Source organism: Mytilus galloprovincialis, chromosome 1 (genome assembly GCF_965363235.1).
Source record: "Mytilus galloprovincialis chromosome 1, xbMytGall1.hap1.1, whole genome shotgun sequence".
NCBI lineage: Eukaryota > Metazoa > Mollusca > Bivalvia > Mytilida > Mytilidae > Mytilus > Mytilus galloprovincialis.
The window spans coordinates 118928487-119215577 of record NC_134838.1 but is presented as its reverse complement, the minus strand read 5'-3'; the positions used below and the strand labels follow the sequence as shown (position 1 = coordinate 119215577).

The 287091-nt window shown below is 32.2% G+C and overlaps 8 protein-coding genes and 1 long non-coding RNA gene across 14 annotated transcripts; 5 read left to right on the top strand and 4 right to left on the bottom strand.

The window, feature by feature from the left end:
• The first annotated feature begins 8634 nt into the window (after nt 1-8634).
• LOC143054682 (neuroligin-2-like) lies at nt 8635-22280 on the top strand. 3 transcript variants are annotated; one of them, XM_076227707.1, is made up of 11 exons: nt 8639-8939; nt 9078-9236; nt 10170-10314; nt 10763-10948; nt 11511-11722; nt 12989-13127; nt 14729-14818; nt 17769-17827; nt 19245-19383; nt 21305-21440; nt 21976-22280. In XM_076227707.1, the coding sequence occupies exons 1-11, from the start codon at nt 8748-8750 to the stop codon at nt 22172-22174; spliced, it is 1656 nt and encodes a 551-aa protein (XP_076083822.1). In that variant the 5' UTR covers nt 8639-8747; the 3' UTR covers nt 22175-22280. The 3 variants fall into 3 exon arrangements, with proteins under 3 accessions (XP_076083834.1, XP_076083826.1, XP_076083822.1); XM_076227711.1 differs by lacking the exon at nt 21305-21440 and having other exon boundaries at nt 8636-8939; nt 21976-22147; XM_076227719.1 differs by lacking the exons at nt 17769-17827; nt 19245-19383; nt 21305-21440; nt 21976-22280 and adding an exon at nt 16551-16678 and having other exon boundaries at nt 8635-8939.
• Nucleotides 22281-25413: 3133 nt separating this feature from the next.
• On the top strand, nt 25414-44024 carry LOC143054676 (neuroligin-2-like). The gene is made up of 11 exons (XM_076227698.1): nt 25414-25728; nt 26040-26198; nt 26649-26793; nt 31568-31753; nt 32977-33188; nt 34603-34738; nt 40552-40641; nt 41381-41442; nt 41991-42129; nt 42944-43079; nt 43731-44024. Exons 1-11 carry the CDS (start codon nt 25513-25515, stop codon nt 43918-43920), a joined length of 1671 nt encoding a protein of 556 aa, XP_076083813.1. The 5' UTR covers nt 25414-25512; the 3' UTR covers nt 43921-44024.
• Nucleotides 44025-53043: 9019 nt separating this feature from the next.
• On the top strand, nt 53044-73879 carry LOC143054655 (neuroligin-4, Y-linked-like). 2 transcript variants are annotated; one of them, XM_076227683.1, is made up of 11 exons: nt 53047-53340; nt 54093-54251; nt 55140-55284; nt 56742-56927; nt 58611-58819; nt 63022-63151; nt 64113-64202; nt 69239-69297; nt 70417-70555; nt 71245-71380; nt 72839-73879. In XM_076227683.1, the coding sequence occupies exons 1-11, from the start codon at nt 53158-53160 to the stop codon at nt 73008-73010; spliced, it is 1608 nt and encodes a 535-aa protein (XP_076083798.1). In that variant the 5' UTR covers nt 53047-53157; the 3' UTR covers nt 73011-73879. The 2 variants fall into 2 exon arrangements, with proteins under 2 accessions (XP_076083804.1, XP_076083798.1); XM_076227689.1 differs by lacking the exon at nt 70417-70555 and having other exon boundaries at nt 53044-53340; nt 72839-72977.
• Nucleotides 73880-77118: 3239 nt separating this feature from the next.
• LOC143054646 (neuroligin-4, X-linked-like) lies at nt 77119-120908 on the top strand. 2 transcript variants are annotated; one of them, XM_076227664.1, is made up of 11 exons: nt 77125-77510; nt 77951-78109; nt 84553-84697; nt 86127-86312; nt 87072-87280; nt 99177-99312; nt 101687-101767; nt 117621-117679; nt 118597-118735; nt 118968-119103; nt 120638-120908. In XM_076227664.1, exons 1-11 carry the CDS (start codon nt 77256-77258, stop codon nt 120882-120884), a joined length of 1752 nt encoding a protein of 583 aa, XP_076083779.1. In that variant the 5' UTR covers nt 77125-77255; the 3' UTR covers nt 120885-120908. The 2 variants fall into 2 exon arrangements, with proteins under 2 accessions (XP_076083789.1, XP_076083779.1); XM_076227674.1 differs by lacking the exon at nt 118968-119103 and having other exon boundaries at nt 77119-77510.
• LOC143054638 (uncharacterized) lies at nt 102998-116930 on the bottom strand. Its single transcript, XM_076227656.1, has 9 exons — nt 116330-116930; nt 114944-115026; nt 114230-114307; nt 112872-112952; nt 109853-110543; nt 109014-109234; nt 107567-108346; nt 106355-106523; nt 102998-105391 (listed from the first exon to the last, which is right to left on the bottom strand). Exons 1-9 carry the CDS (start codon nt 116709-116711, stop codon nt 104718-104720), a joined length of 3159 nt encoding a protein of 1052 aa, XP_076083771.1. The 5' UTR covers nt 116712-116930; the 3' UTR covers nt 102998-104717.
• Nucleotides 120909-124747: 3839 nt separating the features above from the next.
• LOC143054630 (neuroligin-4, X-linked-like) lies at nt 124748-144808 on the bottom strand. Its single transcript, XM_076227644.1, has 11 exons — nt 144406-144808; nt 133940-134095; nt 133446-133590; nt 132851-133036; nt 131956-132155; nt 131348-131489; nt 130117-130206; nt 128831-128889; nt 127548-127686; nt 126532-126667; nt 124748-125383 (listed from the first exon to the last, which is right to left on the bottom strand). Exons 1-11 carry the CDS (start codon nt 144601-144603, stop codon nt 125128-125130), a joined length of 1707 nt encoding a protein of 568 aa, XP_076083759.1. The 5' UTR covers nt 144604-144808; the 3' UTR covers nt 124748-125127.
• A 9118-nt stretch (nt 144809-153926) lies between these two features.
• LOC143054618 (cholinesterase-like) lies at nt 153927-198973 on the bottom strand. The gene is made up of 12 exons (XM_076227635.1): nt 198636-198973; nt 195397-195552; nt 172417-172561; nt 167373-167558; nt 166322-166518; nt 164858-165002; nt 162466-162495; nt 161880-161924; nt 159336-159394; nt 157167-157305; nt 155558-155693; nt 153927-154505 (listed from the first exon to the last, which is right to left on the bottom strand). The coding sequence occupies exons 1-12, from the start codon at nt 198822-198824 to the stop codon at nt 154256-154258; spliced, it is 1677 nt and encodes a 558-aa protein (XP_076083750.1). The 5' UTR covers nt 198825-198973; the 3' UTR covers nt 153927-154255.
• Nucleotides 198974-221067: 22094 nt separating this feature from the next.
• On the bottom strand, nt 221068-263494 carry LOC143054603 (fatty acyl-CoA hydrolase precursor, medium chain-like). 2 transcript variants are annotated; one of them, XM_076227617.1, is made up of 11 exons: nt 262842-263494; nt 238089-238274; nt 236616-236763; nt 236081-236266; nt 235133-235314; nt 233071-233215; nt 230915-231088; nt 227372-227448; nt 225254-225383; nt 224368-224503; nt 221068-223409 (listed from the first exon to the last, which is right to left on the bottom strand). In XM_076227617.1, exons 1-11 carry the CDS (start codon nt 263073-263075, stop codon nt 223130-223132), a joined length of 1878 nt encoding a protein of 625 aa, XP_076083732.1. In that variant the 5' UTR covers nt 263076-263494; the 3' UTR covers nt 221068-223129. The 2 variants fall into 2 exon arrangements, with proteins under 2 accessions (XP_076083732.1, XP_076083740.1); XM_076227625.1 differs by lacking the exon at nt 230915-231088 and adding an exon at nt 231111-231221 and having other exon boundaries at nt 262842-263486.
• LOC143056155 (uncharacterized) lies at nt 248375-257433 on the top strand. The gene is made up of 3 exons (XR_012972248.1): nt 248375-248469; nt 251350-251372; nt 256857-257433. It is a non-coding gene; the product is annotated as an uncharacterized LOC143056155 (long non-coding RNA).
• Nucleotides 263495-287091: the final 23597 nt, after the last annotated feature.

The following is a 287091-nucleotide window of genomic DNA, read 5'->3' as shown; positions in this document are numbered from 1 at the left end:
AATTATTCATCTTTCATGCTTAGTCAATTTCCTTTGGTTATATAATAAGCATATTACTACCATAATGCACCTGCCTTTGATCTTTTTATAGACTTTATTAGTAGCATGTGCTCCTTACACAAAAACTGCTTCAACAGAGATAGGAGAAATAAAAAACTGAAGTCAACACAACATAAGTTTGTTTTTCATTCACCATCAGGAATTAATGGACAGATGCATTGTGTCTTGTATCTACTTATAATTGACATGGTTTGGCAGTCTTGGATCTGAATAATACAATAAAAGTCTTCGATCTGTAGTTTTAACGAATTTTGTCCTGTTCCCCCATTGTGAGATTTTGACTTCAGTGTGACTTCACATAGAGAGTGATGCATGCATAGCAGGAGAGGCAGACTCTGTTTATGATCCCTGATGCACCCTTTCTCCCTCCTTTTTGTGTTCATGCTTTTGATGTTTTTAGTTTATCACCTCATTGTATATCCTCTGAACAGATTTATTTGATTTGAAAAAAGGTAAACTTTGTGTTGTCTAAAGAAAGGGAACTGTCAGTTTTGACAGGGTTCATTGGACATCTACCTCATTTTTCTTGGTAAATCGATCAATGTTACTTATGTCTATTTTTAAAATATGCCAAGTAATAAGTTCGCTAGCTATAATTGGTGTATGGAAAGCTTGTCAGGTGCAAATGTTCAGCTTGCAGAGTCCTACTGAATATGACCCCATTCTCATTGTTCATTAGTCAACATTGTTTCATGTGTCCGCCTAAATCGCAAGTTTTATATAACACTGGGCTACTGTATCCACTATGATAGACATTGATTGTTTATCTGCTTATATAGTAGAACACTTTTGCACTCTTTTGAATGTAGCCATACATACGTTTCCATACATCCCCGGACATTTTGCACCGAAAATAGGACATATCTATTATGTTTTCTTGATTATGTTAATTTCTTATCAGCAATAGATCAAATATAGTTGTATGGAATGATTGTAAGATATGCATATCAATGAGGTGGGTGTGCTAGATTTTCATGTGATGAAGATAATCTTTCAATCAGTTTTATTGAGATCTGGAACTGGTATGGCATTAACTGCCAGTAGTCCTTTGTTAATTTGTGTACCATTGTCATTTTGCTCGGTTTCTAACATCAGACTGACTTCTTTAAAATTAAGTTTTGATTGTGCATATTGCTGTGGGTTTGTTTATTCTACATTAGCTAGAGGCAATGGGGGATGGTTGAGATCTTACAAAACATGTTTAACCCCACAACAATTTTGCGCCTGTTCCAAGTCGGGAGCTTCTGACCTTTGTAAATCTTGAATGTTTTTTTTTTCAATTTTGGTTGGTTTTTTATGTTTCTGAGTTAAAGAGTGACGTCCATTTGCACTAAACTGGTACACATGTTTGCTTAAAAGCCAGCTGAATCCTGCCTCCGGGTTTAAAATCATGCTGTTTTGATTGGTGGCCTTGGGTTGGATTGTCTCTGACACATTCCTCATTTTCCTTGGTGCATGTTAAGGTCTGTTTTCTAAAATGTTAGTATAAGGTCAAATATTTTGAGCGAATGGAACTATTGATGTGCGAACATGTCAATTTACAGGATTATCTTACCTTTACCCCATTTTCATGATTCAGTCGTCAAAATGACGTTTTTCCGTATTTAAGCCAGTTCCTTATATACTACAAGCAATAGGTCAACTATATTTGGTGTATGGAATTTTGTTAGCTTTACAAGTCGTTTATAATAATGAAAAAGTTTTGAAATGAACTAATGCTTACTTAGGTTAGACATAATTGTCTTCTTTCTGACCCTTTATGTTTAAATGAAGTGAAATGTGAATTGAAGATCAATCATCCTGGAAACTTATTTCCTTTTTAACCGGATTTTTGTGACAAAAATGTCGGTTATTGATTTGGGGATGTACGGCGGGCGGCCGGGCGGGCGGGCGGCAATCAAATGTTGTCCGTGCATTAACTTATGAACCGTTCAACCAAAGCTTTTAAAATTTTAATATGTTATTACTGACAACTATACGAAGGTCAAGTTCAATAATGACGATTTTGACTTTTACCGTTCAGGAGTTATGGTTCTTGAAAGATTGAAAAATGGAGTTTCCAGTCGTGTCTGTGCATTTACGCATGAACAGTTCTACCAAAGCTTCCCAAATTTTAATATGTTGTTACTAATGACAGAATGGAGGTCAAGTTCAATAATGACGATTTTGACTTTTACCGTTCAGGAGTTATGGTTCTTGAAAGATTGAAAAATGGAGTTTCCAGTCGTGTCCGTGCATTTATGCATGAACTGTTCTACCAAAGCTTCCGAAATTTTAATATGCTGTTACTGATGACAACATGGAGGTCAAGTCCAATAATGACGATTTTGACTTTTACCGTTCAGGAGTTATGGTTCTTGAAAGATTGAAAAATGGTGTTTCCCGTCGTGTCCGTGCATTTTCTCATGAACCATTCAACCAAAGCTTTTGAAATTTTAATATGTTGTTACTGATGACAAAATAGAGGTCAAGTTCAATAATGACGATTTTGACTTTTACCGTTTAGGAGTTATGGTTCTTGAAAGATCGTAAAATGGCGTTTCCATTCACGTTGTTGCATTTACTCATGAACCATTCAATCTAAGCTTTTCATATTTTAATATGTTGATACTGATGACAAAATGGAGGTCAAATTTGATATTGACGATTTTCACTTTCACCATTCATCAGTAATGGTTCTTGTGATATTGCCAGGACACAAATAAATGTTAATAAATCCGGTTTGCTGTCGTTGTGACAGCCTCTTGTATTGTAATAAAAAAGGACGCGGTGCATCAATTCATAACACACACAACCAATTATATGTAACACATCAAAAAGACAGCAACGACAGAAGAAAAAACATCTAGAAATCGGCATACAATCTTCAATTTTAGGCAGGTACACACTATGATATCATGAGCTCTTAATCGCCCTGTGTGAAAAAAAACCAACTTTACTAAGTGAAAGATTAATTAATGTAATTTGCTGTTGAAGTCGGAAACCTCACAGTGGCTGTCTTTGTTTTTATCTTAAAGCCCTTTGAGGATGAAGTTCGTGATTGAAATGTTTTGCTGTCTGGTTGATTCATTTACAACCCATACTATATCTTCGGGTTTATGCAGTTATGGTTGGGTGTTAGGCAGCAAACATTTGATTTTCGGGGGGGGGGGCTATGGGCTATGGTTTTTTTTGGAAAAAAAAGTTTGTTTCCAGTTTTTGGAGAAAAAAATAATTTGTTTTTGATTCTGAGAAAAAAAATTTGTTTGTTTCACCCTCAGCTGCCACTATATGTAATGCTAAAATTGAAAGAAAAAAATTGTTTTCGACTTGTCGCGAAAAAAATAGATTGTTTTTCGCCACAGGCGAAAAAAAAAAGTTTGTACAGAAAAAAAAAACATAGCCCCCCCCAGAAAATCAAATGGTTGCTGCCTTAGTGGTTGATGAGGTTTGTTATACAGTACAACTATCCAATATGTTTTGTAGCAAGTTAATCTATTGTAATAAAAAATCATAATATCTAATAAAATTTGTAGCCGGATTAGCTAACAAAGTCCTTATTTGTGTCTGAAGTAACATTCATTTATAGTGGTAAATTGTTTTACCGTTAAATAAGCTACAATTACAAATTGCTTGCTAGTCCCTGGTTAACTTTAGATAATTCGGGTTAATTTTCCTATCAATCTATCGTGAAGGGGAGCGAAATAATTCTGCTTTCATTTATAGTGTTTTTCAAAAATGATGAACGGTTCTTTATATTGGAAAGTAATCATTTTAAACGTTTCAAATTTATGAAATTATATTCGTACATCAATGTCTTTGATACACCAATAACAAAAACTGAAATATATTGAATTGATACATTTTGTAATTATTCAAAATTAAATCAGAAACCTATACTTAATTATAAAATAATGATCCTGTTAAAGGGAGACAATACTTGCATACCTTTTTTTCGAATCGGCACATAATACAAAGGGATGTCACTCTTGCATACAAATGGCACATCAATATAATTAATTAACTCTGCATTCGTGCTCCACCTTCAATGAACTTACTCAGAAAAATGCTCGAGCCACTTGACTTTCATAGCTCATTATTAACGTTTTTACACAATATTTTAATAAAGTAGTTAAAAATTATTTGCTTCTCAAAGTGTAAGACGCAATACATATCGTATGCTTGCATCATCTAACCCAAATACAGATTTAAATAAGTCCTGAACATTTCGACATTTGTTTGTTTATTTTTATCAATACCGGTTTGTAAACAAATCACAAGTACTTGTTAAGATTCGACTAAATACCTACATCCCGATATAATCAGGTATGCTATGTTTTGATTATACCTGTTATTATTTACTTCACATGGTGAAGACACGTATCTTTTTTTGAGAACAGATGTTGACCACAAGATGTCTTCTCTGGTGTGTATTACTTTAGTATTGAATTTTGTAACATTGGCCTATACGAAACAGTTCCTTTATTCCTATTCAAAGTTTGTTTCCTTTTACGATTAAAAATAAGTTGGCATTATTTAGAACCAGGGGAGGTGTCAAATATATTTTATTGGTTAAATGAGACACTAATTCGAACAGATTTTTAAATATGTAAGTGCAAATATGATGTGAGATATGACAAAATATATTTTTTTTAAAATGTAGAATGTTTAATCAAAATAATTTTATCTCTTTAAATAAGTAGGGAATTATTATCCAGTTATGAGTAAACAAATTAAAGGTTGTAACTACAAACCAAAAAATCAAGCGTGACAGCAATTTAAGTTAATTAAGCCTACACAAGAGGCAAATAATCACCGTTTATATAAAACATATATTGAAAGTAATGATACATTATCCTCTTCAGTTTTGGAATGCCACGATTGTTATTAGATTATAGAGTCATGTATCTATGTATGTAGGTTATTTTCAGTTAATTGTACTTTGTTCTTGTTTGCACTTATATTGTTAGAATTCTCTAAACGCTCAGGATGTAGAATTTGAACATGCGTTGGCCCATTGACTGGTACATATCCTCCCCCACCGTGTCATTACTTAGGTTTACTTAGGTTCTTTTACTGATACAGGAACTAAAGTTCCTCTTCATCAGTCTCTATATCTAAATCTTCTCCACTTCGGACGATTATTGCTTTATAGTCATACACCAAAGTTTGGTTCATCCAGTATTTGTCTAGTCTATTCTCAAATGTATTTGTGGTTGGTGATTAGTCAGTATAATTTCGGGTAGTGTTACTGTATTCCATGTTCTCACGACTCTTAGAGCAAAGGCATTTCTCGTCATCTCGTTAAACTTGGGCTGTTTTTACAAGACGTAAATACGCAACCACGTCCGGTCAGAACGGGGACGTTCAAGACGATGCCTTGTGTATGGAAAGTATATAGTCCTCTGCTCTTTTCAGAACCGTTTTTTCCCTAATGACGCGGTCAATATCCCGGTCTACAGAATTCAAGTTATAAATAATTGATTTATTGCCAAAAATAATGAGATATTTGCCAACGGACGTTACTTTTAGTGCACGAAAGACATTGGATCCCAATGCAGAAGGAGTAAAATTTATTCACCAAATTATGACCTCTTGAGGGCATATAACATATGAACAATATAATAAGAATTAATTGCAGAACGATTACATTTAATAAATTTAACATAGAAATGTAAACAAAATACCATGCAATTGTAGGCAAATGATAGGATGTTGAATATGACTGTTTTGGGGGAAATTATGTATGCATGGTACATCTTTTGACTGGCTAATTTATCCTGCAGATTTCTAGCATCACCTTTAACATCATGCAGATTGTATGGAAATATTCAAAGGGTGTTCTTATTGTCTCGTTAACATTTATTTTCCACAAATTACAGGAGGATGAACTTTAATTAGCTCTGGCAGTTTCCAAAATAGAACTTGACAATATTTAACTTGAGTTCGTTTAGGAGTGAATGCTTTTTGCGGCGTGCACGAGTGCTTTTGAGAGAAACCTGGCGATTAACTTTGATGGAGTTTGACTGTTGGTGGCTTCGGGCAAATCTTTTGTGGAGGTCTGCTCTGTAATTTCCCCTATGTTTCGGTGCATTGAGCCACAGCCGTAAACTTTTTCTGACCATGATAGTTACTGAAAAGGAATAGAAATCATTTTCCAGCTTTAAAACAAAATATTTTGAGTCATTATTAACTTTTTTTGTAATCAAAAGCACATGTCTTATAAGACTAAAAAACAGGCAAAATGAAGTACCTTCAGTTTGAAATGTGTTATTATAACATAGTAAATGTGTTTTAACTAAAATGTATCAGATAAAGACCGATTTATATGGAAATATATTCTTTTTTTTTTTTTTTATTAAAAGCCTCTACCCCTTGAGAAGCAAAATCTGACACCCCGAGCGACACTTTATATTTTGATTAAAAACTAGTTTTAAAACCAATTAATTTTTAGTAAGAAGCTGGTGTTTGGTGAAATTCCATGAAAGGAATTCAATTCTGTATAAATTACACGAGAGGAAGTCGTTTAAAGTTGTTTTTCAACCAGAAATTTGCATATGAAGCCTAAAATCTGCAACACGGAAAACTAGGGAGAGGTGTTTGAGAAAACAAATCACTGAAAGCGACTGCTTCTGCTTGAAGGAAATAGATTATGTTTCAGTTCCTTCCGTGCAATAAATTATATGGTAGAAAGAGTTATAAAAAAAGAAATTTTAATACTTGAGCTTACTTTCATAGTTTTTCTTCGCTTCGAAATTGCCACCCCGTGTCAAACATAGCCAAAACCCCGCATGTGGCGTTCTACACGGTGATATACATATGAATATAATTCTACAGATAATTCCACAAGCTATATTTGCTTCTTGAAATTAAACTTTTTTATTTATTTATCATTATCATCTAGAAAAAAGGGAGAAAGATGCCTAATGAACCTTGGAACGACATATAGAGTTTCATGAAATTTTAACAAGAGGTTTACCTATATATGGATATGTATCCGTCTTTCTTTATTTCATTTATTTTTCAAATTTGATCAAACAGTGATTTGCATGATTTTGTTAGCTAAACTATCAGCCATACAGTATACTAATGTACAATCATGAGAACTCACTACAAGTCACATTGTGCTCTTATACTTGCGAATACATGTAAATTCACTTCATTAAATTGCGTAGTTAGTTTGGGAATGTTATTATTATCCGGCCTCTGACCTCTTTCCCGGTCATTCTTCTACGCATAATGTACAAATGTGTCCATGTCATTTTGATACGAATGCAATGTTTTGTTTAACTTACTGTATTTTGATTAATTATATTAGTTGCCTAGTTTTTTAAGTGACAATAACTTAAACTACTTGTTTTCAATTCACTTTATTATTACTTTTTTCGAGTCGTTCTTTTTACATAAATTTTGATTGACTTCCAGTGGCAAATATTAGATGCAAGATATTAGTATGTATTGTAGAAACCGTAGCGAAGGCTTGAAATGTCGATAGAATGTTAATTTTGATAAAGAGACACTTTTTTTTTTATTTTGTAATATGCCGGCCAACTAAGGACTTCTCAAAGAATTGAAATAGATGTTACAACATGCTTAACTGAGGGTATCGGATTCGATATGACAATTCCCAACTCATGACCATGTTTAGAGCTTAAACATTATCTCGTATATGTAAAATGTAAAGGGGGAGTAGTTTCATAGGGGTGTCATGACGCCATGATGTGTCTACTCTTGTTGTTATCATATTTCATTTTTTTTTTTATTTCTATACGAAACATAACGGGAATATCCTGATGTGATCATTCGTTATACGATTCGCTACTGAGTGACCATTAAGTTTTCATAAAGGGTAAGTAAAATCCCTAAGTGGCGAGTTTTTTTGCCATCACATCGTCACCAATTTACTCGAGGTTTGATAAATATATTTGACCCATCGGAATTATACGAGGAACCCAAATATTCGAAGTGGGAGAGTACCACGCTCTGGCAAAAATCCTTATTCTTATATTATTGAATATAAACATTCACTTGCTATTGGTATTTGTAGAACACTGTAAACACTTTAATAAAAAGTATCACATGATAACATTGTACGAAAGTTGCGATGGAAAGATGCAGTAGCTTGAATAGTTCTTATGGTGGCGAGGTGCCCTATAATTCCCATTCTTCGAGTTAACTGTGTATTTTATAGATATCACATCAGTAACTTGAATTTGTGTTGTTAAAGTAGTTTATCTAAATATTCAATATAATGTATTTCACGTAAAATTTTCTTTCTACGTAGGGAGAACAGGATGTGTTTTTGAAGAAATTGAAAGTATAAAGTACACATCATCAAAATTTATCTCGTAAAATTTTTTTTCTAAACTACAATCTTACGCATCTGTCGGTTATAGGTAACATAGCTCAACGCTTCGACTAATCTTCTCACATGCATTTGACTTTATCGTTAACAGCTCAACGCTTCGACTACTCCTCTCACACAAACATGACAGAAAGTTAACAAATTGCTTTCACCGAAATAACCTATTTTTACATTGTACAGTTTTCATCGGCAATTATGTTAAAAATACATATTAATAATACATTAGATTCATCCAATCCGTACAGTAATTGGAAACGATATATAAATATTCTATATATGAAGTTAAACAAGAAAAGTACAAAAAACTTTCAAGTTAAAAAAGTTAATTTCACTGTGGAGAAAAATGTTGACATTTTTAGTTATTAGCCTAGCATTGTTCAATAACGTTTCACCTGCCTCTCAGCATGGTACAAATCGAAAGACTATTTACGGATGGATTCGTGGAAAAGTTACCTCTCGTGTTCCAGGATTGAAAGTTGAGGAATACTTAGGGGTGCCTTATGCATTACCTCCTATTGGACACTTTCGTTTCAAGGTAAGAATTTTGTTTTATACATTCTGGAAGCGTTTTAGTATGAAAAAAAATATGTGTGTAATGAAGTATCTGTTTGTCAAAATTCGATCTGTATCCAGTGAAATTTTCCATTAGTATTTTCGCTTGTTTCTATTTCAGAGACCGAAGGAACCAGTCATATGGCACCCTATCGTATTAAAAACAACGAAACTGCCCCCTGCCTGCCCGACTGTTGATCTAAACTACATACAATTCCACAAACCGGGTTTCAAAAACCTCAACGAAGACTGCTTGTACATGAACATTTATAAACCTATGGTATGTACTTTATACAATAACGCATCAATAGTTTTCAAATAGATTTATATCTTAATATTTAAAATTAAAAAAAAAGAATACGAAAATCTAAAAAGAATAATAATCTAATTGTTTGTTTGACTATTGCCACTTTCAACCTAGGACTTAATATGTATTATAATATATAAACAAACATTTGGTATATAAAGTATTTTCCTACACAGTACATGGAACTTAATTAAAGTACAGCTATTTTTCAATCGTGAATAACTAGCAGTTTTTTTTTTTATTTTGCTCAGAATATAGAAAAAGGTGAACAATCTACTTCATTCTGAACTTCAATTCAACTAGTGGAATGACGGCAATTACGAAACAAACTCTTGTAAGAAAATACTGTTTGTTGTGGTGATTCAATTTATTCGACACTTCCTTTCAGTAATAGTTATACACTGAGGGATAGTTGTGTCTGGATAAGAAACCCCGACGGTCGGAGGTCGGAGGAGTTTCTTATCAACCCAAGCCGCATCCCGAAGTAAAACTTATTTTCATCCTATATTTGTTTACACTGAATATAAACATAAGTAATTAAAATTTTTTTTTTTATATTGCTATGAATAACAATGGACTTCGTTTTCAGGATGTAGAAGCAGGTGTTTCCAGAAACCCCGCTCGTCACAACCTGTGGTCAAAATCCATCGTTATTCGTAACAGTAGATCTATTCAATTTACATTGATTTCAGAAATAGAAACTATGAAGTATAACAATATAACTGGGGTGTAAATTGTTATGAATAGCAATGGACTGTATTTTCGAGATATAGAAGCAGAGGTGAAACGCGTTTTTCTATTCATGTGTTTAATGTAATGAATTTCCTTTAGGATAGTTTCTATAGCACCTTCAATTTCATTTCAAATATTCCTTAACATACCTTAAACGTTTTACTTTGTCTGTAGACCCGACGACGAAAGCTGCCAGTGTTATTTTTTATACACGGAGGTTCCAACGTTGATGGAATGGGTGCAATGTTTGACGGGGACATATTAGCGGCTAACGGACAAATAATTGTTGTGACATTTAATTACAGAGTTAGCGTACTAGGTACGTATGTACACGCGGTAATACTTTCATATGATAAGGTAGCGCGAAGATATGGACAATTTGTAAAAGCTAGTATTACAAAAGACCTATAAGAAATTAATTACAGAACTTTCACCTTTAACCAAAACTTAAACAAATGTAAGATGAAACTTATCGACTTAGGCAACCAAAATCCTATAACGTTTAGCAATAGAAGGACCAACAAAACCATGTCTAAAGGAGGAAAGTGAAAGAAGAAAAAAATAATGAACACAAATCATAACTAAGCATTGTAACAGTTTTCTTTCTTTTCGGTTTAAAATACTCCATATTTGTTGTGTGAACAATTACTATCAACTATGGTAAGAATTAATACAATTATCATCCTCGGTAACAATATGTACGTTGGTGACACCATTACAACAACTGTATATAATATTATATGTCTAGAATTAACACTAATTTTTAGGATTTTACGCCAATGAAAGTCTTGGTATTAAGGGTAATAATGGACTGATGGATCAGGTCCTGGCAATGAAGTGGATACAGAGGAACATTAGATATTTTGGTGGAGATCCATCTAAAGTTACGATACATGGACACAGTGCAGGGGCAGCTGATGTTGGTGCACACCTAATTTCACCTCTGACTAAAGGTATTGTTATTTTCTTTCTTTATTCAATAAAGTTTCTTCTATTTTTAACAAAGTACTAGTATACACTTCATATCGAGTTTGATTAAAAAAGTGATACAGTTTTTGATGAGATGTGCCTGAAATATTCATTCAATTTTTCCAATAATTCATTTAAAAAATAAGAACATTGGCAGTGTTTGATTTCTCTATATCAGAAAACCAATGACGTAGATTTTAAATACTACAGGCCACTGTACGGCCTTCAGCAATGAGCAAAACCCAATATCGAATAGAAGCTTATAGAAGGTCTCGACATTAAAAAATTAAAACAATATAAATGAAAAACTTAAATGGCCTGATTTATTTACAAAACAAGAAACGAAAAACAAATGTGACATATATACAGAAACACACGACAAACATCAATCTAGATAAAGACAATATCATACACAGACTGAACGAAAAAAATATTTTTGTAATTATGTAGACTTACAAAAATGAACTGACAATTATGACCTGTTTGAATAGTTCATTATGCAGTGCAGATATAAACAGTTTTATTCCTTCCCCTCTTTTTTGCCAGGTTTGTTTAGAAATGCCATTATTCATAGTGGCTCCCCAATTGCAAACTGGTTTATGTCAAAATGTGTAAGGTCCGGGAACACGTTGGTTATTCCAAAAGAATGTAGACCAGGAACCAGTTTAGTCCCAAGTGAGGCGTTTAAAGCAAAGATAAGAAAATTAGTTGGAGGTTCTCCAATTAATGATTTCTTCTCGTCGTTATTATATGATCAGGTAAATGTAGTAAAGAATCATTTTGATATCCTGACAAACAAAGCAAATTTTTTAAAAATTATTATAATTTTAACCAGGTCTCAGTGATTGTCACAACATAATTTTATTTCGGTTAAACGGTTTTGTGTTTAAAATTTAAAAGGAATTTACTGCATGAAAAAGTTTTAAAAGTTTGGATCAAGAAATTTTCCTGCATGAACTAATTTGTGTAAATTTTGATAATTTTAAAATGTCAGTTGATGTCGTAATTGAAGCATATCTAAATTTTCAATCTGAATTTGCTAACATATTGACAAACATATACCAATGAAATAATATATATATAAGGTCAATAGTACCCTTTGTAAATAAAGATCTTAGAAGGAAAATTTAGAAAAAAAACAGGTACCTTAAAAACCAAAAGTGATACGACTAGCATCTCGAAGGGACAAACATACGCCGTTTCCATTCTTAATTATATAATGAAAATTATCCTTTACAGACTTAATATAAAAAAGAAGATGTGGTATGATTGCTAATGAGAAAACTGTCCACAAGAGACCAAAATGACACAGAAATTAACAACAATAGGTCACCGTTCGGTCTTCAACAATTTGCAAAGCCCTATACCGCATAGTCAGCTATAAAAGGCCCCGAAATGGCAATGTATTTAACAATCTAAACGAGAAAACTAACGGCCTTATTTATGGACAAAAAATGAACGAAAAATAAATATGTAACACATAAACAAACGTCAACCACTGAGTTACGGGACAGGCATATGCATACATAATGTGGCGGGGTTAAACATGTTAGCGGGATCTCAACCCTCCCCTAACCTGGGTCAGTGGTATAACAGTACAACATTAGAACGAACTAAACAAATCAGTTGAAAAAGGCTTAAATCATCAGATGGACACAAATACAAGTGGACGTGGCTGGGTACTTGTATATCCAGACAACATAAACACACTAGGAACATATCTGAGAGTTCTCGCAGTTATCTGACAGCTAAAGCCACTAACAACTAATAAAAAAATGATGAATCTAAGACTAAATTATCAATCCGTATTAAACCGTTTTATTTTTTGTCACTTCGGGTTGTTTAATAGCTTAATTATACGGCAAGGGGTTTGCTTAATGTTGAAGGCCGTAACCTTTAGTTGCTTACAGTCGCGTTATTTGGTTTCTGATGGTTATTTGTCTCATTGGCAATCATGTCATTTTTTCCTTATTTCTATTATGAGCATTGCATGATGATTTTAATCATTTTATTCATCACTGAAGGATCCTGTTTTTGCAAGTGTTATTGATGGCGATTTCATTACTGATAGTCCAGACAAACTGTTTACGTGTGGCCAGTTTCATGCACATTCAGTTTTGTTTTTAACGGCACGCGACGAAGGTCTTCAAGCCAATCCACAAGGTGAGAAGTAATTAATTAATTGCAAATATTTGTCAACACGATTTAATAACAACATTTTCGTATTATAACATCTTATATCAGTACCGTTATGCACATTTTTAGACTGATATAATTTTTTCCTTATCTGCATAGTATCGCCTATTCTAGACGATCCGGTACGTAGTAAATTTGCTGGTTGGTCCTTTCTATAGACTTTTATATTATGACGTAGTATCTATGATGAGTTTATTACAAATTATAAATTACAAATATATATATATATATATATATATATATATATATATATATATATATATATATATATATATATATAAAACAAAAATATGACGTAGTATCTATGATGAGTTTATTACAAATATATATATATATATATACGTCTGAGTCAGTGACAACCCTACAACAGATGTATCCATCGGATCGCCATCAATGATGGTGATACATGGCTAACGAGGATTGGTCAAAGGCCGACAGACTTGCTCGGGAAAGTTTTTGGATAAGAAAGCTCAGGACAGTTTCCCCAGAGGGCATTAATGAAAAAACATAAAAGAATCACTCATTTTCCCTACCATCACTAACTTTCTGCCATCACTTGTGTCCAGTAACTCCGGCTCCCATACTGAACACTTACACTTTTCAGGAATTTTTAAATTATACTAGTTTTAATTACAGTTGGCAGGGATGTGTATAAATACACAGCCACGTTCTATTACTTAACCTTAGTAAAAATTTATTACTCATTTTTCTTATTATCAAATTACTATATATTTGGAATGTTTAAATACGCAGTCTCTGTTGCAATTTTTCTACCGCTGTCATATTTTAAATATCATACCAGCTTAGATCGGTCAGGACTGTTTATTGGGACTGTATTCCCACGCAGTTGTTTAACATCTCAACTATCAGATAAATATTTACTTTTGACGTGTAGGATGTTTCATTGCCGCTAAATTAGATATAACTGCGACGTAGTATTGACGTGTATGTTTTATTGACGCTAAGAGGGTAGACTTAGGTTCAGGGACACACATTTCAGATTCACTGATATGTTAATGTCAGAGATATTTCCATGTATGATTCTTAGTAAAACACATTATCTTAATTGATTTTACGTACACTTTTAAAAAACATTGATGAAACTAACTTTTACAAATGCTTTTCTTTTCTCCTTAAATCTACCTCATATTTAATTTAAAACAAGTTACGTGAAACAAGTTTACGTATAAATTTTCTATCATGCTCCACATTTAATGCCATGCATATTATTATTATTATGATCAAGACGCAATTCACATCTAACCAAAGAAAAACAAAGGCAGTACGGTGACCTATAGTTGTTAATTTCTGTGTTATTTTGGTCTCTTGCGGAGAGTTGTCTTATTGGCAATAATACCACATCTTCTTTTTTTTAAATATTTATATGGAACTAGACTTCTTTTACAAAGCTGTTGATGTGGTAAACCACTATACATTGTAACCAGGGTTGTCTGTCTCTCCAAGCATACTAGTATTCTGAACTATTGAAATAAAAATGTTTTTTGAAATAAATGTGCAGGTCGAAAAGTATCAGTTGCAAGTGTTGGCATTTTACTTGTTTATTTCAGAAATCGAAGAACATTATAAATATAAAACAATTGATGGTTTTATCGCTGAAAACAAGGATTTGTTTCCTGACAGAAAACGAAAATTTGAAGGTAATAAAAGTATAAATTGCGTTTTCCTAAGGAAGGACACATTTGATATACAAGCTGCAACTTTACCTGAACCCATGCTTCAATAAGTTTGTTTCAAGGAGCAACCCTCTATTAAAGAATGCACATGTTAAATGCATAGCTCTGTAATATCGTACCAACTGGGAGATATATACTTCATGTGCCGGTACCCTGGAATTTTGCAACGCAGAAATTTAAAATTTACAATAAGGAAACTGAAATCATCCCTTTATTAGATCCGTATAAATGTTAACTTCAGTTGAACATCTCAGCAACTTTGGGTTACACATGAGCTAGACGTGATCAGATAGTAAAAGGAAAAGAATGTAAACATTGAAAGTGAAACAAGAGTAAACAAATTTGGTTGACTGATTTAATCTACAAAAACTCACTCTTATACAGGTATAAACGATTATTAACATTTTGATTCAACCTATAATGAACTAAAACAAAACAATTGCACAACTTCGTTGTAGTAGTTTAAGAGTAACTTTAAAGTGATTTGAATGCTGATAAAATTTATCTTAACAGTTTGGAAAGAAGTTTCACGGATCAAATGCTAGATTAAACCTGAATTTAAAACGTAAAATAAAAAAAATAACGAACTGCAAGGAAATTCAAAACGGAAAATTATAGTCCTGTCTTGATACAGGCAATTGATACAAACTCGGCATATCGAAAACTCGGATCATAACAAACTCGGCCTGCTGGTATTTGTATATATATATATAGAAAATGAAGTGAATAAGTCGGCATTATAGATTGCGTTTCTTATTGTTTTATTTTAATCTTGTATTTTATTTTACTCAATTTATAACAATATAAAAATATTTAAGAAATGATATTACATAATTTTAATTTTCGAGACATAATTGCAACTGGATTCACTTTTCCGTAAGCTAAATCTTTTGGCCTTTCCGAACAAAACATTACATTTTTTAGTGTCCAAAGAAAAAAGACTGACTTCAAAACTTTCACAATTATCATTACAAGAAAAAGACATCTGACGGCCACTATAAAGTGTTATTCTTACAGAAAAGGGAGTTTTATTGCATATTTCCCTAAAAATAATGCATATATGATCAAGTACGTTGAAATACATTGAACCAATGATTTGTATAGTCGTTCTATACAAATCCTTGATTGAACAGATTATTAATTTGCAGTTTTTATTTCACTGAAAACTAAAGATTATCGTATCTTTATCTTTCAGTTCCCTTCTCCGCCATTTTGAATTATGTCTGCGCCTAATTTTTTTACAGTACTATTGGAACGCGTTCAGAACACAGTTCTGTCTTGTTTGCTTGAACTTCCGGCTGATTCAGTGCATTCCGATCGTCTGGAACTCGCCAACCGAGCTCACCCTGTGTTATAATCTAAATCACTATAACGACCAACAAAGAAAAACAAAATGGCATATAGACAAAGCACAAAAGTAATTACGAAAAAGACAGGATTACAAAAAAATGACCAAATCACAATAACACAATGACGGGATGTACAAGTACGCAAAAAGGACAGCACAAAAAAACACAAAACAGCAAAGGTTAATAATTCACAAAGACAGATGAAAGAACACTATAACACGTTATTAAGCTGATAAACAGCGTCAGTACCTAGAATCTATAAACTAAGACCATTATATATCATGTATTATTTGTGAAGTTGGAATATTTATCATCAAGGTTTGGTTTCTTCTGATGAACTTTTTTAGAATACAGTCGAGATGTTCTTTGAAATAGCCCTGGTTCATCAACTTTCTCCTTGGAAACAGGTGACTTTTTACAAAGTCTGAATAGCAGTTGCAAAACCCTTGAATACCGAATTAGTTGGGAAATGTATATCTAATTGCTTTTGCGTTGTACATTTCTATAGTAAAACATTTTAAAAAAGATGACTTTTTTTATGGTTTTTGAGTGATTTGGTCCAGTTTATACACCAATAAATTTCTATAAAAAGGCGTTAAATCCTAACAATTCTTTATATTTGGAGATAATGAATTTATTTTTCCACACTCGCAACCTCTATCACCCATAAATTGTATATTTGTGTTATAGAACCAACCTCGCGCATGAATATATTTGTTGGCCACGGTTAATGCAAACATATGTACTCAATGAAATTTGCTATCTGATGAAAAAAAAAACCTACAAAATAAGTTATTACAAACAATTTGCATCCTCTCATTAAGAACGAACGGATGGGGTATACAAAAATATGCAAAAATATGAGGCAATAACAAACGAATCATACAATGAAAGATAACTTAATGAGTATTCCTAGAACATTCGGGTGTTCACTTATAGTATCCAGCATTCGGGATTATGTGAGCATGCCTTCGTTGAATACCATCTTTGAAATAAGTTTTGTTTTTACTGTTAACACGGTATAGCCGTTCTAAAATAATGCTCTTACCGTGATTGCTAAACAATAGCTACAACTGTCTCTATGTGATACGTTCAGTTGACTTTTAAAATAATAATACGTTGATACTGAGACTACTATAACACATGTGTTATAGTAGTCTCAGGTTGATATTAAATTTAATATAACTACTTAGTAATACACTGAAATACAGTTTAAATTGGTTTTCATTGTTGTTGTAGTTACTCTTGGAGGTTTCAACAATTTTGAAAATATATGCTTTTTTCCCATGAACTTATATCTCATTAATTTGAGAACAATCTATTAATCAAAGTTACTTCTAGGAACTTTTTAGTTTCAGGTACAGTTTTTCTATTTCGTCATAGTAAGATATATACAGAGCAGTTGTTGATTATTTATTTAATTGTGAAGTTATTTGAAATTTAAAATGTTTCGCATAGAAAGGAGAATACGAAAATTGCAAACTAGAGATTGTGAAAAATTAAGGGTTGTGTATGTAAATGAGTAATACAAATGATTTATATTACATACTTATACGAATTTGTAGAAGACGTTCTGAGAGTAAACAAGGAATGGATAAAGAACAATATTTCAACTTTTCCCCACGTAAGTACAACACACTACAATCATTACATTTTAGTCTAATAATGCTAGTTTATGACGGGTGCCACATGTGGAGCAGGATCTGCGTACCCTTTCGGAGCACCTGAGATCACCCCTAGTTTTTGGTGGGGTTCGTGTTGCTTATTCTTAAGTTTTCTATGTTGTGTCATGTGCACTATTGTTTTTTTGTTTGTCTTTTTCATTTTTAGCCATGGCATTGTCAGCTTTTTTTCGATTTATGAGTTTGACTGTCCCTCTGGTATCTTTCGTCCCTTATTTATGCAAAGGTACTCGCTTAATTGTTTTCTTACACATGACATGGGTAAATTCTCTTTGTTCTTACTGTGCTATAATCTGGATAATGCACATCAAAGGTGTGCCCTGTAGCCTTTACTCGCTAGATTTCAGGTAGGACACTTGATGATGATTTAGAAAATAACTGGAAAATAAGGTTAATAAAGAAAAGGTGTTGGTTTGTTTGATGAAAATATATAAAAACTTTTATTCGGTTTCTTCCTTCTAAAATTCAATTGAAAAATATGGAGACATGCTATGATTCCCAATGAGACAATAATGTTTGTATTTTAACTGTGAATGAAAGTTACAAAAAAAATCCGAATTGCTTATGCTTCTATTCTGAAAGATTGCCAACTATGTCTAAGATGCATATGCTTGTAGATATATAATGCATCGTTAAGTTATGTCTGCAGGAAAATGGGATATCTAGGCGTGTTCTTACATTTAGAGCAGGAATAGGATATCTAGGCGTGTTCTTACATTTAGAGCAGGAAAATGGGATATCTAGGCGTGTTCTTACATTTAGAGCAGGAAAATGGGATATCTAGGCGTGTTCTTACATTTAGAGCAGGAAAATGGGATATCTAGGCGTGTTCTTACATTTAGAGCAGGAAAATGGGATATCTAGGCGTGTTCTTACATTTAGAGCAGGAAAATGGGATATCTAGGTGGTTCTTATATTTAGAGCAGGAAAATGGGATATCTAGGCGTGTTCTTACATTTAGAAACACAAAATAATCAAACATATTGTTACAATAAATGTGTCATTAAGAAAAGGTACTGCTTTATTTAACGTGATAATAAATAGACAGTAGTATTACAATCAAGTTCCAAAATTTAACACGAGTACACCAAGAAGTCATTATGTATATATAATAGTGCAAATTAAAAATTTCAAATGAAAATGTATTGAATAACTTCACACATTTTTTGTAGAAATTAATCATGTCAGATACAGAAATACATTTGCAATGTTTGAATTATTCAATGTGTTCTTATAAATCTTAAGTTGCATAAGTCTTGTTTCTAATTTATTTCGGACTTCGGTGGTAATATATCACATGGGCTATCATACCTTTATTTTATATTCAAATTTAACCCATTTTTAACAATTTTGTTTTAGTATTTACACATGAATGCAGACCTTGGATTTTTTGCTCCAATGGTAAAGCTAGCAGATAGAATTTCGGAAAAATTAAAGAAAGTTTTCATGCTCAGCTTTCAGTATATCTCAGAACACAAACCAGGACCACACTGGACAGGTATTTTATATTGTTAGTAGTTTAGAAATAGAAAAGAATATATTACAAAATGACTGAAATCGCACAAAATACTAGTATCATATGCATTATTATCTATTCTGGATCGCCACTCTGATAACGTTTTAAAGTCTACTAGAACACACCCGCGAAATCGCGGGCATTCAGAACGTAGTTTAAAGTATGTAAAGTGTTGTTGGAAGAATTTTGTAAAATATTGAATGACTGGAGAATTTCAGCAAATGTATCATAAGTCATAGGTTATTGGGGACAGGAAAATGTGTTTTTTTTTATCCCTCCTCCTTCATTTCCAAAATTCCCAATTTTTGGTTTTTCTATCAATTTCAATATGAACATACATTTAGTATGTTATGAACATTTAAGTAAGGAACCTGCTATTCAGTGGCTGTCGTTTGTTTATGTTACATATTTGTTTTTCGTTCATTTTTTGTACATACATATGGCCGCTAGTCTTCTCGTTTGAATTGTTTTACATCGTCATTTCGGGGCCTTTTAAAGCTGAGTATGCGGTATGGGCTTTGCTCGTTGTTGAAGGCCGTACGGTGACCTATAGTTGTTAATTTCTGTGTCATTTTGGTCTCTTGTGGAGAGTTGTCTCAACATGGCAATCATACCAAATCTTTTATTGTTGTTGTAATAAATGAATTTTGTAAAAGATTTAATGACTGGAGAATTTCAGAAAAGGTATCAAAAGTTCACATGAATAATTTTAGCGCTTATCTGTATATTATGAACATTTATTACTACATAAATAAAGTGTATTAACTTTCAATTCATTTACTTTCAATTCCAAGTTTACTAATCGATCCATGGTGGTCAATTGATATAGTATACAGACCCTCTCCATTTAATAAACTCTGTGAACGCCGTGGATAGTAAACTTGAAAATGACAGCAGATAAATACACTTTATTCGTAGTATGTATGTTCAAAGTATACAGAAAAACGCAAACCGGAAGTCTAATCTGACTTAAAATTTCGCCCAATGACGGGACAATATCCGGATACCTTTTTTCTCGTTTTTCTCCCAAAATAACTCAATCTGAATAATCATATAAATGGATGACAAATGCGACTATGCACTGTACCTATAGGACACAGAGGCGTGTTGATTAATTTATTGTGGAAAGAAGAGAAGCGACACTCAAAATGAGGTCTTCTCGTTTAATAGTATAGATGGTGTATTCCAACGTTCTCTTTATTTGGATATTTTGGCAATATGTGGTTACATTTATCAAATCTACACTCATATTTTCTTACAAGGAAGTTGATACACCCTGGAAACCAAATAAATGGGATTAATTCCAATACAATAAAACATGTACTTTTTTTCAGATTATACACAACGTAGCACCTGAGATCACCCCTAGATTTTGGTTGGGTTCGTGTTGCTTATTCTTTAGTTTTCTATGTTGTGTCATGGGTACTATTGTCTTTTTCATTTTTAGTCATGACGTTGTTAGTTTATTTTCGATTTATGAGTTTGACTGTCCCTCTGGTATCTTTCGACCCCTTTTGTCATGATTTGATAGAAATTATATATCAGCATACAAAATAGTTGTTGGGTGAAGTTTAGAAACAGAAAATACAAAGATCTAACTTGGTTCTTACTTAGAAATCCTTAGTCTAGTTTCATAATGTAGTTTGATTCCAGATATAATAAGGTATAATAAGCCTGCCTTGAAATAAATCAGTCATTTTGGTAGAAAAATATAAACAACAAATAATCACAAATTTGAATCGAATTAAAACAACTCTAAATTTTATATCTGAAAAAGTTTTGGTCGAGAGTAATTGTTAAAATGTTATGACATCATGATACTGATATTAACATAGTGTGTGTCTCTTTATCAATTCAAATGATTCTATAATAATCATTTGTTAACATTTTAATTCATCACAAGGAGTACAACATGGATGGGATTTGTTTTATGTATTTGGAGTGCCTACAATTGGACACCCGAACTTCTCGTATACACGACGTGATGCAAGAGTCTCTAGGGACACGATGAAACTTATCAGTGAATATGTTCGAAAAGGGTATGTCAGATGCGAGCGCAATAAGATAAAGCTAATCTGTCTTATTTCATTTGTATTTTTATTTATTGTCATACAAGATAATTTGGCAATGTAAGCGCATTAATTCCTCTTTGAGTAAATTATTTCTTCGTTTTGTTTGTTACATATAACTTTTGTAGAGTTCAGTTCAGCGTAATAATCATTGTAAAAGGAAGATTGCTAGGACAATTTTTCATTTCCCCCCCCCCCCCCCCCCCCGAAGAAATATGACGTATTCCTGAAGCGACCAATCTTGAAACAGAAAATAAGAGCTCAAAGAGAAAATTATAAGAATACTGAATTGCACCAAACACACCAGACTAAATAAATATCAATGTATCATAAAAAAAAAAAAATAATCTTTCCACTTTTTTTATCTTTCAAAAGTGTTCAGGAACATAACTAAAATGCGATGTAATTCAGTCGAGAAAACAAACACTATACGCGAAAAGAAATGAAAAAAAAAATATCTTAACTGCTTTCAAATTAAATGAAAACATATGATTTTTTTTTACAGCTTTACCAGCTCAGATGGGATGAAAATGGAAATTTACAATTCATCTAGTAAATCATATAACAAACTGGATTATGTTGACGGGAAGACAATTGTGACAAATAATTTTAATTTCAGGAAACCAAGAATAGACTTTTGGTACAAGTACCTGTTTGCCTATGATAATTATAATTGTAATAGGAATTACATTAGACATGGATGAATGAATTTCTGATTCAAAAAGGCAATGTCTTTTACACATAACAAACTTTATATTAATATGCATATGATATTAAAAGACGACTGAATTAATAAAATATATCAACCAACATTTGTCATACTTTCAGTATTTTCCTGTATACCTCACTAGTCTTGAAAGTCATTATCTTGTTATTTCACCCTTTTTCGGTCCTATGTATTTGATTTAACAGGTTGTAATTTAAGAAATTCAGTAGATTGATATCTATCCAGATGAAACAACTACTTACCAACGAAAGGCTAGAGGATACTAAAGGAAGAATCAATCTCGAAAAAAGACCCTACCCCCCAAAAAAAAATCCCGACAAAAAGACAAATAACAATACACTATACTCAACATAGAAAACCAAAAACCGAGAAAAACTAACACCACTGTGGCTGATCCAGGTACCCTGGAAGGGTAAGCAGATCCTGCTCCACTTGGGACAACCATCGTGTTTTTCACTTAATTTCGTTGATTTTATAATCTAGGAAATGTGGACGGATTGTGGTCTGAATAAATATCCGTCGTCATCTATGAATAAATAAAGGCAACAGTAGTATACCGCTGTTCAAAACTCATAAATCCATGGACAAAAAACAAAATCGGGGTAACAAACTAAAACCGAGGGAAACGCATTAAATATAAGAGGAGAACAACGACATAACACTAAAATGTAACACACATAGACAAAATCCCACGAGAATAACAAATATAACATATATATATAACACCAAAACCAAATACATGAATTTGGGACAGACAAGTACCGTGACACGTGAAACAGATATTTAATAACAAACAAGATTGCTAGGACCAATTTGCATTTCCCACCAAAGAAATATGACGTATTCCTGATGCCAAAAACTATAAGCAGCAACAATATATCGAGTAAATCCCGATAGATAATTCATGATCTAGAACATCGTAAAAAAAATTGGAGATATTTTCTTCATATGCATGAATAGTAGCATGGGTAAATATCCGAAAACTACCTACTAGTATTTGTCCGTTAAGTAAAAAAGTTTAAGACAAACATTTTAACAAGAATAATTATCCGTTAAACGATTTTTCAATATTTCCAAAGAATTTTAAGAAATGATGTATTATCATTTAAAATTTGTATCGAAATAATGACCATTTTACATTGCATAAGGAATGTAATTGTAAGTGGAATTCAATGTCAAACTTAAAAAATCGTTCAAGATCATTTCTTGTAATTACTGAACAATAATACTAGAACTCAACTAGAATTAATTGCATAACAGTGTGGTCGACAGTAAAACGTTTGTAGGTTGTAACTTGTTTGTCAACGGCTATGATTTTATGCTCACCCAGTCTGTCAGAGGCCTTCCAGTGGGGATTGAAATATTCACTTGTTACACATTCCGATACATAAAATGAAACTTTCTTTTTACAAAGCTTGAAAGGAATTTGTTTTAAATATTTATTATAATCATCACATACAACCGTGTCATTTATAAGAATAATAATGTTCAGAGATGATATTATTTAATAATAATAAAAAAATAGGTTTATCCATTGTAAAAAAAAAACTATTAAGTTGATGGGGTTAATTCACAAAATATCTCATTGATTAAGAGCACAACTACTTCTACGGTGTGATCATTTAAGAATGACCTACTATTTATTCAATGCGTATACATGTGGGTTTTGTTTGTGAATAGTTCTGGATAATTAAAAAATCATTTGATTTCTTTGTTTAATACCATAAAACGATTCATTCTTTCAGATATTTGTCACTTTGCCTTATCTTCAAGTCCAACACAATTTCTCACGTTTCTTACAAAACTTATATTCTTGTGATGTATTCTTTTGTTGAAAAAAATGTATAGATATAGATAGATATAGGAAGATGTGGTATGAGTGCCAATGAGACAACTCTCCTCCCAAGTAATAATTCATAAAAGTAAACCATTATAGGTCAAGGTACGACCTGCAACACGGAGCCTTGGCTCATACCGAACAGCAAGTTATAGAGGGCCTCAAAACTACTAGTGTAAAACCATTCAAACGGGAAAACCAACGAGAAACGAAAAACACATATGAACTACATAAACAGACGACATCATGCATTGTAAATTTTAAAGCCAATTAAGTAAAAAAAATAATCTGAAAGAACGTGCGATATCATATTAGGAAAATTGATGGTCATAACAAAAAAATCAAGCAAAGAATTTTAAGTATTCAACCTTTATAGCTTGCTGTTCGGTGTGAGCCAAGACTCCGTGTTGAAGGCCATTTTTATTTATTTTCAAATTACAAAGGTTATTCCTGATTACTATTTTAAATTATTTTATTTAGGCGTTTAGAACCTTTGGTGACCTCACAGTTTAAATTTCTATGATAAGTACGTCGTGAGCAGTGGGCATTACAGACGAACGTTCACCTAATTTTCCCCAGTCAATGAATGGCCATATCTACACTGTTATGAATTTCATTCTATCTGTTTTGCATAGTAATTTGGTTTTCCAGTTCATTTGGGTATTTGACGCAATATAAAGTATGGGCTCCACAATTTCACCTAATAATTAAATATACGACAAATTTTGAGTATTAGAGCGTTAATAAATTTAGAAATAAAATATTGATACATAGCAAAATCAATTCTTTAAATACTGCTTCAAATCTCATTCTAATTCATTTTAGTGGAATTGTCATCAATGGTGTCTGAGTGAACCGTGTATAGTACAGCAACGATTGTCAGTCTTGTGTGTTTTTGAATATGGTTCTTTAAATGTTTATGTGTTAACTGTGGCGTCCATTTCGATGAGCTGGTATACGTTATCGTTTATGGACCAGTTGAAGTCTAGGTGTAAGATTTTCTTGCTGCGTTGATGACATATTGGTGGCCTTGGGCTGTTTTCTGCTCTTTGGTCGGATTGGTGTCTCTTTGACACATTCCCCGTTTCCATTTTCAATTCTATCATTTTCCCTCACACAATATTATAACTTACTTTTCTTTACAAATTTCATTATTATGACAGAAAGTTGACAAATCGTGATCTCTGAACTACATAACAACTTCTAACACGTACAGTTTCACATCAGCAGTTACGTCAAAGGTACTATTAATAAAACATTGATTTCACTGTAAAAAGTTGTCCTTACTTACTATGAACTTTAGTTGTTATAAAATTTATTCACCAAAACATTATCGAAAACAGCAGATGTATTCATACATCATCGGAAGCAGTATATATTTATATACGATCGTAAAAACATAAATATTGTATTTATTAACTACTATTTTTAACTACAAGTTATATAGTCCAATTCTATATGGAGATCTGACAGATAAAATGTTCACATCTTTAGGTTTTTGTTCAGTATTCATTATTGAGATTTCTTCTTACTCGTATTACGGACCGACTCGAAAAACTATTCACGCACCAACTCGAAAAACTATTTACGGATGGATTCGTGGGAAAGTGACCACGCGTGTTCCAGGATTAAAAGTTGAGGAGTATTTAGGGATGCCATATGCACTGCCACCTATTGGACAGTTTCGTTTTAAGGTATAATTAGTTATTTTTTTTGGAAGCGTTTTTTTAAACTGAATTAAGTGAAGAAATTCTGATTGGCAATTATGCTATATCTTCCTTTTTTATGATATGCGTAAACAAACATCATTCCATTAAAAAATTCGACCATTGTTGATTGTCGAAATGAATTTTGAACTAGTTAGTTCAATTCCCTTCTTTTACAAGATTGAAAGCGTTAAATTTTATCAGTTTTCAGGGATTTCCCCTTATTAAATTTGCCTTGGAGTTTTTTGGTTATATTTAGATTTATGTTAGGGTATTTTTATACTAGCTTTTTATTGCAGAGACCACAGGAACCATACAGATGGCACCCTAGGGTATTAAAAACAACAAAAATCCCTCCTGCATGTCCTACTATAAATCTTGCTTACATACAGTGGCACAAACCAGGATTCACAAACCTCAACGAAGACTGCTTATACATGAACATTTATAAACCTCTGGTATGTCAAATATACAATAACGTTTTAATAGATGGTTGCCATCGAGTTTTGTAATATGCACCTGTTGAACAATTTGGAAACTTTTTGCACGAAATGAATGGGGGAAAAAACTAATATAATATGCAAGAAAGAATATAAAAATATATCAATGATGATGACTGATAAACCAATGTCTTCTGAAAATTTGAAAGGAGCTTTTGGAAGATTTATATTACTTTTGATTATCGAATTCAAGGGACGAAGGATGACCTTATCATTCTTGTCGTTAAGAAAATATAAATAATGTGTTAAATTCAGAGAATATTAATGTGTATGACTAGCAACCTCTTTATTAGTTATTTTTCGTGACCGTTTTAAAGATTTTCTTAGTCTTTTTATCGTTTCAATTGCATCTTCCAGAATTACTTTTAAAACATTCTCATATTACCTAACATTTTATTTTGTCATTAGACCCGTCAACGAAAGCTGCCAGTCTTACTGTTTATACATGGAGGGTCAAACTCTGATGGCATGGGCGCTATGGTAGACGGAGACATACTAGCGGCATATGGACAAATAATTGTTGTGACATTTAATTTCAGAGTAAGCGTTCTAGGTATGTATACTGCTCTATAGATACTTTAACCTGTTGAATAGCATTATGATGGTTCTATTGAATAAAAAAAGTTTTCTAACTCATGATTTGGCCTTTTTTGTAAATGTTTAACTCTGATGTGAAAAGGTTTTATCAATTGCAACATTACTGATGGTCTTGTGACGACATAAACGTCATAAAATCGGGATTTTTGTATAGTTTGACAGATTTTTGAAAAAATTACATTTGCCTCATCCTTCGCCCCAACAACTATTGGTTTCTGAAATTTAAATTCTATATACCATACTCTTTAATTTTTTTTATCAACATTTCAGTAGTCGAGTGATTGGTCTACATATGAAACTATGTAGAAAAATTTACTAAAATAAAAAAAATACTCCTTTATTTGTCCAATATATTTATTACATTTGAATAGCTATACAATTTTTCTCATGATACTTTGATCAACAGAGATGATGAACAGTATTTAGAACACATCAATTTTCAGGTATCATCACTTTCGTAAAAACTTATCAATAATAGTGATATCACTAATGAAAATAATTCTATAATCCGTTGCGAGTCTAAACAATTATGATGGCATGGATATTAAAAAATGTAGTATGAGTGCCAACGAGACAACTCATATCAAGTCACGATTTGTAAAAAGGAAATCATTGTAGGTCAAAGTACGTCCTTCAACACGGTGCATTGGTTTACATTGTTGTCATATTGTACATTTCGAAGGAGAAAGTATCACTTAATTCAGAACGACAAATTAAATACTAGTACTTGAAAGCTAAAACATCAGGTACAAAAGAGAAGTTAACATAACAAAGGTTCAATCAAAGAAATAATTTGACAACAAACTTACAATGCCATGGCAAAAAACGGAAAAAGACCTAGAGACAAACAACAGTATACAAAACATACGACTGAGCAACACGGTGTTTCTTGGAATACCCAGCTCTTTAACATCTGTATTTTATTTCGGATTTTAATATATTTTATTGGTCGAAATTTGCATCTGATGCTAAGAAGTAGCACCGTTAATGGCAATTTTGTAATCAACAAAAATGAAAATAACTTGAGTCATCTATAACCATAATTATAACAATAACATACATATACTGAAAGGGTTGTAACCATCACGTTGTTACCTTTGAACTGAATTGTAAAAACGGAAAAAACAGGTATTTATTCTATCACAATCGATTTTCATAATTTGTTGTTTATTTGATTTCTTTTCCAAAGCAATTAAAAAATGATAAGTTTAAGCGTCGACTAATGTACGTTTTGTATCTAGCGCTTCAACCTCGTAACTTATTTAGTCTTTTAACTTTTTTTTATTCGCTCGCCACTGATGAGGCTTTTGTAGACGTGTCTGGTGTACACTGTTTTAATCCTGGTATCTATGCTGAGTTTTCACGTGTCTTGATAAATGAAGAATTCAATTCTTATAATTGCAGTTTTATGTTTGAAATACTATAACAAGTTAAATCAAGGTTATGTTCATGGTTTGCTTGTATATTTGTCACAAAATTGTATTTTAGGATACACACTGATGAAATGTTTAAGATTTCATTTTTGATTGACATGATTGTAAGAAAAGTTAAAAGATGATGTATCGGAGAAAACACTGTTTTAAAGAAAATCAGAAAAACAATCATTTATTTGGCCACCAAGGTAAAAGTATTTTGAAAATGCTTTGATAGGGATGATTTATATTTATTTGTCCTCTAGAGAGAACATACTCACCATTGAAATATCAATTGTTCACACCTCATACATATCAGGTCGTAAACCTATGAAATGTGGCCTTCAGTGTTAACTTATAGCTGTGAACTTGTCAAACACAATGTTTCTTTTTTTAATGATTCAATTAACAACCATATGTTGCTGGATGTTGTTTTTGAATATCATTATGTGGATGTTATATACCTGTTTTATGTCACTGTGTGGAGATAAAATTTCAATAATGAACAGATCAGAACTATTTATCATCAGTATCGGATCATAACAGCTATAAAAGTCACAGCAAAGGGTCCAACTATATTTAGGAATCAATAGATTGCCAATTATCGATCTCACAAATCGAAAAGAAGGTACGAATCAAGGTAACAAACAAAAACGCCCCAAAAGGACCAAAACCATTGATGGGTATGTCGAAGAAGGCAGCATCTGTTGCTAATAATGCGCCACTCGCCATACGAAAAATAATTTACAAATTTGACAGGAGTTTCGAAGATAAAATTATTTATCATATGTTTAATAGTAAATACAGTAGTTTTGCATATTTGATAAATAGCCTGCTGTTTAATCCATATCGTGCAACTTTGATGCGCACCCTTTATCGCATACCCTTTATCACACCCCTACTTTTTTTTTTTTTTTACATAAAGTCAGTTCTTTTTTATTTTTTGCTTAAGCAAAATTTTCCTCAAAATAGGTCCAATAGAACGGTCATTCGGGCGTGACGCAATTTATTGAATTCCATCATTGTTTGGTATGTGACGTCACGAACGTCAAGTTTTCATATTTTTTGGCACACTAAATGGAACTATAAAAAATACAAAACACACAAAAAAATACAATAATAAACAAAACATTTTTAAAACAACAGCACGTAAATTGTAAGGTAACCCAGGGGCTTTCAATAAGTAATTGAGCAGTTCTTTTAAGGCCTTTGAAACAAGACAAAAGTAGAACTGAAGGTACCCCAGTGCAATGGATCAGAAAACAGTTCATATAATATAATTCTCTTCTGTTGAAATATATGATAAAGCGTATAAAACATAGCAAAATCCGTATCACATGCCGTGTCACCCTCGACCAATATCATCCCTCGGGCCTAAAGGCCCTTGGGTTGATATTGGTGTCTCAGGATGATACGACATATGATACGGATTTTGCCATGTATTATTCTCTATGTATATGACTGCTAGAAGAAATGCAACAACAAGCTGAATTTGTGATTATTGTTGCGACATTAAATATCAAAATTGGTGTTCTAGGTACGAACAATGCTCTACATGTAGATAACTCAATTTGAAGTTTTATAGAACCTAAAAAATAAACAAAATCTCGACAAGTAGAAAATCAACAATCATAAGAAGAACAATTCCGCTTTGATCAAATTAAAAATGACGACCCGGTTTGAAAATACCACAATAATAAGATATTATCATTTGCGGAACATCCTATAGTTATAGCGATATCACTAATGAAATTAATTAAATGATTTGTGGCGAAATTATAAAAATCTGGCTGATTTTTTTTGCGCCAACCTAATCTTGTACATTTCAAAGGACACAGTATCATTTAATTCAGAAATATAAATCAAACGGGGGAAAACGGAAAACATAATTTACAACTTATGTCCGGTATGAATTTAAAACCGGATAACAAGTTTATTTTAGCAAAACAAATTGACCACGTTTTGTATTCAGTGTTTCATAAAGGTTTTTAAAAACTCTTAATAAAATGCATAAATTAAATTCTGATAAAAACAGTTTATGGTTAATATGCATAACAAGTTTAATCAAGGTTATGTTCATTGTTGGCATGTATATTTGTCACAGCTTTCAAGCAAAACAATAAAATGCTAATAATTTCATTTCTTATTGATAAGATTGTAAAAGCCAAAAGAAGCTATACCTAAAAAAAAAAACTTATTGACATCAAAATCGTTCAATAATCAAGAATTTTTTTGCTGTATCACTCAATCTGCGCAGATCTTCGTAAATATAAATAGCAAGGCTTTGTGACGTCATATACGTTAACCCGGTAAAGATTACTCTGACCTCGACATATCACCGGGGTCAGTAGGAATGTATCTAACGTTAATAGTTTTGACCCGAAATTATTAAATAATCTTCATGTTTGCTGTTTGAACACAGAAAACACTTGTTTCTATCATATAGAATAAAAAAGAACAATCCAATGCATCGATTATTAGATTTTAATCATATGGATTTTGTAAAATATCTGCTGCTCGACACAATATGACGCATTTTGGAACTCGTTTGCTGCGCTCACTTGACAAAAAGCTTTTAATTTTGACAATTTTTCAATATCAATATGCAGACAACATGACAATCAGTACATCAATTGTATTATTCAGATTAAGAAACCGTTACAATATTTTGGACAGCACTTTACATTTCAACCGTTAATCGGAAGGGAATAATTAATCACAAATCAATAAATTCAAAGGTAAAAAGACAATAATATCCAGTTCATCTAAATTGAGATATTAACGATACACCCTGTCATGCAATTAATAAAGAAAATGAAATAGCACGACAAATGGTTAAAGGAACTGGTTCGGTGACAGAAGAATATATCCATTTCATCCGTTAACACAACATGTTAAAAGAAAAACTGCAACAGAATCTTAAACCGAAAGAGAACTACACACATGATTAAAAGTATATGTTATGATACAGATCATGGTTAAGACATATAAAAAAAAAAAAAAAAAAAAAAACAACAAAAAAAAAAACAACAAAAAAAACAAAAAAAACAGAAGAATTAAATTCTGTAAGCATTGAAAACACCATGCATGTATAAGCCGTTTGTATTACAGAGACCGACCGTTTTTAAGATTGTTATTTATGAAGACGATACGATGGATCTTCTTAATATTACAAAACTAGCAAACAAAATAGTTTAATATCTACGAATAGATATGGTGTTTTAGATCACGACACAAAATCCTTCAACAAAACTAAAAGCAAAGAAACAACGCTTATTTTATCGCTATTTTGTCATTTAATTTCGCTTTATATTTCAGGATTTTACGCCAATGAAAGTCTTGGTATTAAGGGTAACAATGGACTGATGGATCAAGTCCTGGCTATGAAGTGGGTACAGAGGAACATTAGATATTTTGGCGGAGATCCATCCAGAGTCACGATTTATGGGCATAGTTCAGGGGCTGGAGACGTTGGTGTTATTTTAATATCACCTTTGACTAAAGGTATTGTTTTATATTCGATTGAGAAAAAAACCAAATCCGGGTTACAAACTGAAACTGAGGGAAACGAATCAAATATAAGAGAACTACGACACAACAGAAACACAACACAGAAACGAACTATTATATAACAATGGGCATTTTCCTGACTTGGAACAGGACATTTGAAGAAAAAAATAAGTCTAATCAAAGAAATGAGTATTCAAAACAATAATTCACTTAATGATAGTTGATATAAAAAAGACGATGTTGTATGATGGCCAATGAGAAAACTATTCACAAGAGACCAAATGACACAGATATTAACAACTAAGTAACTTTGATCAACACGACGGCATACTCTTATGAAGTGGTATCTGTTCATTCGTCTTGGGCACTTGATATACACCCAGGTTTTGGTAGGGTTCATGTTTTTCCTTCTTCAGTTTATAGTGAAGTGTTATGTAGATTGTTGTCCTCATCATTTTTTCCGTTTAGACATTGTGTCTTTTGTTCATAGAAGATTTCTCCTTAGCATCTTCTGCATATTTTTGTATGTGACAATACGATTTATTTTAAATTCAAAGTAAACTTGAAGGCTTTATAGACTAAGGACTATATTAAATTTCTTATCAATTCTTTAGTCTGATCTATGTGTGACTCAATAAACAATAATGCAAATAACGATGCTCTGAGATAATATTTAAAGTATTCAAATGATCATAAATGTCCTTGCAATTCATGTGTTTTTTATAGATGCTTTTTGTGCTTTTTTGTAAATGTGTGTTAGTTTTGAGGTTGTAATACAGTGATGACTTATGTTCCCATATTTGCCTATTGTGTCGTAAATATAACGGAATTTGATGCGACTGTCATACAAATGAGAGGTTTAGCGCTATAAAACCAGGTTCAATCCATCATTTTCTACATTTGAAAATGCCTGTACCAAGTCAGGAATATGACAGTTGTCCATTCGTTTGATGTGTTTTGTCATTTGATTGGGGACTTTACGTTTTGAGTTTTCCTCGGAGTTCGGTATTTTTGTGATTTTACTTTTTATATACAAAAATGACACAAATGTGAACACAACTTGAAAAATTTATCCCCTTTTACTTTTGTAACAGACCGTTTTAGACACTCATTTAAATGTATCACAGAGCAACTTTTGTGTAACAATATTTTTTAACAATTTGATAGGATACTATTTTTTTTTTATAACTTTTCATACATTTGATGTGTTTTGTCAGGCTTGTTTAGAAATGCCATTATGCATAGTGGCTCGCCAATTGCATTCTGGTTTATGTCGAATTGTGTGCGGTCTGGTAACACGTTGGTTATTCCAAAAGAATGTAGTCGAGGAACCAGTTTAGTATCAAATGAAACAGTAAAAGCAGAGATTATTAAACTAACTAAAGGTTCTTCAATTACTGATTTCTTCTCGTCGATTAGATTTGGACAGGTATGTCTTTAAGTTGAGGAGATTTGCCTTATATTGCGGATAAACATAATTTAGAAAAAAATCTCATCATAGATATCAGGATTGAATTATTATATTTACGCCAGACGCGCGTTTCGTCTACAAAAGACTTATCAGTGTCGCTCGAATAAAAAAATGTTAAAAAGGCCAAATAAAGAACGAAGTTGAAGAGCACTGATGACCAAAAATTCATTAAGATTTTGCCAAATACAGCTAAGGTAATCTATTCCTGTGGAGAAAAGCCATAGTATTTCAAAAATTCAAAGTTTTTAACAGTTAATTTATAATTATGAACATATAGACGATACCTCAAATCAACACAGAAGTGCTGACTACCTACTTTTCCTTCAAAAATAAGGAGATGTGGTATGATAACCAACCAGACAACTGTGCACCAGATTTCAAATAAAGTCAATTTAATCAGTAATAGCAAATCATAGGTCCTGTGCTTTTTCAGATTTTTTTTGGATTAATTTAATTTTAAGGTAGCACAATACAAAGATTTTTTTACTTCCAATCACTATCCTTTGAAATGCTGTAACTTTCTTATGAATGCATAGAAAATAATATAAGAGGTATATATAGATAGATAAAAGATTTATCTTTTAAATGAATGCAATATTTTTATAATGCAATCATTATGTAATCAAATTATTTTGTAGTTAGTGGCAAAATCTGGGTAAGTTCACTTGAATGAATTTAGCTCTATCATCTCTTTAACTATACAGAAAATTTTAACGAAATTTTAATCAACACATTTTGGGCTTCAAAAGGGTGTCTCAGATTGTCTCTATGGTATTCCATTCTCTCATAAATCTCTAATTAGTGTAAGCATCCTAACCACATAAAAGAAGATAATGATTAATTAGGTGTAAAATTTGTTCTATACATTCTATCTGAAATCTGAGACACCCTTTTGTAGATAATGGCCATAGGAACAACATATAATAAAATCAACCCTCTAGGGATACCTATGCAGAAGCTAATTTCATTTGAAAGTGGAAATTTGGTGAAAAATATTTTAGACACAGTTAACATTATAATTGGTTACATAATTGTTGCATAATACTAACATTGCATTTATTTGAAAGAGTAATCTGTTAGCTATCCAAAACTACTACTTTTATAAATTTTCAAGCTTTATTAAGAAAGTTACAGCATTTTAAAACTTGGGAGTTGGAGTTATAAAATCTTTGTATTGTGCTACCTTAAATCAGTAATTTTTTTGTATAGGGAAATATTTTTAACTGTATTCCATAGTAAAATAGAATAGAAAGAAAACTATTGTATGCTGCTGCCAACAATATGTTAACGAAAGTGGTTGGTTTAGGATATAATACGAGACACCGTTTATGAAGCTATCATTACCATATTAATCAATGTGAATTGTTTGTAGGATGAATATCCAAGTGTTATTGATGGAGATATCATAACAGATAGTCCTGATAAACTGTATACATGTGGCCGGTTTCATACCAATTCAGTTTTGTTTATAACGGCACGCGATGAAGGTCTTCAAGCCAATCCACCTGGTGAGATTATAAAGTAATTTTAAATTAATTTTTGAATAATGTAAATATTGGTTGCGATTGCCGAGGAAATGAGGTTAAGTATTTTACATAACAGTACCCACATTACACTCAGTACCCAATTGCACTTGTTAAGCAAAACAAGGGACGCAAATAATACCAGTTTCTCAGACACTAAACAATTTGTATTACTTGATTTATTTCACTTGACTGGGCGGGATTTAACTTAAGACCAATCCATGTATATGTTAGCGGAAGCTATCTGAGCTTTATCTTTGAGGATTATCTTAGCTAGGATGTTTTAACCGCTGTCCGGAATATTGGCGTAAAAAATATCAAATGAAAAAATTGAAATATTGTATCAAATTTAACCAACTACTTTAATTAAAAAAACGATTCAATATTAGAAAATACTTTTTTTTTTTTATTTAAAGGTACTAAATAATTTTGATATTATAATTGTACATTTAAACTCTTTGAAACAAAAAAATGTAAGTAAAAAAATATAAATACGTTTTATTTAAGAATTGTATTGTAAAAAGTAAGAATTAAATATATAACGTACATCTTTCATATGAATACTGAATACTTCAAATATTTTATTCTATTACTTCAAAAGTATGATTTTTCTGATGCAAAACTTCATGACCCAGTTTCATCCTAAATATAAAAAAAGAAGATGTGGAATGATTGCCAATGAGACAACTGTTCACAAGAGACCGGAAATAAAATCACTAATAAAATATGTTATTTATATTAAAACGCATCAAATAATAGTTTAAAAATATGAAAACTTGATAGGAATTTATGTTGAAATCATTGTGTTATCACAAGTTGTGGAACTGTTTAATAACAGGGTCATTATCAAAAAAACATGCAAAACTATGTTATTGGGTCTTTTTAAGTCACAGACATGAAAATATATCAAAATAACACTTGCATATGTTAGATATGAATGTTTTGTGATACACAATATACAGTTTACAGTATGAAATGTTATAAAAACATCCTTAATGTTTTCTTAAACCCTTAGAGATAGCCAGAATTAACGGTTATTTTTTACTATAAATCCTTTCAGACTTGAAATAGGATTATTATTCATATGATTTGTTTTTTTGATTTATCACTTTTTATTGCATTTTGATACATACAAACATTTTTTTTAATGATTAAGGAGGTGTATTTTGGTTTCATAATAAAAAATTTCACCATAAGTCAATGGTGTAACCAAAGGACAAATTAGTAGGATAAGAGTTATCTTTCGCAAGATTTGGGCATTTTCAACAGTTTCTCCCTTAGCAATATTACCTGTTAGCATGTTTTGCAAAAAAAAAAACCAAACAATTATGTTGAAAATTTAGTGAAAAAATCTTAAAAGTAAGTAAAAGCTATATCATAAATGGAAAATAGTGTCCATGGTGTACCCTTATACAAATCTTTTTTTGAAAACATTTCCCGAACTTTGAATTATGAAATATATTGATTATAGAAACATGCACCAGGAACAACATATAGAATAGGGTAATGGAGCACTTATTTCGTAACTAAATCTTGAAATACACCTTAAATCATTGGTGTTACTGTCAATGGTGAGACCATTTTGATAAAATAACACCATTGACCAGTTTATTAACACCACTGAATATATCATGACACTCAGCATTGTTTTGTGTTTCTTTCATGCTTATCAAGCGAAACATCATATTATTTACGAAAAACAATAATTATTTAACAATTTTTTAACAATATCATGTATTACATATACAAAGTTTTCACAAACTGATGTATGCTGGTAACACCAATGACACTATTTAATAACACTATGGACATTTTTAGTTATTGATGTTATGTTTTATACCAGTAATTTGAGATATTTTAGCATAAGAATATTTTTTTTTTATCTTTTTCTTTTGCTCGGTGTTCTTGGCTCTGTGTTCAGAACTTAATAAAGGTAAAATTTGAAATGTGATGTCACTGGTGATACTTTTGTGTCATTGGAGTTACTCAAGGGTCAGTGGTGTTACTATATGAAAATGCGACATTTGCTTTATTTTCATTCATAAATATAAGTGTTTTTAGGTCGTGTACGAAGGATTAGGTATATTATTATCATTTAATCTTACACAATTCACATATATTCATTTTAAGTGCATATTTTAGTATATACAACGGCCATGATTAGGACAGCCAACTTTTTTACGACAATGTATTCTGAAATTATTTTTTAATAGAATGCACAGCTATATGAATAATGTCAATAAGTCGTAATTTTAACCTAAACAACAAATTGGAACAGTTGTTTGATGTTATACAATAATATTTAGTAGCTAAATGTATTCTTTAAATTGGTAACACCATTGACACGATTCTATCAAAGCATGACCTAAAATTGTTGGAATTGAAGGAACTCTTCATTTTCCCATTGCATATTTCTGAATATCGTTGCTACCATACTATAGAATAGCGGAACACATTTAAATGTTTTAAACAATGACATCATTTTTCAAAATGTTACCTCGTCGAAATTTGCACTTTTTTTTTTATAAATAATGACTCAAACAAAGAAAGTTTACTTATCCAATAAAAAAAATGGAAAATGGTGTGAGCAAAAAATCATATCTTAATTTTATCAACTTTTGAGCAGTTCAAACCAGCTCGACTAGTGAAGTGTACAAATGTTCAAATACATATTATAATTATTCTATAGAATTGCCCCCTTTTTTATTGGATGCAATCTCTTTTTTTTTTTAATTTTTAATCTTTTTAATATTTTGTAATACCACAAAAACATGAAAAAAGTATGAGTTAATTCTGTTTTTTAACTGTTAAAATTACTAATTTAACTTACTTTTGAAGATCTGTCAAATGAATGTATATTTATACATGTAATATTAGAAATATAATTAAGAAACGACTTTATATCAAGAATAAATCACCAAATATGTATAAATTCCAGAGTTTACTTATTGCCTAAATTATGTTCGGCAATAGGATGAATAATCATCATCAAATTTCAGGAAATAAGCTTAATGCCTGAAAAGTTCAGGCAATAACTAAATGCCTAGGCGTTAGCTTATTGCCTCGGATTTAAGCTTAATGCCTAATTTCACTTATTGCCGCTAACATATATACAGGTATTGCGGGATAAACACATCAATGAAGTGTTAGACCGTCCTTTTGCAAATTAAAACGTAAGCTCCGCCCGATCAGTTGAAATAACATTGGTAATATTCATATGATTTGACATAATGCATGTCTTTCAACATAGCTAAGTTATTTTAAATTCACACAAAACAGTCAAAGTTTGTATCAACAGATATTTTGTAAAAATGTTAACTCTACAGAAACGTCGCGATTTGATGTTCACAAAAAGTCAACTTTACAAAATATGCAATTAAAATATGTCACAGGTATCTATTAAAAAAAAATAATGGTAAGCACGGACTTTCTTCAAAGTAGTAAAAATATTTTGAGAAATTAAACGAATCATTAGTTATTAGATATCTACGGATGTGAATTTAAGCATGGTTGAAATTTTGGTACGACTCATTACAGAATTGTGGGCCGTTAGGCGGTTGTTTTAAACCCATTTTTCTATGATTCAATAATGATTCAAAATTTAACTGGTTGATCTTTATAGTGAATAATAGAACATATTCAAATGTAACACAGATGTAAACTTTTCCTGTTCAATGAATAAGCAATGGTGAAAAAAGTGTCAAAATAGGTGCAAATTGGGTACCCTTCGTTACATGTATGTTTTATCACTTCTAAATCAACAATAGCATTTTTCATCTGGTTCATTTCATCAAATATCATAAATATTGATATACTTTGTTTTGTATGAATGACAGTAGAAGATACCAAAGAAATATTCAACCTGAAAATATAATGATTTTATTATTATAAATGTCCAAAAGAAAAACAATAACTGTACTTGGAAAGTATGTTACAAAACAAATGTTAGCAGTCAATTCATAAAACTGTTAGGGAATGCATACACCAGATTGGTAACTTTATACATACAACTCTTTCAAATATGGCTTTGTTTAAACACTTTTTAGTTCCTATATTATATGTTTTCAAATTCTTTAAAAATGGAAACAGGGGTTTGGGTTCTGTAAAAGAAAAGTTAGAGTATATACAGTGACTTCTTTAAGGCTATGATTTTGATAAATAAGTATTGTTTTGAGTTAAAAGTGTTATTCAGGAGTTTTCTTTTCACAGCCATATGTTTTGACATTTGAATAAAAATGTAGTGCATATCAACTTTCCATAATTTTTTACGAAACTTCATAGCAAAAGGGGCACAGTTTTACCCGCACTGAGAAATTGCATTGTTTATTTACAGAAATACAATCTATAATGTTCCCAGAGGCAATATTTCATGTTTTCATTACGAAAAAAACGCACCAACTCCATTTATTTTCTTTGTTAGTGCATTTAGTTTAAAAAAAGGATGAAATGAGAAAAATGTGTACACAACAATTCGTGAGTAATTTATTTGAAAAAAATAAATATATTTTTGTTCAATACTTATTTTAAACTTCTCAGAAAACAAGGTTTCCGACCAATAAATTGAAACCGTCACCTTTTGGAAACTACACACGAGTGTTTCAGAAAAGAAAATGACTTTTATATTCAATAGCGTAATCGATCTTTCTCATGAACAAATCGAAATTGACTTACCAAATATTTTTTTTCAAATTCCCATTTTCATCTCCAAATCGAAAATTTATTTGTAAACCATTGGATTTATTTCAATTTTATTCTTAAAATATACTAATACACAGCCAATTTTGCATAGATTCTATTTTTGTACTTAAAATTTGTAGTACTGAAAATTTACTTTTGATATTAAGCACTATTTCTTTACTTTCAAATTATTGTACTATTTACGTACCTGTATTTTACAGTACTTAATTTGTACTTAAAATTTTGGTACAGAAATAATACCAAAAGCGATCACAATATTCCATGTTTAAAAATCATAATTTTAAGAGATTTGAAATAGACATACTATCAAAATGCTGAACATGTAACGTTGTAACCAAAAATATGTAGTACTTAAATTTTCAAGTACAAATCAAGTACTGTAAAATACAGGTACCTAAATATTACAATAGTTTTAGAGTAACAAAATAGTACTGAATATTAGAAGTAGAATTCCAGTACAACAGATTTTTGGTACAGACATAGTACCTATGCAAAAGTAGCTGTGTAGGACAAATTTCTTAAATGTTAAGCAAGCACATGAAATTAAGACAATTGTTTATTTGAAAAAATGGTGCGTTCTTGGATTTTTTCACGTACAGATACACAAAGTATAGACGTTAGGATAAGGCTAATAAACAGTTGAAATGAAACGATTCATTGATTGATCAGTATTTTAACGCCACTTTCAATACTTATGTACTATTTTTATTAATGAAAGTAAGCGAAGTTTCCGATGAGAACAAGCAAACTTTGGTACGAAAGCTGACAATACTAGTCAGTTAAGAGGGCGCAACTGTTGGAATTGAACTCGCAACTTTTGTGTTGACAGGCTAGTGATACGACTGCTAAGACCACTTGGTCACTTAGGCCTCAACAAAATAAACGAAATATGGATGTTAAGATTATGATATGATAAGCAGTTGATAAATGAAATACATGTATGAATGTGTAAAAGACAAAAGTAGGCAGTTTTTATTTATTTTCGACGAATGTGTACGCAAACTCCTCAATCAGTGATAAATAAAGCACAATCTTCCTTTAAAAGTAAAGGTCAATATATACATTTATTGTTAAACGTCGTATATGTTTGTTTGTTTTAGCAATTGAAGACTATTATGCAAATAAAACAATAGAGGATGTTATAAATGAGAGCTATAACCTGTTTCCTGAAAGACTAGTCCAATTTGACGGTAATCAAAGATTATTTTTCTTATACTACTTATGTTTAGTGCGCTTGATGCTATAATTCATTACAGTGTGCAGGAAACGGTTTCAGAAAAATAAAGTAACTTTATTACAAACATAAATCTGAAAGCAAAATAAACAAGTCAATGTGTACACGAAATATAAAATTTAGTTGGTTGCAATAAACTGCTGTAATTTTCAAGTAAAATTTTATATTTCCCATATGAAAAAAAAAAATCATGTTTTTCTAATATCTACAAAAAGATCATTTCAAAACGTTGTCATCAAGGTTGTAATCAATGGAAGTGAAAACTCAGAAAAGATAAACTTATACAAGAATCCAAATATGATTATTTCTCGATTTTCGGGATTATTTTTTTTCAATGTTGACGTGTTTTTTCCCAGCAAAATTCTTTTAAATATTTCTAATAGTATGTTTTAACTTATGAATTAAATTCACTTCCAGCGAATTTCAATTTTTACAGTGCCTCTCGACAAAATTTCGATAGTGAGCAAATAAAGGCAGTAACTCTTACAAAATACAAAAGTTGTCCTCTTCTATTTGGCGATTTGTCTCTGTGTAATGTCCTTTTTCAAATTTAAGTCATATCATTATATTCACATGTATAGACACTTGTTGAATTAAATAAAGTAGACTATAAGGTTGTTTTTTTAAATGATGAACACAAATGTCTTGTACATGTAAGATATAGTGGTGACTTATCAGCTAGTACTTATTTGTAGATGACATTAGAAAAGCATACGAGGAATGGACACGAGGAGACACTTTCCTTAATTATTCTCACGTAAGTATAACTTAAATGAAATTTTTCGCTATTTTACAAAATTTTCCTTTGATCTTACTTACTGATAATTTCCTTTCTCAGCTCAGTATAGTTCATGTGTAACGATTAATTTATAAGAATTAATATAAATATGAATTAATTAACAAGGAAATTTTCTAACCGACCACAACAACTACAAGAAAAACGACTCTCAAACACAAATACGAATGTGAAAAAATATATAAGAAAGACAGTTTCTAAATCTTATTTAAAGAAAACGTTTGTTCTCCTGTGTGAATATGTTTTCAAAAGAAGAAAATGGTGATCTTAGTTGACAATTTAACATATAAAGATGTTCGCCTAATTAACTGCTTAACAAAATGTTAGACTGGAATTAGTATCCCCATACTACAAAAGTACCCGTAGTAACTTTGAAGAAGTAAATACTTAAACAAAATACCATAAATGGGACTAAATACGCCATTCGAAACAAAAATCCCAAAATTAACTGTGTTTCATCATGCTAACTAAAAATGTATATGAATCAAATTTTAAACATTTCGTTGCAGTATTTGCAAATGAATGCAGACAAATTGTTTTTCACTCCAATGATGAAAACTGCAGATAGGATTGCCGAAAAAATGAAGAAGGTGTACATACTTAGTTTTCAGTATATCTCAGAAAACAAACCAGGCCCAGACTGGACAGGTAAATTATAATCTTGTTTTATATTCTGCAGGACAAAAATATACTATATATTAACGTAGTACATTGTACTTAAAGAATTTTAAGGACATCTTATCTAGAACGTAATCAAGATGTGTAGTGATGTCTTCATCTAATTTCAATATGTTCTGATAATGAAAATGATCTCTATTATGTATCAATAAATACATATTTTATTGCTATTAACTATTTCCCAAATGAAATCGGCTAGATAATGTACACATTTATCCGATAATATTTACGATACCAATTCTACTGCACCAGATGTACATTTGGACAATTTGTGATGCTCCAGGCCAAAATATTTTAAACCAAAAATTCATTTTAAAAGACCAACCCAGACAAAAATTCACAGATGTGCACGAAGATGATACACTTTCTAAATTAAGTTTTATTTCGGAAATTTACAAAAGCTGATTAAAATAAACAATATCCGCATTTTTGTTATAGACTAAAGTAGGTCAAACCCATCAGATTCTTAGGAAAATGTCTATACCAAGTTAGAAACATGACAGATTCTTATGAAAATGCCTATACCAAGTTAGAAACATGACAGATTCTTATGAAAATGCCTATACCAAGTTAGAAACATGACAGATTCTTAGGAAAATGCCTATACCAAGTTAGAAACATGACAGATTCTTAGGAAAATGCCTATACCAAGTTAGAAACATGACAATGTTTTCCATTCATTCCGTTTGTTTAGATCGTTTGATTTTGTCAGATTTTATTGACTTCCACTTTCTGAATTTACATTAGAACTTATTTACCGCTACTTATTGTTTTGTATCTGAAGGTGTACAACATGGATGGGACTTATTTTATACGTTTGGAGTGCCAACAGTTGGACATCCGAATATCGCCTATACACCACGTGATGCCCAAGTCTCTAAGGACACGATGAGGCTAATCAGTGAATATGTAAGAAAAGGGTACGTACATTTAACATCACAAGCAGGTAAAGGTAATCTGTATTCTAACGAACACCCATGGACAATTATGACTGTGTTCAAGTCAATTTGTTTCAATTCTTAAAAAAAGTTACTAGTATAGATTCAGTATACAGTTGATGATTTTGGTGTTTAAAATAAATTAACATAAAATGCAAAGAACTGTATGTTTTGCAACGCGTTTTGATTTCGGTTCTATGAAACGCCATTCACATCATCTGACAGTAGGTTTTCTGACATGATTTCAGAGGAGTTAACTTTGCAAAATTTATTTCACGTATCATATTCAAGATTTTATTCGACTGGTATCGGTATCATGTTGTAACCAATGTTATAATCTAGAAATAATTTAATGGCAATGATATTTTTTTCATATTGAACAGAAGACTGTTATATAAAACATTATGAGACTCGAGGATGATCTTAAGAGCAGAGAGTTTAGCATTTGAATTAAAAATAGTATGAAAATTCTCCCTGGAGTAACAGGGAAATGTTATGGAATGCTTTACATTAAGTATTTGTCAGACATCGAGTAGTGCAAAGAAGAATTTTGGAGGGTTAAAAAATATTTATTGTGAAAAGTTAGGAGGTGTGGATATTAAATAATAAACATATTACATTTTACTTTCACAGTTATACCACCAAAGCAAGCTTGAAGTTAAAAAGTTACCGACCAGCTTGTAAATCGTACAACAAACTGGATTATATCAATGGAAAAACTACTGTGACAAATGAATTGAATTTCAGAACACCAAGGATAGATTTTTGGTACAAATACCTGTACGGTTATGAGAATTATAAATGCGATAGATATTATATGTAACGCGGTTAATTCTATAAATGGTTTGTAAATATAACTGAATTTGGTATGATGAGCATTTGCAGCCAGTAGACGTCTGATTAATACAATAAAAGTTTCTAAAACTATTTTGTTAAATATATCAGTACCCCAAAACAAGAGGTTAAAAACCGATTTTTTTAAAGTGTTGATTTGAAAGTAATATCAAGCATAAGGTGTGATAAAACTTTGTCCATCGTGACCATGATATTTCAACAAGACGAATAAGACACCTAGAGTGCAAATAAAAACTACTTGAACACTGATAAACTTCTGTCGCAATTATTCAAATCATAAAAGACAAAACACAATTATAAATACTATTCCTTTAATTACTAAATTTAAAACTAAAGATTGGGTAACACAAAGCGAAAAATAAACCGCAATCCAAATTCATGAAATCGCATTCAGGGATGTTTTACAAGTGGTTATGATGTACCTGTGTCAGACTGTAATGTCCTTGATACGCCAGTTAACGTAATCTTAACTTTATAAAACATAATATTTTGCATTTTGCACAATTTTTTTTTTAAATATTAGTTTTCTATGCTCAGCAATTTTCTGAATGTATTAGCTTTTAAACAATTTTTATTCGAACACAAATGTCGAGTTTGTGCATATAAATCCCCTGTCTGTCCATCTGAATGTCAACATAAGGTGTCAGACTACCAATTCCTATATATTCAACCAGTTTTTTTGAAATTTTCATAGCTTTCTGAATATTTTTCATTATGTTTTACTTAGTAGAAACAAGATATATCTTGAATTGTAAATGTATCACCTTCTAAATGCCAATTTTCAAGCAATGCTTACATTACTTGTATTGAAGTCCTGTCGTTCGAAAGCCAAATACTACTAGAAAATAACCTGTGTTTTTTTTTTGGGAAATCTTTAAAATGTATTTTATGGAGCGCATTTATCTTCAATTTTTGATGCCAAATCATAGACAAGTAGAATCTGCTAAAAATGGTCTAATATAAAAAAAAAGATGTCGTATGATTGACAATGAGGCAACTCTCAACAAAAGACCAAATAGAACAGAAATAAACACCTATATGCCAATCTTCGTCTTTCAACAATGAGCAAAGCCCGTGCATTTTCGAACTCATAACGTGTAGTATGTCTCTTTCACTATAAGTTTCATTGTTGCAAATTAGATTGTTAGTTTATGTAAACAATGACATCAAAAACACTACTTTTGTCGGTCAAGTTCTACTTTCACATAGTTTTAAATTGTAATGGGTTAATAGGTGGTCTGACACCATAAGTGTATGTCTATGTTTTTTTCTGTCAAACTCATTTACATAATTCAGTCTGTTCCATTGGATAAGGTACTTACGTTTTGAATTTTCCTCGGAGTTTTGTTATTTTACTCTTTTTCCGTTGTACATGTTCACAATAAATGGACTTCATGAAGTGTCTGTGCTACTGACACAAATTAATTTTCAAAGTAGTTATAATGAATAACTAATGAAATCAACAATGCATTATTTTTCGATTTATGGTCAGAATTACCTCTGTTTCTATGTATGGCGATTACATATATGAACATGTACATGTTCAAGCTATACGGACTTCATTATCAGTCACCATTATCACAAGTTTACGGCCACCACCACGAGATGGTTGACTGATACGTTTATGGAGAAAAATAAGTCGGATTAAGCAAGTTGTCCGTATACTCAGGTTCTTTTTTGTAAGGATAGGCATAATTTGGACCATGAAAAAGTGTTGGTTAATGCAGGATGTCGGAATACTCAGGTGTAGGCAGGTTACATTGTATACGAGTTTGAGAGTTTTAAGATTGATTTATTAATAGATGTGTAATGCTACTTTCAGTACTTATAGCTTTTCCGTGGATGTCAGTTTTTATTGAAGAAGGAATTACGTCTGGAGAGAACCATCGACCTTCGGTAGGAAAATTATCAAGCTTGTCAATTAAGATTGAAGTCTAACACACCTGCTCGTGCAGGATTCGAACTCATAACCACAATGTTGAAAATCTAGTGATACAGTTGTTAAACTACTTTGCCACCGAGGACCTTACGATAGAATAGATTTGCGTACACATTCACAAATTTTAAAAATACATTGTGCAGCAAAATATATATTAAAAAAAATAAATATTAACGACGAAATCACTGAATGAGGCTATACTGGCAGTTTTTGATGTTTTGCACTTAATGTTAGAAGGATGAAGCTTAAATCAAAGATTTTAAATATTATATCCGGGTTTTATACTTTCATGAACAACACAATGGGTTCGACATATGCAACAGGATCTGCTTGTCGGTCCAGATCACCTGAGATCATCAGCGGTTGATGATGGGGTTCGTGTTTCTAACCTTTAGTTTTCCGTATTATGTTTTGTGTACTGTTGCTTGCCTATTTGTTTTTTTCTGTTTTTGCCGCCATTGCGTTGTCAGTTTATTTTCGACTTTGAATTTGAATATCTATTTGGTATAATATTTCGACTCTCTTTCATCTCCAGACATGCTACTGTATTATGAACGTCTGAAATGTTTTGTTTGGAAGATTTATAAATCTTTTTGATTTTCTGTTTCAAAAAAAAGAAAGGTGACCCTCTCATAACTTTTCCTTTACCACTTGTGTCATATTCCCAAATGTGACAAATTGACATTTTCATTTAAGAACTTTAAACTTGCAGATATTACATATGTAATCGATCGACGCAATGGAATTCCTCACAGGGATTTCTTGAGCGAACTTTTAGATACACTGTCAGATAAAACGCGCGCACCAACGTATGTATTTGAGAGAGGGACGAAAGATACCAGAGTGACGGTCAAACTCATATATCGAAAATGAACTGACAACGTTTGGTTAAAAATGAAAGAAGACAAACAGACAAACAATAGAACACATGACACAACATAGAAATCTAAAGAATAAGCAGCACGAACCCCACCTAAAAACTAGGGGTGATATCAGGTGCTCTGGAAACATAAGCAGATCCTGCTCCACATGTGGCACCTGTCGTGTTGCTTTTGTGATAAATAGTCTAATTCGGTAGGTCACATTCATGAAAGGGAAGGGGATTGTAGTTACGACGTAAGAAACATATCCGATATAATTTGTTAAACAGTTGTTCCATAACGACCAACCAACTCGCGATGGCCTTCGTAAAATCTACGAAGGGATGATTTCAACTTCACCATTTGGAATTCTTGGTTTAATAGCTTCCTTGTGAGCAGCAACCCTCTATCAAGAAAATCATGATAGGAAATGCAAGCATGGGAATATCGTATCAATTCGGAGATATATACCCCGTATGCAGGTGCTGCTGGAATGTTGCTACTAAAAATGGAAAGTTCACAATTGGAAAGCTAAAATCATCTCCTTCGTCGTAAAGTTTTGTTTTCAACCGACCCTCATTGTCAATTTCTAGATGTAAGTCAAGATATGAGGCCGACGTAACTGTATCTGTTGTATCCTTTATCTCTAGTTCGAACCTCATGGTATTAGTACGACAAAACATCAGACTTTCAGACGATCTTTAGTTAAATAAAGCAAAAACGATGTATCTGATATTTTCGATAGATATAATCCGTATAAAAATATGGATATATGATGTGATTATCTATGAGAAAACAATGTTTAAATTTCAAAACTGTATATAAAAAAAAAAACAAAAAAGGAAATTGGTAATAGTATAAGCAGAAAATTGTAGAATGAGGTATTTAAGTTAAATCGCTCAAAATACTAAATTCATAATTATGTATTGTATGTATTGTAATATATACTTGAACGCCGCTTTGATAACGTTAAGTCCGCTGTGTATATTAACGTTTCGTGTTTGGATGTTTAAGCAATTTGTTTTAGTTATGTTTATCATATTATAATAAATGGAAATGGGGAATTTGTCAAGGAGACAACAACCCGACCAAAGAGAAAAAAAGAAAAAAAAACCCAGCCGAATGGCCACCAATCGGTCTTCAACACAGTGAGAAAATCACGCAAACGGAGACCGACTTCAGCTGGCCTCTGAACAAACAAGTTAATCTTTTATATTTTTGTTACGTTTATATGCTATTATAGACACTTGAGTAAAAACTTCACTGCATTATTTGTTTTTCAGTGCAAATTGTTCCAAGTTTTCTTATAATTTTAATATAAAGTTTTCACCATTTGGTATAAATATTTTGTAATAAGAATAAGCGGGTATTTTTCTTGTCCTTGTATTTCTAAAGTTTTTTTTATGAATAATTTGGAACCAAATCGAAGGACTAACGAGTTCTGTCCCCTAGTTGCTTTAAGCTTGTAATAGATTCAGATTAAGTATGCTAATTAGATATGTGCGCATAAAAAGTGCGCACAAATCTCAGTGTGTCATTTTAAATTCTCAGTGTGTAATTTCAAATTCTCAGTGTGTGTTTTCAATTTATTTATTGTCAGTGTGTCTTTTTGAAATCTCAGTGTGTTATTTTCAATTCTCAGTGTGTAATTTTCAATTCTCAGTGTGTAATTTTCAATTCTCAGTGTGTGTTTTTCATTTTTGTAATCTCAGTGCGTCGTTATGAAATCTCAGTGTGTAATTTTTAATTCTCAGTGTGTAATTTTTAATTCTCAGTGTGTAATTTTTAATTCTCAGTGTGTAATTTTTAATTCTCAGTGTGTGTTTTGAAGTTTTTAAATCCCAGTGTGTTTTTTTTTTATAATTCTCAGTGTGTAAATTTCTCGAAAAATGGTTTAAACATAGTTTTGACGAGAACGGCTTGCCATAAAGGTTACCAAATGTTTGTTTGTAGTTTGTTTATAGTTTTTGTTTTGAAAGTAAAAGAAAGGAATATGATGTAATAATACTATTTCCTTGTCTTTCAAAGCCATGATTAAGAAAGGTTGACGTATGAACAAGAAAATTAAGATACCAAGAGTGAAATTGAAAACGGTATCGATTAGAACAACGGAAAACTAATGTCGCTTTAATTCAAATCATAATAGACAAAAAGCCAATCATAAACATACCTACCCGGGTGCGAGATTTTCTCGCTTCGTTGAAAACTAATTAGTGGCCTTCGGCTTTTGTCTGCTCTTTGGTTCGGGTTGTTGTGTCTTTGATATATTTCCTATTTCCATTCTCAAACATTTCCTTTAATTACTACACTCAAAAATATAGAAAAAAGATTGAGTAACACCAAGCAACCCCCCCCCCCCCCAAAAAAAAATGGGAATAAAAATTAAAGAATGTTTTACAACTGGTTATGATGTGCCTGTGCCGACAAAATTTATTTTATCACCCAGGAGTCGGTTTCAATAAAAAAAAACTTAAGACGAGTGTGTGCATATAAATATCCCTGTCAGTCCATCTAAATATACACATAAGGTGTCAGACCACCAATTAAAAGTCTCTATTTACTCATCAAAATTTTGTAATTTTCACAGCTACCTTCATATTTTAACTTAAGTTGTGACCTGAATTGTACATGTCTTCTCTATCTACATTTCAATGTTCAACCAATGATTGAAGTCTTGTAATGTAACACTGCCGTTCGGAAGTACTACTAAAGGAAAACCCTGGTTTTCTGGAATTCTTAATAAAGAATAAGAATACTATTTAGCGCATTAATCCTCAATTTTCATTACAAACTCATAGAATAATAAATTTGGCTCAAAATGGCCAAATATATTTCTTTTCCTCCAAAAGTTTCATTTCTGCAAATGTGTTTCTTAGTTTAAGTAAACAATGCCACCAAAAGCACCATGTTTTGTAACGGAAAGACTACTTTCATCCAAAAAGTGTATGTCTGATGTTTTCTGTCAGAACTCATTTACATCATTACCTCTGTATTATCGTATGGCGAGTACATACATCAATTATAACGTTACGCTCTTATATGTTGACACTATATGGACTTCATAAAATGTCTGTGCTACTGACGCAAAAAAAGTTTAAACCAAGATATAATGAAAAATAAAGGCATCAGTAGTATACCATTGTTCGAAATTCGATTGAGAGAAAACGAATCCAGGTTACAAACTAAAACCGAGAGAAACACATCAGCTATAAGAAGTAAATAACAAAACAACAGAAAAAACTGAAGAACATTCTGAAACCAACTTTACAGGAGTTCGATCATCCCGATTTGGTTGACTGTTTATGACGATATGTTTGTGTCTCTAATCACTTGCCATATGAATATAGTCATATTTATAAATTAACTGTTTACAAAACTTTTGATTTTTTTTTAAATACTAAGACTTTTCTAGCTCAGAGCAGATCACCTTAGCTGTATTTAGTTAAATGCTCTTCAATTTCCTACTTTATTTGGCCTTTTAAACTTTTTTGGATTCGAGTGTCACTAATGAGTCTTTTGTAGACGAAACGCGCGTCTGGCGTAAATACAAAATATAATCCTGGTATCTATGATGAGTTAAGTTGCAATATGTTTTCATGTTCCTAGATCTTAAGATACCAGAATAGATGTCTGATCTATTAAGCTGAAGGTGTGATAAAAGCCACAACTATTTGAAATTGCAAAATAGTTAGTTATGCCTTAGATCTGGAATTATAAAAATAGTTTTTATCAAAATATATACGAGGTAAAATATTGATTGATTGATTGATTGATTTGTGTAAAATGCACTTTAAGCACTATTAGCTTTTTCGTGGAAGTAATTTCTGATTGAGGGACGAATCCGGTGTGCCCAGAGAGAACCACCGACCTCTAGTAGAAACATTGTCAAATGATTTTTGGTGTGGTTCCTAATGCTTAGTATTTTCTTTGTTGTGTTGTGTGAACTGTTGTTTGTCTTTTGGTATTTTTCTTTTTTTTTATCATGGCGTTGTCAGTTTATTATCGACCTATGAGTTAGTATCTTTCGCCTTTCTTTTATTTCACGACAGACTTATAAGTCTTATATGAACGTCTGAAGAATGTTGTTTGGTAGATTCATAATACCATTTGATAAAAAAAAAGTGGCTTTATGTTCTAGTATCCACGTAGATCCATCCTTTTTTTTCGAGAACGGCGGGGGGACAATGGAATCCGAACTTTAAATCGGGATTAATGGAGATATATCACTAACATTTTTTCATCAATATTTACTTCGACAATCCCAGCTCCAACATGGTGCTAGGCAACTGAGCAGTCTATTATTATGATGAAGAAAGCCGAGGTATTTGGAGATAACGAACGGGCTACTTGGCGGGAACAGAAAACAACTACCAGAAGATTAATAATCTATAATCTCGCCTACCGAGGGCCCAAACATACCCATTCTAGTTCAAACTGTGGTCTGGTTACTAAAGATGTGTTTATGAGGATGAAAGATTTAATTCACCTGCTGGTGTACTAAAATTGCCAGTGCCCTGAGTCAGAATTGAATTCTGAATCCATAGGTCTTAACCAATAGACCACTGGAAAACACGTTCATAACTTCTCCTTTACTGTTTGTGTCATATTCCCAGTCGTGACATTTTCACTGACTGTTGATTTGTATGGCGGGTGATATGTGTATTGCAGGAGACGCTTAGGCCATGACAATTAACTTTTAAGTTCTGTAACACCGCTGCTGGTTTGTATTTCTCGGCGAACAAAAACAAAATAAACAGCATATGTAAAACATCTGCGCTGTACAAACTAATCAAAGAATGCTAATTCTTACACATTCGGAAAACTCTTGTTTTTAATTCTGTTTATATTTACAGAAAGTTTTGACAGCGTAATGGAATTTCTCACAGGGTGCTTGAGCGAACTTACAGATACAGTTTGAGATAAAACGTCCGAAACGAAGTATGTGATCTTCGTCGCTAGTAGTGCGACAAAGCACCAGACTTTCTAATAATATTAATTAAATAAAGCAAACGCGATGTATCTGATATTTTCGATAAATATAATCCGTATAGAAATTATTAACCATTTAAATGGTTTATCAACGGCTCTCAAGGTATGTACTGGTTGTTGAAATAAGTCTGCTAAAATAATAAAAATCAATACAGATTCCTTATGATCATATTCAACGGGCTAAAAGATCCATTTTTACAACAAGAACTAATAAGTATAACAAAAAATACTAAACTCCATGGCACATTTAAAGAATGAAGTCCAAAATAAACTGACAAAATCAAACCCTATCAATCAACGGAACAAGTGAAAATTAACTGTCATATACATGAAGTGCAAATACAAGAATCAAGTTTTGTTTTATTTTGACTAAAAGTGGGACTTATTAATGGTATGTATTGTGAAAAAAGCTAAGATTGTTATCACCTCAGGCAATGTTGATCATTATTAGAGTTGGTTGTCTTGACTGTTTCATTTAAATGTTTTTGCTATTTTGGAAATTAATAGGTGCGTATTACAGATCTTTGATTGCCACTTTGATTTTCGCAATATTTCTTTTTTGGGGGCAATTTTTAAAGCTTCACTTAATTTATTTCGAACATTGAAGTAACTTATCCCGTGTGAAACCGATATCTTCAAATTTCGAATAAAACTACATTCAACATTTTTACGTTTTTGTCATTTTTTCTTAAATGTATGAGTTAACCTGAATGTCAGTACCACAAAATTGACAATTGTTTGCAAAAGCGGGTGCTTACAGAACTTTGACTGCAAAAGATAAGCATATACAATTTGATTTTAACATATTTTTTTCTTTATAAGGTTTTCCGGCACAAGCAATTGTGGTAAAATGGAAATAAGCAATTTCAGAGTAATTTCAAATTATTTATGTGGGATCATTATTCACCAATAATAGATATTTCATTTTAACATTAAATTATAGCACGATATACAAAATTAATCTTCACTTTTTAATAGCTTTATTCAACTGTTTTAAACTTCATTAAAAACCAGCACAGCAACACGCCAGCAAAATCTGAGACTCCGTTTCTTAATTTGGTAATCGTAGAAGAAAAGAAAACATATTGGCCTTTTGTTTGCGGACACAAAATGTCATCTTGAAACAGAAACACATAGAAATTTAATATGATTGCACGGATGTTTTTTTTAAAGAATTATCTTTAGTACAAGTTTTGTCTCCTAGAGTACCGCCTAAATGTTATTTATAACCAATAGTACTCCTCAACTCAAGTAAGTATTAGCAATTTGAGAACGTAATACGATACAAGTTGCATCCTAATTTAAAGCAATTACCTACTATTAGAGTAAAACAGTACATAAACATAGTAAACATAGAAACTTTATTATTGTAAAAATACAAACAAGGGCTCGAACGCAGAGAAAACAGGACGGCAAAATGTTTGCATTTTGCATCCTCTTGATGTTAACCAGCTACTGTACACCTCAGAATTTACCAATAAGAAGCACAGTATATGGTAAAATTAGCGGGAAAATATCCGTACGTGTTACGAATGTAGAAGTGGAGGAATATCTTGGTGTTCCCTATGCGTCTCCTCCTATAAGTCATTTACGTTTCAAGGTAAGACAGTCTGCATGATAAATTTCCGATTATTATTAATGTTTATAACATTTCTTTGAACAATTGGCAATTTCACTATACAAATAAAAGTTTTCATACAAAATGAGATATCCGTACATTATGCAAAACGTCTGCATCTTCTATTTCAAGCGAACAATGATATTTGAATAACTCTTATTTGCTGTCATCGTTGCGGTTCATTTCTATTCAATGTCTTTAAAAGAAGAAAAAAACAACGATTGGGAATATTACGAAACACTTTAGTTCAACTCATTAATCGAGGTAACCCATCGATATACTAGACTTTAGTTTTTTTCTTCTAGATTTACGTTACATCTATATAATTCTTGTCAATTGCGCTCGATGCAAAACACTTTTATAACTAAATCGATAACGGAATTGATGAGCAACCGAATGTCCAACAAGTTGCGAAAAATCTTTTGAACGACTTTATTTCAACGTTTACAGTTATTTGTGACCGTATCATTTTTTTTTTACCAATTTTTAATTTGTTGTTTTGTAGTAATTTGACTTTTATCACTGAAATAAACGACTGTGAGGTTTTGATGAATATCTTATAATTCGGGGAGTTAGGTAAGATGAATATTTTATAATTCGGGGAGTTAGGTAAGATGAATATTTTATAATTCGGGGAGTTAGGTAAGATGAATATTTTATAACTCTGTGAGTTAGGTCAGATGAATATTTTATAATTCTGAGAGTTAAATAAGATAAATATATTTTAATTATAGAGACCACAGGAGCCTAAACCCTGGAAGCCTAACATTTTAGAGACCAGCGAATTATCACCAGCATGTCCACAGTATTCAATGAAATATATACAGTTCCATAAACCAGAGTTTGTTAGAACTGACGAAGACTGTCTATATATGAATATCTATGTGCCAAAAGTATGTAATTTGTTCACTTTGGTAAAACGTTTTTAAGATGTATTTCCAATGACCTATATAAATCAAACAGAAGTGTAATGGAGATAACACTTTGTGTTGCTAGGTACCGAGGTCTTCTTTTTAAAAACAAGCCGAACTGTAGCTATATTTCTCTTATGATACCCCCACCCGTTATGTATTCGATAAACAGGGAGTTGATGAGTTTTGAATCTCAAAGTAAAGCATGCTCCCTGAAGGCTGTATTCCAAAGCTTCTAAAGCTTTGATTTGTAGGTCCTGTGACGCAGAATGAACTGTGGTATACCTGTAAACTTTCCTCCTTTTTCGGAATTCAAATCTAAATACATCTTTTCAAACCCTAAAGTTCCTTTTAAATACAGAATAAAAACAAGAAGTGATTTAATTGCCAATCAAACAAAATTCAACTAAACACCAAAAGGACGTTGATGTAAACAACTAAATGTAAACGTTCGGCTCGTTCTGAACATGCATTAAGTATGGTCTTAAACAATGAGCAAACCAAATACAATGTAGTAACTATAAAGGATCAAGCATGACAAAATGTAAAACAATTCAAACGAGAAAATCTACGTCAGGTTTTATACTTAATCAATGAACGAAAAATAAAAAGAGCAGACAGCAACAACAAAAAAAAACAACATTGATTATAAGCTTCTTACTTTGGAAAAATGTGGAGTGGTTAACATCCTTACTCAGCCCTCTCCTAAACTTTGATGGTACAACGGTGTAACAAAACAATACAAAATTAATCTGGTAAAATCAGTTGTAAATCTAAGTGTTTTAAAAATGAAGATGTGGTATGATTACCAATGAGAGAACTCTCCACATTATTATTTGTTTTTTTAATTTTTACACGATTTTTCCACAGGTCGATACAGAGTTACTGCCCGTCCTTTTATTTATTCACGGAGGTTCTAACGTAGTAGGTATGGGCGCAATGCTTGACGGCGATATATTAGCAGCGCATGAGGAAATAATTGTCATATCTTTTAACTACAGACTTGACGTTCTTGGTAAGTTCTTTTGTTTTTCAGTAAAAATACCATCTATTCTGTATAAAATATAAAGCATATCGATATCATATGACCTGGAATGTAGATTTTACGTGTACTGTTACATCACTCATGTTTCTTTATTTTGCAACGTTTAACCTTCCTGATTTACTGTTGTTAGTTCGAATTCAGATAGTTTATATTTTGGCTCTTTTAAAAGAAAGGAAAACCAAAACGTTTTGTAGCATCGAAGTATGAAAAACATTGTCACACGTCTGAATGAGATACTCTGACATTGTAAAATTGATCGTTTAAAGTGTTTGCATTATAGTATAATTTGTTTATTGACATTTGTCTTGAATAACGAAATATATGGTAATGAAATAATTTTCTATATCAATTTACTAGATTACTACATTACTACTATAATAAATGATGTAATTTTAGTTAATATATCAAATCAAGTACTATTTAACAAGATTTCACTAATAAAGTTATTCAAATCGCATATAATTGAGATATAAGTAGTAAATATGATACAACTAACACTTACACTTAGGTCCATATTGTCATTTTTTAACCTCGGTTTATTTATCTTATAATGTCATCTTGACTTGTATGACAGTAACATTAATATGGTAATTGGGAAATCATCACTACTGTCATAGATTTTAATTTGAAGTCACCCATATAAGATAAAATTATTTTTCTTTTTGTCTTTCTGTACGAGTAAAAAAAAAGTCGGCCAGTAGTGAAATCATAATATAACCTACATTTGTTATTCTTGACTATTGATATTGAGCTCATCCCAATAGATATAAGGAGATCTAGTGTATGAGTGTCAGTAAGACAACTCTCCATCCAAGTACAAGTCACAATTTGTAAAAGTAAAAAAGTATGGTCTTCAACACAGAGCCTTGGCTCACACAGAACAGCAGGCAATAAAGGGCACCAATATGACTAGTGTAAAACAATTCAAACGGAAAAACCAACGTTTTAATATATTAAAAAATCCCGAGAAACGTGAAACACTTATGAACTACATCAACAAACGACAACCACTGAACACCAGGTTCCTTTGAATTTTAAGTACAAAAAGTAAACCGTTAACATGATGACGAAAATAATTAAATCTTGTTGCGTATCATGGGCGTTTCTAAAACTAATTTCTAATCAGTGGAACTAAAAAAAAAAAAAATACCTGTAGATATTGGTTAGCCTAAAAATCAAATGGTGAATGACAATGCAACAGTAGAATTATATACCAATAAATAAAATTTACATTAATATTTATTTATCTAGAATCCCGCAATACGAACTTGTTTAAAACAATCAGTTTATTTCGGATCAGAAGATCGTTTCAGGAAATGTAAATTGATATGATATATACTTAACGATGGTGGTTAAATCTAGCCTTATCTGTTTTTTTTTCTAACTCGATTGCATAATATATTTTGTACCAATTGCAATATGAACAGGATTTTATGCTGCCCCTGAAAATGGAATAAAAGGCAACAACGGTCTAATGGATCAAATGTTGGCTATGCAATGGGTACAAAGAAACATTAGATTTTTCAATGGTGACCCGTCAAAAGTAACAATATATGGACACAGTGCTGGAGCTGGGGATGCAGGTCTTCACATGTTATCCGATTTAACAAAAGGTATTATAATATTACAAGAAAGATATCATTCTATACAAAAATGAAGACAAGATAAGAGGTGTGTTATGAAACGTTTATATAAGGAGAGGTCTTAGTCTCCATCACACTTGATAATATCACTTTTCTTTAACGATAGGTTCATCACACTCGTTAAATATGTATCTTGTTTATGTAAGAGAAGGTACTGGACTTGTACGTGGTTGTTTAAAAGTAAAATCACAAAAATACTGAACTCCGAGGAAAATTCAATCGGAAAGTCTTTAATCACATAGCTAAATCAAACAACAAAACTGATCAAACGAATGGTCAACAACTGTCATATTCCTGACTTGGTACAGGCATTTTCAAATGTAGAAAATGGTGGATTGAACTAGGTTTTATAGCGCTAAACCTCTCACTTGTCTATCTTGGGAGACCCCCTTATATTTTTTATTTAATTAGGAACGGAAATATTCACAGCAGTAGTATATTTTAGCGTCTTTTACGTACATTCAATTAATTTATGGTTTGATTTTGTAAAATTTGCCTTTAACTTTCCCCAATTATACATTTACGATTTGAATCTAGATGCAGTTAGAGAGTTGAATAAAAATGATCAACTGGAACTGTTTAAATTTGAACGACAGCAAATCAATTTTCCCTTCTTTCTTTTATTTTGGGTCATAGGCAACTGGGGAGGCAACTTGGTTATAGAATACAAATGGTTTCACAAATACAAGAGTTTAATCCAGATGGCGGAAGAGAAAATTGTGTATAGCTTTATTCAATAATAATGACAGTCGAAAAAAAAAAAAAAAAAAAAACAGTCGCATAATCATGTATTTATTTATGGCAATAAGTAACAGACGATCTCACAACATAGAACTGCATATAAAACGGAATTCAAAATATTAACGTTTCAATACTTAAAGAGAAAACAAAAAAATAATAATCTGAAGAGAGATGAATTAGGTGCAAGTTGATACCGCCTAATATGTCGAAATGATTTTATTTTGCATTGGCTCAGACCTCTCCACTGCCTTTCTGAGCCATATATAGTAAACTAAAAAAACACACACAATAACAAATCTGCACTTTTTTTATCAACAAATAAAGGCAACAGTAGTATACCGCTGTTCGAAACTCATAAATCGATAGAAAATAACAAATCCGGGTTACAAACTAAAACTGAGGGAAACGCATTAAATATAAAAGGAGAACAACGAAACAACATTAAAATGTAACACACACAGAAACGAACTATGTTGGACTGTTATGTCACTGTCCCAGGTTAGGGGGAGGGTTAGGATCCCGCTAACATGTTTAACCCCGCCACAATATTTATGTATGTGCCTGTCCCAAGTCAGGAGCCTGTAATTCAGTGGTTGTCGTTTGTTTATGTGTTACATATTTGTTTTTCATTATTTTTTTTTTATATAAATGAGGCCGTTAGTTTTTTTTTTCGTTTGAATTTTTTACATTGTCATATCGGGGCCTTTTATAGCTGACTATGCGGTATGGACTTTGCCATATCTTTTTTTTATATATACGCATTGAAAAATCAATCTTTTTTTAACAGTTGACGTAATAACTAACTTTAGCAAAGAAATGAACGAAGTATCATACGTTGACATGCTAAATTAAAGTGAACTCGCTACAACATAAAGCTTGCATAGGACATTTACATATTTATCCAATTCACAGGTTTATTCAGAAATGCAATCATCCACAGTGGTTCAGCTTTCGCGAACTGGATGTTATCTGAATGTATAAAAACCAGTAGAATGCCAGTTATCTCAAACAATTGTCAACCTGGTACCAGTTTAATAGCTGACGACCAACAAGACGAGGATATTTTAGATCTTTTAAACGGGACATCTATAGACAAATACCTACAAAAATGGGGCAGACAGGTAATAACTGCTGGTATTTTTTTTTTACACTGAGTTACTTCATATTTTATATAATGTGTGCTCCGACCAGAAATCAGCTTAATATTGTAGAAAAGGAACAGGACAAAAATCATTCATAAATTCAACAATATTTATTATACAATTTTACAAGAAAAATTATACAAATTGAAATGTCAACTTATCTGTTAAGATATCTGTATGTTCTACCCTAATCTTTTCTTTATCCGGAATTATCCTTCTACCTCTTGTGGAATCGAAATTGTATGTCCATGACAATGAGTCCACAAACTAGTGTGGTGTTGTAAAACTTACAAATAAACAACTTCAAAGCTCTTTGAGAATACTTGTATATTTCAGTCTCTGATTTCCGTGTCTGGATATATAGTTGTCACGGAATCTTCTAAAACACAGTGAAAAGAAACTTTTTGAACACGGAAGAAGTTTAAATTACTCATCGTTGATTATGATAATTCAAGAATTGTTATAAAAGTCAAATTTAAAGTTCTAATCAGTACCTACGACTGTTCCACGGATTTCAAAACTTAACAATAACGTTATTTGTAAGTATTACCAGATCACAACCAAATTATGCAAAAATAATATAAGGCAACATAAAGGCAACATAAAAATATTTGCCACAAACGTCAAAAATATTCAATCGCGTAGTGAAATGAACTATTTGTGGATTCTTATAAGTTCTATATAACTTTTGGACTATTTTAAATCTCGGTCTATATCTGAAATTAATTCTTACATACTTTGATTTTTTTAACCCTGTATGCTAACATTGTCCATGTGAATTCCTTAAATTGTTTTTATATACATTGAACGACAAATTTATGTGACGTATAAAATTTTCTGACGTCAGACACGCAAATCAATGAATGTGTTTGTAGATAGATGTTGTTTGTGTTCTGTTAAATTGTTCCCTTGAAAATTGTTACACGATGATGACTGCTGTATCCATATTTTGACTATTTTATTTATTATGTCTGTTTAGTTCACACATCATTGTAAATACAACGGAATTTAATGAGACTGTCATCAAAGTGAGAGGTTTAGCGCTTTAAAACCAGGTTTAATCCACCATTTTCTACATTTGAAAATGCCTGTACCAAGTCAGGAATATGACAGTTCTTGTCCATTCGTTATTGATGTGTTTTGTCATTTGATTTTGCCATATGATTATGGACATTCCGATTGGATTCTCCTCTTAGTTCAGTATTTTTGTGATTTTACTTTTTAGGCCCAGATAAATAATCACAAATAATCATAATAATTACAATCTCATTATAATTTCTTATCTCACAAGAGACAATGTTCATAAAGGGTACCTTGCATGATGGCCATCGCGTATGTAAAAACTCTAACTATTTAAAATAGTTATTGCTGTACGCTGTGTGTATCAGAAGCAAGTAACTTTTATCCTAAATAAACATAAGGAAAGTCATAATAAAGTATAATACAAAATGTTTACAAAATAATTGTGGCATAGTAAATTATGAAGACAAACAATAAAGTGTATATTTTAGGAAATGCTACAACGTATTTTTATTATATTTTTGTGTAGGCTGCTGTTGTTATTGATGGAAATGCTACAGCGTATTTTTATTATATTTTTGTGTAGGCTGCTGTTGTTAGGAAATGCTACAGCCTATTTTTATTATATTTTTGTGTAGGCTCCTGTTGTTATTGATGGAAATGCTACAGCGTATTTTTATTATATTTTTGTGTAGGCTGCTGTTGTTAGGAAATGCTACAGCCTATTTTTATTAAATTTTTGTGTAGGCTCCTGTTGTTATTGATGGAAATGCTACAGCGTATTTTTATTATATTTTTGTGTAGGCTGCTGTTGTTAGGAAATGCTACAGCCTATTTTTATTATATTTTTGTGTAGGTTGCTGTTGTTATTGATGGAGAGTTTATTATATTTTTGTGTAGGCTGCTGTTGTTAGGAAATGCTACAGTCTATTTTTATTATATTTTTGTGTAGGCTCCAGTTGTTAGGAAATGCTACAGCCTATTTTTATTATATTTTTGTGTAGGCTCCTGTTGTTAGGAAATGCTACAGCCTATTTTTATTATATTTTTGTGTAGGCTCCTGTTGTTAGGAAATGCTACAGTCTATTTTTATTATATTTTTGTGTAGGCTGCTGTTGTTAGGAAATGCTACAGCCTATTTTTATTATATTTTTGTGTAGGCTGCTGTTGTTATTGATGGAGAGTTTATTATATTTTTGTGTAGGCTGCTGTTGTTATTGATAGAAATGCTACAGCCTATTTTTATTATATTTTTGTGTAGGCTGCTGTTGTTAGGAAATGCTACAGCCTATTTTTATTATATTTTTGTGTAGGCTCCTGTTGTTATTGATGGAAATGCTACAGCGTATTTTTATTATATTTTTGTGTAGGCTGCTGTTGTTAGGAAATGCTACAGCCTATTTTTATTAAATTTTTGTGTAGGCTCCTGTTGTTATTGATGGAAATGCTACAGCGTATTTTTGTTATATTTTTGTGTAGGCTGCTGTTGTTAGGAAATGCTACAGCCTATTTTTATTATATTTTTGTGTAGGTTGCTGTTGTTATTGATGGAGAGTTTATTATATTTTTGTGTAGGCTGCTGTTGTTAGGAAATGCTACAGTCTATTTTTATTATATTTTTGTGTAGGCTCCTGTTGTTAGGAAATGCTACAGCCTATTTTTATTATATTTTTGTGTAGGCTCCTGTTGTTAGGAAATGCTACAGCCTATTTTTATTATATTTTTGTGTAGGCTCCTGTTGTTAGGAAATGCTACAGTCTATTTTTATTATATTTTTGTGTAGGCTGCTGTTGTTAGGAAATGCTACAGCCTATTTTTATTATATTTTTGTGTAGGCTGCTGTTGTTAGGAAATGCTACAGCCTATTTTTATTATATTTTTGTGTAGGCTGCTGTTGTTATTGATGGAGAGTTTATTATATTTTTGTGTAGGCTGCTGTTGTTATTGATAGAAATGCTACAGCCTATTTTTATTATATTTTTGTGTAGGCTGCTGTTGTTATTGATAGAAATGCTACAGCCTATTTTTATTATATTTTTGTGTAGGCTGCTGTTGTTATTTAGGAAATGCTACAGCCTATTTTTATTATATTTTTGTGTAGGCTGCTGTTGTTATTTAGGAAATGCTACTGCCTATTTTTATTATATTTTTGTGTAGGCTGCTGTTGTTATTGATGGAAATGATACAGTCTATTTTTATTATATTTTTGTGTAGGCTGCTGTTGTTATTGATGGAAATGCTACAACGTATTTTTATCATATTTTTGTGTAGGCTGCTGTTGTTATTGATGGAAATGCTACAGCCTATTTTTATCATATTTTTGTGTAGGCTGCTGTTGTTATTGATGGAAATGCTACAGCCTATTTTTATTATATTTTTGTGTAGGCTGCTGTTGTTATTGATGGAAATGCTACAGTCTATTTTTATTATATTTTTGTGTATGCTGCTGTTGTTATTTAAGAAATGCTACATCCTATTTTTATTATATTTTTGTGTAGGCTGCTGTTGTTATTTAGGAAATGCTACAGCCTATTTTTATCATATTTTTGTGTAGGCTGCTGTTGTTATTGATGGAAATGCTACAGCCTATTTTTATTATATTTTTGTGTAGGCTGCTGTTGTTATTGATAGAAATGCTACAGCCTATTTTTATTATATTTTTGTGTAGGCTGCTGTTGTTATTTAGGAAATGCTACAGCCTATTTTTATTATATTTTTGTGTAGGCTGCTGTTGTTATTTAGGAAATGCTACTGCCTATTTTTATTATATTTTTGTGTAGGCTGCTGTTGTTATTGATGGAGAGTTTATTATATTTTTGTGTAGGCTGCTGTTGTTATTGATGGAAATGCTACAGTCTATTTTTATTATATTTTTGTGTAGGCTGCTGTTGTTATTCAATAAATGCTACATCCTATTTTTATTATATTTTTGTGTAGGCTGCTGTTGTTATTTAGGAAATGCTACAGCCTATTTTTATCATATTTTTGTGTAGGCTGCTGTTGTTATTGATGGAAATGCTACAGCCTATTTTTATTATATTTTTGTGTAGGCTGCTGTTGTTATTGATAGAAATGCTACAGCCTCGTTTTATTATAATTTTGTGTACGCTGCTGTTGTTATTGATGGAGCTACAGCCTATTTTTAATATATTATTGTGTAGGCTGCTGTTGTTATTGATGGAGAGTTTATCACAGGAAGTCCAGAACAAATGTTCACCTGTGGACAGTTTCACGCTGGTTCAGTTTTACTTATAATGGCGCGAGACGAAGGATTTCCTTTAGATATGTCCAGTATGTATGCTTGAATATCCAAAGATAATAATCTTAGAATGCTTGATTTAAACAAAAAAAGCAAACGCCTACAGTTTTTTGTAACCACACGGAAGTGTTAATATATAGGGATTTATGAATGCGTTAAAAACCTATCGAAAAAATGATACTTATTATCTGTGCAACATTTAGGACTCTACAATTGTTCAATATATCTATTCATGTGAGACGAGATGAAGTTGGTTGTGGTTGATGGATATATGTATTTGTTAAATAATGAATATAAAGAACATTACGAAATACGAAATGTCAATTCAATGCATTTAAAGAAAATCAAGCAAGAAATAAAAGTAGAGAGAAAAATAATAACATTAAACTATAAAAAAGACATAACAAGCACAGCTGTTCTGGAAGTGTAAATATTTCCTGCTCTACATGTAACTAAATATAAAAAGATGTGGTATGTGTGCCAATAAGACAACTCTCCATCCAAGTCACAATTTATAAAAGTAAACCATTATACCGGTCTCACTTCGAACAGCAAGCTATAAAGAGCCCTAAAAATTACTAGTGTAAAACCATTCTTAAGGGAAAAACAACGGTCTTATCTATATAAAAAGAAAGAAGAAATGAAAAAAAAATTATAAACTACATCAACAGACGACAACTACTGAACATCAGAGTATCAAATCAAACACCCACATAGATGCACTCAATGTTAACAAGGGTATAAGTCAAGTCCGAAGACACACGAAGAACGACATTGTCCATACCTTATGCAAGAAACATGACAACAATTGCAAACTTATCTTGTTGTTTTTAGAAGATATATAAATAAACAGAATCTTCAATTGTGTCTATACAGTTTTAACCAGTTAATGAAAACTATATTTTTCAGTTAAAAAATAGAATATAGTGTGTTTGAATATCAAAAGTGTATACTACTATATCCATAAATGGTATATCAAACATATAATTGTAGGCTATGATGAAATACAGGACCGTATTGATATAAAGAATGGTATCGAATATGTTGCACAAGATTTATTTCCAGACAGACCGGGATTTCAAGGTATTAATTCTCAAGACAGGTTAATTCTAAACTGCCCAGGACCTCAGGACTAAACAATGCACTCAGGACTCTTTATAGATATTGAATTTGCACATAGGACGAATACATGTATTCGTTGCTGACTGTTGATTTCAGTGGTTAATTTTGTTAATTTAGATTTTAAAAACGAACTTAGAGAGACATTTATTATTTATTTTAAACAATGAGGGCATGTGTCACTTATTACACAACTACCCAGCCGTAAATTGTCCAGTTAACGAAATTCATTGGATTATTCTTATTGCTTATGAATTTCAGAAACATATCGTGCTTTCATCTGTTCTCCATCGTTAACTGTTCTCGATAACTATGCGCGGGTTCAAATTTGACATACTTTGAGAAATGGCACGTGTCCTGAGTTCGCCAGGATTCACCTACAGAACAACACCTCGCTTTTATACGCAATCAACTATTCCATCATGTTACGCATTAAGGTATGTATAAAAATGATAAATATAGATTCCTATATTAACCTGCGTTTTCTTATTCACAAAACTACCCTCAATCACCTCATAAAATACTGGTTTTCAAATGTAATCAAAACATAGCGTACACAAATGCTATACGCAACCGGAAATATAGGTGTGAAGTCGCTCAGAAAAAAAACCCAATGGAACGCCGTTTGGATCATATCTTGTGATATACAAAAATTAATTTTATCGTATAATCGGCAATGGTAGAGCAAGAACATAATCAATATTATGTTCTTGCTCTACCATTGCCGATTATACGATAAAATTAATTTTTGTATAGCATAATCAATATTATGTTCTTGCTCTACCATTGCCGATTATACGATAAAATTAATTTTTGTATATCACAAGATATGATCCAAACGGCGTTCCATTGGGTTTTTTTTCTGAGCGACTTCACACCTATATTTCCGGTTGCGTATAGCATTTGTGTACGCTATGTTTTGATTACATTTGAAAACCAGTATTTTAGAGTACTGATTTTACTTTTGCAACCGAGTAGAAACAACAAAATTTTTTTATTTTTTTACCAAAATTATATGAAAAAATTTCTAAATTATTAAAAAAAAAAAGTACACATACATATATTATATTATATTTAAGATTAAAAAAACTAATTTTTGTTTCGATGTTTTTTTTCCAGGATAGATCAACACTTAGACAGTATTTAGAATTTTCACCACTTTCTAAAACTGCCCATATTTCTACATACACAATTAACTAATGTACTTTCATTATACTATACGGAAATGAATTTGGATATGTATCATGAACGTTTACATTTTTCACTATCTTTAAAAACCTAAGCCACCATTCTTTTTTGTCCAATCATACCGTTCAGATACATTGAATTAAGTAGGGTACACAAAAGAGCAACCTAAATTCCGGAATGCGAATACTACCGTGCTGGAAGCCAAACTGGTAGACATGGAAAGATGATGGCAACTTATAGTTATGGTTACTCCAGGTCAGAAACTATTATGATGACCTCTGAGTTTGCCGTTTCCTCTAGAAACTAGTGGTAATACAACTTCATGAGTAGATGGTCAGAAGAAATAAAATTAGTCAAACCAAGAGCATTGGAGGCTTCTCGTGCAAAGTCTACCACAAAAAAGATTCATGGTTATTTTGAAGAGCTGAACAATGTGTTGGATAAATATTATTTAGGTAGGAAATCACACTGCATATCAACATTGATGAAAAAGGTTTCAATAAAAGAGCACAAACAAAGTGAAGTAATAGGAGATAAAAGGCTACTATACAATCAGTAACGTGAGGGAGATCACGAACAGTGTCAGTCATAGGTTGTGGAAATGCTATAGGTACACGTATACCTCCCTTCTTTGTGTTCCCAGTTAAAGGAATGTTAAGTGAACTACTGAGTGATGGAATGCCTGCAACAGATGGTGGAGTCTCAGATTCGGGTTGGTGCAACATAAAACAGTTCCTCTGATATATGCAGGAACACTTCATTTAATATGTTTCATCTTGCAATTCAGAAAATCATATTTTTTGTGATGAATTTTGATGTAAACTAGAATCATATTCAAAACAGTGTGGCTGTGGCCATTGATTGACGACCTAAATTATCCCATTGACTGGGACATATTAGGTGAACGTTTGTCTGTAACGACTAATGCTCACTACTTACTTATTATAGAATTTAAACTGTGGGGTCACCAAAGGTTCTTAACACCTTTGATATTAAAATAATTCGAAAAATTAATCAGGAATAACTTTATGTTTTGATTTATATTATTGATTTGATTTATATTATCGTGTTATTCCTTATTATTTTTTCTATTTACTTTATTTAGGTGTTGAGAACCTTTTGTGACCCCACAATTTAAGTGTCTTTAACAAGTACACAGTAAGCAGTTGTCGTTACAGACAAACGTTCACATAATCTGTCCCAGTCAATGGGATAATTTAGGTCGTCAATCAATGACCACATCCACACTGTTTTGAATATGATTCTATATCGAAAATCCAAGAATTTAGATTATGCCAAATATCGGCTACAATATGACAACCCCAAAGTAAATGTTCTATATAGTTTCAGGCTGTTCCTTGCAAAGTGTACACAGAATACAATAATTTTTAACAAGTTTCATTTTAAAAAGTAAAGCGTTCGTCCCCAAGATATAGTAAATAATTCTATATTGAAACTAACATCACCTCATGCTTTTTGAAACCTTGGTAACACATACGTGTATTTTTTCATTTTTTCTACAATTTTATTAAGAATACCTTCCCATTTTTTCTGCTACAAAATCTATAGGTATAGTTCTTTGATTTAAAATAGTATACATGTTCTTTGAGCCCTTTTCGGACTTGAAGAAATTATTAGTGTTAAAAGGTATAATAGCCTGATGTTTTCTCTCTCTTTCAGTGTTCATTCCAATGGCTTGTAACCTCTGTTTTAGTGCTGATATAAGTCCATAAAACTGTAGAAACATGGGTTTGAAATTATACATTACTATATTAATTTATTTTCATGTTCATCTTACAAGTCATTCACAGTCCATGCCTCATGATGTGCCCAAGTACACGCTGATGTTATCAATTTTAATATGTCCGTAATGCCGTATAGATGCCGAAATGACTTCCTAAAATGAAATGGACAACTGAGTTTTGACCTTATTTTCCAGGCATGAAAAACTTCATCCGAAAATTTGTTTTTTTTATTTTTTAAAAATTCGAAAATAAGTCAAGTCTGTAAAATTTATATTTTGTGTTAAGGTAAATTATTGAATTCATTTGGATTTAGATTTAAATAGTCTTAATTTAGGTCCCCTCTAGTATTCTTGACATAGCAGATCCTGCCTTATCTTGTCGGGCTTATCATTCCAAATGAATGAATAAATTTTACTGTTAAGTTGACGTATCATATCATCATCTGGACCTGGGATGGAAAGGAACAGATGATTAAATTTTGATATAATTAGTGACTTTATAATTGTTATTGAGGACGAGTTTCATTATGATTTAGAATGTTCTGCAATACTGAATTGGCAAAATTATACAAACGCTATTAAATCGGGGTTTCGATCCATAAGGACGCAATATTTTGTAATGAATTCGATCTTTATCCTTTTAACGTTTTCAAATGAAATGAATTGAATGTAAAATTATCCGACTTTGTGAAGATTTCCCAATTGACTTCAATAATTAAAAAGTTAAAACAAAACGAAAAGTTTATTTACATTTAAAAAAAAATAATATATGTTTATTATGTTAAAAGGGTTTATTTATTCTTCGAATGTATATTTCCATAGTTATGTGTGCTGTAATATTCTCCCAGATTACTTGATGGAATTTCTTGAAAATTTGTATCTCGTGTTTGCTTACTATGTTTTATTTTGTTTAGTTGTTCAGGATATGTTCTTGGTTATAATATTACCCCTTTTGTTATTGTAATTTCATATTATCTTATAAATTAATCAAAATTATATGGAATTAAAAACAATTCTTATATCCCTTTGATATATTTATTTTGCTCATAAATCTACAGTTTTTCTAAAATGGCATGATTTATAACAAATTTCTTCTTCAGTACTCAATAAATTCAGAATATTATAAGCAAATAAAGTTTCAATTTACTCAGGAAAATGTTATCAATGATGTTTTAGGCTTTTTCATTATATTTCCTTTTTGGTATATAGCTCCAAACATTAATCTGTAAGAGGTCTTAATAAACTAAAGGGTCATGCATTTTAGTCACTAAATCCGTTATTGCGTTATATGCAAATATTTAAAGCGTCAGCCTAAACCATGTAGAGTTATTCTAGATATTTATTTGTTTGACGCATATTTAATATAAATCCAATATATTCTTCTTTCGGGAGAATTTTGCTTTCAAAAATGCATCCAAAAAGCATTTATGGGTACATTCGAAGACATTATCTCTTTAATATAAGGTCTCAATAAATAAACTCGTCATAGATACCAGGATTGAATATTGTATTTGTGCGAGACGTGCGTTACGTCTACAAAAGACTCATCAGTGACGCGCGAATAAAAAAAATATTGAAAAGGCTAAATGCGAGAGCAACAAGAGAAAGAATCAATTTACTATAATCGTTACTGATTGAGCCATTGGATTTCTTGGAGAACAGTCGATATTGAGGTGTAAAATATCGGTGTAAAGATGTTCAATAATTTTTGCAAATCGCAATCGCTTTGTCTTTTGGTTCTTCTGATTTATTTGTTAAGTATTTACTGTATAATGTTTTTCATACTAAGAGGATTTTTCTTACCATTTATAACTTATAATAATAGTAATAAACACCATTGATACCTCATTGGTTATATGATCGGGAAAGAAGAGTGCTAAAATTTAAAGATCAATTGACTTCTGTTTGATATTCAATAAAAGATTACAGTACGTGATAGTTTATTGGCTTGTTCAGTGTTTTGTTGGTTTTCAATACAAAACTATATGTTGAAAGGTATGTAAAGGTAAAAAAGATAAATCATACAATGTATAAAATTTCATGTTATGGTTAATACTATTTTTTTTAGACAGCTTTAAACAAGAACTGGAGAAGTGGAAGAAATTAAATATTTCAAGTTACCCTCAAGTGAGTGACCATACACATATAATACTTTTATTTTATACATGCATATTATTTATCTTTATATAATATATAAATATATATTTAACAAATATACCTTGTTTATTTTATTTCCATTTTTATCTTTTAGACGATTTAGTATACACGTTTTATTTCCGTAGTTTCGAAAGTTTTATGAAAAAATAGTTAAAGAATATATTGACCTTAGATGTGATATGCTCTGCTGACCTTAGATGTGATATGTTCTGCTGACCTTATATGTGATGTTTTATATGTTGTCGGCATTCCTATGGGAACGAACTGTGCGCGACTAAGACAATAAGATTTCAATCCTAACTTGAGATTATACTCCAAATATGTGGCTTAAACAGCGAGTAACAAACCATGATCCATTTGAGACATATACTTTAAAAGGATAAAGAATTACCGAAAATATAAGACATTTCGACAGACTACACAAAAAAAAAACCCAACATTCTACTCCTCCTAAAATAACCAATCAAATAGATACACAGACGCATGACCAGATACCCATACTAGGTCCAGAAGCAATATGTGACGGGTTTTAAGTGCGCAAAAACTGCATTGCGACTTTTAATAGTTTTACTCTTGAGACTAAATTCACCGAATTGTCCGACAATATTTCAAAATATTGAACTATAAACACACAGGTTAATCACAAATTTTCCTTTATATCATATATCTGAGATGTGTATTAATCAAATGAGAGCTGTTACTAAGAAAGGACGTGATGTATGACCCCCAAGTCAACCAGCAGCCACAGTGTCCACTATCTTCGTAAAAGTCAGTTGATTTAAAATTATTACAAGATAATAAAACAACATATTAATACATTTTGAACTTATTTATCCGTTGGAGAATAAAGTTTATCATGAGCTTAAAAATGAGCTTTCACATCAGAATAAACTATTTCTCTTAAATGTTTGATAATGATATGATTTTCAATCTTTTGTTTGGAACACAAAGAAAATATACAAAGATATGCATATGGCGCATCAGATTAATTTCAGTATTTTCTGGTACTATTATAATGATAAGATACCTAGAACTATTGTACTATTTACCCACTTTACAAAAGAATTTGTAATGCTGTTAAAATTTCAGGCATTACAAATGATAGGAGATATTGATATGTTTGCGCCAATGATCAAGCTTGCAGACATGATTTCCCAATGGATGAATCAAGTTTATACACTGAGTTTTGAATATATATCACAGAATGTAACTGGACCTGACTGGATCGGTAATGCAGTTTTTTTTGCGTTTCATTCAAATGTATTATATCTCCTTTACATAGACGAAAGTATTAGATTATCTAGAGACAACAATTATTTCGATATAATTATTTTAATTTAACTGTTTTTGTTGCATAATAGTGAATAACACTTTATTTCGTGCAATAATGAACCAGTTGAACAACTTTTATAGCTAACTTTGTACTTGTTTTGGCTTTCAAAGTTTTTTTCATCTGAGAGTCACTGATTAGTCTTGTGTGGAAGAAACGCAAGTCTGACGTATTAAATTTTGAACCTGGTACCTTTTGTTAGCTTTTATTCGTGTGTTTCGCTTCCTATATTTTCTCCCATTTATTTATTTAGTATTCCATTCCTGTAATGTTGCCATTTTAATGTTATATTTAACATTGCCATTAAAGCGGGAGGTTTGATATGCCACAAAACCAGGTTCAACCCACCGTTTTTTTCTAAAAATGTCCTGTACCAAGTTAGGAAAATTGCTATTGTTATATTATAGTTCGTTTCTGTGTGTGTTAGTTTTAATGTTGTGTTTCTGTAGTGTCGTAGTACTCCTATATTTGATTCGTTTCCCTCAGTTTTAGTTTGTAACTCGGATGTGTTTTTTTCTTAATCGATTTATGAATTTCGAACTGCTGCCTTTAATTACAAAATATATTCATATTATGTTTTTCCTCAGGAGTCCAGCACGGGTGGGATTTGTTTTATGTTTTTGGAATCCCAAAAGTTGGACATCCAAAGTTTAACTATACGCCACGTGATGCCAAAGTTTCTGAAAAGACCATGAACATTATTGGTGAATTCGTTAAAAGAGGGTAGGTAAACGTAAAATAGGTTCAACATGCCAAAACTTACAGCGACGAAAAGTTAATACTTGAGTATAGAAAAGTTTAAAATAATGTGATAGAGGTAATAATTCTACACTCATGCCGTTTGATATATTTAGTTTATTGTCATCATTAAATAGTATGTGAATCTTTCTTTTTCGTTGTTAACCTTGCTTTCCACCTGAGGATTGTGATCGAATCACAAAATTACTTAACCGCCAAATAAGAAACGGTTGTTGTGTATTTAGTCTGTTTGGTTTTTTTTTCACGCGACGTTGTCAATATAATTGAATTTCATGCGACTGTCATACAAGTGAGAGTTTTAGCTTGCTATAAAACCATGTTAAATCTACATAAGAAAATCCCTGTACCAAGTCAGGAATATGACAGTTATTATCCATTCGTTTGATGTGTGTGAGCTTTTGATTTTGTCCTTTGATTACGGAATTTTCGGCTTGTATTTTTCCTTGGAGTTGAGTACTTATGGTGAATTTCCTTTTTGTTTTTTTTGTATTTGTTCGTACTCTTTGTGTGTCATCATCCTTAAATTGCAAGCTTATTTCAAAAGACCGTCATGATATTGATATCGGTTTTTATTAATTCATAAAACCTCACAGTAAGTTTTGAGTTTATTTACAGCTTTATTCAATCATTGTCTGACGTCGTCACTAAATCCTTTGCGCGAAAAATACATGATACTGCACCATTCTCCTGTTCACAAAACTATGAATTTTTCAAAAAACTAAGGATTTTCTTATACCAGGCATACATTACCTTAGGTATATTTGGCACATTTTTTTGGAATTTTGGATCCTCAATGCTCTTCAACTTTGTACTTGTTTGGCTTTATACATATTTGGATTTGAGCGTCACTGATGAGTCTTATGTAGACGAAACGCGCGTTTGGCGTACTAAATTATAATCCTGGTACATTTGATAACTATTCTTAAATAACCTTCAGAATAAAAAAAAAAATGATTGCCATTTAGATAACTGTCCACCAGAGACCAAGTGCAATGGAAGCAAGCAACTTTCGGTTTTAGGACAATCAACAATGAATAAAACTCAAACCATGCATATATATATTTACGATCAACTAATTTTAGTTACACAATTTTTCTTTATTATACTACACATAAAAAAACATTCTGGTAAGAGTAATAATATGTGTTATAGAAAGCATTTGGTAATAACAAATTTTACCAAAGACTGTGTGTATGACAGAAAAGTGACCTCCCATATCGCATATCTTCCCTTTTCACAAATAACTTATCATTAAAATTAACAAAATCATGAAATGCTGAAGACATTTAATAGTTGTTTTACAATTTTAATTACCAAATTATGCTTTATCCTGTCACTGAAAGCATATTGGTATCACCTCATGTATGTTCATAAATATATCAAAAGTTGAGATAATAATTGTTATCCTGTTAAATATTTTAGACACTGGAAATCGGGTAGTATGGAGTTAGAAATCTACAATCCTGACACGAAATCGTACAATAAACTGGATTATATCAATGGTCAAACAGTTGTTACACAGGAAGTCAATTATAAACAACCAAGAACAGATTTTTGGTACAAATATTTATTTCCGTTCAAATTTACATGTTAATGGCGAATGACAATGATCTTCAGGAGAAAGGGATGGCATGGGAATAAAATAGGATTAGCTTCACCTCTAATTATTTAAAAAATATTTATATTTTGTAGATACTGACGTTGCCTATCATCTAATTGCATGCTTTAGTGTTCTCTTATTTGTCCTTGTAAAGTATTAACCTTCACTGTTTAGTCTAATTTTGGTAACATCTTTTTTGCTTGACTTGTTACTGATGCATCTCACCATTGTGTTGTGCTGTGGTCATTTTTGTATTCTTAGTCTTTCATTTTTGATTATGTGCTTTGTATAGATGCAATTTAGTTTTTTTTTTGTTGACATAGTTGTTTTTTTTTTATAATAATTTAGATTATAACACAATGTTGACTGTTGTACTCCTATTTTTGACATTTGTACCTTAAGTGTGTTTATTTTGTGCACATATTGTTGTCAATATACATGTGTCTGAGAGGTTTAGCTAGCTATAAAACCGGTTTAATCCACCATTGTCTACATGAAAAAATGCCTGTACCAAGTCAAGAATACGACAGTTGTTGTCCATTCTTTAATGTGTATGAGCCTTTGATTTTGCCATTCGATAAGGGACTTTCCGATATTAATTTTTATTGTAGTTCATTATTTTGCTTATTTAACTTTTTTCCAATATATGTATGCAGACAAACACCAATGCAGTTATGAAAAAACGAGGAAGTTTTATGCTGAAATTAAGTTAATTGTTTTATAACTTCGTTTTGTCAAACTGATATTGAATTCAGCTGTGCTTAATTATTGTATTAAATACTACCATTCAATAACATAAAACATATGCATGTTTACAATGTTTCCTTCTCAATGTTGTTGGACAAATAAATATGCAAATATAATTCTTACTGTGTCATTGATTATTTAGAAGCCAAAAATAATAATTAGCATGCATGTTTTTTATACAATATTCTGTTTATTTCAAATGGAAAGAGTACACTGACGAAAAAGATCTTTACATAAGCACTCTATGATCTCCTTGATTGTAATGTTTTCTGATCATAGGCGATTGCCTTTCAGGGTACGAGATAAAACATGTTAAATAGAGGAGAATATAGTAGGACTATACAAATCCTTCATATAACTTGGAATTTATAAAAATTAATAACACAAACATTCAAAAAGATGGGAGGGTTGGTTTGGAGTTCAATGATCCACTGATTTTTATAGTTCTTATATATATTTTGTTCAAATATTGTGCTGTTACGCCACTGTCTCATGTAAGTTTAAGTGCTCAAAACATGTTTAACTCCGTCACGTTTGTTATATGTCTGTCCCTAGTCGGGAGCCTATAGTTCAGGGGTTGTCGTTGTTATATGTCTGTCCCAAGTCGGGAGCCTAAAGTTCAGGGGTTGTCGTTGTTATATGTCTGTCCCAAGTCGAGAGCCTATAGTTCAGGGGTTGTTGTTGTTATATGTCTGTCCCAAGTCGGGAGCCTATAGTTCAGGGGTTGTCTTTGTTATATGTCTGTCCCAAGTCGGGAGCCTATAGTTCAGGGGTTGTTATATGTCTGTCCCAAGTCGGGAACCTATAGTTCAGGGGTTGTCGTGGTTATACGTCTGTCCCAAGTCGGGAGCCTATAGTTCAGGGGTTGTTGTTGTTATATGTCTGTCCCAAGTCGGGAGCCTATAGTTCAGGGGTTGTCGTGGTTATATGTCTGTCCCAAGTCGGGAGCCTATAGTTCAAGGGTTGTCGTTTTTATATGTCTGTCCCAAGTCGGGAGCCTATAGTTCAGGGGTTGTCGTGGTTATATGTCTGTCCCAAGTCGGGAGCCTATAGTTCAGGGGTTGTCGTTGTTATATGTCTGTCCCAAGTCGAGAGCCTATAGTTCAGGGGTTGTCGTTATATGTCTGTCCCAAGTCGGGAACCTATAGTTCAGGGGTTGTCGTGGTTATATGTCTGTCCCAAGTCGGGAGCCTATAGTTCAGGGGTTGTCGTTGTTATATGTCTGTCCCAAGTCGGGAGCCTATAGTTCAGGGGTTGTTGTTGTTATATGTCTGTCCCAAGCCGGGAGCCTATAGTTCAGGGGTTGTTGTTGTTATATGTCTGTCCCAAGTCGGGAGCCTATAGTTCAGGGGTTGTCGTTGTTATATGTCTGTCTCAAGTCGGGAGTCTATAGTTCAGGGGTTGTCGTTGTTATATGTCTGTCCCAAGTCGGGAGCCTATAGTTCAGGGGTTGTCGTTGTTTTATGTCTGTCCCAAGTCGGGAGCCTATAGTTCAGGGGTTGTCGTTGTTATATGTCTGTCCCAAGTAGGGATCCTATAGTTAAGGGGTTGTCGTTGTTATATGTCTGTCCCAAGTCGGGAGTCTATAGTTCAGGGGTTGTCGTTGTTTTATGTCTGTCCCAAGTCGGGAGTCTATAGTTCAGGGATTGTCGTTGTTATATGTCTGTCCCAAGTCGGGAGCCTATAGTTCAGGGGTTGTTGTTTTATGTCTGTCCCAAGTCGGGAGTCTATAGTTCAGGGGTTGTCGTTGTTATATGTCTGTCCCAAGTCGGGAGTCTATAGTTCAGGGGTTGTCGTTGTTATATGTCTGTCCCAAGTCGGGAGCCTATAGTTAAGGGGTTGTTGTTGGTTGATATCTGTCTTATTTGTTGTTCGTTAATTGTTTTGTTATAAGTTAGGTCGTTAGTGTTTTTAATTAATATGTTTATATCTTTCATGTCGATGCCTTTTATAGCCGACTGTACGGTATGAACTATTTTTCTCAATTTTGCAGGCCGTACGGTTGCCTTTAATTGCCTGCATCCATTAATGTAAACTCTGGTGGATAGTTGTCTCAAAACCGATTTTACCTCATCGCGTTATTTTTATATCTATAGTTAAATGGAAAACGCATTGGGCAGATAAATTACGTGTGCAGAACTGATAAACAATATGATGAATCATTTAACTTTAACTGGTAATATGAATAAGTCATCGACCGATGATATGAAAACCAAAGGCAAAATTCAATTGATAAATCTTATGATGGAGAGATTAAACGATTGTTTCATGCAGCCACAAACCATTACAATTAACTGAAGTAAGACAACCACATATGTGTGTTGCGTCATTAAAACGGGTAGAGTTTGCAAGCTAAACCTTTTCCATCAAAAGATCATTTTTAGTTGAAAAAATACAAAATAACGGAATACAACAAAAAGGCGACTTTTCGAAATTTATTCTTAATTATTACTTGTCATCCCCTAAATTTAACAACAAGAAAAAATGAAGAACAAGAAAATTAAAAATTCTCATTGCTTATTTGTCTAGAAGACCAAATAAACACTCGCACACCTTGTGAGCGTTTTTGTCAGTTTTCTTAAATATCCATTTAGCTGCTACAACGCTGTTACAGATGAGTCCACCATCAGTCGTCCGTAATTTTTTTTCAAACATATCATTTCTTCGCAGCCATTTAGTTGATTTAAGGTACATTTGAACTGTATTGTAGTATTTAAACTATATTTCGGTTCATCAACCAAAATGGCGCCATGGTTTTATTAAGGACTCAACAATAAGGTTTATTTTATGAAAACCATAATATTCATATATTTTTTTAGCATGGGTAAAAGTTTTTAGAATAGTAAAATTATACTTATATTACTATAAAATCAATAATACAATTTCTCATAGGAGTTATTTGCATAAAAATAAGGATTTTTACCAATTTTAGCATTTTTACTAGTATCTTGAAAACTGTAATAGACGATCAGCAGAAAAATTATCGTCAATCTAAAAAAAACACTGAAAACTATCTCTATGATTACAAATGTTTATGTGCATGATTAATACCAGTGTATGACATTTTCATGTTACGCTAGGAAGAACCTTTAAATGACAAAATATTTGTACAATAGAAACATAAGAAAGACAAGAAAGCAATAAAAATAGTCTTGCAAAAAAAGCAGTCAGAAAAGCAGTCAGAAAAATAGAAGTTCGAAGGCCATACATACGAAAGGTGCGCGAGACAAAGGAAACTATAAAAAAACTCGACATTATTACATCTTTAAAACCCTTCTTATCTATTGGAATATACAATAAGAATATTTATGGAATCCAATTACAGGGCACTTTTCCGAGGTTATATGTATTTTCCGTCAAATAAATGAATCTTTTCAGGGTCGCATTAAATAAAATGACAACAAACAATTGCACTTTAATCAATTGCAAATAACAGATGAATGGCAAATAGGTTTTCTGTTAATTGTTTTCCCATATCGTGGGAAATCTATTATGATAAAGGTTATACGTAGCACACATATCTCGATGAAAACACACACATACTTCAGTTTTACTGCAAAGATGAAATTGTTTTGTTTATTTACATTAGTTAATCAGATTTTTTCCACATTAATTAATTCTAATGTCCGACATACAATGTATGGAGAAGTACGAGGCTTTATTTCATCACGAGTTTCAGGAATTGACGTTGAGGAATACTTAGGTGTTCCGTATGCAGCTCCGCCGATAGGAAAACTTCGTTTCAAGGTAAGATATCTGTTGTATTGCAGTCTTACGAACAAAAGTTTTGTCATTAACAATTGTTTAGAAGTTGAAACAAATTAATGAGAAGAATATTACAAGTTTATACTTCAAACGGCCTTTTTAAAACCTTATGAAAATCATTATTTGATTTTATCTTTACTTTTCTGAGCTATAAAAGAACTAGAAATACCATTGAAAAGAGACGAAAATTATAATGTTTTGATTTATCTAACGCAGGTCTGTTTAAATGTAAATTACACAGTCTCAACCTGACATAAGATGGGTATCAACAATAGAACTTTGGAAAAGGAGAATGGAAGGAGAATGTTAAACATGTTAAATCATTAAATCATAATTAAAGTACTATTTTTGTTGCAAAATGGTAACACAAATAAAAATAAATGAACCAATTTAAAATCATTTTACTTAATCTTGTTTTACAGAGACCAGAAGACCCTGCAAAGTGGTGGCCAAATATTTTAGACACGAAGAAAATTCCGCCAGCATGCCCAACATATAATTTGAAATACATTCAAGTTCACAAACCAACATTTAATATGACGAGTGAAGATTGTTTGTATATGAACGTTTACGTGCCTAAGGTAAGAATAGTATACTATGCACTGGTTCAGAGTAATATGAATATTTATTATTATTCATTGTTGTTTACAGTTTATAATGAAAAAAATAGTTATAACTTTTAATGAATTAAATACACAGTTCAAACATATATGTTGAAACGTATACACGCGAACCATTTATTATATCAGTATTTTCAAAATTTACTGATAAAAATCTTAATAGCCTACGTTTAGACAATTAAATCAAGCTATGTCTGTGAAAACCAGCATCTACCGTTGATTAGATACTAATATTTTGATTCATTTGAAGTGATGTTACAAATCGTCGAATGATTGGTGTAACGAACTTATCAATTTAATATATACTTCAGAACATCTGTTTTGATTTGAACCTTCGTGTTTTAACTACATTAAAACCTTCAAAAACTCTTAACTTCAACACGTTAATTAAAATGAAAGCTATAGAAGTTGTACAATATGTCTTCTTGATATTTCTGTGAGAGAAAACCCCGTATGACCCTCTTTTACGCAATTAAAGGAAAAATGGCATAATTCTGACAAGCATATTGAAAACGCTCATATTTTCTGACTTTGTTGAGTCTAATAAAACATGTAAGGACAAGCAAGCACACAAAAATTGAAGTCAAATAACGACATTACGATTTACATATTGAGATTTTCTACATTACTTAGAGAAACGGTTGTACAAAAATCATTTCATATAGTCAAAGCACTATGATGTAGACCAACACCAAACATACATGTATACACGAGACCACAAGGCACCATGCCTTACTACCACTATCGTAATGCATTGTAAAGTGAAGTCCGGATAAAATTATGCGAGGGGCTAAATATACCAAAGCAGTCCTACATCCATGCAGTGGCGTAGCTAGGTCATTATAACGTGTACGCCGGAACCTTGGAAAGGGGTCGTACGGCCCCTAGTTGGTCCAGATAAAAGCACCAAGTGGCGAAGCCCCAAAAGCTAACGAGTTATCGATAATGAGAAACCTTTCCTGTCATTAAAAACTCGCCAATAGCAATATACTTTAGAATATAAATGGTGTATTTTTATGTCCCGTGGGGCATTATGTTTTTTTACGGTCTATACGTCAGTCCAAATTTCAAGACAATCTATAATGCCCGCGTCACACTGTCCCGATTTTTATATACGATGGACACCCGAATGCGAAAATTGTAAGTTCGTACGAAGTTGGTCCCGATCTCGTTAAAATACCAAAAAGTGACCGAAGCAAGTACGATGAATAACGAAGTCTATACGATGGTGCCGAAATTATATACGATAGTAAAAGATGGACATACGAAGGTTAAACGAATACGGGTATGTAAGCTTCATATCTCAGCCGAAGCCTACACGATGGATTACGAAGGCTACACGATGGATTACGATGATGGCGCGATGGCCGTACGATGTCTAAAAGACGTCGTGTACAGCTTAAGATGCATTTAAATTATATGCCGAAGGCATTACGCGTTTTAAATTGTTTGATCAATATTGAATATATATTATATTGTACATTTAAGTTCTGGTTTAATCTCCTTGAAATAGCATAATACACAGGAAATTGGTTGCTCATTTTTTTACCAGCTGGTTCTAAAGACAAGATTAAAGGTATTTCCAGTTACTGAATGTTTTGGTTGATCTCTTAAAAAATAGTTTATGTATCAAATATGCATATTCAATTTACCATTTTCTGCATGTGTCATATACAAATATAGTGTCCACGCTCGGCATTGATTTACTGATCTGTCTTAAAGGTAAGGTAATGGGTTCGTTGATCCCTTTTATTCAAAAAGAGCTGTTTCCAGGGGAATATCATAATAATATAGACAAAAGGAAGGATGTGGGGAAAGCAACAAATGCGGCAAAATATGACATATAGAAAATAAAATGGTTATGGAGTAAACATTCGTGTGACAACAACTCAGACGATACATAAAAAATCAGAATAATGAAGAAAAAGTTGGTTTCCCTATACGTGTACCTGCAGTGTTGGTGTACGAGGCGCGTTTATGATTTTCATTATGTTACTTGATATGAAAAATTGACAAAAAATAATATTTTACTTGTAAAAGTAAATCCTCAGCCTGTAATAGCTGCTCTTGTTCCATTTGAATTAATAGAAACAACGCTGTCGCCTTTCTTGTTCTCATAGAATCATATGAAATGAGCTCCATGTTTTGTAAACGTCTTTCTTAACTGTCGTATTAGACTGACCAGTGCATATCGCGCATGGCACTTTAAATGTATTTTAGCGCGAACATTAACTTACATTTAGCTGGATTTATTGCCGTCGTAGTTCCATCTTGTCGCCTTCGTACTTTTATTCGATGGCAACACGACGGGATTACGAGGTCTTCACGAAGTCGTGTTGCCATCGTAAGACCTTCGGGTAGCTTCGTGATTCATTCGTGTAGACATCGTACTGTCAAAACTGCCCGATGGAAACGATGGAAACACGAATGCAATACGATGTTCAAAGATGCATTCCCGGTGACATTACGATGGTGAGGATGGTATTACAAACTCAATACGAACCCTCAACATCGGACGCACCTTCGGGGATTTTTTAACATGTTAAAAAATTTAGAACCCTTCCCGAAGTTGTCCCCGAAGGCCAGAAAAAGTGGCCAATGGTTCTACGATGGTTAAAAATGGCACTACGAAAAGCCCGATCTGGATACGATCAGTCCCGATTTTGAAAATTTCCATAATCGTGTTGCCATCGGCGTAAAAATCGGGACAGTGTGACGCGGGCATAAAGGTTTATAAAATTATCATGTAAAAAAAAATATTTCCCAGACGGTCTGTTAATTGCGTAAAGAAAAGACCGTTTGTCAGTATGATACTGAAAAAGGAACGAAAAAAAATCCTTTCAAATTTTGCTTCAGACATAAAACCATAAATAGCTTAAAACATAAAATTCAATGTAGGTTTGACAAAGTAAACGACGTTTAACAAACTTAAACCCCAGACTGAAACTACTTGTTTTAAATTACAAAAAGAAATCCTTTCATCCATAAAATACGTGAAAATTTAACATATAATTCCACCTTATATAATAATGTTGTATTTTCACTGGATGAGAGAAATGGTATTTTTTACATTTTGTTTACAGATGTTTTCTTTTCTCTGTCGGTTTATTTGTCATAAGGTGTAATACCACCATTGATTTCCCCTATTAGTCTTTGTTAAATTTGCACTTTTCAAAAAAATGTGTAGAATTTATCTTTGTTTCAAATAAAGGAATACTTGGTATGAGTAAAGTTTTATCCTGTCCAGTACTATAGAAAAAAACTCACATAACATTTCTTTGCGTATAAGAAAATAACCATCACTGGAAGTTAACCAATCAAATGTCTCCCCCTTATTTAATCTGTGTACAAGGTTTAGTAACCATGTAATCTCAAGTTTACAAAATATTCTATAGAAATCTCACATAAAAAGATAATGGTGCTTTGAAATACTCAAGACATGTGTTTATGACACAGAGATGTTTTACTGCAATAACATGTAGGACTAATTACCTACAACTGTCAAATTCAAGAGATATTTATTTCAACCTATTTTCGAATAACACAACGTGACGTACCAGATTTTGTGTATTACACCATAAGGGATTCCATTTGTGACTTCTCTATTTGCTAACAAATCTGACGGCAGATGGGAAAAAAGAGAGTTCGGTGGAATTTAACGAATAAATCATGCTTACAAGGAGTATTTGCGAAAAATACCGGTTGAGGGGGGGGTGGGGGGGTGGGGGGGGGGGGGGGGGGTGGGGATTCTCTCGCCTTACGGATCTGAAAATTGCTAACATTTGAACCGGTATGTTGGGTAATTACCCCTTGTAAGCATGATATATTTGTACAAAAAATCATCATTATGCTTTGGATATTTTTTTTTTTTTTTATCACAAACAAACCTTTTATATTTTTGTCCATCTGATGAGTAAGCCTTTTTCAACTGACTTTAATAGTTCGTTCTTATGTTGTACTATTATACCACTGTCCCAGGTTAGGGGAGGGTTGGGATCCCGCTAACATGTTTAACCCCGCCACATCATTTATGTGTGTGCCTGTCCCAAGTCAGGAGCCTGTAATTCAGTGGTTGTCGTTTGTTTATGTGTTACATATTTGTTTTTCGTTCATTTTATTTTACATAAATAAGGCCGTTAGTTTTCTCGTTTGAATTGTTTTACATTATCTTATCGGGGCCTTTTATAGCTCACTATGCGGTATGGGCTTTGCTCATTGTTGAAGGCCGTACGGTGACATATAGTTGTTTTAATGTCTGTGTCATTTTGGTCTTTTGTGGATAGTTGTCTCATTGGCAATCATACCACATCTTCTTTTTTATACCTCGTCAAACTTCCGTAAATTTCAACATACCAATATACTGAACTAAATATCGACGCCTCCAACAAAATAGAGGATTGCTATATCACAAATTCGACAAAAGTGCAAACCACATAATTATCTAATTATTTAACAGGACAAATATATATTATGATACCATTTGGTTAAAAAGTAAATTTCGTCATTTATATTCGCTATAACAAGCCGATGAAGAAAAAATTACAAGGCCGATGTGTTTTTAATCAGATCTATTCATTTTATACAGATTATACTATTTTTTTTTTATCAAAGTGTACGCACGGCCGTTTTGACGTAAACGTAGCTACGCGCCTGCCATGCACAAGAAAGTGAAAATTTCATATCTTCAGTCAATTATAAAAGGGTAAAGAAGGGCTATAAATCTGTCATTTCATACTGATAAGGTGACCGATAATTTTACTTAACAAACAGATGTGTCAAACACAAAATTGTTAAATTAAAACTTCTGTGTCGTCGTCGTCTGCGTCGTCGTCGTTGTTGTCCGAAGACGCATTTAGTTTCCGGACAATAACTTAAGTTTAAGTGAATATATCTCTATTAATTTTTACCAGATTAATCATTACCACTAAAGGAAAGTGGTTATTGATTTTGGGGGTTATGGTCCAAACAGTTTAGGAATTAGGGGCCAAAGAAGGGGCCCGAATAAGCATTTTTAGTTTCCAGACAATAATTTGTGTTTAAGTGTATGAATATCTCTGAAATTATACCACAAGTTAAAAAATTTAGTTTTCATACCATAAAGGGGTGGTTAAGATTGACTTTGTGGGTTATGGCTCAAACCATTTAGGAATTAGGACCAAAAAGGGGGGAAAACTAGGGTTTTCTGGTTAATGGACAATTAAGATAATTTAAAAGCTGTTTCAATAAACTCATAATAGATACCAGGACTAAATTTAGTATATACGCTAGACGCGCGTTTCGTCTACAAAAGACTCATCAGTGACGCTCGAATCCAAAAAAGTTAAAAAGGCCAAATAAAGTACGAAGTTGAAGAGCATTGAGAACCAAAATTCCTAAAAGTTTTGCCAAATACAGCTAATGTGATCTATGCCTGAGGTAGAAAAGCCTTAGTATATCAAAAAATTCAAAAATTTGTAAACAGTAAATTTATATGTAAGGGAAAATTGAGATTGAGAAAGAAGCCATGTGGTATCTGTGAACTAACATAATATAATTGATATGACAGTTTATCTTGAATATATGCTGTTTTCTAAATGGTGCAGTGGATAAGTTCACTTTTTATTCAACATCATTTTGATGAAAATTTTTGGGCTGAAAGGGACATTTAAACTCATAAATCGAAAATAAACTGATAATGCCATGGCTAACAATAAAAATTGTACACAAAACACTACATAGAAAACTAAAGTCTGCGCAACATGTGTACTAAGTTTAAACATGTGTACTAAGTTTGAAGTCGATTAGACCAAAACTAAAGACTGCTCAACATGTGTACTAAGTTTAAAGTCGATTAGACCAAAACTAAAGACTGCTCAACATGTGTACTAAGTTTAAAGTCGATTAGACCAAAACTAAAGACTGCTCAACATGTGTACTAAGTTTAAAGTCGATTAGACCAAAACTAAAGACTGCTCAACATGTGTACTAAGTTTAAAGTCGATTAGACCAAAACTAAAGACTGCTCAACATGTGTACTAAGTTTAAAGTCGATTGGACCAAAACTAAAGACTGCTCAACATGTGTACTAAGTTTAAAGTCGATTAGACCAAAACTAAAGACTGCTCAACATGTGTACTTAGTTTAAAGTCGATTGGACCACAAGTTCACGGTGATCTATTTTACAGAAAAAAATGAAACTGATAAAAAAGGACGACCTGAAAGAAACGAATAACAAAAACAAAAAACCCGACAAATTTTACGTATGTAAAAAAATTGGCTTTTACTGATACTTTTCAACCAATAAAACATGATATGCCAAAATGCTACACGAGAAAAATAAACTGCGTTTCTTTGTTTCAGCATTTTTTAGGTAGACGCCTTTACAACAATGAAATGCATGGAATGAAACAATTGTGTTATTTCAGGTTGAGAAACCTGATCTACCGGTCCATTTCTTTATTCACGGAGGAGATAATGCTGACGGCATGGGTGCCATGTTTGATGGTGACATATTAGCAGCACATGGACAGATGATAGTTATCACAATCAATTACAGGGTTGGCGTCTTAGGTGCATAATCTCTTAAAATAGGATAAGAATTAATGCCGTTTCTTTTCTTCAAGATGCGGTTACAATAACATTTTTATACGTCCGTCAAAATTTTGACGGGACGTATTATGGTATACAAATGTCCGGTGTCCGTCCGTCCGTCCGTCTGTCTGTCTGTCCGTCCGTCTGTCCGTCTGTCCGGCGTAAACATGTCGCACCGTAACTTGAGAACGACTTATCCAAATTTCATGAAACTTAATATAGTTGTTTCTTATGATGGTCAAATGATCTGTATACTTTTTGGTGAAAATAAGATTTAAACTTTTTGAGTTACGGCACTTTATAACTAAAACAGGGGTGTGTTTTCTTCACATGTCGCACTGTATCTCAAAAACGATTCTTGATTATGACTTAAAACTTTAAACACTTCTTAGTTATAATAATCTCAATATCTGTATACTTTTTGGTGATGATTCAAAATTTCATTTTTGAGTTATTGAGTATTTTGTAAAAAAGGGGGAGGGTTTTTTTACATGTCGCGCCATATCTCAAAAACTATTTATGATTATTGCTTAAAACTTTACACATGTCTTTGTTATATTAATTTCAATATCTGTATACTTTTTGGTGATGATTCAAAATTTCATTTTTGAGTTATTAGTATTTTGTAAAAAAGGGGGAGGGTTTTTTTTACATGTTGTGCTGTATCTCAAAAACGATTGATGATTATTGCTTAAAACTTTACACACTTCTTTGTTCTATTAATCTAAAGATCTGTATACTTTTTGGTGATTATTCAAAATTTTATTTTTGAGTTATTGAGTATTTTGTAAAACAGGGGAGGGTTTTTTACATGTCGCGCCGTTTTTCAAAAATAAGTTATAATTATTGCTTAAAACTTTACACACTTCTTTGATATATTAATCTAAAGATCTGTATACTTTTTGGTTTTGATTCAAAATTTTATTTTGGTAATATTTAGTTTTTGTAAAAAAAAAACAGGGTGGGGGGTTTCACATGTCCCGCCGTGTCTCTAAAACAATATATGGTTATTGCTTAAAACTTTCTCATAAACTATTTATGATTATTGCATAAGACTTCCACATAAGACGTCGGGCGTATCATGCGCTCATGGCGCAGCTGTTTATTTTTTATTAATTCGAGTTTAAAAGATACGTTTTACATAATAGTTAGTAAGGGTATAGCATAAACACATCACATAGATACGGAAAAGTAATAATAAGTATATGATGTCTACACTCATAATCTATAAAGGGTTAACAAAAGTGATAGTTATATGGTTTATAGTAGATTTTTCACTAATTTAAAAAACAGACAAAAACAATACGTATCTCATTATCAATGATTATTGATTCAAATTAATTTTGTAACATTCGTTTTCATTTATATTATAGACTTTGAAAACCCTTCAAAATCTTCATTTGTACAGGGTTTTATGCAAAGCCCGAACAAGGCATTAAGGGAAACAATGGATTAATGGATCAAGTGAAGGCAATGCGTTGGGTTAAAGAAAATATCGGGTTCTTCGATGGTGATCCGTCTAAAGTGACAATACATGGACACAGTGCTGGAGCAGGAGATGTAGGTCTGCATCTTATGTCGAATCTCACTCATGGTAAGCTGCAAGGCTGACAGTAGCAATCACTTTTGATCTAAAATAAGAAAATTGAAACATCTACAATTTGTAAAGGATGTCAACTGGTTCGATTCCCGTTTGGGATGAAAATTTCAGGAACTCAATTTTCGGCTCTCTCTTGACACCATCTGCGAGTAAGGTCTTGAGGAAAGGGTAATAGTCCGTCGGAAGGGGACGATAAATGGCTGACCCGTGTTAAGAGAGAGAGCCATATCTCTTGCACATTAAAGACACCTATGTAGATTTCGAAAAAGAGTAGGCTAATGCCGCTACAAGGCAGCACTCGGACCCGCAAAGTGGAAAGGGATTAATATAAGTTGCAAAACTTGTTTCCCAATCCACTATAAAATAAGTATGTTTAAACTAACCTGAATTTAAGAAAAATATGCTTAACATATTCTGTAATTAACTTAACTGAATGTTAGTAGATGTTTTTATCTGGATGAGCTGAGGTCGATACGACAAATTTCATTGAAGATTTTATGCAATAAAAGCTAGTAGTTTGGAAATGTTTTACAAAATATGTAAACATATCACAGAAAAAGAGGCTTGATTTGTGCATTCACTTAATTTAAATTTGACATGTCGATATTCATCGCTATATATGTTATGATTCGAAGCGATAGTTCATAAATAAAAGCATTTATCAAAATGGTCTCCGATGGAGAACTATCTGGAAATTATAGCATATCGTCTTAACTTGAATGTAGTAAATGAAATGTTTTATATATTTGGCAGGTCTTTTTAGATATGCAATAATTCACAGTGGTTCACCACTAGCCCATTGGATGATGTCTTCTTGTGTGAAAACCAGTAGACGGAGTAACATTCCAACATCCTGTAAACAAGATACCAGTCCTACAAATAAAGAAGTTGAAGGTCATATCAGGAATCTTGTCGCTGGTTCAACCATCGATGATTTCTTCTCTTCGATCGTTTATGGACAGGTAAAATTTAACACTACGAAGAAGATTTATTAAAATGTTCATTGTAATTCTCTTCCACTTCTCTTTGCCTTTCATTCATCTCCGTTTCCATTTGTTTTGTTGATTTCCATTTTCCGTCTCATTATGAAGATTTTTTTTTTTCATTTCATTACCTACATTTTTATACGACCGCAAAAAATAAATTTTTTTTGGTCGTATATTGGTATCACGTTGGCGTCGTCGTCGTCGTCCGAAGACATTTGCACAGTGTAGATACTATTCTGTACGCTATCCGGAAGTCGCGATTTTCGAAGCGATGGTTTCCAACTGGCTAACAGGACGGTTTTGCCTACGGTAACTTTTCTCATCATTTGTTTACTCCTATATCTACAAAGTGCTTTGAACATCTTCAAGGTATATATAGCATCATAAATATGAGTAACTGTAACAAAAACATGCATTAGAATATAAAATATACGTGTGCATCACATCAACTTGGTAGAAAAAAGTGAAATCGATGGACAATTTTGCTCTCGTAGTACAAAGCAAATAATCTTTTATTGCAAATATTTGCATCAGTTTACAGTTAAATATATACTGTTTCAATATTCTTTTCGTATTTAAGTAGAATATTCATATTTCCCATAAAAAAATATGTTTTCCTTGAGGATCCCAAAATAAATTACTGTACGATCAGTCTAGAACTGACTGTATTCTAGAAGCGATTTCAGATTTTTTGACTGTATGACCAGTCGTGATTTTGAAGAAAAAACGACAGCAATTTGAAGGTATATACGTGTATATGTGATATTATGAACTATCCAGGGAACTATAACGTGTAATTACATTCATCAGATTTCTGATGAATTTTTTAGACGGTAAAATAATTGTATTTTTGTTCCATCAGTCTTATTTAAAATCAAATGCCTAAAAAGTAATACATGATTCGCTTGTGGACTTTGTAATGCCCGCGTCACACTTTCCCGATTTTTATATACGATGGACACCCGAATGCGAAAATTGTAAGTTCGTACGAAGTTGGTCCCGATCTCGTTAAAATACCAAAAAGTGACCGAAGCAAGTACGATGAATAACGAAGTCTATACGATGGTGCCGAAATTATATACGATAGTAAAAGATGGACATACGAAGGTTAAACGAATACGGGTATGTAAGCTTCATATCTCAGCCGAAGCCTACACGATGGATTACGAAGGCTACACGATGGATTACGATGATGGCGCGATGGCCGTACGATGTCTAAAAGACGTCGTGTACAGCTTAAGATGCATTTAAATTATATGCCGAAGGCATTACGCGTTTTAAATTGTTTGATCAATATTGAATATATATTATATTGTACATTTAAGTTCTGGTTTAATCTCCTTGAAATAGCATAATACACAGGAAATTGGTTGCTCATTTTTTTACCAGCTGGTTCTAAAGACAAGATTAAAGGTATTTCCAGTTACTGAATGTTTTGGTTGATCTCTTAAAAAATAGTTTATGTATCAAATATGCATATTCAATTTACCATTTTCTGCATGTGTCATATACAAATATAGTGTCCACGCTCGGCATTGATTTACTGATCTATCTTAAAGGTAAGGTAATGGGTTCGTTGATCCCTTTTATTCAAAAAGAGCTGTTTCCAGGGGAATATCATAATAATATAGACAAAAGGAAGGATGTGGGGAAAGCAACAAATGCGGCAAAATATGACATATAGAAAATAAAATGGTTATGGAGTAAACATTCGTGTGACAACAACTCAGACGATACATAAAAAATCAGAATAATGAAGAAAAAGTTGGTTTCCCTATACGTGTACCTGCAGTGTTGGTGTACGAGGCGCGTTTATGATTTTCATTATGTTACTTGATATGAAAAATTGACAAAAAATAATATTTTACTTGTAAAAGTAAATCCTCAGCCTGTAATAGCTGCTCTTGTTCCATTTGAATTAATAGAAACAACGCTGTCGCCTTTCTTGTTCTCATAGAATCATATGAAATGAGCTCCATGTTTTGTAAACGTCTTTCTTAACTGTCGTATTAGACTGACCAGTGCATATCGCGCATGGCACTTTAAATGTATTTTAGCGCGAACATTAACTTACATTTAGCTGGATTTATTGCCGTCGTAGTTCCATCTTGTCGCCTTCGTACTTTTATTCGATGGCAACACGACGGGATTACGAGGTCTTCACGAAGTCGTGTTGCCATCGTAAGACCTTCGGGTAGCTTCGTGATTCATTCGTGTAGACATCGTAATGTCAAAACTGCCCGATGGAAACGATGGAAACACGAATGCAATACGATGTTCAAAGATGCATTCCCGGTGACATTACGATGGTGAGGATGGTATTACAAACTCAATACGAACCCTCAACATCGGACGCACCTTCGGGGATTTTTTAACATGTTAAAAAATTTAGAACCCTTCCCGAAGTTGTCCCCGAAGGCCAGAAAAAGTGGCCAATGGTTCTACGATGGTTAAAAATGGCACTACGAAAAGCCCGATCTGGATACGATCAGTCCCGATTTTGAAAATTTCCATAATCGTGTTGCCATCGGCGTAAAAATCGGGACAGTGTGACGCGGGCATAATAGTGTATCGTTACAGTTATCTGTTTATGCCCGCGTCACACTGTCCCGATTTTTACGCCGATGGCAACACGATAATAGAAATTTTCAAAATCGGGACTGATCGTATCCAGATCGGGCTATTCGTAGTGCCATCTTTCAACATCGTAGAACCATCGGCCACTTTTTCTAGCCTTCGGGGACAACTTCGGGAAGGGTTCTAATTTTTTTAACATGTTAAAAAATCCCCGAAGGTGCGTCCGATGTTGAGGGTTCGTATTGAGTTCGTATCAACATCCTCACCATCGTAATGTCACCGGGAATGCATCTTTGAACATCGTATTGCATTCGTGTGTCCATTCATTTTTGATGCGTTTTGTTATTTGATTTTGCCATGTGATTATGGACTTTCCGAATTGATTTTCCTCTGAGTTCAGTATTTTTGTGATTTTACTTTTTCCATCGTTTCCATCGGGCAGTTTTGACATTACGATGTTTACACGAATGAATCACGAAGCTACCCGAAGGTCTTACGATGGCAACACGACTTCGTGAAGACCTCGTAATCCCGTCGTGATGCCATCGAATAAAAGTACGAAGGTGACAATATGGAACTACGACGGCAATAAATCCAGCTAAATGTAAGTTAATTTTCGTGCTTAAATACATTTAAAGTGCCATGCGCGATATGCACTGGTCAGTCTAATACGACAGTTAAGAAAGACGTTCACAAAACATGGAGCTCATATCATATGATTCTATGAGAACAAGAAAGGCGACAGCGTTGTTTCTATTAATTCAAATGGAACAAGAAGAGCAGGTATTACAGGCTCATGATTTACTTTTACAAATAAAATATTATTTTTTGTCAATTTTTCATATCAAATAACATAATGAAAATCATAAACGCGCCTCGTATACCAACACTGCAGGTACACGTATATAGGGAAACCAACTTTTTCTTCATTATTCTGATTTTTTATGTATCGTCTGAGATGTTGTCACACGAATGTTTACTCCATAAACATTTTGTTTTCTATATGTCATATTTTGCCGCATTTGTTGTTTTCCCCACATCCTTCCTTTAGTCTATATTATTATGATATTCTCCTGGAAAGAGCTCTTTTTGAATAAAAGGGATCAACGAACCCATTACCTTACCTTTAAGATAGATCAGTAAACATGGGCATAATTATGGGTGATTATTCAGGATTATTCAGACTAGTGCACACATTTTACAGTTCAAACAAGGCAATGCCGAGCGTGGCATCCCCTCGTATGTAACATATTGGGGACAAATATGGACACTATATTTGTATATGACACATGCAGAAAATGGTAAATTGAATACGCATTTTGATACATAAACTATTTTTTTAGAAATCAACCAAATTATTCAGTAACTGGAAATACCCACGGTCTTCCGTCTTATGATTAAACCAAAAATTAAATGTACAATATAATATATATTCAATATTGATCAAACAATTTAAAACGCGTGGTGCCTTCGGCATATAATTTAAATGCATCGTAAGCTGTACAGACATCGTATGGCCATCGAGCCATCATCGTAATCCATCGTGTAGCCTTCGTGATCCATCTTGTAGGCTTCGACTGAGATATGAAGCTTAAATACCGTCTTCGGTTAACCTTCGTATGTCCATCTTTTGCTATCGTATATACTTTTGGCACCCTCGTATAGACTTCGTTATTCATCGTACTTGCTTCGGTCACTTTTTGGTATTTTAACGAGATCGGGACCAACTTCGTACGAATTTACAATTTTCGCATTCGGGTGTCCATCGTATATAAAAATCGGGACAGTGTGACGCGGGCATTAGCTATTACATTTTTAAAGATTATTTACACCGTCCGCCGTTGACCAATTGATGATAACATAAATCAAGCTTGTCTTTTAAAATAACAAAAAATGGATAAAGACAGCTTTGCGTAGGGGGATAATTCATGTGATATAATTTTGGTAAGTTTACAGAAATAGAAGGTCCATTATGCATTAATCGAGTAAAAATGGAGCAATTTCAGAAAACTTTAATGATTGGTTTAGGAGGTGTTGGAAATACCTGATGGGTGCCCCCATATAATGTAGATGGGTGCCCCCATATAATGTAATGTTCAAGTCCGTATCTTATATAAAGTAACCCCATAAAAGATTTTTACTAAAATTCGAAATAGACGGTACACAATACAGTCATTATCATTTATGATAAGGAATCCGAATAAGATTAATTAATAGTTATATCAGTGACGGATTCAAAAAAAGGGGATCCGGCAGTTTGAAACCCTTTTTTAACTATCAATTCATTTGTATGGGAACATATATTTGGAATCCCCTTTTCTCCTGGATTGGACCCCTCTCCATTTGAAAATGGCCGAAACCCCCAATGTATATTAAGTGGTTTATGAGGAGATGCGCTTACAAAACCGGCGAAACATATTGTACCGGTCCAACGGACGAACGGAAAGACGGACTTCTTTATCACTATAACCCCCCGCTTGACAAAGTGGTGTACAATTGAGTGTCAAAGAGACAGTTTTCTCGTTTGAATTGTTTTACATTGTCTTATCGGGGCCTTTTATAGCTCACTATGCGGTATGGGCTTTGCTCATTGTTGAAGGCCGTACGGTGACCTATAGTTGTTAATGTCTGTGTCATTTTGGTCTTTTGTGGATAGTTGTCTCATTGGCAATCATACCACATCTTCTTTTTTATATAGCTCTACATCTTAAACAAAGTGAAGGAACTGTGATCAATTATAGGCTACAGTACGGCATCGAATGTGTGTAAATACATGCATTTTTATAAAACAACTAAATCTGTGTGTTTGTACAATTTTAAGTATAACGGAGGACATTTCTGAAACTTATATACTAGTATACATCAAACCTTCCTCTTATTTTAGCAACATTTAAACATCCTTATACTTAATGTAGTAAGTCGAGTACACCCTATCAAGCTAAAACATGTTTCATAAGTTTTCAGGATGTGAATGTATTGAAATATATTTGTGTTATTTAGAAAAATGCCACCTTCTAATGTATCGTAAATAACTTTGAAATCACCACTAGAATACAGTGACATAAAGACTGATCATACAGTTTTAAAATAAACAAGCGAGACTGATCGTACAGTGAGAAATTCAAACAAGTGTAATTTTCTTATTTCTGGCATCAAAGATCTGGTTGAAACTTTTACCACCACTTAAAATATACTTCATTGAGTTAAATTAAGTCTGGTTTTTACGTTAATTTGTACACTAAGAGGGTAAAAAGATTGTTTTTAGGTTCGCCAACTGATTTTTCTTAGTGATGCGCTTGAAAATCTCTTGATTAAGGGCATACGATACAGTATTGAACCTGTATTTACAAGTTGATGAAAATTTGCATATAGGCTATTTTTTACCTCATTAAATCAAATATGTAATAAAAAATATACCTTCATGTGCTATTTTTTGAGTAAAATGAGTTCGAAATTTTGTATATTTGCTCAAAATTCAGATTTGTGTCCGTATTTTCTTTTTCGAAAGAAAGACATAACTTTTTTGTTTTAAAAGATAAACACAAAATGGTTTTTGTTAAATAAGCGGTAATTTCTGTATTTTATAAGTATCATTAAAAATTATGCAATTTTTATTCCGAAATAACTCTATATTTATCAAATGTTCATGAATAGAGGAAAAAACGTCATTTTTTGCTGCATGTTTATCAAAATTAAAAAAACTGCGCTATTTACAGTTTTATAAAATTTGGGTCACATAATCTCCTTGCAAAATGAAACAAATTGCTGTTTTAAAAAATAGGGGTCCATGCACTTGTTTTCAAATTAAATCAGTTTTGAATGATAAAAATCAGTCGAAAAATGCATCTTTTCCCGATATGTCAGAGTTTGACGTCGCGAAAATAACATTCTAATGCAATAAGTTTGTAACGACAATTTTCATTGGACGTTGACAAATATTTTGAGGGGTTAGATTCCACGTTCTACCAGTCCGTAACTAAGAAAGCCACCATTTTGAATTCCGATATTTTTTAGGTATGTAATTTCCTCGTAATTTCTAAAAAATAAACAAGATAGTCACATTCTGAGCCTCAAAATCTTCTTTTTGTCTATATTGAAACCATTCTGAAGCGTACGAAAGGTAGAAATACGTTTAGTATTCATGTTTGTCAACCAGAGCATACATATGACGTCACATTGTTTAAATGCTAAAGACGATGCAACAGTTTCGCGGACTTTTTCATTTATGGCATTTTCAAGCCAAAATATTTATTAAATGAAATTTCTGTTAATATGTGGCATTAGAATGGAGATAACTGTATTGTATTTTAAGCTTGGCCTTCGTAAAACTTGATTTTACTGTCGCAAATATCCGTTTACCTATCTCCGCTCCGCGTCGCTAGGTAAACTCAATTTGCGACAGTAAAATCGACGTTTTACGAAGGCCAAGCTTAAAATACAATACAGTTATCTCCTAATTTTACGTTAGCAACGTCATTACATTCCCTGTACACTGTATCGTATGCCCTTAAGGCAAAGACACGAATATTGAATGTGCGGAATTTAATTCTAAACCATTTGAGAATATCGATGTCGGCTGAATTAATCATTAAGCAATGTACAGATGATCAACTTACCGTTTAATTCAAGTATACCCATCAAATTTAAAATGTGATCCAAAAAGTTCTCGCTTCGAAAATCGCGACTTCCGGATAGCGTACAGAATAGTATCTACACTGCGATTTGGTTTTCGCACTCTAACTTTAGTAAAAAAAAATAGAAATCTATGACATTTAAACAAAAGGTTTATGACCATAAAAGGAAGGTTGGGATTTATTTTGGATGTTTTGGTCCCAACAGTTTAGGAATTAGGGGCCAAAAAGGGCCCAAATAAGCATATTTCTTGGTTTTTGCACATTAACTTAAGTATAAGTGAACAGAAATCTATGAAATTTTAACATAAGGTCTATGACCACAAAAGGAAGGTTGGGATTGATTTTGGGAGTTTTAGTCCCAACTGTTTAGGAATGAGGGGCCAAAAACAGGTCCAAAATAAGCATTTTTCTTGGTTTTTGCACAATAACTTTAGTATAAGTTAATAGAAATCTATGAAATTTTAACTCAAGGTTCATGACCACGAAAGGAATGTTTGAATTGATTTTGGGAGTTTTTCATTTGTCCCAACGAATTAGGGGCCAAAAGGGTCCAAAATTAAACTTTGTTTGATTTCATCAAAACATTAATTATTGGGGTTCTTTGATATGCCAAATCTAACCGTGTATTCAGATTCTTAATTTTTAGTCCTGTTTCCAAATTGGTCTACATTAAGGGTCCAAAATTTAACTTAGCTTGATTTTAACAAAAATTGAATTCTTGGGGTTCTTTGATATGATGAATCTAAACATGTACTTAGATTTTTGATTATGGACCAGTTTCAAGTTGGTCCAAATTGGGGTAAAAAATTATTATATTAAGTATTCTGCAATAGCAAGAAATTTTCAATTGCACAGTATTCCACAACAGCAAGAAATCTTCAATTGCACAGTATTGTGCAATAGCAAGAAATTTTCAATTGCACAATATTGCGCAATAGCAAGAAATTTTCAATTTGCACAGTTTTGCGCAATAGCAAGAAATATTCAATTGCACAGTATTGTCCCGTTTTCAAATTGGTCTACATTAAGGTCCAAAGGGTCAAAAATTAAACTTTGTTTGATTTCAACAAAAATTGAATATATGGGGTTCTTCAATATGCTGAATCTAACCATGTATTTAGATTTTTAATATTTGGGCCCGGTTATCAAATTGGTTCACATTGAGGTTTAAAGGGTCTAAAATTGAACATTATTTAATTTCATCAAAAATTTAATTCTTGGGGTTCTATGATATGGTGAATCTAACCATGTATTTATATTTTTGATATTTGGCCATAATAGGTAAATGTCCACTTTAAAAATTTTAAGTTTTTACGTTTAAGTTCTTAGACCACATTCATTCTGTGTCAGAAACCTATGTTGTGTCAACTATTTAATCACAATCCAAATTCAGAGCTGTATCAAGCTTAAATGTTGTGTCCATACTTGCCCCATCTGTTCAGGGTTTGACATATGCGGTCGTATAAAGCTGCGCCTTGCGGAACATCTTGTACTCTGATATCGATTTTGGAAGCCGCTGTCACAATCACGATTTGATATAGTATCGTTCAGACTGCTTTTCGTTTTGTTTCTTTATTGAACCTTTTCTTTTTTCTCACTTTGAGAGATTTAGATTTATTTTATATACAGTACAGAATAGCCAATTTTTGTCAGGACATCACATATTTCTTTTTACGTTACTTAGTTTTATATTTTTGATGTTTGTTTCCTTTGCTTAGAAGAAATACTATACGATATAGATTTTTTTTTACAAAAATACCAAATTCAATTAAATGCTCCAATGATTCTTATACTAGCTTGATACGACAGAAGGGATTAAACTCTACACAGTTGGAACAAAGTATGGACACTACACTTAAGATTGATATAAATTTGAATTAGGATTGTGATTAAATATTTGATACATCATTGGTTTCTTACACAGAATGAATGTGGACAATTAACCCTAAACTTTGGAATTGGACTTTTAGCTTTTATGGTCCTAAATGTATATCATAAATCTGAATACACGGTCAGCACATCCATGTACATTTAAGATTTGATTCATTTACTCGTTAATGGACAATATAAGCTACGAGGAAAATTATGTTAACAGCATTCTGAAATTAATACAGAATAACAAACAAACCTATAAAGAGAATTACCAAAACATTTTAAAAAATAATTTCCAAAACATCCTTCCTTATTAATGCAATGTCCTTGCAAGCCCTATTAAACTTACTTCCGATTATTTTTCAAAATTTCTAATAACGAAAAGTAAATTTGAACAATGTTGATACATGAAAATTATTATATGATGCTGAATATCTTTCTTGAATTATGAATCTACTAACAATTTCTATCAATTTTGCAACACAGATCTTAATTTGAATTGTATTAAACATTTGATTTAGCACATGTTTCTGACGAAGAATGAATGTTGTCCTAGAGCTTACAACTTGAATTGTCTAATTCTAATTACATGGTTGGATTTAGCAAATCAGAGAAGCCCAAGAATTATAGTTTTGATGAAATCAAACAATGTTTAAATTTGGGCCCTTTGTACCTTAATATTGACCAATTTCAAAATGGACAAAAAATCCAAAATCTAAACACACAGATTCAGCATATTAAACACACCCATTAGTTTACTTGTTGTTGAAATCAAACAAAATTCAATTTGAGATTCCAATTTGGACAAAGTAAAAACTGCCCCAAACCAAAGAAAAATTAAAAAAAAAGATAAATGTTTAGGTTCAATGACAAATAAAAACCCATTGAATTATTTTTTTTTGAAATAAGACAAATTTTGATTTCGACCATTAAGACATTAATGTGGACCAATTAAAAAACGGATCCAAAATCCAAAAAGTACACCATTAGATTCAGCACATTAAAAGACTCCATGAATTACAGACATCGAAGTAAATCCCATTGATATTGCTAAAAAAAGAAAATGTTTACATAGTTTTAAAAAACATTTTTTTCACAGAGGCTTAGCGTTATAACCTCCAAAATCATTCTCAACCTGTTTTTAGGTATGGAACCTTGTGGTATAATTTCAAATATAACATTTACTTATATTCAAGTTATAGTACTGAAAAGGAATTATTTTTGCTCCTTTTTGGCCCCTAATTCTTAAACGGATTAGGCCACAACGCCCAAAATCAATCACAACCTTTCCTTTTAAATATAAAACCTAATAGAGATCAATACACTCATACACAAGGCAATGTCCAGAAACAAAAAAATGCTAACTTTCATGTTGTGGTATGCAACCTTATAGTACAATTTCATGGAGATCCAAAAAATTATACCAATGATAATGTTTGGAAATCAGAAGTCTTTTGAGGACAACGACGACGCTGACAACGTGATAAGATTATACGAACTGAAAAATTTGGCGGTCGTGTAAAAAGGAGTAAGTCTATGAAACCGAAAAAAAATCTATATAGGGTATACCTTAACTTTATTAAAACGATGCAACAACACAAGTTAAGGAATCTTTGTGTTAACATAGTTTTCAAATGACAAGTGTTTAATTCATACACGTTTGCCAAGCGCTTGATCGGCCAGAGTCCACACATTTGACAATATATTTAACAAGGACTAACTAAGATCTGCCATTAACATGGTATTTCAATTGATTCCTAATATCATTACAAAAATACAATACGCCTAGATATAAACAACGATTAAAAATATGTTTTCCCAAAAAGAAATTACTTTTCATTAATCGATCTCAATACGTTTCGGTGACCGAGTGGTCTAAGTAGTTACTATTGTAATCACTAGCCATTTAATACTGGCCGAGTTCACTTGAAACTCTTCAATCGACTTCAGAGTTAATAGATTATCACGTGAACGCACTAGAGTTGATATTCGGAACAACTCTAAGTCACTCTAGGGTAAGGCCCCGACCAAGCATAACAAAATAAAATATTCTCATTGGTTTGACGTCATTCAAGAGTTTCTCGAGTTTAACCCTGGCTCGGTTAGGGTTGGAACCAGGGTACGAGAGGTTAACTCGAGTGGTTCAACTTAAATCGTTTTGTTGAAACCCGAGTAAGTAAAGTTAACTCGAGAGTTTCAAGTGAACTCGGCCACTAAGGTTGTGAGTTCGAATCCCGCTCATGTGGGTGCACTCGACTTAAATCTTAATTGACTAGGATTGTCAGTTTTCCTATCTAATGTCGGTGGTTTTCTCCGGGCAATCGGGCTTCCTCCACAAATAAAAACTAGCCAAATCAAATCATGATGTTTCGTTTCATTAAACAATATAAAATGGTAGTTTATTCTTGTCTCAAATTAGAACGGGTTACATCCTTCTGTTGGTAAACAGGTTGGATATTTCAAACGTTTTTGCTGACATTCCTCAGTTTGAATACATTATTTGTGTTTGCATGATAGATGAGATAGAATAATCTTCATATTGATTAATAAATATCTTTTACTTGTCCTGTACCAAGTCAGGAATATGGCAGTTGTTATCTAATAATTAGTTTCTATTTATGTTGCATTGTTGTTTGTTTTAGTTGCACTTCAGTGTTTCTGTTGTTTTGTTGTTCTTCTCTCAAGTTGATGTGTTTCCCTCAGTTTAAGATTTTAGCCCGGTGTTTACCTCTGGTTTTAGTTTGTAACCCAGATTTTACAGATAAAACTGTTGGCTTAATTTATTACAGGATGTATTCGAGGCTGTGGTAGATGGAGACTATTTAACAGAAAGTCCAGACAAACTGTTCACATGTCAAGCACCTCATGTCGATTCTGTTCTATTTATGATGGCGCGTGACGAAGGATTTGAACCACGCATTTCACGTATGTGAATATTTTCTATTAATGTATTATTATAAATCATATATTGCTATGATTATTCTTTTCAAACTTTGGATCATCTTTGTTGTTCCTAAAACTTCCTTTGTTTGTTAAGTGTACAGTAGAAAATAAACTCATCATAGATACCAGAATTGAAATTTTATATTTACGCCAGATGCACGTTTCGTCCACAAAAGACTCATCAGTGACGCTCGAATCAAAAAATGTTAAAAGAGCCAAAATAAAGTACGAAGTTAAAGAGCATTTAGGACCAAAAATTCATAAAAGTTTGCAAAATACAGCAAAGGTAATCTTTTCCTGAGGTAGAAAAGCCTTATTATTTCAAAATAACAGTTAATTTATAATTATGAACATATCAATGATAACTCAAGTCAACACAGAAGTGTTGACTACTGGGCTGGTGATAACCTCGGGGAATTTCAACTCCACCAGCAGTGGCGTCGACCCAGTGGTTGTAAATAAACTCATCATAGATACCAGGATTGAAATTTTATATGTAGAAAATTATACCTGTAGCACACATTGTTCATTCTGCATTACAATATAATACCTAAAAAACGCAATTGTTAATAAATTGCAGAATAATCCTTTACTACCGCAGTCCCACTAGGCCACGGTCGCACTACGATCTGTGAAAAAAATGAAAATTTCGACAATCATAGTGCGATCATGCAGATCACAGTAAGGTCGTAGATCGGTCGTGGTGAGGTCTGCATGATCGTGATGAGCGTGGCCAACTTTGAACATGTGCAAAACAATTGTGGTGTGGTTGTGGCGAAATCAGGTCGTAGTAGAAGCGTATTAAGAGCGCAGTAAGGTCGTGGTAAGATCGCAAAGGTCGCTTTACCATCGTAGCGACAGCGTAGCGAAAGCGCGTCTCTAGTCGGGGAGACTGAGTTACGATATCACAGTGACTTTACTACGACCTAACTACGACCATCACATTCTTACCGCGACCCAAACACGCTTCCACTACAACTAACCAACGTTTAAACCACGCTTATATTACGCTGTTCAAGACCATAGTACGATTTAAGCACGCCCATATTGTCCTTATCACGCTGTTCTTACGACCTGACTACATTCATACTACGATCATCATGCTTATTGTCCGTGTCATATAAAATTTACAAAAGCTCTCCAGCTTTTGTTTGTCTGTATGTAGTTTGGACCTCTTGTACTTTATCTCCAACAGCTTAATCATTCTCGACACGCACATCTGTGTTACCTGTATTATCGTTCACTAAAGCATCATCATTTGATCTTGATGGACCAGCAATAAGTTGTGATTCAGGTTGGATTGGTTGGTCCGACATATATCTTCTGGATCATGATTCGTTCGTTACTATCCTATCTCCCTCTGCTTCTACCTCAAGACTACCCTTACCCTTAAGTAGATTTTGGTTGCATGATTGCGTTGTTTCCGAGAAACTGAACGTATCAATGATAAATAGAAGGAATGAGACATTATTTATATGAAACGTGATGTTGACGTTATTGATGAGAGCGTAGTAAGATCGCAGTATTATAGTAGTATGGTCGTGGTAAGAGCGAGCTATGATCTCAGTAGAAGCGTGGTAAGATCGTGTTACAATCGTTTAAATCGTGGTATAATCGTAGTGAGGACGTGATTTGCGTAGAGAGAGCGTGATAATCGCAGTGAGGTCGCAGAATAAGCGTAGAGAGATCGTGATAATCGCAGTGAGGTTGCATTATAAGCGTGGTGAGAACGTGGTATAATCGTAGCGGGATCGTTGTCGAAGCGTAATGAGGACGTAGTAGCATCGTATAAAAAAAAAGATGTGGTATGATTGCCAATGAGACAACTATCCACAAAAGACCAAAATGACACAGACATTAACAACTATAGGTCACCGTACGGCCTTCAACAATAAGTAAAGCCCATACCGCATAGTCAGCGATAAGACAATGTAAAATAATTCAAACGAGAAAACTAACGGCCTTATTTATGTAAAAAAAATGAACGAAAAACAAATATGTAACACACAAACAAACGACAACCACTGAATTACAGGCTCCTGACTTGGGACAGACATATACATAAATAATGTGGCGGGGTTAAACATGTTAGCGGGATCCCAGCCCTCCCCCTAACCTGGGACAGTGGTATAACAGTACAACATAAGAACGAACTATAAAAATCAGTTGAAAAAGGCTTAACTCATCAGATGGATAAAAATACAAGTGGACGTGGCCCGGTACACATCGTGAAAGCAATGAAAATTTACATTTTACCTCACCATGATCTGAATTTCATTTAGATCGCGGTGTGTGCGGTGCGATCGTGGTCTAGTGGGACTGGGGCTTAAACAAGTATACAAATATGTATTTTCAGATATATCAGAGTATTATAGATACAAAAGTATAGATGTCTTTTTGGAACAGCACAAACATATGTTTCCAAAGACATTTGAACGTAAGTAAAACGTATTAAAACTGTTCAAAATGTATTTTTCATTTCGTTGACTATAATAAAAAAAAAAAAATGCATAAAATTACACTACAAAGACATGATAGTAATACATTTTTATATGAGTAAAACGAAAATCACTCAACTTCACGACAGTCGAAAATTCACAATAGGAAGAGGAACACGAATTATACAAGTGATTTTATAGTAAGTTTTGAGATACTAAAATAAACATAATCATCATATGAGGTATATATGTAAGATACAAAAACATACTCATTTCATATTAATGAGAAAAGGAGGGATTCTAATTCCTGTTGGTAAAGTTGTAAAATCATATTCCTCTGTAGAATTTACAACGCAGGCAGGTTTGAATGACCGTTATAGAATTTCAATGACAGAGATGATCACGAATATTTTCTAAGCGTCAGAACCACAATCACGTTCTTTCTTCCTAGGTCGTGTCATAACCGAATAAGACTTTTAACATAATTTTAATAATCATTAACGACACGATGGGTCCAACTCGTTGTATAGGTTCTGCTCATTCATGACAACTGGTTTCACCAAGTTTGAACTGGTCAGTCTTTAGTTTTTATGTTGTGCTTAATATACTATTGTAATTCTTTTTGACGAGTTTCTATCAGTCCATGGTGTGTCTGTTTCTCGTCTACTTGTGATTTCTGATTTTTTCCTTTGAAACTAAGCATTATTATCGCTATTTTACGAAATGTTGCTTTGATCTTGCTGACTGATAATTTCCTTTCTCAGCGGAGTCCAGTGATATGAAAATCATCGCTTGACACTAAGGGGGCACGTGGCGTTGTCAATGAACTTGTCATGAAAAGGACAACGCAAAAAGGTAAAATAGCGATACACAGATTATCATTAATCATCTCAACTCGATTGCTTTTTTTCACTTTCACTGTACCGGCTCAAGCGAAAAAAATAATCTCGTCGAGATGATCAGCGACAATCTATAATTACATGTTCCAGAAAATCACTCATCAGTTCATGTTATTTAGTTGATAAAAAGGTTAATACTATGCATGTGTGATACGGAATTCAATGTGGAAGACACATCATTTTACTTTGCAACATTTTTGGCCGTAACATACATGTTCATTTCTTCATTATAATTCTTAATTGTAGAACAAGAGATTTAGTATTTGCTTCTTGATTTTTATGTCATCTCACAATTATCACGTAACACATTATGAGTCGTTCTCTATAAATATCAAAGTATTTGGAAAAATCAAGAAACGCATAGTCACAGATTTTAATGAAATTTTGTATCAAGACTTCTTTAAGATGTCTTATTGTGGAAAAAATAAAAAAAGTCGAAAAAAAAATCTGGTTGCCATGGAAACTGATTACCCTCATTTTGAGCCATTTTTCATTGGAAAAACATGATTTTTTTCAGATTTTCAGCACTTCATATTGCAAAATACAAAAAACTTGCTATAATGAAGCTTATTCTGTTCAAATCTATCACACTTTAACTTTATATAACTAAAGTATTAAAGATTAAAACTAATTTCTAGACATGCAGTGGCATGCATATAAAGTAGTCATTTCGCACTTTTGTCATACAGCTAAAAAAGTGATTTTTCAGCCTTTTTTAAGAGTCTAACAACAAAAAACTGGACAACAGACCTTATTGAAACTATTTGACAATGAAGTTCCATTAGTTAACATCACAATATCAAAAAATTAGAGAGGTGATATTTTTGGTATTTTTTTTTTTTTAATTTGAAAATTGCTCTAAATCCTGATATTTGACAAAATCTACATACATGCAGTGATACATAAACGGTATATAACCAAACTGCATAAGAGAAATTAAGACAAACTTTCCAAAAGAAATCTTATGAACAGCCTTTTGAGAGAAATAAACAACACTTTTTCAGTTTTTATCATTTTATGTGGTTGCCATGGAAACATAATTTGTCTATAAATAGACTATTTTTAGCATGAAATCAATAGAGATCATATATCGCTTTGCATAAGATTATTAAAAACAACATGACAGTGTGAAATTATTTTAAACATGCATGAATTAAGATAATACATGTAAACAAAAAAATCAGTTCACCAAAAACAACCAACTCTCAACAACACCCACCCCTCCCCCTTTTCCTGATTTTACAAAATTCGAATAGGGGCAAGAATTTTACAATATCAGCCCTGTATTGATAATATGGAACATTCAGACATTGATACCCTGTTCTTTTACAGCATCAGACTAATGTATGTGACCTTCTGGCCAAGGACCAATTACCAATGTTGCATTATATAACTCAGTTGTTAACGGGAATTCTGTATTAAATGTTAAGAAAGTTCGCTGTTCAGTTTCAAAATAAAGAGCTTTCTATAACACTAGTCTAAATTAATAGGGATTAATTGATGAATAAAAAAAAAAATAGGGATCAATGTGCTTGTTTTCGAAGTATTAGCCATTGAAATTTGGCAGGAAAAAGTTATCTCTTGATTTTTCATAGCTTTATACTTGACCAGTTTAAGCTCTCAATAACAATGGCTTATAATTGTATATGTAAAAGATTTATGAAAAGAAAAATGGGGTCCATAGGCAAAATTTTTCAAGGCATTCAAATGGATAAAAGCAGAGAATTTAAAAAAAATATAACAAAAATACTAAAACATGACAAACAAATATCCTTAACCCCTTTAGTAGATTGATTGATTAATAATGGAAAAAAAATATAGAGTTTGATTTTTTGAGTTGCCACTTTGGAATTCTGATTAGCATCAAATTGATGATAATTATTATACATTGATCAAGACCTTGATATTAACAAATTACACACTTAAGTTTGGTTTCAATTCTTACAGAGGTTCTTTACAGGATGAAAAAAATAGCTCTCTTTAATTCTGTGTAGAGGCTCTCACAGAGAAATGAACTTATATAACAATATATATAACACAATAAATAGAGTTAATTGTCTGAATTGATTTGCTGAGTCAAATTGCTGATGGTTTCCTCCCTGGCTGCGTCAGAACCGGATTCATCAAGCTTCAACTTTCTACATAACCGGGAAAAATAACTGGTAATTTGTTGGACTGAGAGTATTTCACTATAATGGAAACGCCTAGAACCATCTTCATTTTTTTCAAGCAACATTGCTTCAGACACACTGTATGGGTCTTCTTTTCTACCACTTTTTTGTCCTTTATGGAATTTTTCATGAAGATAATCTGTTTGATTTTTATTAAACCTCTTATTTTTTCTTTCATCTTTCAACGCCCAACCCATGTCCAATTCAGAATCAGATGTTGATAGTTTAGTTGCAGATGGCATGATCATTAGTTGTTTATTCACACTTGATTCAGCAACCTTTTCAAGGTATTTGACTTTGGATATATCAGAGCTGCAACTAGATTTTTGATCAAATACAAGTGTACATTTTTCTGAATATAAGTGATTCGTTAATTCTTCATTGGTTGCAAATGTTTTTGTGCAACCCTCAGTTGAGCAAACCACCACATCTTCTGAATCTGTTTCAGGTATATTCATCTTCTGTTTCAGTTGATGGAAATGTATGTGACCTGAATCTTCTATCACTTGGAGTTGTATTGACTCTACTGTAGATATGTTTGAAATAAGACATCCTAGAAAGAAAAAAAAACAAACTTTAACTCACATATTCAGACTTGTATGTGCTAATTGGTGATTTAATCTAGTAAATATGCACCAATAAATTTCTTTAAAAACCTGTTTTAATCATACAAAAATTCTAATGTCATTTGCATATCTATAAAAACTTGAATTGGATTGGTCAATTAGAATTTTTCTCTTGGTTTACACTTCGATAAACCATGTTTCCAAAACTACTTTTGTAATCTATGCATGCGCAGTACACATTCTTGCAAGGATACTGGGATTTTCAGCAAATTGAGATTATAAAACAATTGCATCACAGGTGTTTCTATTGTAATGCATGTATAACAAAAAAACAAAAAAAATGCCCTAAAGCTTCAAAAATGTATAAAATTAAAATTTTATTACAATTCCGCGAAATTTCATGAAGGATTTGGCGAATTTACGTCATGGCAAAACATGATGTATGTCACACGAATGAAAATTTTCAATTCGGATAAAATCTAATTAAAATGAAGTTTTTGAGGTAGGTGATATTTCATTTTAGATTCTGTTGCATTTTTTGGACATTAATGGTTTTTAGCAAGTCAAGATGGCGGCGTACTCCTTAGTTTCGACATGCCATTGTGCTTTTGATGGTAAAAACTACATGTATACAAGTGTTAGCTTTTAGCCCAATTTTGTTCTAAAGTTCATGATGAAGCTGCTGGTCATTATTTTTTAGTAAGTTTTGAATTCAAAAGTTTAGGACAGAGGCACGATTGATAATTCTTCAACAGGTGTAATTTTGGTGTAGAGCAACAGGTGGAAATTAACTTCTATGAAAGATTTAGTCTTTTATATATATATATATATATATATATATAATTTAAAATTTCTTTCTTTGAAACTATAACTTAATTGCAGAGCATTATATAGAACTAAATCTTCATCAACCTCTGCATTCACAAAAATTGTCAATTTATAACACATACCTTGGCCAATATTGTATGCCTTCCATACTCTGATTCCATTCCTCTCAAAGGTGAAGTTTGAATAACTTGATATTGATGGAATGACACGGTCCACACTTTTAGGTTTTGCTGTCATATTGTCTACCACTTTTATTCTGTATCTAACATTCTTCATTGACTTGTCAATGGCCTGAAAAAAACAACAACAATATATTGATTGCTAATTTGGATAATTTTGCATTGATAATCAATATCTTGTGACCATGAACAATTGAAAGCTTTTGGTTTTAAACTATGAAATTGCTGTCATTTACAAAAATCTAAAACAGATTTATATTTTTTAATCAAAATATTATACACTTTTTATGCCCCATTTATATGCCCCATTTAGGACCATTATGTTTTTACGTTTGTGCGTCCCTTTGTGCGTCCCTTTGTCTGTCCATTCTTTCGTTCTTTCATTCCTCCGTTAATGTCCTGCTTCAAGTTAATGTTTTTGGTTACAGTTTTAGGTGAAGGTAGATTTGAGGAAGTTGAATCCAGTAGACTTAAAACTAAAGTCTACTATATATAGCTGACTATGCGGTATGGGCTTTGCTCTTGTTGTAGGCCGTACGGTGACCTATAGTTGTTAATTTCTGTGTCATTTTGTCCTGTTGTGGAGAGTTGTCTCATTGGCATTCATACCACATCTTCATTTTTATACATGTATGTTCTATGTAATAATCGTTCTAATTTTTATGCAAAATTATAATTTTGACCCCAATTTCACAGTATAATGAACATAGAAAATGAATGGGGTATCTGTATACACATTCTTGTTTATATATATTTTAGTAGAAAGGAATCAATGATGATTTAAAAAAGCATTTGTAATAGACTTGTTTTAATTTATAATACCATTCTCTCATATAAAAATATCATCATTAGAAAAAAAGCAGTACTGAATGTGTTGACAAAGTAATTTCAAGTAACTCACCTACATGTACATGACCTAGTTCATTAGGAATAAAATCAAAAGTATTTGGGATAATTCTAGTTTTGAATTTTGAAATTACTTCTGATTAATGTAGCAGTGTAATGATGTTGCCAAATTAAATACAGTTTTTAAAAGTTGTTATTCTTGTTAATATTATTTTGTTGAATTTAACACCAAATCTAATCACCTACATGCACTTTAATGATGTTTTATAGGTACATAAATGTGTAATACATTAAAAGAAAAGTTCTTACCTCTTTCATGTGATTGGCAGTTACAACATCATTTCCTTGGTTGATGTATCTTCTTATTGCTGATTTAACAGTTGCTGCTGTCCTATCACAGGGGCCTTTGCCATTCTGTGCCTCACAAAAGTTGTAGGTTTGTACACTGCCCAAGTTAAAGAGTTGTGCCATCATTTCCGAGGATTTGTAACAGGCAGCATTGTCAGACCAAAGATGAAACTTTGTGCTCTGGTTATCATCTTGGATTGATGTGATGACATCCTGTATTATGCCACTGGTAGTGTGACTATCCTGTGAGGTCTGGTTTGAAAATATATGGATGAATCCAAGAGAGTGTAGAGAATTATCAATTTTCTTAAATGCTATTGACAAATGCCATGGAATCCCCCTCTTTGCAAACCAGTCACACTGATCTTCTCTAAATTTTCTGGGCAAAAATTTCATAGCCCAATCGCAAACTATGAAGACTTCATTTTCCTTCATTTGTTCAAATGTGTCATTTTTGGCTTGGTCTTGTATTTGACACCTAACAAGATGTTTCTTCAAGTTAATGATACTTTGTGCTGCCTGGTTGATTTTAAATCTCATATCATTTGCTGCATCCTCATGTTCAGTAGTGTTGGTTACTATTTTTGTCATCGCTGTTATGATTTCTTTCAGCTGCTCACATGACTCACAAATATGTGTATGTGAATGATTGCATTCAGATTTAAAATTTTCATTTTTGGGATCGCTTCCTCCATATGTAAGACAATGGTCTGCAACTTGGCATGACTGAGCAACATGGACCTGAAATTAAAACAGCAATATATAGTATAAGATATACCATGCTTTCTAAAAAAAATATCTTCCATTTACAAGTATTTGGTATTTTACTTTTTACTGTTTTTGGAATTTACATTATTAAATCTTGTTTTAATGTCCGGACATCACTCACAAGTCAAGTTTAGTGTTGCATGGAATTTAACACCAAGAGGTTGACATTATATATATGCAATAATTGTAGTTTGTTATATTGTTCATACAAACTTACAGGAAAGTGTCATTTTTTTTCTTATTTTATTTTTCCTTATTTTATCTAGGCTTATAGACTTCATTGACCTATGACTATATAAAGTATTGCTACTTTTTATTTAAAAAAATAATTGTATCAATACCTTCTATTTTAAATAAAGAACAGTGTTTTACTGGACCCTACCCATCACAGTGCAAAGGGCAATAACTCCTAAAACAAATAGGGTATTACAATCAAATAAAAATAAAGTGTTGAGATTTCCTTGATAGCTACATTATGTAGATGCAGATGGATGGACAGATAGATGCACAACAATACACTGTTCCTACATAGATGCGCATATAATAAATTTTAAAATTGTGTTTTACTGTCAGACGAAATGAAAATAGAAAGGAAAAACTGCATGTATATATATTCAGAGTACTAAATATTCACACATACCCTAAAATCTGCCTTCATGTATCTTCTTGACTGCACCAACAGTTTGTTGATATCACTGAATTCAGTTTGAGTCATCAGATCAAGACTGTGTAATTCTTTAGCTACAGCCTCTAGGGTAGCAAAAGCCCTCCCGCCTTCAGCCACAAAATAGTCAACACCTTCAAAGCTTTGTCGGATGGTAGCTGTACATTCTGATAAAATTTTGTACATTGTACTTTCACCTGCAATAAAGAAGTAAAATCAATATTCATATTCATACAGCTGAGTTTGATTTTAAAACCACATTTTCAACAAAACAAAGTTCTGTAACTCTATGATAACACTAGAAAAAGTCATTTAAATTGAGGTGGGATCTTATAATGAATATGACTCTATCATTCAGTTAATATACTTTTTTGTGAAAGCAATCTTGATTTATTTTTGGAAATGGTAAAAGAATTTTTTTTTTTCATAAACAAAGTACTGTAACTTCATTATGAACTCTTAGACAACAAAAGAGAAAATCATAATACATTTATGTATACCAAATAACTTTTACCTATCAGTGACTAGTGGTTTCCCCATAAACTATCCTAATCACAAATTAATACATGTAATATAAGGAAAAGTTTTAAAATCGATAGACCTTGACTAGCATATCTAAGTCTTTCTTTTTTTAATACATCAAGGTAAGACACATAACAAAAAAAAAAAGGATTTTTTGTAACAAGTATGCAATATTATATAAGATAAAATTGAGAATGGAAATGGGGAATGTGTCAAAAAGACAACAACCCGACCATAGAATAGACAACAGCAGAAGGAAGAGGCTACTTGAAACTTCTTGATTTTATTCTTACCTAATGGGATAATAGTGTTTTCTTCACAATATAGTTTATACTGTTGAATGATATCTGATGAGCCCATGCATCGAATCAGGTTTGGCACATTTTGAACTGTTCCATCAGATAATTTCAATTTCTTTTCACCATATGGTAGATCTCTGATAATATGTGGTGATGTTATGAATTCTAAGAAGCTGTCCAATTTCATTGGATCCATTTTTTGTCTGTGTGTTTCTGCTTGTGGTACAGGCAGCCCATAGCCAAATTTCTCTCCATGTTTTTTGGAAGTGTAGTATTTAAACTCTGTTAAGTCAGGGATAAGTTGCAATACTTCTTGGTAAGTCATAAACAATGAAAGCATTGATAATAATTGTCTTCTATGCTGCCAAGATTCTGATTTCTGGTAAAACTCAGCAATTGTTGATAACGTTGCAAGAGGTTTGATAATTTCTTCAGAAGAGACCTTCGCAGTTGAGTTTGACAGAAAAATCTGCTGTGAGACATCACTAAAATTCTCAGGGAAAAAACATCCTATGACACAGTCAATAATATTTTGTAGTCTATCAACATACAAGTATTGAGATTTCTTGGATAGTTCAAACCAGGACTTTGATGGAAGGCTGGAAATAGTTTTGCTGCCATTAACTTCTAAAAAGCGATTTAAATACTGAAGTGCCTCTTCTCTTTGGTAACTGGCCTGTGATTCCTGTAAAAAAAATGTTCATCATTTAGGTTCATAAAATAAATACGACAAATTAATGGTCAAATAATACAGTATTCTTTACTCATTGTATCAATATTGATATTCAGTATCAGGTCTGATCTACAAACTCACTATGGTGAATAGTCAAGCAAAAGTCTGTAAAAACTTAAGCTTAGGTTAACAAATTAAATGATGAAAAAAAAATAGCTGTGTTCCCTGTTGTCTACTTGTATATTATTCTTATTGCATGTATTGCGTAGGTATATATAGAGAAATTATTCTTCTTATGAAAAGATAGTAGTGCTAATTTTATATGCAGGGATCTGGAAAAAACAAAGAGAAATTTTATATTAAGCCCAACATTCAGCAGCTAGTTTGATGCATAAACAAGGATGAGTATATGAGCAACACAAAATGTTAATTTTACATAAACATAGAGGTTCTAGATACCCTTAATTTTTTTTAGGCCAACTGTGGTTTAATTTGTATTTTCAGAGTAGAAGATCTTTGCTAAGGTTTCAATGATAATTTAAGTTGATAACCAACTTGATCAAACACTGCAAAATTTCTAATTTATGGGCAGCAACCCAACAACAGGTTGTCTGATGTGTGGGAAAACTTCTGACATGGCAAATTGAATGTGACTAGAGGAAAAAATTTTGGTCTAAGTTCTTGAGACAGATGAGACGATAAATATTCATGGGACGGAGGGACGGACTGACAGACAGACAGACAAAAGTAAAAAAATAAACCCCAACTTAAAAACTAGAGGCTCTCAAGAGCCTGTGTCGCTCACCTGTTAATGTGTTTACTTATGTCGGCCATCTTCGTTGGTAGGCAGGGTCATTAGACACTTTTTAAAAAAATAGATACCCTAGTATTATGATTGTGGCCAAGTTTGGTTAAATTTGGCCAAGTCGTTTTAGAAAAGATTTTTATACAAGTTACAAAAATGACGAAAAGTTGTTCAATATTGACTATAAAGGGCAATAACTCCTTAAGGGGTCCTCTAACAATTTTGATCATGCTGACTTATTTGTAGATCTTACTTTGCTGAACATTATTGCTGTTTACAGTTTATCTCTATCTATAATAGTATTCAAGATAATAACCAAAAACTGCAAAATTTCCTTAAAATCACCAATTTTAGGGCAGCAACCCAACAACAGGTTGTCCGATTCAACTCAAAATTTGTGAGGGGATATATCTTATTCTGATGGACATTTAAATCTTGAAAGATTTGCCCTAAATGTCTTAGTTTCAAAGATATAAAGCAAAAACTGCATTTTACCACTATGTTTTAATTTTAGCCATGTCGGCCATTTTGTTTGGCAGGCTGGGTCATCGGAAACATTTTAAACTATAAACCACAATGATAATAATTTGTGGCCAAGTTTGGTTAAATTTGGCAAAGTAGTTTTGGAGAAGAAGATTTTTAGAAAAGTTACAAAAAATGACGAAAAGTTGTTAAAAATTGACTATAAAGGGCAATAACTCCTTAAGGGGTCAACTGACAATTTTGGTCATGTTGACTTATTTGTAGGTCTTACTTTGCTGAACATTATTGTTGCTTACAGTTTATCCCTATCTATAATAGTATTCAAGATAATAACCAAAAACTGCAAAATTTCCTTAAAATAACCATTTCACAAGCAGTAACCCAACAACAGGTTGTCCTATTCGTCTGAAAATTTCAAGGCAGATAGATCTTCACCTGATCAACCATTTTACCCTATGTCAGATTTGCTCTAAATGCTTTGGTTTTTGAGTTATAAGCCAAAAACTGCATTTTACCCCTATGTTCTATTTTTAGCCATGGTGGCCATCTTGGTTGGTTTGACGGGTCACGCCACACATTTTTTAAACTAGATACCCCAAGGATGATTGTGGCCAAGTTTGGTAGACTTTGGCCCAGTAGTTTCAGAGGAGAAGATTTTTGTAAAAGTTTACGGACGACGGAAGACGGACGACAGACGACGGACGACGGACGCCAAGTAATGAGAAAAGCTGAGCTAAAAATGACAGAAATTTACAAGTTAGCTACTCATGTGTAAAATCATGTAAGTATTTAGGAAGCAGGAAGTCGTGGAGTGATGAAACTGAAAACACATCAAACGGTATAGCTGACATATATAAACTCTAAAACCAAATTTCAAAAATCCTTCTTATGTAATTCCTGAAAAAGGAGCGATGAAAAATATTCATAGGACAGAGGGACAGATGGCCAGACAGAGGTAAAAAAGTATACCCCTCTTTATTAAAGCGGTGTTATAATGATTCAGCTTAACTGAACAATAAATGATATCATAAAAGAGTTATAAAATTTTATACCTGTGTAGATTGCTGTTCAATTGTTTCTGAATCTGAAAAAATATTACTTCCATCATACTCCATTTGACATGTCTCATGGGTCTGTAAGTAAATCATATAAAGATTAAATTCACCACAAGGCACAAGGCAACAGTAAATCTGAGAGGATTATATTTTTTTAACTTGCACATTCTGTTGATGGGCCTTACTGTGAATTTTAGATGAATAACAACAATGCAGTGCTGTTCTTTTGCTTTTTGTGTTTATTTGTTATAGTGTGTCTACTGATTTTTTGTTATGGATGGATACCCTATATCCTTAGTTTTTATACGATCGCAAACAAATTTTTGGGATCTTATAATGGTATGATGTCGTCTTCTGCTTCGTTGTCTGCATCGTCCTCTTCGTCTTTGTTGGTTTACAAACAATAACTTTAGTTTGTCAATGATCTATATGAAATCTAAGAAGGTTCAATATTACAAAAAGAAAGCATTTTTGTAGTTTCTGGACAATAACTTGTGTGTAGGATAATGGATCTCTTTGACATTGTACCATGTACAAGATTCCATATCACAAAAGGAAGGCCTGGATCAGGTTAGGAGGTAATTGCTCAATTCATGCAGGAATTAGGTGTAAAACAGGGCCAAAAACAAACATTTTTCGAGTTTCGAGACAATTATTTGTGTGAATCTCTCTGAAATTGTACTTCAAGGTCCCATACTACAAAGGAAAGGCTGGGATTCAGTGTGGGGTTAATTGCTCCAAGTGGGGATTCAATAGTTGGAGGGGGGGGGGGGGGGTCTAAAATTTTTTTTGAAATTTTCAAGAAGAATCTTTAATTGTACAGTATTGCACAATAGATTTGTTAGATCTTGACATTTTTTTTTGTGTCAGAAACCTATACTATGTAAAAAATTTGATCACAATCCAAATTTAGACAGTATATTAAGCTTGAATAGTGTGTCCAAATTTCACCCAACTGTTCAGGGTTTAACATCTGCGGTTGTATCGGGCTGCGCTCAGCAAAGCAATTTATTATATTATAAAACTATAACATGTTAACTACAATCTGTTAAAAAAGATCAAAATGAAAAATAATTATGTTGTTGACACCAGAAATTTGTTTCAGAGGTAATGTGCTCATGCAATTGTGAAAATAAAATATCAACATATCTATAAAACTATATGCATTCATACATGAAATCTTGATCCAACCAATTTTTTATAAAAACTATCAAAATGATGAAATTCCAATATTAGACATGTTAAACAGACCGCTTTCATATCTAATATGCCATATACCAAATTTGAATTATTCTATCATAATTGAGCATAAAATCAAATTTCCATAAAGACTATACAAGTTTTGTAGTACTTACAATTCCATCTGTTTGTGTCTCAATTGTATTTTGGCTCTCAATCAAAGTATCCATACAATGTATTGAACTGTCTTTAACCTAAAAATAGAAAGCATACTTGAATACTACAATCAGACAGACAGACAGACAGACAGAAAGACAGAGACAGACAAACAGAAAGACAGAGACAGACAGAAACAGAGACAGACTGTCTGTTTCTGCCGACAGACAGACAGACAGACAGACAGACAGAGACACAGACAGACAGACAGACAGACAGACAGACAGACAGACAGAAAGACAGAGACAGACAGACAGACAGACAGACAGACAGACAGACAGACAGACAGACAGACAGACAGAAATCTGACATGTCTGACAGTAGTTAAGACCCTTTTAACCAAAGATGAAGATTATGCTTCATTAAATGTGTTAATTTATCATATCTGTACTATAAATGAGATTTTTATCAGTATATGACATCTACATTTATAAAATCATTCTTACTAGACACATTCAATTTAACATATTTGTATAGATGTAGGAAGATGTGGTGTGAGTGCCATTGAGACAACCCTCCATCCAAATAACAATTTATAAAAGTAAACCGTTATAAGTTAATGTACGGCCTTCAACATGTATAGATAAAATGATTGCAAAAAAATCAAATATAAACTTTTGAAAAATTAAATTTATCCTATATATTTTTGTTGCAAACTGGTCTTATTTTGGTACCTTTGATGAACATTCCTCATATGTATATATATCATCATCTAGTTCTTTTCTTGTAAATTCTTTTCTGCAGCTAATACAGACAGCTACAAATGTAAAATTAGATAAGTCAAAATATTATAAGTAACATAATCTGCCTGGTGTATGTTTGTAGAATATATATTGTTAACTATAAAGAATATTTTATCTAAAATATTATCTAGCATTGTATTGATATACAGTTGAGCTTAATCACTTTTCAAGTACAGACATGAATTTATTCAAAAACAATAATTTCAAACTTCAAGTTTAAATATTTTTATAAAACACCATCATCATCATATATATATATGCAAAATGTTTGATAAATTTTGTCATCATGTACATGAAAATCAGACTTCTGTTTGAGTAGTTGTGGCAAGTGAGATTTTCATTATTAATTCACTTTGATTTTTATAAATCATGTTTCTATACATGCTATAAGTTCAGTTATAATTGAAGTAACTTTAGATTTAAATCTTGTCCCCTTTTACTTTTTTAATTGTAATTGAAATGTCTAATTGTCTTTCTTGTGTTACTGGGTTTCTGTACCCATTGACCTCTAACATAAGAAATAGTGATAGGGGAGTGATAGTCTTGTCATAGTGTACATTATTTGTTATAGTTTTACTATAGATGCCTGATGACTTTGATATTCTAGGAGGTAAGGGAGAGAGGGTTCAAGGGGATTTGGGAAATAAATGGTCCAACTTTATTAAAAGCAAAAATAATTTCTGCCTAAAGATTATTTGAAACTAATTAACTTACACAATAAAGAAAATAATTTATTGTGATACTTTGACTTCAGGATGAACTTTTAAATCTACAGGCCCAGGGCTAAATTGTGGGACAAATTTAGTTAGATTATGTTGACCTGTAGAAATGATTTTCATAGGCCCAAAAACAGTTTTACTTGCCTGGGCTGCTGGGCCTTTGTGAAGACTGCATGGATACTTAAACTAAAGAAGAATAAAAATATCTGTTTTCTTAAACTAGAACCTGTCCCCATTGAGAATATCCAAATGTAATTCTAGTCAAATTGGCACCTGGTTAAATCGGCACCTAGTCAAATCGGCACCTGGTTAATACGGCCCTTAATTTAGTCATTTCGGCACCTATGTAAAATATATGTGGAATATGCCTATTTTTTCAATAAAATAAATGTGTTATCTGGCAAATATCGACTTTAAAATATCTTTGTGGATTTAAGTATGTTTTTTGTTGTTGTTCAACTTAATATGTCTTCAAGGTATTGGATATTTGTCAGATACAAAGGCATAGCACCCCTTTAAAAATTGAGTTTTACAATTGGACATATATCCCCCACACCCACCATTTTGCCCACCCATATACAAAAGTACATTGACTTACGTGTTCCTACTGGCAGAACAACACCAGTTTTTCTGAATAAAGTTGTTACATCATCAATGTGAATACATTTGCTTCTTTTTCTCTTCTTCTCATTGTGTCTAACAACTTCTGACGAATGGGTGTGGTCTATTTCTGGATGTGTACTAATGTGAGATGGTACCAGGCAAAGAAGTCTATTTCTTTTCTTTTCATTTAGTTTAAGGAAGTTATTGAAATGTGACGAACAAATAGAATAGGTATTAGCTAACACATTTTGTGGTAAAATACCAGCTTCAGTAAGCACAATAATAATGTCATCATATGAACATGTTTTTAAATGGAAAAAGTCTTCAGAACATCTGATAAATTCTTTGGATAACGATCCAAACTGGCAGAAAGTCATTTTTCAATCACCCTGAATCATTATTTGTCGATCACAAAGCCTTGAATCTACTATAAAGTTAAGATGATGGTTGTTTACATCTTGTTGTCTGCTGACATCTTGTTTATTTGTTACCTCACAATAGGAAGAGTTCTTAACAAGGGAGATAACTTTATAGCTATGTTGGAATAAATATTGATGTTAGCACTAGCTGTACTTATAGACAGCTATATGCAGTAAACAAAGATACTTATTTTTATTTATATTAAATATTACATTAAAAAAAGTACTCTAGTGCAGCATTTGAAAAGAATATTTATTTCAAATCACAAAAACGTCACCATTTTTTTAAACAAATTATATGCAAATATAGGGCCAAAGCAATGCATTTAACTTTTTTATTTTAAATATCACCTCTCTATAATTTAACATACGTTGAAAACAATATCTTCAAGATTTATCCCTAAAAAATCCTACAGATCTGTTGTCCAATTTTTTTTTAATTTGTTTTGAAAATTGCTGAAAATGTTAAATTTGAAAACTAGTGTATTTTCCCAGAGTTCCACAGGCTGATACAGTAAAACGAAAATATGCACAGCTTTCATTTTTTTTAATTTGTGCAGAACTATAATAATCCTTTCAGGCTATTAACAGTGATAAAATTACAACTACTTCCCTGTTATGTTAAGATTGTTTAAATTTTGTTTTTTTTTCAGATTTTGAATCGAAAAAAACAGTCTTTTTAAATATGATGTGTTACCATGGCAACACATATTTTTTTAACATTTTTTTTTATATGAATATTGTTTTATGCCTATAATGCACCATTCAGCCAAGTTTTGTCTGATTTCATGACATACCATTTCCTTGTCATTTTGGTGCTTACAGAGAATGACTCTTATATACATATCAATATATTAATTTTCATAGGAGACATTAAAAAAGTTTATGAAGAATGGAAGACGAACAACATATCACAGTTTCCCCATGTAAGTAAATTCTACTAATAAAAATTTCCCACTAAATTTAGCTATTTTTATCATATCATTCATATTTTTGTCCAAAAGCTGATGAAGGTAGGATATTTATGTATAATACAAGTTTGTATTTTAATGTTTAAAGCAATTGAATTCTGATGTCTTTTAGATGAACTAATTCGAAAACTAGTTATTCACGAAATAAAAACACTTATGTTCTAAATTCACTATGTTCAAACGAACATAAAGTATTTATGTGCTAAATCTCTCTAGATTTTTGTAAAGCATACATATCTGAGCACATTTAGATATGTACCTTTATACTATAAGGGCATAATAGAAAACTAAATACATATTTAGGTACTGTTAGGCGCAATGATCATCTCAATTTTAATAACTATAGATCCAGAGATCACAATATTTCTAATATCAAACATCATTAACAGGTCATGTTTTGAATACGGAAACCATGCATCTACGAAAACAAATCCCGGTTTATAAACATCAAACAATCAACAATACCGATAAAAGACAGCAATCAAACATCTACAAAATATATACAAAACACACATTAATTCTTTTCATACAACTTCAATAAATTAAAACAACAGAATTCTTAATGAAAATTAAACTTCAATACAAAAGAAACGTACGACACTGGTCATTGCCCAAACCTCGATAGTTAATCTCGTGCAAACTTTCATTATATACTGACCGCCAAAACCGGTTTACAACTATTGTGAAAACACAATAGAATAAATTACATACTTCAAAAATCATACGCGAACCGCACATAAATATATGAGTTCATTGTTCATTGTGTCGTTTTAAAGAATTAGTTAATGTTCTTTGACAGCAACACGTGACTGTTTTTATTTCCCCCTAATCTAATTGAACGACCTAGAGATACACTTATTATTTCGTTTCAGTATTTACACATGAATGCAGACATCGTTTTCTTCATGCCAATGATAAAACTAGCAGATATGATTTCCCAGTGGATGAAAGATGTTTATGTTCTCAGCTTTGAGTATATTTCTCAGAATATATCGGGTCCGGACTATATAGGTAACGTATGAATACTCTTAGGATTTGTCAAATGATAGACAAACACGCACTTGTAAACAGATACAAATGAATGCTTAGGTTAGATGTATTTTATCAAATTGCATCATCTTCATTTAACTCGTAACCTCCTTGTCGCAGCCTTATAAATACAGCTTTATAATTCAATGCGCTATCGCTTAAAACTAATGTTATTAGATTTGTTTAGCAAATAGTTTTATATTTTGTAATCTAGGTGTTCAGCATGGTTGGGACTTATTCTATGCCTTTGGACAGCCATTAGTTGGACATCCGGGTTTTACTTACACACCAAGAGATGCTGCAGTCGCACGGGAAACTATGACATTAATTAGTGATTTCGTGAAAAATGGGTAACGATATATATATGATTTATATAGATATTAATTTAGCAAATACAAATAATTAGGCCACAGTATAACTATCAAAAATGTATTTAAAGGCAATAATACTACAGCAACTATTCTTAGCAAAAGCCTTATTTGTGTAGTAGGATATGTACTGTCACGCTATGACAAACAGATGAAAACGTCCTATGATAGTTAATATCAGAACCTTTCTTCTAGATAATTTCAAAAGTCAGCAGCCATGATTCTACTTTATCAAATTATCTCCCCGTGGACGCCACCTTATCGTTTAGGCGTGAACATGAAAGACATTGGAGAGATATCTAGCTATCAATTTAGCTCTTTAAACTTTAAATGTACGTTAAGGCTTTTTACCAACTAATGTAACGGAATTTTCGAAAGTTAAAAAAAACACTGAAATATATATATTCAATTATTTCCTGGATGGACTTATAATAGAGGTGGAAATCTAATTTTCATAGATATCACACACACACAATATTTATTTAGTAGTAATACTTTAAAACTACCAACAAGTAAAGTTTTTCGTCAATGTTGTTTTGTAAAAGAAAAAGGTGGTGGTATTGAATTATTTTGAATTTTTCATGAATAAATTTATAAATTTTTCTTAATTTTAATTGACAAAGCGATTAAAAAAATACAAGTTAGAAATACACCTAATATTTTAAACTTTTGAAATAGGATGACGCTCATTTGTTATTCCAGCACACTTACTCTGTTATTACTCGTAATAAAAGTATTTCACATGACCCATTAAGGTAGCACAATACAAAGATTTTTCATCCCCAATCAGACACCTTTAAACTGATGTAATTCCACTGATCCTTCTTTAAATTTTATAAATGAGGTACCAAAAGAAAGAAGAATGATTAATCTTTCAAATTGTGATAATTTCATTATGACATAATTATTACATAATTAATTGTTATGTAATTAGTTGCTATATTGTGATGTCCACACTTGAATGAATTTAGCTTCTTTGTTATTCATAGCATCCCAAAATATTTTATAGATTCTTGCACAACACAGTTTGACCTCCAAAACTGTGTTTCAGATTTTTCCTATTGTATTTCATTCTCTCATAAATCTTCAATGAAGTTTGCAACATCGATTCATAAGAGATCACTAAATTCAATGTGGTATAAAATCTGGGACACACAATATAGCAACTAATTACATAACAATTGATTATGTTATAACTATAAACAATACAATATACCAACTTTGCTATTTTTACGTTCTATTTTGTTTGTTTATTTTCAACTAGATATCAATGAAAGACTGCTTGTATGTATAATTGCAAAATTACACGAATATTACTTGTTTTGATAAGTTCATATCCTTTTTACTTGTTTTTTTTTGGTAAATTGCAATAGTTCTGTTTTATAATTTGCCTTACAAAAACTTGACCATAAGTTTTCCTTTAACGACAGAAAATACCAAACGAACCATGTTCAAAGAGAAAAATTCTCAAAACAAGGACGTGCAACATTTAAATATTATTTGTATTCTATTTCAGACATTTATCAGTTAAAACAGAAGGAAAACTTCAAACGTATAACTCCTCGATGAAAACATATTACAGATTTGATTACTATAATCAACAAACAAATATCACCCTTGAAACTAATTTCAGAGAACCGAGAACAGAATTCTGGTACAAACATCTGTTTACACAAACTTTTGAATGCAATGGAGGAAATGAAATTCTTACAAACATTGAGATTTACAGTTTTATAGCAGTACTTTACATTTTATTAAAATAAATAGAAATAAATATTTGCAATGTGTAGATTGTTGTATGTAATGTAATATAAGTCGCTTGTGTTTAACTGTTTTATGTCATGCTGTCAATTTGACGTATATACGTTTTTATGAATGGGCAATACTTTATGGAATGCATTTATCAGGTATGCTGGATTCCGAATTTAATAGAATTTTGTCGTAAACTTATTTTGGGAAATAGTTAATTGCAATGATAACCTACAACTTATATTCATGATTGTAGCATTGGTACTTAAAAGTAAATTCACAAAAAACCGAGCTCTGAGAAAAATTCAAAACGGGAAGGTTCCCTATCAAATGGGAAAAACAAAAGCTCAAACACACCAAACAAAAAGATTACACTCGGTCTTGCTCCGTCATATAAGTTTTTGCCAGTTTACCAATTTTTATTTCATCTTAATTTGTATCTTTTTGAAGATTTTTAGATTTGAAATTCGAATTTATAACATGGATCATGACAAACCAGCAGATAGCAAATAAACAAGATATCAAAATAAGGGAATTTAGATGTGGTTTTCATAGTTTGTTCTGATACTGTGCTGTTACAACACTGTCCGATGTTAAGAGGAGGTTGAGTTCCTGCTAACAAGTTTAATCCTAGCGCATTCTGTGTTTTCTTGTCCTAAGGCAGGAGCCTGCTAGTAAATAATTGTTTGACTTGGCACAGGACCTTTTTTCTAGTGTAATGGCATCCCAAACGTCCGTACGATGATACAAACGCCAACGTATACGTGATTTGGTTTATGACGGAAAGCTGTCTAATCGACAATAATGCCCTTTTTCAGAAAAAACCTTCGGAGGCAGCAAAATGTATAAAATATTATCTGAATTTGACACAGTTTAGATATTTGTCTTCTCTTCGTAATATTAAAATAACTTCAATCTAAAATTTACATCTTTTCATGAAAGGATTTAAGGTACTAAAGTATTTATAGATATCGTACAATCAAAACGTTACTTTTTGTAAGGGAACTGATGTCCCCCCCCCCTAAGACTTGCGTTATAAGTCGTAAATCAGGCTAACTGAATTACTACTAAATGTCATCTTACAAATCCAAACAGACGTAATCTTTAGCAAACAGAATAGATGATAGTCTGTTAGAGGAACAAAGAGCTGATTTTTTTTCAAAACACATTGATTTAAATGATGAATCTAATATAAAAGGACATTACAGCTTATTTTTCGGCATCATTTATAAGTCGGACATGAAAACTCTTCAATATTTGTTGTAATGAATATTGAAGGTGACGTAAATGTATGACATCGGATATTACATCCTTTATTAATCATACTGCCTTTGCAAACCAACAAATCATAAGCAATAATAATGTATTACTCAATAGAAGCATGTTTTCAATAAAAAGAGTTGGTCGAAAACATATTTTAATGTACGAAAACCCTCACTAGATAACGAACATTTCTTAATAGATATTAATTTTAGCATGCTGCCAATATTATAAGTAGATTAACAAGTCTTGACTGAAATAATTAAATGTTTGAGTTGTAAGTGTTATATCGAATTATAATATGAATATGATATAAAAGAAAAAAGGATATATAAATAGAAAGTACAAATTCCTGAAACCACCTTAATACACCAGCACAAATGAAATATAACTGGAACGTCTGTGCGCTTTATTATATGCTTTTTGTTGCTGAATTTTTATATTCGTTGTAATAAATCATATATATTATGTTCAGGAAAATATTTGCTAAAACCACCCGTCTTGAAAAAATACATGCACTGTTCCTATTATGTCAGCTTTTAAAACAATCACCACTGTGTTGCATCACCACCGAATATAGGTCCTTCGAGGGCGATGGGGGAAAAAACTAATGTGAAGTCAGGTACGGTCAAATTCTACTTTCATTATTATCTACGTGTTGTTGAGAAGTAAATTTTGAGATTCTAATTCCTGATAATGTAGCTACTATATATTAATACTAATTATGATTCCTAATTGGCTTCCCTTCTCTTCAATCTGACAGAGTCCTAGCCGGTGATAGATGTCCATGAAACGTCGGGAGGAGTTTTAACTTGTTGAAAACCAAGTTTATTTACAATTTCGTAGAACAAATGTATCTCATATTTTAGCTTCAACAACACTCTATGTCAAAATAATTGTTCTTTTCGGAGAAATTCATTTAAAAATATGGGATGATCTGTACAGCGAATAGTTTGATACTGTATGGTAATAGGATAGACACTTTTTTGTGTTTTTTTCATCTTCAGGCATACCTATATCTGATAGTTAGTTATGCAAAATAATGACTACGTTTTTTTTAAATGAGTGTTAATAATTTACGTAAAAAATTATTGTCTACTTTAAAATTCTATTAAAGTGTTTGCAATGAGTTATAATCATGAACGGGTAAAAATTAGGCAAGACACGAACGGCACAAACACTCACTTTATCAAACATGCAAAGGAGGGAGGCAATTTTAAAAAGGCAAAAATCACTTAGTCAAGGAAAACCCAATGACATAGGTACGAAAGAGAGACGAGAATTTTTTTTACGAACTACATGTACTAAACAGAAAAGCTAGAAAATGAGAAACAAATTGAATATGTGACGACGTTAAACTAGCTTTGTTACGATTGCAGCTCTCCCGTTATTTTATCTTTTTCTTTTTTCATTGTAATAACACAATTTACAAGAAAGCGCAAACTTCAAGAACACTGCTAATATGAAATGTTATCGCTAATTTGTGCATTTTACTATTCATCTTTTTTTGTGATAATTTTTCATATCAATCTACTCGCTTGAGATGGAAAATTATAGCTAGAAACTAATATGCACGTGGCGTTTCTGACGAAATTGACATGAAATTGACAACGTCGTCATAGGTAAAATAGCGATAAACAGATTATCATTGATCATCTCAACTCGATTGCCTTTCTCGTTTTCGCCGTCCCGGCTCAAGCGAGAAAATCAATCTCGTTGAGATGGTCAACGATAATCTATAAATATCGCCTAACCATCTCATATCGATGGCTAATATTTTTTAAATTAAACACGTGCGTTCAGATCAACATTCTGGGTATACAACTGAGAACGCTTAAACTAAAACATTTGAAGGCCTTTTTTAGTCTTGTTTGTTTTTTCTTCTAGTTGAGTATGACGTCCATTTTCACTGAACTAGTACACATTTTTATTTAGAGGCAAGCTAAGGCCCACCTCCGGGTGCGGATTTCCTTGCTTCACTGAAGACCCTCCGATGGCCTTCGGCTGTTACTTGCCCTTTATGTGGGTTGTTGTCTGTTTGACATATTCTCCATTTCCGTTTTCAATTTTAGGTAACATAAATAAATATCTCAAAACAAAGAAGCTATATGAACAATCGAAACCTCAAAAGACTCTAAGTTGTAAGTTAAAGTGTCTGGGTCGAACCATATTTGTCTATCAAGAACCATCTGTGTGCGGGCGACGCACCGTTGTGTATATGTTTTTTGTGTTATTTCGGTATCTAATAATATACTTCTAGTCATTAATGTTTTTTTAATGATCTTATAATTACACTTCTTTGTCGATCGTTCTTCAAATTCTTTAACTTGATTACGAGAGACTGTTCTAAGTGCATGATTTGATCATGTGTCTGTTATAAGGGACATTTTTAAAGATCAATGCATGTAATGTCGAGGAAAAGAGAAACTTGTTAAGAAGATTTGTCTTTCATTTCAAGAGCAAAATGGGTTCTGCAATATTTGTTTTACATCAAAGTATGCATAACTTGTTATAGAACACGATACATTTCATTGATTTTATTCTTTTTATGTATTAGCTGATACAAGTTTGTTTCACTGTGCATAATGTATGAATACACATGAAGTCGTTTCAACAGATGTCTCATTTTTTAATGTTATTTTTACTGTTTGAGATAATATTTTTACCTTTAAAAATAAGATAAACATAGCCATCATGAACCTGGTCTTATGTGTTGTTTGGCTTTATAAATATTTTGATATTAGCGTCACTGATGAGTCTTATGTAGAAGAAACGCGGGTCTGGCGTACTAAATTATAATCCAGGTACCGTTGACAACTATTTGACCATGGTTGGATAAACAGGGTTCTTGAACTGTTTATTTTCACTTCCAAAATCTCTATTTGTTATTTATCTTCATTCAAACCAAAAAAATAATTCTATATATATAAAATATATAAACATATATTACAACCTTGATTATTGTAAGGAAATTTGTACACAGTTTGCCATTTCACATTATATCATGTAGAAGAGAGTATATATTGTGACAGGAAACCATAGATTATATGAACACACACTCAGCTTGGTACTTGTATCGCACATCGTGTCTTCATATTTGTACAGATATTTATTCCAGAATTCGTAATATGGCTTCCTGAAGTTGACTCCAGTAGTAACAACAGCCTGTGTACCATTGTAGTCTATCTTGTAGTAGTTTCGTATGTTTGAATCGTAAACTTCTGTTAATTCAGTGTCATTTGTGGACAAATATCTGCTCAGGAGAAGAAAAAAAGATGAATGGCAATCGTTAAATTTACTCACCTATCTCAAATTGGTCAGAAAACGTTGAAAATGTTAAAAAATGAACTGATTTTGGAAGTTTTTCATAGCTTAATGATTATTGTAGAGACTGCTGCAGAGTAACAAACAGGACCAATTATTAAAATGTGAAAGAGAAAATATGAGTAGCAAATATTAAAAAGTATAAAATAGATAAGAACCAGAAATAGGAGCAAATATATATAATGCAAAACATAAATTTTTAATCCAAATCCGAAACAGGAAAACGATTATAAAAACCTATAGCCAATGGAAATGTTAAGCTATTACACGAGTTATAGAAAGCAGATCTGACCCTAACTGCGCATTTCAAACACTGAAAAAGATTTGACAATGTTTCAAAATACCCGTAAAATGATAAGAAAAATACTCACAAATAATTTTCAACATATTTATGAAAAGGACAGTACGACCTTATTGAACAGTGAAAATAATGGCATCGACAACTTTTAATTCACTTTATAGATTTAGAAAAATCCTATAAAAGCATACATATGAAAAGCTTGCATAAGATGCTAGTAAAAATAGCACAGCGCAATTAAAATGTTTTAAACAGAATTCAGATGCCCTGTAGGTAATTTTATAGCCACTGATAGTTCTAGTATTCCTAAAAGCTGCCTAAAAAACATAAGGATATTCTGGCCTTGCAAGATTCCAACAAAGAACTCCGTGTATCAATAGTATCAACAAACATTAAGCATACTACTGAATCAAAATAGGAAGATATAAGTGGTCATGTTCTACCTAGTCCAGCTGAAGACATGAATAGTGTCGACGTATGATAGACACCAGAGTGAAAAGGGAAAAAAAGACACCCAAACGTATGAAACCAGAGAATCATCTGCAGTGTGTTCGAAAAGACAGTACATAACAGATAGGAATAGAAAGATCTAATCCTTGGCATATGTGCATCCGGGCATAAACTGAATTACTAAATTACTAAATGTCACCAGCTGATATATTTTGGCATGACATAAGATCTACCAACAAACAAGTGTCATTTTTATCTTCGTATACATAATAAGAAAAACCAAACAAAGATAACAGCCGTACATAAGTACTGAGTGATAATGTACATACCCATATTTCACATAGTCACTTAATAATGACATAGAAGTTTTTGTCACTTCTACATCTCTTGCTGTATAATTATGTAGATGATGTCCAACAAGTGGCATACCAAACATATAAAACAAGTCCCAGCCATGTGGTACACCTAGAATGAAAACAAAAGTATTACTTGCCCTATAGTTTAAATTTCTGATTATCAGCTAAACAATATTCTATGATTTTGTTGTGGAAGTTTTCAATTTCGCATAATCTTTTAATCAATTTGTCCTAACTTTGATTCGAGTTCTACTGGGGAGTTTTTGATATTCAAGATGTTTTACTCTAGAAAACATACTCTTCAATGACTTTTACTTTCAATTCATTTAATGTTTCACGTTCAATTACGTAATAGCATGAACTTCAAACAAAGTGAAAATTCCATGCCAAAGACATGTATGCAGTATCAAGTATGGATCAGAAACAAAATCGATAATAATGTCAAGAAGAACTAATATGTGCTGTGTTGTCTCTTTATCATATTCCTCATTTTAATTCTCAATTTTTGTTTTAAAATGTCACTAATAAACAAAATCTTTTTGTCTAATTTAGCGTGGGGGTTCATCCTCGGTTTTGGGTAAATGTTGTTTTAATTTTCAGTGTAATGTGTAGTTTTTTGCATAATGTCTTTTGAATCTGAAGAAGTGTTTGTATAGAATCTGATTCGTGATTTCAATAAAAAACGAATAATTAAGTTGTGAGTGCTAGGTAGAGACGTGGTGTAAATTAAAGCTATGATAACGAGTGCATGGGCAGATATGAGTATAAATTAAGGCTTTAATATCGAGTGCATGGGTAGAGATGAGTATTAAAAAAGCTATGGTATCTATCAAGTGCATAGGTAGAGATGAGTATAAATAAAGGCTTTGGTATCGAGTGAATGAGTAGAGATGAGTATAAATTAAAGCTACAGTATCGAGTGCATGGGTAGAGACTCTATGGTATTAAGTGCATGAGTAGAGACGTGTATGAATTAAAGCTGTAATTACCTTGCCACAATGGTCCAGATGGTGTCTCTGAAATATATTCGAAGCTGAGTAAATATGTTTTATTTAACCATCTTGATACTATGTCTGCCAATTTAATCATAGGTGTATAGAAAATGAGATCTGCTTGTATTCTTGATGCCTGAAATAAAATGTAATATATTAGATTACGAAACAAATATTATTCACGTTGGGTTTCTCAAACTTGGTAAATTGTTACATCTTATATTATCTTATAAATGGTGATACAAGACATGTAGCAAGTACTGGCATGACAACGAAAATTTTGTTTGAATTGAATTCTAGTTTAATAAAACAAATTAATGCAAAGCTCTTAGTCTTTGCCCGGAACTTGTTGTACTTCGGAACTTGCTGTACTTCAGGTACTTTTGGCTTAATCAGCTCTTTAACGCTTTCATAGGATGCGATTTTTAAATATTTTGCCATCGAGCATCGCTGAAGATACATTAATTGTCAAAAATTGCGTTTGGTGCGGTAAAATTAGTTTCGTTAATGTTATTCTTCATTTGTCGTTAATTCAAATGCAACATAGATAAATTAGATGTAATAAGGTACTGTGTAAAACGTTACGAATTTTTGTTACAAAGTTGCATAGTTTGACATTAATTGAGATAAATGTTATGAATATCGTGTGTATGAACTTTGTTACCTTTGATAAAAACTATGCATTAATTTGCATACGTCAATCACCGCGAATGTTTAACTGATATAGCATCTGCTATAGTTTTTTAATATACTGTCTCAACAAATGGTTAAGATATAATTCTTTCGTGCCATGCTCTTTGCTCATTTTATAACAGGTAGTCATTATATTTGGTAATTATTTATACCGAACAAAAGCGAGGTGTAAATTGTAAACAAATATAATGCCTACCCGTGTTAAAATTAGCATAGAGCATGACATGATATAATTATTTCGATTCAAATAGAAACATTTAGAACTTTCGTACATTGTACGCGTTTAATAGGCATCTAATTTTTATTTGATGAAGCCAAAACTTTATTAGAAAATCAACTGTTTCAGGATAAACAAATAAACAAATATATTAACACATACATTAAGAATAATTTTAATTATTTCCCGTGTGAGCAACACCAAAACAAATGTCCATTTTGATTTCTGGCTTTGTTTTAAACACAACGGACGTTGCAATTTCAATTGTTACGTCAATGACGTGCAGCCCATGTTTTATTGGGAGTAGAACAGGGCTTTGTTTCAAAAACGAAAGAAGAATGTCATATAATAATAGCAAATGAACTCTTACCTGTGGAAATGGTAAAACTTTACTTTCTTTCCATTCATTGAAAACTAAATTTGCATCACCTGTAATTATTGAATTCTTATACATAAGGTTTTCCTTTTGGAATGTCATTGATTTTGAACTAAAGGGGAGTATTAAAATTTAAATAAAGGACTTTAAAATTAGTTGTTTGCATTATAAACGGATGATTGCTTATTGTTGAAGGCCGTATTTATGCTCTAGTCCTTCAGTTCCGGTGTACAGTTGTCTCATTGGCAATAATATTACATCTTCTTATTTTTATCATAGAGATTTGAAATCGCCATCGTAAGATACTTATGCCTTTCATTTTAATCCAAACTAATACTCATTCATTCATTCATTCATTCATTCATTCATTTACTCATTCATTCATTCATTCATTCATTCATTCATTCATTCATTCATTCATGAATGAATGAATGAATGAACAGATGAATTAATTAATGAATATTTTTATTGCAAAAAGCATATATATGCTAAAGCAACGAAAACATATTTACAACATGACAAATGATAAACAGTAGAGATCAATACACATGTTCATATTAGAGTGCTCAATATTCATATATCTATATATATATCAATATTTATTCATGTTACGAACACTAGCTAATCTACTTAATAATACAATCATCAAAACACCAGGCTTCAAATTTAAAACACCAAATAAGCGCTTATTTCTACAAAGGACTCATCAGATGAGTTCGAATCAAATCAATTTGAAGGCAAAATTAATAACATAGTTAAAAAAGATGTGCCAAATCTGGAAATTGATATCATTGGTTGCGTTCTGTTCGGAACATGTGCCCGATTCTTTATATCATTATAGCAAATCGGATGTCAGCCACAGCATGTGCAAACCACTGCGATGCTAAGCTATGAGGAAAAAATAAAAATGTAAAAAATACAAACATTTTACAAACATATGTGCATTGGCTGATAGAAACTAAGGAACATAGCCACTTTCCCTTCAGGAGTAAATTTAATACTTCGCCTCTAAGCATGTGGCATTAATAACAATGAGTAAACGGATGGAGTAAAAACAAATGCGTCTTGGTAGGTTAATCTTTAAAAATCTGGCGCAGAGTGTATTGTGGAGTACAAATCAGTAATAATATTCGGGTAACATGAGTATAATCTCGTCTTCACATGCATGTAAAACATTATTCCACCATCATGTTCATCATCATCGTTTAAAAGTATTAACATATTAAGTCTTTGAAAGTATTAGCATATTTAGCTCAGACGTTTCTGAATAAGATTTATACTTGCAAACTGGTCTTCATCAGGAAACAGTGTTTGATAGTAATTAATTAAACCTTCGATGGTAATATGGTCAATTTTCCCTTCTGTTGACACTGGAATTATAAACAAATGAATATATCTACCACAAAAAACAAATGATGTTAATTTTGTTGAGACATATTTATATATTAAATATATTTTATTTTTATTTGAATTTTGCACCAAATTTTGAAATTGAAGTCAAAGTTTTTGTCTTCTAACCTAATCATTACTCAAGTATCACTATTAATTGTAATATTGTGAAAGGCAAGGTTTCATATAAAATCCAAGCTTGATCAATAATATCCCTTTTCAAGTTCATTCAATTCACAAAACTTTAAAATTCGGGTGTCTTCCTCCTTTTCTGATTTTGAAGTAGCATAGAATAGATGGTATACATCTTTGATAAAATGTGCACATTTTGAGAGTAGGGTGCAATTGATGATTCAGACTTTTAATATAAACATAGAAAATTATGTGTTTTATTAAATATACGGCTGTAAATTCTGAAAAACACCATATTTGTGTTTGATTCCCAAATGCCAAATAAGGGGAGATAACTCATATAGTAGTGGAATTATAATAGAAAGTGTTGTGAATTTACCTTTTTTAAATATTTTAATACTTTTAATTATATTTTAGAAAAAAAACATGATTAAAAAATCTATAGGCAAATTATTCACAAATTCTATGGACTTTAATTAAGACAGCCCAGCCACTTGAAACAGCGAAAAGTAAATTGACTACCGAATTAGACTTCCCTCAGTTTTTGGTGGGGTTCGTGTTGTCTTAGTCTTTCGTTTTCTATGTTGTGTCTTCTGCACTATTATTTGTCTGTTTGTCTTTTTATTTGTAGCCAATGCGTTTTCTGTTTATTTTCAATCTATGAGTTTGACTGTCCCTTGGTATCTTTTGTCCCTCTTTTAAACGAAAAATGAAGCTTGGTTTTTAGCACTATTGTCTATATTGTCGGGTCGATTATTCGTGGCGGATATTTGGGTCTCTTGAAAAAAACATCGACATCGTTAGGAATCGAACGCGTATGAAACAACTGAGTTCGAACTCACAACCTCAGTATTGACAGGCCCGTGACCGCTAAAGCTGTTCAAATAATACCACGCCGTCAAGGGCCCAAAATTAAACAAAAAAGCCCCAAACATAATCGTGATAACAACATGTGATCTGCAGCATACTGAATCCATATTACTTACTCACGGGATGGAAATAATTCATCTCTCGACAAAACCAATAACACTGATTCAGCATGGATGTTGTTTCCACATCGATACACGAGTTCAGGACTCTCTGTTGTATAATATCCGTCTATAGTTATTGGATATGTTCCAAATGTTATGTCCTGAAAACAAAAAAATCAATCAAGATAAAACACAAATTTAGTATAATAAACAAAATCGGTCAATTTAAAAAAAGCCATAATTTAGAAAAATCTTTAACCTTATTTCACAACGATCTTTTAACCTGAATATCACCAATTAACCTATTACAATAGCTTACATAGTGAGACTTTCCATACGAACAAGGTCCCACTTATATCTTAATATTATATTATATATCAATGAATACAAAGATAAATGATGATGTGACACCAATTCGACAGAAACCATTTAACACAAAAATTGAAAGGTATAAGAACATTGACCACTTTTAAAACGGCTTCATCTCTTGTTTCTGTGTTCTTATTGAAACGTAGGCGCCTGCAAATTCTATGACAAATGCTCGAGGGGTGATTGATTGTTTTGAAAATTCAAATAAAAGCTTTGAAAACGTTCTTAATATTTGAATGTGTATATGTCAGTACTCACCTCTGTTAAACCTACATTTAACATTTCCTCAGATAGATTCATCCGTTTATCATGTATTGGACTAAATTTATTGTTAACTCGAGTCGTCCCAGGTCTACAATTAACAGGGAAAGATGTCTTTCTACTGGTTCTTACACAGTCAGATAGAAACCAATGGGCAATTGGTGAACCGCTGTGTATGATGGCATTTTTAAACAAGCCTACAATATAATGGTAGTTTATATTTCCTGACAGTTTCAATATTGATATTTGTAGTTTATATTTCCTGACAGTTTCAATATTGATATTTGTTTTGGCAAAAGTTAACAACCAACAAAAATGTTTCACCTATAAATTTTATCTAAAGACTAAACAGTATGATTGCCATGGTGTTCTTTCTCTGTAATATTTGGTCTGCCTATTCGAAATATATACAAAAATGTGTTGCACTTCTTTAAATAACACACTAATCGGGTTATTCAGTGAGTACCACATTTTTATGCTATTTCTTGTTTGTAGAAAACATATAACAGTCATTCCTTAAGTAATGTCAAAATCAAAATAGTACTAGAAAGATGATCAAATTATACCAAGACATACAAAGTTAAAGCCATCAATTCATGGTTTTCAAACCAGGGTCCAATTTTTCTCTCGAGATATTCAAATCAATCCAACAGGTATGTTCTGCAAAGTTAATCGACCGAGGTGAAGGACAGGGAATTTAAACTGCTACTGGAAGGGGGTACATATAGGGCAACAGTAAGGTGCATTACAGGCCACCCATGGGTCAAAAAGTAAGAGTTTCTTTGAAAAACTGTAAAATCTATCCGTCGTTGAATGTTTTTCAAAACATTTCTTGTAATATTTTTTTTAACCATGTACATTCATTTAAACGAATATATTGCACAATATTTACCTTTAGTCAGATTGGAAACAATATGAAGTCCAACATCTGAGGCCCCTAGGCTATGACCATGTATGGTCACTCTTTCTGGATCTCCGTTAAAATACTTGATGTTTTGATTAACCCATTCCATGGCCTGTACCTGGTCTAACAAACCGTATATCCCTTCGATACCTTTACTTTTGTCTGCATAGAAACCTTAATCAATATAACCATATAAATTTGTTTAGAAAGCTCCCGTTTTTTTCAAATTGTTCAACATTTTAAAACACAATCAACAGATTACAAATGTTCAGTACATATTTATCATTCGCAGTATATCACGTCAACTCTCTAAGACAAACTATGAAAAGTAGATCTTTGAGTTTATTATGCAGATACTCATACAAGTTTTGCTAATGATATTCCTGAAGAAAAATACAGTTATAATGAAAGTGAGTGTTTTGACAAGAGAAGATGTTTGAACTAGCCCATCGGAAGTTGCTTAAGATTAGATAATCAACTGCTCGGCAAAAACGAGAGAAAAATTGCAGAGAATAAAATAAAACAATTTGAACATAATAAAATGCTGCTGATTATTTAGATCTTATAGCAATCTAATTCTTACCATATATACCAAGTCTGTAATTAAATGTTATTACGATAATTTCCCCGTGTGCTGCAAGAACATCTCCATCCAACATGGCACCCATACCTGCAATGTTAGATCCTCCATGTACATATAACAACACTGCAAGTGATTTCTGCTTAGTCTGTAAAAGCAAGACGAATGTTTCAGTCAATGATATCATCCATATGAAAATTCGAAATTCTTTTGTTGACTGAATTTGAATTTAACAGTTGCTAGTTGACTGAATATCAATTTAACAGCTGCTAGTTGACTGAATATCAATTTAACAGCTGCTAGTTTACTGAATATGAATTTAACAGCTGCTAGTTGTGGGAACAAGAAAAATTCTAATAGAAAAAAAATTGTAATACATTTACTATGGTAAACCATGATTAATAAAGTTCTTTACCTTATTCAATAAAAACACGCCAGGGTATTCAATATGAAAAAGATATATCTATAATTCTGTTTATTTTGTAAAGTATACTTACTTTTGGAACATATACATTCATATACAAACAGTCTTCATCAAACGCATTAAAACCTTCTCTGTAAAGATCTATGTAGTCAGATCCGTATTGCGGACATGCAGGGGGTAAAGAAATTGTATCCTTAATGTCAGACCAAATTAAAGGTGGAACAGGTCGCTGAAACAAACACACAAATTTAAGTTTTGTTTGAACAATAAGTAAGAGAAGTACATAACATGCGATATATTGCAAAACAAGCTTTTAATTATTCACATGAAGACGATTTTAGTAACTAGAAGACAGATTTTATGAATTAAAGCTAGTAAAAGTTTTTTAGTCAATTGACAACTTAACATTCGTTAGTTTGCGAGGTTTGCGTGGTGAATGTAAAGTCTACACTGTAATTATGTAATTAATTATAAGGCACAAGTATGACAGCATATTCAAGTCCTCAATTAATTCACGATTATGTTTACATGTCAAAGCTGTGTTTTTTCGCAAGGTTTATTCTACATAAATATGGTTATAAATGGGGTAAACATATATATATCTCAATCTTCAAAATAGCTTATCTAAAAATACGACCATTGCTATTATTTTTAACAATAAAAATCGTGGTTACCCTTCTATCGATAAGTATCATGCCAAAAAATGACTTACATGTCCCCGTCTTTCCACCAACAATACGGTAAGGTCCACATTTAATGGTCGCACATTTTCTTAAAAATTTGATGAAACTGATATAACTTGAAAAACAAACAGTCTTATTTATTTACTCACATGAAACAAACCGGGATGTGGTATTCAGTACGTAGGTGAAACTGGACGGTATTTATCTAAACGCACTCAAGAACATCTGTATCGTTTTAAAAAACCCAACAAATTAAAAGTATCATTTATCAACACCTTAAGAAGCACAATCATCCTATTAAATATTTAGCAGTTCAACCTTTGGAAGTAGTAAATAAGCAGCCTGGTGAATCTCATTCAAAGTTTGTACGATCACGGAAAATAATTGAACTAAATTGGATTAAAAAATTACAGACAGTCTACCCTCTCGGTCTTAATGATAATATCATGGGAATTGGCAATATATCAAGAACCGATTCTAACATTTTGGATATTGTTTCTAAAACTGTTCGAAAAAACCGCTCTTATGGTCGTAGAAAAAAATCGCAATCAAAGAAAATTTTGGACAAATCATACCAATATTTCGGACCTAATTTCTATTTCAAAAAACAACGGCAGACATTATCTGTTAACAAAGCTCTGTTCATTACCGATTAATAAGTTAAATAAAATTTTAGAGGATTGCAACACAATTTCATATAGCAGTTCTAAGTATGAAATCGTTCAAATTATAATGGCATATTGTTATTCTAAACTGTTTCCTGAAATTGATCGTCCTGAAGATCATAAAAAAACATTTTATTAAAATAAAGTATGTCAATAAAGGTTTTGATTTTGTTAATATTGCTGGTATTTTTTACGACCATTCTGTTAAAGAACAAATTCCTGGATATTTTGATAATACTGAGCTCCCTCTTATTTGTTATATTTACAAGAAATCTACCCGGAAATTTGTGTTTAATTACAGCCAATTGTGTAAAGATGTTAATATCAGTGAAAATACACCTGCTTCATGTAATTGCAGTAATTCCAAATACATTTATGGACCCATTTCCCATGTTATAACAGGAGTTCTTAACATCGTTCAGACCGAGAGTTGAAACCATTCCTCAGTAAAGGACCTAAATATCGCCCCCCTTCAACTATTAATTGGAATGAGTGTCGTGATATCATCCACGACTCACTCCGTACTTACTGTTTGAAATGGATAAAACGGGAAAAAGCTGACAAAAAATCTTTGGACTCTTTTTTTAATTTAAAGAACATTTTAACTCTTAACAATAACCACAATAAACCTATTTCTCGTATCAAACGTAAACTAAAAGAACTAGCCAAGGAATTTGTTTTTGTCCCGGCCGATAAAGCTGCTAATAATATTATTATTGTTTGACGTAAATTTTACATTGAGGTTCTACAAAAAGAAATCACCAATTCACCAACATTCGAACTGACTCCATTTTCAGAAAACGACATCTGTAACAAACATAAACTTTTAGCTACCGCTTTACAAGCAGAACAAAAAACAATGAAAGTCCCAACTATGTATTGGCTTCCGAAACTACACAAAACACCTTACAAATATAGATTTATTTCGTCTTCAAGCCATTGTTCCACTACTAAATTATCTATTCTTCTTACCAGTACACTTGGTACAATCAAAAACCTGATAATAAATTGTTCAAATAAGGCCTTCGAAAATAGTGGAATTAATTACTTTTGGAGTGTCAAAAACTCGTTGGAAGTACTTGATAAATTGCATGCTTATATTGGTGATTTTGAATCTGTTCAAAGTTTTGATTTTCTACTCTATATACAACATTGCCTCACATTCTCATTAAGAAAAAAATCACACACCTAATTAAATGGGCAGTTAAAAAGTCAGAATGTGAATATATAAGTTCAAACTCTTTTAGGTAATTTTTAGTAGCAATAAACAAAAAAACTATGTCAATTGGACATGCTTTGATACTATATCTGCCCTTGAAATTTTACTAGATAACATTTTTGTTCGCTTTGGAGATTCCGTATATCGTCAGGTCATCGGAATTCCAATAGGGACTAACTGTGCGCCACTTATTGCGGACCTGTTTTTGTATTGCTATGAGTTACAATTTATGACAAAAATCAGCAAAGACCCATCGAAACAACTTCTGATACACAAATTTAATAATACTTTTAGATATTTGGATGATAGTTTAGCTCTCAATAATGACGACTTCAGTATGTATACTAAAGAAATTTATCCTGTTGAACTTACTTTAAATAAAGTTAATACTAACAATAACTACTGCCCTTTCCTCGATCTTGATATATATATATCATGAACGGAAAGCTTAATACTAAAATTATGATAAAAGAGATGATTTCTCATTTCCTATCGTTAATTATTTATTTTTAGATGGTGACGTTCCCTTGTCACCATCTTACGGTGTTTATATATCTCAACTTGTACGATTCGCTCGTGTATGTAACAATGTTTTAGATTTTAACGAGAGAAATTTATGTATTACTGAAAAATTATTACACCAGGAATTTCGATATCACAAACTAGTCAAAACATTTACTAAATGTTATCATCGGTATAAGGACATCATTCGTAAATATTGCTCAACATGCAGACTTCTTATACGTTTAGGTATTTCACATCCAATATTTTATGGAAATATTCTTTATAAAGCACAGAAATGTCAGTATTCACCTCAGAAGCTAACAAAACCTTTGAATAGACTTATTAAGAAGGGATATAGTTACGATACTGTTGTCAGGTCATTAAAGATTGCATATTTTGGTGTTAATATTGATTCACTTATAGGGTCTTTGCATCGGAACTAAACACATTTATTATTAATAAATCAGTTGTTGGCATGACACGAGTTATGTTCTTCTCATATATGTTATGATGGTATGATACTAAACCCCTCACGGGGAGGATTGTGTCTGATATTCATATGATGAAGACATAATTTTTCAATCAGTTCAATTGAAGTCCGGAGCTGGCATGTCATTTAACTGCTAGTAGTCTAATGTTATTTATGTATTATTGTCATTTTGTTTATTTTCTTTGGTTACATCTTCTGACACCAGACTCGGACTTCTCTTGAACTGAATTTTAATGTGCGTATTGTTATGCGTTTACTTTTCTGCATTGGCTAGAGATATAGGGGGAGGGTTGAGATCTCACAAACATGTTTAACCCCGCCGCATTTCTGCGCCTGTCCCAAGTCAGGAGCCTCTGGCCTTTGTTAGTCTTGTATTATTTTAACTTTTAGTTTCTTGTGTACAATTTGGAGTTTAGTATGGTGTTCATTATCACTGAACCAGTATATATTTGTTTAGGCGCCAGCTGAAGGACGCCTCCGGGTGCAAGAATTTCTGGTTGCATTGAAGACCTGTTGGTGACTTCTGCTGTTGTCTGCTCTATGGTCGGGTTGTTGTCTCTTTGGCTGATTCCCCATTTCCATTCTCAATTTTATATGTAGGCTCAAAATATTATTAGTGCATTATTACTTTTGTATCCATAGTTATGTGAAAACATTACTTCATGATTTTCTCCAAATTATGAGAGAGAAAGGGACATATTGGTCCGTGTAACACTTATCAATTTAAATATATTGATCGCGCTTTACATTGTCCTGGTTTTTCGGAAGTAAACATTGGTGTATGGCTTAAAATGATTTTTTAAAATACAAATAGCGTGACACTCTCTTTAAACGATCCATTTTGACGTTCAGTTCTGTGTTCTTTTACTTTGCTCAAAGTTGATTGTTGTACGATAACTTAAAACCAAATAACAAATACGGAACTTTCCCTTTATTCAAAAATATCCCGCTTTCTTTTATTAGCTCACCTGGCCCGATTTTATTTAATATTTATAATATATCATTTTGGAGTTAAGTATGACGTCCATCATCACTGAACTAGTACACATTTATGTCTAGAAGCCTGTTGAATCACGCCTAGAACACCGTTCATTGCGACACTATATATTCAATATTCCTTCCATATTGATACTTGGAACTAAACGGCAATATCTGGATCAACCTTCATCAGGAACCCTCAAAAGTCGTATGATACTATTTGGCCTACTGCGAGTTGGTCAGTTATCACTGTTACTCCTAAATGTTTGGCACTGGGGAAACCAAATAGCTCTGAATTATTTATATCAAACGCGAAGATTTTTTTTAAAGTAAATCAACTGGTTTGATGCTTGTTTAAATAGGTTAAAATATTTTTTTTAATAGATGCACAACCATAAAAATTTAAGGATACTGTTATCTCATGTGATGTCTAATATGTTTCATAAAAAATCGTCTTTTTCTTTGAATTATTTATTTTGTAATTAAAATGATTTGATATATTTCGTGTTTGTTATTCCTTAATGAGATTATAATAAGAGCCGTGTTTACAGGTACTACTCCTCTTTTCAACCTTTTTTTATTTTTGATATCTTTAAATAAAACTTTCAAAAAGCGAAAGAATCAAAACTGCACGTTAAGTTTACCACTTTTAAAGTTGAAACAAATATCTAAACTATCAAATTTAAAACAATATTTAGAATTTAAAAATCTAATTACATGTATTTGGTGAAAATTTCAAAATTTCAAAAATTTGAAAATTTGATAGTTTAAAACTATGATCAAAATAATAATAAAAAAAAAAAAATCAAAATTTTCAAAATTTTGAATTGATAAGTGTTACACGGATTCATATTGGATGAGTCAGTGTGTCACTTACCGTTTTGTTTTATTCTGTTGATTAAATAATCCATTGTACATGTATAAATGATATTTTTATCTGTATTAAGTGTTTCTTGTCTTAACTACTGTATATGTATCGCTTTCACCATATTTTTACTGAGTCACAAACACATCTTTTGACGTTAGACATTTTGTTTATGTTTTTTTACTGCCGTAAATCAGATAAATTGTCGTAATCGATGATTAATACGTCATAATCAAATGTGTTTGAATTTAGTATAAATAGAGACCACTTTGTTAAATTAGCTTCAGTTGTGAATTGGCTCCCGAGGTACTTAGTACTCTCACTATTAAAACTTATCACTTTATGTGATAACTTAACAGTCTTTTCTACGCTCAGCGTGTTTAACAAATATTAAACTCAAGTTTCAAGGTGATTAGAATAAATCATACAAGAATACTTTAGGTCTATAAGACTCTATAACTGCACAAATAAACGACTCATCACAGTTAAAAGAGTCACAGCTATTTAGACCAAGAATAAATGACTCAGTCGTTTACTGTTTTTACTAAAGCCACACACCGTCACTTGACGTCTTTTTGACTCACGTAAATTGTTCAGCTATTTAATTTATACCGATATTTATAGACGGTAGAATAAATTGCCAAAACTATGGATATCTTATTGAATTGAATTGTTATTTTGTTAATAATGTTAATACTGAGATAATAAATATTTGAAATTTTTTATTCTGTCTTGATAAATTTTTAAATAAAAAAATACTAAATACTTTTCCAGCGTCACTGATGAGAGTTTTGTAGACAAAACGCTTTTCAAACTGTTTACACACGGAACATTTAACTTTGATGCTAAAAAATCCAACAATTCCTCTGAAACAAGAGAAAAGGTGAAATCCTATTCCAAAGGTAGATATTCACAACACTGCACGATCTCATTCCTCGACTTGAATTGTATCAAAGGAGAATGTAAAGTTTCAATGCATTAAGATTAACAGGTAAACTTCTTGTATAAATTGTTGCATTAATACAATACATTACTTGATAGACACTTAGGTCAATAAGAGCTACTGTTTTGACAGTATGTCAATTTAAAAAAAAAAATTCCTATGGTAATCTTTACGATTAAGGTCCTAACGAACTTCAATATTTAAATTGTATTTATGTGTTTCTTAGTTACATATTTGTTTAATTTTTAGTGATTAAGAATATAACACAATGTTAATTGTTGTACCACTATTATTGACATATTTCCTTATTATGTCTATTTGTTTTGTTTACACATCATCCTCAGTATAATAGAATTTTATACGAATGCCAAACAAGTGAGAGATCTAATCCATCATTTTCTACAAAAGAAACATTTTGTTTTTGAACTGATTTACACTAATTCATTACACGGCCGACACTCGGCTAACCGAGAGATTGGTCGGTTAATCTATATTGAGTATGCGGCTATATAGGCGATTGGTCTGCTAATCGGGTTGGTTATACGTCTGTTAAGAGTAAAACGCTTAATTTAATGTTAAACTCTATTAAATATACAGATTTTTGGCATGTTATAAGAACCAAATCAAAAAAAGAAAAGTGTCTGACAAAATGATATCTATCATAGAACATTTTGCGCCTGTAAAAACACTTCTTAGTCTGCGCAGTTTTCAGTAAAACTAAAAGGTGTCTCGCAAGTATGTAGTATTTATGCTTATCATATACTTAGCATTGATATGATAGCTTTTGCATATGTGTAATGAGCGGAAGTACACAAGCCATAATTTCCCACCCGGGATGATAACCCATATCAGCCCGGGCTGATAACCCATATCAGGTGCGTCTCGTGCAAAAACCCATAACAGTGCTTCTCGTGCAAGTTTTTTCCGGTGTTTCCGGTATCGATTGTTTTCTTTTCCATTGTGACGTAAGATATTTTTTATGACGACGTCAAAATATACGGGAACTTTTTTGGGGATAGTTTAGTACTTGCTAACAAATGCCATTGACTATTAAGAATCATTATATAGTACAACAAACATGGAGTAATAATGATCATAAAACTCTTCCAAATTTCAAATGTTTCAAAATGCCTCTATAGGAAATGTTACCATACATATATATGGAGGTAGTGATGCTGTTGTTGGACAATTATAGTATATTTGATTCATAATTTAACTTCTTTATAAAGTTTTTGACTGTTTTAGCTATTGCATTTGTTTATTTGCCTTACATGAAACTATTGTCGAAAGTATATGATAAAGCGGTTAATACATGGCATTTTCCATATCAGCCTGGGCATCATCCCTCGACCCATATCAGCACCTCGACTCCGTCTCGGGATGATACCCAGGCTGATATGGAAAGGCCATGTATTATTCTCTATTTATACGCATAGCAATTTTTTTTTAATAAGGCGAAACAAACAAATTTAGATATCATTTAAAGGACAAAAAATAGTACTGTGGTTCTAAAAATTAATTGACATTAGTAAATATTTCATAATTGTAAAATAACGTGAATAATACCACGTTTTAGTGAATATTATGGGAATGAAGTCTGTTAATGGGTTGGACAATTGAAATTGTGTCAGTTAAGAGTTATTAAGCCACGACAATAATTTTGCTACCTTTATATTTTCCCCTTGAAAAATTAAAGAATGAGATGTTCCTGAGTAAACAAAAATGACAATACGGTGCCACAGTATCCTAGAAAGAGCATTTTTATTTTGACTTTCTTTGCATTTTATTGAAGATGTGTCACTTCAATATAGCGTGATATGGGTTGGCCTCTGGAATATGCATGAATTTTTTATTGACGTTTTCAATCAGCCATAATTTTTGTGTCTGTTCGAAGTAGCACGTTCTCAATTCCGACTGAAAGTGGCTTCCTAATACAACACAGGGTACATATAACGTGTTCTCGTTCACATATAAACATGATATTTGTCACTGGACGTTAAACCCTAATTCGTCAGCATCATCCAATTGGTTCTTTTCTTCTATTACTTAATCATATGCTGTTTACAAATCACTCTAAAGAAGTAAACGGAAAGGAGCGAATGTAGCTACATTTTGTTATTTTAAGTTTCGATTCATTTTATTCCATTTAGTTCTTTTCTACATAAGTGCATGAGGAGAACTACAGTTGTCTATGGTGGCCGGTGAAGTCCATTTCGCCTTTTTGCGATTTCGCCTTTCATATTCTATAGGGCGAAAACGCGAAAAGGCGAAAACGCGGAGTCGAAAACGAGAAATCGGTTTCGCGTTTCCGCGTTTTCGACTTCACAATTTCGCGTTTTCGCCTAGAATATGTAAGGTGAAAGCGCTAAAACGCAAAATGGCATTAATCTGCCACCATTGTTGTCCGCATGTAAACTTCTAGAATTCGTCACCAATATAAGTACATCGCAATCCGTTACTGTTTCAACAGCCATCAGTGTTTCATGTGTGTATTCTTAAACAAGTATTATTTTTTTCTCGTTTTTAGCAATGTATCACTCTCTACTGTCCTTATATATTATTCTATATTCTGCGTAGCCATCCAGATTCTGGTGTGTACCATGAGGGTCCGGATTGGGGTTATTGTTTATTTCTGTATTCTTTAAATTGTTATGTCATTTTTTTTCTACATTTTATTCATCTTACTCATTATTCTTTATTTATTTTTCATATTTTGTCATCCCAATATATTTTACTTACTGATGTTTAGTTACATTACGACGTTTATCTCTGCTTTATATACTGGTTACCAATGAAGATAACAAATTTGTGTCATTCATGACAATTAAACAGAATCAACATGATATACGCGATCATTCTTGGATGAAATTAATATTACTTTAATATTACACTGTTTGAAACCATTTTTATCAATTATCAATTTCATGTGTTGTTTCCGTATATGTTATGTTTCATTGCTCATGTGTTGTTTTCGTATATTTTAGCCGCTCGTCTTGAGCCTACTCATTTGATCCGATAACACCCCATATAGCAATAAAGTTATACTTTTATTGCCATTCATAACTCCTAACAGACCAATTAACAGACCGGGTTTTATACATCCGACCCATTAACAGACTAGGTTTTAAATAAAGATTGATTTATGTCACCAAAATACAGATTTTCGTGTAGATTTGTCACACAATGATATCAATATGGTTAACAAACATAATACCTTTCTTTTTCCGATGTTCAAAATATTGAATGCAAGTAAATTTAACCAATATGTCATTTTGTGTACATTTTATGTGTGTAAAATGTGTATAAATTTATTGATGAGTAACCCGCCTTTTCATTTTATAGATCGTACTTCGAAGCTAGAAAAATAATAATTACACCACTGAATTCAGTACATTGAATTGTTTTGTTAGACATGAATACTTTTTATGATGAAAATATATTTAGAAAGTTATACAATGAAACATGCTGAACTTTCATTGATTTTCTCGATAACACCTGGTTAACAGACTTTAGTCAACCCGATTAGCAGACCAACCGCCGATATAGCCGCATACTCAATATAGATTCACCGACCAATCTCTCGGTTAGCCGAGTGTTGGCCGTGCATTAGCGTTTAATGTTTGAATTATGTTTGAATTGTTTTTGGTCTACTCAAATATAAAATTTTGTCGAATAACCTTATAGTCATGTACAACCTATGGCACGAGTAAAGTTTCTAAGATTTTACCTGTATAAAAAGGCTAAAATTTTGTCGAATAACCTTATAGTCATGTACAACCTATAACACGAGTAAAGTTTCTAAGATTTTACCTGTATAAAAAGGCTAAGGTATAATTTAATGATTCTCCTAGTGGGAATATATATAAAATTGAAAGCGCATAACGATTGTTTTTTAACCTAATACAAAACTTTTCTGTACATTTTTCTTTAAAGAATAGTTATCTCTCCTTATGACGCAAAAATGTCAAAAATTTTGGATTGGTGAACATATTCTGATTCGTAAAAACGTTTTATCATATCATATAATAACATAATGTTCTTAAATTCTAATGAACTGTTTCATAATTTATTTGCATTTATTCTGGTATAAAAATTTATTTTAACAACATTTTTATCAAATCTATTGCTGTTGTTTGCAATTCAAGGTATCACAACATTCCCATACTACATATAATCAAGTAAATCAGCTTACCTCAAATCGTAGTGATCCAATTGGTGGTGAAGCGTACGGTATTCCAAGATATTCCTCGACATGTTTTCCAGAAAGCCTAGACGTTACTTTCCCACGAATTTTACCATACAGTGTATTCCTAATTGGATTCCATTCATTCGTTGATGTGACACTAATACAGCACAACACTGTCACAATCAAAGTATCAAGTATTGTCATTTCATCAGTTAAGTAGACTAACTATTATGAAGCTCCAACAGGAAACTGAAATAGTATTTTCAGATCAGCAACTTTAACTACATAATATGGATAATGCAATATATCAGCAACATTTCTCATCTGTCATGTTATGTCATTATTGTTCATAAAAAATATTAATCTGACGCTATTGTTAATTGGTAATGTTGCTTCTTAATTACGTTCTGTCTGTTTAATTTCGTAGTCAGGAGGTCAAATTCTTAAACAACAATAAATCGATGATGAATGCCAGCTCTAATAAAAAAGTTACATGATAATATTGAATGCAGACTATCGTGCCTGTTTGAGATAACTAAGAAAAAAATAATGATGAAATGGTATGTTGATTAAAAATTTCGAAAGAATTTTGAACATGTGGCGTAAGTCATCAACAAGTGGAGCTGGCAATGTAACTTGTTATATGTCCAATGCTGCTGGTTCAGTGCCTATTTATGAATATACTATACTGATTTCATTTTAATTGTTGTATAAAACCTAGATAATCCAGATAAAATGTACTAAACAAATCATGTCTGTTTTCATAAAGAAATGTAATAAACTATTTTTCGGTGGAATTTGTTTGTAACAAATTCAAAATGCACGTTGCTTAGTATTCAGTTTTTCAAATAGTGTTTTGTAGACAATTTTATTGTCTTTTCTTATTTTTAGTACCATCTTGTTTTCAATTGTTCTTTATGTGTATAAAAAATTATTTGAATACCATATTTCACTACAACAATAAAAAAGTAACGACAACAGAAACTATTTTTAAGTAAAACAGATAAACAGTCACGAATTCGAATAATATGAAAAAAAAATTCATTTTGTTTTTTGTAAATGTCAATTGAACAGCATCCTAACGACATAAGTAACAAAATTAGGACATATGTCGGGTTATATCCCAATGTCTTCAACATTATACATACGTATATAATACAATATTCTACACTGCTCTACTACATCACAAGTATAAAGAAATATTATGAATAAATCATTCTAGGGCTATCAAATAAAGGTAACAGTAGTATACCGTTGCCCAAAAGATCTAGCACAAACATTTGATGTGAAACGTACGATATATAGTAAATATTAAACGTATGGTAAGCACATGTAAAACGTGAAATCACAAAAAGCAAAGTCCCTTATTAAATGGCAAAATACAAAGCTCAAACACATCAAACGAATGGTTAACAATTGCGGTAAATGCTGACTATTTAACGCATGCTAAGCAGGTGTTGAATGTACGGAATAGGGTGACTCCTTAACGCATTGGCATGTGTTAAACGTACGGTATATATGGTGACTCTTTACCCCATGGTAAGCATGTGTAAAACTTATAACGTACGATATATGGCGACTCTTTTGAAAGGGCATGCAAAATGATGAATTATTCGAAATACAAAGGATTACCGTATCTCAGACATAGATAACCTTAGCCGTATTTGACTCAAATTTTTGGAATTGTACTTGTTTTCGCTTTCAAACTTTTTTTTATCTGAGCGCCACTGATGCACCTTATGTATACGAAACAAGCGTCTGGCGTATACAATTAAAAGCCTGGTACCTTTGATAACTATATATGTCGACTCTTTAAAGCATGGAAAGCATGTGCAAAACATAAGGTATATGATAACCCTTTAACGCACAGAAAGCGTTGTGTAAAGCGTACGATATCTTAGGGTTCTTTAAAATATGGTTAGCATGTGTATAACGTGATTTAAACGTGAGTTAAACATACGCATAACAGGTATGCCTATAAAATCATTTCTGCTTTAATCGATATGTCCTTAAAAATCGATTTAGAAGTACTTTAAACTAAATCTGCTAGTTTTAAACGTTTGGAAGGGAAAAGGTCGGATTTTTTTTTATGTAGGTTTTGAATGCGAAGTTATATAAATAATAGTGTCACGGAAGTAAGATCGTAACAGGAGTGTTCGCATTGAAGGTCAGCTAAATTAAAATTCTTAACCTTCTTATATTAAATCATGCTTGACTTTATGATTCAGGTGATTTTACATTACAACACATATTATTTAACAACGTCATACTTTCAACAGTGTATTTTCTTATCCCAGGCATAATTTACCTTAGTCGTATTTGGCACAACTTTTTGGAATTTTGGATCCACAATGCTCTTCAACTTGTTTGGCTTTATAAATATTTTTATATGAGCGTCACTGATGAGTCTTATGTAGACAAAACGTACTTCTGGCGTATTAAATTATAATTCTGGTACATTTGATAACTATTTACACCACTGGGTCGATGCCACTGCTGGTGGATGTTTCGTCCCCGGGGGTATCACCAGCCCAGTAGTCAACATTTCGGTGTTGACATGAATATCAATAATGTGGTCATTTTATAAATTTTTTGTTTACAAAACTTTAAATTTTTCGAAAAACTAAGGATTTTTTTTTATCCCAGGCATAGATAACCTAGCCGTATTTGGCACAACTTTTTGGAATTTTGGAAGCTCGTCGACTTTGTACTTGTTTGGCTTTATAAATATTTTTACATGAGCTTCTCTAATGAGTCTTATGTAGACGAAACGCGAATCTGACGTTTTCTGATGAATTTTCAACATTGTAATAATTTTGATGAAAACATTAGTAGTATTGATTGTAATAATGATTGTTTGAATAATAATATTACTGCGGAGGAGGTGTTAAAGGTTGTAAAAGACTTAAAATTAAAAAAGTCTGCTGGTTGTGATGGTATAACAAATGAAATGATTAGAGTGTCATGTGGTAAATTAGTTGAAACATATGTGTTGATTTTTAATTTGATATTTAAAAGTGGAATCTTTCCTTCTGTATGGAGAGAAAACATAATTAAGCCTATTTTTAAAGGAGGGTGTTTTAATGATCCTTCAAACTACAGGGGTATAGCTCTTTCGAGCTGTTTAGGTAAATTTTTCTTAAAAATATTATCTACCAGATTAGACAAGTTTCTAGAAACTAACAGTATATTACATAAGGAGCAAATAGGCTTCAGAAAAAATAGCAGAACAAGTGACCACATTTTAACATTAAAAACTCTGATTGACAAGACCTTTAAAAAATCTAAACATCTCTACACTTGTTTTGTAGATCTAAGAAAAGCGTTTGACACAATCAATAGAGATGGGCTTTTGCATAAGTTACTAAAATATAATATAAAAGGTTTTTTTTTCAATATTTTAAAAGATATGTACAAAGATGTATCTTTCTCTATGAAATTAAAAGAGGGACTAACACAAACGTTTCCCTCATGTGTAGGATTAAAACAGGGTTGTATATTAAGCCCTACATTATTTTCATTGTATATAAATGAACTGGTTGAAATGTTTGACCACAAATGTGATCCGGCATGCCTTGATAATAAACAAGTGCCTTGTCTTCTCTATGCAGATGATTTAGTAGTAATATCAGAATCTGCATCTGGCCTACAAAGTGCTTTAGACAAATTAAATATATTTTGTGAAAAATGGAATCTATCTGTAAATCTTGATAAAACCAAAATTATAATATTCAATAAAGCAGGGAAAATTATTAAAAAGCACAAATTCTATTATAATGGAAAATTACTAGAGTTAACTGATGAATACACGTATCTAGGTATAATTTTTAAACCATCTGGATCTTTTACTACAGCAATTGATCAGTTATGTAAAAAGGCTAGTAAAGCTATATTTTGTATTAGAAAACTATTATTTTCTGAAAAGATGAATTTACTACCACATTTAAAGCTTTTTGATTCATGCGTTAAACCTATTCTGTTATATAGCAGTGAAGTTTGGGCTACTATTAGTTTAGTGAAACAAAATACTACCATCGAGTCAAACTATGCAAACTTCAGTCCAAATAAAATTCAAATAAAATTTGTTAAATTTTTATTAGGTGTAAATAAAGGTGCTGTTAATAATGCTGTACTTTCTGAATTAGGTTTATTCCCACTTTCATTGTCAGCCCTTAAAAATACAATTAACTTCTGGCTTCATATTATTAATATGGACAGTGAGAGTATGGTAAAGAAAGCATACAATGAAAACTTAAACTTTCCTAATGGTTTTTGTAGTAAATTAAAAGTGTTATTAGGTAAATTTGGTTTTCAGCATGTCTGGGAAAATCAAAATACTATGTCAAAGAAAAAATTACTTTTTTCATTTCAAAAGAAATTAGAAGAGGAATTCATAAAATACTGGAAACAAGCTCTTTTTTGTGACTCTAATAATGGTAATAGTCATGGTAATAAACTAAGAACATATCGCAAAGTTAAAAATAATTTTGAATTAGAAAAATATCTTCTACTGGACCTTAACAAAAGTGTTATTTCTAAAATGGTAAAAATCAGAATTAGTAATAGTAAATTACTAATAGAAGTTGGTAGATATACTAGAACACCTTTAGAACAGAGAATTTGTCCAATTTGTAAGGATGGAATTGAAGATGAGTTCCATTTTCTCATTCAATGTAAAGCGTTAGAACTTAATAGAAATGTGCTTTTTAGTAATTTAAGTGATATAGTTCCATCTATTGTTAATATGTGTGAACAAGACAAGTTTAGTTTCATTTTGAAAAGTAATGATATGGACATTAGTACTGTAAGTGTAGCTGGAATAAGCGATATGTATGATTTGAACATTCATTGAAAGCAAACTTAATGTTGTTAAGATTGTAATAGCTTGGATTATAATATTGTATGAATAACACCTCCACGCAATGTAAATATAAAATATGTATCTCTTATCATGATCATTGAGAAAATATGTTTGGTTGGTTTTTTTTTTTTTTGGTTTATTTGTTTGTTTGTTTGTTTATTTTTGTATTTTGTAAATGTCGGCTGGTATCATTTCTGTATAGGAATTTACACCAATAAAATTATTTGATTTGATTTGACGTTCTAAATTATAATCCTGGTACCTTTGATAACTAAGCTACATCAATTTTGGAACAAAACTAAAGCTAAACATTTTTTTTAACACAACACAACTCAACACAAAGAACATACAGTGACCTATAGTTGTTAAGTTCTGTGGCATTTGGTCTCTTGTGGAGAGTTGTCTCATTGGCAATTATACCACATCTTCAGAAATAGTTTTTCATAATTTTTATATGACTTTTTTTTCACACAAATTTGTTGAAGAAGGATAAATCATAAATGAAATTAGCTTTCCTCTGCTTTTACGTATTTTATAGAGGTTTAAAATTATTAAAAACAAAATAAGCATCGATATCAGAATTTAATTCAGAACCTTAAATTTCAAAATTTTGTTCACAAAAAAATCTGAGACGGAGATATCTGATAAAAGCTTCGGAATAATTAAAGGAGAGAAATCATATAATTAATACAGTGCTAAACATCAGTTTGAGATTTGTTTTTTAGCTGATCTTGGTGAAAAATAAAAATGAAAAAAAAAAAAAATAGGAAGTCAAAAACTCATCATAGATACCAGGATTGAAATTTTGTATTTACGCCAGACGCGCGTTTTGTCTTCAATGGACTCACCAGTGACGCTCGAATAAAAGAAGTGAAAAAGGCTAAATAAAGTACGAATTTGAAGAGCATAGAGGATAACAAATTACTAAACGTTTTGCCAAATACAACTATAGTAATCAATTCCAGAGGTGGAAAAGCCTTAGTATTTCAAAAATTCAAAGTTTTTTTAACAGTAAAATTATAATTATGACCATATCAATGATAGTTCATGTCAACACAGAAGTGCTGACTACTATGCTTGTGATATCCTCGGGGGAATAAAAAGGACATCTAACTAAAAGAGGTTTAAGTCATATGAAACTTAAAATAAAAAAAAAAATGGTGCATATGTTTTTATAACTAAATAACTAGTTTTTATTATAAAACAGATGTACTTATATATATATATATATATATATTAGATTCTATAATTTGTCCAAATTTCGAAGCAGTTTACTTTATTTTTAATTGTTTGCTTCCAGTAAACAATTCGCCGATATGTTTTCCGTATACAGTGAACTCAGCGTGACCTTTCTAGTAAAAATCTGGTGATCTCAATACGCATGGATCTATCTTTTAAATAAACTATTATCTTACTGTACATGTTAAACACGTGCTCAATATCCATGCTTCTTTGTTGGTTGTTTTATAAGGTGGCAATCGGTTAGCTAAGACCATGCCAAAACACGACAATTAATGAGCTGCCATATTTTCACTTAAGAACAGACCGAAAGAAATATTTTTTGACGATTATACGACATGGATGCGTCAAAAACGATAAAATCGTGCACAGAAGACTAAGTTAATGATATATACATGCATTAATTGAAAAAATGGACAAACATTATTTTTCACCAGTTACTCATTTCATATGACTTGAAAAGCATTCAATAAATAAAAATAGATAAATAAATATTTGGCAACACGGCACATACCTTTCTAAAACTTTGGTATTCATTCTTTTCTCGATTGTAAGACGCAGCGTTATGTTTAAAATCCTACATTTCAAACAAGGAATGAGGAGTCATAAAAAAGCTGTTTGTTAGACCTCTCCATCTAACCTACGAAATATAACAAAAGATAAACCACTAGTAACTTCAAGAACTTCAAAGACTTGAAAAGATAGAAACATTAAAAAATGAAACAATAAACATCGACTTAACGAATGACCTCCCCCAAAAAATCACCCCAAATAGACAACTCAGAATACTCGGGCAAAAGCAACATGAACCCTAATAAAAACTGGGTTCCAGAATTTCCAATCTTAAAGAGATTTTGTTGATAAAAATAAAAATTAAAAAAACCTTTGCTTACATTATATAATTCATATTGATAATTAAAGCATATGATACTGTTTCTGGAGTACCATGGAATCTTTTACGCCAAAGATAGGAATAGTAAATATACTCAGTATTTTGCATCTTCATATCAAAGTCCGACATTAATAAAAAAAAAATTGAAAAACAAAAATTTGTCTGTATGACATTATCTATTATAACTGTAAAAAGTAAAATCACAAAAATACTGAACTTAGAGGAAAATCAATTTGGAAATTCCATAATCACATGGCAATTTCAAATAGCAAAACACATCATAAACGAATGGACAAGAACTGTCATATTCCTGACTTGGTAAGGCATTTTCAAATGTAGAAAATGGTGGATTAAACCTGGTTTTATAGCGCTAACCCTCTCACTTTGATGACAGTTTCATCAAATTCCGTTATATTTACATTGATGCGTTAACTAAACAGACACAATAAATAAAAGTCAAAATATGGGTACATCAGTCATCATCGTACAACAATTTTAAAAGGGACAATTTAACAGAACACAAAAACATCTATCTACAAACACATTTATTGATTTGTTTGTCTGACGTCAGAAAATTTTATACGTCACATAAATTTGTCGTTCAATTTGTATGCAAACAATTTCAAAATTCAAATAGGCACATAGGGATAAAAAACAAAAGCATATAAGAACAAACATCAGAAACAGACCGAGATTGAAAATAGTCCAATAGATACATAAAGAATTCATATGAATCTACAATTAGCCAATTCCACTATCAGTCATCATCGTATAACAATTTTAAAAGGAACTATTTAACAGAAAACAAAAACATTTATATACAAACACATTCATTGATTTGAGTGTCTGACGTCAGAAAATTTTATACGTCACATAAATTTGTCGTTCAATGTGCATAAAACAATTTAAACAAATTTAAAATTTACATAGGTAATGTTAGCATATAGGGTTAAAAAATCAAAAGTATGTAGGAATAAATATCAGAAATTGACAGAGATTGAAAATAGTCTAAAAGTTATATAAAAAATTTATATTAATACCACTTAATCAATAATTGAAATTTTCGATCAAGATGTACCATTTGAATAAAGACAATGTCAAAACAGTATATCAAACAACAATGATATAGAAATGTGACTTACCGTCCGACGGTTGATATATATACGTATCATGACGATCTCATTGCACATGACACGTGTTTTTTAGAATTACCTTCACTTGTTTTTGTAGTATTTGTATTTTTATCCATCTGACGAGTTAAGCCTTTTTCAACTGATTTTTATAGTTCGTTCTTATATTGTACTGCTATACAGTATATATATAGGGGGAGGGTTGGGATCCCGCCTACATGTTTAACCCCGCCACATTCTGTATGTATATGCCTGTCTCAGGTCAGGAGCCTGTAATTCAGTGGCTGTCGTTTGTTTGTGTGTAACTTATTTGTTTTTCGTTCATTTTTTGTACATTAAAGAGGGGCGAAAGATATCAGAGGAACAGTCAAACTCATAAATCGAAAATAAACTGACAACGCCACGGCTAAAAATAAAAATGACAAACAGACAAATAATAGTACACAAGAAGCAACATAGAAAACTTAAGACTGAGCAACACGAGCCCACCAAAACTGGAGGTGATCTCAGGTGCTCTGGAAGGGTAAGCAGATCCTGCTCCCGTTAGTTTTCTTGTTTGAATTGTTATATATTGTCATTTCGGTGCCTATTATAGCTGACTATGCGGTATGGGCTTTGCTCATTGTTGAAGGTCGTACGGTGCCCTATAGTTGTTAATTTCTGTGTCATTTGGTCTCTTGTGGAGAGTTGTCTCATTCGCAATCAAACGGTTCCATATCTTCATTCTTTTATTCATCAGCTTTATCCAAGAGCATAAATCTTAAAACCCAAATATTGAGCCCAACGGCTCTTTACTAAATAAGAAGCCGTTAAAGGCAAGTTACCAGTGTATCCTATTAGGAATGATTTTAATTTCAACACAGAAAAACACATTTTATTTAGAAACAAATAACCAATTATGTACAATACATCAAAGACGTTTGATGATAACAATTCTTTTTTTTCCTCGTAAAACACTTCTTATTTGTGAAAAACAAATGAATATGATATCATTTCATTAATTTCTACTGTTTATGAAGAGAACCAGAAATGGTATAATGAATCAGAAGCACTGTAGCAGATTTAATTGTTATATAAATGAAAAACCTGAAAAAACCGATATCAAACGGGAAATTGTTTGTGAAATACAACTGATGACAATCATGCTGTATCAGTCATCCGTGGTGATATCGATATAAGTCACGTATGTACAGGTTTTATGAGCCCCTAATCTATATGACGTCACATAATCGATATCAGTCACGTTTACTATAGCTTTTACAGATATATCGATATCATCACTGATTGCTGATTTAGCACGATTGTACTCAAATGTACGACACATTTAATTTACCTATGTATTTTTTCATTATCCGACACCATATTGATCCTCCGCCAATTTAATCAATACAGTATTGTTTTGGGAGATTATATTGATGTCTCGGATTGATACGGATGTGAAATTGAAAAAGCAATATTATATTTCCTATAAACATGTAGGTAAACATTAAAATGATTGACATGCAATAAAGAAAAATATAGTTTGAATACACGAAAGTCATATTTTACGCTAGAATCTAACGATGTCAACTGAAGATAGTATTCGACAGTGTTGCTAAACAAAAAAGTACATTCCTAACATGATTAAACAGAAAAATAGTTTATCAGTTATTTACAATTATAACAGTTATATAACATACATATGTATTTACATGTTATTCATTATATATACAGCTGCATCAATGAGGTAGTAAATCAGTTGAATAAATACACAGCTACTAAGCAACATATAACAAAATGTATTCTTAAGACGACATAACAAGCTTCATTGCACGTAAAAGGTTCTTCCGAAAACAAATATTTGTTCCAAAAGTCTATTCTTGGTTTCCTAAAGTTGTATTCAGCTGAAACCACTGGTTTCCCATTCTGGTAATGAAGCTTATTAAAAGATTTCGTCGTACTGTTATAGATATCTAGTTGGTGCTTACCATCTACACTTAAATATCTAAAACAAAACAAAACATCTAAAAGACATGTAATAGTTTTGACTGATAGTCTCCAAGAGTATCTTTAGCAGAGAAGTCAATACACCTTATCGCTATTCCCGCTTGACCCGAGAATCTGTCACGCTCGTCAAATTTTGACGTCATACAATAATCACTTTTCCATTGTGGCGTCAGATATTTTCTATTTTGACGTCAAAATTTTACGGGAACTTTTGTAATGACAAATAGCGATAAGGTGTATTCGAATTACAATTAACGTTCAGCATATTGGATGATAGTTATGTGAAGTAATTAAACAAAAACTGACAACGACTTGAACTTCCTAAACCAAAACTAGTACTACTCCAGATTAGGAATTTACGGTATACGAATATCCGTTTAAGCCATATGATACTTCAAAGGTAAAAACAAAGTTGAATAATTTTCATATACTTGATGGTTAAGTTTTACTCTACACACATTTACATAAACATTTTTGGAAAAGAAAATTCTTTATCTTATCAAAGTCTGCAAAAAGATACTGCTTTTGAATCACTGCCTTTTCATACTCTGATTATTCGATAGCCTTTCCGTATGTACTAACCTAAGCCGAGCGACCTCTCGCCAGAACGTGGGTAACAGCACAGCACAAGTGCGACGAAAAACCGCAAAGAAAGAAAACGTTAACAAACTTTGAAGGTCGATATTGTTAATTAATTTTGAAAGAATAGATTTGATATCCCAAATTATTTAACTATTCTTATTACAAAGATAAATTTACTAATCGACACACCCGCATGGAAAATAAATAAAAAGGAAGTAGACGTCGTTCTATCCTTGTTTTTAGCGTGTTTGCATGTTTCTGTGTTGATTGCTATTAAGGTCACGATAACTAACCCAAAATATGATTAGTATTCATTGAATGCAATATGTTGTTTTGATTATACGTTATGAATGCGTTATAAATGTAAAATAATTTTCTATACAGTTTAAGTACAAGAAGCTCGTTTTTATATAATTCTACACACATGAAATGGTAATACTAGTTTTAAAAATATATATTTGTACTTACCCATATTTAACGTAATTGCTAAACAATTTCATCGTTGTATTGGAAACCTGTACATCTCTTTGTGTGTAAACATGGTGTGAATGATCAACTAGTGGAGCTCCAAATACATAAAATAGATCCCATCCATGGGGAACGCCTGTTAAGTATTTTAAAATTTAGTAACGAATCGATATTTTTCTTGCGAGAAGTTCATAATAGTTGTCACTAGGAAAGAAGGATTTGCATACCTTTCCGGAGCAACTGAGCTGAACCATGTTTTTTTGGGGGTCGTGTTGCTAAACGTTTAGTGTTTAGTGGACTTGATTGTCTCTTCGTCAATTTTCGTTTAATCCAATGGTGTCGTCAGTTACTTTTTAACTGCCTTTTGTTTCAGTTTTCTTTGCACCATATGTTTAGACCATAGTGTAGCTAGTTCTTATAATTTTAAATTACCAACTTTGCACCTTCTCTCACATTTTCATATCGTCACTACGTGGAATGTAAAAGTACAAAACCAGTTTCAGTATATACCAATAGAGTTTCTGTAATAACTGACATAAGGTTTGCTTAAAACCAAAGTTTGAGTGACATTTAATGAGAATTTCAAACAAACGTATAATTATTTCAAGCAATATAAAAACCAAATAGTAAGCTCATTAGAATTTGACCTCTAATGTTCTACATGTAACAGAAAAGTCTTTATTTTATTTGTTGTTATTATTTTTTTCTGTGATTTATATTACTTCAGATATCCATTATGGGCTCTTAAATTTAGAAGAAAAGATAATTGAATGAAGTAAATAGGATATGAATTATTTGGAACACTTCCATAAAGTTTATTCTGGCATCTCATGAAAGAGGACACAGTGTTTTGGAAACGTTTTTCTGTGGAATTAAAGCTTTATGCTAGTTCATAAGGAACTCCTGAACGTAAAACTTTTACATTTCCTACATTTTTTTATTCAATGATAAATAAATACAGCTTTAACTTGTCAGCTACAGGAAAAAACTAAATTAAATATCCCAAAAAGCATTCCAGTTAATTTTTCCTAGAAGCTGACTCTTATACTTTGAATTCCTTTGGTTCATTAAAATTTATTTACAGTTTGGACGGTTCCTGTTGAAGACGGAAAAGAAACATGCAATCATGAGGACTGTTGAAACATTTAAAGGTATCTGATAAAGACTTATAAATGTTCGAATTCGTGTAGGTTTGAGTTTTTTGTAGACGAAACGCGCGTCTGGCGTATATACAAAATTTAGTCCTGGTATCTATGATGAGTTCATTTATAAAAAAATATTCCTGACTTGGTATAGGCATTTTCAGATGTAGAAAATGGTAGGTTGAACCTGGTTTATAGCGCTAAACCTCTCACTTGTATGACAGTCTGTATAAGTTGTTTGCGTTTGGTATTTTATGTGAAAAATATGCAAAGAAAGTTGTCCTTTCCTATTACCAAATAAAATACTGTAGTTGATATTTATTTCATTAAATCATTTCAACTATGCAATTCAAGCTATCATCCTCAAACTTATGTAGAAATATATATTTATATATATAAATAATTTAAATACCGTTTCCGATAAATTCATTTTCTTTAAATATTTTTAGCAATTAACGGATAAATACCCTGCCACTGAGGTCCAGTAAGATTTTGAGAAACATATTCGAAACTCAACATATATACACGTTTCATCCATTCTGATATCAAATCGGCAAGTTTCACCATAGGCGCGAAGAAAATGAGGTCAGATCCCATCTGAGCATACTGAAAAAAAAAAGATATTTTTTTTTCAAATTCATATGGGGACATATGGATAAATACTTTGGAAAGCATCATATAGCAAGTTTTTGTAATTTAAGGCAATTCATCCATTTTTATAAGGATTATACGATGGTATGGTAATTAGTACAACATAATGCATTCAATATATAAAAGGTAACGTGTAATGGTTCATGTGTTATATGTTTTCAAATCTGATCTGTCAAAAATAATAAGAAGTTGAGAGTTGAAAAAATATCAGACCTTAAGGGGTCAGCTGATGACCACATCCGGGTGCAGGATTTATTCGCTGTATTGAATACCCATTGGTGGTCTTCCGCTGATATCTGCTCTTAAGTCGGGTTGATGTCTCTTTGACAAATTCCCCATTTCCATTCTCAATATCATATTTCTTTCTTATTCCCTCGTTTAAATTAAATAAAGGCAACAGCAGTATACAGCTGTTCAAAATTCATAAATCGATTGAAAAAAAAATCCTAGTAACAAACTAAAACTGAGGGAAACGCATCAAATATAACAGGAAAACTACGACACAACAGATACACAACATTAAAATGTAACACACACAGAATCGAAATATAATATAACAATGGCCGTTTTCTTGACTTGGTACAGGTCATTTTAAGAAAACAAATGGGTTGAACCTGGTCTTGTGGCATTCCAAACCTCTCGCTTTAATTGCAATGTTAAATATAACATTGAAATGACAACAATACATGACAGGCTTACAATAAAAAAACAAATGGGAGAAAATATGGGACAGAGAAACACACGAATAATAGCTAACAAAAGGTATCAGGTTTAAAATTTAATAAAACCGAAGCAGCATTTTTTTTTAAATTATTGCAAAAATGGCTACACATTGACAATCAATGATATAATTTATCTTTTAAGTTCCTATGCAACGTTTAAGTTTCCAACTGCAATAAACATACAGCAAAAACTTTCAACTGGAGTTAATTTGCTAAAGAATAATGTATTTACAAGTAACAATATGTGGTGTGATTACCAATGTAACAAATGTCCGTCCAAAGACCATGTTAACAACTTCAGGCTATTGTAAAACATTTAACAACAAGTAAAAAATATACCGCAAAGTATGATTTAAAAGGCCTCTGGTATTAAAAAATAGGAGACAATATGATACAATTAATGCTATAGGAGTAATCAGACAAATCATGAACTCTTAAAGGAGCGTCCACAGAGTAAATGTATCCGGCCAAGCATCACCATCCTTGCGAAAGCCTGATGTAAACTTCAAAATGTAACATTATACAACATATATTATGACAGGCGGCAACCACAGACATACACTGGACTACAGGCTCCTGGTTTGATACAGACACATAAAGAATATATCGAGGGAGGAGTAAACATTTTATGATTTTGCTGAAAACTCTAGGTACCATTCTAGGTACCATTCATCTTGAATATTATGTAAAACTGTTGGACTTTATAACACCATGTTGACTTATGTGCCCCTATTTTTGAATTGTTGTACCCTTATTATATCTGATTGTTTTGTTTAGACATTGTTGTAAATAAAACGGAATTGTATGCGAGGTTTAATCCACTATTTTCTACATAAAGAAATTTCAGTACCACATAAGTCGTTTTCCATTCGTTTGATATGTTTGAGCTTTCGATTCTGATAGTTAAATTTGGAAATTGGAGACAGACATACGGATGAAAGCTTTTCCAAAAAAATAAATCGACAGCTTGTAGGATTATAAGTTTCGATAACTCAATATCCGTACATATTTTGTTTGAATAAAACTCTTGAAAATAAGATTATAACTTAATAGCAAAACATGTTTTATATAATAAATTAAACTATTGAAACATTAAATCAATGATAGACAATATTCAAAGACCTAAGTACAACGTAGAATTGGAAACCTTGATGGATAAGTTTTGCAATAAATTACATGTACCCTTAAAACAAATTCAAAGGGGTAATTCACCCATTTTCCAAGTTTGCTTGTACAATATCAATTAATATGTCAGTTTCTTACATGTGGATACTGAGATATATTATTTTTCTTCCACTCTTCGTAAACTTTTTCTATAGTATCTGTCAAAAGAAGATAATATAAATAACAATTATGCACCATTTTTAACATGCTTTCTGTAAAAAAAAATGGTGAAAAAAGAACCAGTTCATAGGACACAAATGCACCTGCTTGTAATTATGCAACAGTCAATATACTTATTCAAACTTTTGATTGTAGAAATGAAACTTTTGGTCAGAAAGCACAAAGATATAGTGTGGACAACCGAAATATGTCCAGTAAAAAGGAGACTTAACTGAAGAACAGTAAAAGTGATAGAGCGTTCAAAACAGTTAATTTACCATAAATAAAAGGCTTTAACCCAAGAACGGATAAAGTGATTTAATCCAATCAAGAAACTTCATTTGTTTTGGTGGTATTAATCATTGTGAATAAGTTTCATAACATTTGGTGGAAGGTAGGTAAATAATGCTAAAAGCAGTCAAGATTTATCGATAATTTCACCGAGACTTACATTACAACACGAATAATGCATACTTAAGGAGTCAATAATTCTAAATTTTCAATTTGATGTACCAAAAGAAAGTTATTCTATTTTAATATTTAATAGTAATATCATAAATACTTCTATTTGAAATTTGAAGACAGAAACTAAAGTAGCACATTTTAAAAAGAAAATTCCTTTCGATTTTAGAAGAGTGAAACCGTTAGTAATAAAAAAAGAAAGTCATATATGTCATTAAAATTAGAACCAGATATTTAGCTCTTAAATTATTTCCATAATTTTTTGATAAAGGACAGTCGGAAACCCGGTTGAAATAGAACAAAAGAATCGAAACTCTTTGTTAGAGAAGGCGATAAATGCTTACTGTAATGTTTACTATAGTGACAAAAATTTTAAAAGTTAATAGAAACAAACAAAATTACAATTTTCTTCTCAATTACGAAGTGTTTTATTTTAAAAACACCATTTGCATAAGTTTTCAATTTATTTAGTACATAGTTAAGCATAACAATTAGATATCAAGTCGACGACATGGGTATCTTTCAAGTTGGATGTAGAAAATGCATAACCTCCGATATTTTTTTTTAAATTCACCACAGACGGAAAACATATCAACCTATTAGTTCAGTAATTTTCGTGTCTGCCCTTCCATTATGTGACTCAAGAAAAAATTCCGAAAAATGGGTAACAATTGTATCGAAAAGAGAAAATCGAGTGCACCTTTTTATGTTAGGGCGTGTTTGATTTGAATATTTTGTCTTGATATCGTCCAAAGCAAGAATATTTCATACATCGTCTGGCTTCAGATTCTATCATTTTTATATATCAAAAGCTACAGGTTAACTTTATAACATAAAAAAATCACAGTACTAAAAGATGAAATATATGGGTCAAGTGAATATCACAAAAACAGAGTAGGTGTGTTCGAATAGCTATTTTTTTACTGAAAGTACTTGAGTGACGACAGTCTTTCAAGTTGGGTGATGAAAATGCATATCTTCGAAAAATTATAATGTTTTGTGTGTGAAAACTAGGGTTTAAAGTCTTCAACCACTAAAAAAATCTAGATTGCCCTTCCATGAAATATTTAATTAGATTTTTTTTTTAAATGTTTATGAATTTTCGAAAATTCCACCTGACATCAGACAATTGTTTTAAGTTGAATCAATGCAAACAAGATCATTAACTGATGCTCATTAGCTAGTTGATACATTTGTCTTTTAAAATGCAACTGACATATAAGGATCTTAATGGTGCAATGTGGATAAATTTATCGGTTTCCGAGAGCAAAATTGGCAGCGCGTCATGCCTACAATGGCTTCCATTTCTACGATTGTCAAAATGAACTGGCGTAATGGGGAGATAATTTTGACGAAGTAGAATCCTGACTGAGGATAGAAAACTTTAACAGACTTTTATTTTTCTTCTTCAAATCATCACTTTGCACTAGTTTGTATCCGTTTAAAATCAAAAGAGTGTAAATCGATCAATTGAATATAAAATACTCATCTTGATAACATTAGCTGAAATCATTACTTCACATTCTTTATACCTATTTTGATTTTTAAACTGTTTATCAGGATGGGTATTACATGACGAGCAAAATGTATTACATGATTCAGTAACAAATGCAGACAGTATCTTTGAATGTTTAATCTTCTACTTAGCTATGAAGGTCTGCTTTTTTTAACTGTTGTCTTTGAACCGATTATGTCGACAAAGTCATTTATGGCAATAAGTCTACCAATAATCAATAAATAAATCAGTGATAAAATGATGGAGAATTTGGCTAAGACTTCCGGGTATTGTGCGATTATATTTTTGCTTTCGACTTTTAACAAATTAAGTTAGTACAATTAAGACAGGAATGTTGGAAGGTGATTAGACCAAACATAAGTTGGATCTTAGTAGTTTTATGAAATTTCGAATATGGAGGTAGTCCAAATTTGTAAACCATTAAAGTAACACAACATAAAAATTATAGATTTAAATTTTTTTGTTATTCTTAAAGATATATAGGATATATTTTTTCTGCAAATTACCTGCTTCATCTTCAGTAAACAAACCGTCAAAGTCGAAATGTTCATCTGGAAAGGAAAAACATTACTTCGCGAAGAAACATGTATGACATATATCTAAACTAAAAACATCATGCTCTCACGTTTAGTCACTGTATGCACTGGCAGTGCATGCTGTATCATTGTAATCAAGTGGTATCTTGATAACTAATTCTCAAAGAACATAGCTGCCGCAATTTTAGACTTGAAAAGTGTAGATAGTATCAATGGAATATTTGTCTTTGATATCATCAGTTGAAATGTATTATTTATCATGTTGAGTTATATCAATATTATCAATTAAACTGAATTAACAAGTCATATCACAATATATTCTAGGTGCGAAGAATTAAAACAAGTTAAAAAAATAAGTAAATAATTCTTTGAGAGATTTAACAACCGCGTAGGATGATTGTATCTGTCAAGCTCCAAACTGTTGCTCAAATAATATCCTCTTGAATTAAAAATCAGTAGACATAGATATTTTCGTCTAAATAAACTGAAATGAAGTATGTCTGTGTAGTTTATATTTGTTGTGATGTCTTTCTTCTTTTCTGTTTAAACAACTTACCTGAAGCTCTCTGATATTTGGTATCGGAATCTGAAATAATAAATTTTTAATATTTCAAACTTCATCTCAGCTTTAGCAGTGTCTATTATATAAAAAAAATAGAATACAAAATTCACATATAACGTTAAAACAATTGAGTGAAATTAAGAGAAATTCGAACGGCCCACCCACACTTCAATTTAATTGTTATTAAGGTAGCACTATACAAAGATTTTATTACTTTCAATAACTAACTTTTATGAATGCATAAAAAATAATAAAAGAGGTATATATAGAAAAATAAAAGATTATTCTTTTAAATGAATGCAATATTTGTATTATGCAATCATTAAGTAATCAATTATTATGTAATTAGTGGCAAAATCTCGGTCAGTTCACTTGAATGAATTCAGCTGTATCATATATATCTTTATTCTCAATAGACCATATACATTGGTATAGAGATGACATGCAATTATGTACAATATTTACAACAAGCCTGACAGAACAAACAAAATAGTTGCTAAGACATTATATGAAGTCCATTTTAGCCAGGAGCACAAACACCTGTGTTAATAATCTGTATGAATTTACATAATTTAATCAATACTGATTTGTTTTTTGAAGACATAATCTGTTTGTATTTGACAATATTTGCATTTTTTAAATAATGATGTGACAGACAATGTTTCCTGTTTTCTTCAAAGTATTTAAATTCTAATATATAATGCAATTCATCACCAATATCATTTTTGTTACATAGAAGACAAATTCTATTGTTTCTAACTATATTGTTACATCTACCCTGTTCAATAGGGAGCTTGTGATTTGTGGTCCTAAATCTACACAGATCAATAGATCATCTCTTTAACTATACAGAAAATTTTAACGAAATCTTAATCAACACATCATGGGCTTCAAAAGAGTGTCTCAAATTGTCCCTATGGTATTCCATTCTCTCATAAATCTCTAATTAGGTTAACATCCTAACCACATAAAAGAAGACAATGTTTAATTAGGTATAAAATTTGATCTATACATTCTATCTGAAATCTGAGACACCCTTTTGTAGATACTGGCCATAAGAACAACATGTAATATAATAAACCCTCTAGGGATACCTATGCCGAAGCTTATTTCATTTGAAAGTGAAAATTTGATGAAAAATATTTAGACACAGTTAACATTATTATTGGTTACATAATTGTTGCATATTACTAACATTGTATTAATTTGAAAGAGTAATCTGTTAGCTATCCAAAACTACCACTTTTATAAATTTTCCAGCATTATTAAGAAAGGTACAGCATTTTAAAACTTTGGAGTTGGAGTTATAAAATCTTTGTATTGTGCTACCTTAAATTGGTCAAATTTCAACACCAGTTTTGTCTGGAACAATATACAAGACTTATTTTGGCACACGACATTTATGTGATGTGGTGGAACAACTTGTTAATTGATCAACCTCACCACCTTAACTTACATTTTATCAGTTTAAAACAAATAAAATTAAGACTGGAAATGTGGAATGTGTCAAAGAGACAATAAACCCGACCAAAGAGCAGACAACCAAAAAGAATACTTTTGAACTATTGTATCTGGATTTGTTCATATGCTATTTCAATCAACTGTATTGATCTTTCTAAGCTGTTAAGGAGGTTCGCGGGTATAAGATTTTTAGAAAAAAATTAAACATTAATTTTTCATTACAGATTTTATTTATTACCTTAAGTAGTTGTTAATTTATCATGTGGTACAAAAATCATTCCAAAAAATCAATTCGTGTTGTCCCCAGTGGACTTTTAAAATGTAGATATCACTTAAAAAGCTCCAAATTATCTCCCTTTGGTGCAAAAAAATGCCATTTTTTGGCAATAAAATTAAAATATCTTTTTTAACTCATCGGTGACCTATATTTTCTATTGTTGTTTTCGAATAAGCTGTACATAAACTAAATAATTGTAAAATTTTAGCGATTTCTGTAATTTAGTTCTTTTTTTATTTCGATATTACCGCTATTTCTCCTATTAGTTCAACAGAAAAAAAAAGACATTAACAAAAATGTATGCTTCTTTCGAAAGCAGATTGTGAGCGTAAATGAACGGTGACCCCATTTTTTTATTTCACTTTTCTATTAAGTATAAGATAAAGTTCATTTATAGAAAAATATAGAGAAATCCTATATTAAATAAAAAAAATCATTTAGACCCGCGAGCCCCCTTAAGGCTCTGTTTCATTCATTCACACCTTTCATGGACATTATGCTTTGTTATCTCCGATCTTGAGCTAATTGAATGGTGATCTATGGTTACACAATTACAACATTAACCTAATCGCGGGTACAAGAAAATTAACATAACAAATGTACAAAGAGTTATAACACTTTCAATGTTTTCTATACATGGAAACTTACACTTCGGAAAGAATTCATCTTTGGCCATAGCCATGAGAACTGATTCAGCATGAACTTGATTACACTGGAACATTTTATCAGGTATATCTGTTAAGTAATGGCCATCAAGCACCGGTCGAAATGGCACTAAATTAAATGGTGTTTTCTGAAAATAATCTTATTTGTAAACATAATACTGTATTTTTTTGGACAACATTGATACCGTCATTTATTATCTAAATCAATTGTAGGTAAATTTATGAAATACAATTAGAACGTTCTTGATTATATTAAAGCAAACATATGTAGTGTTCTAGTACTCTTTTATTTTTTATGCCCCACCTACGATAGTAGAGGGGCATTATGTTTTCTGGTCTGTGCCTCCGTTCGTCCGTCCGGTTAAAGTTTTTGGTCGAGGTAGTTTTTGATGAAGCTGAAGTCCAATCTACTTGAAACTTAATACATATGTTCCCCATGATATGATCTTTCTAATTTTAATGCCAAATTATAGTTTTGACCCAAAATTCATGGTCCACTGAGCATAGAAAATGATAGTGCAAAGTTCAGGTTAAAGTTTTTGGTCAAGATAGTTTTTGATGAAGTTAAAGTTACATCAACTTGAAACTTAGTACACATGTTCCCTATGATATGATCTTTCTAATTTTAATTCCAAATTAAAGTTTTGACCCCAATTTCACGGTCCACTGAACATAGAAAATGATAGTGGGAGTGGGGCATCCGTGTACTATGGACACATTCTTGTTTCTTTGTAAATTGTTACCTTTTCTGTTAAGTTTTTGTAATACCCCTTTGACGTGGCTCGGTACTTAATCATCTCATCATTGTATTATGTGCTTAGGTACATTTTTGTATTCTTGTTCTCCATTTTTATTTACGTGTCCTGTCTATTTGCCTTTTCCTTTTTCTTTGTTGACATATTGGTTTGTTTTATATGGTTAAGATTATAACACAAGGTTGACTGCTGTACCTCTATTTTTGACATTTTTACCAATTATGTATGCTTGTTTTGTTCACACATTGTTGTCTATATAATGGAATATGATGCGACTGTCATACAAGCGGGAGGTTTAGTTAGGTGTAAAACATTTATCCGGAATATGACTGTTATTATCAATTATTTTGATGTGTTTGAGCTGTTGATGTTGACATTTACTTATGGATCCTCCGTTTAGAATTTATCTCCGAGTTTGTTTTTGTTATTTTACTTTTGAGCATTTGTTCCATAGTTAAAGTCATCCTTTCTAATGTATAAAGGACACTTTCAACATCTGCTGTAAAAATAAAATCTGCTGACCGTTATAGAAAATCTGTCTCACACTGAGATACAACATGAAAAATGTGGCTATTTTTGTATAGACATTGTTATTGTAAAAAAATCACAAAACATCCACACTTCATCTAACTTGTATGTATTAAGCCATATTTGCTAATAGTAGGTTAAAAAAAGTAAAACAACGTGATAACCTCTCCCGTTGAAGTCAGGAAATGAGTATTAACTGGTTCCGACATGGGGTCGTCAGATTTTAAACTTTCCACCAGATGACTGGATCCTTGTTGGCAATCTTCTGCAACTGTTTTGTTTTTCATCGTCGGTATACAATCAGAAACACCCCAAAAGGCTAAGGGAGAACCGCTGTGAACTATTGCATATCTGAACAACCCTAGAAGTAAAATGATTAACATTTTATGCAATTTCAAACGGTTTTATAAGTGTCTTTTGACGGGGAAATGTTAAGGTTTGGTATGTTAGCTGGTAAATATATCGAGTTACAATTACTATTACAAAGTACTTTGAAAGCGCTAGCCTTCTATAGATATATTTTGACATTGATTTGATATACCCTTAGGTATAACATAGAAACTAAGAAATGTTTGTTAAAGTATCTACTAATTTTCACAAAACATTGACTTGTTAACAATTTTTTCCCCTTATCTGCAATAAGTATAAATGTGTATGAAATTACGCAGAATGCGTACTGTAGCTGTAGTATATTATATCGATGTATGGTCATTTAGATTTCTACTGTCCTCTGTATGAATCTAAGTCACTGGGTTGTGCTGAATGTATAAATACACATTCACATCCAGTTGATATCATTCACTCTTCCTACATTATATTGCCCTTGCGAAAACTCACGAGATAGCATTTTGAAAGACAAAGTATCTCCCAAAATGTTTTCATTCCAACTCGTCCAACACTATTTTCGGGTAAAACCCGCACTAAGTTACAAAATGTTTTGACTGAAAAAACAGTTTCATTCTTAAGATCTATTTTGAATTGGAAAAATGAAGAACAATAGAAAACAATACAATACAATATGAGAACTGTATTGACCAATCAAAATGCCTTCATGAGAGGAGAAACATGACGTTGTTTGCATCTTTGAGCGTTCTATTGCAACCATGGAGGGGATATGCCAGCCCTTCTAGAGGATTATGAATCAACTGGGGTATTCCAGGAAAATATATATCTAAAATGTTTGTTACAGAAACTAAACTAATTTTACACAATTACCTTTTGTTAAATCGGATACAAGATGGAGACCAACATTTCCAGCGCCTGCGCTGTGTCCGTGTATTGTTACTTTTGTTGGATCTCCGTTGAAGAAATGAATGTTTTTCTGTACCCATTCCATCGCCTTTACTTGGTCAAGTAATCCAAGGTTACCTTCAATGCCCTTACTTCTGTCGGCATAGAAACCTGGAATGAACATACTTTTTTTTCAATATCACATAATAATAACAATAAGGTCAATGGTGGCGTTTTCATAAGGTCTGATCGTATATAATTAATAAATACAAAACCTGAAAATAACTGGTGAGGGGAATATCCGTGAGTGTCGGTGACACTATCTGTTGAAAAATAAAACAGGTACATTCTACGAATAAATCCTCAGAACTTGAAAACAGATAAGATCACACCTAATCATTAAGAATTTACTAGTATATAGATTACTAGTAATATTTACGGAGGCCGGTTAAATTCAAAGTGTATGTTGTTAGTTATCTTGTATCACGACTTAGTTACTCGTTCTAACGACAAAGAAAAATCGTCTTACATAATTGAGTAGATTTTGAGTATCAAACCAGAGGCAACTAAAGGGGTTGGGCCAGGGTGTCCATGTCCCCTTTTGTGGGAAAACAATTCGTTGATTATATAGGGAATCACTGAGTCATGATTGAAAAGGACCCCTCTCTTAGGTAGTACATGCTCCCCCTTATGTAAATGTCTGGATTCACCACTGAAAACAACAAGCAATCGCCTTGTTAACGTATTTGCTGGTAAGTTTAATTATGCAGGCCAGAAACCTATCTCCCACATGAAAATAAATTAACGCAGTATTACAATCGCAAATAAAACTTGGTCTTTCTTTTCTCGTAATAGAATTCCAGTTTATTGGCATTTATAACGTAGTTTTACCTAATTTGTTGTGAACAGGGATATGTGTATTTGGAACAGTGTTTACTCCAAAACTTTATATCTATAGCAAGGTAAATAGATATATTCATGAAAAAACCAGATTAGATACAAATGTAATTATAAAATTTAACGAATTGCGTAAGAACGTAAAAACAGTTTGAAAGATAAGTTATCTAAGCTGTTAAAATGTCATTTTAATCTTTCCATTTTAAAAACAAAAAAGTAAAAGGATTGAATTACTAGCAATCTTTTACCTTTTTCTGTAAATCCCAAGGAAGGATGATTTTTATCCGAGCTTATTTGTTTTTCGTCTTCAAAGATAGGAAACATTTATGTTTTTCCCAAACGTTTCGATACGTCTACCTAACCTGTTTACAAAACTTTGAATTTTTCGAAAAACTAAGGATTTTCTTATCCCAGGAATAGATTACCTTAGCCGTATTTTGCACGATTTTTTGGAATTTAAGATCCTCAATGCTTTTCAACTTTGTACAAAATTATAATTATTTTGATATGAGCGTCACTGATGAGTCTTATGTAGACGAAACGCGCGTCTGGCGTACTAAATTATAATCCTTGCACCTTTGATAACCTTAAATAAGAACTATAATAATATTTTCATTATGCTGAGGTTTAAAGGCATTTAATGATACACGATAAGATCCATTTTTGGAAGGCTTGTCAGATGTATGAATATATTGAAAGGGCCAAAAGATAAATCAACATATGCACAGCTAAAAGACGAATCGATGCACAAAAAAAAAAAAATAACCAAAAGTATATATATCCAACACGTGTGATGATTCTTAAACAAATATGCATTAATACATACTCAGCTTTATAAGCTAAGATGTATCAATACATACGCGGGTACAAGGTCATAAAGGTTCTTACTTATGGTCGACTATAAAAGTAAACACATAAATACATTGACAGCTTAACAAAAGAAATGGTCTCTTTTTTTAGAGAAGGTAAAGATTGACAAGATGGTATATTTGATTTAGTTACATCAGTTTCCATATAGTAAGGAGCTTCAAGATATTTGTAAAATTTGAAATTAAAGACAAATGTTCACTAAATCCCCGGTCACAACAGATCGTACGATTTTGTGTCTTTGAAGATCTATTAAACAGTTGTCGTGGCACTGTCGTGCAAAATGTCAAAAACATATTTCGAGTGGTCACATCAGCTTCGACATGTCCACGATGATTCCACGATGGGTACACGACAGAAAAAAGTAATTGTAATTGTACTGTCGTGGGCTTGTCTCAAGTCGGTCATGCGAAAGTCGTACGGCAATCGTGAGTTGTTTTTGGCCATTTTCCAGGTTTTTATGTCATGGGATGCGCGTGTTACTGTCGTGTCGCTGTAGTGTCACTGTCGTACGACTGTCGCACAACAGTCGTGGGTCACTCGCGCGTTTGACTCCAAACTTCTAGTATATAAAGAAGGCCCGATGTATTGTCGTGGAAGATCTATAAAATAGTTGTCGTGGCGCTGTCGTGCAAAATGTAAAAAAAAAATATTTCGAGTGGTCACATCAACTACTACATGTCCACGATGCTTCCACGATGGGTACAAGACAGAAGAAAAGAATTGTTATTGTACTGTCATGGGTTTGTTGCAAGTCGGTCATGTGACAGTCGTGTGAATATCCTGCGACAGTCATGCGATAATCGTGCGACAATCGTGAGTTGTTTGGGGCTATTTTTCAGGTTTTCATGTCAATGGATGTTCGTGTTACTGTCGTGTCACTGTCGTGTCACTGTCGTGTCACTGTCGTGCTACTGTGGTGCGACTATCAACAAAAGCTCTTGAAACATGCCAATCTCCATCCGCATGAATCCAACGAAATCACCGGCAGATTCCCGCTCCAACTAATACATCAATGTACTATACTACCCAAACATCAGGCGCCGTTCGATCCATGGCCTAACCCACCAACGTCGGATGTTTCGCTGCTTCTTATGCTGTTTACTGGCTCGTATCAACGTTAACAGGGCCATATTTTGCCCTTGTTGGAGTCCGCCAATGCGCCTATTCAGGGCCAAGCATAATCGTTCTGATGAAATAGCCATCCTTTTCAAACGGTAGACGGTATGTTTTCCAAACATGCATTCCCACCGAATTGTATTCTTCTAAATACAACGAAAATATGTTGCACGACGAACGTACCACTGTCGTACGACAGACAATCAATGTTACGCGATCATCATACGAAATTTGGTATTCGTGAGACAATCGTGCGACTGTATCATGAGTGTCTTGTGACAGTCGTGAGATTGTCGTACGACAGTCGTGCGACGATTGTTTGATTAAATGCATATATTGATACCCACGACAAAATGTTTATCGCACGACAGTCGCATGACGATTGTTAGACACTTTCACGACAGCCACAAAACAGTGAAACGATAAAAAATCGTAGAGCAAAAAAGGTGCATGTCCAATTTTCGTCCCACGACACATGACAGCGCCACGATGCTCAAAACATCGTGCGACTGTCGTGCGACTGTCGTGCGATTGTCTTACTACAACCACAGATGACCCGCGATTTGACAAAATTTTATGTCGTGGCGCTGTATAGATGTGTCGTAGGTTCGTTGTGACCAGGGCTTTAACAATCGATTACAGGTGTTAATACACGAGGCAGTTTAAATGTCACTCCAGAAAGATCAATCTTTTAACGCATCAATTTGTATCTTACTCCTTGACAAATTTTTTTGGGTAAAAATCATAAAAATAGGCTTTAATCCCATCGAAAAAGAGGGTTGAGTACACATTGTTCATGTTAAGATGTGTTTGAGTTGACCTTTTTGTGTTATTAATTTATAAAGCAATAGTATCTGACACACCATCTCATTTCCAATTATTTTATCTTTATCAATTAAAGCTACACTTTGATATGATAAAATTTAATAATTCACAGTACCAAAATACAAAATATATGGGCTAAGAGAAATACCCTTTTAATGAGTCATAACAACAAATTAGGTGTGTCTTATAGTTATATTTTTAATACATAAAAACAAGAAGCACTTGACGACAGACTTTACAAGTGGATCTTAACAATGCATATCTTTAAAATTAAGTGCACTGTCTAGGGTTATTCTTCTTCGATCTGTGAAAAGTAAGTATTTAATTAGATTGTTTTTAACTTTATTTTTTTTACTTTTTTACTTTGGGAAATTCACCCTCACAATAAGTTTTTTTTTTAAAGTTGTCACATGATGCTTGATACCTAGTAGTTACATTTGTCTTTAAAAATACAACTTTCACGCAAAAAGGCTGTAAGGTATATTATGTGCTATGTAGGAATAAATTGACAGCGTGTCATCCCTACAATGGCTTCCATTTTTGTAATTGAAAAAAAAAAAACAGTTAAACTGTAAATTCAGAAATTATTGCGTGCATTTTCTACAATGTATTACCAATTTGTCATTTTAGACTTACATGTAAATGCGATTTTAATTTTTAAGATTATGAGAAAAATCTTAATTAATTCATATATAATATTTCAAAATGCTAGTTTGAATTATTGCGTTTACACTCTGTCGCATTTATCGCAATAATAAAAACTTCGCATTAATTTTGTAATAGTTGGGATAATGGGAAGATAATTTTAACGAGGTAGTAACCTTACTGTAAGGTATATCAAATTTTAGTAGCTTCATAATCTCTGAAGAAAGGCGGATGTTTCGTGTATATACGAGCCATTGGTAGTGATGGAATAAAGGCAGTTTGATAGAATCATGATATACAACGTTGAAGAGCACTAAATACCGAAAACTCAGAAAAAAATGTACCAAATCTGGCAATGGCTATATGTTCATTGTTTTGAGAAACATAGAGTTTTTAATAATTTACATTTAATACACAACAATACTATGCCATATTTGGCTTTTCCATTGCCTATGTGTTTAAAATATGCAAAAATCACAATAAAGTTTACCACTTCATGTTGCTCAGTTATTACTTCTTTATTTAGTGGTTTGTTGACTTTTGTGTCTTGTTTTTTTCGTTTTTAGCCTAGCGTAGCAAGTTTCTCTTCGACTGATACATTTTTGAATTACTCTTGTTTGTATCTTTCTCCTTATTTTAAAGATTGAAACATTTCCTTGTATCTATATATACTTACCTAGTACACCTAGCCTGTAGTTGAAGTTGACCACCACTATCTTGCCATATGCCGATAATATATCTCCATCAAACATTGCACCCATCCCCACTCTGTTTGAACCGCCATGTATGTAAAGCAAGACAGGCAAAGACTTTTCCTTCACCTGCAAACGTTTTAAAAAAAATCTTTATATAGATTCTAAATATGTTTATGTACTCGGGTTTTCTGCCCTCTCTTAAAAAATAACCTTGATTTTTTTTCCTTCTCTCAGGTCCTTTTGATTGTTGCTCCCTTTTTATATCAAACTTTTACTCGTGAGTATGTTTTAGATTTGCTTTTAAGTCGAAACAACTTTTGTGGATACATATTACAAACCGGTCAAGTTCTTTAAATGGTTTAGGTCCTTTATTTCCATATTAGTTTATATATTATAAAACATTGTATTTGGTAATCTTTTTTCATAGTCTTTTAAGATAGACTAGGATACTTGTACAAGAAGTGCGTTATAATGTGAGACTACTTTCTATGAGGTAAGCTTTGAATAATAAAAGTAGCTGAAAAAGGTACTTGAAACTTGAATTAAAAACCACACCAGTCTTTGAAATCTATACCCAAACACGTTTTACGCCTTATACTTATAAGTGTCAGCTGATTCACAACAGTTGTACAGTCAAATCAATTATGAAGTTGAGGAGAATAAAACAAATGCGATTATATTCATCTTTAGTAATTTAAAAGATACAAATTGAGGTAGAAAACATAAACTGAGATAATCGAGTTAACTACAAAAGGAGCGACGCCGTATGCATCGACACAGTGAATAGTTATCAAAGATACCAGGATTATAATTTACACTGGTGGTAAGTTGATGGTCGTAACCATCCGAAAATGGGAGACAACTCTAGGGATCAGTTTTTCATTTCCGATTTTCGTGCAGTAAGAGGTTCATTTGAGCTAAACCGCTTGTCTCATATGGGCTACACTTATCGTGAGTGCGTTGATATTGAAACCAAATTTGATACATAAAATCATTCCAATTTTCGTAAAATAGTCATTCAAAAATTCAGGCATGATGATCGTAACTTTAAATGTGTGATGGTCATAACTTCAATTATAGTATTTTTGATGATGGTCGTAACCGACATAAGATGGGCGTAACTTTTAAAGATGACCGTAACTTTTTTGATTTATCTTTTAAAACAAAAAAGTTATGTACATCTTGCGTAAGGAAAAATGCCTCCACAAATCCGAAAGTTAAGCAAATATCAGAAATCTCGACCTCAATTTACTCAACAACAAAAAAATCACACGAAGGTACATGTATATTTTTATTACATACTTAATTTTATCAATTATAAAATAGCCTATATGCAAATTTTTCATCAAAATTTCAACATGGAATCAAAACTGTATCGTATGTCCTTAAAGATGACTGATACTCGAGTATTTAGGCGAATCTTTTTCGAAGTATTTTAAAGAACTGTGCACATAACCATGTTAATAAACCCACTGAACCACACAGAGTTGAAGCAAACAGTTCCGTCTTTCAATATTATCCGGGCTACATGCTACTCATACATGTATTTGAGTCCATTCTTAAGTCAGTATGTATAATGGATAGCAGCGTCGATAAGGTATCGACAACCTTCTACGTTCGAATCTAACGCAAGGTTATTTGCGACCCCGTGGATTCAGAATAACAACCCATGTCAAGAAATTCTCGCTCAAAACTACTGTGGACTTTCTACGGCATCTATCAGCAGATACCGATTTGAATTCATTCAATAGATTAATTTATGACCTGCATGTATGTGTCGCTTAGAAGACGGTTATGATATAAATATAATTTTTATTGCAAAATTACACCCATAAGGGTCGAGCAACACAATGAAATATAATTTAATGCAACACAATATATATAATAATAGAACATATTTTAAGTGTTCAATTATAAATTTATGTAAAAAACACCATCCTTACCACTCAGTTCTATAGTAATGTAGACTTCAATGTGAGGATGGGGGGTTTAGTATGATTGTTTATTAATTAAATGCATCAATATGTTGAAATAATGGTACATATATAGTCTTTTAGATAAGCAAAATCATTTTGATCTAGTACCTTTGTTAGTGACTGTTTTTTTCAATCCTAATATGGCGTTACACAATTTAGAATGATCTTTTTAAAGTGATATACTTTTCTCCTAATGCAACAGTATTTCAAAAAGTATTTCAGCAGCTCTATTAGATACACTAAAAGCTGACTGAAAATTATCCATAAACCAAATTTCAGAGTTGTATGTCAAAATAGGTCTTATAAGAGTATCAAATAATTCACAAGACGAATTAGTGGGAACAAAATTTAAATTGGACGTTTGTTTTTCTCAAAACAAAATAAAACTTTATTATCTTTTTTACACAGGTCTTCAGTAGTTTTTGTGAAATTCCACTATAGTTAATAATATTCCATAGAAATTTCCTTAACTCCAATCAAAAATTTATAATTGAACAAGAGGGGTGGAGATTGTTTATAAATATTCTGAAAAGCTAGAATTTTAGTCTTGTTTGTATTTACACTCAACTGGGCAAACCAGGAGTAAACCATATATAAAACAAATAACAAACACATTATATTCAGTTATAAAAGTGTCTTTATGTATAGTTTATTAGCTTCTGAATGATTTTCATGATATAAAATATTAATACAAGTTCTCTTTTATTGCAAACATAATTTAATAAATTAATCAATTTTATAAATGCATTGCATAAGGAAATAAATTCAGCACTATGGTAAATAAGTAATAAGGGCACTATATGTAAAATGAAGAGAATACAATATTTTATATATAAATAAAAAGTTACAAAACATAATCATCTTAACAAAGTCACAATTTACAATATTTCACTTCATTGTTCAGTTCAACTTGAGAAGATGGGATGCTGCGTCAGAGTAATGTACCACGTTGAAGAGTCCTTGTTGGTATCGTTCTTTCAGTAGTTGGAGTCTGGTGTCTATTACTCTGTATCGTCGCCTTTTTGGTGGGCGGGCTCCTCCTGCTGCATACTGGATAATGTTGCATTCTGTTAGTGCCTGTGTCTTCTTCAGTAGTTCAATGATCTCGTAGATGTTGAGGTGGGCATGTTTGAGTCTCTTCTTAAGTTTGTTGTGCCATCCTTCCAGGTGATTTATGGTGCGGGGTCCTTCTGTGTAATAGTGGTTCCATAGAAAGCAGTGGTTTTCAACCCAAAACTCTGTCACGTAATCTGTAAATGAAGTTGTAGCGGGTATGTTTTCAGCTTCTCCAATGTCTTCTAAAGAGTTTAGAGTGATGTCTTGCAGGAGTAGTAGGTTGGTAGTTGCTCAACAATCTGTCTGGTGTCGTCGTCGTTCCATTCTGGGGTGCGTAGTTTGACAAGTTCTTCCTCATAGATCGCTTGTATTGGAGTAACTTCATTCTTGGCTCGTTGTGTCATAGTCTGCATTATCTTTATAACCTCTATCTTAGATTGGTTGGCTTGATGGTTGTGTGGTGGACCAATTTTGACTAAATGATCCTCATGAGTGTTAACTGTTGAAGGGCAGGCTGTAACAGTACATCGCCAGTAAACTCTGTTGTTTCTTTTGTTTTTCACTCTGTAACGATGACCTCCTAAGACCAAACTGTCTCTACCAAACTTATTCTGTACATACTGAAGTGGTTGAACTTGTGCATTTGCCATACTTGGTTTGAATGATTTGAAAGTTGTACAATTTCATATTTATAATACTATCATTCAGGAGAAGTGCTCACAAAAAAGTCAGACGATATTAACAGCTTGGGTGCATTGTAAAAAAAATGATTAAAAATTTAGCAATCATACTTATTAAATATAAGATATTTTATTGTTATTTTTTATAACAACAAGCTAGCTTGGATGCAGATTACTGTTCAAATTGTGTCATACTTATAGCTTGGCTACTGAACAGCTAGTTGCATTGATATCTAGTTGTTAGCATTTATAATTGGATATTCTTTATATAAAATTTCAGAACAGTGTGTTTTGTTTAATTTTAAAATTTCAAAAAAGTAGGTTAAATTTACATAAAAAGTTATTCAAATGATATTTTTTCTTATAAATCTTTAGTTTCATTCTTTTAATTTTACTTTTTTTTCTGAATGAGCCAATATGTTTTTGGGGATAAAATACATTTTCGTGCCAAATATATATAAAATATAGAAAAAATCTTCACATTTTCTTTGATTTAATAGCAGAATATTATATTCTTTTTAAATTTTACAGGTAAAATAAAAGGTAAAAAATATGACTATAATTCAGAAATAAACTATAATTGTTAAAACAACAATTCACCCTATGTTTACATATGCATGTAATTAAAAGTGGGCAAACCAGGATGACACCCATTTAATGCCATAATTATTTAGTTTGTCTAACGCGTTTTGAAGCCCCTGGTGTGTCTCAGACAGTAACACTAAATCATCTTCGTAACTGAGAGTTTCGATACTCAAAATACAGGAACTGGAGGGTTACAAATTTCACCAAAAACTGAATGCAAATCAGTAATATAACAATAAAAACTATAGGCTCACAAGAGCCTGTGTCGCTCACCTGACTCTTCTTGGTTTTTGGAAATCATATGAAAAAAAAAGATAAAAATCATAACAGATAGTTATAATAATCTTTGAGACCAAATTTGATTTAATATTGCTATCTTTGCCTTCATTCCATTCAATGGTTCTCCAAAAGAAGACATTTGTATGTATTTCCCATATGGTCATATGTTAAATTAACTCCCCCGCTGGCGGCCATCTTGAATGATGGATCGGCTACAAACTAACAAAACTTGGTCTATACCTCATAATGAACATACATGCCATATGTGGTTCTATTCCATTCAGAGGTTCTCTGAGAACAGCTCATTTTGGTTTTTTGGGCCAGGTGAGCTAAAAAGTAGAACGTAAACTGTCCCCTTGTCTTACACCTCTAATGATTGTGAAAAAAGTGTTCAGTACTAATCTTCAGCGCGGACTGTGATAAGCTATAAATATTTATCAAAATAGTATGAAATTTCACACCAACACCATCATTTATCAATTTGTTACAGACCATTATGCTAAATAGAGTCAAAAGTACCACGCAAGCGTTTTTAAAATAAATATGCTATCAGACGTTCTATGATTTGAACGAAATCCAAATTGATGACTGGAGAACCTATACTCATAATGCTTTATTAATTAGTCTTTTATTTAAATAGAGCTATATAATTCTGATAGACAGTTTAAAATAGAAATACCTCTATAATTGCATATGTCTTCGTTATCTCCAGACTTGTGGATTAAAACAATAAAAGCTTTCCTTCAGCTGGTGGGATAAATACCAGCTGATAAAATAAGATTATAAAATTATCTTCCGTTTCGCACTTTTGTGATGAACATGGATCACCTGTTTTATTTTACTAGGGTTCATCTTATTTCTTTTATCAAGCTGAAACATTGTTATACGAACTCGTTATGTTTGAAAGTTGAACAGTTGTCTACTTTGGGTTTTGTTTTGTTTACATTGCTATGGATATTCATAATATTTAGAATCAGTAACAGACCGGTCATGGTTAGCATACCCGGAAATATTCCGATCGGTAGTCGTAAACATAAGGGCCGTCATTCAAACGTTTTAGCATTAAGGGTTAGGTAATTATAAACACTCATATGAATAAGACATATGGTATCGTCCAAATTAAATGGTATGGTCCAAAACCTTAGTATATAAGCTGATGTGCTGTCAGAACAAGGGTCGCTTGATGGATAATCCAGACGCCTTAAAGAAGGGAAAAGGTAATTATTTACACTTTATAAAAGAATTAATAGAATCTGAATAAGAATCTATCTGCGTACCTGAATAAGGTTGCAGGAGTATTAAAGTTGTATTTACGCACCGGGTAATAGGTGCATAGGCGACTGTGCGGAAATACGTGCACTGGTTAGGCAGTGCACAGGCTGAATAAGCCAGATAGTGCACAGGATAGCGGTGCACAGGATAGTAGCGCATAGGTAGACATTAGCAAGGTTTGGAATAGTGCACAGGTTAGCACTGGTTGTTGCTTAACACAAGGTCTGTTCAAAGACAGCAACACGTCCCACAAATTGTTATTGTGTGTCAGAGGCAAAAGTTAACAAATTAAAGATAAAAATATAAGAAACGGTGCAGCTTCCAATATCCAGGGGTAAACTTTGGTACGATACCCAGAAGTCACTACCCCGAGTACGTGACATAATTTTGGTGGCAGCGGTGGGATATTGGCAAGTGCACCTATACTTGATTAAACATGGACGATTTACAACAGCATATAAGTACGTTAGAGGAAGATGTAAAGCAAAAGATAGAAAAGTTGAGACAAACTCAAAATCCTAGGTTTTTGACACCACAACACTCTACCCCAAAAGAACAACATAGAAACCTGACAGATTCTGGTATTGCTAAGACGAGGCGCACGGATTTCGGCTATGTCAAAGAGCGCACAGTCCAAACACAGCTTCAACGAGCTGATGATGCACCAACATTGTTTGGACCTTACGTAAGTGAGCACGAACAGGGAGCCCGCTCTAAGCAAGGGCATTACAAAACAACTAGCGCAACGCCCGGCACCAGTAGCGGAGGTTCAGTGGAGATTTCTCCTATCTTAAGACCTAGCCAAAGGAATGCAAAACAGGCTGTCAATAACCAGGAAAAAGTACGCACGCCTGGAAAGAATACGAGAAGAGAAATCAAACTGGCCAATTATGATGGGTCTGGCGAGTGGGTTGATTTTAAATCGCACTTTGAAGCATGTGCTATCATCAATAACTGGGACGAATATGAACAGGGGCTTTACCTTGCCGCTGCCCTTCGCGGGCACGCACAGAGTGTCTTCAGCGATTTACCAACTGATAAGAAAATGAATTATGAGACCTTAGTTAAATCATTAGAAGAGCGATTTGCTCCTCCAAATCAGACCGAACTTTACAGAGTTCAGTTGAAGGAGACACGCCAGCGCGCAAGTGAAACCTTGCCAGAACTAGGACAAACTATACGGAGATTAGTTAACAGAGCATACCCACTAGCACCCACTGAAGTAAAAGAAACATTATCAAAGGATTATTTCTTAGATGCATTGCACGATAGTGAGATGAGGATAAAAATTAAACAATCCAGACCGCAAAACTTAAACCAAGCAATCTGTTTAGCTGTCGAACTTGAGGCGTTCTACAAAGCAGAGAAAAGACAAGATTTTGTAAAACCTCAGATGCGGGCTACGCATGCAGATAATATTACAGAAGAATTATCTAAGGACGATAAGTTTACAGAAATGATGGATTCGTTTACTAAGCAATTAGAATCACTTCGAATGGAGTTAAATGAATTTAAAAACAGCGGACAAAGAAACACTACCGATCCGGAATGGAAACGGAATCAGCAATGTTACAATTGCGGTAAATATGGACATTTTAAGCGAGAATGTAGGCTACGAAAGCAAGGTGGCAACGGGAACGGTCAATACAGGAACCACGAGAATGGCTCTGCAAGGCCAGTACATTCTCGAACAAGAAGACAGCGGAGAAAACAAATCAAGCTCAATGTTCAAAATAACTCGACGAAAGAAGCAGGGGCATATATAGACGTAGCTATAGGAAATATAAAAGCCAGTTTTCTCGTTGACACAGGCGCAACTGTCACTCTTATATCAAATAAACTATTCAATAGTTTGAGAAAAGAAGAGATGCCAAACCTCAATCAAGTGGTTCAAACTATTATGTCAGCAAACGGCTCTGAACTAAACGTTACGGGAAAAGGTGAATTTCACATCTGGATTGATCATAACGTATATTTAGCAGAGGCAGTAGTAGCGGATCTTGCTTTAGATGGCATAATTGGTTTAGATTTTCTCAAGAAAAATAGATGTCTGATTAATTTACAAGAAGAACATATGGTTTGCAATAACCAGGTGATACCACTGAACTTCACTGGACAGCTTGGTTGCTATAGAGTGTCTGTAGTTGAAGATACATGCATACAGCCAGGCACAGAAGCTTTGGTCCGGGGTCACATTAACGAATATCCGTCAACAAAGAATGAAGTAGGCTTAGGAATCATTGAACCCTGTGACAAATTTGTAGCAAAGGACAGTGCCTTAATGGCAAGAACTTTAGTTAAAGCCTCAGAAACCGTACCACTGCGCTTTATGAATGTATCGAATGTAGTGAAGATAATAAGAGCTGGGACAATTGTAGGAAATATAAGCCCTATCCAGGACGTGATAAGCGACGACAAAAATCTTACTGATATACATAAGGATCAGAACCTAAGAATTGAATTGCAAAAATTACTGAGTAATTGCAGCGAAAATCTTAGCCAGGAGCAAAAACGTGGAGTTGAAAATCTTCTCAATGAATACAAAGATCTTTTTGCAGCATCCGACAGGGACTTAGGTAGAACTAATTTGGTGCGCCACACCATAGATACAGGAAATAATGCACCAGTAAAACAACCGCCTCGCCGCACCCCCATTCATATGCGAGAGGAAGTCGATAGACATATCGATGACATGCTTGAACGCTGAGTAATTGAGCCAGCCGACGGTCCATGGTCGTCTGGGATAGTACTGGTAAAGAAAAAGGATGGTACTACACGCTTTTGCGTTGATTATCGCAAGGTCAACGATTTAACAGTAAAAGACGCATATCCATTACCCCGCATCGACGACTCATTGGAGCAATTGTCCGGAAATAAATGGTTCTCTACTTTAGACCTTTGTTCGGGATACTGGCAGGTGGAAATGGCAGAGAAAGATCGCCCGAAAACTGCATTTGCCAGCCGAAGGGGACTGTTTCAATTTCGACAGATGCCATTCGGCCTTGCCTGTGCACCAGCAACCTTTGAAAGATTAATGGAGAGAGTATTGGCGGGACTGCAGTGGAGTATATGTCTAGTTTATCTGGACGATATAATTGTGGTTGGAAAATCGTTTGAGGAAATGCTCGAAAATCTGCGATCGGTTTTTGATCGACTAAAGGGAGCTGGCCTTAAGCTCAAACCCAAGAAGTGAACACTATTTTCAAAGAAAGTTAACTTTCTTGGACATGTCGTCACTGAGGAAGGTGTAGCCACGGATCCAGAAAAGATAAAGAGCATAAAGGATTGGCCCATTCCAGTTGATGCGAGCGAATTACGTTCATTCTTGGGTCTCTGTGGATATTACCGGAGGTACATAGAACATTTTGCAAAAATCGCCAAATGTCTCCATCAACTAACAGAAAAAGGACGAAAGTACTTATGGACAGAAGAATGTCAGGAAGCTTTTCAAGCCTTGAAAGGAAAACTAACTAAAGCACCCATTCTTGCACATCCAGACTTATCTAGACCATTCATCCTAGACACTGACGCAAGTAATAACGCTATCGGAGCTGTGCTATCACAGGAAATTGATGGTAAAGAGAGAGTCATTGCTTTTGGAAACAGAACATTATCAAAAACAGAACGGAAATATTGTGTCACTAGAAAGGAACTCTTATCAGTAGTACACTTCGTCAAAAGTTTTCGTCATTTTCTGTATGGCCGAGCATTCATCGTTCGAACGGACCACAGCTCATTGCAATGGTTGTTAAACTTCAAAAACGCAGAAGGACAATTAGCAAGATGGCTTGAAGTGTTGAGTACATATGACATGAAAATTAAACACAGGCCAGGAAGTCAGCACCAGAATGCAGACGCGTTAAGTAGGATACCTTGTAGACAGTGTGGATATAGCTCTGATTGGAAGGCACAACAACTTGTACAGACAGTGTCATCAAAGCCCGATGAATGTGAAAGAGACAAGGAGGACGACACAGAAATATCCCTCAAACATCTTCAAGACAATGACAAAAATTTGCAAATTGTAAGACAATGGGTACAAGATGGGCACAAGCCTAACTTGAAAAATCTAGGAGAGTACAATTATGTTATTAAAAGCTTATGGTCGCAGTTTGATGACCTGAAGATTCAGGATGGAGTACTTTGCAAAGTGCACAGAGACAACAACAAAAGCAGAGTGATAGTGCCCCTTACAGAAAGACGTCGAATACTTCAGCAGTGCCATGATAACAAGACGTCAGGCCACCTTGGCATCAAGAAAACGCAATCTAGAATCAAAGATAGGTTCTACTGGCCTGGTGTACGACATGACATAGTAGCCTATATAGCCGGTTGTGAAATCTGTGCCAAGAGAAAAGGTCCGAATAAACGGCAAAGGGCTCCTATGCAGTTGCAAAAATCGGGTTACCCAATGGAAAGAATTGCTATGGATATATTGGGAGAACTACCCGAAACCGAGAGAGGGCACAAGTATATCCTAGTCATTAGCGATTATTACAGCAAATGGACGGAAAGCTTTTCAATGCCTAACATGCTTGCATCAACTGTAGCCAATATATTAGTAGCAGAGGTTATTACGCGTTTCGGCGTGCCTACTGTAGTTCACTCTGACCAAGGCTCGCAGTTTGAGAGCGAATTATTTCAGGAAATGTGTCACTTATTACAGATAGACAAGACTAGAACCACACCCTACCATCCGCAGTGTGACGGAATGGTAGAGAGATTTAATGGAACATTAGCCAAAATGTTGACGGCTTATGTTGACGAACACCATTCGAATTGGGATTGTTTATTGCCCTACGTTATGATGGCATATAGATCAGCTCAACATGAGACCACAGGATGTACGCCTAATCGCATGATGTTAGGTCGCGAAGTTGCTACACCTGTGGACCTCATGTACGATGTACCTGATTATTTAAAGAAAATTCCACAAAACAGATGGGCATGGGAACTTCAAGAACGAATGGAAGAAGCTCACCACTTTGTTAGAAAACACGTAGGACAGGAAATGGTGCGTCAGAAAAAGTATTATGACAAACAGTTAAACTGGTGCAAATTTAGGAAAGACGACCAAGTATATGTATTCTTTCCCATTCGAAAAGCTGGTCATTCTCCAAAATTCACATCTTACTGGCGTGGTCCTTTTCGAGTTCTTAAAGAATACTCGGATGTTAACTATCTCATTAACTGTGGTAGGCGTGGCCGACCACAGGTCATACATGTAGATAGAATGAGGTTGTGCAAGGGCCAACTACTGAGAGGAGAAACGGAGAGGAACGAAAATAATGATGATGCTTTTGTGCCGGAAAGTGTGTTGCCTGAAATTTTCAATGAGGAGCTTGATAGTACTGACAACATTGTTGATCAGAGTGATTCAAGGGATGAATCAGTATACACAGGGCGTCCACGCAGGGTTACCAAACAGCCGACATGGCTTCATGATTTTGTTCGATAATTTGGATCTCATTGTTGTATATATATTCCTATCATGTATATAAATATAAAAAAAGTAGTAATGGAAAAGTGAAGGAATCGCTATCTAAATGTTATTTTGTTGTATATTTTTAATATGTATGTCCGTCGGATGGGGACGTTAAATCCGAGGTCCCGTGTTCAAGGAGTACCACGCTTTGTGCACGCTAAAGATCCCTCTCAACAAGCTCATTGAGTGGTCCATAAGTGGCCGGTTGTTAGGCAAAATTATTTCATACCGGTTTTGGCTTTGATATTTTCAGTGGTTTTCAAATGTAACATTTGGCTTGTTGGTTTTAAAGGTTAAAAATTGGTGGCTCTAAAATATGTCAGCATACATGTTTCAAATAAAGATGTAAAACGATGTAAGGGTACTTATGATTAAGTTGACGTGTTTAAGTTGATGTCCATGTTTAACGTTTCCTCCAGTGTAAAGACAATAGTATACAGTTGAGTGGGAATCTTGTCATGTCGGGTAGATCATGCATCTACGAGTTGTTCTAGTGGTTAGCTACTGAAGAAGTAACGGTTATAATTGTGGTTTTTTAAATGGCATGGCTCGAGGCAATACCCGGATAGAGTTTGGGACTGAAAAATGTCCACTTGATGTAGATGTGCTCAATTGATTTCGATAAATGCGGGGACGCATTTCCTGGAGGCGTGGGTAATGTGATGAACATGGATCACCTGTTTTATTTTACTAGGGTTCATCTTATTTCTTTTATCAAGCTGAAACATTGTTATACGAACTCGTTATGTTTGAAAGTTGAACAGTTGTCTACTTTGGGTTTTGTTTTGTTTACATTGCTATGGATATTCATAATATTTAGAATCAGTAACAGACCGGTCATGGTTAGCATACCCGGAAATATTCCGATCGGTAGTCGTAAACATAAGGGCCGTCATTCAAACGTTTTAGCATTAAGGGTTAGGTAATTATAAACACTCATATGAATAAGACATATGGTATCGTCCAAATTAAATGGTATGGTCCAAAACCTTAGTATATAAGCTGATGTGCTGTCAGAACAAGGGTCGCTTGATGGATAATCCAGACGCCTTAAAGAAGGGAAAAGGTAATTATTTACACTTTATAAAAGAATTAATAGAATCTGAATAAGAATCTATCTGCGTACCTGAATAAGGTTGCAGGAGTATTAAAGTTGTATTTACGCACCGGGTAATAGGTGCATAGGCGACTGTGCGGAAATACGTGCACTGGTTAGGCAGTGCACAGGCTGAATAAGCCAGATAGTGCACAGGATAGCGGTGCACAGGATAGTAGCGCATAGGTAGACATTAGCAAGGTTTGGAATAGTGCACAGGTTAGCACTGGTTGTTGCTTAACACAAGGTCTGTTCAAAGACAGCAACACGTCCCACAAATTGTTATTGTGTGTCAGAGGCAAAAGTTAACAAATTAAAGATAAAAATATAAGAAACGGTGCAGCTTCCAATATCCAGGGGTAAACTTTGGTACGATACCCAGAAGTCACTACCCCGAGTACGTGACACTTTTACCACCTTTCTTCACCCCTTTTACTTTTTATCATTTGGTGAAAAAAACTTCACATATTTATCATATGATATATTCATATAATAAAAGACACGTTTAAAACTCTTGACTTGCTTTATTCAGTCCTATTTAATAAATAGTTACGACCATCATAATTTTACGTTACGACCATCATCAACATTTTTGTTGTTTTATTTACGACCATCATGCTCGAATTTTTGAATGACTATTTTACAAAAATTGAAATGTTTTTATGTATCAAATTTGGTTTAAATATCCACGCACCAACGATTAGAATGTGTGAGACAAGCGGTTTAGCTCAAATTAACCTTTTACTGAACGAAAATCGTAACTCGAATAATTCAAGCCCTTTCCGTGTCCGATTTTCTCATGTAGCCTTCGTAGATCAGCGGAATATAACGACTGAATTATTCGGGTTACGAAATCGGAAAAGAAAACTGACCTCCAGAGTTGTCTCCCATTTTCGGATGGTTACGACCATCCGCTTACCACCAGTGAATTTAGTACGCCAGACGCGCGTTTCGTCTACATAAGACTCATCAGTGACGCTCATATCAAAATATTTATAAAGCCAAACAAGTACAAAGTTGAAGAGCATCATCGAGATAAGCTTATATAATTTACACTAGACGAGTGCTTCGTCTACAAAAAGCTCATCAACGTCGCTAGAATAATACAAATGTCTATCCTGTAATGCATGCATCACCCGTAATGCGAGTGCACGCTTAGTCCAAATATCACATTCGAACATCTGACACGATCGGTACCATTTGAGATCAGACGACTGTTTACTTTATCTAAAGATAAAAGACCGCAAAAAGGAGTTGATTGAATAAAACATGTGTCGTTGCGTGCAGAGTAATTGTCCATTATCTAAATCGGCATACATTGAGCCGAAAATAAAGATTCCACGAAATTAGTCTTACGTATAATTCTTATGTAGTTTTCGTTCATTTGCAAGAAAGCTCTAATTTGAGCAGATACGTTACCGGAGATATTTGAACGCCCCGCGATGGAGTAGAGGGTATGATACTGCTGAGAATTGTGAATTTGACAATTGGAATAATGGGAAAACATCACGTTGGTCTTAGTTTCTAGTTTGGTATCATAAAGCTGTGTCAATATTGAGGAAAAAATTAGTTACGATGTAGACCTTCTACTTTGTGTAATATTCTTTATAATAAATTCACTGGGATATAATAAAAATAAAAAAAACTTCGAAGGCATGGGTTCATCTCCCCAACTAGGAACTAATGATTTAATTGCTTCCTTGTAAGCAGTAACCATCTATAAATGAAAATCATGATAGGAAAGGGAATGAAAAAAAGAGAATGAAAAAAACTATTTATTACAACCATAAATGACGACAACACCTTTCTGTACGTAATCTGAGAACATTAGAATAAGCTGTGAATAATCACCAGTACTCCAAACTTTATTGATAGCAACCTTTCAAGACATTCAATATCATATCATTGAGTACTTAAGGAGCCTTTTAACCCAAAAAAAAAAAAAAAAAAACATAAAATAAATGGCCATATCTATCTTAGGTCAACTTTGGTTATGAAGTTGAAACCTCACTTTCTTTATAATTTAAAACTATAACAATGAAACATATAGCAAAGATATGTTATATCGTTTCAGTATCAAAGCACTGACTAATGTAACAGATGATAACCTTGCATACTCGGAGACCACTTACAACGATATTGAATTAGGCATAAATATTAAAATACACGAAGCAGCTTAATGACCCGAGTAATAAATAAAACCGTGAAAACTTTAGGTTATATTAGTTATTTCAGCTACTCTTATAGGACAATGCAAAATCAATAACAAAGTAATTGACACCGTTATCAGGTAGGAATATTCTTTACTTTAGTTAGGACGGTAGGAAATTATGATGAGTTTCCACTTTGAACCCTTTTATTCGTCCATTCTTTACAATGATTATATTGGCTCATGAACTAAAAAATAAAGTTGGTAACTAAAAAGGAAAAAAAATGGTCGAATGAAAGATTATTAAAATTTATTTTTTCCTATATCACGGTGGGTATGGTTGTCCTGCGAGAGAACGTACTGTGCTGGTGATTTGGTCCTGTCAGGTGCTGGTGGGTCCTGATTCTGTGCTGGTGGGTTTGTTTACATTGTATCAGAACGGCAATAAAACGACTGTTTTGTTGCTTAATTTTTCTCTGATGCGTCATAAGTACTATGCAAAGTATATTACAACAATATTATATTGCAAAAGTCGTACAAGTTCGTTAAACGGAATTGTCCTGACGCTGTGCTGGTGATAAGAAAAACGGTCCTGGTACTGTGCTCCAATGTCCTGGTTCTGTGCCTTTATATTTTAGTTAAAACAAGCATATATTCAAGATCATTGATGCTGCATTGTTATTGACTAATTAACTGTTGTCTGCTTTCTTGAAATTGACATTGTTGTGAATCTGTTTACTGTTATTATGAGAGAAAAAATACACCTATTTTTTTATTATTTTTTTTAAATTAACTGTAATTTTATTTATTGGCCTGTTGATGGAACCCTTCTTGCCCCTTTTAAGATAAGAAAATATGTTAACGATTTTCGGGATTACGATCATTTTGCAAGATTACCAAAATACGTTGTAATTTATACAATACTTATATAATGCAGATGATGTGGTATGTTTGTTGTCAATGGAAAAATTTCCATAAGAAACCAAAGAAAGTATGTGTTAACAACCATACGTCATCGTACGACCTTCAACAATAACCGATAAAATAAACATGTAAAAGGTTTTGCATAAAAATGGATAGCAAAAATATCGAACAAAGGACTTACTGAGCGTTTGAATCATATGTCTTTAGCAGCTTTAAACACATTTGTTTGTGAACAATTGAGTGCTGACTATAAGAATGACAATAGTATTGCGGGTTTGCTGGTTTTGGGGTTTTTTTTTTTCGGGGGATGTTTTAAGCTTGGAATAGTTTCCCGTAAGATTTAAAAGTTGTATTTTAAAAGAAAAATGTATCTTATAGCTATTAAGAATCACTTGCTGTATCTGTAAGATATTTTCAACATTTTTTTTTGTCTGAAGGGTTATCAGGTATTTTTTTTTCGAAAACCTAGTACACACTAACAAAACTAAGATTTCTTAGCTTTTTCATTTCAAAATTCCAAAATAGCTTGTTAGCTAAACCGTGAGGTCATTGTTAGGTAAGGTAAAGTACCCTCCTTTCGAAGTAGCCTGGTCCTACAGACAGAAAGATGTGTCATTTGTCTGACTAGTCTACTCTTAAAGTAGGGTAGTTTACATAACTTACAATGACTTTTCTGTTCAGCAAGCAAGATAACCAAAGTAATCCCTTTGTCTACACACTCATTGAAATTGGCTGTAATATTGCAAAAGTTCAAGCGATTGGGGCAAACTTACCGAGTAAAAAAAATCAAAATGTCTATCTTCCTTGCACATTTTAGAAAATTCAGATCAGATAACGAAACTGGGTCCAGCAACATTTATAAGCAATTTAAGATTTTGACCCTCACAGTTTCCATTCACCACAAATATTCTCGTTACAACGAATCATTTAAATACAAAAATACGAGTTGCAGCCTTTGGTTATCTATTTTAAAATAATTGTATACGGATAAAGTTATGAAAGGCAGCAGGGTCACCTGGGTGAGGAGTCCATGTCATCTGAAATAAATGCTAAGCATATATCTAGATAGCGACAGATAACCATGACATTAAAAAACTCTCTTCTTTTCGATTTTTTTCGAACAAATTGACACATAAAATGAATTATATAGTATTGTGGAATTTTTAACTTGTGTTCAATTCATTGGTTACACCTTTTACTAGAATAACAATCCTGTCAAGTATGAGCTGGGTAAAATATTTCAGAAAAGAAGATGGAAATGTGAAAGTTTCAGTGCGTCAGGTGCAACAGCATACGAACAGCTAACATGCCTCGTCAGGGTGGAAGCTAAAAAGTCCACGGAAATTTGATTTAAAACCTTTATTCGTTCCAACAAAGTTAATGATATTTTGTTGAGGATTTAACCATCTACGACAACAAGATTTTTTTTTTAGAATTTACAGCTCTTCTATATATACATGCAAAGCAAACCTTGATTAAATTGCTTGCTATGATTGTTTGGATGGTTGTAAACGACAGGTAAGTAGTATGTTTACTATATACTAGAATTTGTTTGGACAATAAACATTAACTTCAATTCCTGTCAGTTTGTATTTGTCCAATCAAATCCCAGTATGTATTGAAACTCCGCCTACCTATTGTTTGAAAATATCCTTGTAGCAAACATAGCAAGCAAGTCAATCAAAGTTATTTTTTGCATGCTTTTAAAGAAGAGTTTTACTATATAATGCAAAGAAGCGTTTAAGTCTTTCGCCAAAAAATACTATCAATTTTGTTTTGTCCTATGTAAACTTCCGTACCATTTCCTTCCATTCATGATCATTAAATTGAACTGTAAAATATTTCTTGGTACCTTCTTAATTCCTTTATAAGTCTTATGTAAACATAATTATGAAAATAACTATTGTGAGCACAAGATTCACTGTACACTTTTAATTATAGTTCTGCTTAATCAAACATTAAAATGTGAACTTAAGTTTTGAGACTTTTTTAATCGACACGATTGGGATTTTTGCATATGAGAACATGGTTTATCTATTAGTTGAAAATGCGGCTTTGAACTAGCTTTCAGTACCTGTGAGCATTTGTTGTTCAATAATGTGTGTCTTTGTGTTATTATTTTTGTGATAAATTGTTGTGTTGCTACACCACTGTAACAATGAAGGAGGAAATGGGGGGGGGGGGGGTAGGGGGGAGGGGTTGAGTAAGTGGGGAGGGGTATGCGGAGCGCTAACAAACATGTCTATGCAGCATGGGCTTTGATCATTGTTGAAGCATCAATGTAAGGGGCATTTAATATCTTAATAAAACTATTTTTATTTCAGATAGTATATATTGTTATCTGATATTGGACGAAAGAGGTTGCCCTGTTATGTAATTGTGTAATACAAGTAACGATCATTTGAAAACACATATTAAACAGCCAAATGGATGCACAAGAGCTAAAATAGGAGTCATAGATCCTATTGACAATAATTATCTGCCCAATTTTATTGATTTTGTAACATTTGTTTCAAATATGAGCAACTTCTTATCCAAAATCACCAGCACCGTATCAGGACCCACCAGCACAATGACAGGACTCACCAGCACAGTATCAGGACATGAATAAATTGAAAAAATGCTAAATTTTAATAAATTGCAATGTTTTTTTCACAAAATAGTTTTGTCGTGTGGATTGCGGTATAGAAAGCGGACTCTATGAGCATTTTTGTTTTATTTTTTCAGTTCGAGATTTTCTGAAAATGAGCATTTTTGTGTTACGCTTACTGAAACAGTTTAGAGGGTCAACTTTTTAATGGTTTACATATGAACCCATAAGAAGCAAAATTGAAAAATCTCAACTGTTTTCTTCTATTTTTTATGAGTGAAAACGTCAAAAATCATCATTTTCGTCTTTGTTTACATTTTTTCATTGATCACCAGCACCCGTCAGGACCGAATCACCAGCACAGAACATTCTCTCGCAGGAAAACCATACCCACCGTGTATATATGAGATCAAAATTTCTTAAATTAACACAAATATTAAATGCTTTCATTGAAGATTTTCTTCAATAATGCTTCAAAAGTGGCTTATCCGTATGGTCTTTGCAATTGTAATAACCATGCAATTGATCGTTTTTCTCTTCCAACTTTAACAAAAATATTTTCGAAGAATCGTTGTATTCAGAGACAGAGTTGGCTTTCAGATCATTAAATGTTGAATATTTGTGGACTGTTTGTATGAATATTTCTGATTTCCCAAAATATGCGTAAAATGTATTTTTTTTAAGATCACAAAATACAAATTAATACATGAGTTGCGTATATATAAAGCCACACTGCTTTTGTTTTCATTCAGGCTTCAAAGTATAACAAATTCCAATTTAAATTTCAGTTGTTTAATAAAATAAATTACATGTAAGCTATCAACGATATAGTTTTGTTTACATAAGATAAGTTTCTAATAAATCCATCATAAAATTTGAGCATTATTATTCATTTGAACACCGTCAAACTGAATATCTAAAAGTATTTAAAACATCAATTTAGGCAAATGATTACAATTCACTTTAAAGACGCCATTTATAAAGTAGCTAACTCTTGTTGGAATGGTTGGCTGACTTTAAAGAACCATTCCTGTTTTTCCGTGAATTCGTCGTCGTCTGTTGCTTCCGGTCCTGGTGTCAAATCTTCTACAAAGTAGCTACTCTGCAATCGAACAGATCTAAAGTTCTTTAAGAATTCTAATCGTTTAGGTGCGGTCATTTGATCATAGAATTTCCAAAATGAAGCCGGTTTAACTGACACTCCAGATACTGGACGTTTTCGTACAACAACACATTCCCCACCATTATTTGTCGTTTTCATTCTTGCAGGAATCTTCTCACCGATTTGAAAATCTTTTCGAATTGTAAATTTACCAATTACCTGCAGTTCCTTTACAATCCATAATGATCGGTTATTCATTGAAGCCCATCGTTTGACCGTTTTAGTACCTTTCTTTAATTCTGTTTGACTGACAGTCATATCTTGTATAAAGTCATCGATATTTATGTTTCCGGAAACAACTCTGTCTAAAATAGATCCGATATTTGCTCCTTGATATTTCCCCTTTTCCGAAAATATATTAGAAATTGAATCTTGTGGAAAGTAAATGTCAGTTGGCAGAAGTGCTACAATATTTGACATGATCTCTTCCGTCTTCTATATATCAAAACGAAAGTGGAAATCCAATATATTCAAATTTAGAAACCTTTAACGGATATTATCACTTAATAAATAACATATATTTAAAACAGGATGTAAAACATATAAAACATGGTCACATGTATCCTATATTTATACGATTTCTCCAGATAGAGTATAGCTAGTCACTTAAACGGGAAATTAGTATGAAGATGGTTAATTTGACAGGAACCTGTACCCATGCATTAGTATGACGCGGAATAAGGGTCATAAACATCGAATTAAGCATAAGCTAAATTCAATTTAGCATAAGCTGAATTCATTTTTGCATAAGCTAAAATCAATTTAGCATATGCTGAATTGTTTAGCTTATACATAAATGTTGGCGCGGAATGAAGGTCATAAATATTAAAATTAAAGTATATTTTAGCATATACTTAATGAATTTAGCTTATGCTAAAATGATTTAAGCATATGCTAAATTCGATGTTTATGACCCTAACTCCGCGTCATACATTAGTATGCCGTTTTCTTCATGTTTATAAATATTTTATTTGATTAATTACTTATGTTGTGCCTTCGATTGTCTTTGATGTTTTCAGTATTAGGATTTTTATTTTAAAAAAATATCAACGCTTTACCTTATACCTTACTGGTCCTGAATGTGGAGCAGGAACCGTTAACCATTTTAAAGCACATACCTTTGTACTTGTTTGGTTTTATAACTATTTCGATCTGAGCGTTACTGATGAGTCTTATGTAGACGAAACGCGCGTCTGGCATATTAAATTATAATTCTGATACCTTTAATAACTATTTACACCACTGGGTCGATGCCAATGCTGGTGGACGTTTCTACCCCGAGGATATCACCAGCCCAATAGTCAGCACTTTGGTGTTGACATGAATATTAATTTTATGGTCATTTTTACTTCCTGTTTACAAAACTTTGAATTTTTCGAAAAACTAAGGATTTTCTTATCCCAGACATAGATTACTGTAGCCGTATTTGACTCAACTTTTCGGAATTTTGTATCATCAATACTCTTCAACTTTGTACTTGTCTGGCTTTATAACTATTTTGATCTGAGCGTCACTGATGAGTCTTATGTAGACGAAACGCGTGTCTGGCGTATTAAATTATTATCCTGGTACCTTTGATAACTTTTTATCCCGGGTTTAAGAAGGATTCGCGCTGCTCAGTATTTACTTTTTTATATATATGATATTTTTTGCTATTAGTCCTTTCATCGCTTTATTATTGCCCATTGTGTTGTCCGTATTTATTGGACTCATGAATGTGGAATTCCCACTTGGTATGTTATCTCCCCTTTTTTCATAAGAATGCTGCATTATGATTGGTTAATAGAGAATTTATTTATGAATTTACGTTTGTCTAGTAATGCACACCGTTCATATCTCAAGTCAACGCTGTGGTAAAAACAGGAGATTAGGCCGTTTTTACTCTGTATGCCGTGGAATTTTGCAAATACGAATACGCTAATTTATCGTTCACAGAGACCCTGAATCAGGTGTGCTTTTTTATTATGCAGCTGTTCTATTTAACGCTTCCGTAGCAAAAGAAAAAATGGAAGATACCAGATATATATTACGAAAGCAAACTAACAACCCAGCGTAAAAATAGGAAAACGACGAAAAGACTAACCGCAGTCTACAAAACAAAACATAGATCAAAGAACAACACGAACCTGACCAAATAAATCGGTGGTGATCTCAGGTGCTCTGAAAGGGTAAAACATTCTGCTCCACATGTGGCATCGTGTTGCTTATGCAGGTACATGTACTAGGTCGGTGATGAGTTTCGTTTGGTGATGTCGCTCTCGAGGCTTATCGTCCTGAGTTTATTAGGCAACAGTTGTTAGTAGAAATTAAATCGAGTTAAATCGCGGTAAAGATTAATAAAAATATGAAGATGTTGTATGATTGTCAATGAGACAGCTCTCAACAATAGACCAAAATGACAAAAAAAAAAATAACAATTATAGGTCACCGTACGGCATTCAACAATGAGCATAGCCCATACCGCTTAGTAAGCTATAAAACGAAGGTCCTGAAATGACAATGTAAAACAATTCAAACGATAATAACGGCCTTATTTAGAATCCATTACATAAATCAGCAATAATTGTAATTGGCTATAATTGTTGCATGCTTAAAGAAAAGTATATTGACTCCGGTACTTATACCCTAGGTTTGGCTATAATTGCTGCATGCTTAAAGAACAGTATATTGACTCCGGTACTTACCCTAAGTTTGGCTATAATTGTTATATATGCTAAAAAAAAAACACTATATTGACTCCGGTACTTACCCCAGGTTTGACTATAATTCTTGCATGCTTAAAGAACAGTATATTGACTCCGGTACTTACCCCAGGTTTGACTATAATTCTTGCATGCTTAAAGAACAGTATATTGACTCCAGTACTTACCCTAGGTTTGGCTATAATTGTTGTATGCTTAAAGAACAGTACATTGACTCCGGTACTTACCCTAGGTTTGGCTATAATTGTTGTATGCTTAAAGAACAGTACATTGACTCCGGTACTTACCTTAGGTTTGGCTATAATTGTTGCATGCTTAAAGAACAGTATATTGACTCCTCTACTTACCCTAGGTTTGGCTATTATTGTTGTATGCTTAAAGAACAGTACATTGACTCCTGTACTTGCCCTAGGTTTGGCTATAATTGTTGCATGCTTAAAGAACAGTATATTGACTCCTGTACTTACCCTAGGTTTGGCTATAATTGTTGTATGCTTAAAGAACAGTACATTGACTCCTGTACTTACCCTAGGTTTGGCTATAATTGTTGTATGCTTAAAGAACAGTATATTGACTCCGGTACTTACCCTATGTTTGGCTATTATTGTTGATGCTTAATGAACAGTTTATTGACTCCGGTACTTACCCTAGGTTTGGCTATAATTGTTGCATGCTTAAAGAACAATATATTGACTCCGGTACTTACCCTAGATTTGGCTATAATTGCTGTATGCTTAAAAAACAGTATATTTACTCCGGTATTTACCCTAGGTTTGGCTATAATTGTTGTATGCTTAAAGAACAGTATATTTACTCCGGTATTTACCCTAGGTTTGGCTATAATTGTTGTATGCTTAAAGAACAGTATATTGACTCCGTACTTACCCTAGGTTTGGCTATTATTGTTGTATGCTTTAAGAACAGTATATTGACTCCGGTACTTACCCTAGGTTTGGCTATAATTGTTGTATGCTTAAAGAACGGTATATTGACTCCGGTACTTACCCTAGGTACAAAGATATTCATAAAGAGACAATCTTCGTTGGAAAACTGGAAGTTTGGTTTATGTGTACTCAAATAAAACCAGAAGGCTTGTGGACAGGCAGGTGGCACTCTAGTAGTATTTTTTATGCCGTCCCATTGTGTTGGATCTGTAGGTCTCTTAAATTAAAATGCAAATAAGAAATAAAAAGTAGAAGATCATGACAGCTTTTATAAAATTAGAGAATTATCAATACTACCGATAAACATATATAAGATACCAGGATTAAATTGTGCTGCGCAAGGCGCGCGTTTCGTCTATGAAAGATTGTTCAGCGACGCTCGAATCAAAAGACGTTTAAACATTTCAAATTAACTACAAGATTGAAAAGCATTGAGAACTAAAATTCCAAAATGAGTTGCCAAATACAACTAAGATAGTATTACTGTTCTCAATTTCTTGACATGAAAATATCGATTTTTCCAGTTTAAAAGATAAAATCATTTTTTTAGTCATATCCCATGCTTTAGTCGTCTTTGAAATAAATACATGATTAAAGAGGGGGGCAAGGGGGGTCCCAATAACAGCAAAACAGCAAATTGATTTGGCTCATAACAGATAACAAGGAATTAAAATGGACGAAAACAGATAACAGTAAATGAAATATTAAAATAATTCGGTCTTTGACAAATCAGTATTTCTTATTACGGATATAATCCTTTGTAATGCATTCCATTTTTTATGACTATGTTTTTAGTATTAATTTATGTATCTAGAATGTGTTTAAATTACTACTCAATATATCATATTATTGTATAGTAATATAATATTTCCAACAGAAAGTAACCAAAAGTTAGCGTGCAATAAATTCTCTTATTGCACTAGTGCAATAAATCTTCAAAATTCATGACGTCATCAATGACAAAATCTTAGTTTAAACCAATTTTTACTTTCAAATATTATATTGCTATACAATAAAAGGGTTATTGCATGAATATTGGGGAATATTGTCCCTCGTAGAACATATATTGCAAAAATCAAAAGCACCAATTATAAGCATGCAATTTATCAAGTACTTCGAACGAATTTTGACACTCTAAAAGCAATTTATTCCACTATTTTCAAAGGCCTTATTTGAACAATTTTTTATCAGCTGAGGTTTTTGATTGTACCAAGTGTACTAGTAAGTAGAATACATAGTTTTATAGTAGGGAAACAATGGCTTGAAACGAAATAAATCTTTGTTTGTAATGAGTTATGTGCAGCTTCGGACCCAAGTACATGGTTGGAACTTTCATTGTACAATGCATTTGGTTCTGCTTTGAAAAGAATCACAGAGCTGAGTCTATGTACCATATTATATAAAAGGTTAAGTGGTTGTTAGGACCTAGTCCTTAATTGAGATCCTTGTCAGATATTCTTGGCCATATGTTTTCCTTTTTGTCATATTAAGAATTGTTTTAATTTAATATGCTCGTACGGAAAACAAGGAACATTATTCTCATACAAAAAATTAAGATAATTCTAAATACACATTCATAAAAAAAAATGGAATTTATTACAAAGGATAATCATAAGATATACTTGAATTGACCTGGACCTCACTTCTGTGATGGGTATATGTTAATGGAATCCTTCTCTGAATACGGGACAAACATATTAGTAGTGGTAGACCCCAATGGCCAATGATCTTCAATTTATACCGAATATTGACTGTCAAAAAAAGTGCTAACATTCCAATTTTCAATAACAGTAAACAGCAAATACATTATCACAATAACATGCAGATAGCAAAAAAACTAAAAGCCCAATAACAGCTAACAAAGAATAAGACAATAACAGTTAACAGCAAATATATTTTCAAAATAACAGATAACAAAAAATTAAATTGCCCCATAACAGCATAACAGTTAAACCCCTTGCCCCCTTCCCCCCCCCCCCCATTAAACATAATAATTAATTTCGTATGAAAAATGTTAACTGTCAGTGCAAAACTTGATTGATGTTTTATTGACGATTGAAACACATCTTCCTTTATTCTTAATCAATGTTTTGATCACTTATAAAGAATAACAGTCAATGGTTCACAACTTCAGCACAACAAAAGTCTGAAAAAATAGGGGAAATATGTATTTTATTAGTAAAACCAAATAACAGCGTTAATGTTCACAACACAACTGTTTTATGGCTTGAACTTCGTCCAATTACTCATTTTTTTTTGAGGATTGCAATGCTCAATCGGCAGTATGTTTAACTTAAGAAAAACTAATACATTCCATTGAAAATAAAATCAAGTACTCTAGTAAAGATTGAGGCATAGAGCAAAACTTTCGCGATGTCCCAAAACGCCAGTTTTGGTTAAATACCAAAATTCAAAGAATTCATAATTTTAGCCTACATTCATTTTTTATTGTCAAGATGTTTGTCTGGCCACAAGAAGTTTTAATCAATAGATGAATTTCTGTCGATCGCGGTCCTCGCAAAACTTAATTGTTTTGTGGAAAATAAAGGCAACAGTAGTATACCGCTGTTCGAAAAACTCACGTACTTTATTTAAGGGCCGCTTCATAAGTGAACATATAAAGTCACATGTACTTTTGACTATAACCGAAAAGTTGAGGAAAGTTCGATGACTTTAAGAATCAGAGTGTAAAAAAAGTATACATTACGAGGATTTCAAATATTATAATTGTTTACAAGTACAGTGTTCTCTCCTTATGTAACTCCTCTAAAACATTGCAATGAGTGCTTCTTTACTTAATGATAGTAATTGCTTCCAGGTCACTTTCCAAAAAGTACAAATGTATGTAGTTTTCAAAATAAATATAATTCAGCATATGGAGACTATCGTAGTTTATAACGGTTATTTAACGATACATCGTAACGATTTTTGCTTTTACATAAAATTGCATATGCATTTAAAAGCGTAATGCGGTTTTTATACTCATTTCAATTATTACTGGTAAAATTCATTAGCCTGTTCAACCAAGCATTTATAAGAAATACCAGAAATAAAAGCAAAATCATTTCCTACAAAACGTGTGTTCCACGCATTCACTTTTGAATCGATAATTTAAGACAAGTACTTACTGCACATGTACATTGTAGGTAGTAAATAAGTTTACGTAATAGTTTCTCCTGTAACATTTCCACTTTAGTTTGTGTATAATAACGTGTCTAAGCAAAAGTCTATGTAAAACAATTTATTTTAATGGCATTAAAAACAACAATTATTCAATTTATCACATAAAAACAAACCTACCTTAAAACGAAGTGCTTTTATGGGTGGCGCTACATATGGTACACCAAGGAATTCTTCTACTTCTGTGCCCGGAAGTCGAGTTGTCACTCTCCCGCGAATTTTACCATATTTTGTATTACGTATCGGATTATTGTCTAGTCCAGAGCACAAAACTAATGCTGAAAGGATAATAGTAATAGCATGCATCATTGTAGTCTGAATATTGAGGCTACACGTGCAGTACTGTTTACATTATTTCTTCATAAGTCGCCTTTTGTTGTTGGATAAGATATGAAAATTAGTTGAATCGATAAGCCATTTCCCTTTGCTTTAACACAAAATTAGCATGAGTTATCTGATAGTAAATCGTGGCTTAACTTTTCTGTAGATTCTTTGGATTGAAGAGGGCATATGGCTGTCATTCACAAGTGAGCATTATTGTTCCATGCAGTTCATTTACATCAAAATTATAAGTAAATCTGATATAAGATTGAGAAATGATATACACTGATAAACATGTTGAACGGAAACTAATTAAGTCAAGTGATTTCATGTTTTTATCGTTATGTTTCGACGTTAGTTTAAAATGTAATGTGTCTTTTGACTTCTGAACGACGTACTTTAAAGAAGATAGATGTGTCACCTGTTAGCCATATTGCAGTAGAGAACCTATTGATTTTACCCTTAATTGCTAATGAATCTTTGCGTAAGTATCTTCAAGTTGTAAACAGTGAAAGTCACAAGTCACGGCATACCTCATTTCTTCTTCCAATTACCCATCATAAAATGTTAAGTAATCTTGTGGAAACACAATTTCATTTTTCGAAAATTACTGCCACCAATACAGTTTAGAATGACAAAACGGTATCAAATGACAATTTTCCCGCACCTGATGAGCATTTCGACAATTAATGTTTCTTTCGTATTGCTCGAGGCCAAAATATTTGAAAATCAAAAGCTTATTAAAAACACGAAGAGCTATAAACCAAAAAGGACCAAATAAAATAGACAAAGTTGGGCAAGGAATCAGAGCTTTGCGTGAGGGAGATACATTCTTTTATTTAAAAAAAGTATTTTTCATGTCAGACAGTATTGTCTTGACGTTTTGTCATGCCAGCTGTACAAAAGTAACATTATCTCTCCTTTTCTATTTTTAATATCGGCTTTTGCTACGAGAGAGTCTGTATGACATACCTGACATGGTATTTAACATTCCACACAAAGGACATTGTTTTGTTTGATTCGTGTACTAGTTAACCTAAATATAACTTTGTAAACTTTCACTCTTTTTATTCTCTGGTGATATAATGTATCCTGTAAAAATAAGGTTATATATTAAATTCTCGATATTCTGTTTATTATTTACTCATCATTCTTGTATAGTTTCGCTCTCACTCCATATGGAATTTACTGACCCCATACATATCGTACAAGGTCACTAGCGCACTATGTAACTAATTATATTCGTTTATGCTTGAATATATAACAAATTGCAGATAATATCATTAAAAGGAAAAAGGTTGATTAACATATAAATAAAAACGATATTTTTAAATTTCCAAACTCCAATACCTTGAGATTTGAATTGAAAGTCTACCTTAACTATCGGGTTAACTCAGCAATTCCAGCATGTCCCCATACTTTGATTTATATAATATCCTCCTTTATATTCTTTCCTGATAGGACAAAGAAAGGTCGCATCATTGTAAAAACCCTTTGTTCTTGTTATCACGTAATGAATAATATAATATAAAAAAAAAAAGAATGATTGCCAATGAGACAACTCTCCACAAGAGACCAAAATGACACAGAAATTAACAACTATAGAACACCGTACGGCCTTCAACAATGAGCAAAGCCCATACCGTATAGTCAGCTATAAAAGGCACCGAAATGACAATATAAAACAATTCAAACGAGAAAACTAACGGTCTTATTTATGTATAAAAAATGAACGAAAAACAAATATGTAACAGTCTACTTTTGTGCATAGTATGTGTTCACTAAAAGGTTTAAGATGTCACGGTTTTCTAGCATTGATGTAGTAAGTTTTCTTTCGGAATAGGTTTCACAATTTGTCATGCTATGGCCTTTTATAACATACAATACGGTAATAGGATTGCTCATTTTCGAAGACTTTACAGTGTTCTATTATAATTGTCTATTTCCACGTTCTTTGTTCTCTGGTGAACAGGTGTCAAATTGACAAGCATTGAATTTTGTACTACAAAAATGTCGGGTTGAGGGGAGTTCAGCACTGGTATCTGCATTGCTAAAAAAGGAAGGGGCATAGGTAACTACTATTGTTTGTTATAAATAATAAATTGAGATTGATTGATTGATTGATTGATAGTTGCTTTACGCATTAGTACAAAAAAGCCGACAAGTGCAAGATGAAAACCATGTGAAAGACAGCTTTCTTGGATCGAATATATTTTCAAAATCGATACTATGGATAAAACTAAATATTTCGATATTTTAATCCAACATGATGTTTCATGTAGGAGTATATTATCAGATCCGTACTGAAGTTATAATCTGTAGGCATGCTATCTTTTACACTTGGGAACTAATCAAAAACCAATAAAATGTTACTGGTAATGGTATTTAACCTTTATGTTTCAATAATACACTATGACATATATCATAAAACGTATTTTGGTTTTGAATATTTGAAATATCTTTCACTATTTTTTTCTTCTCTAAGATACAATTTTATGACACGTAAATCAAAAGATTTCCAGATGTTCACCGTAAATGTTTCATTTCCTAAATATGATAAATTATCTAGTGATAAAATTCCAATCCACTGATGAAATTGAATGCCATTTTGAGTTGATCTTTAACGTAATGGTTTATTTGACTATGAAAATGACTTAAACACATTTCTAAACATATAGCCTACTGTTGAGAAAACCTTTTGTTGTCAAATCCATTTTAAAATATGAGATCTTATCCATTGCACATTTGTATTTACTAGTTAACACTGATAAGATAACTATATAGGTTATGTCGTTCATGTCGATCGAGGGTACTGTTCTTTGATAGAAGTATGATATAAGATAACTATATAGGTTATATCGTTCATGTCGATCGAGGGTACTGTTCTTTGATAGAAGTATGATATAAGATATCTATATAGGTTATATCGTTCATGTCGATCGAGGGTACTGTTCTTTGATAGAAGTATGATATAAGATAACTATATAGGTTATATCGTTCATGTCGATCGAGGGTACTGTTCTTTGATAGAAGTATGATATAACTTCCATCGCCCTCTTTCTTTGTCATACTCATTATGCATCACTTGATATTTTAATATACACAAAGGTTCCTGGTACGATTCCCGTCTGGGATGAAAATTTCAGGAACTGAATTTTCGGCTCTCCCTTGACACCATTTGCGAGTATGGTCTCGAGGAAACGATGATAGTCCGTCGGAAGGGGACGATAAATGGCTGACCCGTGTTAAGATAGAGCCATATGTCTTGCACGTTAAAGACACCCTTGTAGATTTCGAAAAAGAGCAGGCTAATGCCGCTACAAGACAGCACTCGCACCCACAAAGTGGAAAGGGATTGATATAAGTTGCAAAACTTGTTTCCGAATCCACTATAAATAAATATGTTTAAACTAATATACATTCACGCCCTGTCCTCAACATCTGAACGCGTAATAAGATCACATAGTTTCACATGCATTATAAGATTGTGTACACACTATACTATATGCCATTTTTCTTACCAATTATTCGTAATAATTACTTCTATGTTCCGTTAGCTTGGGAACTTTGATACTCGAGCTTTGATATACATGTCAGCAAAAAATGCATTTTTGAAATGGTGTCCAGGTTGCTATAACGTTTTAGTTGCTTATATTCATTATATTTTAACTTAATATGTTTAGCTGTAAATACCTGCATTACTTTAAAAGAATGCTAACATGCAGTGTGCGGTTCTTTTAAAAATGACAGTGCTGTGGAATTAAAGTGTGTAAAAATTTTAGAATACGAAGAATTTCCTACCAAGAAAAATGGTAAAATTACTAATCTGATTTCATTGATATCAACCTTTTTGCCGTTATTAACGTAAATCTTTATGAGAACATTCTCATTGAGTAATTGTTAAACTGGAATAACACTTAAATTTACGGGCTTTCTAAATAACATTGATAGATTAGGAACAATTATCGTCAAATACAATTGATCGTCTCGAATAAGAAATATGATCACTTCTGTCCTTCAGCAAAGCCAATGATATAAGAGGGGATGTTTTCATTTGGCTGTGCGGGAGGGATGTACATGTTTATATAGGCAGTAATAAATCGACCGAAATTATATCATATTCCAATATATTTATATCACTACACCATAGAACGAGTTTTCGTTTACATTTAACTATGCAATTCCTCTTTAATACATAAACTCCCTAAAAACAGTACAGCTATTACAATGTATATAGTGTTTTTATCGAACAATGTTATTTATGAAATATTTGTAAATGACTGATAATTGAATATGAATATATAGATGATCACGATATCGTATCGACAGGTGCATTTAATCGAGTTTCATTATTATTCTATTGTCTGCTACGCAGTTCACCTGACAGATTGCACACCATAAATTTACTTCCAGTAGCGAAATGAAATGTTTAAACAGACTACTTTAGATTTGGTCATATCTTATAAACAGTTAAACTAATATTTTGATTCTCATATCAGAAATTTATGCCATACGATTTTAAGACATCAAATGAAATACAATGTGTTCAGAGCAATAAAATAGAGTTAATTACAATGTTAACTATCAACATACATTTAATACTGAGGATTTTGATCAGATTTGAGGAATCAAGAATGCTGAACCGGAATAAATAATGGCAACTGAAGTATACTGCTGTTCAAAAGTCATAAATCGATTGAGAGAAAACAAATCCGGGTTACAAGCTAGAATCGAGGGAAACACATCAACTATAAGAAGAAAACAACTAAACAACAGAAACACTGAAATTAGAGAAAAACAACGACAATGCAACATACACAGAAACGAACTATTAAATTACAACTGCATGCCATATTCCTGACTTGGTACAGGGCATTTTAAGAAAAAAATGGTGGGTTGAACCTGGTCTTGTTGCTCGTCAAACCTTGCACTTTATGACGATGTTAAACATACCGCTAAAATAACAACATTACATGACAGGAATACAGTACAGATAAATCCAAGAACACTGAGGACAGGAAAATACATAAAAAAAAAATTTGGTTGTACATTTCGACATGTTAACCACAGAATAACAACGAATACCTAAAACCAATGTAGGACAGTAAACGAAACAGCATAATGGTTTGCTTTTACAAATTGTGACTTGGATGAAGAGTTGTCTTATTGACACTCATACAGTACCACATCTTCTTATATCTATATAATAGAATAAATCTGACATCCTTTTGGAAACATTAATATTATATTCTGGAAGGATTATTTATTGGATTCATGTGCATAAATATAAAATACCAGAAAATTAAAATTAAAAAAAAAACAGAAAATGAATAATTAAAAAAACCTAAATATTCATGTGAATGAATATAAAATACCAGAAAATTAAAATAAAAAAATCCTAGAAAATGAATAATAAAAAAAAAAAAAACAAAAAAAAAAAAAAAAAAACAGAAAATGAATAATAAAAAAAAAACAAAAAAAAAAACAGAAAATGAATAAATTATTTAGATGTACCTTTCAGTCTAATGGATACGTAGAGTACCATTGTCAGTGTGGAGTGTGGGATTGCAAGAAAAGTAGACACTGAAACTTGAAACCAAGCACAAAATGCACAGGGATACTGAACTAAAATACCCTGTTGAATTTGAGCGGGTTAAAAAGAAACATCAAAATATCTATTATTACGGCTTTCAAAAATAAGTGTAATGTTGGGCCGAGTTCAATTGAAACTCTTCAGAGTTAATAGATTATCACGTGAACGCACTAGAGTTGATATTCGGAACAACTCTAAGTAACTCTAGGGTAAGGCCCTGACCAAGCATAAACAATAAAATATTCTCATTGGTTTGACGTCATTCAAGAGTTTCTCGAGTTTAACCCTGGCTCAGTGAGGGTTGGAACCAAAGTACGAGGAGTTAACTCGAGTGGTTCAAGTAAAATCGTTTTGTTGAAACTCGAGTAAGTAAAGTTAACTCGAGAGTTTCAAGTGAACTCGGCCATAGAGTCCCGATGTTCTTACCTATATAATTAGTTACGTCCGTTAAAAGATAGTTATATAAAAAAAGAGTAAAGATGAATTCAATTCCTCATTGAAGGAAATATGATAATGCAGCATGATTATTAGAAATTGCCTCGTTAAAAACTCTAACAGGAGGGTTGGATATCCACAATTATCTTTAACCCTGACACATACTGGAAATGGCTGTTCCGAGACAAGAGCTTGTAAATTAGTGGTTGTCATTTGGTGTTGTATATTTGTTTTTTGTTTAGGGTTTTGTATTTAAAGAGCCCGTGAGCTTCCTCATTTAAATTTTTATTTGTGATGTCGGAGCATTTTACAGCCTTCTATGCAGTATGGGTTATGCTCACTGCTGAAGGTCTTAAGTTGACCTATAAGTGCTATAACTTTATCTGCATTTGGTATGTGGTGAATAGTTGTCCCACATTTTTTTTATATTTCGAGCAACCCACAACGCAAACACATCACCACAGCATAAAGGATGAATTATTTTTTTTGGAAATAATCGGCAAAGCAAGCCAACGTTATATATTTCAATGATAGAAAAATAACAGAATATACATAAGTAACACTGCATCGAGTGTGAAACGATATGCTAGTATTCCTCTCGACTAATGATGGCTGACTTTTTTATATTCTAAAACTTTAAAAAAAACTACGAATACGCAGAAGAATTATACAAGATCTGACTTTCCAGACTGGAATATTCAAATTCAGTATCTAAAAATTTGAAGTCAAACACTCAGCAACAAATCTTTTGGTTCGAAATTTGATACAGTATATGGTGCAGCTGATCAGTAAACATTTCTTTCATCAAACATGTAAAATGTCTTTAAATAAAATAATTTGATAAAAATTGTACTATATATAATTGATAGTAACTGCATATATTTATGTAACTTCTTATACACATGAGATATGAAATAAACACATTCAATTACAGACGTTTTAACAAATAATGATGTCTATGTATTTTCAACAGTATTTGATTGATTAGTTTTTTTTAAAATATTAAAGGTGAAGAGATACAGCAAAGAAAACGAGAAATGAATGCCCTGTTTTATAGCATCGCGAAAGCATTAAGAACAATTAAAACGTATGTTAAAAATCGGTTAAATAAGCAAATATGATATTATATATAAATGAGAAGAAAAAAAAATACAGAAAAATACAGAATATAAATAATGATTCCAACACTGCATTGAGCGTGATATCATATTTTTTTTTTCGGCGGATAATTGCCGAATAGTAAAAAAACTTTTAAAAACTAGTAATACACAAAAGAATTACATGAGATCCGACTTTCCCGCCTTGAAACTGGTATCTACAAATTGGAAATTAGACACTCAGCAACAAAATCTTTAATTCGAAATTCAATCTACATTGTATGAAGCAGCTTATCAGTAATTAAACATGTTCTTATATCAAACATATGAACTGTCTTTTAATAAAATAATCTGTTGAAAATTGCGCTATATTTAAGTGGTAGTTAACTGCTTCATATTCATGTTACTACTAATACATATCAGACATGAAATATACACAATCTATTGCAGACATTTCAACGAACAATGCTGTCTATGTATATTCCACAGTATTGGGCCATTCCAGTAAATATCTGCTAAAGGGGGTTGGATGGTCCTTTCTGAGGGGTGTAAAATTTATACATCTTAGGGGTGAAAATTTGGGGTTTTTCATCTGACACGTACACTTATATGCAAAAAACTTCTGAGGGAGTTGCAGCAGTATATAATTTAAAATAAATACATCTTAGGGGTTACAAAAATGCCTATGTCAGATCTTAGGGGTGCTTTTGAATGTAGACAGTTAAGTATAATGCATTATCTGGTATTGTATTTAAAATTCTGATGGGTACAATCCTTGCAGTAAAAAATTCTGATAGGTCATTTTTCCCATGAAAGCCCATCCACCCAATATGAACAGAAACTCTACCTCTGATAGGTCTTAATTCTTAGATCTGATAAGTAGTTTTTCATGATGTTTTTTTCTGATACCTATGAACAAAATTCTCCCCATCCATCCCCACCTATCAGAAATTAACTAGAATGGCCCATTGGATCGAGCAGGTCTTTTTTTATATTAAAAGTGAAGGATTACAGTAATGAAAACGAGAAAAAAAAAATGCATCATTCTTATTTTGAAAGCTGAGTTGTGAATTTTTTTTAAATATAATTGGAACAATATGTAAAATGAAGAGCTAAATTAGCCTTATCTCAGATAAAGCGCAGTTGATAATTTAAGAATGTTAACACAATGCTACTGTCAAGCAAGGAAGGAAGTTTTAATAACGTTAATATGTATCTAAAATACGGATGCAAGTAGCGAGTTAGGAACTGCTTACCATTCGGAACAATTGATAGCATATCCGGATTTTGGTTGGGTTCGGATTGCTCAATCTTAGATTTTGTTTGTGTAAAGTTTTGTAGATTGTATAAGTTGTTTTGGCATGGTTTGTCTGCTTTTCTTCAACATTTGATTTCTTTTAAATTTACTGTTGCTTCCGGCTTTTTATTTTTCTTCTGTTTTTTTTAAACACCATGTAAAACAGAATCTTAAAACCAGGTGTAATTAAGTCAGTAAAAACTTACATATCTACTACTGGAAATTAAGGTGACCAAAATTTATCCGGGAGAGCAGTTTAGTACACAATAAAGAATACATTCTACACATAATTATGTATCGTCAGGCGATTACCACCAGCTTCAAACCGAAAACGCTCTTCTTGCTAACTTGTTCATTTCTTATATGAGCATGACTTCATAAAGGAACTTCTTGGGAAGAAAAAAACAAAGACGTTTTCAACAACCCTTATCTCTACTTTCCGCTATATATATTACCGGGTATATGATGTTCTCTCATTGAATAAGTAAAAAATCGATGATGACTATGTTGAACGCATCTTTCCCATCGAACTAGAGATAAAGGCTATAACAGATACAGTTCAGTTTGCCTCATATATTGACCTACAGCTAGAAACTGACAAAGAGGGTCGGTTGAAAACAAACATTACGACAAACGAGATCATTTCAGCCTCCCAATGGTGCACTTTCGATTTCTATTTAGCAACATTCCAACAGCGCCTGCATGCGGAGTATATATCTCACAATTGATACGATATATCCAAGCGTGTATTACCTATCATTATTTTTTTGATAGAAGGTTGCTTCTCACAAGAAAGCTTTTAAACCAAGATTTTCAAATGGTGAAGTTGAAATCCTCCCTTCGTAAATTTTACGGACGCCATCACGAGTTGGTTGACCGTTATGGAATATCCGTTTCACAGATTATATCGGGTATGTTCCTTATGTCGTAACTTCAATTCCGTTCCCTTTTCACGAAAGTGACCTACCAAATTAGACTATTTACCGGGTTTGTAATAACACATGAGCAACACGACGGGTTCCACATGTCGAGTAGGATCTCCTTACCCTTTCAGAGCACCTAAGACCAACCCCAGTTTTTGGTATGTCAATGAACCACATTTAAGAAAAAGAAAACACACCAAATTGACCAAAACAAGATTTATTAAAAAAATTATTAGTTCTTGGATCCAGTGTAGGCCAACTAGCTTTGAAAACGTAAAAATTGCGCTTTGGACATGCACACATAATGTAAAACGGCAAATGCCAATAGTATTCTAATTGCCCAGTTCCGTAAGTCAAAGAGCAGCAAAGGTACAACACTCTGTCGAGTCCTTTAAAAGTTTCAACGAAAGAAAAGAAATCTTGGTAGATGCTCCTCGTCACTCTATAAGTGATAAATACTTTTGAAAGCTTTAAAGGCACAATTGGTAATAAGCGTAAAAGTTCACGGACAACTATTGGAAATATGTCAATTTATAAGTGCATTTTTTAAAGTTCGATTGCATACTTTTGGCTGATATATTTATGTTTTATATCTTTAACCTTAAATGTTAATTTGAGATACCATTTTGAAACTAATTCTACCTTTAACCTAGCTAATTGCATCTTTTGTATGATTTTGATGTAGAAATATAATAGTTCATAATATATTACTTTGACACCTGTTCTTTGGCAATAAGATCAATATCTTACGAATATTTTTTATTAACATATTTTTTTTTAACTAAATTCAAGCTTAGCTATAACATGTATAAGTGTATAATAATGTTCTTGTCAACTTGGAAGAATACTCAAATTGTTGAACAGTTTAAAACCTCAGTTATTCCTCTTTTAACTATAGTTTTCCGGTACAGTTTGAATCAATCCTATCAGTATGTGTTAACAAAAGTGACTACCGAAGACATCTTCTAAAAAAGCAACGAACTGATTTTGTAACGTTCCTGCTTAATATTCTTCAGGATGTATCTTCATCTACAGTACTCATATCCAAAAGTTTTGAAAGAAAAAGCGGAAGTTAGGGGTTAATGGTGTTCAATATTATCAAAAAGGAAAAGAAAAAAAGGTCTATATCACATGTTTCTCTCTTCATAGAACATATGCATCTTCAACAATGGCCATTCTCCAACATTTTAGACTACAATATTGTCAATGACAAATATATATTTTCTTATCTTGTATGTGTGATTATTTTGTTGTGTACAGTTTCTCTCTGTTATAGATTTTTTGGCAAAACACATGAAAGTTGGTCAAACATCGTCGTTTTTATTGTCTTTCTTTTATCTATTACGAATTTGTAGAATGTGAGACACAGGGATGGTAATTCGGTGGAGGCACATATTGTTTTGGTATAAATCAACGCTTTTTCACGTTTATTTCTCTCTCAAAATAATGAGTCAGAGCCTTGTCATAAACAGTTGTAATGTCAGCTGGATCAGCGTAAACGTGAACTTTTTGAAAGAAAATGTATGTTTTGAAGTAAGTTGAGGAACTGATACACGGTAACTAACATACAATTAGTGATGGCGACCATATAAATTTCAAGAGAAAACATTTAAGTAGATTTGGTTTTTATTGATATCTCTGATAAGGAAATCGAACAAAACTCGGCATATTGTAACACTTTTAGATTTGTCTGGTGCGGGTGGGTCATAAGACGGATACAAGAGGCTTTTACAGTGTTGTTTTTACTGTGTGCGTTTTTAATCAAATGTACTTTACTCTTCTTGCACTATTTTTGTTGATGTCTTTGTCTTACTATTAACTAAATCTTTTTGTTATATTGTGTGGTGCAAATGTTTTTGTATGTTTGTTAGAATGTTTAAGGCAGTTTGTTCTATGTCTGTGATGTATAATAAAATTGAAAATGGACTTGAGGAATGTGTCAAAGAGACAACAACCCGACCAAACAGCGGTAAACGGCAGAAGGTCACCAATGAGTCTTCATTCAACACAGTGAGAAAATCCCGTACCAAGAGATGGGTTTTAGCTGGCCCTAAACAAAAAGCCCATACCGCAAAGTCAGCTACAAATGTATAAAAAGCCCCGATATGACAAATGTACCGCATTTATTCAATCGAGAAAACTATATAAAGTACAAAAAATGAACGAAAAACAAACAAATGTAACACAGCAACAAACGACAACCACTAAATTTCAGGCTCCTGATTTGGGACAGGCACATACATACATAATGTGGTGGGGTTAAACATGTTAGTGGGGTCCAAACCCTCCCCTAACCTGGGACAGTGGTGTAACAGTACACAGTTCAGTGTTGGATTATTTGTAACATTAACTTATTATGTTTGTTTGGGTTGCTCACCCTATTTTGTAAATATTACGAAACCATATTTAACTGTCATGCAAGTGGGATGTTTAACTAGCTATAAAACGCTATTAAACCAGGTTCAACCTTTCATTTTTTTCTTTATTCAGAAAACGCGATGTCAGGAAAAAAAAACCTGTTGGTTTCCATTCGTTCCGTTGGTTGATAAAGTAAATTGATGTGGTCAGTTTTGGACGTGGCGCGCGTCTGGTATATTAAATTTTTAACCTGGTACTTTTTGTTGGCTATTATTCGTGTTTCTCTGTACTATATTTTCTCCCATTTATTTGTATTGTAGTCCTGTCATGTAATGTTGTCATTTTAATGTTATAATTAACATTGCCATTTATAGTTCGTTTCTGTGTGTGTTACATTTTAATGTTGTGTTTCTGTGGTGTCGTAGTTCTGTTATATTTGATACGTTTCCCTCAGTTTTAGTTTGTAGCCCAGATTTTTTTTTTCTCTATCGATTTATGAATTTCGAACAGTGGTATACTACTGTTGCCTTTATTTGTATGTACTCTAAAAGAATGTATGGAAATATTTGTATCAAATTCTGATTCACGCCAACTCTTGATCAGGTAGTTTCAAGATAACTTTAAAGCCCGGTTTTTATTGCTGAGAGAATTGATGTTAATCATATAGAAAAATGTTTCATGGACCACTTGGAAGACCCAGCAATATAACGTTATTTGTGAAGACTTTTACGTAGTTTATGTATCTAGGAAGCTGCACTGTTAAAGAAAGCTACATCACTGTATCTAAACCACACCGGCAAAAATTGCTCGGACTCGATGGTATCTAACATCCGGCACAATGACGGAACATCAATAGACAAAAGAAAGGTAGGTTTCTCCTTATTATTTTTTTTTAATGATATCGAAGAATATATATACATATACAACTATTTTCTATTTTGAGATGCAATATTTTCTACAACCGTTCTATATTAACGGAGAAATAAGTAAAAATGGATGTCAAAATGACGAATTGAGTGAACCTTGCCTCGAAATTGTTCAACTTGTTTCTCGTTTTATTGTTCACATTGTACGGAAAGAAATGTACGGGAAGATAGATACTGACACGGAGATTGCAAATTTAGTTATGATGAGCATCTCAATACTTGTATTTCTGTGTATGGAACGAAAGAAAAGGGTCATGTCAAATTAAAATAAACCGGTTTCGTCAATGTTGTTTACTACAGAATCACTCGGTTTCGTCTATATATATCACCCGGTTTTTTTTTTTAAACAAACAAATTAATAAAAAGCAACGTTGACACGGATCTGAACATTGTCGTTCAAGAATTTAAATATATATTTATTGTAAAGTAAACTTGGCGTGTTAAAATCTATTTTAAACGGGCACTTTTGGACATAGGTAATTATTGTAATACATATTTTCCTAATGAACACCGTGTATCCAGTCCGGAATGCGGTTCGATAAAATTGCTCCCCTTGTTTATTTCGCTCTCCTGTCAAATCATGAATTTCGCTACCTCCAATGGTAGACGCTACAACGATGGGTGTCGTCAAGAAATGTACGACTAAAGGAATCAGCTAGGAATTAGACGATCACCATTGGTATAGGTGAGTTGTTTAATAGTTGTTGCTTTGGAATAAATTCATGTTTTGGATTTATTCATAATCAGGAATAGCTGGAAAGGAAAGAAACGTGTTGCTACGTGAACCCGGAAAGGCCGGGACGAATTTTAAAAAAAAATCTAGAGACGATCGTTCTGAGTGTGCCACCTACACATTCAACCGAGTACACAAGCACAGTATTCCCTATCTATGTAATGTGTTTTCATAATTATGTGATATAGGGCAAAAAAAGGTAGCAGCTTTTTGTATCTTGTTGTTAAGCATTTCCAGGGGAGATAATGTTATTTTTCACGGTGTGTTCGATAGGTTTGTTACAATGTAACATTATGTAATACACACTCATAAAGTGGATTAAACTAGCATCCCACACTGAATTAACTGAATTTCAATTATTCTATTTACCGTAGTGCTATTATATAAGACTTCGGAGGTTCATACCACTTATATTCAACGTTTGTATATTGGATTTTTTTTTACTATTGATGTTGAACGGTTCATAGTAATAAAAAAAAATCCGATAAAACCGTTGAATGTAAATGATATGAATCTCAGAAGTCTTATGTATTGTCCTTTAATATAAGACCGGAGGTTCATATCATTTACATTCAACATTTTTTATCGAATTTGTGTTTACTATCAATGTTGAACGGTTCAACGGTTCGACATTGGTAGTTAAAAAAAATCCGATAAAAAATAACGGTTCAACATTGATAGTAAAAACATCCGATAAACATGTTGAATGTAAATGAAATGAAACTCTGAAGCCTTATATTATAGGACTATCGTTAATTAGTTCTTTATCCTAACTAAATGTTTTTTGTGGTGTATATTACAAAAAAAAAGGGGGGGGGGCTTTTAAAAACACCAAAATACCTTAACACTCCTACAATATCTGTTTACAGAATGAGAGAGATATTTCGTATTCTAAAACTAATTTTTCTCACATGTTTGTTAGATATGTTGAAAATACAGACAAATGTTTAGTACGTATATCCATCCCCTCTTTTTCAATTCATTAGTTCAAGATACAGCTCTGAAGAATATGCAATAACCTACATTATTCTAACATGTGAAGACCAATGAAAACATTTGATATTATTTGAAAACATGGCCAATTAGGTAGGAACTTTGGGTTTCGTAGACATAAATTATAATTCAACATTTTCGATTTATATTTTTCTTTATTTCATATTCTAGTATATTTAATAACATGTTTATATTTTGTGATGCATCTGATGTATAAATCCAGTGGCAGATCCGGGAAAGAGCTCCGATCCGTTTGTACGGGGAACATGTGGTTGCAACCTCCTCTTTAATTGCCTGTTCGATTTTTATGTTTGCAGTGTCAGAAAGGGAGATAGACAGCAGTTTTATCAAGAAGTTATGTGAAAGTTCTGCTATATATATATACATCTGACAGTCAGGAATTATTCTGAAGTACACATGTCGACCAGAGGCATTGAACAGAGAGGAGAGGTTTTAAAGTACCATATGCTTATCTGAGATTCCAATTTGAACTAAAGAAAGCAATATATAAAGATATGTGGGAGAAATAATCTATATGAATAAAGTAATGCCATAAAAAGAACTTGTTTTTTTTATATACATAATTTGTCAAACGTATCCATAACAGAAGAGATGTGAATGCATCCTTCATAGCCTTGTAATACTGATGGTAATAATTTATATAATTTCTGAGATGATATAGCAGTGCCATTGGTTTCCCCTTTATCCTTCTTCAAAGAACTTGATCATCTGAACCCTCCTTTTTTTTTTAAATTGGAGCCCTGTTCAAGAACAGTATAAAGAGCATATGCTTAATTTTCGTTATCTTTTAGAATCATCACTTTTTTTTTTAATAAAACAGGTTGTACATTCTACATAAAATATGCTAGTCAACCGTAAATGTTAACACCCAAAAAAGGTCTTTAAATTAGTATATTCATTTTTCAACTTACAAAATATGTCAAAGGTTTAAGCATCCCAAACATTACCATGTGACTTGAATTTTTGATTTGTCAATATCAAGCAAACTCGATATTTCCCATAACATCATAATAGTTCCGTTTTTACTATTTAAACAACAAAGGACTAACTCTTGTACAAAACTGTAACAGATTATCAAAAACTGTCTAGTAAGTACAATTTTAACCCAAGCCGCTGCTCTTTTAAGCACCGTCTTAGCAACGGCTTGGTTAATTGTAAGTGTTTGGTGCAAAGACTGTAGACTTGAGACAATAACATGGAGGTAAGTATGTATAAGAACAACGTTTTCAAGAATATAGGCGGATTCGGGGGGAGGGGGGGGGGGGCTTTCGTCGGAAAAACATGTTGAATCACTGAAGCATGACTGGAGCGAGCTCCCCTTAGCTCAGTCAGCCCCCCTCCCACCCCCTTATGTAAAATTCTGGATCCACCACTGAATATTGGTTTGAACAGTGCGATGGAAGTCTTCAAATGTATATATAGAAAAATGGAAGTCTTTGTGCTGGTTATTTACATACGGGAACGAATATTTAACTTCAAATTGTGAAAAAGAGTGAGGGGTAAGATTCATTAAAAAAAAATATCGTCTGATCCAAAATTCGTTCGAAAAAATATTGTTGTCAGGCAAAATTTAAAACCAGAAAAAATATTATGAACTCTGATCTTCTAAAACCTTATAGTGTTAAGTTTTGAAAGAAAAAAAATATTTGATTGGTGGAGGCGGACAATAAATGGTCGCGCTCAGACAAGAAAACCATACCCCCTTTAAAGTTAAATGATAAACTTACTTCCTTGTTGATGGATTGTTTCCTGGCTTGCTTTGGTAGTGTATTGTTGCATGTTTCACATTCGAGTAATATATATACGCATGTGTAGTACATGAAATATGAAGACCGGTGTACTACTATAGTACTTGACTTGTAATCGTGAGCATGTATGAGAAAAATAGAGTGAGCCAATTGTAAGATGCTATAAGATAGACTAACAAGAATGTGTCCATAGTACACGGATGCCCCTCTCGCACTATCATTTTACATGTTCAGTGAACCGTGTAGTTAGGGTTTTTTATTTGGCGTTAAAACTAGAAATATCATATCATAGGGAACATGTGTACTAAGTTTCAAGTTGATTGGACTTCAACTTCATCGAAAACTACCTTGACCAAAAACTTTAACCTAAAGCGGGACGAACGGACGCACAGACCAGAAAACATAATGCTTCTCTACTATCGTAGGTGGGGCAATAAAAATGTATCGAAAATATAGCACAAAAGAAATCATGAAATAACTCAGTGCAATCCCAATCTAAGATGCAAACACATCAAAAGAAAAACAAAATCACACCATATCTCCACATGACACAAAACAAAAACCAACTGCAATCAACAAATAAGACGCAAAGAGTCACAAGAAATTAAAAAAAAAATCCATTCGCGGGCAACTACCGATTTTGTATACTGTATGATCGAACACAAACATAGCCAAAATATGACACCGAAGAAATAAGACGCAAACTAAATTACAAGAAATTGCAAGATGAATAAATGATGTATAAAAAATAATTCCGAACGACAATTGGTTAACACAAACAAAAGGAATACAACGATATAAATATATGCAACTTCACAATGATCAACCAATCCGGGTTACTGTATAACTAAGATGTAACAAAATGTGTAACAAAACTTTTTTAAATAATACAGAAATTATGACTGTCGGTGTAAATGTAATTGTTTAAGAAAAAAACATGTCAAACATGCAAATATTATTAAAAAAAAAAGAGTTTTAATCATTTAAAAGTCATGTGATGTTACATATATAGGACGGGTGTGTTCGATGCGTAAATTAATTAACAAAACCCCGTCATATAACATCAAACTTTGAAATTGCGTCCAAATGTCAATTTTAGGTGTGCCACTTTAGGAATGGTCTTAAACGATTGACAATTCATTTCTCAATTTTTGTAATTTTCCCCAGATTTTTTCCATGTCGGGCAAAAAAAAGTAGCAGTTTTTAAGGAGACCCCCTAAATGACGTAACAGCTTGACTTATGGTCGTTTTAAAAACGATCGTTTGCAAGTTGCATTGTTAACAATTGTACAATATGAAAATTAAACAACGTGAATGCAAATATTTATAATGACTTTACGGAAAGTAACTTTTGTGACATCTTGACAACCGTATACAAAGTTTATTTCACTTTTCTACCTTCTAAACACAAGAGGTCGAATTCTTTTGTTCTATTTAAACCGCATATCGGACTGTATCATCAGTACACCAGATATAGGTACTAACCAAGCGGGCATGGTCGATTTTGACCTTACACGGTAACGAAAATCTTTGTTTTGCATTATCAATATTCAATGTACATTTCTCAACATTTGAAATTCCTGCTCCCAAATAATTTTCGCATCGATTTTTTTCTATTCATAAAACAACTTTGCTATTCTAATAATAACAATTAACTTGTACATGCGCAAATAGTTGTGAATGTCAACACCAACTTTCAATTTCGATACAGTTGTTGAGACATTTACATGTTTTATCTGAAAGAAACCTAAATAAAGGCAACAGTAGTATACCGCTGTTCAAAACTCATAAATCCATGGACAAAAAACAAAATCGGGGTAACAAACTAAAACCGATGGAAACGCATTAAATATAAGAGGAGAACAACGACACAACACTAAAATGTAACACACACAGAAACGGACCAAGCATCAGACAAAATCCCACGAGAATAACAAATATAACATCAAAACCAAATACATGAATTTGGGATAGACAAGTACCGTGACACGTCTTATCGAAATGTGAAATTACACTCAAAAATAAGAGAAAACAAACGACTAATACAGGGCAAAAGTAATAGTTACCAATTACAAACCTACCTGTGATTACTTATTCCATTAAACTATTTGGGTAATAAACGAGTATGGATTTTAAGTTTTTGTGTACGGTGTACAACAACTTAACTATGCACCGTACATAAGGATTTATGTAGTCGGCTAAACACCGTACACAACGCTTCTTTAGGGATAAAATATCGAAAAATAACATATGTATGAAAGATTTCAATGCCAATTATTGAAACAGCTATATTTATTACACACACACATTGACCTTTTATTAGAAAAAGAGTTGCAATGAATATAGAATTATATCGGATGAGACGAGGGCAACCTTCTTTTTCAAGTATTTGCACATGCTTTTACAGTGTTTTAGTAATCCCTCTTGTTTTGGGAAAATAATGAGACATCTCTAATCATCAACCTACGACCAAATCATTTCTTAAAACAGCAATTATGTTTAAATTGAAGTACACATAGATATTATGTGAACAAAACAAAGATTTTCGTTACCGTGTAAGATCAAAATCGCTCACACCCGCTTGGTTAGTACCTATATCCACTGTACGATGATACACGGTGATGAAAGGCGTATCCCTTATTTCACTTAACTTCAAACTAATTTTAAATGGAATATAAATACTCAATAGCAAACACTGGTATCTAATTATTTGATAGCATTATTATAGTTTCTTTGTTTATTATAGTAGTATGTAAAGATGTAAAAATAAAAGGATGTGTTTTGATTGTGCCATAATTTTAATTTACTATACTATACACTTAGTTTACAATATTTACTATCACTTATTAATACATTTATTCATTCAATCATTGACGAACAGTCACAAATCGACTATAGTCTATACTATTCTAAACAAATTAATCATGCATGCAGCCCTGCCAGATTTTCTGGTACTATATATACTATGTTACTCGCGCACTAACGCGAGTTTTCACACTTAAACATCCATAACATACCAGTGAGATTTGTAACTTTCTCCCCGTTTCTGGTAGGCACATTTATTTTCATAGGCATGTTTTTCACATTATTTTTAAGTTCAAATTCAATTTTTTTACAGTTCATATTCAAATGAAACTTCAAGATAACTTTTGAAAAAAATATCTGACAATTTTGTATTTCAATGTGAATAAAAGTTGGTTTGCAAAACATGACCGTCATTTATATCTAGGTCTTATTTAGAAGAAGTGACGGTCACCACTTATCCCATAAACATTGCCAATGAGACAACTTTCTTTTAAAGACAAAATGATGTTGAATTAATCAAGTTTAGGTAAGCGTATGCCTTAAACAATGAGAAAAAACACACAAACTGCATGAAAGCAAGCTATAACAGGGACCTAAATTACAAATGTAAAACAATTCAAACAAGAAAACTACCTGCCTATTTTATGTTCAAAACGCATATGGTATAAAGCAACCAAAGAAAACCACGGAATTACAAGCTAGTTGATTCGGGAATGGACTGAGTTAAAGTGTTGGCGCTGACACAAACAGTACAACAAAAGTACAAACAATAAAAAAATGATGAAAAAACCCTAACTCGTCCGATGACAGAGCATGTATAGTAAATGCACGATTTCTGCCAAAACTTGTATCACAGTTAAAATTATCCCTTAAATATAATAAATATACTTGTATTCGGAGTTTACTATGACATCCACTATCACTGAACTAGTATACATATTTAGTAAGGGACCAGCTAAAGGACGCCTCCGGATGCGGGAGTTTCTCGCTTCATTGAAGACCTATTGGTGGCCTTCGGCTGTTGTCTGCTCTATGGTCGGGTTGTTGACATGCAGCTTTATATACAAATAGTTCAAAACGCTGTGAATACGAATCACTATGTCTCGGTTGTTAAAAAATATCAAGGAGAATGTTTATAATAAACATAATCCAACTCACATAATCTGATTTCCCGGGTGTCCCTGATTTCTCATTTCTTACAATATTTTAATTCGGTATACACTTTATAAGACAAGTGGCGAATCTAGAAGACGTATAGGTTGCACGCCCCGACCCCACCTTTGGTTGCCAAAACTATATTGATTCGTGTATTTAACGATTTTGTAAAGCAAAAAATAATCAAAATATTGTTCCACTCGCTACGCTCGGCGGTATGTAAAAGCTGTTCGAATTACGTCCACTTTGAAATAAACTGAATCCGTCTGTCCGTATATATTGTCAAAATATATTGACCAACGTCAGTGTACGATCATCATAACACAATGGCGACAGTACAGGCCCGGTTTTTTTTTAGTAATGTTAACAAAATAATTATTATTGAAATTTGTCGATGACCTGAGACTATTATACTAATTTGTACATAGCAGTATAGTTACAATTAGTGATCAATACATTTTATTTTAATGCATGGTAGTTGTAATCCTACATTCCATTGGCGGATCCAAGGGGGGGGGGGGTTTCCGGGGGTTGGAACCCCCCTTTTTTTGGCCGATCAATGCATTTGAATGGGGATATATAGTTGGAACATCCCCCCCTTTTGTCCTGGATTGGGAACCCCCTTTTTAAAATGGCTGGATCCACCCCTGCATTCATTTTCTATGTCGATTATGCATGCATATACATTTGTCTTATTATCAACGTTTATCCTTAATAAGATTTATTTTTAACGATGATAAAAAAGATTACATACATAGAATGATTAGATTACTTATAAAGGTGCCCATCCTTTTGTACGAGAAAATCACACATCAATTGTGTGTTTCGATTTTTAAGACCGTAAACTTTAATTTCAATTAAGTTTAAACATGTTCAACATATTTTCCCATAACTCATATAGAAAACGCATATTAAGAGAGCTTTAACCTCAATCTGCTGTTAAATTTCGGAATGCAAAGTAAAATTAAAATATGTGTGTACTATAAGAGTAGGAATTCAAGTGTTTGCTTATTATTTATTTGAATCTGAGACTCATATAAATAATAAGCCGTTGTCCGGTGAAAGAACTTGTTTTCCAACGACCTACGAAACTCATTTTCAACGTTGAAGTTAAATAATCAATTATAATGTAATGTGATTAGGATTTTTTTTTTATTTGACCAAACCGGGTTATGCATTGTGAAATCTATGACTAAACCGGGTGGTAAACATTGACGAAACCGGCCAGTTCCATTTTGACATGACCCATTTCTTTTGTTCCATACACAGAGATACAAGTATTTAGATGCTTATAATGACTAGTTTTGCAGTCTCCGTGTCAGTATCTATCTTCCCGTACCTTTCTTTCCGTACAATGTGAACAATTTAACGAGAAATTAAACAATTTCGAGGCAAGATTCACTCAATTCGTCATTTGGACATGCATTTTTACTTATTTCTCCGTTTATATTGAACGGTTATAGAAGATATTGCATCTCACAATAGAAAATAGTTGTATATGTATATATATTCTTCGATATCATAAAAAAATAAAACAATAAGGAGAAACCTACCTTTCTTTTGTCTATTAATGTTCCGTCATTGTGCTGGGTGTTAGATACCATCGAGTCCGAGTAATTTTTGCCGGTGTGGTTTAGACACAGTGTACATGTAACTACAGGGATCTTTCAAGTGTATCGGTACTTATAAATCCATAATCACGAATCACTTTTAAGAAACAAGATTCATTCAAGATAACCCTCAATCATTATATACTTTCAGATAGTACTTGGTTGCTCAATAAACGAAAATGTGAATTAATGCTATGTGAGTTTTAATCTGCTGTTCTTTTATTTGCTTTGTTTTTTGTGCTCATATCTCTGTAACTTCGTCTAATTATATATCTATTATTAAATTGATTTACTAATTTTCGTTAAAATTGGGACAACTAAGATCTCAACGCATTGAAAATATACGGGATAACTGTCAACTTTTCGAAGAAATCATGTTTCCCTTTTAATTTCTTTCGGTTATTTGTGTTGACCGGGTTGCTTCCTTACTAACGTATACCACATATCTTTCATTCAATAAAATTAAATATGATCTTACAAACATCGAGGGTGACCTTTGGTACTTCATGAGGCTAAAAAGTTTCTTTATAAACAATGTCGTCGTATGATGTATTTATTAAAACATCCATTAAACAACATAATACAATATTAAATTGATTTAAAATTCACACTGAGGCTACATTGCGTGTCATCATTGGCATATACAATTTTGAATTTATACAGATTGGTAAATGTATATTCCTTAAGTTTGACAATTTGTACATGAATTCGTACTTTTGACATTAAAAAAATAGTATGATACGAAAATAATTTGTTCAGTCAAATTATAAGAAATACTTGACAAAATAGAACTACAAATTGTATGTTTTACAATATTTAAATTCTACGAAAATAACACGCAAGCGAAGTAAATATTACACAAGCAACCTACTGTCAGAAATGATGATTATGTATGGAGTATATTCAATTACCAATGATCTATGATTAAATTCCTTTAGATAGACGAACGTATGAGCGGCTTTATTAATACTTCACCTAATATCAGACTCGACAGACGTGCTAAAAGTATGTGTAATATTTTACATCCGAGACTTTTTGTTGAACGGGAGATAACTGAAATTTGAAACATCTACAAATGCATTATAAGGTTACAAGAACGCAATAATACGTAATGGATTTTCCATAGGGTACCAATAGTGTTACGTATTCTTTTTCTCGAAGACTACACACAAAACAACAAATAAGGGTACCGTAGCAGTTTCTGTTAGTAGAAATGCCAGTGTTGCATAACAACCACAAAAATAGATATGTTCATGCACGAAAAATTGAATTATAATGCAGTTTGAAAACATCGTCTATATTTTGCTTAATGAAAAGGCATATATTTTATGGCTCCGACGTGCAGAAATGGGAGATAGTTTCTATAGTTTGTAAGATATGAATTTGATATTCTGGATTTTATAAACCTTATTGTATATATAAGGTTTCGATTAAAAGTAATTCCAATTCTTTTTCATTCAATCAGAAGCCGTACAAGATTCTATTCTGTGTACCAATTTGGGGTAAGGGGTAAAAAAAAAAACACTTGCCGGTAAAATGTAAACAAATAATTGCGCTCTTGCAACCATAAGTCTGTCTTATAAGTCTGATTTTCATACATAATATAATTAACTTTTATCTAATGTCACCTGTTACGGAAGCATCTTTTTGTGCCTTCTAATGACATAAAAAAAAACAATCATACCTAGTAAGAGACATCTATAAAATAACATAGTTTACTTACTTCCATAAAACACAACATCAGAAATATCATTTCAAGTAATAACAATGAAATGTCGTGGTTACAAGTTTTGTTTTGTGTGTATCTTTAATAAGAAATAATAATACTTATTCTACTGTATAAATATGTATATGAAAAAAGGTAAGAAGACGTGGTATGATTCCCCAAAACGACATCTATGCAACCGTTACGACCAAAAAAATTAACGAGTATTCAAACATCTATAGGCCACAATACGGCTTTTAGTGATAAAAAATGCATAATGTTAAGTAAACAACGAAATGCATGTGATACAAAAAAAACAAAAAAACAAAAAAACAAACAAAAAACGACAGCTAATAACATTCAATTACAAAAAGTTATAACAGATGACAACAACTAGTCTACATGATGCGATGGGGTTTAAGATATTGATGAGCGTTCAACCTAATTTTGGACAGGGATGTTCGGTTGATTAATGGACCATTTCTAAACAGACCATTTCTGTCTGGGCTTGATTGCAGACTACGCTATGCATGGTACCGTATTGAGATTTAAAAATATTCATGTATACACACATTGAATTTGTTTTATAATTTAATGAATGCTTTGATGCTTGTCCTATCCTTTGTTCTTTAAAATGAATCAGTTCTGATGCCGCCAATTGTGTTTATAAAAAGCAATATTCGATGGGTATTGCAATTTACTAATTTTTATTATGATGATTACGATTCTACCGTTATATGGTCGCTTCTAACTGCAAAGAAATAACGTGACATGATTTAGAAGACATATTATACTTTCTCTAGACATTGCCATGAGTCTTTAAAATAATATTATGAACATAAAAATTCTGTCATGAAAATTGGTCGAGGTAAACAATACAAATTTATATATGAACTATATCCATCTTAAAAATGTCATATAGAAGGTAGATACACTACAACACATAAGTACAATTACAATATGAGGTACTGTAGAACGGCCTTTGTTAGATTGACACTTCTTCTCTGGACAATTTAAATGAGGTAGAAAAGTGTTCCAGAACGCCATTTTGCGTGGTTTAAAGTTTTTGAACTCTTTTACCGTTATGTTATTGTCCGTGAGAAATAGTCTGTTAAATGCTTTAGTATTACTTCTATAATGTGGAAGATGTCTCACACCATCTGCTGTTAGTTTCCTACAATGTATACCAAAATATACATTAGCTTCTTGTAAATGCTTAAACAAAAACACAAGATTTCCTTCCGCTGGAATTTTAATTAATGGCATTTTTTAAAAATATGAATAGTAATTATTGTGGTTGAAAAAATAGCTTAGATTAAGATATATCACATTTTTTAATCATTCATTTTAAAGAATTTTTTTCGATCATAACTCCAATTCAAGTTAACTATTAAATATTATATCTATTAAAGTTGTAATATGATAACTAATTAATACGGTTAACTATCTACTTAGTTAGAAGACTAGGATATAATATCACAACTTTAACTAAAAATAAAACAGCTGCTGGAGGACAATCGATCTAGTCTTCCATCCAAGAAGTAGATAATGCTTCTGAATTGAAATAGTGTAGATACATTTTGGTATTAAATTCCAGTTATTAATAGAATTGATATTAGAATAAACTCAATCGGGCAGTTTACACAAAACGTCTTTGTATTTCTGTTTATAACCCTTTTTGTGCTTTCAATCGTTTTTAAGCTTCCAAACTTTTAACTTCCATAGTATGTTTTATGAAGATTGTTCAAGATACTCTGTGTAAGGACTTAGTATTGATATAAAAAGGGATGACAAAAAATGTCCCGTATTTAAACAAGAAAATCTAAAGTGAGCGAATGTCTTCTAGAAAGATCTATTCCTTAATTTCAAATAATTACTAAAAAAAAGCGGCTAAGATAATCTACTTTCCTTTTGATGAAAGTTAGCTAAAACAGTGTATTATCATTAATTGAGAGAGAAAAAAAAAAAACAAGCTTGGCATTGTAAACAGAGATATAAGAATGACATATTATGAAAAACATATCGAGAGGTACATGTATCAATCTCGATATTCTTAAATATATAATTATGAAGTACCCAGACAGAATAGTAATAGTATTCAACTCACTATTATCGTTTTTAGGTTATCTTACCCGTATCTAACAAAGTTTCCCCATAATGTCATCATCAACCGGCTCGCTACCTTATCAGTCTCGCTATAGTTATAATGTTTATGTCCAACAAAAGGTACTCCGAAAAGGTAAAACAGATCTCTACCATGAGGAACACCTACGTATACAAGACATTCAATTGAATCATTCAATTATAAAAAAAGTATATTGTAAATATTGCTAAATGGGTTTATTTGTATTGTATTCCGTCACTTAATGTTGTCATTTTAGTTGTAGTTTTAACATTGCCATGTAAGCGGAAGGATGACCTAGACATAAAACAGGTTAAACTGACCATTTTCTTTACCAAGTCAGGAATATGGCAGTTGTTATCAAATAATCGATTTATGTTGATTAGTGTTTCTGTTGTTCCGTTGTTTTGCTCTCGGTTTTGTTTTCGTTTAATCGATTTAATAATATTGAACAACGGTATACTACTGTTGCCTTTATTATATATATAAAAGACATGACAATAATGCATTGTGTTTTACTGTAAACACCTTTCAGGTTTGTCTCTCTTCATTCCAAGGTTAAAAGTAAATGTATTCATAAGCAATACTCAACCGTTTGTGTATGTGTTATTTTTTATTTGACCTTCCAACTCTTTTAAAATTTGTTTCGAGTGCCACTGAGGAGTCTAATGTAGTTGCGTACCAAATTAGTAGCCTGGTATTTTTAACGAATTATTTCATCAATTATTCAGTTGATAGAAATATCATCGAGTTTTAAGTATTTGTATATGTCAAATGAGTGGAGAACATTTTCAAGCACACATGAAGTCGAAATATACCATCTTTCTGCAATTATGTCTAAATTTGTACAACATATCATGAAAAGAACATTTATAAAATACAAGAAATAGATTTACCTAACCACTCTGGTCCTTGTGCCAATTCAGAAACATGATCAAAACTGAATAGAAATAGGTTGTTGGTAAAGTTGGATAACATGTTGGCCAGTTTAATCATTGGTGCAACAAATACAAAATCACTTTCCATCTAGAAAGAAAGACAACATTGAAATAAATAAAGCAATTGCCGACAAATTATCACTTATATATTTAACAAATATAACAGTTTGACTTAATGTAGACACAATCAATAAACCCGACGGAGTAAGATACAACTGAAAAAAAAAAAAACCACACTGCATACAGTTTCTCTTCTTTCGGTTGGATCTTGTCCGGTCTTATATGATCAAATGTGTCTGCTTGGCCTCAAGGAGCACATACAATCAATAATTTGTAGTTTTAGTTGGGTTTGTATAACACATTCATTTATATTTTTATGAAATATAATGCCAACTGTTTTTTTTTTTCGCGTTTTTTCAATCTCTTATTGTGTCGCCAGATTTAATTCTCCATTAGATATTTTTTAAGACTTAAAAAAGTCCAAGTTTTTAAGATACGACTTAATTTGTTCTTTTAGTTTATTAATTGAGCTTTTTACTGTATGGTCTACGAACTACAGCTATTGCTATATATGACGTGTGTCGGTATTTTGTACATCCAACATCCAACATTCATGTATTAATTTTTATGTGTCTGTTTTGGTTTCGGTTGAATAATGTGTTATGCCTGATCCGAGTTCGAATATTTATAAAATTGCTATTCCATAACATCATTGACATGAAAATCTTTGAACGAGTATTTTGTGAATAATTGTATAAAGTTCGCGATTGAAAGTTGTCGTTGATGAAATATGTTCGTTGCTGTTCTGAGGTTTGCGTTTTGTGACGACTATTTCATTACTTGTTTGTGCTTTTCTCTCTGAATAATGTTCCTGCGTGTGTTTGTGCTGTATTTCTATCGCCTAGTGTTGTCATTTTAGCGATAGTATTTGACATTGTCATGAAGCGGGAGGTTTGGCTATCGATTAAACCACGTTAAACCCACAATGTTGTCCTAAAAAGTCCTGAACCAAGTCAGACATATGACAGTTGTTATCAAATAGTTCGTTTCTATGTTTGTTAGCGTTTGTTTTTCAATTCTCTCCAGTTTTCCTGTTGTTCGTATGTTTTCCCCTTTTATTTGATGTGTTTCCCTCGATTTTTGTTTGTAACCCAGATTTATTTTCTCTCAATCGATTCACATGACCTTTGAATTCCGGTATGCTACTGTTGATAAATTTAAAAGTTTGGATTTGTTAATGTTTTCACGATGTTTAGTGTTCAGGCTGTAATTCTCTGTTGTTTGGCATTTAGATGAAATTTGTTTTTCTGTTTAGATTCATTTTTTTATATTTGGTTTACACGTTCCTACATATTAACATATATCGTCTTCTCAAATGTTAAGGTTTGACCAATACTGGTGAATGTAGATTAATAAAATTATTCTAAAATATATAAATATATAAAATTGATTTTTTTTCATTAGAGGACATAAAAAGGCAGCAAAGGTTTTCTTATTTAATAAGCTGATTAGTCCGTGTATTTCCTGACCTATAGGGATAATGATAGCCCTTTTCAAAATTTCAACACTTTCTGCACTGCCCAATATTCTACATACGCAGTTAACTGAAGTACTTCCATTATAATATTCAACTTTTTAAAAATAATTTGAATATGTATTATGACTGTTTATTTTTTATTTTGCTATCTTTATAAACATAGGGCCACTAGTGCTTTGAGGTCTTTTATCATGCAGCGAATACAAGATTTAAATTCATTTTCACCTGTATGTAAAATCATTTCATATATCTCTATACCTGATTCATCCCTCAGTTTGGGAAAGTATGTTAAACAGATACTGTCTGTTTATTCCAATCACAAATTTCAGATACATTGACTTAAGTAGGAATCACAAAAGAGCAACCTAAATTCCGGAATGTAAATATTACCGTGAAACCTTAAACAACAAGAATGCAATATTATGCCTTTTAAGAATTGGAATGCCCTGGTGCACTCGAAATTCTAATTGTTTATGAAGTAATTGGATTTATTTAGCAGAGTTAAATCCGTATCGAGCTGCATAAAAATATGTATATACCTCAATATACCGTTTCACAGTTTTGTATTCTTCTTTAATATCATGCTCCCATTGTCCATACTCGTGTAGTATTATATCTAAAAAGACAAATAATGTGTCCTAAGTACACGGATGCCACATCCGCATTATCATTTTATATGTTCAGTGGACCATGAAAATGGGATACAATCTCTAATTTTGCATTAAAGCATTCATTATCGATCAAATGGACCAGCATACATAGATATCACACCAATTTTACTACGTCTTCTGCTCAATGATTGTTTATATTCACCCATATCGGTATTGTTTTGCTTATTTTAAGTTTTGCTTTATGTATTTTATTTGCTAGTTAACAAGGTATTCGTTGGATATGTGTCAGTATAATGGTTTTGTTCGACTTTTTATGTTTACATTTATGTTATTTACAACAATTATTTTGAACTACGTTGTACACAACCTTCATACATTCAAACTTACCATCTTAAGATTATATTGGCATACGTATATAATTATCACTAAAGAAAAGATAACATTTTGAATCTGTTTCAAAAGTGCTGGTTCTCCTCTTCATTTTAGAAATACAAAGATATTTACAGGAATAAATACGAAAATGCAGATGAGATTTGTCAAACTGTAGTGACAATATAAGGAATACATATATAAAGGTTTGCTATTTCATTTGCTTATGGAAATGCCTAACATATAATAATTCAATAGCAATATTCATATATTACTTTGATGTTTTTTGAATCTTGTGTATCTTAAAGTGCAAAAGGTCAAATTGAGATGGTAAACAAAAATAAACATTGTTTTATTTTGTAAAGTTTGCAAATTATAAACAAATCGAGGAATTTCCTCTATATGGTATTCCAACAACGATTAAACAACATGCATTACTTAATCATGATGACAATTCTAAAATTGTATATTTCATTTTCTATTAACAATTAGAATGAATAATGAATGCAACTATGTTTCAAAAATACCTGTTGAGAGGTAAACAAATATCTAGAGCCGTAAGGAGAGGGACATTTGCTTACATCGAAATCGGCATTTTTTGGCAAATATCCCTTGTAAGCATGATATAATTGTTGTTTAATAGGATACCTTACACTATGACTAAAATATATATGCCCGTTTAATATGCCTAAAGTTTTGAAAAAGTATTTACTTTGACTTCTTTACATAACATATAAAAAAAGTGTAGAAATTTGAACCACACAATTTACAGGAATACTTTGGTTGAAAATATACATGTAGCAATTCGACAAACACAAATGATCGCTGAAAAGCTTGATTTCCCCTTACTTATAGTATGTGATTAAAACGCTTAGCTGATTTTCAAGAGTTAACTCCCTTAAGTGTTCTGTAACCCCTTAATTCTATCAAATGTTCTTAGTATTCATCTTGACCTCAGACATTTTATTGTAATCATGTATCATATGCAGTTTCTGCTTGACTGTATATTATTTGTATATATACTTCATTGGCCGCGGCCCAGATAATCTTCTCGGATGGACAGTCACTGACCGTATATCTTCTCAATTTATTACGTCATTTAAAATAGAAGGTTCGCGGAAATTTTACTTCATTCATTCCAAATTCAATAATGATGTATTTAATCCGTAATATTTCCTTTGGAATAGTGTAGGAATTGCAGAATATAAAAAATAACCATAAATTTGTCCTATTAGATTATTATACACTGGTATAGAAATGAAAATCTCAATAAATGTACATAGAAATTGGTAAAAAAAGTACTATGTTTCTCATCGAATCAAAATACAGCATTATTACAAAAGGTTGAATTGCATCCATAAAAAACCCGTATCACATTTATGCATTGCTAACACCACATTGTTACTGCTGTTGGTGGTTGGTCGCTACAGGAAAGTACCAGTACTTTTATCGTATTCTTGCATGAAATGCCCTTAAACAGTTTAGATTTTTAAATTAAAATTGATGTCTACCGTATAGAGAGCGTTTTCAGAAAATTAGTGGGCGAATAAATATTACATTATACTTTTTACTACCGTAGGGTTGATACCGCTGTTGGATGCTATAATTCCACGTAGGTCCAAAATATTTATTGCAAAATTGTTTTTTATAAATACATTCTGTATGTTTTCAGTTCATTCAATGATGTTTTTTTACTAAAACCAATGTTTTATTCTGTGTTCAGCTCACATGGTCCTTAAAATACGATTTTAACAGCAAAAATGAGGAACAAGACAACAAGACAATAACAATCAAAACCAAGGAGTAAAGAAAAACCAAAGGACATTTACATCAACAGTTATAAATAATAAATAAGAAACAACACGAGCTCCACTAAAAACCGGAAGTGAAATCAGGTGCTCCGGAAGGGTAAGCATTTCCTGCACCGTATACAACACCCGTCGTGTGATTTCTTTGTTCAGTTCGGTAATAATGGAAGGTTATTACGACTGAGGGAGAATATCAGATATGATTTCTGATATACTTTTGTCATAATGACCAACCAGCTCATGATGGCGACTGTAAAATTTCTTGAGTGATGACCTTAATTTGATTGATTCATAGCGCTGTCTTAGAAACTTTTGAGAAAGCAGTATTCTTCTTTCAACAAAATCAACTTACTTTGAGCTAGCTCTAGAGTAACGTATCAATTGAGACACATATACTCCATATGCTGGTGCCGCTGGGATGTTGCTACATAGAAATGGAAAGTTGACTATAGGAAAATTAAAATCATCGCGTTTGTCATAAATTTTGGTATTCAACCTACCATCAGTAGTCATTTCGAAAAAAGGTCTTAATATGAAGCAGATTTATCTGTGTCGGTAGTATCTTTAATTTCAAGTTCACTTAGATATATTAAATGTAAAGGATCACTGAATCTATTATTATTAAGAGACAGTACATCATCAATATACCTAAAGGTGAAATTAAAAGACTGGGCTAATTTCTTTTCTCCTTTCTGTACAAGCCCTTGGATAAATTCTGCTTCTTATGAATACAAAAACAAATCTGCAAGTAGAGGAGCGCAATTGGTACCCATTAGGATTCCAATAGTCTGTTTGAAGACCAAATCTCCAAATTCAACAAATATGTTGTCAATTAAAAAGTTCTGCATGGCAGTGATATCCTCTTCTGTGTATTTTTTCCTTGACTCTGTATGATTTTTCACAAAGTAAGCTAAATTTCTGTCCAAAACTAGATATTTAAAACGTCTAGTGCTCTTTTTTTTTTTTTAAAGAAACATAAGCTGACGGGTTCTTTTAGTCGAGCTTTAAGTTAAGTATGTGGAATAGTGGTCTACAAATAATTTCGATGTGTCGACCCGTCAGTTGACTTCCTTTTGGAGTAATTATCCTCCTTTGATGAAGATTTTTGTTAGATCCAACATTTTCAGTTTTTAAGATTTCAGAGTTTTTACTTAATTTGAAGTTTTATTATTATTTGAATATATATGACGTTCAGAAGAGATAGCAGAGTAAATTGATTTACCAAAAAAAAAAAAGAAAAAACAGGGCATTTTTGCGAGTGGTACCAAATATTAGTTATTAAAGCTTGTTCTACCTTTTACACCGCATACATCTTTAAACAAAGGAATAAAAAGTCCTTTCATAAGAGTCCTAAAAGTTATGTCCTCTTCAATTTGCTGTAGACCATCATATATTTCCTTTGTCATTGGGATATCTTTCAAGTCATTCTCGATGAAAATCTCCTGTACTGTTGATAGATGATCCCAAACTGTAATAAGAAGGATAAATACCTGAAATTCCACAGATTGTTGGAAACTGGTGTGGGCTCAAATCTTTTAAAACATCATGAAATATACGTTCTTCAAATGTGTTTACTTTGTAATGATGCAGTAGTGCCTCAGCTGTAAGATAAAAATTACAGCTAATGTACAAACAGATCAATATACAAAATTGGCTATAAATTACACAAGTGTATACGTTTGTATGTGCTTTTTTACGATATTTTTTCCTTTTCCTTAATTGTTCTGTTCTTAAGAACCATGAACGTCAATATGTGTCACAATTTAAACAAAGCAAAAAATGAAATGATAAAATTATCAAGCGAAGGTTTAAAACCCGGATATAGAATATGTCAATCAGTGTGGGTAGCACCAATAAACGGAATAAGTGTGTGGCTGTGTTTTTTACAACACAAATATATTGATAAACCCAACCTGATATGTTCCGCATACGTGAAGGGTTTTGTAATATGCTGTGAAAATAATTCTATCGTATTTGTAATAATTAAGGAATAACTGTAACATTTTTTCTGTCTATGAAGAAATAACATACAAAATTTGGTGCACAATGAAATCGCGCGTAGCGGGTTATTTAACAGTGTGTACCACATTTTTAATATTATTTCGAAGAGACAGAAAAAATATTACAGTCATTTCTTATAATTTAATTCTAAATTCCATTTTAAACCGTAGAAAACCATGAAAAAATGTTGATGACGTCACGGTCACATGACTAAATTATGTCTATGGGCTGACAAAATAACGTCAGCCAATCAGAAGACGCGTCACATCCAAAATTAAATTATTTCATAATAACACTTTAAAACATTAAATTTAAGTATGTGAAGTGTAAATTTGCTTAATTTTAAATCAAAAATGTATAATTGACGGATGCAGGTCATTATTTTCACTCTGTGAGCCTCTGGCATTCTACAGTGTTATGTATAGCTTTTAACCATGTCACATAGAAACACGTGTTATACTGACGTTTTAATGTCTTAATTAGGGATAAAAACGTTCTTCAGTTTTAGTTTGTAACCCGGATTTGTTTTTTTCTCAATCGATTAATGAATTTCGAATAGCGGTATACTACTGTTGCCTTAATATACCCCGGCAGTTTCCTAAATATAATATACTGACACCTCTATTGTTATCCAATCACAAAACTCGACATATTTGCAATCCGAAATATACCACTATTTTGACCTGTTACCTTAATATGACGCTCAATTGGTGTAGCCATAGGTAACAAACTTCTACAGTTATATGTCAACACGTTCGTATACAGATATCTTAAACTGGTCAACACATTTGAATGGATCTGCTTACCCTTCCAGAGCACCTAAGATCACCCCCAGTTTTAGGTGGAGTTCGTGTTGCTAAGTCTTAAGTTTTCTATGTTGTGTCTTTTGTACTATTGTTTTTCTGTTTGTCTTTTTCGTTTTTAGCCATGACGTTCACAATTCATTTTTTATCTATGAGTTTGAATGTCCTTCTGGTATCCGTCACCTCTCTTCATGGTTTTGAAAGTAATCCAAATAAAAACAAAACAAGAATACAAAATCAATTTAAAAATTGAAGATCAAATAAAGCTGAATGAGACAAATCCAAAGGAACCACAAAAAGGGAACAAGATACTGTTAGTGAAGACTGACGTATACTCGTACAAAACATGTAGTTAGTGTCTGAATAACTCATGAAAATAGTCGTTAGTCAAGATACTGTCAACATTGACGACTATATCGTCTATAAAATATTAAAAAAGAAGATGTGGTATGACTGTTAATGAGATGAATCAAGAAGAGATCAAATGACACAGAAATTAACAGCTATAGGTCATCGTTCGGCCTTCAACAATGAGCAAAGCCGATACCGTAATATCAGCTATAAAAGGCCCCGGAATGACAAATATAAAACAATTCAAACGAGGAAACGAACGGCCTAATTTATATTAGAGCAATGCATTCATTACCGTGTTCTGATCCTTCGTCTCTGGTAAACGACAAAAGATATGATTCCCCATTCAATTGTCCTCTATTGAAACTTTGCAACGGTCTTTCTACTAGAAAATGTTTGTCAACAACAGCTGGAAACGAAATAAAACTGGCTGGATTGTGCTGAAAAAAATATACAGTATTAGTAAAACCTGGATTTTTTTCTAAATAAAACTGTTTTATTTGGACGATGTTAGTAGAATTAAGCATTTGATAAAGAACACATTTGGTTTGTTTAATATTGCATATATCACTGATCAATATATTTGTAAGATACATGATCATATACTACTTTGAGTAGTAAAGTAGTAATTTGTCAGCTAAAATCAAGCTAAATGCAAGGAAATGAGGTGACATAGTTGTCATTAAATTTATTCATTAATGGCATTAGAAGGTTACAGTTCGTTAAGTAACACTTGTTAAAAGGAAGTTTATGTCATTACATTGTCTGTAGCAGCTATAAAGTATACGTGAACTTACTACTACAACGAATATGAAAAATAAAACAATAGTTTCTAAAGAAAGGAAAAGGTTATTCACACTTTCAGTTGTAGTGGAGATCAGTACAAACCAAGGACATACGATTGTCATCTTTTTATCTTAATTTTTAACAAAACTAAATTAAATTACTTTAAAAACGGCAATTTTGATCTGACCATGTCTTAAAAGTTCTGATTCGCCTGTTAAAAAACAAAAAGATGCTGACTTGTTTGAAAGACTATTGAAACGTTCTGGACTGACATAAACTGCAAGCAAATATTGGACTGTACTGAAGTTACAACAATACAATATATAAAAACTTAGACTCTTTGATGGAAATTAGCTGTAAAAAAATGTTCGCCTATTCGACTGTTTTATACTATACTAACACGTATATTCAAAATTACAAAACGTGTAAAATAAACAATTAACAATGCATGAACTCGAGAATATGTATTATCGCTATTTTGTGCATTTTTCCTTTAATCTTTTTTTGTGATAATTTTTCATATCATGCTACTCACTTGAGATGGAAAATTATTGCTAGAAACAACTAAGGAGCCACGTGGCGTTGCTTATGAAATTGACAACGTTGCCATAGGTAAAATAGCGTTTAACAGATTATCATTGGTCATCTCTACTCGATTGCTTTTCTCGCTTTCGCCGTGGCCGGCTCAAGCGAGAAAATCAATCTCGTTGAGATAACCAACAATAATCTATAATTATCATTCCATGTGTATTTTTGTCTAGACACTATCTTATTAACCATCGAGATGATCTCCGAAGACTGTCGACGGTCATATAACCCGATATTTACAGACATTGACCACGTACAAAAAACAAGTATATTTATCCCCAAATCACCTGTATAAGAATGATATTTTTGTAGATAAAATTAGTCAACTAAATGGTTCATCTTGTTTCAATTTCAATGTCGACATTCTTTTCCATTCAACAGCTGATGATAAATTCATGCGTTTCCCATGTCCAGCTAAGAGTTCAATTGAAGGTCAAATAATATACAGATTCAATGAGGTCAAATTATTCACTTGCAAAGGAAAAATTCATCAGCAATGTTTCTCTGATGATTTTGTGAAGTTCAACCAGATTGGCCGAAAAAGTACTGTTAATGCCTCTTTAACAAGAAGTTTAAGGTTCCCACTTTTTATCTGATGTTAAGATCGTAATGACTATTTAAGATTAAAATGCATAAGCTAATGATGTACAAAGAAGTATATCACCTTCTAGGTGCCAGGATTTCTCTATGTCAACAACAAAGCACCTGGTGATATTTTCAATTAAGTACGACAACGATACACCTTTTTTAATCGAAATGTTTTATAGTGTTTAAGAGGCCTTATAAAATAAAAACTTATGGTCGCCTAAATTGCAAACCGAATGCGTTTATTTAGAAAAAGTCTTTCTAGACCAATCATCACAAAGTTGTATCATTTGAAAAATAGCTTAGATAACAAAACACATTTAAATGGTTTGTTAATTGGTAATATTTTTTTCATACTTATAATTGTGTCTCCACGTCTACCTTCTTAAATTGCAAACCTTTGCTTTAATTTCTTTCATGGTTCTTTGGTCCAACCGCTTTAAATATTCTTTATGTTTATTATTGCCTCGGCTTATCAAGTCAAATGTATCTATATTGTAGCCTTCCTTCCAGTCTTCTCCTGCAGTAGCCCAAAATGCCAACGGGGAACCACTTTGAATAACTGCATACTTAAAAAGACCTTAAAGAAAACAACGATTGAATATGACAGAGCTTTTGTTAACGATTGAATATGACAGACATTTTCTTAACGATTGAATATGACAGAGCTTTTGTTAACGATTGAATATGACATACCTTTTGTTAACGATTGAATATGACAGACCTTTTGTTAACGATTGAATATGACAGACCTTTTCTTAACGATTGAATATGACAGACCTTTTCTTAACGATTGACTATGACAGACCTTTTCTTAACGATTGAAATTTAAAAATATTTATGAACACACTTGTATCATTATTTCATATATTGCTTCTGTCTGATACTTATTTCAATGCAGTATCAGTATCAATAATTCAAAGTTTTATTTTTGAAACTTGATAAATATTTAGTTTTATCAACAAAAACAATAAGGAAACCCTTTTCCAAAAAACTAAATTGCAACAATATGTGTCTGCTTTTTTTTTCAAAATTTCTACCAACTTAACGTTGTCCAAGCTTTTTACAAAAATTAACTTGTCGTGTCCATTTGACAAAAGATCCAAAACAAATTGGCTGAATTAATGCATTTTCTTCAATGCATCTGATGTGATCAATATGTAGACATTTCTATTAAACAGCTATTTCTTTGTACTTTTTTTGCATTCAATGAGTTACGGTCTAATTATAACGAAACATGACATAAAAAGAAGGATCGGAAATAATTTTTGACCAATAAAGGTGTTTCCCGTCTCAAAAGGGACATAAGGGATAATGTCTGAACATTCCAAGCATAATAGATTTACCTTTCGCTAATGGAGAGATCATATGAAAGCCGACATCTGCTGCACCTGCGCTATGACCATCAATCGTAACTTTCGAGGCATCACCATCGAAGTTGTGGATATTTTTTCGTATCCATTTCATAACCATTATCTGGTCAAGAAATCCGTAATTTCCTTCCAAATTCTCATTTTTTGCTCCAAAAAATCCTTAAATAAAGTACTTATCAGTTCAAATAAGTTGATGACGCTATTCAAAATAAGTTGAAGAGACTTTCTAAGCTCTGTTATGTTAAATTGATATAATAAAAATTATTTATGTTCTTTTTATCTCAAGTTTAGTATTTCATTTAGGCTGTTGTTTTCTTCACATTAACATCATCAATTGAAATTCATCGTTGAATAATTGCTTTGATATCCCATTATTCTCACATGAAGAAATCATACTTCAATTTTTACGTATAAGTTGTTTTATGTAGTTGAACTAATTAAACGTATTACTGTAATTAATGGCATTTTAACAAATCGAGTGAAATTATATAAAAGAAAAATATATTACCTAAAGCACCAAGTCTATAGTTGAAAGTAATCACTATTATTTTGCTGTATCCTGCTAAGATGTCTCCGTCAAACATGGCACCCATACCCACTTCATTTGAACCCCCATGTATGAATAACAATACAGGGTATTTTGATTCTCCAGATTTCTGTAATGTTATTAAATGATCATTATCTGAAAGGTATATTTGTAAAGAGTGTGTCCCTACGTTATTGAGACGTCAATTCAAATCAAACACATTTTAAGGAAAATCTCCCTCAACAAAATTCAAAATAGGAAAAAATCTAAATGTCTTATTATAAAGTATCAATATTGAAATGAAAGTTCTAAGAGCTTGAATTAAAAATCACAGTGAACGCCATTAGACCTTATCATATATGTACACAATGTGAATTCTAAATCTAAAGTTATTAAAAAGAAGATGTGGCACAATCACCAATGATACAACTCTTCACACGAGACCATATCACACAGAAATTAACAATTTTTGTTCACTTTACGGTTTCAACAATGAGTTAAACCCATAACACATAGTTGGCTATAAAGGGCCCTCAAAATGAAAAATGTATAACAATTCAAACGAGAAAACCAACTACCTGATTCATGTACAAAAAAATGAGCAAAAGACAAATATGATATACAGCAACAAACGACGATCCCAGAATTAAAGTTTTCTAACTGGCACATACAGAATGTAGTAAAACCGGAACAAAACTGAAAATTGACGTAACACTTTTCAATTGGTAAAGAATTTTAGTTTTGAACGAACATAATGGTTTGAACATCATCTGAAAAGTTTGAATCTAAAAAAAGTTATGACTAGAAAAGTATTTGAACTAACATAGTTAATTGAGTGTTTAAATAAAAGTAAAATCACAAAAATACCAAACCCCGAGAAAAGTTCAAAACGGAAAGTCCCCTTATCAAATGGCAAAACCAAAAGCTCATACACATCAAACGAATGGATGAATTATTCTTCAGATATTTCCTGTTTTAATGTCAGAATGTTGACATATGTGGCATGCAGTTTGTGGTTGGTTTGTACAGTTGAATGGAAACTATTTCTAGTCTGAACATCGACTGAACAGATCTTAATTTATTGCAGGCTATAGCTAAATAATTGTGTGAATAGTTTTGAATTAACAGCAGTCTTGAAGTTTAAAAAAAGCTGGAAGACTGGAATAACTTTTATTCATTTAATAAGTCGTACATTATGTTAAGACCTGCTTAGCCCGTCTTATTTTAAAATAAGTCAACTAGTACATTTACGGATAGAAAGATAGACTGGAATATCTAGAATATGAATGAATTTTCTTTAACCAAGTGGCCAGTTTAGCATTAAAAGAAAAGAGATTCAGAACAAAATCAAGGTCGTCTGCATTTGTCCATAGTACTATCATGATGTATAATACAAGTATGATTGCCACTCTATGAATTGATCAATTTACATATTTACATAACTCAATAGCGTACCTTTGGTTCGTAGGGTTTGTATAAATTAAGATATAAACAATTTTCGTCCTCTCTATTAAAGCCTGGAACATAACGATGAATATATGAAAAAGTATCATTGGTAATATTTCCCGTCCTCTGCAGACAAGCTGGTGGAAGTTTCAATGTATCTTGTATATGTGTCCATGGTTTAGGTTCTACCGGTCTCTGAAAAAAAAATGAAGTTGTTAATAATATGTGTCAAGTGCATAACCGACCTTCTAAATGATTAACATTGATGAATGAAAAAGGACTAATATATTGTATCCCAATAAAGCTAAAACAAAAGGCGTAAAAGACAACTATAGATCTGTGATATTAAAAGTAGGAATAAGTTGTATTAATTGGTTACTTAAAATCCCTGCATGCACTTCATAAAATAGTAGGCAAGGGTACACGCTTTTATTGGTAGTTACAGTTGATAATCATAATGGAAATTTCGAAGTAGAAAACATACATACCCAGTTCACACTTGCAAACAGTGTTTGTTAACTCTAGAAAACGGAATAAGTTAATTCACAAGAGGCGAATAATCAAGTGGAAGAATAAGGGATGGGGGAAAAGAATAATAGAACTGATCTGTGTAATAAAGTATATGAAAAGTGCAAAGTGAAAAATTAAAAGAGGGACAGGTTTAATCCCCTTTACTAATGATTTAGTAGGTTAGTTATAAAAACATCTATTAATAAATAAAGGGAATACAAGTTTATTCTGAAGATAGTGAATGTTTGTAAAGGTAAAATTACAATAATGCTACTAAATAATAGATACCACTAACATATAAAAATTATAAAAAAATATATCAAAATCATCAATAATTATTAAACCTACAGGTATGTATATGCAAATGTCATCAACTTTAAAACAAATATCTAAAACGAATGTATTTTAAATTTCATTATTTGGTGTAAATGAGAGGCTAAAGATACTAGAAGGATATTCAAACTCAAAAGTCTAAAGGAAAATTGACGATGCCATGTCAAACAAATGGAAAAAGACGAAAAACAAATAAGAGAACATCCAACACAACATAAAAAACTAAAACTGGGCAAAACAAACCCCACCAATATGTATGTTTTATTAATGTGAAGTTTAACATATATATTATCATATAAGCTGTACTTGTTTCTTCAATACAATTTTATAAGTATTTCCCTGTATCTTTAGAACATTTGATTGACACATATGAATCAGATTGTTTGTTTGTAGATCAATCTGAATACTGTTGTAGTAGAGCATTACTGTAATCTGTACTACAATCTGGCAATTCCTGATAAATACGTTTACAACAATTTCACCTGAAAGCGTTTTTGATTGCTTTGTGATTGTGTTATTTAGTATTATTATCTTATTTTCTAATTTAATGATGTTTTATTATCCTGTAGTGAGAAATCGGAAGCTTAACGAAGCATGGTTTACACAAGGTCGTAGTTTTTCCTTAAGGTAATAGAATTAAGTGATCAATTTCATGTAATCTTCTACATGATAATTGTTCAATTTTCAAAATTACTCAAGGAAAAACATGTCAAGTGAAAATAAATCAATAGAAGGAAATATTCAAGATTGTTTTCAAAGTTTGCCCAAAAAAACCAACATAATGCACTCGTGGTGCACGAAGATAGCACAGCAAAACATCTTTTTCTCCGACATTTTTTCAAAAGTGTACTCAGAAAACCCAGACAAAATACCCATTTCTTCGAACATAGATAACAATTGAAGCAAAACAACGGAAACAATCTTCTTCCATAGACAGTTCATTTCAATCATCTTTTCATTAGGCTTGAAAATACATTTCAATTAGCGGTTGGACTTAATTGGTCTGTTATCAACTATTTTATTAACTAATCGTCCCGCCAACAGTGGGGGATGGAGACAACGGGATTAAACTGATTCTTTGTTTCTCCGTCACAGACGTTCATACTGTTTCTTAAGAAAGTCATGGATTATGAAAATATTAAAACTGTCAAGTCAATGCTTTGTGATTACACGATAAAACCTTCAAATAAATGAAAACGTTTAATCTAAAAGGACACACCAAGAATCAATCATTGATACCTCGCTACTATATTGGATATAAAAACTAAGAAAGAAACATGGGAAAATAATATCAAACCAACTGCTCTTTTTTAATGCTCTTTCCGATATCAAACATATCTGAGCTATTATGGGTTATTATGTGTGTTTCCTGTAATTTATCTTATTTTTTTATTATGAACTTTGTCATTATTATTTTATACTAGGTCAAGTCCGACACAATCGTCATTGTGGCTTACCAATTTCAACTTTTACCTGATTGATATTTCTATTAGTTTGATTGCATGGTTTACAATACAGTGACTTTATGTGATTTATTGAAATGTAACGTAAACAAATAATGATAGAAAGGGAGAATAATATTCAAAATGGAAATAAGGAATGTTTCTAAGAAACAACAACGCGACCAAATAGTAGAAAAAAGCCGACGGCCACAATGGGTCTTCAACAAAGCGAGTAAATACCGCACCCGGAGGCGTGTTTACAGTATTATTATTTATATTTTGAGGCAAAAAGAAGCGACTAAAAGAAACTCTTTGGTACGAAGATACATAATATGTTTGTCAAATTAGTGGCAACAATAAGTTACCAATACAAAAAATTGAGAATTTCATTAAAAGACTAAAATTAAAAAGTAAAAAATTATAACTAAGTGAAATACATGTAAGAGTTGGACCTGGAAAGTTGATATCATCACCCTCCATGCGAATCCAACATAAGTCAAAATATAACAATCATGGATAAGGGGCATACTCGATATTAACAAATTAGCCTACTTTTATTGTATATCAAGATCTAAGACAACGAAAACATATCGATAGTGAGCTGACATATACGCATATAATTAGTCAACCAATTCGTTTTAAATCCCATTGAAAAGGTGCCGATTTCAGTGGATTTGTTTTTTCTTTCCAGATTATTCCATAGAAGCGGTTTATTGACAGGGACAACACTTGGTTAATGAAGTGCGTCCGGAATGCACAAGCGGAGCATATTAATTAAGGTTCTAATACGCCATAAGATGGACATAGAGTATGTTACTATTCATTGGATAAGAAACAATTGGAGATTACAAATTATCACTTCTGTCTTATTATTTAATTTGAGACGTATATCTTTGGTAATATTGAGATGTAGTGCAAGTTAAGAGTAAGACTATCCACTTTCGGTTGTATGTGTAACCTCAAATTCACTTGAATGTATTAAATGCGAGAATTCTCTAAAATAAAATAAAAATTGCTAGATCCTTTTTCACTTTTTTCTTTGAGACGACTCTGCATGAATTCTGATTCATGTGAGTAAAAACACAGTTCAGTCAGTAGAAGTTTTCAGTAAATTCGAATAAGTATACCGATTGTCTGTTGGAATATTAATCGATGATACGCAGCTATGTTGTCGAACATTTTCGGTCATTTTTATGTTGAAATTAATGGGGTGCTTTAAAAAGTAAGATTTATTTTGATTACCTTAAATAATGAATAGCGCTAAGATTCCAATCTTTGTTAGGAAAAGCTCTGTGTGGAAGATGTTACAGTCGATCTATCACATAAGCATGGTGAATTAAGTGTAGAGCATGAACAACCTTGTAACGTACCACAACCTTCAAAGGCATTCCATATAAAGAATAAGAAGATGTGGTATGGTTGTCAATGAGACTACTCTCCAAAAGACCAACTGACACATAAATTAACATTTATGGGTCACCGCACGGGCTTCAGCAATGTGTAAAACCCATACTGCATAGTCTTTAATTCCCTAAATGACAAATGTAAAACAAACGAAAAATCTAACGGCCTCATTAATGTACAAATAAAATAAGAAAACAACAAATATAGTATATATATATGCGTTTTGTTTAAATATACTTTTTCACTTTTTGGTCTTTTGGAAAATGTTGTTTGTGCTGTTTTTAGACCCTTCTACAACGAAATTTGTTTTACATACACACGTATAAAAATTGCGGTTTTTATCCAACGCAATCATAGGTTTGAACGTAGTTTTCAATTTAGACTCGTTTATATTTTTTCGTTTGGGCTTGTATCATATTTTCCCTCCGGTTTATATTATCCGTTTATCCTATATTGACTCTTAAAATTCAAGAGTCTATCTAAAAATAAGGGTACTTTTTATACGGCCTTCCAAATTCCGTTTCGATCCCTAACATCACTGAAGAGACATTTATTGTCGAAATCCGGATCTGGTGTACTAAAAAACTATTGACACCGTATGTTTGTGGCATAACATCGTGGCCACAAGTTAAAAAATTTTTCTGTTAAGTATTAAATTTATATTAAGATCAATTTTGTTACATCTTTTGATCAATTTTATTTGGCAATCGCCAATGGCACTCAGCAGGGTTAAAGAACATCAGTTGTTCGACCTGTTAGTCAAATGCGTTTTGTTTAAATATACTTTTATACTTTTTTGGTCTTTTGGAAAATGTTGTCTGTGCTGTTTTTAGACCCTTCTACAACGAAATTTGTTTTACATGCACACGTATAAAAATTGCAGTTTTTATCCAACGCTAACATAGGTTTGAACGTAGTTTTCAATTTAGACTCGTTTATATACATGTATATATATATAAAGACAACTACTGCATTACAGGCTCGGGACTTGAGACAGACAGATATAGAATGTGTCGGGGTTTAACATTTTAAAGGCGCGTCAACCCTTCCCTAACCTGGGAAAGTTTGTACTATTGCATCAAGCTAAAAAAAATCCAAGCGTTATCTCCATCATCTTCCTTTTCATCAACTGTCACAAGACCTGTACTAATATTTCTACACATTTCACTTGCCTGGCATGGACACAGGTCTGTACATAAAAGTTTCTGCTCAAAGCAAACACGTTCTTTTGAGCACACATATTTTCCTTTACAAGTACAGACAAGGTCTTGAAGGAAGTTCGAAGCCAATTGTCCCTCGAAAAATACCAACTTCAAACCTATCAATTCATCCAATATTTCACTGAGATCTAATAGGAGAACCAGTAGGGGTTTAGGAAGGTGTAATGGCATCCATTTGCTTGTCTGCAAAGATGCTTGGAAACATTTTACGTGACGTACACACAATCTTGAATTCGTTCAATTTCATGGTTGGTAACAATTGTTAGATAGCGTTGCACTTCACTATATGAAGCACAAAATCCATTTGCATTCGATGTTTCAGCGAGGCGTTTTGAACCACATTCATGATACATTTGTTAAGCCAATCCTTAATGAAAAGTAATAAACTGTTTTGGGCCACAGAAAGGATTGCCTCTACAGTTGCCTATTATTTACGCAACTTCTCTGGTGCCATTTCCCGATAATAGACTGTGATCTGAAATTTCTGCTTGAAGTTCAAAAAGATTGATGAGAAACTATTTCAACTTTTAAATCGTCGTCTTTGCTTTCTGCCACGGATAAAAAAATCTAAATACGCTCATGACATCTGATTTAAACTTTCGTATAGTTTTCAATCTTTCTGAAATGTTTTGTTGCAACAAAATATACGAGAGCTCTAGTTGAGCGGCTGTATTCTAGAATGCATATAAACAACCGAAACTAAGGGACAAAAGATAATTGTATTTTTTCATTAAATATCAAGTTTGAAGCTTTCTCACTAGTAAAGGGGGAACATTTCTGTTTACTTGTGTAGGTTTCGTAGCATGGACGATGGTAAACTGCCTGCAATTCTTCAAATTCACCACTTTCAAATGAAACACCTTGATGTACACCTAATCAATATTTCATTCGTTGCAGATATAAATTGAAAAGTCGACTTCCCTATACTTGTAATTTGACTAAAACTTTCAGTCGATATTTTTATGGCATATTAAGCACTGCATAAGATTTAACGACTTTCGCCCTTTCTTTGGACTTAAAGGAGCAGGTTTCAACGGACTTGACGAATTGTACATGTCGCGGAATTTTAACTGAAACTATCAGACAATTAGTTTTAGTTTTACAATAACACTTTTCTTACAAAGTATATTTGATGTTTTATAACAAAAAAAGCCCAATATAAACATATACAAACAAACTATGTACCATATATTAATTGGAAATATTTGTATATAATACCGAAAAAGGTAGTAATTTCATAAATCAGTTGAGAGCAAATTATTGACTAATACACATGGGATAGAAGGGAAGGGATAAAGTTCTGTGTTGAAATTGAAGTGGTTTTAATAACTATATTATTATTCTGTTGATTTCTAAAAGGCTTTTTCATATTTAGGTTCCGAAATTTGTTATCTGTAACTAGTTTTATGAAGTACTATATGCTTAAAATATTATGGGATCATTTTTAATACTTCTACGAAGAAGACACTAAAGTTTGTGTCTGAATTTGCAATCAAAATTACTTCAATTTTAAACAGTCAAAACTTTGCAAATTTTATAGATTAAGAGAAAATACAATACTGAATAGAATATTTTGATAGATGATAATAGCTGAGGAAAAACTTATTAATTAAATGTAAAGTTTTGCTTGATGACTTGGTTTCAGTCAAGTCTGCACACAAAAGTATATATCACTACAAAAGTCCAAAAGTCTGAAAAAAACAGATTTTGTCTGAATTTGGATGATTTTTACTCGACATTCTTAATTTGTCTGAATAATTTTTAAAAAAGTCTTGACATAGTATGAATTTGTCTAATAAGGTTCTTGATTTTTCTTGGCAAGTGTCTTGACAGTATGAACATTGTCTTAAAATTTTTCGACACTTCCTGTATCATCTGATAAGAGTCTGGATTAGTCTCGACACATTCTTGACTGTCTTAAATTTGTCTTGATCTGTCTTGACATATTCTTGACGTTCGTAATAATGTCTGAATATGTCTTGACATATTCTTGACATTGTAAATAATGTTTGAATATGTCTCTACACATTCTTGACAGTCTTAAATATGTCTTGACACTATCTCAAAAGTATAAATTTCGTCTGAAATGTGAACAGACTTATTCTGCACTGTTTATGACATTCTATTGCTGTTATATACTCCTTTACTGTTACTGACAAACATCATTTAGATTTTTGCCATCCACAAAACTGCCAGTCAATTTTTTTTTTTACTAAAATAGATGTCTTGCATCCAGTTTTAAAATGTGACTATATGTCTCTTTTGGATCCAATAATTCATCTTTTGGGTTTGTGTGGCTAAAAAAAGAGGGTTTTTTTTATAATTTTTTATCAAAAATGAATATTTGTGGTATTTACTCCTTCCTGAAAAGAAAAAAATGTTTAGATCTATATTATGCATGTCTGTTTGAGATCTATTTCATGTGACCAATGATTTCTATAGAAACCATTTTTCTATAGAAATCATTGATGGGGCCCATTATAAATACATTTTTTTTATTATTCCTTGAGTAGATAATAATTTTCTTTTAATCTTTGGGAATTATTCAACTTTTTTATGTTTGTATGTTTTTATGTTGAAATAATTAACTTCATAAATTTGATGAAGAAAATCCATTTTAATTCAATTTGTTTTTCATCAAAATGATGAATTTCATTTTCATCTATCAACAAACTTTTTAAATTGTAGTGGCATGGTCGGTCAACTGATAAGTTGTATGGCTAGCCTGAGTAATTTCTATTTGGCAGTTGTGTGTACTCTGGGGTTCGGAATACCTTAATTTTATGGGAGAACATCCTGTCCATGTGTATTCCAACAGATGACATTACACATTTTTTTCTTCTGTTAAATGAATGATTTGTATATCATCATGATTTGCTATTTATATAAACCACATTTTGGTACAATAATTATTTACCATATTGACATTGAATATTATGAATTTTAAATGAAATAGTGTCTACAGTATGATTGGTTTTAATCATTTAATTTATAAGATTTAGGAATCAAAATTTGTAATTATTTAAAAACCCACATTTAAATTATTTTATACTTTAGATTTCATAGCCATATCTGCATTTGTAAAAATATTCATATACCCAAATTTTCAATTATTTTACATGCCGAACTTTTATTTTTGTTGTAAGAAGTGTAACTTGAAACAAGGATTTGTATAGTATATTTGTCTTACTATACAAATCTTTTCTTGAATCAACAGTATATCATATAAAGAAAAATCAAGATTAAAGTTATATCATGAATATTGGTCATGATTTGTAGAACTCAGAACTGTCAAGTAAATTTAAGACACAATTCAAAATGTTCAGAATATATCAAGCCATACTGAGAAAAAATAAGAATGTCAAGAATATGTCGAGAAATTTCAAGACAGTATTCAAATGTCAAGAATTTGTCAAGAAATTTTAAGACCATATTCAAAATGTCATGAATACGTCGAGTAAATTTAATACAAACTCAATATAAATGAGAATTTGTCAAGAAAAATTAAAACACAAGTCATACTTTTGGAGAATGTCGAGTAAAAATTCATGCAAATTAAGACAAAAACTGGTCTTTTCAGACTTTAAGACTTTTGTAGTGTATATTTAATGGGTATTTATTTTGTTTAAGCAACTCTTTATTACAATCTATTAATACAATTTAACAATATTAACCATAACACGATATTGTGCACCTCCTATATGTTTTTTTACTTCTATTCGAATCCTTTTTTATGTGTTCTTTACCTTGTTATTGCTTTTTTCGGGGATAACCGTATTTGCTATTGTGCACTTCCTATTTTGTCTGTTATCATAATAACTTTTGGGTATCCCTTGCTAAAGCAATGACTTAGCAATTACTTCATTTAGGATTACCGATTTTGTATCCGCAACTCCATCTGAATTCGTTTTTGCAGCTAACTAGAATGTTTTTACAGTCGTAGCATTTTATTCTATAGTACACCTTTTATATAGCTTTAAATACCAATAATGTTGTGGTTTCCTTTAAACAAATCACGAACTAGCTCACAGTAGCTCTAGTAACTAATTATAGTTGGATAAGTTTATTTTACTTGCATGACCTAGATTAATGAATTTACTATAATCACTTGATGTTCATTTGTGCCACATTTTCCCCTCCAGGACCAATTACATAAAGATAATAGGTAATATAAACAATGGTAGACCCCTTAGTGTCGGAAAAAAGTAGTGTCTGATGTTGTCACAACACGGTATGCTGTAATTAATAATTATCTTTGATTGTTTCCTACCAAGTATGTTTAATTGTTCAAAATTGCGATACCACTGTTAAACATGAAATTGTATATTTCAAGTCAGAATAAACTCACAATCTGATCCTTCAAAGATACCGCAGTCTTGTACAGTAAATATCCGGTAATTTGATGGAATACCGGAAACAACATTTCCTAATCATGCAGTGTAAATCTTACGCTTTGTTATACTGTTTTATAAAAATATTTTACATTTGTTTTTATTCTTTAAATCTTAATCAGATATTTACAGAATTATGCAAACATTTAATCAATCAACAAACGGACAGATAAAAAACGCATACAGTTTATTATTTAAGACAACAGGGCTCTAATCAGGAGTTATTTCACACAAATGTGCGCTTTTTAAAAAATATATTCTATTTTATATATTATGTTTTGAAGCAGATTTCGACATTCACTGAACATGAAAATTTGATAATGTGTGTAGGGCATGGTGTCCATTGAATGCGCACCTAAAATATATTTCCTGTTTTTTTTTCTTGGTTTGTTTGTTTGTTGTTCGTGGGTTTTTTCTAATTTATTTATTTCTTAATAATTCATAACTTTTTTGCCTGATTTGGTTGGATTTTTATATTAATCCTTTTTTTTTCTTTTTTCTTTTTGTTTGATATTAATGTCAATGTGTGTGTTTGTTTCATTGACTGCATACATATGTGAGTAAAAAGTACAAATAATACAAACATATGAGTTTTATTATGTCAATATAGAAATATATTCGTCTAGTGTGCCTTGAGCTACATGAACGAACATAAGAAATAACAGTTCTTACGACGTTTATTTAACCCCGCTTGCCTAACATTAAATTTTGACATTTATCATTACTTTGTTTTAAAAAAACAACAATTGTTAAAATGTGCGAATAACAAGTAGGAATCAAGAAGGATTAACTGGACCGTCGATCACAGTTAGGATTAAGAAATACGACTAGATAGTTTGAAAATAGAAAGTTTAAAGGCAGAATAAAGATTAAAAGTAATTTATATTCAGGGATTCATTGTACCCACGCTCTAAAAGTTCTATAAATGGTTATGGATAATGAGATAACCTCTGATAACACGCCTAATTTTCCGAATTGTTGACGTAATTTGAAGATCCAGATTATAAACACATGATAGAAGGGTTTTGTATCGTACTTTGGATTCTTTATTTAATGTCCCGTTAACATTTGTTCATATCTATTTTTGTCGGTAAGTATGTTTGTCTTTTTTTTAATCAAGAAGAAGCTTTTATTGCATACATATCATTGTACTTTGACTATGTTTTAAATCATTCATGCAAGTTGATTGCAGATTGTCTGGTCAATCCTTATTATGTACAGTGATAAGACTTACGTTGCAAAAACTGATCATACGTTAGTGTATGCATTTAGCTTAACAACCTTTGGATTCGACAGTGTAGATTACACTAGTGGAAGTGTTATCCTCAATGAGTACAACCCGCATGGTAGATCTTGTTTCCTTAATTTTACTTTGCATTTAACTGTAAATGTTCTGTTTACTTATTATGTGCTTGTACTAAAATAGGAATTAGAAAGTTGACCGATCAAAAATGTATGTGAACTATTAGATGAAGCCATCTGTCGTTACTGGTCTAGGTTTTTTGTTATCAGCTTAGATCCGAGTTTGTTATTCCTGGACTTTTTGTGTTTTAAATTCGTTTTCTTTTAGATGATGGTTTGATATTGCATTGATTTGAAGGTATTGTGTTTGTTTGGTGTCTGATTTTTTCTTTTTTTCAGAAATCGGCCTTTAAGTAACGATTTACGTGTAAATCAATTAAATTTCGTGCAATATTTTGTTCTTTCGCTGTAATTTGTCATTAAACTTTAATGAAGGAGTTGTTAATAACAAGACTTAATGGGTTTTATCATCTTTGCCTAGATTCTTCGAACAAAGGATTTCTTTATACGTTAGTTTAATGAGAAATAAAAAAACAACATGATGACGAAAATTCAATATACGGAAGATAGGGTCAAAACCCATTTATCTAAAAGTTGAGATAAGCAGCAAAATTTCAATTATATATACTAATGTATATACTCTGCCTTGACATTATCGCATTTCACACAGCAGTAGTATCTGGTGTTTTAAGTATTGGGAATGCAGTGCAAGAATGTTTTTAACAATAGTGACACAAGATCATTTCTTGAGAACAGAAAGATATATGTTGATAAAATGTCATATTGTACTCGCTTAATAGCAGTAAACATTTTATTACAATCAAATTACAGGTGATAAATATCTTAATTGCTTGCTCTGATTTGATTGGCTAATAGCCATATGGGAAATATCTCATAATGTCGATCTTACTTATCGAACGTTGTACAAAGGTAAACAAGTGGAAAACCTTTTCACAAGACATTTTGCTACGTATACAAAACTTGCTGGTACGATAAAAGTACTCTAAGATCGGTTTTTCTACAATATCCCTCTTACATTTCAAGCGTTATTTGAAGAATTCGTTTAACATACAGTAAAAGAACAAAAAAAAAAGAGGTTGAATTGAACACAGTTCAGTTTTCAAGAAATAAAACTAACTCAAGAAACCCTCTAAATAAATATATGTATTTTTTTCTGTTCCATTATTAACTTGGTATCTTAAAAATACTAATTGAAACGCTGCATTTCTTTTTATTGTGATACTTTCCTAAAATGTTTCATTTGTTTAAAGTGAATGATAAGATCACATGTTTTCGTACGAATTCGTGATTCATAGGAATTCGTACTGTGCGTGCCTTTTTCTGTGAAAATTGCAAAGCTACAATGCGTTTCTTATTGCACGAAAACCCATAACACGAAAAAAAGTCAAATTAAAATATTATTTTCGATAACAGGTCGTAAGGAAAGTTTAGAACAGTCATCCAAGATATACATTGACTCTTCGTATAGTCACCATTGTGTTTGGAAGAGCAAAACGAAAGGTTCTATGAAAGCTTTCAGGTTTAGAGTTCGATCGTTCTACATATTTTTTTCATCATGCGTTTGATTGATATATGCGATTGGAACCATCGGGAGATAATTAGGTAAAAACTAAATCAACAAAGATACCCAACTCAGGAAAACTAAAAAGGGAAAGTCCATAATCAAATGGAAAAATCTTAAGCTCAAAACCATTAAACGAATAGATAACAACTGTCAAATCTTGACTGGATTGGACCTGGTAACCGACGGTATATTTTGTTGATTCCGTCTTCGTATAAAAGCCAGGATTGCAGAAATGTTACCTGTTATATCCATCAATAAGTGTAACTATGTAAATGATGTATGTATGCAGTGATGATTTATAATAAGTAGCTTATTACTTAGAACAAATTCTTTAAAAACACATTACCCTATATACTACAATTTTACAGAAGAAAAAAAGATATACAAAGATGGGTAGAAATTATCAATTGAAAAAAAAAATATTTTAAGTTGTTGATATGTAAGGGTCATCTTAGTCCCAACTTTGCACTCTCATAGTTCGTATAAAGTAATATGAAAACTTATTTTATAACTTTAACAGATAAAACGAAATTAAAAATCAATTTTGATATTTTTTCCGTAATTCAAGAACCTCACCAGAGAAAAATCCTTTGATAACTTATTTTTTTACGTTAAAAATCAGATGTCAGCTCTCAAAAAAACATATGTCATATTTCTTTAGACAGATCGTTGCTCTCAATCAGAGAGATGCAAGATATTGAATATTTTTATATCTTTAAGATATCATTGACTTTAGACTTCATTTAACATTCTGTTCATTTATCATCAGCGTATCGTTACATCTGTCTTGTATTCTGCAGTAATATAGAACGTTCTTATCAATGCTGCACTGTGTTTTAGTTATTCCGAGATGATTATCAATAAAACACACACAACAAGAAAGTTAAACAAAAGTACAGACATAATACAGGTGGTTCGTCTGAATAAGACATTAGCTATAGCTGAAATACTAAAGGATACAACGTATTGATTGTATGGAAAGTCAATAAATCTTGTCCCGTCTTGTGAGATCTAGGTATTACTTTACCGGTTCTGGTGTAAACAATTTGAAAATTTCAATGTCTTATTTTCATTTTTTTAAAGGTGAACTAAAAGGAAGAGGTACGGTAAGCGCCATAATTTAGCCCTTAGAAATGAACAATCTTTCAAATTTAGATTTATTATTTTGATGTTGATGAATATAATTCAAATGAAACGTTTTGTTCGTTAATGTACTGTTCATCAAACTATGTTGTTGTATTGAAACAAAGACTCCAACTCCTTCAGACAACATTGCCCTAAGGCGAGATGTGTTGTACTATTTTGACCATATGATTTTGACCTTTATCTGATTGTTTGCTGTCTAACATATATAAATATATATAGTTTTTCATCATGACCTAATAAAGGTTTTTCAATATACAAGTGCTCTGCACATGAAAATCATATCATTTAAATCTTAGAGATATTTTGGACATGTAAAAATTGAAGTTGTGGTGTCAATACTCTGTTACAATACTGCCACAATTGATATATTTTATCTAAAGATGCCAAGCGACATATATGGTTTGTAAAATTCAATATAAGCTACTACTTAACAAAACATAATTTTATGACACTTTTAAATATTTTTATGCTCTTTTATGTTTCTTTGTGACATATTTTTGTTTGTTTCTATAGTGATTAAAACTATAACACAATGTTGATTTGGCACAACTTTTTGGAATTTTGGTTCCTGAATGCGCTTCAAATTTTTAATTGTTTGGCTTTCAAACTATTTCGAACTGAGCGTCACTGATGAGTATTATGTAGACGAAACGCGCGTCTGACGTATTAAATAATAATCCTGGTTCCTTTGATAACTTTTGACTATTGTACCCCTATTTTGACATTTTGACCTATTATGTCTCTTTGTTTGTTCACACGTCGTTGTCAAAATAATGTAATTTTATCAGACTTCCATGCAAGTGAGAGGTTTAGCTTCACATAAAACCCAGGTTCTATCCACCATTTTCTACATACAAAAATGCACGTACCAAATGAAGAATATGACAGTTGTTGTCCATTCGTTTGGTGTGTTTGAGCTTTTGATTTTGACTTTTAATGAGAGACTTTCCCTTTTGTTTTTTTTTGAGTATTTTTTGTGATTTTACCTTTAACAAAATTCTACAAAGTTTTCAAACTCTATTCTATGATATATACTGTAATAAAATTAACGGTACCAATTTTCTTGCACCAGATGCGCATTTCGACAATACATGTCTCTTCAGTGATGCTCGTGGCCAAAATATTTGAAATCCAAAGCTTATATAAAAGATGAAAAGCTATAATTCAAAAGGTCCAAAAAGTATAGCCAAATCCGTGAAAGGAATCAGAGCTTTGCATGAGGGAGATACATTCCTTAATTTATAATAATTTCTATCATTTTGTAACAGCAAATTTTAATAACACAAAAAAAATCCGTATTTTCATGCCAGTACCGAAGTAATTTAGTTTTAAACGTTGTATCCCATCCTAATATGTACGGTGATGTTGTTTAAAGGGCCCGAAAACATAAGATAAGATACATTTAAAAAATTATCAATTTTACAGCGTAATGACATCTATGATCAATGATTTTTTATATTAACATTGATTGTTTTTTTTTTATCAATTCAAAACTAGCTACTTTGCACCGTTTTCGTAGCATTGCACTTGGTCAAGTTTTTCTTAGGATCTTATGAAAGGAAAAGGTACGATAAGGCCTGTTTTTGCAACAATGTCTAAATATCGTTAATTTTCCTTCTTGTGACGTTTTTAATGACCTTTTGACCCCTAACCTCGCCCATTTTCTGAAATTAATGGTTTTGAAGTTCATTCAAACAAACTTCAAACCTAACGAAATAGTTTAACGTGATAAGTAGCTTTCCAAAGCAAACTTTACAAAATGAAAAAGGGGGGGGGGGTAAAAACGGGCCTTATCGTACCTTGTCCTTTCTACACTGAATCCGTTTGATGTGTACTCGTTGCTTCTTAAGTCTTGGAGAACAGATATTATTAGATGTTACTAGCTTTTAACTAGCTTTTATTAACTGCAAGGACTCTCAGGTTAGTAATCTACGTCTTAATGTATGTTGTTATTAGTGCTTATGGAGAATCCTACGAGTCAGGATAATTTTCAAATGTTTTTTTTTTTTTTCATATTTCATGCTGCTAAACCCCTGTCCCAGGTGAAGGTGTTGATTGAGCATTCACATTTTTGTTTTAACCTTGTAACAATGTTTATGTTTCTATTCCATGGGAGAAGCTTATGCTACAGCAGTTGTTGTTTGTTCTTATATGTTTTTCGTTTATTGTTTTGTAATAGATAGAACTATTCGTGAAAATTCATTGATATTAGGTCAATGGTAAATGTGTTTTTTGGCTGACATTTGGTCCAATTTCAGGTTCTCTGATTTAATAATTTTCTTATAAAGTTTTACTCGAATTGACAGGGGAAAAAAAAGAAACGAAAATAATTTTGAATTGTTAAAAGGGTTAATAGAAGGGTCATTATTTTGGTTCACATCCGCCAACAAGGCAACTTACAATGAGTTACTAGTTTGACGCTAACACTACATGTCAGAATGATATTATATGTTTTTTTTTTAAATCCGTGCCAATGCAACCCACAAAGAGAGACGTGCTAAACAATTATATGATTACAACATCTTCACTTATTTCCTCCTTTGTACTTCGTACCTGATGTACACAAAAGAGACCCATAACACGTTTTTTTCATTTTTTTCTATATTATATACAGGCCTTCAAAACGTCGTAGTGCAATTATCTTGCTAAATGCAACTTAACAGACATATATGCTAGCTATTAGTATGTTTCAACAATAAAGTGTGCTCCTTTACCAGCATACTTGTGTTTCTGTATTGTTACTAACCACATGCAGTGTATGGTAAAACTCTATAAAAATATGTCTTTATTTATATAGCTAGAAAATAATAACTTATTACCTTGGTGAAAATTCTGCTTTATATAATCACGAATTCTCTGATTATAAGGAACTGTTTTTTGTTTCTTCTTTTTACAAAGAAAAATATAAACAGCATCCAATATAGAATACAACAAAGCGCTTGAAAGACCATATAACAGAGTCAGCAGGAGACTAAAGTATTAAATCAATGTGTTAATAACCAATTCCAATATAAATAACTATAAGGTGTTGGGGTATGATTGCCGATGAGACAAATATCCTAATGACCTGCCACAGTACGCAACAAGTCAACATATTATCAAGCCAAACACGAACAAAGAAATCGGGAAAGTTAACAAATTACAAAATGTTATTGAAATTAAACCTACATTTGATATAACTATGTATATTTGTAGTCGAATGAAAAACATTGAAACACTAGATGTCGAAAAACTTTATTTCAATTACTTGAAAACAATTCAATTTATGTCCCAACTAGTTCTTACCTACCGAGAATATTTTCTAAATACTAGTATTACCAATGTTATTTCAACTGATCGGGCGGAGCTTATGTTTAAATTTGCATAAGGACAGTCTATTTGAAGATGAGTGTGATAAGGGCGATTGCCGTTATGATTAATACCAAATTATAATGACCTGTCAGTGTCACTTAACGCATATACAACAGAACTGAGTGTATGATATGGGACAAATAACTTAACACTTCATTGATGAGTTTATCCAAAAACTCCTGTCTATAGATGGACTGGACTTAAATAAAAGAACTTCTTAAACCCCGCCCAGTCAAGTGAAATAAATCTAATAATACTATATTGTAATGAACATAAAAGTTACTTGTATTAAATATTGAGCAATTCAACTACACAATATAACACAAACTGCCCAACAAACAATCCCAGATCTAGACCATTTTCTTAAAAGAAGGGTTTTACAACCGCTTTTGTTTGTTTAATATAAGACAGACAGAGGTTTGATACTTGAAATGAACATTGATTAACTAGTGTGGCTGTCCAAAGTTTGGAAATTCAACTGATGTTCATAATATGCAACGAATATGTTTGTTTATGTGATCAATCGTAGATCTCGGGTAGACACTTATTTCATTTATACCGAAACTCGTACCCAATTGGTCTTGTTTTCTATGACTTGTACGATGCGTTTATATAAACTATTTTAGTTTATATGTCCCAGTTATGTTAAATTACTGTACAAATAAAATGTTATTGAAATTATACTTTTTAACGGTTACATGCAGTTTGTTTATTTTAAAGACTTTTTACTTTCATTTTCATGATCGTTATAATATATATATTTATAACTATTAACATCACGTCAGATTCAAGACATTAAACATGTGTGCTTTCGGAACATTTGATTTCTAATCTACCGTGACATGGTTTCAACTTTATTCAACCTGGTAATTTATATATTTCATTTTTTATTAGAAGACAAATTAAAATGAAAACTCCTTAATAATTGGCGTCCGTTGAATTTTTCAGTTTTCAACAGTAGAAAGGCAATAAATAAAGGCAACAGTAGAAACCCGCTGTTCAATAGTCATAAAGCGATTAAGAGAGAAAACATCCGGGTCACAAACCAATACCGAGGGAAACACATAAACTATAAAAGAAAAACAACAGAAATACTGAACTGCTACAAAAACAAACACCAACATACATAGAAACAGACTATTGGATAACAACTGCAATATTTCTGACTTAGTACAAGGCATTTAAAGAAAATATGGTTGGTTTAACCTTGTTTGATGGCTAGCCAAACCTCCCGCTTGTTTGGCAATGTTAAAATGCTGCTAAAATACTGCTAAAATGACATCATTATGTGACAGAAAACAGTACAAATAAACGAAAAAACACTCAGGACAGAGAAATGCATAAATAAATAATATGATAATACCTTACAACTTGTAAACTACATAAGACACCTTATGTTAATCAAAGAGCAATTGTTCATGAAGCCAACGTGGATTATTTAATCTGATAAATGTATCTCATAGAATTTAAAATAGATAGTACCACAAATACAGCAAGGTCTTCCCCATCTTGACCTACATTTCCAAATAAAAAATCATCAAACTCAAGCAGTATAATTTGTCTCCTGTCATAAACACTTAGGAAGTATTTTTTTTTAATTCCAATGGTAAATTCCATACACATATAAAAAAATTAAAAAAATTAAAATTGTGCGAATGTTCCTAAAAAATTGAATCATGTATAGGATAGAAATTATCTTGCTCTTATAAACTGTACATTTATAAGACAAATTATGAAATGTGCATGTGGGTTATGGGATGGTTGTACTCAACATGATTCCGACAATTTAGAATATGTTCAGTTAGAAGCAGGTAGATTAGTAACTGGGTTGGACGTGTTTGCTAGTCAGCTATATATTTTGAAACAGGCTGCCATTTGCTAGTGGACAGAAGAAAGTCCAGGATGATCAACATGTTCTATTCTTTACATCATGGGACTGCCCAGGATTATCTTTGCGATTTAATGCACCCCACTTATTGTTTAAATATGTAACAATCCATTTCAATTTTGAATTTCTACTTTCCAGATTTTCATTCAAGTCCAGTTTTATATATTATTCAAATTAAATTGCATTTTTTTGCTTTTGTTTTTAGGTTGTATAACATACATTACAACTATATTTTGGTGCCAGAGATGTGTATTTTTTCTACGATTAGACAAATCTGTGGAAGTCAAAACAAAGCAGTTGGAATGCCAAATCAAACATTAAACACAGGCAATCTTTGTCTGAGTTTGACATCCTTCTATTCTGAGTAATCAACATCTTATTTGTAATAAATTGACATAAATTGGACATCAATGATATAACATGTCAACACAAAATTGCTGACCAACAATATCTCCTTGGACAGTAGTAGTGGCATCATCCGTTTGGTTGTAAAAATTCATTAATGATAACCGGCTTATATCTTGGTATGTAGAGAATGGTCTACATAAGAGTCATCAATGGCGACCGATTAAAACAGAACGACGGCCAAGTCAAATATAAAAGTGCTGAGAATTACAAATCAAAAATTCGAAGAGGTGTGGCAAAAACAGTCTATATGTTGTTTCATTGGCAATCACAACAAATCCCTTTACTTTCTAATGAGTGTTAGCAACTAAAATTTACGACAAAATCTAGTTTTAGTTTTTCTAATTTGAACTTTTTCTACTATGTAGCAACATTCCTGCAGAGACTACATTTCGAGTTTATAAATCTACCGATTATACAATATTCCACATCTTGCGTTTTCTATCATGAGTTAATGTTCAAAGATGGGTTTTACTCTAAGTTATGTATTTTCGAGCAAAGTATTCTTTGTGGTTAATGTAGGCCACCATTTCCAAAGTAAAACATATGCCTTCCTGATTTAGTTACCAGTTATGAAACATATGTGTCACATATGAACACGGATATGTCCAAACTGTCGTATCTACAATCCCGTCCTATTTCCCTCAATTGTGACATCATTATATAAGACTTATCCTAATTTACATTTGAACCCGACAACTGCTGTATGTAGATCAGGATTTGCTTATCATTAAGAAGCAACTGAGATCGCCTAGCTAGGTGTTCGTGCTGCGTCGTCCTTAATTATCTATGTTGTGGTTCTTGATCGATTTTCGTTTTTTATTTTATTTTTTTTTCTTGGTATTGCTATGTTTAATTAGAGTATGCATTTTGTAAATGTCATTAGATTTTTTCGGCCTCTCCGTTGTTAGCTGAAATAAACGGATAAAAAACAGCCAAAGATTTCAAGTCATCCAACTCAAGTTGGAATAAGGTTGTTTTGTTTACACATTGGTGTCAATATAATAAAATGTATGCGACTGTCATACAAGTGAGAGGTTAAGCTAGCTATAAACCCAAGTTTAATCCACCATTTTTGACATAAGGAATTTCCTGTACCAAGTCAGGATAGGACAGTTATGTTGTAAGGGACTTTCCGATTTGAACTTTCTTAGGATTTCGGTATTTTTGTTATCTTATTTTTTGGTTTTCCATTCGTTTGATGTGTTTGAGTTTTTGATTTTGCCATTTGATAAGGGACTTTCCGTTTTGAATTTTCGTTTGAGTTCGGTATTTTTATTTAAACAAGTTAATTATACACACTGATTTCACTATACGTTACGCACGGTATTCGGTCTATGTTTCATTTGACCATTTCTTGATGCATAAGTATGACAAAAACAAATCAAATCTACGCATTATTGAATAGTAACTTGTCTTGATTTTTCATTTGAATCGAAATTAAATAAAACCTGATTTTAATAAATTTAATGTTATGTCTCATTATATGATTAAACAATGATTTTGTGTTCATAATTTGCCGTATTTGCCGTGTAAGACGTAACAACAAGCGCCAACCATCCAAATATAAACGAAGAAGAAATACTAACTACTGAATGGATTTCGATAAAATATATTTGACTGTTTCCAATTGACTTTCATATTCGAACTGACAAAGATGAACTACATTCACTTTCATTGAAAAATGATTGTTTTCGTAAAGGTGTTTGAAGTAGCACATTAACTGTGTTGTAGTGATGCATGGTTGTATTTGCTTTGTATGGTTCTCGTTCACTACATAAGTGTATGAATTCATTTTAAGAGGAGAGATGATTCCGACAGTAAAGCAAATTCAAAGGATACGTAGGCCAAGTATACAATTTTGTTTACACTGACCACTGTACATCCGAGTAGATTTAGAAAAGGAAAGTTAGGTTGCTCTAGGAAAGTAACCTATATTCAGATGTCGAAGTTAATAAGAAAATAAAAGATTTTAAAGACAATTCTTAAATTCTTTTTTTAGAACTGACATCATCCTCCATGATTGATGTAAAATACAAATTTTGGTATATTCATGTATGTTTAATCACAATATATATGAATATTTCAGAATACAATCTCCTCTTCTTTAGCAAAACATATTTGAAGAACTAATCGGATATTTTCCTATAGAATATTTTCACAAAAGTTATATGTAGGTACAATGTACTTTTTTTAACATATAAGAATATAGGTATGACGAAATTGAAAAAGATATATCCTGCTCTTAGAGACCATTCACAAATGACACGAAATATAACTCAAAAGTCGAGGAGAAACTGACAACGCCGTTGGAAAGACGTCGGAATGACAAATCCGTCCACAAAACACGACATGAATAAAACATATGTATTATATGTCTCTGCCAAAAAAGACTGCCAAAATTCTGGTAGACGTTAAGTGAATATTTTCATTGTTAAACGAGATATTTGATTCAAAATTTTACAAAAAAAAAAACAAACTTCCTTCATAATTTGTTGAACAGCAATATTGAGCGTGAAAAGTAAAGACTTTTTTCCCGAAATGCGTCAGTATGATATATAGACAATCATTATTTTTTGTTAAATGGATTGGACTCTTATCTCATATTGACATTGTAAGTAAAACAAATACAAAGAAATGTATCTTACAACGTTGCACATTTTAATACATCTAATAGCACATTTACATCTGATATTATATACATATATTTATTTAACAATAAATCGCCAAACATAATCATAAACCAACACTTCATTAATCAGATATAATAGATAGACCCATTGGCAGTAAGCAAGGGTTTGGTAGGAACCTTTTTATTGTAAAGCGGAGAAAGAATAAACGATAATTACTGCTCTGCAGCCTGTTATAAACTTTCAATTCTGTCAAGAGACCAACAGTATAGCATACACTATAACATGGAATCAACAATCAAATAGATTGTTTTCTGTGTGGACAAAATACAGGTCATCTAATAAAATTAATATTTGCTCAGTAAATTTAAGGTACTGTCAAACAGCTTTTAAACTTTTAGTATATTTAAGGTAGCACAATACAAAGATTTGTTCACTCCCAATCAGACAACTTTAAACTGATGTAATTCATTTCATCCTTCTTTATATTTTATAAATGAGGTACCAAAAGAAAGAAGAAAGATTAATCTTTCAAATTGTGATAATTTCATTATGACATAATTATTACATAATCAATTGTTATGTAATTAGTTGCTATATTGTGATGTCCACACTTGAATGAATTTAGCGTCTTTGTTCTTCATAGCATTCCAAAATATTTTATAGATTCTTGTACAACACAGCTTGACCTCCAAAACTGTGTCTCAGATTTCCAAAAACATCAATAGAACAAATTTTATACCACTTTGAATTTAGTGATCTCTTATGAATTGATGTTGCAAACTTCATTGAAGATTTATGAGGGAATGAAATACAATAGGAAAAATCTGAGACACAGTTTTGGAGGTCAAACTGTGTTGTGGAAGAATCTATAAAATATTTTGGGATGCTATGAATAACAAAGAAGCTAAATTCATTCAAGTATGGACATCACAATATAGCAACTAATTACATAACAATTAATTATGTAATAATTATATCATAATGAAATTATCACAATTAGAAAGATTAATCATTCTTCTTTCTTTTGGTACCTCATTTTTAAAATTTAAAGAAGGATGAGTGGAATTACATCAGTTTAAAGATGTCTGATTGGGGATGAAAAATCTTTGTATTGTGCTACCTTAAAGGAGAACTAGCTGTCAAATACATGTTCACTGATTTTACTTAAATTCTCATATTTGATTTATAACATATTAAAACGTATATCTAAATTACAATGAGTCTGAAATAAACAGTAAACAAAGCATGTAATCAATAATGTATAATATCAGAATTTCGTGTTTATTTTAGTTCATTAAATATAAATAGATAGCAACCCTTTTTAAAGGTCTTCTTGATTTCATGTTATAGTTTAGAAAAAAAGTAAACTTATGCTTTTACCTATATAAGAATGATTTTTTTGTGGATCAAATCAGTCAACGAAGTGGTTCATCTTTGTTTCACTTTCAATGTTGACAATATTTCCTTATAATTGCTAAACACAACTTACGCATGCGTAACCAATCTCTAGCTAATGGGTTAAATTGAAGGTCACATGAATAAGGCTTTTAAGAGATCGAATTATTCACTTGCAAGTGAATATTTCATTAGCGATATTCATTTGCCTATTTTGACAAAAAATGAACCAAATTGGCTGCTTAAAGCGAATTGTATTTCATTATTTCGTTTTTAATAATGATTGAACAAAACGAAATCATATTCTGTTTTTTTTCATATCTCGTAGCTAGTGCACCTTAATATGAAAATCTGTATCTGTAATAGTAAATCTTAAAAGCATTTGTTTCAGGGCAGATATAGCAGTAAAGACAGGTGGCGATTAGTTTGAAAATCAGGTAAACATCGTGTAATTGTTTGGTTTTGTTTTGTGTCTTTTTTATGTAACCGAGTAAAGCTTTGACACGATTTACACATATTGTTCGATTTGTGTGCAACATGCATGAGAAGATAACAAAATCATGTGGGAGTTACACTCGAATTTCATGTTATTTACTGTTTATATTTATTTGAACAATTTAGTTAGCTCCGGATGCGGGATTTTCTCGCTGTGTTGAAGACCAATTGGTGGCCACAGGCTATATTCTACTCTATGTTCGGGTTGATGTCTCTTTGATACATTGCCGATTTTCATTCTCAATTGTATGGATAATTTATAAAATCTATAAGTCCAAAAATTAGAGAAAGTATCAAGGAAGGGAAGATGTAACACAACATGAGAACAATAACCCAATAGCAAATTATTTTTTTACGATAAAAGTGTTTAATAATTTGCAGGAGAAATTATGTAAGATTGAAGGAAACTGTTTAACAAAACTGAACAAGATGACGCTTGGCCCAACAAGAAAGCTTTATTGATCGAAAAATGGTCTTGGCAGTCAAACCAATTTTTAAAATAAGTATTTTACGCTATCCTATTAAAAACTACAGCCTTCTATCTTAGCGATTTATTGGAAATACTATGATGATTTTTTGTGGTATTCATATACAACTTAAAATGCTAGTGTTACTAATACTCTTATGATTTGAAAAAAAAATACCCATGATTCCGTGGGTACTCGAAAGCCAGAGTTATTGCTGTTTTATAACTTTGTATGGTATCAAACTTTTGTTTTTCTTAACAATGTTTCACCCGTATTTTTTTTTATAATATTTCTTATACTATTATAATTCTTTATATACATGACTATCTTACTTGGTACTAAATGCTCACTTTGGAATATTTTGACATCTATATTTTGTTTTTTATTATTTGTGGCGTTGGGTTGCTGCTGCATTAATACAATCTACTAAATCATATAAACATTTTTATTAATTGTAAATACAAAAGAAAAAAATGAATCCAACTTTAAAGAACATCCTTTTTTATTTATGCTGTTAAACAATTTTTGCTTTGTTTAACGTTTAGGAATTTCATTTATAAGAAACAAGTTGACGCAAGTTCTAAAACGTAATATAGTTTGTATTTATAGCTGATCAAAGGACTGAAGTTGGGGGAAGATTTCTTAAGATCTTCGTTTTCTAAAGTATAGAAACAGCAAGATCATAATAAAAATTACAAATATTTGATTTAAGTTTGATTTTGAATATAACCTCCGTCAATGCAAAATGTATCTATGCACACATTAAAATGACAAAATATTTTTGTTACAGCTTACCTCAAGTCTAAGGTTTCCAACAGGGGGTTCCGCAAATGGCACTCCCAAAAATTGTTCAACTTTATGACCCGGAAGCCGTTCAGATATGAATCCTCTAATGCGTCCATGCTTTGTATCTTTAACAATGGTTTCAGTGTTTGTGTCAATTTTTATATCTAACGATAAAACTTTTGTGCTAATTAAAAAAATATAAAAGTATAAAAACTTTGAAAAAATTACTTCTAGTATATCCATTTTAAATTGTTCTGATAAGTTATATTTTCAAGATATATATACGAATATTCTAGTAATATTCGTCATCTGACATCGTACGTCAGAACATTCACCGTGAAGGTTAACCTAGTTCACGTTTCAAGTTCTCCATATGATGGAAGCTAGTGCTGGACTTGTTGCTGTAAAGTACAATCAGTTCTGATAATTCACACATTGTCAGTTATGTAACGCTTCCAACATAGCTAAACATTTTGCGGCTCTATTTGATATTTGTAACAATGTAATTTATATTTTTTCTTGTATCCAACCACCCTTTGAGAATCTTTTATAAAGCAATCAAGAAGCACAAGAATACATTAGATATGATTCATGGTATTTAATCAAACACCGTACATTACGATCAGAACTAATCAACAACGGTACACCAATAAAGCGACCATTAATTACCCTCTAAGAATGTCACCAGTAGGGCTGTATCTAAGAACAATTGGCCATATTTATGACGACAGTTTGAACTTCTCCATTAAGTCAAATCCAATTCTATAATTTTATTGGTTTTCTAATTGTAACTAGGTAGAAACGATCCATGTTATGATGTTAGGGGGTAACTTTGGTATGTGCTGATAAAAAGAAATATCTTCATCATTTTTATCATAACATACCAACTACAAATTATTGTGTATTACAAGATTAACCAATTAAAGATGTATTGTCAGTTAATTATCCATCAGTGGCGGTGCTAAATGGAGAGAGTGCTGAACTTTATAAATCTGTATGGTCATAATGAAAGATAAAACCTAGACTAGACAGTTGTCTCTAAACAAAAACAAGCACAGCACACATTTTTGCATTTGTTTAAACATACCCGATGATAAGCCACGAAAACAAACTTGATACTTATAATAGCATCCGTCAATAAGATGCAGTTGGTAATTAATATTGACTGTCAGAATATGATAAATGAAGCAGTAATTACGCTTTTATACTTCCAGGTTTTTCAAGTTTGAAGGGTCAGTAATTGCTCTAAATTTCAAATCAATCAGTAGTTTTCAGAGCCAGTTTTCTGATTAAGTTTTCTTAATAGTTTTTTCTCGCTGTTTCCAACATTGAGTCGCGCGAAAGGATAAAAACCACCTTTCACAAGGCATTCACATGCCTATGCGTCTTGTATTTGTATAAAAATTTAATTTTACTCTTATTCATCTACATGTGTTTATGTATAATACTTTATGATACTTACTTGTTGTGACAATTTCATATGAAATGAAGTATTTGATAAACGAATGTGAATTCTAAACAATCTTTCAGTAGTTTTTGAATACAGATATTCCGCTTTCAACAACTGTATTGAAACATTTTCCTCTTTTATCTTTTATAACACTCAAAACTTTAGACTAGATGAAAGGAAAAGCACTAGCTTTGTTTCTGCAAACAATTATCAACGTGCGTATACAACTAATATCTTTTTTAAACCTATGTCATAGGTAGAAACAAATCTCTCTAAGTAGAGCAATAATACTTTGAAAATTTTAAAAATCAACATTATAACATTCAAGTTTTATTTATTGATCCACAACCCAATGGGTTTTACATTTGATGGAGATTATGAGACGTATTGTTACACAACTAAAGAGTGTATATACTAAAATGTCAATACTGCACAGAACATCGGAGAGATAACATCGACAAACGTTCAAAAAAAGATGATGAGCCTAAGAAAAATGACCAATAATAATGACTCTCTTTAGACGTGAAGATATGACGGGTGTGTTTCTACTACAAATGGCACGTGTATATAACGGACATAATAGGTCACACAGATAAGCCATGCTGGCATTGGTAAAGAAAAGAAGAAACTTCAACTTTGCCATTAAGAAATTTGGCCTCCTTTTCTATTTAACATAAATCCCTCAGGCTTTATTTTTACTTGGGTTGAATACTCAAAAATGATTTACGAGATATAACATAACTACTAATTCATTAGGGTTGTTGTAAGCAGCAATCTTATATCAACGAAATCTAGACGGGAAACGCTAGCTCTAGATTATAGTATCTAATGAGATATATAAAGTCAATATACAGCAGTGCTGCTTTTAAAACGTAACAACATGAATATACAAAGTTCACAATAAGAAAATTGTAGTCATCTTTTTAATCGTCAAGTTACATTCTCAAACAACTCCCATTGTCGACTTTTAGAGGTCATCAAGGTTAAAGGGGATCTGGCTGTATCTGTGTTATCTGTTACTAGTAGTTGCAATTGCATATACCTTTATCGGTACTGGCATGAAAATACGGATTTTTTTGTGTTATTAAAATTTGCTGTTACAAAATGTTAGAAATTATTATAAATTAAGGAATGTATCTCCCTCATGCAAAGCTCTGATTCCTTTCACGGATTTGGCTATACTTTTTGAACTTTTTGGATTATAGCTCTTCATCTTTTATATAAGCTTTGGATTTCAAATATTTTGGCCACGAGCATCACTGAAGAGACATGTATTGTCGAAATGCGCATCTGATGCAGGAAAGTTGGTACCGTTAATGTTATTACTACCACTGGGTCGATGCCTCTGCTGGTGGACTGTTAGTCCCCGAGGGTATCACAAGAACTGTAGCCAGTACTTCGGTACTGGCATGAAAATACGGATTTTTTGTGTTAATTAAATTTGCTGTTACAAAATGTTAGAAATTATTATAAATTAAGGAATGTATCTCCCTCACGCAAAGCTCTGATTCCTTTCACGGATTTGGCTATACTTTTTGGACCTTTTGGATTATAGCTCTTCATCTTTTATATAAGTTTGGATTTCAAATAGTTTGGCCACGAGCATCACTGAAGAGACATGTATTGTCGAAATGCGCATCTGATGCAGGAAAATTGGTACCGTTAATGTTATTACTACCACTGGGTCGATGCCTCTGCTGGTGGACTGTTAGTCCCCGAGGGTATCACCAGAACTGTAGCCAGTACTTCGGTACTGGCATGAAAATACGGATTTTTTGTGTTAATTAAATTTGCTGTTACAAAATGTTAGAAATTATTATAAATTAAGGAATGTATCTCCCTCACGCAAAGCTCTGATTCCTTTCACGGATTTGGCTATACTTTTTGGACCTTTTGGAGTATAGCTCTTCATCTTTTATATAAGTTTGGATTTCAAATAGTTTGGCCACGAGCATCACTGAAGAGACATGTATTGTCGAAATGCGCATCTGGTGCAGGAAAATTTGTACCGTTAATGTTATTATAATAGTTAATCTTATTTGTTTATTTTGCCAGATTATCTGCAATTACAATACTAAAACATTTTTATGTTCTCATATTCATTTTTAAATCGTATTTTCATCATTTTGATAACTACATTGAATACATCTGGATTTCACAAGTATTAAACATTATGTCCTACATACGATACTTTAAATATACTATAATACTTCCTGTGTGGATTTTGTTTTTGATAAAGCGTCAGTTACTGAATCACGGACTGGTGGTCAAAGGATAAAATTGAAACTTGACAGTTAAAAAAGACAAAAATGGTGCCTCAATTACATTGGAATTGTTCACTGAACAAGGGACTGATATTTCAATAATGAAGAGAAACGAGTTTAAATTAAAAGAACATAAATGGAATAGTGCCTTCTTATAAAACAAATGTGCCTCTTTTTGGTTCATTTTTATAATTACGAAAAAGAGAAAGAAGATACCAAATTGACCTTTAAAAAACGAATATTAAAAAGCATAATAAAAATAAAACATGCCGGAGAAAAACGACGAAAATACAAACAAGTCTACAAAACACTACAGAGAAAATAAGAATCCAACCCTGAACGATGTGTTTTTAAATTTTAATTCATTTATATGTTTCGGAGTTAAGTGTGGCGTCCATTGTCGCTGGACTTCGCCTCCGGTTGTGGGATTTTTTTTTTTTTTTTTTGGCTGCTTTCAAGACCCATTAGTAGCATTGGCCTCGTTTCAGGTCTTTGTTGGGGTTGTTATCTCTTTGACACATTTTAAAATTTCATAAACATTTGTGTATCATACTTTGCCTCAAAGGAAGCCAATTTCCCTTGAATTTGTTTCACACTATGGCCTTTTAAAAATTCAATCTTTCACAAATCACAATATCATGATATGTTTCCTATTTTTCTTTTTACAATACTAGTATATATAATGAATGTTTTCTTATATAATGGCTTATTTCGAAACAGGTGACATATTCACCAAAACAAAATCATGTTGGAAATAAAACAATGTATCGTTAGTAAACATAGCTTGTAGAATATTTCGGGTCACCATCCACCAGTTATACATTGTAACATATGTGTTTTCATCCTCTTTGCAACTCTTTTTAGTTCTAACAATTTGGTATAGAACAACCCTAAATCGTTGTTTATATTCACAATAATTTTAGAATTAAGGTTTGATTTGTTTTTGGATAACATCATTTTATTATGTTTTGTTACGTACATTGTACTTCGATGCAAGATTTAGCAAAAACATTTAAAATTTCTGATTGATATCAAAATGCATATTATACACATGCAACGTTCAATAGCATTTCCTTTCAAAGAAAATTTGCAAAACTGTTTAACATATACATAAATAAGGGGATGGATTCTTTTATATTCAATTTCCATCACATTTATGTTTTGACCCAGTGAGTGAAAATATTCTAGGAAATTTGACCATATCTCTATTCTAGTTTTATCAATAGTATTCATGTAAAAACTTGATGTTGATTTAACTATCAATATTTACACACAGTGGGCTACTATTATTTATTGATTGAAGCAGATAAACACAAAACAAGCGAAGAACATCGAATATAGCTTTTAAAATATTTTGGAGTTCGATCCACACGTCTTACATTGTTACACATGTCAGTTTTTCTCCTCCCAACTTCTGTATTTTTCGACCTTAAAACATGCCCCCTTTTTTTTCTTTTCTGGCAAATTAATACATATCTTTTACCAAGATTAACACTAAGAAACTTTGAACATAAGTTTGAAACAACTAATTCTAAAGAAGTTTAGCCCCATGAAAATATAAATTATAGATATGGAAAATTGGAATGTTGCATTGCCAGAACTTTTACACCTACATTTCTTGAAAGATTGTTATATTTTACTTTTTTTATCAAATGATATCATTAGGACGCTAGTATTCTTTTTTTTCATGTTCTTAGATTCAATGAGTTTTTCCCCAAGAAGAGTGAATAGAAAATATCTTTAAAGCCACTTCTTCCAAAAAAATACTTGAGAGTACATTAACCTGCTCCTATTCTTCTTTTTTTCGTTCTTTTTTTTTCATATTTCATTTTTAAATATTGTTAGAAGTATCATTTCTTTTATTTCTTTAAGTCTCAAAAATATATTGAACACTTCAAGTACAAAAAGGATTCGCTCTTTTAAGATTGCGATATGAGCGTGTTGAGATGTTTATTTATCTTAAGTACTGATCTATTAGTTCATGATAGTAAATAAATCAATCAATGCATTTGAAGTATCTATCTGTTTCTTTTGGATCATTTTGTTTTTATATCAAAGTATACACGAAATGTAACGTTTATTTTACGACCAACGCGCTATAAATTGGTTCTATTCCGATAAAATGCTTGTAAAGCAAACAAAATATTAAATAACTGAAGGCTCTACATATACCGTAATCATTGCTGCTGACTTCGAAGTGATGGAGGTGTTTTTTATGAACGCGTTTGATATGTTGTCCTGCTATTGCATTCCGATAAGATTATATGTTTCCTACATATTTTGTTAATCGTTTCAATCTAGGGTCAGTATTCTGTAAGACCAAGTTTATTTAATGCTATTGTATTTCTTTCTGGTCTTTTTTATGCTAAACTTTTCTTTAGTGAACCTTCATTCTTTATTTCAAGTCATAATTCCACCATATACGTACTTGGCTCTCCAGTTGATAGCTTTTTTCTGAATTTCAATCATATCTTACCACCTGATCTTTATTTAAAAAAAGGAAATGTGGTATACTTGTCAATGAAATATTTATCCACCAGATATCAAATAACGTAGATGATATTAACTGTATGTTGTCGTCAGGCCTCAACAATAATCAAGACCATTGCCGCATATAAAAACAACAAACAAAAAACATATATGATATATGCTATAACGTTACAAGGGACAATCAATGAATTACAGGCTCCTGACTTAAGACAGACAATAAAACATAGACTACGCTAATTATAATCCCAAACGTCACTACAGGCACGCGAGTAAAGCAACGAGTTAATGTCAATAAACACCGTAACAACTTACAAGGAACCAAAAGAACATCGTCATAAAAAAAGCAGAAAATTAACAAACGGAACAAATATCGTCCCCTTATTCGCCGGTTTTCTAAACACCGACCTTCCTTACATGTAAGAAGGTGAATGTATTTTAATCTAAGGAACTGTCACATCGAAACCCTAAGTTAGAGAAAGAGTAAATGTCTGAAAATGTTTGAAATAACAAGCCGTAAATTTGTTTTTTGTAATCCCGACGAAAGTTCTATACAAGTCGATGGTGTCCATAAATCGAACACAATAGCTGGCAGCACATTTACTACCAGATAAGTGATCTGATAAAAGGTTAAAATCAAAAAGCAAGGTTACCCGTTCTAACTGTTAGTACCATTTTTGTAAACATAATAATTGTTTCTAACGTCTTTACATAAAACTCAATGGGTGTGTAGTGATAAGATATTTAGTCTTTAATACATTTCTTACTAGTTACAATGTACTACCGTCTTTGAGCTAGCTTCCAGTAAATGTGAGTCCTCTCAGTTTGATACTTTGTTTCTCGAGTCTTTTATCTCGTTTATTTTCTTTCTGTACTTTCTGTCGATCTATTGAGTAAAAACTTTTGTTAATTATTTTTAATAGTTTGTTCTCATATTGTGCTGTTACACCACTGTCTCTTCTTAGAGGAGGGTTGTACGCTCGCCTAACATGTTTAACCCCGACACAATCTGTATTTTTAAAATATTGAAGGTATATACAAAAGATTGTTCTAAGAGTTGGTGTTTAATATTTTTTGATAAGGTTCCTTTGCCCCTATGGCCATTGAATGAACCTCCTATACCACCATAGATTTAATTTTAACCGGAAGTTTGCATTTCACTTCTGTATGCAAGAAATCAGTCACATTAACTGTAGGCAAGCAGATGTTGTATTTCTGAATGACGGACAGAAAAGAAAAACCCCAAAAGTTTAAATAAACAAATCGTTACAGTCTAGAGTTACTTAAAAAACGCAATGCTTAAAAGATATCAATGATAAGTGCGAGGTACGTCAACTTTTTAAATTAATTTCAATCAAACTATTTTTTTGAATGTGAAGACTTCCTTGATATCTTTCTAAAGAAATTAGAAAAAAACAACACATTATCTGAGAAAGAAATCTTTTTTTAAGAAATTGTAAAAGTGAATAACTGTAGGCATCGCACATCGCATGAAATAACAAAATGAGCATTGATAGATCAAAACATATGAAAACATAGTTTTAAGTACTCTATCTAGTTGACTTCTGTTCTTTGGTCGGGTTGTTGTCTCTTTGACACAATTCCCATTTCCATTCTGAAATTTATTTAAATTTGAACAGTCCTTGGACCAGGCGATACAATATTTAGACTATGTCTCAGGCTTTACATATGTGCGCAAAAAACATTGATATTTTACAGTTGAACTAAAATAAAAGAGTCTACATTTCAACGTACTAGCTAATAGTCAATGAAAATTAAACTAAAGAACAAAGCTCCGCGATGCTTTCTCTGATATTGCTGACCTGTCAGACACGTGCACCGCAGCATGGATAACATGGAGATATAATGAAATTATAATTGTAAAAACATTTATACAAAAATAAAACATGAAACTAAATCAAGATAGTATATGTTTTATTCAATAAATTTAGACATTTTCACCTGTTATTACCACGGTAAAAAAACGGTTATAAGAAATTTGAATTCCAGAAATAAACATGTAGGCAGGTGGTCATATTCTAATGACAGTTGATTGAAAGTTCTGCAAAAACCTGACTTATCTAATATCATAGTATATTTACCATCAGTGTCAATGTTTCAGAACCATGATAGATAAAATAATTATGTGAAAATAAACATAACATTTTGTAAGACTTGCTCAGTCTGATCTACTATCAAACAGTAGTTTGATTGAATTTTATCTTTTTCTTTTGCACAGTACAGATGCGTAGATTCGGGCATACTGTAAAACATGGTATGGTATGATGGTATGGTATGTGTTATGGTATGATGGTATGGTACGAATACCATCATACCATGGTATGCATGAATGGTACCATGGTATGGTATGATGGTATGGTACAAATTACTATACCATGGTATAAAGCATGGTATGGTTTTTCAAAAGAGGAAATTTTTAAAAGTTAATTTAGGTAATATGAAATATGATTTTTTTTTTAATTTGTTGACATTATGTATCTGTTTTAGTTATGAAAATAATATTTTACAAAATAGATGTAGACAAACCAGATAGACTATCACTTACATGTATAAAGCTGTGAACAGAAAACAAGAGAAAATTCAATTTAAACATCTCAGATAACTATTAAGTTAAGATAAGATAGATATAATGTCCTGTTCTAACACATTGTAAATGGCTGTCAATTATTCTTTGAAATTTTGGGAAGTACTGCATATCTTTAGATTATAATCTAGATAATGTAGTTAAAGTTTTATTGCATAACCTTCTGTCAATGGTCAACTTTTATATTGTTTTGAAATATGACACTTTAAACAGTTGCATATTCTGTTTACATCTATGACCACGAAATTCCACTAAAAATGTGAATAAAAGGTGAATGCATCTCCTGTGTGGATTAGAAAACACCATACTTTCAAATTAAACTGTCACTAATATAATACTATGTTAGTTGATAGATACCACATGTTGTAGAGTGTATTTTGTTTTCTTCATTTATATGTAAAAACAATGTGCATTATGGAAGTTAATACACAATATCAACCAACGAATGATTCTTTTTTTTTTTTATTATGTGTGATTTTATTAAACAACTTTATTTCATTTTTTTTAATACATGCTGAGAGTGACAGCTATTTCTGTGCAGATAGAGATAAGAATAGGTTTCTTTAAAATGGATTTCAAGGTCAATTATAATTGCCATGTGTTGTAAATATTTGAACTTTAATTACATCAACATCTAAAAACGACATTTTTTCGTTTGAGCTTTAATAAAGGGTTATAATAATTTGCTAGACGAAAAAAATCTATTATTTCATCTGATGTTCCATCGAATATTATGAATACTCTGCCATGATAGAATATTATGTAATGCAGAAAGTATTTGATTCATTATTTCGAATATTTTAACACGATTAAGTATATCACAGATTTCCCTTGAAGGGACTGCACCAATTGCCGCAACTATTTATAAATTATTTGTTTATAAATTTTTCCATCAAGTTTAAATGTATTGTTTTCTAAAATGATTCTCAACAAATGTATTAATACATTGACGGCGGAGCTTGATTTGTCAAAACTGTCCTGGGCTCGTTTAACAGGACGTTTGAGGAAGATTTGTAAACATCTTTGTTATATTATACGAAACCAAAAGGCTAATTAGGTTCTAATTTCTCAATAATATTATTGAATGATGTAGTATCCTTTATATGTTAGACTGATTTTGAACTATAAGTATAGGAAAATGATCAACATACTGACCTACAAGGAAGGAGGGGGGGGGGGGGGGCAATACCTTTTTGTGTTAACCTGTTTTTGCCTTTGTGTTTTAACTGTTATTTTAGACAAATTAAATTAAACTGTTAACTGTTTTCAACCCACTGGCTGTTATCTGTTCTGTTAAAATTTGTAATGTTGTTAACTGTTTTTATGAAAATGGGATTCCTGTAATCTGTTACTAGACACTTAAAGTGTTTTTGGACATAATTTGTCTCTGAGAACTGATCTTACATGTACCTGTTGTTTACAAGAATCTTAAGATTCACACTAATCACATTGAATTTGCAGTCTATTTCTTTCTTTACGGTGCTTCCTCAAAGGAGAAACATAAACAGCATATATCTGTATATGTAACTGTCTTTGAGTATAGTAAATCCTTCAATGGAAACGGGGAATGTGTCAAAGAAACAACAACCCGACTAAAGAGTAGAAAACAGCCAAAGGCAAAACAAAAAAGTCTTTTACACAGCGAAAAAATCTTGCACCAGGAGGCGCGCTGTAGCTGACTCCAAAGGAAGCAATAATTTAACTTCAAAAAGGGGGGGGGGGTAGAAGTTATATGGCCGTTTTCTGAACAAAAATGTGTACTAGTTTATATAAAATAAACGTACCAATAAACTCCGAAACATGTAAATGAACCAAAAAAAAAAAAAAAAGAAAAGAAAAAAGACTAGAGCAGAGGTTCCAGACTTGGTACAGGTGCAACACATGTGATAGTGTTAAGCATGTTTTGTGAGATCTCAACCCTCGCCCTATACCTCTAACCAATGTAGTTCATTTCTGTCTCCTATTTATAGTTTATCCCAAAGTTAACAGGAGTGGCCATTCCTCAACCAGCTAAATTCCTGGTCAGTCCCAAGATAAAAACAATTAACTGTAGATATAGAAATTTTGATATGTTACATTGACCCAGAGCACCTGAATGTAGTTGTGAAAAATAAAGTACCATTTCAATTTGCAAAAAAAGTTTTGTTTTGAAATAGGTCAAAAAAGAAAGAAAACAGATAATTTATAAAATCCTGTTTAAGAATAGGTTTATTAACTTTTCAAAATTTCCTCTTTTGAAAAACCATACCATGCTTTATACCATGGTATAATAATTTGTACCATGGTATAGTAATTTGTACCATACCATCATACCATACCATGGTACCATTCATGCATACCATGGTATGATGGTATTCGTACCATACCATCATACCATAACACATACCATACCATCGTACCATACCATGTTTTACAGTATGCCGTAGATTCGGCATTATCATGCTGAAAAGTTCAAGGAACTTAAAAAGTTAAAACTATTTCTTTTGATCAATGGTATTTTTTAAAAGTGAAAATGTATACATTTTACGATAAATACACTATTAAATCGCCAGGAACCAACTTATCTTTCTACACATTGATAAAATTAATCGTAAAGGTGATCTGTATACAAATGAAGGTGTTTTTGCACTAATATTTGATTTACACTTTTTATGAATAAAACCAAATATTTAATCTTAATTTGATCGAGATAATAAAAAAAAAACTAGGGTAATTTGAAAAGCGAAACGACCCGCCAAATGTCTTTTTTTGTCTGATTGAATTTAAATCTTTGAAAGTAACATATCCCAGTGTAGCAACATCTTATCAAAATTAAGTCCGCAAAGGGTAATATTACCGAAGTTTGAAAACTTTGACAATAAGTTTAAAAGCTAGATACTTGAAGCAAAAATGCAAAACATATGGAAATATATTGCGCTCTAATACATCGAGGTGGATCATTCCATGAAAGGCGTATGTTGGTTAAACAGTTAATTTTTAAAATTTAAATTTTAGTTTCTTAATGTATAATTCGGAGTTTAGTATGACGTCCATTATCACTGAACTAGTATACTTATTAATCTAATCTGCTTCATATTATATACATGTCTCATGGGCGATCAACCAGTTTTTGCTTTCTTCTTAATTATGTCTCATGTGCAATCAAACCCTCTATTTACCATAGTAGTATGTGTGAAATGTAAAACCGGTTCCTTTTGTTTTCAAAGATAAATATATAATCAACAAAGAATTTGGAATGATATGGCTACAGTATTAAATTTTTTGCGCAGACAAGATAAGGCAAGATGAACGTACAAACCGCCGAACTATTATTTTTGGCAAGACTGTGCTTCACTGGTAGGCAATGAAAGCTACAATCCTCTACGTTAAATGCTAAATAGAGAGATCGTATGAAAAATGAACCCCGATACGTAGCAAATATTCCCCCCCCCCCCACAAACTCTTTGGTTTCCATTGCAGCTTATTAATTATAAATTTCAAAGAGAACACCTTAAGTTCCAAACTGGGACCAATTCAGGAACCGGTCTCTTTGGTACATTCAAAGAAGACCCAGTCTTATCTCTGTGGGAACACAGAAGAATATAACCGTTGCTGATTCGTACTGTCACTAGTTAAGGTAACATACGAAATCAATACAGTATTCCTTTATAAGTGCTGCATCATTAGAACAAATTTGGGAAATTAGTAAAAGACGTATCATTTTCCAATATATTTGTTGGACCTGTGTTATTTCGAAATCTCGGTTAATAGTGAAAATATGTAAATGTAGTACATGCGTGTCTATGTTGTTAACTGTTGGTTATATAAATGGCAATGACAGGACACCCATTTGTTTAAATAATTATTTTTACCATTACGAATAGTCGTTCCATAAAAGAATCAGCAGGATAAAATGGACAATACGTACAGACAATTTTATTTCATACTGCATCGGGGTTTCATATAAAATTTCACAAGCGTTAACATTTTGTATGTATAATACATTTGAAATACTTATCTGATATACAATTGATTGATCGATTTGTGATTGTTTAAAGTTAGTTCGAAAATACTTCATGCACATTCATGGTTAGAACAAAAACATTACAATGCAGTAGGTAGTTCGGCCAAGATGAAAGACAATAATATGGATTGCCAATGGACGTATATTTAATAAGAGCAACAATTTTTCATTGCACCATTCACAAACAATTCCTCAATGTAGTTGTTGCTATAATTGTTCTCCAGCAACAGAGAGTGCGGCACTTTATGTCTAAGAGGCATTGGCTTAAACATTTAGACAAGACATGATTGCAAACGTATACACTAATTTCCGCATAGCCTTACGGACGCCATTAGGGTTTTATTATCGTGTTTTTTTAGTTGGTGCAACGAGTCTAATACCCACCAATCTTTTGAGTTAGTTAACTCTAGGTTTGCATGCTTGAACAGACAAATAAGATACTAAAATTGATTGTGTGATGGCGTTTTTACACATTTTCATTAATTGCCTCTATATTATGGAGCCTAGTGTTTATTGCTGAAGGAAGCATGAGAGAGCCACACAATTTCGACACAAAAACAGATAATCTTAATTGACAAAGAATGAAATTGAATGTACCTAGCAACGAACTGGGTTCCAACTCACACCCTCAGTGTTGACAGACTGGTGATCACTGTCGATCTTTTTAAAAAAGAGGCTCCTAGATAAACGAAAGAATCAACCATGTTCAAAATATGACCGATATGAATCTTTGGTAATTTCAAACATAGGATAGATGAAAATATAAATAGTTATTAAAGGAGAACTAGCAACGAGACATATAAAAACATTAAAATAGGATTTATTTTTTGGTTTGATCATCAGTGAAAGTGAAATAGTGACATGATGATTTGCTTTTGGCAGCCAGTATGTTTCGATTTTGTCAAAATGAGCTAAGAAACATAGATGATGATTTTTTCACTTGCAGGTAAAAAATTCGACCTTATTGAATCCGCATTCATGTGACCTCAACTTTAACCATTTAGCTAGAAATGAATTACGTATGAACTGTGAGTGTTTAGTTATTAAACGAAAAAGAATGTCAACATTGAAAGTGTAACAATAGTAAATGATTTGATTGAATGATTCGATCCACAAAAACTCACTCTTATACAGGTAAAATTGATAAATAATGTATTTTTGAAACATATAACATGTAATCAAATAGATATATATAAAAAAAAAAAAATCCAATTGCACGAGGTCACTATATTTATATATTTATGTTTATGTTTATATCGTGTTATACGACCATCGTCAGTTTTCGAAAATTATCTCGATAGTTAAATAGATGGCGTCTAGACAAAAATACATTTTGTTCAGTTGTTTTGAATATGTGTTTTTAGTATGTTATAAATCAAATATGAGAATTTTAGCCATATCGGTGATAAACTGTTTTAATAAAAGTTTAACTCCGTTTTCCGGAATCAATCCTAATTGATTCTTAATTTAATCACATCAATAATACGTCATTTCGTGACGTCATTCATGCGTTATTCAAACAAGTACAAAACTGCCAACATAGCTAACGAAAATTCCAACCTCCCTCCCCATCCACCACCAAAAATAAAGATAAGAAAAATTCTGCTGATGTGTTTTGAATTGTTTCAGGATTTGTTGTGAAAGATGCAGTTATGCAGAGGAGTTGTGCAATGGATATACTTGCCACTGGACTAACATATAGATAAAAAAAAAAAAAAAAAAAAAAAATCCAATTGCACGAGGTCACTATATTTATATATTTATGTTTATGTTTATATCGTGTTATACGACCATCGTCAGTTTTCGAAAATTATCTCTATAGTTAAATAGATGGCGTCTAGACAAAAATACATTTTGTACAGTTGTTTTGAATATGTGTTTTTAGTATGTTATAAATCAAATATGAGAATTTTAGCCAAATCGGTGAACATGAATTTGACAGCTAGTGCACATTTTAGTTCTACCAGTCATGTTTAAAATGTTCTGTTATGGAATGGAATATCGTTGGAAATTTTCATTTATTATACATATTTCCACATTGATTTTTATTCACGGAACGTATGATTTTTAATCAAGTATAAAGTAAGACATTTAACAAAAGATTGCTTTAAAACCGTTTTAATGTTCGTATTATAATCTTATTTGTACGATAATAATCACCATGATGCATAAAATTTTTAAATGCAATTAGGGTGCATGTGATGCGATTTCTTGCACTTACAATGATAACTAAACATTAAATGATTTGTTTGTTTTTTCTATTTATGCATGGTGCTACATTTTTCTTTTTACTTAAACATTTTTTGTTATCAAAAAGGCGTATGCTTAACTGCGTTGTTGCTAATGCTTAATAAACTGAAAATACTCCAGTTTAGGCAGCAACCATTTGATTTTCTGGGGGGGGGGGGGGGCTATGGTTTTTTTTTCTACACAAACTTTTTTTTTCGCCTTCGGCGAAAAACAATCTATTTTTTTGGCGACAAGATGAAAACAATTTTTTTCTTTCCATTTTAGCATTACATATAGTGGCAGCTAAGGGTGAAAATCAAATGGTTGCTGCCTTACAGGGATAATAATGGAATTAAAATGATTCTTCAACATACAGGTTCGTTCAGAAACACCATGAAAAACTTTAATCGTTAACGGTTGTAAAATATAGAGTGCACATTAAGTTAAATTGTTTACAAATTGAAAACAAATCAGAGATGAAGTATCATACGTCAATGAGACAGCAGAAAAATTAGTAGATTTATACAGTGCAACATACGAATTTTAACAAATTTGATTTCTTGTTTTAAAAAGATTAGCAAAGATCGTTCATTAACAGAAAATTCAAACAGATGCAAAAACCGAAGACGTATTGACTAAACAACCACTGAGGAGTTCATAAAAGAGAGGCGATGTATTCAAAAGGGATTAAAACGCAAAAGTCAACAACAAACTGACAATGTTATGAAATGAAAGGAAAAAAAACTAAAAAAGACAAATAACAGCACAGAACACACATCAAAGACAACATAAATCTCAGCAACACAAACCACAATACTTGTTCAACTATCAAGATTTAATAAAGGACAACGATCATTTCATTATTAACGTTGGGATTAGCTACATGTACGTTAAATTTTTAAAACTGAGGTGTATGAGTTTAACACGAGTAGGCTAATGCGCTCCTTTATCCTAAACTAGTGATGTTACAACAATAAAGTGAAAAGGTGGATATAAGTCGCACCAACAAGAATGAATGCCAATAATGTCTCTTTGTTTACTGTTTTATGAAAAAGACAACTAAAAGGACAAGAGATTGAGATGGTAGATTATGCTACCGGTGCATTTTGTCACGTACTGTTCAGGGTCACCAGAGATCAAATGACGTAATGGTTAGCTAATATATGTAGCTGTATGACATTCAACAATGTTCAAAACAATAGACGAAAAACAAAATATGATAGTATATATACAGCAACAAACGACAATCATTGAATTAAAGGCTTTGGACAGTCACATACAGAATGTTACTTGGGATTATGTCAGACGAAATTAGTATTATACATTTAATAACATTTACAAGATTGAACTAATAAATTACATTCATAAACATATATTACCATATGGAATTGAATCTTATACATTCGACTTTGGTTTATATCACAAGTTGATTGGACTGACGACAATATATTGAGATATCATGACCAAATTAAATGCAAATCTATCAACTGGGACAAAAAAAAAATGAGATAACGAGAGTCAACTGTTTCACGTTAAGGTTTCTACAGGTGCAGACAAACTTCTTGCTATTAAATGTTATATCAATGAAATCGTGATAACAATTTCATAAAAAGATGTCATGCAGTGACATCGTAAATGCAGAAAAAAACCTCTAACACAGATGACCTGAAAAAATATCTAAAGGACTCACACACAAAATAAAACAGCTATGGAACAGGCATTCTATATGACGATTGTTATCAGAGAACTCTATATTATCTGAAAATATAGTATTTATGTAAAAATGAATTAGAGTGAGGAATAACATTTCATTAATTTTATGACATTTTGACTGATTTATATATTACATTTAATTAATTATGCAGCCATAAGAGTTTCTACAATATGTCGATAATGTTATTGCTAAAACGAAAATTATGTTGTCAAAGGTATTTATCCCACGATTAAGACCTTAGAGATAGAAGTATTGGGTCAACTGTTCTAATCTTTTTATTTTTTATTCATTAAGTTTGTTTATGCACGTAATCATCAAACAAATATCACGTTGCAAAATTTATCAAAGTTGTCCAAATAGTTTCAGAAAAAAAATAATGTTGAAAATTACAATGACAGGTAATTACACGTCAAGTGATAACGTGAACAGGAAGACATTCTTTTGCACCAAAAAAAAAAAAAAAAATGCGTCCACTGTGGACATAAATCATTTGTGCTACGTTTGCAAACTAATTCGCAAAATATCTGGTATCATTTGTTCAAAAGAAATCAAATTGCTATTCGTATTTTATATATGTGTTTAAACATTGAGTCTCACACAATCTAAGGACTTGTAGCTAACTCTTGCTTGATATTTGCAGTTTTTCCCAACCGCTTATTTTTTTCAATTTTTCCACCATTTATGTCAGCTTCTTACGGCTGTTGCCTTTGTGCAGTATAATTTAATTAGTTATGTATAGTGTACATCTGTAAAAAAATACTTTTGACAGCCATCTTCATTAACATATGCATATTCAATAGCAGTCAACCTTTGTTTTTTCAACGTCAGCTTTTTTCTGCACTCTCCTTTAAGCGATGATATTAGTCATGTCATTGTACTCACGGTAACATTATTTATGAAGGATTAATTTAGCGGAAATGAATACCGAAATTCTGTTTAAATCTTAAATTTGGTGCAGATGAATTATGATTTTTAAGAAATTGCAATTAGCGCAAAATGCCTGTCATCACAGTATTATCAGGACAAATGTCCATCTGGAATCATTTTTTTCCAATATATACTGTACGTATTACCTTGACAGGAAAGGCGAAGCAATCCAAAATACATATTATGCAAGTATAGAATAGTTATCTCCCTTATAAACATTATATTCAATAGAAAACTTAAAATCATCAAATTTGACATTCCCGATTCAAATAATGGTTTGCACAGTTAAGAAGAAACTGTTTATGTTATATGGAGTAAAGAATTAATAAGACATACACATTTTAAACGAATCAGATACCAAATGACATATAAGAGTTAGAAGTAAATAATTGGCTGAATCCTTAAAGTGTTGGTACCAGGTGCATAAAACAGTAATCAGTGAGCCTCTCCTTATAAGCTTGCATAATTGCCAATTTTTATTATGCCACTCTTTCCCGGTATATTCTGATGTTATCTCATTGACATTCTTCACTGCATATGTTGTAGCTATAGTTTCTCACGATTTTTTTTATCCGAATCATCCTTCTACAGAAGCCACTATTGAACACGACAATTATTTATCATCAAAATTTAAGCAATCGTGAACTGTATTACTCTCAATAGGATTTTAGTTGTCCTAGTTCATAGATTTCCACCACATCGTTGCACTGGCTCCTTTGAGGCATGTCATAATTCAGAAGATATCTCTTTAGATTACTATTTTGTTTGAATGATTTGCTATTTTTGTTTCTGTCAATAGAAAATCAAAATACATGTAGAAAATAAATGGTCATTTCTGATAAAAATAACGGTGTTATATAAAGTTTACGCTTGCAGAAAAATCTAAAGCGTTTTACAAGGCGTCTTAAAATCATTTCTATCGCATGTTTGTCCTAAACTCTATGACCAAAATTTAAAAAGATCAATTTAGATTTCAAATCAGAGAAAACTAAATGAAAATGTCTACAACAAGCCCCTCCTTTCATGTACATATATATATTATTATATGTTTACAATTAATTGTTCTTACACTTCTTATCATAAGTAAAAAAAAGGGGAGTAATGTTTTGAATAGTCTTCATATATGTCCACTGAAATTGAAAAAACGTAACATTTTCTTAGCTTTAGTTTTCTATGTTGTGTTCTTGCATTGTTGTTTTGTTTAGTCATGGCGTTGTCAGTTTAAATATTTTCGACTCATGAGATTGAATTTCCCTTTGGTGTCCTTCACCTCTCTTCTAAAACTATATAATATTATTCTGACACTTTACTTCAGAGTTATCACTTTTGATATCACTCTAGTATTAACCATTAATTAATCATTTTTGTTTTTCGTATATATGACGTTTTGTAGCAAAATATCTGGTAGGTTAGTCTTTTGCCAGTATATAAGTCATACTAACAAGATCTTAACATAATAAAATTGAGAATGGAAATGGGGAATGTGTCAAAGAGACAACAACCCGATCATAGAAAAGACAACAGCAGAAGGTCACCAACAGATCTTCAATGCAGCGAGAAATTTCCGCACCCGGAGGCGTCCTTCAGCTGAGTCTATTTTTTTTCAATCAAAGAAGACAAAAACAAAATACAGAAAATTACTTTTGTGGGGTTATAATAATTCTTATTTTGTGAAAAACAACACTGAATCTACCAGAAAATATACTGAAGATGATACCAAAATGCTGGACTTTTTGATCGACTATATATTTGTTGAGGTTGAAGGATTGATATTTCAACAGACAGTCGGTATTCCAATTGGAACTAATTGTGCATCCCTACTGGCCGATTTGATTTTGTACTCGTATGAAGCAGAATTTATTCAGAACCTTCTAAAAGACAAAACGAAAAAAAAACACCTTTCGAAATTCTTTTATTCTACTTTCAGTTATATTGATGATGTCCCATCACTGAATAACCCATATTTCAACCAATCCTTACATCTCATATATCCCAGTGAACTTGAAATAAAGGATACTACTGATGCTAGAAGGACTGCTTTATACCTTGATCTTTTCCTCAATATTGACACAGATGGACGAATTTATACTAAAATTTATGACAAACGGGACGATTTCAACCTCCCAATTATCAATTTCCCTATTCTCAGCAGTAATATACTCTCTGCCCCATCGTCTGGTGTTTACATATCTCAGCTGATACATATGCTCGTGCATGTTCACACTGTACGGACTTCATATACAGGAGTGTGCTCCTTACGCAGAAACTGCTCCAACAATGTTATGAGGAGGAAAGATTAACAATGACACTCCGTAAATTTGATGGACACCATCACGAATGGGTAGATGTATACGACGTGCCTGTTTCTAAACCAACGAAGGGCATTTTTACCACGTTTATCGTGTGATTTACCATTTACGTCGTCTGGTCTTTTTAAATCCGAACATGACCTATTCCCGAATATGGCTGTTTTGCTGAGTGTGAATTCGCATTGCTATAAGACGTTTCACGGTATTTGTCATCTTCATGTACTTAGTTATGATGTTGTATTTGTAATTCTGATCAGATATTGTTTAGTGTCTTATCGGTTGTAGTTGTAATTCAACTTTTATCAGTTTCTATTCATATGTTATAGTAAAGATAATTCATCTTCAGTTCATTCATAAGATTTTAATTTAAGGCAACTTGATGTACATTATTTAAAAGTTTGATTTAGAAAAGATATCGACATAGCTATATAATACAATTAGTTATCTAATTACGAACACAATTCTATTTTAATATTATTGTATCGTTATAAAATACATCAAATGACATAGTTACAAAGCTGATCTTCAACAGTATCAACATTTTTAGAAATTTACATGCGACATCACTTTTGTGTCTGTCTTAAATGTTCTTGTTTTTATTTATACTGCATTCCTGTCATGTAATGGCGTCATTTTAGTGTTATAATAAACATTGCCATAAAAGTGCGAGGTTCGGATAGCCACAAAACCATTGTTCAACCCCCATTTGTTAAAACAAATGTCCTGTACCAATCAGGAAAATGATAATTATTATCTTATTGTTCGTTTCTGTGTGTGTTGCATTGTCGTTTGTTTTGTTTTTCACTTCAGAGTTACTGTTGTTTCGTTGTTTTCTTTTTATATTTGATGTGTTTCTCTCGGTTTTGTTTGTAATCCGAATTTGTTTACATCTACATCGATTTATGACTTTCGAACAGCTGTATACTACTGTTGTCTTTGTTTAGATATATTATTACTGATTTTTGAAAGACTATAATGTTTTATAAACATTTAAAGGTTGCTGTTTGGAAGATTTATAATAATTGAGTATTTTACGTCCAATTTCTTTAAGGAGTGAACAAGTTATCTTATACTTTCTTCTTTATAAGATTGTTCTCATAGATGGGAAAAATGATTTAGAGGTTTCTCGAGGCTAGTATATAAAAGCAGGATAACCCATCAAGTTGATTGTATTGTAATGCTAGATTTAACCCATTTTAAGGTGTTTTTTTATATAAATGATTCCAAGTTGTCTTTGTTTTGTACTTTTCATGCAGAAAATACCGATTGTCGAACATATGTAAATATGCGAAAGTTAATGGTGATTGGCATTTTAAGTCGTCTTAAGGTAAACACTATGAAAATTTACCTGCATTACATTATTTTCGCTTTTAAAATTTTTGTGTATAATTTATCTTCCTAGCAATTAAAACTTCGTAACATGTATAATAGAATATCAAGTGTACTTGTCAATTAACCATATAACATTTTTTTGTGTATATCTTAACTACACTTGAGTTGCATGCCAATAACAATAATCGTATCACAGTTATCTTCTTTTCATTTCAATATTAGCATTGTATATTGTTCAGGTAACTACTACTAAAACTTTTTGTCTTTTTGTTACTTAAAAATAAAATATGTTATCCAAATGTGTAGGAGAAACAACTATTTAAAAAAAAGATTTGGTATGACTGCAAATAAGACAATTATCCATCAGAGAAAAATAAATGTCAGCATCTACTGTACACCGTATTGCCTTAATCTTAAACAGGTACAAAAACAATAATGAAAAACCACCGATATGACACAGAACCAACTGTCTTTCTAACCGGAGACAGTGGTGTAACAGTACATTTTATAAGACAAAATAACAACATATAAAAAATAAGTTTTAAAAGTCCTCGACAATTCAAATCGGAGAAAACCACTAAGAGAACTATCATTTGTTACCAAAAAATCGATCTGTAAGAGAATCGTTGTTACTGAAAGATAGTTTAAGTGTGTACCTCTTGTATCATGTCGTTTCCTGCGAAGCAAACTTTATAACAGTGTTTCTGAAGATTTGTTTTTAGGGGCTTCTCTAAAGGCCGTTTTAGAACATTATATAGTGAGGTCAGCGTTTTTTGATATATAAGACTTTATTACTAAGACTGTGAAACGAAGAATAGCAATACAAGCGTTGATCTTTTGCTTTTTTTATGTACGGGTAGTCAACTCCTAATTCTATCGAATGCCGTTCTTCTTTCAATAATACTTTCACTATGTATTGCCAGAATTAGTTCCTTATTGTTTCTCATCCCTTTTCTAAATTCCCTGTCATTTCATGTCAATGTATCTTTTCCACTTGATTTTTATTACCAAAACAATTAATATATTAATTATTTTCACCCATCATCACTTAGCTGAACACTAGGTACATTAAACCAAGTAAGCTTTTAAGATTTCTTTAATAACTATGATAATCCTTTTCTCCTTAATTACCGTTCAGTCTAAGGTTGTGAAAATTTCTGACGCTATGATCAAACTACAGAAAAAAAGTGATCAGCCACGTAATAACGTATTTATAAGTACACCCGTGGGTCTAACTACATCTTAATTTTGTGTCAATTTATTTATTTATAAACGTCAATGGTACGTATCTTTGTGTCTAATTAAAGAACATTATTTACAGAATTGGATATCTTTTTTTAAGATATATCAAAATGATTAATGGAACTGTCATACCATTGGCTATATCAAGTAAAATTTCATCCTTCATATTATAATTTTTAAAAAAAGAGTTTGTAGTATGATTGCCAATGAGACAATTCTACACAAGAGACCATTTGAACGTTTGAAGAGAAAGAAGGTTATTAACTTTGTTTACCATAACATTTTTGTTCAAAAGATTTTTCTTAATCATACAGGTTAGAGGTTACTCATCAAAATATTTCTGCCAAAACAAACTGAACTAAGCTACTAATCTCGCTTTGATTTCTTGGCAAATACTTTCGGAAAGAAAATGCAACCAAAACTATCGAGGGAGAAACGGAAATCGATGTAGTGCTTTATTGCTGTTTTGTTCTAATATAGCCAAGAACCAACTAAACCTTGGTTTCTGAATGTATTTACGAGTTCGGTGCCTTGATGTTTGTGTCATATACGAAGAAAATTCTTCAAAAATAATCATTTTAAAAGAGAGGAGAAAGAAACCAAATCAAACTTTAAAAATTTTAAAAAAGTTAAAAATACACAGAGAACACAAGAACAAAAAAGAAAAGGACTTAAACGAAAATCAACAGTATGCAAAGCACAACACAGAAAACCAACGACTTAAAAAAAAAATCCGGGGAAAAAAGGTGGTGATCCTAAATCCTCCTGAAAGGTATGCAGATTATGCTCCATGTAACTACACTGTGACAACCTGGAAACAAGATATGGATCATTAGTACACTTTCAATAACAGTGGCAGCATGTAAACAATTTATGCATATTTAGTACAATAACTGTATCGCAGTTATCTTTCTTTTCACATTCTACAGAATAGCTATTTTCACTATAACTGTGAAGGTGGTTTTGATTGTTAATAAAATTGATGTTAAAAAGCATGAAAGAGATTTGATTGAAAACATGGTCGATTTTTCAAGCATTTTTTTCAATCAATATGCTAACCATTTAACCTTTATTGCCTGTCCAGATGGTAAAGATGTTATGCTATTATATTGAAACAAAATGTAAAATAACAAATATACCAAACTCTGTGGAAAATTCAAAATGGAAAGACCTTTATCAAGTGGTAAAATTAATGATCAGTCATTGAATCATGCTAAATACAACTACATCGTAAATATGTGCTAATAACGTATTTATAAGTACACCAGCGGGCCTAACTATATCTTTTATAAGTACACTAGCCAGACTAACCTCATCTTTTATAAGTACACCAGATAGTTTAACAACATCTTTATAAGTAAATCGAAGGGTGTTACTATATCTTAACTTTCAGTTGATTGCTTCATTCGTAAACGTGAATGGTACATATCTTTGTGTCTAATTAAGGAACATTATTTACAAAATAAGATTTCAATTTCTCAGAAATATCATAATGATCAATCAAACTGTCATACCATTTGCTATATTAGGGTTAAAATTCTTCCCGCATAATATAACTTGGACGGTAGCAGAGAAAAAAGACTATTATAGTGTGTGATAACATTGTGTGAGGGAATTCGACGTTTGATGTACCACTGTTCACTCCAGTGCAATTTATGACAATACCACTGCATCAATCAGAATTATTTTTTTGCAGT

Bases quoted from the DNA above. Each gene is read 5' to 3' on its own strand.
- LOC143054638 (XM_076227656.1), bottom strand. From the start codon at position 116,711: ATGACTTTCTGCCAGTTTGGATCGTTATCCAAAGAATTTATCAGATGT. The intron at 115,027-116,329 runs GTAAGTCAATGT...TTACATTTGTAG, and splicing joins TGTTCTGCCAGTAGGAACAC to CTGTCTGTATTAGCTGCAGA. The intron at 109,235-109,852 runs GTAAGAATAAAA...TCTTTATTGCAG, and splicing joins AAACACTATTATCCCATTAG to GTGAAAGTACAATGTACAAA.
- LOC143054682 (XM_076227707.1), top strand. From the start codon at position 8,748: ATGTTGACATTTTTAGTTATTAGCCTAGCATTGTTCAATAACGTTTCA. The intron at 8,940-9,077 runs GTAAGAATTTTG...TTTCTATTTCAG, and splicing joins TTGGACACTTTCGTTTCAAG to AGACCGAAGGAACCAGTCAT. The intron at 10,949-11,510 runs GTATTGTTATTT...CTTTTTTGCCAG, and splicing joins AATTTCACCTCTGACTAAAG to GTTTGTTTAGAAATGCCATT.
- LOC143054655 (XM_076227683.1), top strand. From the start codon at position 53,158: ATGTTTGCATTTTGCATCCTCTTGATGTTAACCAGCTACTGTACACCT. The intron at 53,341-54,092 runs GTAAGACAGTCT...TTTTAATTATAG, and splicing joins TAAGTCATTTACGTTTCAAG to AGACCACAGGAGCCTAAACC. The intron at 70,556-71,244 runs GTAATGCAGTTT...GTTTTTCCTCAG, and splicing joins AACTGGACCTGACTGGATCG to GAGTCCAGCACGGGTGGGAT.
- LOC143054618 (XM_076227635.1), bottom strand. From the start codon at position 198,824: ATGATGCATGCTATTACTATTATCCTTTCAGCATTAGTTTTGTGCTCT. The intron at 157,306-159,335 runs GTAAGAAACTGA...TTTTTTTTTCAG, and splicing joins ATATATCTCAGTATCCACAT to TATGCTCAGATGGGATCTGA. The intron at 155,694-157,166 runs GTATTTATCCGT...AATACTTAACAG, and splicing joins TACTGGACCTCAGTGGCAGG to GCGTTCCCCATGGATGGGAT.
- LOC143054603 (XM_076227617.1), bottom strand. From the start codon at position 263,075: ATGGATATACTAGAAGTAATTTTTTCAAAGTTTTTATACTTTTATATT. The intron at 236,764-238,088 runs GTACGCTATTGA...ATAACATTACAG, and splicing joins ACAAACCCTACGAACCAAAG to AAATCTGGAGAATCAAAATA. The intron at 227,449-230,914 runs GTAGAACAAGCT...TTGTCTTTTTAG, and splicing joins AGATGTATGCGGTGTAAAAG to ATATAATACTACACGAGTAT.
- LOC143054630 (XM_076227644.1), bottom strand. From the start codon at position 144,603: ATGACAATACTTGATACTTTGATTGTGACAGTGTTGTGCTGTATTAGT. The intron at 134,096-144,405 runs GTAAGCTGATTT...TGTTTGTTTCAG, and splicing joins TTGGATCACTACGATTTGAG to CGACCTGTTCCACCTTTAAT. The intron at 125,384-126,531 runs GTATGTACATTA...TCTCCTGAGCAG, and splicing joins AGTGACTATGTGAAATATGG to ATATTTGTCCACAAATGACA.
- LOC143054646 (XM_076227664.1), top strand. From the start codon at position 77,256: ATGATAAAGGTTATACGTAGCACACATATCTCGATGAAAACACACACA. The intron at 77,511-77,950 runs GTAAGATATCTG...CTTGTTTTACAG, and splicing joins TAGGAAAACTTCGTTTCAAG to AGACCAGAAGACCCTGCAAA. The intron at 78,110-84,552 runs GTAAGAATAGTA...GTGTTATTTCAG, and splicing joins TGAACGTTTACGTGCCTAAG to GTTGAGAAACCTGATCTACC.
- LOC143054676 (XM_076227698.1), top strand. From the start codon at position 25,513: ATGTTCACATCTTTAGGTTTTTGTTCAGTATTCATTATTGAGATTTCT. The intron at 25,729-26,039 runs GTATAATTAGTT...TTTTTATTGCAG, and splicing joins TTGGACAGTTTCGTTTTAAG to AGACCACAGGAACCATACAG. The intron at 31,754-32,976 runs GTATTGTTTTAT...GTGTTTTGTCAG, and splicing joins AATATCACCTTTGACTAAAG to GCTTGTTTAGAAATGCCATT.